Consider the following 288,358-nt stretch of genomic DNA (forward strand, 5'->3'; position numbering starts at 1 on the left):
GCAGCGGTGGCCTGGAGAGAGGTCCCCAGAGCTTGGGGAGTATAGTGGCAGTGTTTCCCCACGGTGGGAAGAGGCAGGAGCCCGGAGAGGGGTCCACAGAGCTTGGTGAAAGCAGCGGCAGGGGTGGCTGGAGTATGTGTGTACCGCTGGCCCCACTCATCTGTTGGACTCCACCCGCTGTCCTGTACCCGCCTCTCATCTGCCCGCAGCGGCTGGTGCTAAATTAAAAAAGCCGTCAGGTATCGGCCACAGGCTCCCCCCCCCCACACACACAGGCACCAGAAGTGAGTCCAGCGGATGAGTGGGGCCGCCACTGCTGCCATTCTCCCCAAGCTCTGGTACCCATCTACCTGCCACAGGGGAACATTGCTGCTTTTTCTCCCCAAGCTCTTGGACCCCTCTCCAGGTCACCGCTCCTGCCTCTCCCTGCCGCATTGGATTACCACTGCGACTGGCCCTAATTTCAAAAAGCCAGTGCTAAGGTTACAGACCACTCTTGGCTCTCTCCTCACCGCATCAGCTACATCATCAGCTAGTATGGAATACATACTAGGGTGATGTGATGCAAAACCAGTGGAAAAAAGTCCTGTGTTTACTGTGCAATAGTAATGACAGCAGTGGGGAGGAAAGAAAGCTAAGGGGGTGGGTCCGCCAAACAGACCAATCAGGGATAAGCACTGCATGATTAGAAATGTAGTTTCCTAACTAGCGCCATCTTGGATATAGATCGGCTTTTAGAAAAAACTTGTAACTCAGGAATGCCTGCAGCTAGAAAGACAAGAGACTGCTCAAAATACCCAGGGGGACTTGGTGAGTTATGGTGCATTTACACAGAGAGATTTATCTGACAGATTTTAGAAGCCAAAGCCAGGAATGGATTTGAATAGAGGAGAAATCTCAATCTTTCCTTTATGACCTGTTCCCTGTTTATAGTCTGTTCCTGGCTTTGGATTTAAAAAATCAGTTAAATCACACCATAAGACCAGCTAGGTTTGAAAGCATTTCATTTTTAAGCTCTTAGGTGGATAACCCTTTTAATGGGCCCTGGTGCATCTGCCAATGTCATACTGCTACACCACACCATAATTCTAGGAGTGGGACTGGTATGACTCTCAACTGTGAAAGCTTCTTAGGGATGTTGCCCACATGGTCTCCAGACCAATCTCTGGCTATTGCATCCAATACAAAACAGGACTCACTGAAGGTGATAGACATCATAACCTTAACATCACCCAAGGGTGCCATAACATTTTGCAAGTAAATTGAGACACATTGGCTGCCATATCAGTCATTGATACCTGTATCAAATATGATGCAAAATGGCAGGAATCTTAGGGTCCTATTACATGTAGCGATACGTGGTCGGTGGCCGATAATTTAGTTTGGGCCTAAAGAAATGATTAGCTGATGATGGTTTCATTGGCTGATTGTTCTCTCTATTACCAAATTGGGCGGATTATTGCTGCGTGTAATAGGGCCCTTAGTGTCATGTCATTACTGTCAGCTACTCTGCGCCCCTTTTAAGCTACACCTGGTAATACATTGTAGCAAATACTGTAACAAAATTGCTTAAATTAAATGTCAAGGACAGCACATTATAGCACATTAAGTACAACAATTATAGCTTACAATGCAATGACTTTATAAACCAGCATGGCAGCCTCTATATTATATGGGATAAACATTTAAGTTTCAAACATTTAAGTTTGCTTGACTTTTACCCAGATTAGCAGCCATTTACCAGCACTTTGGGGAGTCTGCATATTGTTTTAGTGGTTTGTATCTATTTTGCTTTGGATATTGAGTGATAGCGTTGTGAGACTGCAACATGTGTTTTGTATTGTGCAGATCTCTCAGATTATGTATAAATAACCAAGCTCTTTGTAGGGTTTTATTACTAATCCTCTGGCTTTCAACTTTTAACCTATATATAAATGTACTAGATTGGTTTTAAAATATATATGAATGGAGCAGAGCTGAATAGGTCTTTATGTAATCCTAACAATAATCATGGTTCACAAAAACACACAAAAAAGCTTAAAGGGGTATTCCAGCGCAGTAGGCTTGGCTTCAGCAGCAGCCTGTTTTGGTCACACTCTACATTTCCCATCTTGCATTGCTGACTCCAAACTGCCCCCCTGACAACATATTCCCTGGGCTGTTGAACAGTAAATTTCCATCCTAGACTGTACAGCAGGGGTGTTAACTCAATTACGTAGTGGGACAAAATGAACAAATTTGTGGGCCAACCTTGATATTTATTGAAGTGTGTGCGTTCATGGTGCTATGACATGACAAGTATAGAATGGGAAGGTAGAGGGCAAGGTGAAGGAAAGTTTAGGAAGGATAGCATCCAACTCACTGTTGCAAGTACCTCCATCCTATAGGGATGGCTGAGCTGTGGCCTAGTATGGCGGCTCCTTTATGGCAAGAAGTATACAGCATCATGGGTGGTATGTAGCGTGGATTCCGGTGGTGAATCAACTGTACCATGGGCCCTGGACTATTCAAAGAACTTGCCCCCATGTCATATCTATAGTACACCTTAGGTACTGCACTTTTATAACACCTCCTACCCCCCTTTATACTGTACAAGCTCCCCATCCATAGTACCCAAAATTGTAATAATGCCCCCTTGTGTAGCCTATGCGGTATTAGTTTTCTAATAGAACCCCCTAATACTGCTCTATAAAGTAGAGGCCACCACAAGGTGTAGGTAATCACATAATAATGCCCTATATAGTAGATAAATCTCCAAATAGTGCCCCTCAAATTGTTATTTCCCCCAATAGTACCACAATACTGCCCCACAAGTAGTTGTAGTAGTAGTACAGCTGAAATTTTGAAAAAACTCTGCACCTCTCGCAGTTGTCTAGTCCTGTCTGAGCACAGTCTTATATAAAACCAAAACCTCATTTCTGGAATACCAGGGTGCCCAGTAGAATGCTGGCATTTATACAAGAGAGTGATTGTTGATAAACAAAGAACGATATGAATGAACATGTTACGTTGGCGAACACAAGTCTGTAAGACCTCTTGTCATGTGTGAGTATGCAGGTCTTGAGAAAGTCCACCCATAGTGTATATATATACTACCTTTTTGCCAGTATTACATTATATACTAGTGATAAAGCCATGAAACATGATGGGGCTTTCTACTGCTAAACCGACTAGTATTTGAGGTGTGTTATAAAGAACAAAACGGTGCTCTCATAGAACAATTTTTCAAAACAATTCCACCCCAGAAGGTCATTTCTTTATATTTTCTACTTCTTTTGTATTCACTTCCAGCTTTGGTTAAAAAAAAAAAGTGCATGAAAATGTACAGTGGCATTAAAGCAAACAAAGATTCTGAAACGCTCTTCTATACAGTTAAGCAGTTTTTGTATCTCCTAGTGCAACACCATCAAAACAGAAAACATGAAGATCAGACATTTTTTTTTTAATCTGTATAAAAGGAGACTAATAATGGAAGGTCGGGTGTGGAACTTTGTGTAGGATAAGATATAGATTACCGCACCCAGTCAGTAACCGAACTTTTTATGGTATAGTATCCATAGGTACTGTAAGTATTTAAACTATGACACAGGTTAAGTTTCCAATGATAACATTCTAATCTGTAAATTAACACACATAAAATGATATATAGGTAGTTATATATCGGTGAAGGCAGTTTTCTACTCACATTTTGGTTAAGAAACATAGTTTTTACACACAAATGCACTAGAAGCAATGGCGGATTATAATGTAGGTGGTTTGGGCGGCCGCCCGGGGCCCGAGGCTCCGGGGGGGCCCATGCCTTGCCGCCCACATTATAATGCCGCCCGGGAGGCCCGGCCCGCCGCTGCACTCTTGTGACCGCAAGCATTGTTTCGCTTGCGGTCACAAGAGTCTCCGTCTGCCTCCGTCTGATGCGCGGCTGCGGGGGGTGTCCGGTCCTCTCCCCGGCAGCGCGCGCATCACAAGCTCCTAGTGCCGCCTGGGGCCCTGACTTCCGGTACTGGAGCGCACGTACCGGAAGTCAGGGCCCAGGCGGCACTAGGAGCTGTGTGATGCGCGCGCTGCCGGGGAGAGGACCGGACACCCCCGGCAGCCGCGCATCAGACGGAGAGAGGATCGACGGGGGAACGCAGGGTAGGTGAGTTGTATTTTGTTATTTTTGTGTTATTTACTCACTGGGGGGCATCTATAAGGGGGGGAAAGAGGGGGACCATCTATAAGGGAGGGGGGAGAGGGGGACCATCTATAAGGGAGGGGGGAGAGGGGGACCATCTATAAGGGAGGGGGGAGAGGGGGACCAGCTATAAGGGGGGGAAAGAGGGGGACCATCTATAAGGGGGGGGGGAGAGGGAGACCATCTATAAGGGAGGGGGGAGAGGAGGACCAGCTATAAGGGGGGGAAAGAGGGGGACCATCTATAAGGGAGGGGGGAGAGGGGGACCATCTATAAGGGAGGGGGGAGAGGGGGACCATCTATAAGGGAGGGGGGAGAGGGGGACCATCTATAAGGGAGGGGGGAGAGGGGGACCATCTATAAGGGGGGAAAGGAGGACCAGCTATAAGGGGGGGAAAGAGGGGGACCATCTATAAAGGGAGGGGGGGAGAGGGGGACCATCTATAAGGGAGGGGGGAAAGGGGGACCATCTATAAGGGAGGGGGGGAGAGGGGGACTATCTATAAGGGAGAGGGGGACCATCTATAAGGGGGGAAAGGAGGACCAGCTATAAGGGGGGAGAGGGAAGAGGGGGACGAGCTATAAGGGGGGAAGTGGGGGACCAGCTATAAGGGGGAAAGAGGGGGACCAGCTATAAGGGGGGAAAGAGGGGGACCAGCTATAAGGGGGGAAAGAGGGGGACCAGCTATAGAGGGGGAAAGAGGGGGACCAGCTAGAAAGAGGGGGACCATCTATAAAGGGGGACTATCTCCTATAGGATTAGCACCCTCCTCTCCTGACATCCTCTGTGCTGCTCGGACCTCTCCTATAAGATCAGCACCCTCTTCTCCTGACATCCTCTGTGCTGCTTGGACCTCTCCTATAAGATCAGCACCCTCCTCTCCTGACATCCTCTGTGCTGCTGCGACCTTGGGGGGGGGCAACATCAGGGGACCAGGTGAGGTGGCGATATGTTTATTGGGGGCAGTGGAGGTGGGGTGGGCAATGCTTACTGGGGTAGCAGCAAGGGACCAAACATTATGTTTATTGGGGCCAGCAGGGAGGGGAGGCAGGCAGGCAGTGTTTATTGGGGACAGTGGGGGGGGGTACGCAGTAGCAGATTATAATGTGGGCGAATTGACTGGGGGGGGGGGCCAGGTTGGGTGGACAGCCCGGGGCCCAGGGTACATTTAATCCGCCACTGACTAGAAGTCCTAAATACACACTATAATTTCACACTATAGTTTTAGTTAGTTGTTATGCACATGCTCAGGTTGCCTCCCTACCTTCCTAAGAGATGGCTTACTAGAGATAACCTATCACAGTGCTTCAAGAGAACAAAGCAGTTGTGGATTGGGTAGTATTGGCCTGGCATTTATTTTCCTCACGCTCTCTATTGTAAGGCAGAGATGTTAGCAATCACACTAGTAGCAATAGGCTAACTGCTGCTGTTATCATAGAGGCCCGGGCAACATATTGTGAGTGTCGGGTAAGCGGTGCACAGATTAGCAGCAGCGTTCATTGGAGGGAGCTGCAGCACCGGTAGCCAGCATGTTGTGGCTCTAGGGTGCGGTGCTGTCACTGTGCAGGCTGTGGACTCTCCAGGCGCTGACTTGATTATCAGTTGGGGCAGCATACCTATAAGGGAAGCCCCTGACTGCCACTGTGAACACTGGGTCCCAGACTGAGTTTCTAGCAGGGGGTGAGTGACAGAACACTCCAACACAGCTCCACATGGAGTATGTAAACAGAAGGACCATCTCTGTTACAGCCACGCTCTGTAGTCCCCCTTCCTGGCCAACTTTTAATCCTTTCCTTATACAAAGAATTCACACACAAAAAAACACTTCATAACCCAACTTTCCTCCTGCTTATTCTTCATAGTCTATAATATATATATATATATATATATATATATATATATATATATATATATATAGGGGCGGCTGTACAGAGTGGACATTATTATACTGTATGAGTGGGACTATACTATATAATTACCCTAGGGGACTTTAGAAACAATCATTCGACTGCTTTTACCATTTACTGCATTGCTATAACAATACAGTGGCTGGATTTCTCACTGATTCTCACTCACAGCACATAGCATACATCTGGGCCAAAATTATTAATACAGCTGATTTAAATGTAAAAAAAAACAACAACAACAACATGTGTCATTACCGGTCATTACCGGTGAGGTCCGGCTGCTGATTGCAGCCGGCCCCCACCTGCTGTGAAGCGCTTCATAGCCGGAGAAACACCCAGGACGTAGAGTTACGTCATGGGTCGTCTGTGACAGACTTCCATGACGTAACTCTACGTCCTGGGTCGTCTAGGGGTTAAATGTTCAAGTTACTCCTTTTCCCAAATAAAAAAAGTAAAAAATAGCTAAACATAAGTGGTATCACCGTGTGCATAACTGTCTGAGCTATTAAAACATAGTGGTGCCTTGGATTACGAGCATAATTCATTCCAGGACCGCGCTTGTAATCCATATCCACTCTTAAACCAAAGCAAATTTTACCATAAGAAATCATATAAATGCAGACAATTGGTTCCACACCCCAAAAATAAGGATTTATTATTCTGAATAACATGTAAAACAGATGAAACAAACATTCAGAGACAGCAGAATATGTGATATAATAAGTTACTGTACAGTAATGGAGAGGATGGGAAACACAAGGGCGGACAGAGACTGCAGGGAGCATGAAGGAATGAGCAGGACAGATGTGGGCACATACATGCAGCACTCTCTGTCCGGGAGAGAGGGGTTATAGCTATGGAGAGATTACCTCCACAGTCCTGTCCCCTGATGTAAGCCCCAGCCTGAAGTGGATCTGCTATGATTTGGAAGGTGAGGGACACTTCCTGGGTCAGAGTACAGGGCTGTAGACCCCGCTATGCAGACCATGTCCCTCCCCCACTCACCCTCCCACCCAGTGCAGGGAGCTCTTAAACCAAAGCAATGCTCTTAAACCAAGTCACAATTTTGAAAAACTGTTAGCTCTTAAACCAAAATGCTCTTAATCCAAGTTACCACTGTATATAATTATTGATCACATACAATGAATGGCTTAGATACTAAACCAATAAAAATAAATTTCTAAATATCGCAGCAACATGTGACTGTACACTTAACTCTTCCACTATATTTGATAAGCTATGCTACATAAGTTTTTAGACTAAGGTACCGACATTCCTGTGTTAGGGCCAGTTCACATGGAGTAAAATCGTCGGATTCCCGCTTCCGTCGCTCTCCACTCAAATAATTAAATTGTCAATTCTTTGAGCGGACAGCCATGGAGAGCGGAGGGGGGCGACCCCTCCCATAGAGAAACAGTGTCACACTGAGGCAGGCGGGATTCTGCAGTGAAGAGTTCTGCTGATCTTACTCCGTGTGAACTGGCCTTTAAGTTTATGGTTTGCCCATCTTTGCTTGAACATTGCTTGGCTCTCTCGCCATTACACTCAGCAGTGGCTGAAACTTAGAAAGAACATTTACCAAGACCCATAATAACAGCCAGTATTCCCCCAAGATCCCTAATATGTGTCCCCCTAAAGCATAGGTCTCCTCTTTGCAAAAAAAAAAAAAAAGAACTCAACTGACACCACTCCAATGCACCTCTTCTCTTGTGCTCTCTTCTTTGACCGCAGGGACGGATCTCTAGGCAGAAGTGATGGCGTCATATAATTGCGCCGGCTAATACTGGGGGGAGTTTGTTCCTGCTACTCTTAGGCTTTAGGGCAGAGGTTCCTGCAGTCTATGAGAATGTATCTGTGTCCAGGGGAGTGAGCTTTGCAAGCTGCCGCTCAGAGAAGCTAGGCTGTAGGCTGTGAGCAGGGCTTTTCTTTAAGCTGCGTGGCACCCAGTCTGAAATTCCACACACTTTCCAGATGTGCATCAGGAATATTCTATAAGGGCATCCATACCGGAATTCCGTAAGAGAATCGGACAAAATCAATAAAATTCTGACCTATTTTCCAGAACAAACACCCTTCAGAAAGGATCCTAAAGAGTGTCTTTGACTAATATAACCCTATGGCTCTGGTCATGTGAAGGGGGCCTTAGAGAGCAGTGCATAGAGAGGTAATAGCCATACTGAATGTGATGAGAAAAACCTATCAGAGTTTACAACAAACAGAAAGTAGCAATGTCCAAGTGTAATTCTCAGGAGGGAGCAGCCACATTGTCATTCTGTACACTCTTCCATCACAGGTTCGGTCTGGACAGGTTCTCACCCTCTGAATCTAAGGTTTTCCTTCATTGATAATGATTAGAGATGAGCGAACCTTGAGCATGCTCGAGTCCATCCGAACCCGAACTTTCGGAATTTGATTAGCGGTGGCTGCTGAAGTTGGATAAATCCCTAAGGCTATGTGGAAAACATGGATATAGTCATTGGCTGTATCCATGTTTTCCAGACAACCTTAGAGCTTTATTCAAGTTTAGCAGCCCCAGCTAATCAAATACCGAATGTTCGGGTTTGGATCGACTCAAACCCGGTTCGCTCATCTCTAATAATGATGAGATAATAAAACACATGGGGAGATGTAACAAGCCGTCTTATGGGAACAATGTCCTAGCAGCGAACCAGAGCTCAGCTTTCTACTATTCCTGAGCTTTGGTAAAATGCTGAACTGTGATGGTTGCTATGGTAAACAAAGAACATTCCAACTGTATAATCTGTAATCCTTCCCATAGTATTATAGTAGAGAGTCTGAGGGAAGTCACTGACTGGCCGAGTAGGCAATCACTCAGCTGGGCTGTGACGTTGCAGCTGGAAGAGCCAAAGATAACTTTTGGCGGCGGTCAGAAAGACCTGGGAGTGTTGTCCAATCAGAACTGCCATAACATTGTGATGTCATAACAAGGCTTGGAATTTTCACCAATCAGGGCACAGCACTGGGTGTATATATAGCTTTACCCAGCTGCTTTGGCTCATTCTTCACGGAGGCAGCAGCAGAGCAAGAGGTAGGAGCAGCATCCAGGTAAGATCTGAAGTAGCAGCAGAGCCCCATCCAGAAAGGGGATGAAGAAGCAGCAGAGCCTGGGGCAGGCCTGAGCTGCAAAGGGCAAGGGAAGGGCAAAGGGAGGGTCCGGTTTAGGGGACTGGAGCGGTCTAGGGCTGGGTGATGGGAGGGCCGGTTTAGGGGGCGGGCCTGGGCTGGTAGGGGCAATGGGAGGGCCTGGTTTAGGGAGCTGGTAAGGACGATGGGAGGGTACGGGCCTGGGAAGGGCAATGGGTCTGGTTTAGGGGGCTTGGGTAGGCCTGGGAAGGGTGATAGGAGGAACCGGTTTAGGGGGCCGGGGTGGGCGACTGGAGGTTTTGGTTCACAAGGCTAGGAAGGGCAACAGGAGGGTCCATTTTAGGGAACTGGGGTGGGCCTGAGCTGGTAAGGGTGACAGGAGGGTTTGTGATACGGGTGTAGGTATAAGCAAAGCATAGGTAAATTAGGGTTTGGATGGGTAGTCTGGTTAGGGTGGAGGGGCTCCCTCTTGGTGCCTTCACCTTGTCATGGTGAGTGAGCTTATGTGCCTTAGTGATCCAATGAGCTAAACTGGTGGGAGTAGTACTCCTGGTGGGGACACACGTGCCAGACAGGTCAATGGCGGCACTTCGATGACAGTAGCCACAGCCTCTGGCAGTGCTCCCTGGCCTGACTTGCCCCACATACTGCTAGACGCGTGCTCCATGTCACCTGGCACTCTTTGCTGATTGGATGTGTGCGCTGCTGCGGCGCCACGCTCCTGAGCACCTATGTAAGCAGAGAATTCCCTCCTAAAGAACGGACTGGACCAGGCTGTTCTTTAAATTGTTGAGTATGCAGGGGCAGGGGCAGAGGTTTCCAGATGAAGGGATGGGGCAGGGGGATTAGGGGTGTATACTGGTGAAAGGATGGGGACTGGGGGTATATATTTTTGTTATTTAAACTATAAATATTGTGCAGTGACACACCACCCGAGTTTTGCTTTTTTGTTTGCCGAATTTTCACAAACCAAGCTCAAAAGGTTGCCCATCACTGCTATAGGTTATACATCTACACTCACATATCAGTCAGCAGGACACACCACACACATTGCTGTTCTCACTCGCTTCTGATGAACCTTTTAATTGGTAGGCAGGAGCTGACAGGACCCCTGCACCTAAGATTCCTGTCCAACACTAAGCTTTGTCCTTCTAAGACACCCTCCCCCCTACATTAAAGTGAATGTACCATCATGTACATTCGCTTTAAGTATTACCCATTGATTTTAATGGAGCCGCGTCATAGAGAGGAGAGGGTTTCCTCCCCCGCCTCCAGTGCTTCACCCTTGGCCCGATACCGTGAATAGAACGGCACTGTACATGGGAACCGTGCCACGGTTAAAAAAAACAAAACAAACGCGCCACCGGCGCCATTCTATACATGGGTAATTCTTAAAGCAAATGTACCTAGTGGTACATTCGCTTTAAGTACCCCCAAAAGGTCATGTTTTGAGGATTTCACAGGTAATTTAATTATACTCAGTGCATCAGGTGTCACTATAGGTGCCCCTTGTATGGGATATCCTCAAACCATGACTTGTTGTACTTAAGAACTGGGGTTAAGAAACACTGCATCAGTTCATCTTTTTACATTGTCACCATTTATTAACATGTTGTCCTCTGAGAAGCTACAACTCTCAGCATACCCTGAGAGCTTTATAAGTTTATGGCATTCTGAGAGTTGGGGTTTGACTACAAGCTTGTTATTCACGAGGGAATTGTGGCCAGAGATACAGTTAAATCCAGGATGAAACAGGTCATTATGTTGCTTCTTACTGGTTCTTTATTGGTGAGCTCCTGGATCAGTTCCATTAGGTACGCCAGTCCGACACTGATAAAAGGTGATTCAAAGTTTTCAGCAACTCTTAAAGGGGTATTCCCCCCAAAATTATTTTTGCATTAATACGCTGCCCACCCGTAGCTTTCCATCTTTCCAATATACAGTTATTAAGGATTCTGAACAGATGTGCTGTTGTCCAGCTGCATTCACCCCCACGGAATGCATAGAATCATCAGACCTCAGTCCACACCGACACGCTCCCTGCTCCTGGCCCCCACCCTCCGTGTCGGCATCACGTGTCCTCAGTCCCAGCACAGTGAAGTGACTGAGAACACTGATGGGGTGGCTGCTGTTAGAGACGGAGACAGTGATCAGCGCAGCTGTGACTGTCTCCCTCTCTAACAGCAGCCACCCAGTCACCACCAGCCCAGAGCTCACCCCCTGTGTCCAGAGCCTCCCGGGCGCACTCACCCGCAGCACACAGCCCCCCCACCACAGCCAACCGCCCCCTACCATCACCCGTAGCATCCCGCAGCTCAGCAACCCCCCGCGGTAATCTCCGCCCCCGCAATCGCCACCGCCAACTCAGCTCTGCTACGCTGTCATCATCTCCATTGTCTCAGCACTGCTACTTCACCATCATCAGGCAGAAGCATTGCATGATGGGAAATGTAGTTTTCTATTTTGGTTATAGATCTGCTTTTAGAAAAACTTGTAACTTGAGAACGGCAGCAGCTAGAAAGATGGGAGACAGCTCAAAATACTCAGGGGGACTTGGTGAGTAAGGCCAGCTAGGTTTGGGAGCATTTCATTTTTTTAGCTCTTGGGGGAAGTATCAACGCTACATTCCTTTCCTTAACCAACACTGGTTTTGCAGGGGTGTAAAAAGATTAAATTTTTTATCATTATTTAGCACACAGAGGCACCTAACCGATGTTACCACATTGTCCCTTCCATGTTACTCCATAGTGTAAGTATTCTGCAAACAGTCGCAGCTTCCAGGACCTCAGACTGGGGTTTCTGTTTAACATGTCTGAAATGTATACTTACATGTCCCACTCTCCTATGCTGACCAGCCATTTCCTATGGGAACGGAATGTTATCAGATGTTATGAAAACACTGACAGCGGAGCAGAGTGGGAGGCCTGGGAACCTGCAGCAGTTAGGGAGCAGGACAGGTAAGTATACATTACTGAAATGTACCCCAGAGCCCCACCAGTATGGCTAAGTATACATTTTACCTGGACAACCCCTTTAAAGAGGTTTGCAGAGGATGAAACCTACTTTGAAGTGTCTGTGGACAGTTTAATGCTTTGTTTCTGATGCAAACTGCCTGCTCTGTTGTCTTTATGTTCCCACTTCCTGTCTAGTGTACCTCTTGTAAACTATAGAAACGCAGTCAACTCTTCACCAACTACACCTTCTTGACTATATGCCCACCCACTACAGCTACTGGAGCTGCTCAAATAGTGTTAGAAAAATAGAAATCCTAATGGAAACACATCGTAAACGTGTCAATGAAGAAAACAGTTTGTATCAGTAAAATGAAAGACCAAACATATGTGCATTTATTAGACAGCTGAAAATAGGTTTTACTATAGGAAAAAAACGTTTTACTCAAACTGAAAAGGTCAGGTTTTCAGTGGCTTTAGGCCTTAATATTTTGCTGGAGTACCCCTTTAATACATATTATATAAGAGATATACATGTTCCATATTTAGGTCTCAACTTCCATACCATTAAATTCATGAAACTTCAGTCTTTTATAGTTCTCACTTTATTTAAAAAAGTAAATGCTTAAATTTGAATGTAGCGATAAGAGTGTAAGTGAACTAGACCTAAAACGATATATCAGTCAAAGGCACAAATTCAGTTCAACATACTGGTTTTAGGGGTAAATTCTCAACATTTTGTGACCATTTATTAAGTTAATGAACAGCCAAAGATGCCACAACAGAGCAGGATAGTGTTCGTCATCTGACGCCCAGTCATAGCCCTTAATCATGAAGTGTACAACCAATGATCAAAGAATTAGAAAATAAAACATAGAAAAATAAAACCCCATGTCCCTAAGAATCTAAGCATTTGGATAAGGTATTTGGCAGTGAGTATTTAAAGTGTAACCAACCTCTTAAAGATGATGCAGCTCTTGCATTTGAGTGGAAACAAATGATGTCACCAATATTCATGGGTGTGTCATGAGGTTTAAATGACATCATAGTCTAAATACTGAAACAGCCCACAAAGCTGAAGCCTCCTATGACTGTTAGGTAATGGCTACTCTTAAAAGGTTATGATTTGTGGTGCTAGCAGAGAACATCCCATGGACTGCCCATGCAGTCGTCTAGCTGTATTACTTCTGTTATATAAAAAGTCAAGTATAATTGAGGCTGCCAAATGAGACACTTTAAAAACATATGGTACAATAGCACTTCATGTTTTGTCTGATGCTTGATATGCTTTAGGTTACAATGATTTTCATAGAAGCACACTTAGGCAATGGTGGAGATGAATGTATTGTAGCACAACATTATAACGGGCAGCTGCTAAACAATATTTAAACACTGCTTAACATATAGCACAAGAAAACGTGCTTAAAATGCACTCTAACATAGAGCACAGAATCTCGACAAATTGTGCGACTAGACGCATTTCCTCCAGAAAGGAAAAGTGCAATAGTTTAAAATGACGTGGCTTTATATCAATGTCTCTGAAAGTCCTAAAAATGCTCAGTCTCCCATCGTACACTGATGGAATGAATCGGTTTGTAGTGTTGTTCCACAAGTGTCATGCGCCGTGCCACAAGAGTTAATGGTAAGATGATATAGTTGATTGCTTCCCATAGGGACAGCTGTAGTAAGTCACTTTCATGTGTCCAGTACGTCAGGCATAATGATTCAGTGTGTTAAACACAACAAAGTTCATATATATATATATATATATATATATATATAAAAAAAAAGTAAGAAAATTGGCACGTTTGTTTTTGACACAGTGAGAGAATGTCTGACACTATTCATAAATGCAGTTTTCCTCGCTTTATGATGGATGCCAGCTCTGAAGGCGAGAGATGTGAAAGTCCACTTGTGGATCCAAAGCAAAAAAAAAAGGACTGTTCTGAGGAGAGGAATGGTTTCCATATTTCAGTCTGTCGTCCACGTTAAGTCTCCTCCTAACAGCTATTTGGAATAGTGTCTTTGTAAGAAAGCAATACCAGAGTTGCACCAATTAAACCATTGGTATTAAAAGTGCATTCATCGCCTACACACAATGAATGCAGCCATTCTGTAGGTTGGTTCCCTTTATTGTTCTCAGCGATGTACATAATTGTCGCTCAGCTACTGTGAGTCTTCTTGGCAAAATGGCTGTCTAGACTGTGTGTAGACGACAAGGGCACCTGAGTATTTTTGCATGTCCAGTAGCAGCTGTGTTTCTGTGAGTTCGTTCAATGTCCCAGAGGAAGACATTATTGAAGTTTATCCTATGCTAGGAACTTTGGACCAAGCGTCTATAATGGGGCATAACTTCATGCTCTGGAAGGTGAAGCGCAAATTCCAAGGCAACCAGGACAGGGAACTCAAATGCCATTAACTCCCGTCTGTTTAGACGAAACTTTTCTTCCAGTTTCTACAGAGAAGATGGCAAAAAAAATGACCATTAACAGCTCCACATTTCATAAATTGCAAATATTGTGTGAACTAAATATATAAATATATGACCGCTTTCTTGCAGAAACAGCAACACTCTTGTCCTCAGCTGGGATGTGGTTTTGCAGCGCAGTTTCAATGAAGTAGTGGAGCTGTATTGTAATACCACACACAACCTGGAGATAGGGGTGATGCTGTTTTTGCAAGAAAGTAGCTGTTCTTTTCCCAATCTTGGATAACTCTTTTAAACTCAATGATCTGAGTTGCAGGTCCTTACACAGGGGCAGATGCTTAATCTATAAACTCACAACTAGGGATAGTCAGAATCTTCCGAGGTTCGGGTTCGTATGAACCCGAACGCTCGGCATCAGATTCCCGCTGTCTGCTCGCTCCGTTCAGTGGGTGGATACAGCGGGAAGACCGCCTGGAAAACTGAGATACAGCCTATGGCTATGGCTGTATCCCAATCCCAGTTTTCCAGGCGGTCCTCCCACTATATCCACCCTCTCCACGGAGCCGCCAGGCAGCGGGAATCATTGCAGAGAGTTCGGCTTCATACGAACCTGAACAGAAACAGGTTTGGACCATCCCTACTCACAACATAAAGACTCAGGGGGACATTTATGAAGACTGCCCCCCTGGCGTACGCCACAGAGAAGATAGCAGGCATAAATCATGGCATAATTCTACACTTGCAGGTGTAGATTTCTGCACCTGCCGCGCGTCTAAGGCCCTGCCGGATTTAACTAAGAGGCGTGCAGGGGTGGGGCCTAATTTAATACCGGTATTTGTAGCCGGACCAGCTTACCCTTTTCATGATTAAATGAATGTTTAGTTTTGTTAAAGGACAACTCCCATAAAAAACTTTTTTCCCAGTAATTGAAGCACATTACAAAGTTATATAACACTGTAATATACTTCAATCCCCTGTCTGTCCTCCTTCCCTGTCTTTTCCCCCCTCCACCCCCCAGCAGGAAGTGTAAGAAACTCCTTCATACCTAATTACTGTCGTCACCAGGCTGCTCTCTCCGCTCCTTCTAGTGACGATGAGTCATCAGCAGGAGGGCGGGGCTAGGTCCTGTTACACCAGCCTCCCCCTCCCCTGCCTGGTCAGGTGACTAGGCTTGCTCAGCTCCCATTGGCTGAGCAACTGTAAGCCATCTGACATTCTGCAACTCAATAATGACTGGTGACTGACTCCCGGCACATAACCAGCTACAGGACCCCCTCCCCCATACTCCCTCCTGCTGCTGAGTGGACTCAGTGAGTGAGTGATGTCACTTGCTTATCTTTCTCCTCACTCCCGGCATGTCAGCTACACAGACGTCTTATCTCTCCCCTGCTGCCCTGACCTTATCCTGCAGAATGTACACTACAGTGAGGTGACAGTATGTGTGTGTGTATATAGCATCCTGACTGAAGAGAGCCAGAGAGGGGGTCATGTTTAGTGTATGATGGGAGTTGTAGTGAATGGAGGGGCAGGCACTTGCAGTGTCACAGCAGCCAAAGTGCATCATGGGAAGCTGAAACCAGGAAGCAAGGAAGAAATGAAGAACAAGACTAGAAATCAGAAGGTACACAGACGGTGGGAAATTCAAACAGTGACAGCTCAGGAGGAATGATAAGTATAAAAGCTAGGTTTCTGATTGGTTTTTGTTTTTTTTCCTTAGCGCGGGAGTTGTCCTTTAATACACATAACATAGAAACATAGAAGATTGTCTGCAGAAAAAGACCACTGGGTCTATCTAGTCTGCCCTTTTAGTATTTTCTTTCTTATTATCTTATATATTATTAAAGATATATGTCTATCCCAGGCGTGTTTAAATTCTGTTATTGTAGATTTAACAACCACCTCTGCTGAAAGTTTGTTCCAGGTATCTACTACTCTTTCAGTAAAATAATATTTTCTCACATTGCTTCTGATCTTTCCCCCAACTAACCTCTCACTGTGTCCTCTTGTTCTTGAGCTCAGTTTTTTACTAAAAACACTTCCCTCCTGAACCTTATTTAGTCCTTTAACATACTTAAAGTTTTAATCATGTCCCCCCTTTCCCTTCTTTCCTCTAGACTATACAGATTCAAATCCTTAAGTCTTTCCTGATATGGTTTATGCAGTGGTGGTCTTTGGCACCAAGCACCCCAAGCGATCGCTTGGGGCCCCCAACGTCCAAGGGGTCCCCCACGCCCTGCTCTTGTGCTCAAGACGGCTGGACAGGGCTGCTGCCCCGCTCGCTGCTGCCATATGAACTGTAACTATGAGCACTCGTAATGAGCGCTCATAGTTACATGCAGCAGCACTGACAGGGCGGGAGACATTGGCCCCCTTCCTGTCAGTCACTCTTGTGGCCGCAGGAAGGGTTTTCCCTGCGATCACAAGTGGCAGCTTTGTCCTTGTGGTGCCGGCACTCCAGTGACATCACTGGAGCATCGGCGCCAGGACAAGGGGAGTGCGGCCTCTTGTGATCGCAGGGAAAACCCTTCCTGCGGCCACAAGAGTGAAGAGAAGAGGAGACGCCCGGACCCAGGTGAGTATAAGTGTTTGTTTTATTGTGTTATATACTATATGGGAGGGGGAGCACACAGGGGTCTGTTTAAGTGGGGGAGTGCACATCGGGGGTCTATATAAATGGGGGGAGCACACAGGGGGGCTATATAACAGGGGGAGCACACAGGGGGGCTATAGACTACTGGGGCTTCACAAAGGGGTCTATAGACTACTGGGGGCAGCACACAGGGGGTCTATATACTACTTGGGGCAGCAGAATGGGGTCTATATACAACTTGGAGAGCACACAGGAGGTCTATATCCAAGTGGGGGAGCAAACGGGGGCTATATACTACTGGGGGAGCACACAGAGGTCTATATACTACTGGTGGGGCACACAGGGGGTCTATATACTACTTGTGAGGCACACAGGTGGTCTATATATAACTGGGGGAGCACACAGGGGTCTGTATACTACTGGGGCAGCACACAAGGGGTCTATATAATACTGGTGGGGCACACAGGGGGTCTATATACTACTGGGGGAACCACACAGGGGGTTTATATACTACTGGAGGAGCACACAGGGGTCTATATCCAAGTGGGGGGAGCACACAGGAGGTCTATATCCAAGTGGGTGAGCACACAGGGGGCCTATATACTAGTGGGGGAGCACACAGGGGGTATATACAACTGGGGGCAGCACACAGGAGGTCTATATACTTCTGGGGGAGCACACGGGGGGGCTATATATAACTGGGGGAACACACAGGGGTCTATATACTACTGGGGGAAGCAAACAAGGGGTATATACTACTGGGGGCAACACACAGCGGTCTATTGTTTTGGAACGCGTGTCGAGGGGGGGGGGGGGCCCAGACATAACTTCGCTTAGGGCCCCAGAAATGCCAAGACTGCCCCTGGGTTTATGTCTGACACCCTCCACCATTTTTGTAGCCCGTCTTTGGACCCGTTCTATTTTATCAATGTCCTTTTTTAGGTGAGGTCTCCAGAACTGGACACAGTATTCCAGATGTGGCCTCACCAGAGCTCTATACAGCACTAACTTTGAAAGCTATAAAGTTTTTACTTGTTTGGATATTCAAGACTATGCACATCATTTTTCTGTGCTACATAGGTTATCATCTTTTTGTAATTTTTTTTTTAATTTGTAAATTTTTGTCTTTTTGATGTATTGGGCAAAAATGATAAATAAAAAAAAACAAACAAACACACCACAGCACGAAAAGTACAGCTAAAATACTTTAAAAAATTTGTACTCTCTCCTTACAGTTGTATCTGTGTAGATTGGTTAAAAATATTCTCCCCGACAAAATGTATATAAGTGTTATGCCAATTGGAAAATGCAAGGGGGCATCACAGGATACAAATAGCGAACAGACAAGCCCTATATAGTGCACCACTCCCTCAGGCCCTGTGCTATGGAACCTGTATCAGTTATGCTGAGAGTGCTCCTTTAAACACAATTGGGGAGATTTATCAAACATGGTGTAAAGTGAAACTGGCTCAGTTGCCCCTAGCAACCAATCAGATTCCACTTTTCATTCCTCACAGACTCTTTAGAAAATGAAAGGTGGAATCTGATTGGTTGCTAGGGGCAACTGAGCCAGCTTCACTTTACACCATGTTTGATAAATCTCCCCCACTGGCTCAGATTTATCATGAGTTAGGCCCCGTTCCCACTGAGGAAAGGTAGCGGAATTCCGCGACGGAATTGTCCGCCGTGGAATGCCGTTAGCCTCCCGCTCATAATGGGAGTCTATGGGAGGCGCGCGCTCCTGCCCTGTCCGCGCTGAAGAATGAACATCATTCTTCAGCGCGTACAGAGCAGGAGCGCGCGCCTCCCATAGACTCCCATTATGAGCGGGAGGCTAACGGCATTCCGCGGCGGACAATTCCGTCGCGGAATTCCGCTACCTTTCCTCAGTGGGAACGGGGCCTTAAGGAATAGCTGTTGCCAACAATAATCATTCACAGCCTGGCTTTAATATCTTAAGTATCTCTGGTACAATGAAAGCTGAGCTGTGATTGGTTGCTATAGTCAACAAAGAATCATATTAAAACAGCTTGATAACTCTGCCCCTAAATTCCTATTGGTAGGTATATTTAGACTGACCATTCTTGTAGCTACTCACATCAATGAGGTGTTTAACTTCATGTTTTCGGAGGTCACTCCCAATTTTAGCGGCCAACAGGATACAGGCTCCAGCACAAAGTTTTCTGTTCTGTTTGTTCAGCTTCCCCTTCAATGCAAGTTTCTCAAAGTACACAAATGCCATGGCCACTGTGGGTTCTTCATAGCCACAGTCATCCTGGGCTAACTTCCGAATATCTCGCTTAAGGCTACGGAGACAATGTTAGGAAGAAAAATCATCACTGTAATAAAGTGTTGGGGTTTATGGAGCCTTTTAAATACTGAAAAACAATAGCTGAAGGTGACTATTAAGGGACCTGTATGGAATGGAAAGGGAAGGAGATACAGCAGGACAGGGTTCCGTACAGAAGTCATACAAGAGAATGGTAGTCATACAAGAGAATGTCAGATAAGAGGTCAGATGCTCATCTAATTACTATTGGCATTGAAGGCCATCATTAATATGGCAATGAATGATGCATAATTCATCAAGAGAATTTATTGGACTGCCATGCTTGGTCAGAAAGGACTACTCCCAGCAAGTCAGTATTGGCTACAGCCGGCAAGGGGTGTACTTGTTTTCCCATGGATTAGTCATAAAGGTCTCAATATATATAGATTCGGAATCCAAGTCTAGTCCAAACTTCCCTTTATGGGTAAATGGAACCAGAATATCAGTGCCAGATACCCAGATGTCACCACTGCTGCTTCGCATCTACATTGTCAAAGCATGCTGGGAGTTGTAGTATTGCAACAGCTGGAAGGCTACAGGTTAGAGATCACTGCTTCAAAGGCTCTCAATGCATTAGCACACATACATATATATGGTGGTCTTACCCTATTAGTCACAGACTTTAGGAGAGAGGTAATAAGCATGATTTCTATGTGCAAGATGTAAAAATCAGGCTCAATTGGTAAAACGTATGGCAGCAAGCATCAATGTAAATGCCAAGTGGAAAATTTCCATTCACTCTGTGTTAATACCTAGAATCAGGCTATATGAGAAGTTTTGTGCTGTTAGAATAGATACACCAGAATCGTAATGTCTCGTCCCCTACTCTGCCTGGAGGCATCCATTATACGGAAAGTGTGGAAAAAGGGGGGACGGGACACCTAGGCTGCTTTGTCTCTGGCTGGAAAGGTAGTAGCTGCAGGCACAGCAGATGGGCAGGTTTCTAACACTAAGAAAAACGTTCACATAAGCCACGTCACCCTTCCCAAATGTCAGATGAAATATGTCGAAAATGAAGGTGTGAAGGCTGCCTGCTTCAGGAGTTGCATACGCTTAACATTTTTTCTCATCACCTCTAGGTTAGTCTAGATTTTCTGATTATAACCTCTACTTATACCAAACAGATGAACTGTATTACATATCGTCATATACCGGGGGAAACAGTGATACAGAGGCTTACATCTATCTAAATCATTCATACACACCTTCTTATTTTACTGAGAGTCAGCTTAATATGAGGAAACTTCTCCTTGAAAGTTTCATTCATATCTTTCTTGAGGTCAGATGGTTTCACGTATTCTATAACAGTGGTCTGAACAGGAAAACAGGCATTAGGATATACAGGGTAGACACAGCTAAAGCGCTTCTAGGTTACAAAGATTCTCCTCAAAACGGAGAAAAATGGGGTTATTTATTCACACATATAATATACATGTGCATCTACAGATGGGATAAGTGAATCATTTGACATCTATATTTGCTTGTATGGACATGCTTAAAGGGAACGTGTAATTGGAAAATGTCTTATTATTTGATAAAGGCTGAGATACAATGCCAAAACAGCGCACTTGGGATGTACAATAAACAGCCTGAAAATGTGGTGATGTCACCAACTTCTAATATACACTATTTGTACAGAATAATATGTATGTCCGAAATGCAGGATGTGAATGGGGCTAATCTGCATCCATAAAGGAAGAAATATAAGGGCAGACTGGATAGACCAGGTGGAAACAATCTTCTATATTTCTATAATCTGATATTTCTACCTAAAATATTACATTTGAAGTCACCCCCAGTTGCACCATGCAGTTACGGAAAGCTGGTATAACATGGTACATAATGCAGCAAGACTCACCATATAGGAAGGGAATATTAAGACCCGTTTGTGCTTGCCACATGGCCACTGAGGATCATCCAACAGATTTGGATCGTACTCTGTAAAGTCTCCTATGTCACTACCTGTATAAAAATGGGGAAGAAATAATAAAAAGGTAAGCCATACAAAAAAAAAACCTATATACATTATTTCTTGATGTATAGATTATCTAGGTTACACAAGTGCAACACAATATCAATATTTATTGTACTTAGTTCTAGTAATCATCACCATTTCAGCCAGTTATTAAATGTTAGTAAATGTATCCAAAATAAAAAAGCATTACTATTATCCTGTGTTTACGGCTCCTGAGCATATCGGCTCAGGTTTACAGGTTACATACTTACTGAATGTGTGTTAGCATGAAACAGAAGGGAAAAAAATATACTATAACAGCAGCATCAGACTACAGAGGGTTTGTTTGTAGTCTGTTACCATGTGGACACATAGAAGCTGTAGATGCTAAAAAATAGAAATTTTTTCATCAAGACTATTAGAAAAAACTGCCTCACTGAAAAAAATGCCTCCAATGCTAAAGTCATCTGTCTAAAACCTGCAAAGCAGAGGAGCTGCCAGCAGGTAACAATGCAAAAATGCACAGATCCATAATGCATGGGATTTGGTCTGGTTAGTTCATGCAACGGTTTTGGACCCAATTGGTGGTGCATTCAAAATGGCAAATTCAACTTCCACAGACCCCACAAATAAAGTAAAATGTATAAAATTACTTACTGCCCAAAAAACTGGTTAATAAACACATACCAAGTCAATGTATTATATACACAGAAAATACTGAAATCAATACCACAAGTGTAATTCTATTTGCAAACACATGAGAGTAAGGTATGCCATTAATGTGATCGGATCACCTGTATCAATGCTCCCCTGGATACTGTTGGCTCTTCCCAGGGTCAAATTGCGATGACTTGCATTCCGAAACTGAGAAAAGGAGCAGGTGGAGTCTATTGTGTTTCTGCGGGCTCCCAAGGCATTGGTTGGATACAAAAACTGTGTATATGATACAGTCTGGAGAGAGAAGAAACAAATGTCAGCTGCTGACATTAAACATTTAAAGACACTGTAGTTGTCTCCCATTCTTGGCATTGCTATACACATAGAAAATTAAATCCTGGTCTAGTTGACAATTTCTCTTAGTGAAAAAAAAAAAAGCTTTTTTTTTTTTTTTTAAATAGATATTCTTAAACAAGTCCCCCATATGTGTTGGGACAACAAGGTTACATATAAGGAAGAATTAAGCTCTTCTGATATAAATTTCAAAAATTTTGGACTATTTTTTGTTATGTTGCCACATTAGTGACGTCATGGACTTGGCAGGAGAAAAATGGAAAAAATATGGAAAATTATCCCATAGTTGCACTTTTGTGTGCTAGGTTATGTGGGCTTCTTGTGTCCAGTGGAAATATAGACATATGTACTTTGGAAGCCAAAATGGAGCTAGAAGATCAGCTCCGGAGAAGAATTTGCAGACGTAATTGCTCTGTGAATATTCACAATGACCTTGTACACGGTGTTAGAACATCCCATGATTTTGGTTAAGCATTAGGAATTTAGTGTTTCATAACAAAAAAAAATTCAGTGTTTTGTCTTTCTAGACACAGAACGAATTTAACACATTGCTGGGATTAGAAGATTATAAAACGTAAATAGGATTCTGAAAGCTTAGAACCACAAACTATTGAAAAGGGAACAATAAAGTGGAATTTTCCATCATTTCAGCACCAACTGCAAAACTTAGAAGGAGCAAAGAATCTATAATAAAATGGTAATAATGTCGGAGAGATTAACAATATCTAAAACCTTCTCTCGGAATTTATGTTAACAATGCATTTGCATAATGGATATCTGCAGAGACAGTGTGACAGCACATATGAGAGACAACAGTCTGTTACCTCACTCATTTACTTGTATGCCTCTCTATATAGAATATTTATTATTAAACAGCCACATACCAATGTAACTATTCACTGGTATCATGATGCTTATTATATTAAAGGGGTTATCCAGCAAAAATATTTTTCTGTCAAATCAACTGGTTTCAGAAAGTTTTACAGATTTCTAATTTACTTCTATTTAAAAATCTCAAGTCTTTCCATATTTATCAGCTGCTGTATGTCCTGCAGGAAGTGGTGTTTTCCTTCCAGTCTGACACTGTGCTCTCTGCTGACATCTGTGTCTATGGGGATTTGCTCCTGCTTTGGACAGTTCCTGTCTCGGACAGAGATGTCAGCAGAGAGCACTGTTTCAGGTTATGTTTACACAACGTAGGTTCCGTAGTAATCACGGCCGTTGTTGCAACGGCCGTGATTAGTACGGAACTTACGTTGTGCTGAAGGCTGAGTGAAATTTGGCCGGAGTGTATACACATAGTATACACTCCGGCCAGGATCCCTAGCGGTGCTGCAAGAAAATTAAATGTCAGTTTTCTCCGGCCGCTTTTCATTGAATAGCGGTCGCAGAGAACCCTGTCAGTTCACACAATGGAGCATGCGGCTACGGCCACACGCTCCATTGTGTGCAGTGGGGAATGCTGATGCGGGCGCGCACAGATGCGCCTGCATCCATATTTAAAGGCAGTAAAGATCATCCGGCCGGTACTGCAGTACAGGTCACGGAACTGCCGGTCTCTTGCAACGTGTAAACATGGCCTCAGACTAAAAAGAAAACAAAATTTACTGCAGGACATACAGCAGCTGATAAGTATGGGAAGACTTAAGATTTTTAAATAAAAGTAAATTACAAATCTATTTAACTTTCTGAAACCAGTTGATTTAAAAGAAAAAGATTTTTGCTGAATAACCCCTTTAATACAATTTTTACTCAAAAGTCAGGTTTTCCCCTCAAAATTAGAAATCTTAATGCATATTATAGGGAACAGAGAATTATTACTGTAAGGGAGTGATGGAAAAAAATATGTACACAGCAAGCACCACAAACCACTATAATCCTACCTGGGAGCGGAGTGCAAATGGTGCATTTTGGCAGTACAAGCAATGCTTACTTTCTCACCTTCCCATCTGCTCCAAGCTCAACTCCTTCAAGGCCAAGAATCATTTCTCTTGTATTCATTCCACCAGAAGAATGTCGCTGCCTCGTACCTTCCAGTTTTAAGTCCCTGTGCACAATTTAGACATTGTAAGGACAGGTATCTTGCCTTTAACTATGAACACAATGAATCTAACGACAGATAATCAACAACAAAAACTTTCTTTGTACATTTTATAGAACACCAAGTGAATATTTAAAAAGTAAACAAATAAACAGAACAACATTTCCACTGGAGTCAATTTCTTAAGTAGTTTTGTAGAAAAGCAAAACATACCTAAACCTGACAGTTGTCTAAATATACGCCAAACTACAAGAAATATAAGACAACACTTAAAGGGAATCTGTCAGCACCTCTGCAAGTGTCAAAGAGGAGTAGTAGTGATGTGTTTGTGCCGCACTTCGGCACGCCTCACCACTACTTCTACCTCCCAGCTTTCCCTGAATATTCACTGTACCTGTCCTCCGGCCTCCTGGCGACGTCATCTTTAGCTGCGCATGCGCCATCGATGGCAAGGGCCACGTGTGCCCTTGCCAGTTCGTGCACGTGCCCTGGATCTGTGCGGTGTGCATGCTCCTGCAGACGGATTTGTGCATGTGCCGTAGTGCGTCAGAGCGATGCAGGCACGCTAAGGGATGAAGCCTATGCCCTTAGTTTTGCTCTGACGCACTACGGTGCATGTGCGAATCTGTCTGCAGGAGTGCGCGCAACGCACAGATCCAGGGCACGTGCGCAAACTGGCAAGGGCCATGCAACCACGCACGCGCAGCTAAAGATGATGTCGCCAGGAGGCCGGAGGACAGCCGCAATGAATATTCAAGGAAATCTGGGAGGGAGAAGTAGTGGTGAGGCGTGCCGAAGTGCGGCACAAACGCATCATCACTCCCCCTCTTTGACACTTGCAGAGAAAGTTACAGCACAGATTGGGGACAAAGTACAGCACCGATCGCAAAAAGAAAGGTAAGAGACACACACCTTCATTACACTCTCAGCACCTCAGAACCAGAACAGGTGCTGACACATTCCCTATAAAATAGGTATCTGAGCGTTAAAAAAATATAGCAGCAGAAAATGTTATAAAATAAAGCATTGCTCATATAATCCCCTGGCTTTCTAGCACCGATGCTCCAGTGGTCCTCTGCCAGTCCTGGTTGAATTTCCATGAGCAATCAACCTCAGTGGTTGCATGCTGTACTTACTGGCATCACTAAGGCCAATGATTAGCTCCAGCACTCATGTGCTATTACAGGATGTCATTGCCTCTAGACCCCAGGAGCACCACTGGACCATCGCTATAACAGCTGCCAGAGATTTAACAGATGAGTAATCTTTTTAATCTTGTATTTCCAGTAGCTAGTTTTAACTCATTTAAATGGACACTGTCAATTAAAAAAAAAACAAAAAAACGTTTTGACGTCCTAGACATGTCAAAAGTATTTAACGGTCGGGATTTTGGTGTTCAATTTCCCATCTATTGTTAGATAGAGCCGAGAGAAGTTCCTACCTCCCCAACTCCCTGTGTTTTCCATCTTCCACTGTAAGTCTATGGCGCCCACCCCCTACAAGCCAAAAATCATGGCAAAACAGGGAGTGAAGCACTCAGATTAGAATTTCTCTCTGCCTTATAAAATAAGTGGGGGACTAAGCATTCAGACCCTGACTGATCAAAACTCGTTATGCCTCTTTAACATGTCAAAAGTTAGTTTTTAAAGTGACGGAAATTAAATAATTAAATTTTTTTATTGCAAAATTAAATCATAATAACATTCAGTGCCATACACTACGCAGAGTAGATGGACTATGCAATCATTTTCTACTGTTGCCTTTTTTTTTTTCTTCCAATGGAGTAAGGACACTAAACTGCTGCTAGCCACTTGGCGGTGGCTTATCTCCTGCCAGAACAAAGGATCATTCTTTGCCCCTTGACATTTGTTGTAACAAAACCCCCATTGAAATTAAAGGGTTCGTCAGTTCTACTGAAAAGATGGTGTTTAGCAGGCTTTTATCAAATATACTGTAAATGACTGACTTTGGATATTCTCAATCAGTTTATAAAACAGTCTTCTACCTAATTCAATTCATAAAATTAAAGGGTAAATTCATAAATATTCATGGAGAGGGAAGGGCCAGAAAAAACGCTGCTGAGGATGAAGGTGAGAAAATGACCTTCATTCTAAGTGTCCCAGGCTCTATAGGAACATAGCAGGCTAGGAATTTAGGAACAAACAAATGGTTGTCCCCAGCTCCAATAAAATTCTTGTAGTTTTATTAAAGATGCCTCTTAAAATCCAAACAGGTACATTAGGAAACACGCTGATGCGTTTCGGGATGCAGTCCCTTAATCATGGGGAATTCAGGAACTTTGATGATTTTTTTGGGGGGTAGTTTTCCTTTATATTGCAGTTTTCATTCTGACCACTTAGCCTAAAACCGGTTTGAACCCACCGATTTCTGCAGGAATGGCCGATGTGTTTAGAAGCCTCATTACATGGATTGAGCAGATTTGGTTCCCGGATAGAAAATCTGCCACCACAGTTGTCTGGCAGCAGCTAACCCCCTATCTCCCCATTCAGAACACATTAACAACTCGGCTGAGCTGATCGTTCATGTATAGTGGGAACTGAAGAGATAAACTCTCGGCAGAATAAAGGTTTATGTTTAAAGTGAATGTACCAGCAGTACATTTACTTTAAGTTTTGCACATGGATACAGCGGCGTTGGCGCGGGGAAGCCGGTGCCACGGTCCTTTCTTTAAATAACGGCCCGGTTCCCGTGTGCTGCGCCGTTCTATTCCCGGGAACCGGCCAAGACTGAAGCATTGGAGGCGGACTGGCCCACCCCCAGTGGGGGGAAAACCCCGGCCCCTCTGTGATGCGGCTCCATTGATTCTAATGCGGGAACCGGGCCGCGGTTCAAATAAATGGCTGCAGCACCGCTATATCCATGTGAAAAACTTAAAGTGAATATACTGCTGGTACATTCGCTTTAAAGTATATGGTCACCATGTTTAGGAATGTAAAGAGGTGCTTTTAGCTGGATTCTTCCTATATGATTAAAACTACCATTATTATGTTAAACATGACAGGTCCATGGAATTCACTTATTAAGAAAATCATTACAGATTAGGGCTATGTTCCCACTACAGGATTTTAGCACAAAATAACAGCATCATCATGATCATTATTTGCAGAAGTCACTTTTTGCCGTCAAATGATGGCCCATTCCCATAGTAAGAATATAGCCTAGATGTTTAATTCAGAACAAAATCGGCAACACAGGAGCCTGCAGAAATCCCAATAGAAAAACTTCCCCTTTAAAAGGTACAACTAAAGATATGCAATGAAAAAAGAAAAGCAAATAATGGAAACGATTGCACAACTGGCCACCTGCTGAGAAGCAATGCAAATGACTGTGTGAACACTGACATGCTCAATTAGTTACAGCAATAAAGAACATTCTGGGCATATGGAGATATATTGATTCACGGACTCTTAAAATAGTTCAGTTTCAACACACATAATCTCAATAAAAAAGCAATGGATATTTAATTAGGCACCTGACCAGGGATGAAGGACAGCTATTAAACTGGCAGATGCATCCAGTTATGGCCGTCATCACCAGAAGAATCCTTTACAAAGACAGTACAGGGGGGCAAGGCTAGGCTCAGAAGTGGTAGATATTTTCTGCCATGGAGGTTGCTGTAAATCCACTGCAATTCTGCAGCTAATACGCACAAAAGAAACCTAAAATATGGAAGCGTTTGCTTTATGTGAATGAGATTATGAAAAAGACTCTGCACCAAATTCACAATTCTGCCACGTCTGAACCCACAGTAGTTTTACATATCTTAATGTTAAAACTTGTATCTACGACTACATAATGTACTCAGAAGGAACACGGAGCATGGTCCAATTATCAGAGGAACTGCGCAGGATAGTCACCAAGTACAGAACAGGTGCATCATTTATTTATAAAGGTGCAGATTTTAAGGATTCATGGCCTCTCCTGATATCCCTGTTTAAAGGGGTAGTGTGGCGCTAAGAAATTATTCACAAAATAACACACATTACAAAGTTATACTACTTTGTAATGTATGTTATGTATGTGAATCACCCCCTTCCCCGTGTTCCCCCACCCCCGCACCTGGATCCGGAAGTGTAGTGTACCATACATACTTGACGCGCGTCGTCCCCGATCTTCTGTCAACGACGTAATCTTCGGGAGGCCGTCCGTCCTCCCTCTGCCGCGTCATAACTATGCTCAGCCGCGATTGGCTGAGCACAGTTATGCAGGTCTGCAATAGGCAAACTGGTTACACCTTTTTTTTTAACATGAACAACTTTTTTTAAACTAGTACTGTAAAGATTTAACAGAGCCACAAAAAAAAAAAAATACTTATTGCGGATGCACTATGGATGCGCTACTGATGAGCAAAAAAAATATATAAGGGCCAGAAAAACAACAATTCTGGAACATGTTTTATTTTTTTTGTGCAATTCTTCACTTATTTCTTCTGAAACATGCATAAACTGGCAACTTTGATTCTCTCTGTCAAAGAGGTATGCCCCTACATCTTATGACACTGACCCATCAGGGTAGGTACACAACCTGTTGCCGTCCCATCATGGCATTTCCTTCTACTGATTACAACAAGAGTCGTCTAACTGTAGTTCACTTAAGGTGCCTATACGCCTTTAATAGCTGTAGGGACAAAGGGCTTTTCCCATCTTAATCTCGTAGGGCTTGTCAAGTTACATATTTTTGCAATACATCCACTTAGCATAGTTACCTCCTTCTCCCGATATGCTTCTCTTTCCCACCCATTGTTGACAGGATAAAATCTGCCCCTTTTCAATGGCGTATGCCAAAGCGCAGACTGATCAATCTGCTCTATTACACATTAGAGATTGTATTGTCTTGTGTGTGTATTGTGCAGCACAGTTATTTTACAAGAAATAAAAATCTGTATTGCACTGAGCTTATGAATAAGAATCTGGTGTTTTTTAGGCAAGCCACTATGTGTCAGTGAAGTATGAATGAGACAGATCATGTGATGATAACTGCGTTCCGGGCACATGAATGTATGTTGATTCACAAGAATTAATCTTGCTGCGAGGGAGTCGCTGTGTTACCAGCACTGCCTTTGAAGGAAGAAAGTAATGTTTGAATAATTGTGACCTTGGATAAATTGCATTAGATCCCATTACTTTCCTGTTCAGGAATGTGCGTCTGCTGAATTCTATATGATTGAATTGTCAGTAATACACAAGAAAAATATTATTTTTCACATTTTCAGCCAGCCAAGTAAAAGCGTAAAACACTCAGCAGGGTGGCCAGGCACTCACTGGTAAAGTTACAACATCAGGCAAATCTTTATGAATTATTTAGGTAGTAGATTAAATATTTAGCAAACTGAACAAAACAGATGATTTAACCATTGCTTGCTAAACGATTGCATCTGAGACCTAGCAGTCATAGGAGGAGCTGTAAGGTAAAAACTCCCCAACAAATTTTTGGGGTGTTTAAATCAGAGACTTATGTACGATAACTTTGTCATCAAATGTTGCATTTGATGACCAGTCAGAGTAGCCGTGCTGGATTCAATGAGCGTACAGCCCATGGTCCAGTGTAGGTGGAACTGGTCTGGGGAACAGTCAGAAATGTAGCCTAATGTAGAACTACAAAAGCCTTACATTATGAGATACTGGAATAAATCCTTTCATAGTTCTACATCAGGCTACATGTCTGAATGCTCCATGGGTAAGTTCCACCTTAACAGGGACCACGAGCCATACGCTTATCGGATCCAACACCGCTACTATCCAACTCCGCTCTCTGCTATACTCGGGAACGGCTGGTTTCACATCTCAAAGAATTGAGACTACCTGGCTTGCAGTGTGCTACTTGGTGTTGTGCTCATAGCGAAACATCTGTAGGTGAGTCTCACCATTGCTTTTCTACAATATTTTTCATACATCCATGCAGTATCCATGGTTTTCCTGGACCCGTAGGGTTGCATTTAACTTCTTCAGCCACCAATATTCAGAATAATCAGACTCAAGCATGCTCGAGTTGCGCTCATCTCTACTTATCACCCTATGGTATGGCTGAAGTTTCTTCTCCAGCTTGCATTGCTCAATATTTTGTAGAAAGACTATCATCTGAATAGGCCAATTATAGCCTCATGTAAAAGCCCAATGATCTGTCAGCAAACAAGTGAACACTCATTTGTCAGCTGGACTATAAAACATTGTCTGGCGGCAGCAAACTACCCATGTACATAGGTAATGCACTGCCGACAATAATGAAAGTAAATCCAGTGATCACTCATGTGGCCACTCATTCCCAAGAACTGGCCTGTCAATAGCGTTGCACACAGCTGACCCAAACTAGTAACTGGCCGTCTGTCTGACTTGGTTTGATGCACCTATGAAAAGATTTGTTGCCATAAACTCAGCCGCATAGTTGGATGGGATAAGGAGCTTTTCAGCCAAGAATTTCCATGCACTAACAGCAAAGAAATACTGAATATAAAATGAGAGATGCAGGCCCTTGGGCAACAAAGCCTTAGTGGGTCCATTTGCAGTGCAACGCACTCAGCAGTATTTGCACAGCAAAAACTACTGACAATGAATGTATTTGCTTGTCATCTGCTCTAATCACTATTACCACCATAGCAGTATTAAGACCAGGATCGCCTCTATCCAGGGGTCATATATTGGTAGATACTAGCTTTACACAGGATCTGTAGACAGCACAATTGAGGACAGTGCTCCAGCACATATAGTATTAAGCACCCTCTTTGCCCCATATAGTAGTGAGGCACCATCTGTGCCCCCGTATAGTATTAGGTACCTCTGTGCCCCCATATAGTGATAAGGCCCTTTCTGTGCATGTAAGCCCCCCAGAAAGCATGTCTCTGAAGGCAGTCCACCTGGTAGTTAGCCCCCTGCCAGAAAGCACAACAGGATCACTTACTCTTGAGGGAGCCCTGTCTGACCATATAGGGGTTACAACCAGACCCTTTATAGGTATTTTACCATCTAACCCCTGTTGGGGGTCAGCCCTCTGGCTTTTTATTGTTGTTCCCTGCACAGGTGACCTGGATGAAGACATACAGGAAACAAAGGTGAAAGTGGTGCAGGGTTAGGGTGCTATTACAGGGGTGCTCGTTTACTGGGCCAATTACACGGCTCAATAATCGTTTAACAAGGGCTCCAAGGACATATTTACTGTTGCTTAAACTGTATACATTACCTGTCCAGGTTACAGGGCTCCTCTTGCACTCTGCTTCTCCCAGGGTCACATGCGCTCCAGCTTCAGAGCGGCCTGTCTCAGCTGACAGGCTGCTCAGCCAATCACAGGCCACGGCGGTCCCGGCCGGTAATTGGCTGAGCGGCCTGTCAGCCGCTCTAAAGCTGGAGCGCATGGGACCCGGTGAGAAGCAGAGTGCAAGAGGAGCCCTGCAGCATGGATAGGTAATGTATTCTGTTTGCATATTGTCAGCCGCCGGCCGCGCACCGCTAATGCACGTAGCGATGCGGGGTCGGTGCCCGACAATTATAGGACCCAACCTATATTAACAATCAGGCGATGATCGTTGTCTCTATTCCACAGAGCGATAATCGGCTGAATCGGGCCAAATCGGGTAAATATTGCTCTGTGGAATAGGCCCCTTACACCAGTGCTAATAGCCCTCCATTCTCAGGATTGATACAGTTCTAGAGGTGTGGCCCACATTGATCACTTATCATATATCCATCAGTGATGGGTATAGCCCCGTTATATGGTCACCAGTAAAGTCTAGTTTGATGGTGGATCTCCTTACACCCATCACTGTGCAGACATCCACTCCGCATTCTGAAAAACAGTGATATTTTCCTGCAGAAAACCTGATCATCTCGTTGTCGTGGTAACCTTACATTGTAAATGTTTTGCCGCACTGACAACCTGTGAGTCACAGCCAGTGTGTTGATGAAGAAAACTTTGCAGGCTATGGAGTATAGAGCTGGATTTTTTTTGCTGGCAATAAAGATCCTAACAAATTAAACATTAAAAGTAAATGACAACAGGTAAAATCTTCCCACACGGGAGACTGTCTTAAAGAACGATATATTCTCCACATACACCATGTACAGAAACATTGAAAAACAGCAGAAACTTACATAGTGTAGTACTAATGTTCATGTAAATAATTAACAACGTAAACCACAAGGATGTAATGAATGGATCAGCAGTTCTCCTGGCTATTCTCTGCCACCTCCGCTGTTCAGGACTTTCTAAATTACCCAATTTTATGAGCCATTTGCACAATGTCTGGTAACACACAGAACTATGCAAATGCTCAAAAAATTCTCCTAGACCTGTAAAATGAAGGCCGCTACCAAGCAGATGCTGGCTCGTCATACTGTGATGAATTGATGCTAAATGAGTCCCTGGCTCCCAAAGAGAACGTTTCCTCTTCACAAGTAGCTAATGCTTTCCTATGATGCATTGCTAAATAAAGTGTACACAGTGAGAATCACAACCAAGGATTGTATAAATAGCAAACTTGGTACAACTAAGCTTTTTGTCTTCTGCCTAATGACAAAAGGGCCTTCTACACGGGCCGATTTAAGCGATAATCTTCTGGTGTAAACGCAGGAACGATCAAACGGTAAATTAAAATTCATTCATATGTCGTCAATCGCATCTTTTGAGCTGACAGCAAAGCCATCATTCACAAGTCTTTCAGCGTGTAATCACTCCTCATTCGGTCATTCGCAGTGTTCAGTATATATTACCATCATAATTACAATTGTATTAATGGCTAAATGCTTTTCGTTTAAAAGAAAAAAAAAAAAAATCATTGTTCACTAAACTTAGCGATTTATCTATACATGTAAAAGGACCCTTAGATACTGCCATTTTATATAATAAAAAGGTCAGACTTTACTGAAATCTATATAAAAACACTAAATAATTATACTATGATGAGCGTACACAAAGAATTTTAACTTTATGTGGTATAAATCACATCACAATGCAAGAAACAGAAAATTCTTAAAACTTTGGTGAAAATAATTTTACGGTAATTAAAAACATTACAAAGTTATATAACTGTAAATGTGCTTCAATCACTGTTTTGGCCCCCTTCCCTAACCCCCCCCCCCCTCGACTCGCAATGAATTAGGACCTAGAGGCTTATTGTCATCTTAGACACACATCATACAATGTCAAGGGAGATTTTAACATGCAAAAAAAAAAATAAAAATATTACATATACATTATATATATATATATATATATATATATATATATATATATATATATATATATATATATGTGTATTTTGCTTATATTCAAGTATTCATGCCATTATTGCTGAAGGAGAAATAGTCCATTATAAGTATACCTACCCGACATGTGAACAGTCTCGATATGGCAGCACAGAAAATATGCTACAAAATGATCTTCTCCCACTTATCAGAACAATTCTATAAAATCAAGGGAGAAAATACAACTGTAACTTCACAAGTTGAAAGGTTCAATAGCAGCAGTAGTGCCAAACTACTATGCTTCACTGTGTGCTCAAACAATAGCAGGTTACGCTAGACAGGGACTAGGGCTAGGTTTGTGGTTCACGGTGCTGACCATATAACAATAACAACGAGAAATTACTGGAATCCCATTGTCAGCAACATGTGACCTTGGACATGTTTATTCCTCTGTGTCCCACACATCAAAATGACACTGTGGACTTTGTAAGAAATTAAAACTACTGCATGGATCTAAAACTGTGAAAATTCTATGCACTATAAAATGAAAATAATGTAAACCTATATGCAATGTCATGGTAGTATGCTTTATGTCTACAACTGGGCTGGACCATAAGAGTATAGAAGCATACAGCAAATAAAAGCATATATAGCATAGAAGTTAGATCACCCCAGGAGTCAGGTTAAGCTTTTTTATGGCCAAAAAAGTGAGCATGTTATTAGAAAGCAAACAAACAAGTTATGTGTCAGCAGCAAATTTCTAGTCACATTGGCTACCTGGCTCGAGGAAGTCGTCCATTACTGGTAAAGTCCTTAAAACATCTTTTCCATGACAATCAACATCAATGTAGCTTTCATTTTACAAAGCAGTTGTAGCATACCTACAGTGTCCCACTTAAAGGGCATGCTTAATAGCATAAAAATTAGGTTTTTAAAATTAGTGCTCCACCCTGTTTCATACACCATTTACTTCAAGAAGTAGCAGAGTAAGAGAAATCTAGTATTACTGCAGCACTGAAGAAAAAAACAAACAGTCTTGATACATATTGTTAGTAGAGTCCTGTGATCACAGCAGAATCAGCACTGACTCAAGCATGTTGTATATATGAGCTAACAGCAGTAGTGGATTATAATAGGGGCATTTTGGGCGGCAGCCCGGGGCCCTGAGCTCCTGGGGGGCCCATGACCACCCAAAAAGACTTATACTTTCAATGGTGTACTGTCTCCTGGCTGCACTTCTGCCATGATTTGCAAAAAATCACTGTTTTTTTATGGCAATTTTGCACAAATCAGGACATCATGACATTATCTATCCTGTACTATGAACGCCAGGCTAGTGCTTCCATAGTTACAGTGGGGTAGGGGGGGCCCAGGCTTGGTGAACAGCCCGGGGCCTATGGTAAAGTTAATCCACCCCTGGCTAACAGGGTGGGAATTTGGGAGCTAACAGAGTAGTAATATGTGAACTAAGAGTGATCAGGCTGCAGTTCTGCTATACTGCTAAGGCTAGGTTCACACTGCGCTTTTGCCATCTGTTTTTTTTTTTTTTCAAAAAGCTGCATTTGTGTGCATCAGTTTTCATTTGTTTTTCCATTGACTTCAATTGTTAAAAAATGGATCAAAACTGATCAGTTTTTTTTTTACGAACACAAAAACGTAGCGGACGCTACTTTTGTGTCAGTTAAAAAAAAAAAACTGATCCGTTTTGAACCGTTTTTTTTTTTTTTTTACAATAGAAGTCAATAGAAGAACGGATGCACACAAATGCATCCGTTTTTTCTTTGCAAAAAACGGATTGCAAAAACACAGTGTGAACCTAGCCTAACTTGGCAGACAGTACAACTTCTTGGTAGTGTATAGAAAAGAGGAGGAGGTTCCACCTGGTTGCAAGACTTTATGTTTTTTTTTCAGAGCAAGCTAAAGCATTTTCCAAAGCGGGTAGCACTGGAGTGATCTGACTGGTTGCAATAACTACCTATTGTCTACACTGGCTTTTACCCTTAAAAATCCTCTGTCTCTTGGCCTCTACTAAAGGAACAGGTGTCTGTGTCAGCAGAAAACTAATCATCTATTCCAAATGAAGGAAATCACAACCATAAACAGCAGGTAGTAATCTTACATCATAATATGACTGTATCTGGACATTAGTAGTACTGAATGGGTATTATGTGCAACAGAGTTTAGTTACAGGAAACACACAGGTTTTATTCTCAGGCTGCATCCATAGGTTTGTATGGACTGGGATACGGAGCTCATAAGCCCATGTCTTATGTATTCCTGCACAAATCAAATTTCTGTCTAAAATACTTTGATTAAATCTCCATATAGAACATATAACCGCTGGGAACCTTGGCCTGTGTGTTCCATGAATTCTCTATGAAAAGGCTAGAAAACAATGAGGCACAATAAGGAAAAACAACACACAAGCTACCTTGCTTCTTGAGATTACAAACAGAGGAAGTGTGTGTTTGCGGTGTTACCTGCCACTCCTTGTGTCGTGCTGTCTCATGCTCTTAATAAAATGAACCTTCTTAAAGTTCTTTGGTCTGGGTGAACCGGACAGAGTCCGACATCTGAAAAATAAGTCAATTAAAGCCTGAAGTGAGACCTTTCATGGCATCTCCACACAAAGACAGGAAGGAAAAAATTAGACAAATGGCTGCAGTCTGGTCATAATTCACAGACAGTACAAGTGGCCCGCACACAGTCACAGCGGCCAGGAGAGAACAATTAGGATTCTGTAACATTATATTATCTTCCCCAACAGCCAAGGAATTTCCTTTTATTCAATGTAATGGCTACACAATGGACAGAAGACACATTTGGTAACACATAAAAGTAAAAGTTATTCTTTATTGTTTAAAATAAAAAAAGCAATGACCCTCATGTCACAGTCATATATCTTCCTTCTATCTAACTCTCCTTTGCTTCTCTGCCTGGGCATTGTAAGTATACACTAAGGGTGACATGTATCATCACCAAAATGCATATGTTTCTGCGGAAATGGGCGATTTGCGAATATTTTATTCGCAAAACGGCCATTTGCGAATAAAATATTCGCAAATCGCCCCTTTCCACCGGGTACGCCGGGGAGGGGGTGTGAAGGGGGCGGAACTGGGGGCACGGACTCAGAGTCCGCAGGGTTTATCATTTTTTACACCAAAAGATACGCCGAAAACCTACTCCACCTTTCAGGTGGCGTAGGTTTTCGGCTGTGCGCACCGACGCGCACGGGATTTATGTAGAGGCAGTCCGCCGCTACATAAATCTCCGTAGCGCCGGAGATGCAGGGACATTTATAAGTCCTGCGTAAAAAACGCCGGACTTAATAAATGTCCCCCTAAGCATTCACAACATTTCTAGAAAAAAAAAATATCTGAAAATGAACAATCTTGTTGGACATGCCCAGGTATTAGAGTGAATTTTTGCCGACTGTAGAATGGTAAGAAGCAAATAAAACTGAATCTGATTGGAAAGATGACTACATGATATATAATATAACGCAAATATTTACATACTACCATATGCCAGAATGTGGAAACCTCAATATAAAAGTGTATTTATACCAGTCAACTGGTGTATGGTAATGGATAATGCCCTTTATTATGCCTAGGTTGCCATGTGACATACCATGGCTGATACTACTAGGGACAGATAAATCTACATACATACTAAATTGAAAACTAACATAAATGTGAAAGTTGCATTGCTGCTTCTGTTCTGTACGTACCAATCGCCATGGTCATGGCCTTCTGTGTGATCTATGAACACAGTAACTGGTGTATAGAGCACAAAGGATATAGTCTTTCTATTGGCTGATAGGAAGGAGAATCTTTTCTTCCAGCCAACAAGCACATTTCAGTATCAGGGGATAATATGGATGAGGTATTGTGGTACAGTAACAGAAGTTGCATATGTTACAAAGACCACAAGACCCCCTGAAGTGTTGAGAACTAAACGGTTACTCAAAAGAACACTGAAAACATCAACAGGAACCCAAAGCCTACTGGTAAAGAAGGTTCATGTTCATCTCCACCATAAATCCTGATATTTGACAATTTTTGAGTTCAACAATGTTAAGGGATGCCGCAAATACAAACTAGAAATTGTAGGAAATATACCTCCGCAAAGGAGCATTTTCTTCAATGTCTTCAAGCGTTTCCAGTGAAGACCGCTGAGATATCAGACGTCGCCTACAGAAGAAACAATGGACAGTATTGTTAAAGGATAATAAAAATAAAAGGTATTGCATCATATGTTGGTTATGAAAACTACATGTAGTAACAATTTTAATAGTACCAATAATTCTAACATAATAATACTAATGACAACAGAGACAATGTAATGTAACATGCAGTGATTTAGTATGACATAATTTAACTTATTTAATATGACTCTCAGCTTATTCTGTCTGTGTGCGCTCATACAGAGATAGCTGACAATCACTGAGTAGGACTGCCCACTAGACTTAAGCCCAGAAGGAGCAGGGATTTCAATCACTAGGCTGTATCCATGTTTTCCAGGACTCCCTAGGGCTGCATCCAACTTCTGAAGCCATCGGTAATCAAATGCCATACTCTTAGGTTCCGACAGACTTAAGCACACTTGAGATTCGCTCATCTCTAGTACTAACCCTCTTAACCATATAACCTTCTATTGGTCGGCCCTTAAAGCTGACACATGTTACAATCACTATGGGGGAGATTTACCATCATTGCGCGCCTAGCGTACGCCAGTCGTTCCTCCCACTCGTCCAATGGGTGGGTGCGGCAAGGCAGGGAGGAGGCTTGGCCTCCTCACATGCTAAATTTATTAACATTTATGCCTGGAAAAAGGTGTAAACCAGGCAAAAATCTACACCTGCTTCGGAAAAGGTGTAGATTTGTGCCACAACGCCTAGTCCGACCGGCTGTAATAAGAAGGGTACGGCTCTTAGTAAATATGGCCTGGGAAAAGCGGGTGGGGCTTTATTTAAGACTGGCATACAAGTATGCCAGTCTTGATAACTGTCCCCCTATGTGTTCTTAAATATGGTGTTCAAAATGCGTCGGTCTCCAGGGCCAACTGGTAGGTTTTTGACCTTGTACTGACATAATTTATCTAAAGCACAGGTGTCAAACTCAGGCCCACCAGCTGTTACAAAACTACAATTCCCATCATGACACCCCTGATCTAAAGACTGATTTTTAATCTCATTTTGGGAGCTGGATTATGCCAGAGACACGGACATACCACTACATCATTGAATGCTGTGTCATTCTTCCCACAAACATCCCACTTACTATATATCACTATAAAACCCAACTTGAATGCAGTAGCTTATCATATATGCCTGGGCCCCATACTTATACAGCCAGCTCTTCCACATAACGCAATGTGATGTTTGACTCTAAACAGTCGCCTACTTTCTTTCAGCAGCATAGTGATGAATATGTAGACCTTTCCTATGCTGGCATATCACACTTATTACATTTGCCTCTGTTTAATAAGAAGGTGAAGACAAATTTGTTTGCATGGCACTTGTGAAGTGGAACAAGAGACAGATCTGATCCAGGAAAAAACTTGACAAACGGCCAGTTCTACCAATACAAGTCTTTATTTTGCTCTCACTCGTACTGTCCTGTCAACACATGCTTTCAGATGGACAATGTACACCAGCAACAATTAACTGACTGACAATGACTGGCTTTAACACTAAGGCTGGGAGTATTTGTTCTTATTCAAGCGATGCCTGCAACCTATTCACGATAAAGCTTATCTTAACTAAAACAAAATAGGAGGGACGAGTGCTGGAAAACGGCACAAAAGACTGATGTAATATCAACAATAGATGAGGAAACACTGTTACACAAGGTGGCATCCATTTAAAGGGACACTAAATCTAAAGCCTCTTTTACTACGATTCCTTTTGTAGTCAAATACAGTCTATTGTCCTCAGTAATCAGCCATTTCAGGATGAGCAAAAACAGGCTGTAATGGATTTCAATGGGATTTCTAACAGGAAGTCACCATCCGCCAGTCAACACTTTAAAAGTTGTCTGATTAGCATCACAAAAAACAAACTTGACACAACACATTTGCTATTTGCTTTTAAGACAGAAGCCATAGGCTTACAATGAAACCCATCTCCTGCAACAAGCATGATCCACTGGCGAGCCGGGTAGTGAAGCGCTCAGTGTTGTGTGTTTCTCCCGGTTCTACCTGATTGGAAAGGATCTCAGCACCAAAACCCTGACCAATCAAAACGGTGACGGTAATGCTTAAAAAAAATATATTTATTTTTGGTTTTATATTCTTTTGAAGTTAGATTTTGGTCACCACTTGAAGAGGACCCGTGGCCTCTTCTAAGCTGCCTGTTTTGGTAACTATTTGCTCTGCCATTCCTCAGTTATTCCTATTAAATGCATGTAACGCTATGGGAATGTGCTGTAGCAGCACCCAGCACACCTCCCCAAAACATGCTTTTATACCCCCCGTTCCTGCAATGTGCAAGCCGAAAACTTACTTTATAAGCTTGGCGCCCTGCATGTAAATTACCCCCAAGTAGTCCTCTGGGCGGGGAGCTGCGGGCAAGTAGTCACGGTCCCCTGGGCGTTCTGCAGCGCTAATTACGCCCCTCTGGGCGTGATTGGCCTGCATTATTGTGGCGCCGTCACCGGAGGCGCGCTGTCCCTAACCTCAGCACGCCTACGTTCTTGCTGTGCCGCACTTGCGCAGTACAGCAGGTCCACTCTGCACCGTACTGAGCAGGTGCAGAAAGCCTCAAACTCATTGCTGAAGATCCGGCAATGAGTTAGAGGCTATTTTGCACCTGTGCAGTACGGCGCAGACCAGGGTATAAAAGCATGTTTGGGAAGTGTGCTGGGTGCTGCTACAGCACATTCCCATAGCGTTACATGCGTCTTTTTTTTTTTTTTTATAAATGTAATTTTTATTAGTGGTTTTTCAATATAAACATATAAAAGACAACAGGAAAATTCCAAAAAATAAAGTTATCAGTTACATACAGTAAAGACCAAGTGGCCCGGGACGGGTCACCATCCATATATCAAATCTGGAATACAGGCTGTATGTAGCATTGCAGTAACCCATAGTAACTTCGAATCCACAGACAAACACTCACTCACCATCAGACAAACTGGACTTCCAAAAGTAGACCAGCCATAACAAGCACAATAGACAAGGGGGGGGGACAAGGGAAAAGACAGAAAGGAAGGCAAGGTTGGGAGGCAGAATTCTGTCAGTTACAATCGGACGGGGGGGTAGTGTTCATCCCAGGGAGCCCATACCTGATCAAATAACTCCATTTTGTTGTTTAAAGAGGCCGTGAGACGCTCAAGAGATCGTAGTTCTTTCATTCTATCAACTAGGCATGAGAGGGAGGGAGGGGAGGTCTGCTTCCAGGACCTAGCAATTAAGGACTTAGCTGCAGTCAGTATCACTAAAAGTAGTTTAGAGGCTTTTTTCCTCAATTGTTTAGGGGACAGATTTAACAAGCAGACTACCGGGTCTATACTAATGGGATAATCGAGAATTCTAGTAGCAAGGGAGCAGACCTCCCCCCAGAAACCAGTAATCAATGAACACTCCCAGAATATATGGAACAATGTCCCCGTCGCTCTGTTACAACGCCAACACAGGGAAGAGATGGAGCTATTGAGTCTATTGAGGAGCTCGGGGGTATGGTACCAATGCATCATGACCTTATAGTGTGTCTCCTTGTATGTAGTACATATGGAAGAAGTAGCCGCCCTATCCCAGATAATGCTCCAGCACTCGGGAGAGATCACTCTGCCCACAGCAGCTTCCCATCTGTCCATATATTTATGTCGCACGGGAGCATCAGAAGCAGGGGAGTTAAGAATGCTATAAATAGTTGAGATCAGTCCAGCAGTCGAAGTACCCATGCGCGCCAGTTGTTCGAACGCCGTCGGTTTAGCAACCGTAAGCGTTCCCAAGCGGCAAAGCATGAAGTGACGAACGTCTGAGTAGAAGGATCTATGCTCTACCATAAGTTCCTTCCTATCAACCAGTTTTTCAAAGGGGAGTAAAGTACGACTCACTGGGTCTACTACGTCTGCGAACTGGAACAGCTGCCTCGTGCCCCAGGCCCGAACAGTGTCTGAGTCAAGACTCGGAGAAAAGTCTGGAAAGAGTAGGAAGGAATTGAGGGGGGAAGCAGAAGAGGAAAGGCCGAATTTCACAGCACAGGAGGCCCAGACCGATAAGGTGAACCGCATAGGACCCAGGAGAGACAAGTGGGAGTGAGAGGGAGGAGAGACATGCCATAGAAATGAGTTGGGATGATATGGTGCAAACCAGATTTTTTCTATTTCCACCCATTTTTTATAGGCGTGATATTTTGACCATGCCATTATTTGCCTCAAGTGGGCAGCCCAGTAGTAGTGGAGAATGTTTGGTACTGCCAGACCCCCTTGTGCCTTACTACTGGTCATTACAGATTTAGGGATACGATGTCTCCCCGAGTGCCAGATGAACTTAAACATAGCACTCTGCATCGCTTTCAGTTCATACTGAGGGACTCTAACTGGGAGGGTCTCAAAGAAGTAAAGGAGCTTGGGCAAAATAGACATTTTGACCGCCGCTATACGTCCTAAGAAGGAGATATAGTGGCCTGACCATTTGGTCAAGAGGGATTTTAATTCTCGAAATAGAGGGGGGTAATTCACTCCATATAGGGCCGAATATTTGGGAGTCAAACGAACCCCCAGGTATTTAATAGAGGATGAAGACCAGCGGAACTGGAAGGTGGACTTTAAGTGGGTCACCACATCATCAGGCATGTTAAGGGCCATTGCTTCAGACTTAGACGTATTGACCTTGTAGCCGGAGAGAGTCCCAAAAGTTGTCAATAATTCGTGCAGGACAGGCAAAGTAGTGAGTGGTTCCGACAGGGTGAGGAGAACATCATCAGCGAACAACATGATTTTATATTCCTTGCCTCTGACCAAGACTCCCTTAATATCAGGGCAATTCCGGATGGCAGCCGCCAGGGGCTCGATGCATAAGACAAACAGTAGGGGTGATAGTGGACAACCCTGGCGAGTGCCATTCGAAAGAGCAAAGGTTTCAGAGAGCATATGTGGGAATTTAAGTGTTGCCAAGGGGGAGGTATAGAGGGACCTAACCGCAGTCAGAAAAGGCCCCGAAAGCCCAAAATGGGCTAAGGTGTTAAACAGGAATGGCCATCCAAGGCGGTCAAAAGCCTTTTCAGCATCTAGACTCAGGACCAAGGCCCTATCTGACTGCAAATTAACCGCATCCACTAGATCAATTGCACGCCTGGTGTTGTCTCCACCCTGCCTGTTTGTTACAAAACCCACCTGATCCTTGTCCACTAAGGACGGAAGCCAAAAGCTCAGGCGGTTGGCAAGGATTTTCGTAAATAGCTTTAGGTCTGAGTTCAGTAGAGCTATAGGTCTGTAGTTACCACACTCCTGGGGATCTCTATCCGGCTTAGGAATCAAGGTAATGTATGAATGAAGCATTGGAGGGGGGATAGGAGACCCCTGAAGGAAGGAGTTGAAGAGCGATAGCAAACGTGGGGAAAGTTCAGAGGAAAAGGTCTTGTAATATAAATATGTGAAGCCGTCAGGACCCGGTGAGCGACCGGAGGGCAGCTCTTTGAGGACTTCAGAAAGCTCCTCAGTGGTAATTGGGGAATTTAGGTCTTCAACCGCCTGAGGGGTAAGAGACGGAAGGCGACAGTCATCTAAAAAGGCATTTATACGCGCATTCCGTGCCACCGGGTCTGAGGGGAGAGTAGAGGATAGGGAATAGAGATTAGAGTAGAACCTATGGAACGTAGAGGCTATGTCTTTGGGATGGAATTTCAGGGCACCAGTGTGGTCTCGCACAACCTGGGGAGACTGGGCAGCCGATCGGTCATTGAGCATCCGTGCCAAAAGCGTATGGGCCTTGTTGCCCTTTTCATAGAAACGCTGTCTAGAATAAAGAAGCAGACGTTCCACATTGTCGAGAGCCAGATCCTTCAAACGAGCTCTAGCAGCGACCAGCTTACCCAGAGTCGCCAGAGAAGGGCGCACACCCATAGACCGCTCCAAGGTCCTAACCGCCCGCTTAAGAGACAACAATTCCGCCTGCCTATCCCTCTTCCGGCGTGAGCTCAACGCTATGCAATGTCCCCGAACCACAGCCTTATGGGCCTCCCATAGGATTGATTCAGAGGAGACCGAACCCTCATTCTCAAGGAAATATGTGGAAATACAAGTCTGGATGGAGTCTCGCGAGATCTGATTCTTAAGAAGGCACTCGTTCAGCCTCCAGTGGCATACTCTCGTGGGCGTATCAAGATCAGCCAGCTCAATCCAGACAGGTCCATGATCCGACCAAGAGATGGGTTCGATTTGAGCTCCCCTGAGGAGGCGAACTGTAGGAACATTACCAAAAAAATAGTCGATACGAGAATGGGTTCTGTGGGGGTGGGAATAAAAAGTAAAAGTTTTCTCCGTGGGGTGGTCCAGCCTCCAAAGATCATACAGTTTATGGAAACGGATTAACTTGCGGAATTCAACCGATAGTCTAGCCTGAGCGGCCGACAGCGGTTTACCCGATACTGACTGCCTATCATTCACGTCTGAGAAGGGCAAATTAAAATCCCCTCCCAAGACCCTAGCAGCCTGAGGATATTTTGCAAGCCTGGCCAACACCCCTCGGAGGAACGGAATTTGGGCCTTATTGGGAGCATACAAGTTGCAAAAAACAATAGGTTTCCCCCGCAATTTTCCCTCCACAATTATAAACCGCCCCCCAGGGTCCGTGTAAGAGGAGGTAATTTGGATAGGGCAGTGGCAGGAGAACAGTACAGCTACCCCAGCCGTCTTGTTGTCCCTAGTGGCAGAGAAGGAGATTGGGAATGCATGACGGGCAAAGCGGAAAGAGGCCGCAGAGTCAAGGTGAGTCTCCTGTAGGAAGACAACATCAGCCCTCAGTGCTCGCATTTCCCTGAGGAGAAGGCGGCGTTTGGAGTTAGTATTCAGGCCTTTAACATTAAGAGAGACACAATTAACCATTGGAGTAAATAGAAGGAGAGGACACTCTAATGCCATTACTCACCATACCACTAGTAGGAGGGCACCAAGGATGAACAATCGGTATCTGGAATAACAGGATCTGCAGGGAGGAACAAAAGGGAAAGGAAGACAAGGGGACACAAGCATACAACAACATAGAGATGCAACATAGAGCACTGGTACACGACCAAAAACCTAGACAATCAATGTCACGGTAGGGGCAAAAATATTGTTGGGGATCAGAGTCTGTCCCCTGGTAAACAATTAACATCATGGTAACAGAGAGAAAACAGCCCCAGAGGGTTAGGAGGAAAGACCAATATGGCTTCAACACTATCAACAAACCAAACATGCAGAACGCATCCACACAGCTTCATAGGTGAATAGAACAAAATGTAGGCCCAGAATGGGTATCAAAGACCCCATATAACTTGTTCCCTTGGTCAGACATAAAAAACAATGAGACCAAAAGGCAAGAGGGTAGTTAGCAAAAAATGACTGGAGAGAGGTCCACCCCAGCATCAGACAGGAGGGCGTCCAGGAGAACCCGTTTGGGGTGAGGTGGGAGTAGACCGCTCACGCCTACGCTTGTGACGGACCGACTCCCAAACAGGTGGCAGCGGGGGAGGAGGTGGGTCAAGGGTCCAATCAGTAATCTTCGGGACTGGGATATCCAGGACCTCACAAAACTTGGGGAGATCAATGAGGGTTCGTAATACAGCAGAGCGTCCATCTTTCCTGGCAGAGAGGGCAAATGGAAAGTTCCACCTGTAGGGGATGTCGTAGTCCCGCAGAGCAACAAGGAGGGGGCGTAATAGGCGTCTCTTTTGCAGGGTAATCCATGAGAGGTCTGGAAATAACTGAATAGCCGCCCCATCAAAGTCAAGATCCTTCAATGCCCGGGATTTGGCCATGATCGCCTCCTTTATGGTGTAGTCCTGCAAGCAACAAATGACATCCCTTGGGGGGCCCGAGGTAGGGCGGGGTCTGAGAGCTCTATGAGCCCTATCGAATTTTATCTTATGTGAGGAGGGTTCGCCCAGGATGGTGTTAAACAGTCCCTCCAAGGTGTCCACTAAGTCCTCATCATGGGTAGCCTCTGGGAGACCCCTGACCCTGATGTTATTTCGCCGTCCCCTATTATCAAGATCCTCCAGGTGGCGCTGCATTCCTTCTAGAGTGGCCGACTGGGAGCCAATGGTAGACTGTAAGGCCCCTATATATGCTCTTGTATCATCATGTTCTCCCTCAAGGGACTCAACTCTAGAGGAAATATGCTTGATGTCTTTCCTGACTGCAGCGATTTCAGTTTTAAGTGTGTCCTTAATATCTGTGAGAAGAGAGTGGAACTCATTCTTAGTAGGTAGTTGAGAAAGCATATAGTGAATATTGTGTGAGTTCCCCCCAGCACAGGAAACGTCTGAGTCAGATTCAGTGTGATATGCGCCACATAGCTCAGGGTCTACAGGATCCCTAGCGGAGTTGGGCTGGTGTTTAGAGGTTGAGGCCCGGGTCCCATCTTTGCCCTTTTTGTCCCCCCTCTGTGGCTTGGGTACTGCGGCCATATTGCCCACAACCGGAGCAGAAGTCCCCCTATCTGCAGTCTCTGGCAGGGTAGAGGAGGTTGGTGGGGTACAGTCTGGAGACAGGGGGGAGGCGTAGGATGTCTCACCAGCCACCGGGGCGGGAGGGGTTAAAGCACGAGGCTGCAGCTCCGTCTCTCCCTCACCTCCGATCCAAGATGGCGCCGGCACTTCCGGGCACAAGGCCTCACGCGCCTCACGTCCGTCCACCGGGCCGCCGGGGGGACACCGCTCTGTATCTGGGATCCGGGAGCCCCAAGGAGGTAGGCTGCCGGCTCTAGCCGCCGCACGGGTCGGCCGCGTGACCGGATGAGGAGAGGCCGCAGGCGGATGGTGGCGCCGGGCCGCGTCTTCACCCTCACCTCTGGTCAGGTACCGGTCTAGCGTGTGGGGGCGCCGCCGGCGGGCCGTCGGTCAGCACGGGGGGTCTCGGGGTCCTCTTGGCAGTCTTGCCCATCAGCAGGGGTGAGTAGAGCAGTGTGGGGCCGCCAATATAGCTGTGTGGAGCGGGAGCTCTGCAGGCGTGCGACCGCTCACATCGGTGGTTCGCTCCGCCCCCCTACATGCGTCTTTTAAGTGATTTGTTCCCTTTAAGAAGTGTATGACTAAATATCCATCTGGGTGTTTCTAGTTGGGGGCGTGTCTCTAGCAGTCTGACAAGTGTAGGGATACGCCCCCTAACTAGCAACACCTAGGTGGATCATACATTTCTAATAGGAACAGCACCGCACAGAGCTATAAGAAACGTTATTACTAATCAGACAGGTCAGGAGGGGCCTCAGGTCCTCTTTAAAATACATCTTACTTACTATCACATATCTTTGTATCTGGGGACCAAGAGTGCTCTTCTACGACAATCCCCTGAACCAAAGTACATAAAGTACACCCTTTAAAGAGGGTATCCCTGTCTATATTATCATCACTATCTTTGAACCAGAGCACACACCACAAAACGTTGAAATTCTTTGCACAAACTGGATGGCTTGTGCAAATATTTGTGACTTGCCGTTGTGCAAACAAAACACCAGATTGACGGTGCAGCAAGGCACTAAGTGGGCGTGGACCCCTCCTGTGCACAATTTACCATGGTTTATGCCCCCCACGCACTTATTCACCATGGTTTACACCCCCCATAGACTTATTTTTCAAATGCACCTGATTTTTCACAGTAGCTCAGGCTTTTTAATAAATCTGTAGACTGTCCAGTCTACGTTCTTACCAACTAAGTTTCATGGCAGAATCATATGGCAATTAGAAAAATATGGCATTTAGGCAAACTTTGGGCATGCCCCTTTCCTCTGATGTTACATCCTTTCCCAATAAGCCATGCACCTGTACCCAGATGAGGTGCAGATGTAGATCCGCCATGTCCCGACCTGGCCTTACAGTGGTCTCCCCATTAGACTAACTCTACTACAATGCTGAAATGTAGTTTGATACATACCAGACTGACACACAATAATGTGATGAGTATATGATGCAGCTCTACAATACTGACACATTTTCTCAGACAAATTGAAAACACGGGCCTTTAAGTGGGAAGCGCTGATGAGATTGGATGAAGATGTAAAAAAAAAGCAGAAACACGTTTGTTTTCAAACCCAGAAACACCTTCTCAGCCCAGCCATAACAGCGGTGTTCTCCTTATCACGGGTGACTTATTCTTTACATTTTCCTGGGGATAACACACAGGAAAACAAGGCACAAATGGCTTATTTCCTACATAGAACCAAACTCTGCATATTTGTGTGTGCATGCTATATTTAGCTCTTGTCCTGATAAAGGGTCCATGACTTGGAACGACCGAGTTCAACAACTTCACAAAGCTTGTAACATCTCTGTTTTGTGTCAACAGAGGAGAAAAAACAAACAGATTTTGGCTTACTGCCTCGGTTATTTGGGTAACATGCGGAAAGACAAGGTCAAATGGAAAAAAACAAAGTTAAAGAGCCTTAGCTGAACAATCCTGAACCCTTCGCAGCCTTGGCTACAATCAGGGTCACCATCCTAAAAACTGGGCTGCATACAGTACAAGAATAGGGACTCTCACTCTAAAAGTGGGATGAATAAAATGGCTTTATGCACCATATAGTAAAGTGAAGTTGCTCATGGCATTGGCCCTTATATTGCACAGCATTGACATGCCCTACTGTAATGTAACCGATGCAGTCAATCACTGGCTTCAGCAATCACATGCAGGAATACATGGCATCACCGTTGCCGCTGGTACATCATGTCGCTGCTGCTAAATGCAGATTGGAAACAAACCACTGGAGCAGTGAAGGGCTTTAATGAACAGAAAATTAGTATTATTATTTTATTGCATCAAATTAATCGAAGTCCTTAAGTGTTGGGTATGGCATTGTATAATTTGGACTGAAATAGCAGCAGCAGGTCCTCTTTGGGTAATTTATGAGCTCAGAAGATTAATTGATTAGTGTGTGGGCAGCATTGTGTAAGAATGAGATCCATAACTGGCTCGCCAACACACAGGCAGAGAGAAACTGGGAGGAAGGGCACGTGGGCATTTTACCGTTGTATCAATTGTCGCTGCCTCTGTATATGCCTCCTGGATTTGCCAGGAAATATGAGAGAGGAAACATCCTATTTACACCCCAATCAAAAAAAAAAGAAAAAGAAGAAGAAAAACAAACATGTTCTATAAAAACGACACAACAAAAACATTTCCCTGGTAACCCTAAAGTAATACAGGCGAAACACATTGTGTTAAGTGGATACTTAGAACTCTCTTCTGTCACTTAGCAACTGTCTAATCATAGGAAGTCTGCTGCAATCCTGAACATATCAATGTGAGCTGGAACTGCTTTTATCTGAGCTCAACACCTGCCAAGAGGTGGGGCTGCCTCGGAGCGAAGAGGAGGACTGTGCTCGGCACTGCATGGGAATTAAACGCCTGCATGGACAATATGCTGGACAGATAAGTGTAGGCTAAGCCCAACCACAACAACCTGTTTTCCTGCACCATGATATAAACTGTCAGCACTGTGCCGCTCTTATGTAATCAAGCCCTGAACATCCAGGAGCATCTGACAGATTAAGTGTTGGCTATTAACACATCAACGGCTTCTTATAACTACACATGCCCTATTGCGCTTCTGGGTGGTATTATATAACTGACCTGTAATAATGTGGATTTTGCAAATGTTGGCCATACATAATACACTGCTCAAAAATAAAGGGAACACTAAAAGACCACATCCTAGATCTCAATGAAAATGGAAATTAATATCCCATGGAGATCTGGATTTGCAATGATACTCAAAATCAAAGTAGAAAATTAAATTACAGGCTGATCCAACTTCAGTAGAAATGCCTCAAGACAAGGAAGTGAGGCTCAGTAGTGTGCGTGGCCTCCACATGCCTGTATGACCTCCCTACAATGCCTGTGCATTCTCCTGATGAGGCGGTGGATGTTCTCCTGAGGGATTCTCCTCCCAGACTTGGATTAAATCATCAGTCAACTGTAGTACAGTGTGTCGTGGATCCACGTACTAGTAGCAGTGGTGCCGGAGAAGGGTCAAGCCCAAAGAAGCATGGAAATAGGTACTTTGCACTGAGTTGCAATTAAAGTAGTTTTTATTTGCATAGGTGGTAAAGCAGGTATAAAATAACGTTTCGGTCTATACAACCTTCATCAGACTCATCATGAATTGGATATAAACGGTGAGGAGTCCTGGTAGAACAGCTTGTGGAACAGCTTAAGTGCTGGGAGTGGAAGTCTTGGTATAGGCACAGACTGATAGGTCTTGGTATCAGTAGGAGAGGGGTGCCGTCTGTCAGCGTGATGGCGGCAGGAGCCATGCCTGGACTGGGAGACAGAGTCTCCAAGACTATACCCAGACTTCCACTCTTAATTGCAACTCAGTGCGGAGTACCTATTTCAATTCAACTGTAGTACAATGTGGTGTTGGTGGATGGAACAAGACATGATGTCCCAGATGTGTTCGATAAGATTTAGGTCTGGGTGAAACGGATGGGCCAGTCCATAGCTTCAATGCTTTCCTCATGCAGGGACTCCTGACACAATTCAGCAACTTGATGCCTGGAATTTTCATGCATCAAAAGGAACCCAGGGCCAACCGCACCTGTATATGGTCTCACAATGGGTCTGAGGAGCTCATCCCGGTACCTAATGGCAGTCAGGGTACCTCTGGCAAGCACATGGGGGGTTGTGCGACCTTCCAGAGAAATGCCAGCCCACACCATTACTGACCACTGCCAAACCGGTCATGCTGGAGGATGTTGCAGGCAGCAGATTATCATGCCCGCAACGGGAAAACTCTTTGAATCGTCACAGCACTGTAGTGACAGAGCCACGCAACAACTTCTGTGGGTTGTAGACAACGCCTCATGCTACCTCTATGGGTGAGAGCAATAACAAAATGCAAAAGTGACCAAAACAACAGCCAGAAAGGATGAGAACAGAGAAATGGTCTGTGGTCACCACCTGCAGAATCACTCCTTTATAGGGGGTGTCTTGCTTATTGCCCATCATTTTTACCTGTTTTCTGTTCTATTTGCACAACAGCAGGAGAAATTGATTCACAGACAGGTTGACAGAAGTGTGACGGACTTGGAGTTACATTAAGTTGTGTATACAACCCGTATGTCTGCAACAACAAACAGGCACTACAAATAAAATTCAACTTTTGTAAAATATTTTCATGACTTAAATCTAAACTTGGACAGTTCATGATCTCCTCCCGTGCACGTGTGTGTGTGTGTGTGTGTGGCACATTCACATGTCACTTTTCAAGAATGAAATTGGTGATTTGCAAATTTTTATCTGTAATGCACCTATAGTGTGCACCTTATTGTGCTCTGTATTTTGCAGGTCCGCAAAAAATAAAAAGGGGGGGGGGGGGGTAGATGGCATAAAATGATGTCCCAAGTAGCCAGGAGGAGCTTAAATGGTGATGTCACAGAAATGCATAGCACAATGTTTTGGGGATGTGTGAGCTACATAAGTCAAAGGAAACATGGTCGAAGATGAATGAAAGCTGTTATTAGCAAATACTGGAGGTAAATTTGCACTTATCAACTCAGAAGTTGCACATTGGATGTACTTGGACGTTTCAACATGACAACTATCCAAAACACAAGGCCAAGTCGACCTGTCATTGGCTACAGCAGAACAAAGTGAAGGTTCAGGAGTGGCCATCTGCGTCTTCTGAGCTCAAAATCATTCAGCCACTCTGGGGAGATCTCAAGCACGCAGTTCATGCAAGACAGCCCAGGAAAAAAAAAAAGAGCCTCATCCACAACTACCACAAAAGACATCAAGCTGTCGTTGATGTTAGAAGGGGCAATACATGGTATTAATAACTGGGGTGTGTAAACCTTTGATCAGGGTTATTTGGATGTTTTTGGTTGTCATTATGATTTAAAAATAGAAAACACGCTAGTCTGACAATAAATGGCTTTACCCAACCACTAACCATGAGTGGGAAAAAGTTTTTGTTATCAATCATATTCTCAGAAAAAAGGACAAGAACAAAAAAATTTGCCAGGATATGTAAACTTTTGAGTATAACTGTATATTATAAAGATATCTGCCATAAAATAGATACCTGATGAGTACTTTTACTGGTGTATGAATAGCTCATTCCACTGCATTGGGAATAACCATACATTAAAGGAGAAGTCCGGCCAAAATTAATTTTTGATATGTTGTTACTTATGAAAAGTTATACAAATTTCTAATGTACATTAATTATGGGAAATGCACATATAGGGCTATTTCCCTTAATTTAGTAGATCAGGAAGTGTTAGAATTCTCTCAGATACAGTGACGTCACGACAAAAGGTGTAATTCCTATGGAGTGTCCAGCAAGGGGCGCTCTATATGTAGAAGTCCATAGACCTTATTGTTTCTATAGATGTCTATGTAAAGTAATGTAATGTAGTGTAGTGTACAGTATGCTTTATTGAATGAATACATCTAGTTTCCTTGCTCCCCAAAGTATTGCATAAATGTATTAATTCAGTACATTAGGATATCACAGTAAGCCCGCTGCATTCCCGCCGCCCGCCGATCCGGACTATATACACTGAACTACAGCTCCCATCATCTGCTCATAGTATGAGCAGGTGATGGGAGCTGTAGCTGGGTTATTGATATGACTTGCCTGCCCCCGCTGATGCCACTGCTTATGCTGCCGGGCGCAGGGGGGAGCCGCTCAGTACACAGGAGTGCTCCCCCCTCCTCCTCCTTCCGGGATCCTGGAAACCTCCCCCCTATCCCAAGGCTGACTCCCCGCCTGGCCGCCGCTCTCCCCCCACACATACCGGCTCCCGATGCATCCTGATGTCCGCACTGATGCATCGGGAGCTGGTATGTGTGGAGGGAGAGCGGCGGCCAGGCGGGGAGTCAGCCTTGGGATAGGGGGAGGTTCCCAGGATCCCAGAAGGAGGAGGAGGGGGGAGCGCTCCTGTGTACTGAGTGGCTCCCCCTGCGCCCGGCGGCATAAGCAGTGGCATCAGCGGCGGCAGGCAAGTCATATCCATAACCCAGCTACAGCTCCCATCACCTGCTCATACTATGAGCAGATGATGGGAGCTATAGTTCAGTGTATATAGTCCGGATCGGCGGGCGGCGGGAATGCGGTGGATCGGCGGGCTTACTGTGATATCCTAATGTACTGAATGAATACATTTATGCAATACTTTGGGGAGCAAGGACACTTCCATAGATGTATTCATTCAATAAAGCATACTGTACACTACACTACATTACATTACTTTACATAGACCCCTGCTGGACACTCCATAGGAATTACACTTTTCGTTGTGACGTCACTGTATCTGAGAGAATTCTAACACTTCCTGATCTACTAAATTAAGGGAAATATCCCTATATGTGCATTTCCCATAAATAATGTACATTAGAAATTTGCATAACTTTTCATCAGTAACAACATATCAAAAATTAATTTTGGCGGGACTTCTCCTTTAACAGTGGAACTTTTATACAGTGGAACTAAAACTGTGGAAGCGGGTTCCAAACAATTTAAAGGGTACTTTGTCATGATGTTTTCTGCCCATATCGGTGTGCAGTCACTCCTGCAGATGGAAGTTCGGGTAACTATGGATACGACAATGCCAGGTCAGATCTGTGCACAAACCCTTTTGGAACAGAATAAGGCCTACGGATCCGAATTTCCGTACTCAAGTCACTGCACATTAATGTCTATTGGGCTATTCACACGATTAGTAGATCACAAAGACGCAAACCAATCCTGAAAAAAGAAAAGTACATGTCCTAGTGCGGACCCGGAATTTTTTTGGCGAATTCTCTCAAAGGAAATCAATGGGATCAGCTATTTTTTACAGATTGAAAGCTTTTGGCATCCAAATTTCCATAAAAAAATAAGGATAAGGAGTCATTAGTCACGTTTTTCAAAACAACGGATTTATGGAAAAAAGATGCACTACAGATGCCTAATCTGTAATTTTTAGCGGATTGTATGGGTGTATAGTGGTAGGAATCTACGGGCATCAACAAAAATACTGAACATGTGCATAAGACCTAAGGCTTGTGCACAAAACAAATTCAGTATGGTCATATTTATAGTTACCTGAACTTCTGGCGGCAGGGCAAACTGCATGCCAATTGGGACATAAAACGTCATGACAGGTACCCTTTAAATAGGTTGTCCAGGGAGAAGAAAAGGCCTTACCTATTCTGCTCCCCAGTGCTCATTTCTGGCCTCTGCAAGTCTCAGTTGGTAAGACAAGAGGTGACTGTAAGTTGCCATTGAGTTCTTAAGATGCTGTTCTGGTTTCAATCATTTATGTAGAAACCTACAGATTGTATATTGGGACTCTCCTGAAATGATAGCCCAGAGCTGCATTCACAATTCTGCAGGCCTCAGGGCTGATATGCATATTGACTGCCTGCCAGCTTAATATCTGTACAGTCATTGGTCATTTACATTTTGGGTAAGAATGATGCATAAATACCTTTTTCTTTCTTAAAGTGGATAGGCATGAGCGCATGCTGTCTACTGGGAATCTGACTAAAATGAGCTGCCAAGCTTGACTGCTAGCTGTTCCTCACAAAGAATCCAGCTGACTAGATGACATTTTCTTGGGAGGCTATGACCTTTACGAAATTACTAATATGTTTTAAATGAGTATTAAATATTAAAGAAACCCAGTAAGGAACTCACACAGCACAAGGGGAACCACAATCGGTATGACAAGATGGCAATGCAGCATGGACCCTTCAAGAGCCGAAGAAAAGTACATTGACTAACATTCTAACATTGTGGTTAGATCCTAGATTTACACTGCATGCATTCACACCTAATAATATTAAGATGAAAATATTAAATATGCAAGTTGGTAGTTTTTCTTTTTCACTGTCAAAATACTCCCACTAAGAGCTTTCATAAGAAGCATGTGCAGGCGGGTGTGCAGACAAGAGATGCAAGGTCACACCGGCATCCATGTCTCCTATACTAGCACAAAGAGCTATTATTTTTCACAACTAATGCTCAGACTGCCAAAGGCTTTTCTCTCCTTACAAAGACATAAATCAGAGAAAAGAAAAACACATTTATGCCCAAAAATAGACCATTACATAAAAATGAAAAAACGTCATTCAAGAAAACAAAGTGAAACGGCTCATTCAAAGAAGCTACACACAAGCATTCATTATGTGTATCTAATACTTACATAAGAAAGATAGAATTTATTCACACAACTCATTGCGGACGGTTTTAGTAAATAAAACAACTTTTTGAACTTTTTTTTTTATTCTAAATTTTATTCATTTACCATATAAAGAAGGTTCAAACAGCACATGGAGAGGTGCAAGTAATAATATAGAAATACAATCGAGCAGAGTATTCCAACTAGGATACACAAACACAAAAGGTGGACAGATATAACAGTGAAGGGCCTGAGGCCCAACTCAGCAGCTCCAACTGAGAAAAGAGCCGCAGTAGAGAGGAAAAAACAAAGAAAAAGAAAGGGGGGGAAGGCTGGGGTAGATCCAGCTCACTGAGCCAACAACAGTCTTGTATTCATCGGTTTCTATAAATTGGTCCGAAGAGGAAGAAGCGAGGGGAGCGGTCGTGCAATTGTGCTGTAAGGTCCTCCATGTGCCTGATATTCTCAACCTTCTGCAGCCACAGGGAGATCTGCAGATGGTCCGGTTTGGGCCACAAGGCAGGAATGCAAGTTCTGGCAGCGTTGACCAGGTGTCGAAGAACCAAGTGGTGGTAAGTCTTAGCAGGAATTTTAGAAGTGTGGAAAAAAGCCAGAGTGAATGGCAACCGAAAGCCTGTGAAGGAAGAGGCTAAGCGCCATACTTCCTTCCAGAATGAGGTTAGTTTAGGACAGCTCCAGATAGTATGCAGCAAGGAGCCTTCATTATTACAATTCCTCCAGCACATCAGCAAAACCACCGGAAAGATCCTGTGGAGACGAGTAGGAACCAGATACCATCTATAGAGTATCTTGTATCCTTCCTCCTGGAAACGAGAAGAGATTGAAGAGGAGTGTGTAAAGGTAAGCACTTGCGAGACCTGTGCTGCGGAGAGGGAGAGCCCTAGGTCAGACTTTCATATAGACAAGAATGGAGGGTTCAGTTGCTCCGGTGGGGAGATCAACATGACTCAAATAAGAGAGAGGGAGTGTCTGAGAGGGCCAGAGCCTAGAAAGAGGGATTCAAACCCTGTAAGAGAATGTGCAAAGGAGGAGGAGAGAGGAAGAAATGGTGTAGATGCAGGCCTCTCCAGAATCTCAAGGGGTCTTGTAGAACTTTTTAGACTCCATTCACATTATGGTTTTGGAGTATGCTGCCAGATAAAAGTACACATTCAGGAAATAAGTTGAATTTACTTGGTAGAAAATTAAATTCAAAGTCAATTAAAAGCATCATGGGTACATTGCAGTCGACTCTAGAATGTCAAAATACAATGGTGACATACAGTACCTCAAAAACATGTGAAAGAGGCCTTTTTTTTTTTAGATTCTTTATATCAAGGGTGTCAAACTAACGTCCCTCCAACTATAATTCCCATCCTGCTTTGACAGCCAAAGCTGGAGGGAGGGCCACAAGTCTGAAACCTGTGCTTTATATGCTCAATGATTAAAAAGCATCAAAAATGGGTGTTGTTAAGAAAAGTCATAAAATTAAAGACATGCCCCATTTTCACACTTGTGTGGTCTCTGTGATATGTCAAAAAGTGTTTTGTTTTTAAAATTAAAGTATCACTTTAAGGTTGCAAAACGGATAGGTAAAAGTTGCTTGTTAAACAAGTCTTGAGGGGGAAAAAGTGCTCCTCTGGGCTTTCTAGTGACCAGTGGGGGTCTCAATACTCAGACCTCGACTGAGCAAAAGCTTTCAGAAAGGAAAAAGAGCAGATGACAAATCCCTAGAAATCCTGTACAAAACAGATGGAGTTGTGTTTTTCAATGTGCCAAATCATTTCCTTCCTTTGTCATAATAGCCACAACACAAATACAAAACCTAAATTCCCACTTCTAGATGGATTCTGTTAAAGGCTGAAAATTAAGGATTGGACAAACGTTCTATTCCTTGGCCAAAATTCTGATCTTCTCCCTTCCATTCCTCTCTCTAAACACTCTCTACACAAAGCCATTTATTTATCCAATAGCCAGTGCTTCTCCATGTTTCATAAAGTACAGCCAAGTCGAAATGGCACAAAATATTAGAGAACAAAGCATGTCAGTGACTTTATAAGATCTCCAGTGACAATGTTGCTGTAGAAAGATGGAACTGGTGCAGAAGCCATCACGCATCAAAGGGGTCACTGAGTATTCTCAATCCCTCTGGAGGTAAAATGCTTGACGTTAATTTGAGCCACAAATTCTAAAGAGACATTAGTCACAAAAGACTGGATACTGGGAACTTTGGAAACCAGTGAAACAGGGTCATTATGAAAAAATAATATAGCAAAACATACGGGACATTTAGGGGGCATTCACATGTTCTGTGCAGGGTCTGTAAATACTGACGAGGTGCTACAGGACAGAGTTTGGAGCTCCTGGCATCATCATTTGTTATGATGCTGCGAAATTCCAAACTGTTTAAATCTTTACGCTACTGTACTGTCATTCTGTCTTGTCTATTGTCATCTATGTTCACAAGGCCTGCTGTAAAGCATGTTACTAAATGATGTTAAAAATAGTAACAGATTAGAAAAATAAAACATATTGTACAGGTTATAAGTATGCATACACTACAAATATTTAAAAGTGTCACTAATAAGATCATTGCGCTCCAGTTACATTATAGATGCTCTCAATTTCAGTGTGTTGCCTAAGGTATGTGCTGTAATGACTACGCCTCCCTGTCCATCGTTCATATACTGTGTGTCCTGCCCATTGGGTTGCTCAGATTATGTAATATGAATGCAAAGAACTGAATGTACCAACACGGTTACAGGAGTGTCCCGTACAGGATTATGGGATGTGTAACTTTTAAAATCAACATCTACGACTTTGAGGAGTAGAATATAAAAAAAATGGAAGAAAAGATGGCAACCTAAATAATGCGTTAATAAGTAATGCAATCCTGCTGGAGACATAAGGGCAGAGATGGGGAACCTTCGGCCCTCCAGCTGTTGCAAAACTACAATTCCCATCATGCCTGGACTGCCAAAGCTAAAGCTAATTGTAATTTTGCAACAGCTGGAGGGCCGAAAGGTTTGCCATCCCTGCACTAGGGGTTAAGCTGAATGAGACTGTACTGTCTGGATTTGCTCATTGATTGGCTTCACATATAAGTATGGGTGCAGTTAACAACCATGCCGAATTCTCTATAAAAAACAAAACAAAACAGAAAAAAACTGAAAAAAAAAGTGGATTCACTAACACGAGGCATGACTCCTAATCTGTGGCAGCCTCAGTGAGTTCTGTTATATTACTTCCAAAGGCATTAACAATGGGATCATCCTACAAGATTATAAGGTGTGTTCCTTCTGCTAAACTACAATGAAGAGAATCCAAAGAAAAAAAATGGAGCCTAATGTCTCTCTCTTTCTCTCTCTTAGCCATCTTGAACACCCCTGTGTGAACAATGATCTTAACTACCTCTTTAAATATATGGTGAACAACCTCTTATTCCCCTCTCAGGAGCCCCACTGACGTTCCTACATATGGACAAGATAAAATAGGAGCAGTAGAAAGTCAATGATAAAAAAAGATTCTAAGAAATCATCCCAACCAAGCAAACTGGTTTTACTGCTCTGCACAGGTAGGTTAGAAAGGTGTCATAAAAACAGGAGTGTCGGCAAAGTACACCTGAAATCACCTGATGTTTGTCTACATGGCTAATCTGATGTAATGTTGACATGTCAGCATTATTAATAGCAGCAGCATGTCATACGCTTCATGTACGGAAGCTGAGCCTCTGCTCACTACATAGGTTTTAGATTTTACTTTGAAGCAAGGTTGGCCTACAAATTCTGCAGATCTCAAGCCGATCAATTATGTGTGGGATATGCTAGAAAAACAAGTCAGGTCTATGGAGGACCCTTGATCCAAAGGCCTAAAAGCAATGAAAAGTTTGGGGCCAGATACCACAGGACATCATGAGCTGATGTTTCTCTATGCGGCAGAGCTGTGTTGGTGGTAAAAGGGGGCCTACGCAATATAAGGCAGGGTGCTTTAATATTATGGCTGACTGGTGTTTAAACTAAGCCATAACATTAAAGCGACTATGTACCCACATTCTGAACCCCACAAACCCCTTGTGCCGACAGATACCTGCCTTAAATCCAAGATCTGTCCTGGGGTCCGTTCGGCAGGTAATGCAATTATTGTCCTAAAAAACAACTTTTAAACCTACAGCACGGTGTCAAATTGTCGTGGTTTAGAGTGTGTGTGCCCTAGGCCCTTTTCTTATAGCTCTATGTTGTATTTATTATTCTATACTTTATTGAAATGTAGGAGTAAATAGCCAACTGGGTGTTCCCAGTGAAGGGCGCGTCCTAACAGTGTCCACTCTAATTGGATAGTCTCTGGCATACTGGCATACATAACTGAATGTGTGTGCAGTACCTCTTAACTAATACAACTGCTATTAAAATTTACAAGGACAAGTATATTAAGCTATTCACCAACACTAGCGGCAGTGCTTTGGGGGCAGCAAGGAAGTTAAGAGCTAGTAACAGAATTTCTTAGGGAATATAAGGTTTGTTGTTTTTTTTTAAACTAGAGCAAAGAGAAACCCTTCAAATATCACTACATTCCAGGAGTGGTTACCGCTCCAGACAATTGTGCTCATTCACTCCCTTCAATTGGCGCATTGTTTAAGATGTGATGCAACACTGTAGGAACAATAAAGTCGTGTTCTATCTCCACTTTCACAGTTTATTTTTACAAAGGATAAAAGAAAACATTAATTGATGTTAAACTGCACCACAATTTTACTTCCATGTGCCACTTAAGGCGCTTCATGAGTTTATTTACACATTATACTTGCGCAAAATGGTCCCACTCCGAGAAAGGTGTTATCAACCCAAAAAGCAATCTGCCGTAGTTGTAATGAGAAATGCCGGACATAGTCCATAGATCACTGCATTTCACCAATGAAAACCTTCTGCAGGTGAGCAGTGAACCCTCAAAGGATCCCCCCCACCTAAAAAAATGTAAATGACTGACCACCCAACGTGGACAACTGCAATTGATCACTGAACAGGAAGATACGTTTATCAGAAAGTCTTCAGAATAGCTGGCCCGATTTGTGCTGCTCTGATGGAAAAATAAGAAAAATGCCTCAATACTCACTGTCAAACGGTTCCTAGTACACAGAGGCTGGAGAAACTGTGCTGGAAAGAATATTGCTTAGGCCTATCAATAAAGAAAAGCTATTGCCGACTAGTAATCACAGGAGTTACTGGTCAGTGACTGTAGATTGGAAAGAATACACCATTTCCAGTAGGACATACAGCAGCTGATAAGTACTGGAGAATTTTTAATAGAAGTAAATTACAAATCTCCAGCACCAGTTGATTTAAAAGATTTTTTTTTTTTTTTTGCTGAACTACCCCTTTAAAAGGGGAACTAAAGGTAGCTGAACTACCCCTTTAAAGGGGAACTACAGGTAGAGGTAAAAAAAAAATGAAACTTCTGCAGAAGCATATAGCATTACTTACCTATCTATCCAGTTTTGAAACTACCAAAAATCCATTTTTTGGTTTTTTTTTGTTCTGTATTGTGTTTCTGTCCTTCCTGGTTGAGCAGTTCCCAGAATGCAATGCTTTCCCTCAGCTGATCATCACAGTCCCCCAACCATCACAATCAGCAAAATTAGTGCAGCCGCTGCTTCTGGCCGGTCAGAGATGGTGGACCACTCAGGGGATTGGGGGATCCAGCCCCGCCTCCTGTGAGATCATGCCCTGCCCCCTGTCTGCATCATCAGCCTGTGCTCAGCAAGCACACCCACAGAGGCCAGTTTTCTTCACTTCCTGAATGTCTATCAGCTACCAGTGTGGCAGAACTGTACAGATACGGTAATACATTGTATAGACACATCTATATAACTTTTAATAAAAAACAATTTTTTTTATATACGAACTTTCCCTTTAAGGGCATAGTCAAGTATGGAGGAGGTCCGCACAAATTGGGGTGTTTCAGAGGTAGTGCAATTGTTGACTTACTAAATACTAAAATTACTTACTAAATACTTACTTACTAAATTGGGTACAAAACAGGTTTATGTACCTAAATATAGTAAATCCATAGTTTCATTAATAATCATAATACAACATGGTATACAGAAGTGAATGAGCAATGGTGTATGAATAAATTGGCAACTGGGTGTAACAATATAGGGGTGTGTCCCTACCCAGTCTGACACTGGCAGAATCAGAGTGTAGAGGATAGAGAGATACACCCCTTCATGTGGGGAAAGGAAACAGCACAAGATAGAGTTTTAAGTAAAGATGCTCCACAATGGACCAGGTCAGAACGATGACTTTTCCTATATAACAGTTACTTGAAGAAACAAGAGAATTATCACACACGCAGAAGGTGAATAGGATTAAACCTTTTTTGTTTCCTTTTTGTCACTATAACTGTCCATTCAGGTGATAGAACTTGTACTTGGCATTTTTTTTAATCACATTTCTGGTTTTCCTGAACGCTCACTGTACCTCTTCCTTCTCACCTCCCTTCCTTACAGACTTCTATGGGCACCTTGCACTATGATCTTTCAGTCCCTCAGGGTAGATTTCTGCATTCATGTATTCAAATTCACAAAGATTTCAATACTAATTCCCCAACAAAATCTACACCAAATGTGACTTCTGCCAGTGGCATCTGTACAAGTACTGTGCAATGTGGAATCAGTTATTTCATCATTACTTGGGTTTAGAGAGAATGGGGCAGATTTATCAATCTGCACCCCTTAGCTCAGCTGATGTGCGGGCAGGGGGTGGCGCAACAAGAAAGCATGGCCTCCTCCTGCACCTAATTTATCATGATTCACACCTGGAAGAACTCAGGACATAAATTTACCCCTTCTCCAGAGCAGATGTAGATCTGTGCGCCTCTTAGGGAATATGTTTACTTTTATTTTCTTTGAATACTAAACATCATACATCATGACGTCATCACAACTGGGGGGAGAAGGACTTCCAGTGGGGGTCCCGCGGCCGCTCCGTTCACTTACCGCAGGTACGGGGAGTGGTAAATTGTTATTTAAAATCAATTTCCCCCATGCCAGCTTTTAGAAAACGTCGGACTTCTCCTTTAAGAGGCCAATTATTGCCCCATGCAAAAGACTAGACATTCGGCCGATGAATATGAAAGGGCTCATTTGTCAGCTGATTGCTGGGATTGTGCCACCCCAAAAATTGTGACAGGGCCCACAGATTGAAGAAGGGGAAGGGGAGGGAAGAAGAAGTAGGAGCGGCTACTGTGTGACCTGAATGTCTACAAAATGCATCTAACAATGCTTGAGTAGATATGAATATTGCATGAAGTCACTATATTGCATAGTAGCTTTATGTATGTATGAAGGCCTTTATGTATTAGAGCTGCCTAGTCAGAATTAGAGCTGCCTAGTCAGAAATGGCCATGGTTGGCATGCATATCACATTGGCCCTAAACAGATACACCTTCCAGCATTGGCTTACAGGGTAGCATCTGCAGATGGGCATATGAAGTGCACAACCATTCCTATAAACTACACAGGATCATCTGCATTGCTGGCCTGGTGATAATCCACCCATTATATTATATCTCAGAAACATGTCCTCTGTTAGGAAGCAGAAGTTAGCATATCATGTACCGACCTGTGCCTTGCTGACTATCTCCAGTGTATTCTAGGAGGCAATGGCGGAAAAGTGTAGATGCATACTTATGGCCCCTCTCTATATGTCTGTGGCTGTCCTTCAGCACCATCACGCTCTGATTTGTATTCTCTGCTGGCCTTCACTCTCTTGGTTTGTAGAATACATCATGGATATATGTGACTTCATTATAAAGACTACACTACACGTTTAAGGATGCAATACAGCCAGCCATCCCAATCCCAGCTTCCAGAATGGATTTTCGAAGCATTGGTGTGACCGACATACAAAATTATAAGTTATGACTCTGGGGAAGCTGGAAGACGGATCACCTTAACAACTGGATGTGTCTTTTTTTTTTTTTAACAGTGTTTAATATATTAGAAAAAAAAAAACACGCAACTATATTCAATAATTCTTCCAAAAACCATTCCTTACCGTGACCTCTGGATGTCGAAGGCACTGCTGTTTCCACATTGTGTTTGGTCACTGCAGCTGAAAACTGGAGCAGCAGAAGTCCTGCAAAAAGCAGCTGGTAGAATAGCAGAGGTGAGAGAGTTGAGGCGGCCTCTGCTACCTGCACAGGGCGGTGGGACAGGGATCCCTGTAGATGCTGGTATTGGAGCACTGCTGGTGAAGGCATCCTCCTCCTCTTCCTCATCATACTCACTTAAGTGGTGCTTTTTTCCACGGATCTCATTCTCCATTATCTCCTGCCTCCCACCCAGTGAACAAAGTAATGGTCCTGGTGGTGAGGTCAATCCTGTCCTGCTGTGTTGTGTTAAGAGTTGATGATATTGATGAGTATTAAGAGATGTATTATGCATTGCTTCCTTTTCTGCAAGCTGGGAAGTTTGCCGAGCCTTGCTTACTGCACATGGCGTGCCCTCCCTTGCCGCCCCATTAGCCTGCAGGGGTCGCCCATCCAGTGAGATGTTGGTGAGGAAGGAGAGGGCAGCCTGTCTCCTGCGAGGATCCATGCGCTGCTGTCTCCTAATGTGATCCAGACTATACGAGCCTGGAGACTGCATGGATCCCACTATCATCCCATTGATACTGCTTTTAGTGCTGGTGGCAGTGGCCATGGTAGTTTTTTGTTTTTTTTTAGAGAGAGCGGCAAAGGCTGCAGGATTGCTTCATAGCAGCAGACCACAAGAATACACAGCAGAGAACAGGGCAGCACACAGCAGCAGTAGCAGCAAGGCACTGCTTGTTATTGCTGGGTGTGGGGCGGGATCATAGATGACATGCTTCCTCTCTTCCCCTCCCCTGTTTATGTCTACTGCACGTGTGCAATAATGGGATGGATCTCCCCACTTTGCTGCCAAATGTGGCCTGTTTACAGAACAGCAGCTCCCCCTAGTGGATACATACTTCACTGCATAACACGTATGAACCTGATGAACCTACCTTTTTTTTAATAACACAAACTCTCTCTAAAACCCTGGGGAGATGGGGCCACTGTATATCTCTACTCGGAATTATATATAATATATATATATATATATATATATATATATATATATATATATATATATATATATATATATATACACACACACACACACACACACAAAAAGAAAAACACTGCTGTTGGGCCCAAAAGGCTAGAATAATATTTTATGACTTAAATCCTGATACCTTTATCGGTTCTCAGGTCGTTATTCTCTCTGTTGCCCGAGGTACTAACAGATTATATAATGCTGTATAATTGTTCATGTATCTGCATCCAGTAGTGCTAATAATACAATGTATCTGTCTCAGACATAAAGACAATTGGAGGAATTTATCAAAATTAAGCCAGAAAAAAAGGCACAGATTTCTGTGTCCCTTTTCCTGGCATTCGCTTTGCACGCATGATGGGCGGGTGCATCAGGTGGCACTTAATTTATCACGATTTACGCTTTATCATGGCAGAAACCTGTAACTGCAGTGCTGTCTCCCCCAGATTTACTTAAAGACATGCACTTCTTAGTAAATCCAGCATGGGGATTTATAATAATATTTTTTCTTGCTGAAGTAAAGTCTTTACAGCGAAAGTGGTATACATGTATAGGAAATGGAAGGGTATTAACCCTTAATTTGTTAACATTGGTATCTGTCTGGACTTGACTCATCATTTTATAAGTACCTTTTAACAATAAAGCTTAGTTTTGTTAATTGAGATGGTATAGTCTATATGTGTTTATAGGATGCATGGGGATTTATGCAAGACTGGCATACAGGTACGGTAGTCTTGATAAATTATCCCCCAATATCCATTATTACAAATACTTATACCCAGACTTATCAAACTGTGCAAACCTAAAATTGGTGTAAACTGCCCCCAGCAACCAACTCAGGTTTCATTTAGCACATCTATGACTCTGTTCATACAGAAAAACAAAAGTTGCAACAGCAACCCACAGGTGCAAGGGCTTTTATTTTACTAGGCCTAAAAACCGAGCTGTGATTGGTTGTTATGGGCAGTTAACACCAGCAACACTTTTACACAGTTTGATAAATCTGAGCCTTAAGGCCCTATTCCACGGGCCGACTCACAGCAGCAAACGAGCGCTGGGGGGGGTCGCGGGGAGGCTGCCCGGGGGATCGCTGATCGTCCGGGCAGCCCATAGGATACAGCAGCATCTGCTGCCGACGCTCCTATTACACGGAGCGAAAGTAGCAGATCGTCGCTGTATCAGTCGTTTTTCTTTCAACATGAAAGACAAACGATGCAGCGATCAGCCGACATGAACAATGTCGGCTGATCGTTGCTGTCAATTCCACGGGACGATTATCGGCTGTAACGGCCGATAATGGTTCAGTGGAATAGGGCCTTTAGTGTCTGTAACCCCACCAGCTGGTCACAAGATATCAGAACTGAACATCACCCATAGCATTTGCCTCTCCTGATCCTAACAATGGCTCCCAGTACTCAGGCACACCCAGGCTTTACAGATGGGCTAAAGTACTGTGACTGACTAACAGCAGCATGCAAAATAAACTAGGATAATCAACAATTAACCAGGAATCAGGAGACCAGGTAACTGCACAAGGTTGGGTTGTGCCACTTCAGCCCGGCATAGCTATATGTACCCTCTCCTTACAGACAAATTACGGTATCTCTTACTGTAACATTATAGAGACGCAGTAGCCAAATACAGGATATTGTGCATTAAGTGATCATGTGGGAGATTTATTGAGATGGCTGTATGATATGCCAGTAGTAAACAGGAGAAGGGTGCAATATGGTAAGGTGAGTGGCGGTACCTCAAACCCAATCTTCCTGATAGCCACCTTTTAGTACTGATGTGATAGAAGTGATGGTGGGTAAATGCTACGGTCGGCGGCTGCCAGGTGAGCGGTAGGGGGGGCAGCCGGCATTGAAGTACCAGCGTCGACGGCCTGCAAAGGAGTCCCTGCAGCTGCATGCACCCGTTGCCACCACTGCTTTTCCCAGTTGCGGGAAACACCTATTTAGAGCGAAGATCAATATCATTATGACAGGAATCCCTGCTCCTGTAACTTTGGTGTCCGAACACCTCAATAACAATAGTTCAGCTGACAGTAATCTCTCCTGGTTTTGTTTAGATACCAAAAAATGTTCGAATACTGTTCGGGAACCAAAGTATTACTATATTATTGTATTAGTCTTTGTTTTTTGTTTTTTTTTCCAGTCATATGCATTGCCAGTTGAATGGTTGTGGAAAAAAAAAATAAGAAAACACATTGAGAAGGACCTTCCATATTTTTGTTTACAGTACAGTGCAAATGTAAGATATCTGGTAATCCCAATCTGGTAAAATCTTCTATACTACACAACAAGGTAGTGAGCGATGTGGATGAATTCAGTATTTGTGGGTATAAAGCTCCGTGTCCTCAGCTGCTCAAGGATTTCCTTAGCTCTTCCCATTACATAACACTGCGGATCCACAATAACTCCATTAGTTGCTCAGAGTACACAGGAACACACCTGACCTCTACATGAGCCAATACTGGGGACACTTGTATAACTGGAGCCATGTGAGCCATGTGATTCACAATGTTACACTTAGGTTGTTTTATTGGCAGACAGTTCATTACTTTCGTTATTTCTTTTGTTAGATTTTGCACTTTTAGTGGAAGAGTCATATAACCATGGCTTCACTACAAAATGTGTATAAAAGAGATATGTTGTGAAGTCAATATCCAACTTTAAACACTGTTTTAATTATTTTAATTTGAAGTAGACTCAAATTTCAGTGCTAATTCATTTCTTCAGATTTCCTCATAGTGCACCAGATCCCCTGCATGAACATGAAGTGTACCTCCAGTGTTTTATGATTATTGTGCAGCTTTAATTTCTCTGATGTAGTTCTATTTTGAATTTGGCGCTGGAGTAGACCTCCAATAGCCCGTTCTCCTCAGCATATATAACTATACCTTATGAGACATACTTCTGTCTGCGTCCACATAGCTCCAAGCCTAATATAAGTGTATGGAGCTGGGGCTCATGCTGCCCAAATTACAAATGCATCTTACTTTTGAGTATAGACCTAAAGCTGTTCAATCATCCCATATCACCCCTCACCTTTAATATACTGTACATTGAGATCAGACCTGATTTATTTCCACCACAGAAGCCAAAGAAAACCCTTGTAGGGCCATTGATATTACATCTCCATATCCTCCATCCTGGTCCTCCTCCTATCCACTAATATGAAACGAACATTTGACCGGCTGGGCTGAGGATTCCTATGCTATACTCTGCATTAGGGTGGACTCCAATTTGCTGCCTATAAAGACGGACTTAAGACCATTATACATGGCCCACAACAGGCCGATCATAGGCAGTGAGCGTCCCTGCCTACGGATAATCCACCAATATAAAATGGTTCTTCATTTCTCACTTTAATGTCCTTCCCGAGTTATCACAATATACAACCCTATGTAATGGTTAGAATAAACTCCAGAAATCGGAGGATCTTATCACTGCTCTACCGGCCCAATGCTCTTCTCCCTGTTCTCCACCTTCTACTCTTGTTAGTCCTCTGAGACATTAAAGTATATATGTCAGTTTCTTGCTGCCAAACCATGAAGAAAGGGAGATGGATCACAACACACTATCATTTAATCGTAGCTTCAAAATCTGTCAGGAATGGTGATAAGTAGTCAGGGAGACGGACCTCGGATCTTTCAGGTGGCTCCATAGGAATGAATAGAGTGGCGGGTCATGTGCCGTACCCATGGCTGTATTCATAACAAAGAAGCCCGGGGTCTGATATGGAGATCACTGGGGGGTAAGAAGGTTGGACCCCATGCGATCTCTTACTAGTCCCCTCTCCTGTGGATAAGGGACAAGTTCAATTTGACAGGACAACCTCTTGAAGTCCATCATTTCTGCCAATAGGGTAGTAGCCATAGTGACTGAACGTGCTGAATAGGAATCCCATATTCACCCCATACTGTACTAGACTGCAGGATGGCAGGTTTTCTGGATCATTAGGTATCACTACTGTTTGTCATGATAACAATTACATAGACAGAACAGCGATGAATACAAATGATGACTGAATATTACAAATCGCTGGGATTACTGTCACTTTTGGCTTTGCACAATGAAGCATATTTGCTGAAATCGACCTTTTTCAATATAGCTGAAGCAACAAAACCAGGTAGGTTAAAGGAAGCAAATGATTTATGGCCTGCGTGGTATGTAAAGTAGCAAATGAAGACGACGGCACTGCGGCTCCTTGTAATGAGCGGCGTACATGTCAATGAACGGCTCCCCTCATATTCTACAGTGAAAACTTTGGATGCTTTCCCACTGAAGCCGAAAGCGAGAAGTATTTTATGTACAGTAATAAAAAACCCATACAAGTAATAACACTAAAAGGAACATCAGCAAAGTATAAAACGTCAACTTCAACACTATTGTATCTATTAGAGTAACATTACAGCAACATAATGGAGGGTTATTGTAGTGGCATACACACTGGGTAAGTCATATAAGTCTGAACAGTCACTCAGTGGTTAATCTCACAGATTTACCTGGCACAATAGGGCTTAGATGCTATTCAGTGGACTAGTACTATCCAACTACTATAGGGTCCAAATAACCACAATATGCTGCATCATGGTCAAGGATGCCAAACCCAAGCTTAAACCTGGCAGCCCCCTTTATCAGATTAACTGGATAGATGTAATATTAAACTAAATGGAAGCCATGATGCTAGCGTGAAAAGACCACAAAGACCCATCAATATCCAAAATATATGTAGGCCGCAAAACAAGCACAGGTGGCAGTGCATGAGTCAGGGAGGGTAACTATATGTTAGGGGTCCCCCCCAACACTCCCCCCCCACCCCAGACATAGAGCGTAAACGAGTCTTGGTTAGACAACCCCTTTTAATTTTAGGCAAAAAAAAATGACCTGCTCTAAGGGTAACTATCAATGTGTCAGGCTAGGATCACACTATGTAAAAACAAAGGCAGTCTTTCATATTAATGGCCATGATTGCGCAAATAACATATTTTCTAAATAACAGGTGATATTTGCACAATGATGGCCATTAATATGAAAGACGGCCATCATTTTTACATAGTGTGAACCTAGCCTCGTAGTGACACATCAGTGGGCACCAGGACCCCAGCAAACATGTCAGAAATTATCCAAATTTACCTGTTAAACCCGCAGCGTCCATTTACTATGGCTCATGGTCATAAATCATGGTCATTATATACTTGACAATGGTTTTCTAGAAGTCACCTTCGGGGTAGTGTGGTTGGGACTAGGTTCACAACTGATTACGTGTTACTTATAATAGATGAGTTCTGCATTCCCAGTACATCATCATCTCACTAGGTCACACGATCTTCCTCAGCACAATATTACTACCTTGGAACTCAAAGTACAAACTACGGTAGATTGTATGGCGTTTTATAGCCTTGTAAGTCTACAGTGACTATCTTTCTTACGTCTTAACCCCTTGAGGACACAGCATCTTTAGACCCTTAGCACACAGTTATTCCCATCTTGACTTGTTTGTGTGGGTCAGTATATTACATCAATACCAAATTTATCTAGAATGACTTATTCTCATCACTTTCACATTTGCACATAACAGTGTGGCAGCTCGTTTTTTGCAGGGTGTGCTGTAGTTAGCATAGGTACCATTATGGGGTACATATGACTCTTTAGTTACCTTCTGTTTTTTGGGGGAGCCAGAATGAACAAAAACCTATTTAGCTTGCTGCAGTTGTGGTGATGCCGATTATTTATACTTTTTTTTTGCCTTCTTTCTTTTAACAATATAATGCATTGTGCATTTGGTCCATTTGATTGCTGATAAAATACAGTGAAATGCTTGTGTACTGCAGTGTATTCTGCTTCTCAGAGTAAAACTGGCAGGCGTCCTATTACGCCCTCCCCCTAGGTGTTTCACATAAAAATAATATGGGCACCTGCCCCGATGTGACCGTAGCATCAAAGGGGTTATACAGCCAGGATTGCAGCTCATGCCCGCTGCAGCAGTGCCAGCTGTAATATACAAGAGCTGCTCTAAAACTGTGGCTTTACTGCAAGAAAGCCTCAGGGTTCAGGGGACACAAGACTGTAATAAATGGATATGATAAGGTTACTAGTGTATCGCCTTGCTCTGGGTCACATATGGGTCCTGGCCATATGGACATATATTTATAACATATAAGAATAATTTGGGGATCTGTGGGTGTTCAGCAATAAGTGGTAATAAACTACAGTAGTGATGTCATACATATGCATAGAGGGAACATGACATCACTATACATCCTGGCCTGCCTAGTGACATCATAAAGGGTACAGACCTACCATGCCTTATGTATAGTGATCCAGCAATAAGATGTAGAAGCAATGCCATAGACAGACATAGTGGAAACATGCCATTACTGATCTTACTATCCTGTTTGGTTACATCATTGTGGAGACTAGAAATAGTAAAGGTATCTGAGGATATGGTTCAGCAATGCTTGGTGTATAGTGAACCAGCAATAAGCTGTAGTAGTGACATCATACACATGCCCGCTGGAACCATTACATCACTGCTCATACTGTCCTGCCTAGTGACATCATAACAGAGATAGGATATAATAAAGGCATCTGAGGGTAGTGTTCTGCAATGGCTGGTGTAGAATGATCCAGTAATAAGCTGTAGTAGTGACGTCATAGACAAGCACAGTGCAAACATTACATCACTGTTCATACTGTCCTGTTTAATGACATCATACCAGAGATAGGGAATAATACAGGGACAGGTTGTGCAATGACTGATGTACAGTGATCCAGTAATAAGCTGTAGTGATGATGTCATACACTTGCACAGTGGAAACATGACATCACTGCACATTGTACTCCGCCTAGTGACATCATAGCTGAGAGTAAAGCTGCTCACCTGGCCCTGGGGATATCCATGGCGCCGGAGAGCAGCAGCCCCTGCAGAGGGTCGGGGCAGGACGTCCTGGTGAAGGCAGTGGGCAGGATGCCATAGGTGAAGGAGTTGAGGCGCCCCCTGCTGACAGATGTGATGGGCACCGTAGTAGTGAAGGCGTCCCCAGCCTCGGCCAGCTCCAGCCCCGAGCCCTGCACGTCCTCCTCGTCCTCCCGCAGCACTCCCGATGAACACCCCGGCACTAGTTGCGGGGAGGCCCAGCTGGCTCTGGTGTGCGGGACGTGCCTGGGGGTGACAGGTAGCGGGCCGCCCGGCTCCCTCCACTGCGGATGCTGCGCTCCGTCCTCTGCACCTGCCTGAGTCTGCGCCTGCAGGGGGCGCCCGTCCAGAGAGATGTTGGTGAGAAACGAGAGGGCAGCCTGTCTCCTGCGGGGGTCTATGAGCTGCTGCTGCCTCCTGACGTGCTCCAGGCTGTGGGCACCTGGGGACGGCATGGCACCTCCTATCATCAGCCCGTTACCGCAGTTGGCAGCCGCCATGTGTGCTCGGCGCTGAGTACACCATGCGGGCAGCGCTGCGGGACGGACGGACAGCCCCGGTTATCGCTGGAGCGGGGCGGGATCAGTGTCACAGGCTCCTTCCTCCCGTGCAGTGTGAGGAGCTGCTGCTGCTGCTGCTGCTGCTGCAAGGGGCTGCCACTTCCTTCAAGTGCTGCTCCTCTCCTTACTCAGCGCCTTCCACTCCGGGGCTGAGCCTGGGGACAGCAGCTGCCTGATGGATGGCAGCAATGTCGTCACCTGAACTTTGCTGGTCTGTGACGTCACACCACACATTAGGGGAGATATCCAGACTAGTGAATTTTGTAGTGATGTCCTCTAAGGAGGGTTTTTTCCCCCTTATCTGTATCTTAAAAAAGGTCTCTGCAAAAATGTTACCATCTACCTGCAGTGATATCCAAACCTTCCCCCCATCTAAGCAGAAAAACATCACTGGTCCTAATGGTGTGTGGAATACAACTGCTGAAAAGCAGAAGAAGAAAAATTGGCCGGGGCATCATAAAGTTACCAAAAGTCACGATTTTTAGACACACAAAAAAAAATCTTTTTCTTTTTCACTTTTACACTCTGAGGCCCCCATTAGAAAATGGCCTCAGCTATGCATAACATTAGAGATGAGCAAATCGCCTGTGTAAACAAAGCAAGCACTTTGATCGGCAAGCGGCTTATTAGCCTACAGCCATTGAAAGCTAGATCCAGTCCTGGGAAAATTCTTCCAGGACTGGATCCAGCTTTTCCCGACACCTGGGGTGGAGCAGCAGGGAGCGGAACAGAGTTGAAAGGCAACAGGCTGATAAGCCGCTTGCCGATCAAACGAATCGCTTTTTTTCGCTCAGACAGGCAATTCGCTCTTCTCTATATAACATAAATGCGGCATGGCAATGTTGTCCTGGCATATTTTTAATGGTGTACACCTATAAAAATGCGAAATTCCTCAAGGATCAGCTATCTAGTGTCTGCACTATACAGTAAAGCTATATTTTTACGGTCCGTGCAGAGTCCATAACTACTACTTGATATTATGCAGCATGAAAGGTTGGTCTATATGAGGATGCTGGGACTAGGAGAAAACATATGCAAATGGGGAAGTAACTGGTTGAGTGACAGAAAACAGAGGGTGGTCATTGATGGAACATATTCAGATTGGGTCACAGTTATTAGTGGGGTACCACAGAGGTCAGTGTTGGGTCCACTTCTTTTTAACATGTATATAAATGACCTTGTAGAGGGGCTACAGAGAATCTCCATATTTGCAGATTATACTAAACTGGGTAAAGTAATCAGTACAGAGGAGGATAATATCATATTACAGAGGGATTTGGAGAAGCTGGAGGCTTGGGCAGTGAAATGGCAAATGAAGTTTAATGTGGATAAATGTAAGGTTATGCACTTGGGCCGTAGAAATAATAAGTACAGTTATGTGCTAAATAATAAAACACTGGGTAAAACTGCTTCTGAAAAGTACCTGGAGGTATTGGTGGACAGTAAACTCAACTTTAGTCATCAGTGCCAGGCAGCAGCTGCCAAGGCTAATAAAATAATGGGATGCATCAAAAGAGGTATAGATGATAAAGATGAGAACATAGTTTTGCCTCTATAAATCACTAGTCAGACCACATATGGAATACTGTGTACAGTTTTGGGCATCGGTATATAAGAAAAACACAGCTGAACTGGAGCGGGTGCAGAGGAGGGCCACAAAGGTCATTAAACCCTTAGCGACCCATGACGTATATGATACGTCATGGTGCCGCGCGGGGTGTTCAGAGAGGGGTCCCGCCGGGACCCCGCTCTGAACGGAGCTGATCCCGGCTGACATGTGCAGCCGGGCAGTGCCTCTATTAGCCGGCGCGGGTCCCGTTGCCGCGCCGGCTAATTAAGCCTCTAAGTGCAGCTGTCAAACCTGACAGCTGCACTTAGAGGCTTTCCTCCGTGCATCCCTAGTGTCTAGTGGGTCGGATTCCCCCCCCCCCCCGCGATGCGATCGCGCGGGGGGGGGAGATCCGTTCTTCTGCCCGTGCCGGGCCTCAGCGCCGGAATGACGCTGATCCCGGCTCGGCAATAGATTGCTATGGCCTGCAGCAGGCCATAGCAATCTATCACCGATCTAATCGTTCTTTGCTGTGTATATACACAGCATTGATCTCTATGAGTGATCTTTTTACTCCTAGGTCTGTAACCATGACTAGGGGGCATCCTCTACGTCTAGAGGAAAGAAGATTTCACCACCATCACAGACGTGAATTCTTTACTGTAAGAGCAGCGAGACTGTGGAACTCTCTGCCACATGATCATGGCCAATTTATTAAATAGGTTCAAGGGAGGCCTGGATGCTTTTCTTGAACAATATAATATTACAAGTTATGGGCATTAGATTTCCGGTGATACGTTGATCCAGGGATTATTCTGGTTGCCATTGGAGTCGGGAAGGAATTTTCTCCCTGTGATGGGGCAATTGTCATCTGCCTCATAGGGGTTTTTACCTTCCTGGGAATGAACACAGTAGGGTTTCTCTAGGTTGAAACTGATGGACTCTTGCCTTCTATCAACCTTACTAACTATGTTACTGTGATGTGCTAAAGAATGGACTTCAGAGTTCCTGGCATCATCATTTATTATGATGACAGGAGCTCTGAATCAGTATAAATCTTTGCGGTACTGTACTGACACAGCTGTATGACAGTACCACAAAGATTTAAAGTGTCACTGTAATTTTTTTTTTTGCAGAAATCAATAGTCCAGGCGATTTTAAGAAACTTTGTAATTGTGTTTATTAGGCAAATATGCCATTTTCTGCATTCAAAAAGACTTTCCCCAGGTCCCCCCATCTCTCCTTTCTCATTCACTGCTCATTATCAGGAAATCTCGAGCCCTGTGTAATCTATGCAGAGGGGAGAGGGAGGAGGGAGATTAGTCGCCAGCAGAGAGCAGAGAACAAAGGATTACACAGTGGGAGCTGTGTGAAAGCTGGTACTCAGAGGTCAGAGAGATCATGCTGACATCAGAGGTGATGTAGCTGTAAATTAACTATTGTCCTGTTTTAGCGCCTCATCTCCCTCCACCCCTCCCCTCTCTATAGAAATCCATGAAGGCAAGGGGGAGAGCTTCAAACTGCTTTTTCATGAAAAAAACGCATTTTTCGGCTAATAAACCCGATTACAAAGTTTCTTAAAATCGTATGTACTACATTTAAACCAGGGCTGTGGATTTGGAATCGGAGCTAAGTTTGGCTGGAGTCAGAAAGACTGTGTGCTATGGCTGCAGCAGGCTATGTGTGTGTGTGTGTGTGCATACCATGGCTGCAGCAGGCTGTGTGTGTGTGTGTGCGCTATGGCTGCAGCAGGCTGTGTGTGTGTGCAGGGCTGTATTAACAGCTGCTGCCCTAGGCACTAAACCTGAAGACGCCCCATCTACACGCACCTATTGGCGATACCAGACCTGAGCAATACCACCATACCCCCCACCCCCCTGGAAAAGACACCAGATTTACTGGCAAGTCTGAATGGGAGGAGGGAAACTAAAAAAATAAAAACAAAAAAATTAGTTTTTTTTTGTCCCCATGCTCCCTGGTGCTGCCCCCCTGCAAGGCGCTGCCCTAGGCACCGGACCACGGGTGCCTAGTGGTAAATACGGCCCTGTGTGTGTGTGTGTTCGTGCTATGGCTGCAGCAGGCTGTGTGTGTGTGCTTCAAATCAACTGGTGTCAGAAAGTTTAATAGATTTTATATAGCTTCTTGTTTATGCCTGTTTTATATATTAAACATATCTAAAAAGTATTAGTGATTAGTTGCATATATACAGCTCCATGAATTGGTCCTTGAAGAATTTCACCAAATATTTGCATTTGTGTTTCCTGAGTACATTGGGCATCTGCTGGAATCCAAGGCCTATGCTGACTGTGGGAGTGCAGCTATTAGAAGTTACATAACTACTTCAACTGTTTAGAAATGTAGTAATACAGAAGAGACTAAACACATTACATAATTGTGAATATTTCACTTCTTTGTAGGCAAACATCATTCATCTGCACCGGAACGCCACATGTCATCACTGTTCTACATGATATATTATAAAGTAAAAATCACCAACTATAAAATAAAAGCACACACACAATATACATGTATTTTCTTTCAACTTAATGGTGCATCCTTCTGTAAATACAGTTTATGGAAGATGCTTTTTGTTCTGCATCCTCTGCTATGTCCGGTTATTATTGTCGTCTGTCAGGGAAGCTTTTCTCTGAGCCTACTTCAAGTCTGATTTATGATCACATCAAAGTTCAACCAGCTCAGAGGTTCCTTCAGGAGAGGAAAGAAAGGCTGAAACCTATAGGAGAACGGCTCCCCTATAAGACTTCAATGATACCAGGACATTGCAGAGGCTGTAGAACAGAAACTAAGCAAAATGTTTAATACAGACTGATAAATTACATAGGGTCCTACTGTTCAATTTCTCACAGAAAGTATAATGATGTCTCTCATCTATCTTTTCTATTTAGTGATGACTTCCTAAACTTCTAAATGATCTGCTCTTTGTCATGGGCTGGAGTATATATTGGGGATAAAGTGAACAATCAGTCCTTGAAGTTTATGGGGGAGATTTATCAAACATGGTGTAAAGTGAAACTGGCTCAGTTGCCCCTAGCAACCAGATTCCACTTTTCATTTTCCAAAGAGTCTATGAGGAATGAACGGTGGAATCTGATTGGTTGCTAGGGGCAACTGAGCCAGTTTCACTTCACACCATGTTTGATAAAACTCCTCCATGTGTTGAAAAAAAAAAATTAAAGTGTAAAGATCTGAGCAACTTGTGTCAAGTGCCAAGTTATGATGGCTAACCAACTGGGTCAGAGCCTCTTCACAATGGCAGATCTTGTGGGATATTTCCAGGATGTAGTTGTTAGTAGCTACAAAAGTGGTCCAAGAAAGAATAACCAGTGAACTCCCAACAGGGTCATGAACATCCAAAGAACACTGATGCGGTTTATGCAGCTGGGACTAGGATGACACCAGTCCACTAGTTGTATGCCACTTATTTAATGCAGTAGCGTGTCTGAGTTGTATTCTGATACCAGTGTTACTAGCAGGCAGAATGGGTTACAAAGCAGTAGGTGGGTGGGGCTATGCAAATAGACTCTAGATCAGACATGTCAAAATCTGGCCCACGAAGTCATTTTTTTGGGCCCACCGAGGTAGACAGGGAATATAACAAAGCTGGCCCACCATTGTTTTCTGTTGGTCCGTTCTTGATGTAAAACAAAAATCTATTGGCCTAAACTGTTGCCCACCTCCTGCTATGATTGAATATGTCCTGAACCTGCTTGTTCCACTGATTAGTCGTGTAAGTGTACTGCGCCACAACAGCTTTATGCCTGTCTGTGTGCCGGCAGAGGCTGTATGGCAGGGGTGTCTATATGTGGTGCTGCGGACGGTAGCTACGGGGCTGCAGCCCTTAGCCCACATAGGGCTGATGCTCGCAGCATATAAAGTGTATATACGTGCTGCAGATGGTAGGCCTGAAAGTGCCCTGTATGTGCTTTGTTGCCTGTCATTGGTGGTTCGGGGAGCCCGTACTTCCTCCGGTGCCCCCCACTGCAGCCCCCCCACAGTAATGACCACCACTGCTCGATAATCCCCGATACTTCTTCCGGTACCCCCCCCCCACCTCCTGCTCCTATGTAATCCAGCTGCCTGTAATACTCCAGCCCCACCTCTGGTGCAAGCAGTGCTGTGGCGCTGTTGGGTGTTCTATGTAGGGCAGGAAAGGAATCTTCTCTCCTGTCTTACACGCAGAGCGCCTGGAGCAGCTGGAACAGAAGAGATTCTAAGCTGACAGGCGCTCCACATGTGAGGAGAGAAGATTCCTTTCCTGCCGTACATAGAATGCCCAGAAGCACTGCAGCAACACTTACACCGAAGGATTACAGGCTGGATAGGCAACAAGAGTTGCCGATTACACAGGAGAAGAGCGGAGGAGGGATTATTATGGTGGGGGGCGGGAGGCTGCAGCGGAGGGCATTGGAGGAGGTATGGGCTCACCAAACCACTGGACCACCAATGACGGGCAACAGTGCACATACAAGCCTACGACCCACAGCACATACATACATTTTATCCAATGAGACACTGGGGTGGGGTAGCTACTGTGTGGGACACTACTGTATTATAGGGACTGGCTACTCTATGGGACACTGCTGTAGGGGTGCTGGCTACTGTATGGGAGACTATTATGGGGTCTGGCTACTGTATGGAACACTATTGTGGGGGGCTGGCTACTGTATGGGACACTGCTATGGGGGGCTGGCTACTGTATGGCACACTAGCGTGGGGGTTTGGCTACAGTATGGGGCACCATTACCATGTGAGGCACTATTGTGGGAATTTATCATATCATTTTGTAGTGCAAAGCGCTGGGTTATGCACACCGCTCTGACAGTGTCAGGAAAGCCGCTATGAAAGGGCCAGAAATGCTGCTTGCACGCTTTAATAGATATTAAGGTTGGCCCGCGACTTTTTTAATTTTGGCCCACTGTGTATTTGAGTGTGACACCCCTGCTCTAGATAAAACCCAGCTGTGACAGAAAGTTGGGGGTTAGTTCAGTCAGTCAGTTGCTATTGAGAGGAGAGAGTCTGGAAAGGAGGAGGACAGCTGGTTGTGAAGAGTAGGAGTTGAGCTTCAGAGGGAAACACAGCTGGAAGTGAGCTACTGGACAGAATTCAGCAGCTGCCTTTCCACATATAGGAAAGAGTCAGTGCTGCTACTGTTAGTGGGAATTCTCAGTCCATGTCCATGAGTAAACAGGCTCAAGTATGTTTAGTGCAAGAGCAGTTAACTTGTACCTCTGTACTGTGTTTTCTTGAGTTTGAGGGGTAGGTTATACAAGGACCCTTGGAACCTTCTAGGAACCTTTTTAGTTGGCTTCTGGCCTAGATACCTTTAAGAACGCTCCGCAACAAAGGGGATTAAAAGACTCAGCCCAAACTAGAAAAATAACAGGATTACAGGATCATAGAGCCCCTAGTTCTGCACCTCTCCATACATGCACAGTAACCGATAAGCTGCCACCCTCAACATCTTAGGTGATAGGATTGTGCAAGTGCAAAAAAAAAGTGTGTTTAAGGATTTTACTTAAGAGTTATTGTAGCACCATCTCCCTGCTATCTGCATTGCACTCACAACATCGATGGCATCCCCCACCAACCTTCTTGACAGCAACCAGACTGACAAGTGCTCTGGGGGAAAGTCCACTCCATTGACCTCTATCATCTATAACTGAACAGCTCCCCTAAAACCTCTACAGTGCCCACCATCCCCAGAGAGAGAGAGAGAAAATGGAAAGCTCTGGAGAGACATCTTCCCTTTGAAGCTCTTCTTCAAACCAATGATAAAACTAGTGATAATATTTAATCACTATATGGTGGTAAAATGTGGTCATTGTGTGGACATATTATGGTACTTGACCTTTATGTAATGTTGGTCTTAGTACAGTGAGTTTTCTTCAGTAACAGTTCAAGGGTAATATGTATGGTGGTATTATTTGGTAACTGTATAATTATTAAGGCATACAGTCAGCTTTGCTGATACTGTAATATACTTTATGCAAAAATTTCTTACTTATAATTTTAAGTGTGGACCGGGGGGGAGTGATATCAGGTTGGATGCCATTTTAGTTTTCATCTCGGCTCTGGGTACAGAAACCCGAGGACACCTTCAGAGGGCGTGTAGAGTACATGCTGCAATGGGTCACAGCTCTAAACAATACAGTAGTAGGTAGGTGGTTTTAAGGTTACAAATAGTGTATTTTTAATCTCATACTGATTTACGCCATGTTCACATGGCATAAGAGACCGGCCGTTCCGTGACCCGGCCAGGTCATGGAGCGACCGGTCTCTGAAAAGATCATTCTGGCCGATACTGCAGTACTGGCTGGATGATCTTTCACGCTGCAGAGTCCTGATGTGGCACACCCGTGTGCGCCCGTATCAGAACTCCCCACAGCACACTATGGAGCGAGCGGCCAGAGACGCACGCTCTAGTGTGCAATGACAGGGTTTTCTACGGCCGCTATTCACTGAATATGACATGTCAGTTGTTTGCGGTGCTGCGAGGTATCCCATAGAAGGCTGGGCAACGTATCTACAAAAAGATACGTTGTGTGAACATTGCCTTATTATCGTCCAGAATTCTATTAAGCTTTTGGGACAATTATCTAACTAAAAAACACAAGGAGCCAAGGTGTAATACCAGACACAATCTATGGACACTGTGGCGATGTTTCTTGAAATAAAGCGGATCTCTTTTTTTGCTAGACTTGTGAGGTTCCGCGGAATCTGTTGGCGCTATATAAATAAAAATTATTATTATTATTAATCCCACCACCCCTTTAAGTCATGTTGGAATTTTAAGGCCAAATAGGCATGCTGGGACCTGGACAGTTGTAATGATGACACATTTTCATGTCTTTCTCACACTGCTCAGGCAAATACTTTTTTTAATGCAAGTGTTTATACAGAGGACAGTCCTGCCAAGTGTAGAAGACTTATCAGAAACCAAATGATGCTTGGTTAACACTTCTGTCGGGGGGGGGTCTACTGCAGAGTGCCTTGTGTCAAATTGGCGCGGCCTAGAGTACCCATGCCTTAGGATTGAGACACCCCCCCCCCCCCCGGCCCTCCTCCCCACCCTCCACATCATTATGAACACCCCTGGGTAGGATTTTTCCTATTCCTCACTTGTCTAAACACTGCACAGGTGCCTTAACAATCCAGCACCTGTGCAGTGTTCACACAGGTGATGAATAGCAGAAATTGTTCTAGGGGCATTCCTAATAATGAGGAAGGTGGGGAGGAGGGACGGAGGGGTGTTGCAATCCTATGAGATGCTGTAGCCCACGCCAATTTGACACAGGGCTGCAAGTTTAAGTTTTTTAGGACAATAACTGCATCTCCTGCCCTACGGACCCCAGGATAGATCTTAGATTAAAAGCAGCTATCTAAAGGTACAAGCGGTTTGGGGGGAGTCAGATTGTTTGTAGAGTCGCTTAAAATGAACAAATTACTGCCGGCAGGATTTTTTTTTTGCCCGCTCAGACCCTGCAAAATTAATGGAACTTGCAACAGAAACCCAACTTAGCCGTACTTCTGTTTAATTCACCATTTATTCGCTGGTACACTGCACAAAATGAGCACTCAAAGTAGGTTTCTAGTTTAAAATTAAATTATATATATATATATATATATATATATATACTAAAATTCTATAATTCTTACCTGGATTTTTCCTGGTACCTGCCTTGACAATTGATATCTAACCAAGAATACTGTGTTCATATGAACGCAGTGTATACTCCATGACCTTGCATGCAAAGAACTGTAGAGAAAAAGATTTGTTTTAAAGAGGTTTGTCTCCATCTGCTGAACAGATTGATTATTGCAATTATGTTGTGTTTTATGTTTTTAGGGTACGTTCACACTTACCGCATCCGCAGCTGATTTTCTGCTGCGGATCCGCAGCAGATATCATTTCATCTGCTGCGGATCCTGTAGGTGTGAACGCACCCTTAATAAATAAACATGTAAAGCAGAGGTGAACAATCCACAGCCCATGGTGCCATTCTACACGGGGTACATCTGGTACAGAAAGACATGTCTGCTAAAAGATGATTACATCCTTCCGTCTTCCTTGCACTGAGCGTAGGTGTCTGCATGGAAGACATATATAAGCGCCCTCTAGTGTGTCAGTCCACCAAGAATTCTAATTGGACACAGACTTTATAGAACTATTATGGGGACATTGTAAACATATCTTCTATTCAAATGGGTATTCTGAGTAAGAACTTTTACCACCCTATCCGCAGAATAGGGAGTGCCCAATTGCAGAGTCCAACTGCTATGACCCCCTGCAATTTGAAAAACAAGGCCCAGAGTCTTTGTCTCTGGCAGCTCCATAAACAAAGAATGGAAGAGCAGCAATCTATTCAAAACAACAATTTGGGGTACTGTTCTCAAGCTCACAGGTGGTCCCAGTGGTTAGAGCCCTGTAAGCTGTCACTTTTATCCAATATCTTGTGGAATACTTGGAAAATCCCTATAAGCAACCTATAATTGGGATTCTCAATATGAATCACCTCCTCATGGAATGCATGTCAGGAGAATGGGGGGCCTCAAAGAAAAAAAACATGCTGGGTAAGTGCCCCTGTATGGCACAGTAAGCTACAAAATGCTCATCTTTTCCCCTAAGCTCTACTTACGGACAAAAGAAATAATGTTTCAAGAGGGAGTTGTTGAAATAGAATTAAACTTTATGTGTCAATGTAATAGTATATGTAAGTGATCACAATATTAGGCTATGTTCCCACAGTTTAATAACGTGGGCAAATAACAGGATTTCTGTGTCCATTATGGTCTATGGAGGGGGATATGTGAGCATGGAGAGAAAAAAATCCAGCATTTTATGTGCCCAGGCGGTTTCCAAACTGCATGTCTCCTCTTCACACTCATTACCCCCCCCCCCCCCCCCCCCCCGCATTATAAAGGGCACAGCAGAACCAGTCTCCACTTTGCTTCTCTGTAACAGACAAAAATAAAAAATTGCTGCAGCAAACAGGAAGTGTGAGGACTCACCGTACACACTCCCCCCAGAATACACACAATAAAAATCTGTTCTACAATGTTTTTTTTTTTTGTTTTTTTTTTTAAAAAGGTTCTTAACCAACCAAGTTATTAGAGAATGTACCAACTCACCATGTTAGGGTGACCCCACAAAGAGTTGGACCCTATACTTAGCTACTAGCCTCTCTCAGACTAGAAGCATACAAATCTGGGCATATAGGATCAACAAATTTGTGTAAATCAGTGTTTGGGGGCTGGGATGGGCCTGGGCAGGGTGCCAGGATGGTCTACGTTAGGGGGCTAGGTACAGCGTTGGGAGGGTCTGTGCTAGGGGTCTGGAGTGGGCCTGGGCTGGAAAGGGTGACAAGAAAGAGGGTCCATGTTACCGAAGGGTGCCGGGTATATATTTAAAAAAGGGTTCTCGTAATATGTAATGTATTCACCTTCTCAGCACCTTTTCTAAAGCTAAAACAGGAGGATTTTTTTACTCACTGTAAAATCTCTTTCTCATAGTCTTCATTGGGGGACACAGATACCATGGGTATAGGCTGCTGCCACTAGGAGGCACTGACACTAAGAAAGAAACAAAGGAAGTGACTCCTCCTGAGCAGGATATACCCGCCTACAGGCACTGAGCTAAACCAGTTTGTACAATAGCAGTAGGAGAAGTCAAGAACAGGTAAAGTAGGAATAACACCAAAACGGAGAAAACTACCATACCGAGGAAAAACCCGAAAGAAAATGGGTGGGTGCTGTGTCCCCCATTGAAGACTACGAGAAAGATTTTACGGTGAGTAAAAAATCCTCCTTTCTCGTGCGTCTTATTGGGGGACACAGATACCATGGGCCGTCCAAAAGCAGTCCATTGGGTGGGAAAGATAACCGCTAGACAAGAGCGTTCGGTGACAAGGCACAGAATAGCACCAACACAACCATCAACTAGGAAGAGAGCAAGGGATGATGCTGAATGCATCCTAAAAAAAAACTACGGATCCACCGCAAAGGAAAGAGGGTCAAGTCCCTGGAGCAATGTGCCACACTGCAGACAGAGTGGGTTGTGGCCTTCCTGTAAGCCAGCAACATGATGTAACATTGAGTCGAACAGAACTAGTAGGCTAGATGTGCAGAAAAAAAGCAGACGCCCAGCCAAGTAGGCGACCACAGGCGGCAGGGACTTACCCAGAGGTAGAACAGAAAAAAGGCATATACAACCAAGACTGGAAAGACTGGAAAGTGTGTCATGGCGCATAGAGGCCTAAGGCGTCAAATAAAGGAGAGAGGACTGAGCGTCGTCTCATAGAAGGTACTACATGAGATGCAGGAGAAGCTGCGTCCCTGACAATGGAGCAGGGAAGGATGGCCAGGCTGGAAGCTCCATAGGCCTAGGAGAACAGTCTTCACTGAGAAGACAAAGATCGAGCACAAGAGAAGTATGGCAATCTAGGAGAAGCCATGGCCTATGACATGAGTAACCCCATCCGAGAAACACAGATGGTAATATGAAGAATAAAGCTTTCCAAGCGTAATGCAGTCCAGAGAAAGGAAGGAGCAGGAAAAAGGAAAACCGCAAGCAGAATTTGTGTAAGTTGTCCTGAAAGAAGTACAGAAGTACCTGGTACCCAGCAGTGCCCAAAAGAAAAGAGGAGCAGAGGAAAGTCGGTAGGCCGAGAAAAATCATCTCCATGGGCTGTTAATGCCTTAGAAAGGAGGTCGGTCATATAAAACACTCTGCTCCCAGGAGACTAGAGGAGCTCAAGAGCCTGGAGTCCCAGAAGAAAACTGTAGAGGGAGGTCGAGGTAAGGCTGATGGGCACGGGAGTTGTCACATGGCAATGGGCACAGCAGTTAATAGATAGAGTAGAGCCCATATGTAGAGTAGATCTAGAAATCAACGCCTCAAAATGTGAGCAGAGACGTTGCTTGGTAAGAGCAGAACAGTAAGAAAAAACATTGTGCGGAGACTAATGGCCACATGGAAGAGATCAAAGGATCAACCAGCTCAATCGGAGCCTCAGGCAATGGGAAGGCGAGAGCCAGATGCATTCTGGTGGGCAGAGCCACAGAGAAACAAGGGGGCGTTAACAGTGAATGAGACAAGATGATAGAGAATTGGTAACTTGCCGAATAGATGTAAGCCTGGCCAGAATGTGATAAGTGTGGAGACGATAGAGCCTTAGGTAGGGCCAGACATGGGCCCCTGAACACCCCTGTTTGCAAGGAGAGGACACCTTTAAGGGATTAAGTTCTCGAGGACTCCCCATTGGAGACAAGATAAGAGAAGGGGACCGTGAGCCCCGACTGGAGAGCATGGCAGGTCAACAAGAAGACCAAGGACAAGGAAGGCCAGCAGGAGTGCTCATAGAGGCCAGTGAGGGCCAGAAACCCACACCCACCTGTTGTAGGAAGCTATATCGGATAACAGTCCTCAGAAAAAGTATCTGGAGGATACTTACACTAAATACTTTGTGGAGGAGGGAAGGGCTGCTTGAAGATTTCCTTGCTGAGTAGTAAAAAACCAACCCTAGGATAGGGGGGTCTTGAACAACAGTGCATTACTCCAGAGAGGAGTAATGGTGTATGTGGGAGAACTGCGAAACACCGAAATGAGAACAATGCCCCATAGTCCATATGGCCAAGCAAGGACACCTGGAGGAGCTAGACCACGAAGAGACCATACACCTGTGCTGAGGGCATTAGAGAAAACAGTACAGGCAGTAGACAGGAATGTTCACCCTGTGAGACTGCAGCTGCCTAAGAGAGAGAGAAGACTAAATACTTGCTATGTTGGCCATAGGCAGATGCAGAAGAGGAAGTCCTACAGTAGTACTGTGATGGTCATGTAGGCAGTTGATGTCCTACCTACACCAGGGGTAGAGAAAACCCTTTACTGTTTTACCTGAGGAACCGAGAGGCCTCACTATACACAGACCAATGAGAAGAGGCAAAGTGGCTGGTGCTGACCAAAGCCAGCTACCGGAAGTAGAGCACCATGAGAAACTAAGACCAAACGATGCTGAGGACCATCTGCAATATAGCAGAAGGGGCGGTTTAAGCAATACAAGCCATACTACTCGGGAACAGCCAGCGAGACAAATGCAAGTACGTGGCCATTATGCCCAGATGAAGGACAGAAGAACCGCCCTGACAGTACCAGGAGAAATAGTGACCGGATCTGTATGCTGCCGGCCACCTAGAGGACCAGAGTATGACAGTACAACAGTCAGGGGCAGATAAAGCGGGGGGGTTCTGTACCTTGTGTAGTGGGACACGTAGCAGGATGCTTGGGCTTTAGAAAGGATACAGCCCAACAGGAAGACACCAAGGTTACGCTGCCTGAGAGCAGGTAATGAGACTTGTCAAGGGAAACATATAGAAGACAACATGGTGTAGTAACAAGTTACCCTATGATGATCCCCTGAAGTGACAGGCACAGATCATGGAAGTCCTACGAGGAGGAAAAGTTAATATACAGTGTAACACGAGCGTACTAGCTGCAGTAAGTAACAGAGGACCAGCATTCAAGAGACACAAATACCTGGACTGGAAGCAGGTAATGTGCCTGGTCAGACATGTAAGCTAGACATGTAACATAGGTCTACAGTGTGTGCTCTGGGAGCAGGGAAGAGATCAGGGCTGTGTCCCAACGTAAATGCGAACTGGACACGAGAAATGCCCTGTATCACCAGTATAGTGAGTGGACCTGAGGAAGGTGTTATATCGTATAACCGAATACCCCAATCTGTGCACACTGAACTACAGGTAATGTAGTTGTATCCATATAATGCAGCAGAGGGCAAAGCTCTGAATAACCTTTTACCACCATCTGGGAGGGGGTAGCGTGTCCGGTTCTATGTAAAGGAATCTATTTCATGAAGATGAGAGGCAGGTCTGAAGCACCGCCCGCTAATGGGTGATGTGAATGACCGGATATGTGTTTTACCTATGATGTCCTGTAGCAGAGGGGGAAGCTCTGAGTAACACAGGAACAACGACTGACAATGGGTGATGTGTCTGGTCCCATAACCTGCATGACAAACCATGTAGCAGAGGGTTCTGTAGTGAAAGCACAGGAACACCGCATAGTAAGAGGTAATGTGTCTGGTTCCATATCCTGTTTGCGACACCAATTAGCAAAGGATTCTGCCCCGAGAACACAGTAGGAACGGTAATGTGTCTGGTTTCGTGTCCTGCTTGTGACACCATGTAGCAGAGGATTCTGGTCAGAGCATAGATACGCCACCTGATAGCGGGTAATGTGTCTGGTTCCGTCCTACTTGTGACACCATGTAGCAGAGGGTTTTGCTCAGAGCACAGATACGCCGCCTAATAGCGGGTAATGTGTCTGGTTGTTTCCTGCGTGACACCATGTAGCAGAGGGTTCTGCTCAGAGCACAGATATGCCGTCTGATAGCGGGTAATGTGTCTGTTTCCGTCCTACTTGTGACACCATGTAGCAGAAGGATCTCTCTGAGGGCACAGAAACACTATCTGATGGCGAATGTGTCTCTGTGCATGTGGTTGTATATATGTATTATTGTAATAGTATATATATAAAATCTGACACAGAGGGGTCAACCAGAACCAAAAATTCTGGATCTGCTGCCTAAGGGTTGCTGGAACAGTGCAAGGAACCTAGGACATAATAAAACCTGATGCAAGCCATTTTCCTATATGTAATGGTGTAATTATCACTTCCACCAGTAGGTGGCAGGAGAGATGCATCAATTGTCCCAAGCTGCTGGGAATAGAGAGCAGTGTGTGTGGTAGCTCCATCAGGAGACCACACACATACACACATGTGGCAAGGGGAGGGGGGGAAGCAGCATCCCTCAGTGCAGGCTCCAGAGAGAGCCATAAGGGGGGATGCCGCGGTCCGCGGCACCCGAAAAGGGGCGGGGCATCCTACAGTGAAGGCTCCACAGAGAGACACAAGTAAGACTAAGGTGGGATGCTTCGGGCCGCCTGGTTCCCGAAAGGGGGCGGGGCATTTCAGTGCAGGCTTTACAGCTTGTAAAAAGGGTTCAATTCTCCGTCTTGCGCGGCACCCAGAAGAGGCGGGGCCTACTGGAGAAGGCGGGGCCTCCCCAGCACAGGCTCCAGTGGGAGCCAAACAAAATAAAAAGGAATGAAGCGGGCCGCGCAGCGCCCGAAAGGGGGCGGGGCATACCGGGAGTGTGTACTCTGGAGAGCTACAATAGAGGAAAAAAGGGGGCAGAATGCCGCGGCACCCGGTAAGGGGCGGGGCTTAGGGAAAAGGGGCAGAGCATCCTTTAGTATGGTCTCTAGAACCACATGAAGGGAAAAGTGCAGGAAGCTGCGGCCTGCGCAGCACCCAGTCAGGGAAGGAACATCCCTCACAGTGCAACCCATGGCACCCAGGGAGAGACACAAATAAAAATAAAATGGTGGAGGGGCTGGGCTGCTACTGACTGAGGAGAGACCCCGAATATGGCGGTAGAGGAGCATCTGCCTGAGGAAGTGGAGGGAGAGTTGCCTATGGGAATAAAATGGCGGCCTGGAAGGCCAGGGGGAATATACTCCCCAAGTGGGAGCCCATACTTACCATTGCCGTCTTCAGCCGGTGGGTGCCTCACCTTAACACGCCAAGCTTTGGGGGGCGAGGCGGGAAGGGGCTGTGCGGATACAGAGTCCGCAGAAAGGCGACCAGATAGTCAGACTGATCTGGGGTCATGGTGTCGGTGGCGACTGAGGGGTCACAGCACATTTACATTTATGGTCTGTTCCCTGGTCGCATAGTGGGGGGCTCAGGGTGAGTTTTAGATTACCCACCGTGCCCAAGAATCCATAGGACCTAGAAGTGAAAAGAAAATCTAACTAACTAAACATAAAAAGGAAGAAACTGGTCTGGAGAACTCAGACCTGTGTCTGCCTCCTACTGACACTAAGCCAAACTGGTTTACCTCAGTGCCTGTGGGCGGGTATATCCTGCTCAGGAGGAGTCACTTCCTTTGTTTCTTTCTTAGTGTCAGCAGCCTATACCTATGGTATCTGTGTCCCCCAATAAGACACACGAGAAAAGTCATGTGCAAGCTAGAACCTACAGACACCTTTTCTTTGCCTATTTTTACCATGTGTCTGCTGTCACTTGAACATGACAGGATTTAATACTTGTGTCCTATGTATTACAATGTTTGAGAAAGAAAATGTATTATTCTAATGGGTGAATAAAATGCTGCCTGGAGAAAGCAGGATACAGGACCTGAAGATCCTGTAACAGGCACTTCAGGGAGGCTACCTGAGGACAGACTAATACAGCATGAGTGACAAAAGGGCAAAGTGGTGTCATTGCAGGGCAGTGCAAATAAAAAGTTCTATGTAATGTAAAGTGCTTGAGTTACATAAGAATGCAGCATGGTCCGTAAACATACTGTGGGAATAATTGTGTAATGGATATGTTGACTAAAGCCTCTATTACATGGGGGCGACAGAGGAGCAAACTAGCGCTGTCAACTCACTGTTGGCGCTATTACACGTGTCGACAGCAAGTGAGTAAGTGCAGGGGGGCCATAGGCAGCTGCGGAAGGGCTGCCCGGGTGATTACTAGATCGTCCGGGCAGCCCATAGAAGATAGCGGTGGTCTGCTGCTCCTATTACACAGAGTGACAGCAGCAGATCAATGCTATCTAAGTCGTTAACATGTTAAAAGACAATGACAGACCACAATCAGCCGACATGGTTGTCTTCTATTATACGAAATGATTATTGGCCATAATGGCTGATAATCATTTTGTGTAATAGGGCCTTAAGTCACAATTGCTTATACTGCCTACCAGAGAAAAACTAAAATGGTACTACTGGCAGAAGAAGTTACACTGATTTATTGGGCATATCTTTGTTTCGTTAATATGTATTCAGAAAGTACTCAATCACTTCACTATTTCTACATGTTACAGATTCTAAGTAAAGCTCACATTGTGAAATTTGTTTCTTTATATTTATAAGTAATACAAATATCTCCCAAGGTATTCACATACAACACATCCATCATCCTCAAGATGTTTCTACAACTGGACCAGAGACCAGCTAAGGTAAAACTGATTGACCATGACCTGGAATGGCTCGTGTCTGTAAAGATTCCACCGTGCATGTTACAGCAAAACTAACGCTGGTAAACTGTAGGAGTCTTTCTGGAACTGTTTGCTGGGCAATTGGGAGAAAGCGCAGCATGAAATCCTCTGTGGATCTGATACGTGTGAAGGCGCCCTTAGAATCATTGGTTCCAGGACAAATAAAAAAAATAAATAAAAAAAATAGAGATGTGCCAAATTTATATCATACTACAGATGATATGCTGCTATAAACTTTGTTAAAAGTCCCAAATAAATGGTGGATTTGAACTGTAAATGGATAAAATATGGACTAAGCACCTAATTTTTTTTCTTCCATAAAATTTTACTGAATGGGAATGATCAACTGTCCATTAAGTTCAATCAAATATACACGTTTTCTGCCATGTTTTGATGTATAAAATTGCAGTTTTACAGCTCAAAAACATTTCAAAATACTGTGAACATAGATTTAGTGTTTTAGAGTGACAACTTTTTGGGTGGGCCAACCTGTAACTGTGCTCACACACTGCTGTTGGTTTACATCATTGTATAGGAGACACCAAACTTTTCCTGAGGAGTTGGTTTGTGCACTGCCAGAGACTCTTGCCCTTTGCCACCCGGATATGTGTGACTTTTTCATTATGCAATGTCTTACCCTTTTTGTATGTTGTTTGAACAATTTTGCCTGTTGTACTCTGTGTTTTACATTTAAACATCTAATAAAAACAGAGATAAAAAAAATATATATATAACACACCAAACTAGCTAGGTATTCAGCTTTGAGATGCCAAACCATGTCAATAAATAAAAAAAGGAAAACAATATAAAAGCACATTTTATTCATTACAGATCATTTGTAGTAAAGCTCTATGCATTAATTTTTTCAGTGCAAACATCGCACCCTACTAGGTGCTAATATACAAAGAACTTTCATATTTATAAAAGTAAAAATATACATATTAAATATTTTTGCAGCTTTTTTTTAAACAGAACTAAGCATTATTAAACCGTATACCATTCTTACCATCACACTGTCTGCTTTGCAGAAAATTGGATGTCATAACAGCAGTAATGAAGTTTTCTATATGAATCCCATGTAGCCCACTGAGTGCAACATGTACAGTCTTCAGGCTTTAATAGGTTTGTAGCTACATAGACATATAGGACTAAACATAATTTAAATATATACAGCCTTAATTTGTCTATCACTAGTAAACTCTAAAAAGCATGTGTAAAAATGTTTGTACACATTCAATAGAAAATCCTCTTTAGTAAGTGACTAAACACAAGGAGGACCAATGTGCTTTAAGTCTTCTGTTCCTTGCTTTTCGTTGAAAATATTGCATTGTATGGTTGTCTTCTCCGTGGTCTCTGACAGGGGGACATCTGCTCTTTAATGTAACCTTTAAAAAGGAAAGCAAAGAATAGGTATTCATTAGAGATGTCGATCCGAACCCAAACGTTCGGCATTTGATTAGCGGTGGCTGCTGAAGTTGGATAAAGCCCTAAGGCTATGTGGAAAACATGGATATAGTCATTGTCTGTATCCATGTTTTCCAGACAACCTTAGAGCTTTATCCAAGTTCAGCAGCCACCGCTAATCAAATGCTGAACGTTGGGGTGGACTCAAACCCGAACCCGGTTCGCTCATCTCTAGTAATCATTTACTGCTTAACCCTTGGCAAAAGCTTCCTTTGATCTGGCCTAGACACAGTAGTTTTTAGTGACAAAATTACAAACTATCATTCTTATGCCTATTTTCAGCTTAAGGCTATGTTCCCACAGCGTATCTTTTCGTAAATGTACGGCCGTTGTTGCACATTGGCAACAATGGCCGTACTTTGTACAAAAAGACGCTGCCTTATCTTTTATGGGATCCCGGCAAGAGCATATACACATAGTATACGCTCCAGCCGGGAACCCTAGTGGCGCTGCAAAGGACTGACTGAATAGCGGCCGCAGAAAACAGTGTCAGTGCACACTATTGAGCGAGCGGCTGTGGCCACACGCTCAATAGTGTGCAGTGGGGAGTTCTGATGCAGGCGCGCACGGATGCGCCCGCATCAGAACTCTGCGGCAGGAAAGATCATCCGGACGGTACTGCAGTACCAGCCGGGGTGATCTTTTCAGAGACGGAATGGGTCACAGAACGTCCGGTCTCTCACGCTGTGGGAACATAGCCTAAGAATGCATTAAGCGGAGTTTCAACTGAATACTAAAAGGCTGTTTCTACTAGTAAATCTCCATCCCAGTTAAACGGGTGCAAATAAGCCCATGGCTAGTCATTATGATTCTGAGCATATTTTCTTTTTTTTATCTCCATAATACTATCCAGTGCTGAGGCATAAGCCTTTTTGTTTCCATAATATGTAAAAAGGGATCAAAAGCCAAGTGGGTGTTCCCCATTACAGAAGCCCAGTGTCTTTTATCCATCTCTGTGCCTCCTTCCGTATGGCTACTCCTTTTTCATCTACAGCAGGCACAGAGGTGAAGAACAGTTGATGGGCTGGCTTTTGGGGCAACTATATATCAATCTAGGCAATCCTTTGTGCCTAAAACAGCAGCAATCTTCCTCTTGCCATGGACCTTAGATCAACAGTGCCTATCAGAAAAAAACTTTATTTTATGTTTTCCCCATTTCGGAGTAGAACATGAATTTAGTATCAGTTATGGCGGCACTGCGAACATTTCATTAACAAAGTAAAATCTCTTGCCTCTTTCTTTGCAGGTCTGCGTAGAAGGAAAGCCCACTTCCCAGAAGTTCTCTGGAGTACTAGGCGGGATGTAGCGGAATCGATGCCTGGAGCAGGCTGACAATTTCTTGGCTCTTTCTTCTTCTGGAAGGTCTGCATAATACTAGTAAAATGTACAGGTTAGATTTGCTAACAAAAATCTTGGAAAAGACAGCTGAATATTTAATTTCCACTCAATATTGTGTGTCTATAAGAACATGAAAGAGGTTGTCCCATCAAAGACAAACCCTACACACATTGCAGCTGCCAAGGCAATGTAACCACAATCTAACCTCCTCTCCCCACCCCCTGGCAAATATACAATTTTACTGGCGGAAGTCAGTGTCAGCCAGGCTGCTGCAGGAGATATGTAGTGCCACAGGGCAGCCATTTAAATAACTTGACCATCCAAGCAATAACAGGACTACACAAGTTTAGTGGAATCAGAGCAGGTCCTCATAAAGCTCATAGCAGGAGACGCACCTTTAGGCCATGTTCACACTGCGTATTGGACCGGCTGTTCCGTGACCCGGCCGGGTCACAGAGCGGCCAGTCTCTGCAAAGATCCTCCCAGCTGGTACTGCAGTACAGGCCGGATGATCTTTCCTGCCACAGAGTTCTCATCCGGGCGCATCAGCGCGCGCCTGCATCAGAACTCCCCATAGCACACTATTGGTCGGAGCCGCTCACTTCATAGTGTGCACTGACAGGGTTTCCTACGGAAAACTTACATGTCAGTTGTTTGCGGCGCTGCGAGAGATCCCGGCCGGAGCGTATGCTATGTGTATATGCTCCGGCCGGGATCCCATACAAAACTACGCAACATAGCTTTCCATAAAAAGTACGTCCGTTGTTGCGGATTGCCTACTTTTACGTTGTGTGAACGTAGCCTTATGATTTTTAAACACCTTACTAGGCAACTCCAATGAACAATTAAGTGGTCCAGTTGGAATGTTTGTATACAGTTTTTACATATACGAATACATATTTAGGCTGACAGCAAACTTTATTAGTTTTAAAAAATATATACTTTTGTGTTATCCATTATTACAGAAGAGCACAGTGATTGGATTCTAGGGTTATGTAATATATCACAATGGACCTCACATAACTACTTTCTCACATAAGTAGTGGCACAAGACAAGTATATTAGCAAGACCTTTTTTTTATATTGCCCACAAAACGTTGGTGCTGAATGTTGGAAAGCTGGCTTTAAAGATTTATTTCTGTAACGAATATTAACACCACTGCGAAAGGGATTACTTGTTTTTTGGTCACAGAACTCACAATGTACGTGTCACACAAGGCAATTATTCTACCTCCTTTTGTAAGCCTGGCCCAGCACCGGCAATATCTATGACTTCTGTAGTGTTGCTTCCATTCTGACATAAAAATGTATCTGGCATATATACACCCATATTGTAATATTTATAATATACAGTCAAACTGCTATGAAATACTCTTTCATCAAACAGTCTCAGAATACTGGGAGGAAATACAACTGAGCATTAGACAGTAGCAGTCTATGAACTTACCAATTCACATTCTTTACAAGTGTGCCCCAACAACTTCTTCCTGTCTTCCTTGTTTCGCACAACCTCAATATGAGGATAATCTACTACGGAATTTTTCCTATTTAGAAATAAAAACAAAAAACATTTCTTAAATTTGGATAAAATTCTTATATAGCTTAAAAGTCTTCCCGACACACCTGCAATCACCCATTTTTCTTAGTCATGTAGCTTACATCACTGTTAATAAAATTTCTTATTTGGCCTGTTTTAGGAGTGTGATATGGCAGGACCTGATATCCAAAGGAAAATGCCTGACTGTGCATGCCTAGTAGGAACGTCTGTGACCTGAGCTGCCGGCTATGTTATTCCTTTCTCTCCTATATAAATGAGCCATTAGAGGGGTTTACGCAAAAGCAGAAAAAAAAAAAAAAAAGAAGGGGGAAAAAAATTTTAAGCTAAAATTGTAAAAAAAACAAAAACAAAAAAAAAAACTTGCACCTAATGCTGGGAGGGTTAATCTGTGGTCAAGTTGCTGATGAACTCTGTGATCCTCCCAGCATTACAGAGTTGCTACAAAGTTGCAGATAGTGACTTGTTTAAAATCAGCCGTCTCGGAAGGGAGGGGGAGACAAAAGCTCACACACAGTTTTTTGTATCTTCAGCAGAAACCAGTAATTTAGAACTGGGGAAGGAAACTGAACAGATAATAGCAAGTATAGAATGAATGGTTAGTCTCACAAGGGGCAGCAACATATTTTTTGATATGTTTGAGGGAAATACCCCTTTAAGGGATTTTTTTCCCTACATTATTCAATTTGCAATAAAACTGATGGGTATCCCAATTCTTTAGGTCAGTATAATTAGTGTTTTTCTACTAATCTTAAAAATTTTCAAATTTAAGGGGGGGGGGGACGAACATGGTTTGGAATCGCTATATTCTGACTTCTGTAACCGTGTAATTTTTTTCGTCTACGGAGCTTATTTTTTGTGCAGTGATCTGTAGTTTGGACATTTTAACTGATAGATGTTATGACCAAAAAAAATCATCAATTCTGGCACTTGGAATCACTTTACATTTACGCCGATCACCATGCGGGATCAATATTTTTTTTTTTTCTTTTACATGCGGTGGTATCAAACATTGTTTACACTGATCAATGCTATACCATGCTATACCAATGCATAGCATTAATCAATTAGGTCGGTGTACTGCTACTTACGCCTGCCTGAGGCAGACTCAATCAACAGAGACACCATGACACCATTCTGAACAACATGTAAAACAAATGAAACAAACATTCAGAAACAGCAGAATATGTGATATATAAGTTACTGTACAGTAATGGGCTGACAGAGACTGCAGGGAGAATGAAGGAATGAGCAGGGCAGATGTGGGCACAGCCACATACATGCAGCACTCTCTGTCCGGGGAGAGAGAGAGAGGTTACAGCTATGGAGAGATTACCTCCTTAGTCCTGTCCTCGGATGTGAGCCCCAGCCCAAGGTTGATCTGCTATGATTTGGAGGGTGAGGGAGACTTCCATGGTCGGAGTACAGGGCTGTAGACTCGCTATGCTGACCATGCCCCTCCTCCACTCACGCCACCCAGCACAGAAGCTCTTACACCAAAGCAATGCTCTTAAACAAAGTCACAATTTTGAAAAACTGTGAGCTCTTAAACCAAGTTACCACTGTATAGCCCTCCAGTAACCATAACAACCTATTTTTTTTGCTGCAGGGGTGTCGATTAAACCTCTGACAGGTCCAGCACCTGTCAGATCAATCTCTGTATTCTGCAATTGATATTGATCATAGAATGCAGAGGGTTGAACTACTGGTATCGGACTGAAGACTGTACCCAGTAGTAGCAGGCAAGTAGGCGTTAGCTGTAACATACAGCTGACACCCACCCCATATAGTGTGGGCTTAGCTTATGAGCATGCTCTATATGCTACAACTATATGCTCAATTAAGAGGTTAAGGTCTACTATTTGTTTGTCCACATTTCAGTATGTAAAGTCCAGCAAAACATCTGGAGGCAAAAGTAGCCCTTTAAGGACAGAGTCAATTTTTGTTTTTGCACTTGTTTTTCCTCCTCGAGTTAAAAGGCCATAGCGCTTGCATTTTCTCACCTACAGACTCATATGAGCTCTTAATTTTTGAGACAATTCTAGTTTGCAATGACAGACTGACCTTTTTTTCATAAAACATAATAGAAAAAAAATTATTTGCACTGTGAAATTGGAAAAAAAAGGTATGTTTTTAATCTAGGGGTGAATAGGGGGGTTCAGTCTCTATGTCATTCGTCATGTGGTAAAGCTGACATGTTATCTAAGCGAGTACGATTAAAACGATAGCCACTTTAAGGTGTCATTTTTTGCACCATGATGTGTGCATTCTACCAGCATCTTTCTTGTGTACATGCAACTTTTTGATCACTTTTTATTCAAAATTTTCTGGATGTGATGTGACCAAAAATCTACAATTTTGCACTTTGGCAGTTTAATATGAATGTGGTAATTTAATTATTGAACACGGTGATTCCGTATGTGACAGTCGCAAATATGTATTTTTTTTAGTAAGTCCATAGTAAATGATTGCTGCTGGGAGCAAGTACAATTGATCAGCTTGATCACCACACTGGACCATCAATGATGGCTTTTTACAGCATTAAAATGCCACAGTTTTAAAAGAGGCAAATAAATGGCAATTAAACAGCAATAAATGGTTAAATGCTGATAGCTGGGATCGGCTCAGTACAGAGAGGACACACATAGTGAGCCCTCTCTGTACCCTCCTAACAGTGAGAAGACAGGTATACTTGCCATGCATCGTTAAGGGGTTAATTAACCAAACAACCAGACCCCTAACAGAGGTTGAGATGGTGCAAATGTTCTATGAAATAAAGGACACTATATTTGTGAAGATTTTTGGGTGCTACAGTCTGTTTCTATTCCAGGTGCATCCCATACTGACACATGCTGCAGCTTGCTAGCCTCCTCGACATCTGAGCCGACAGCTTCGCTTTATATCTGCACATATACACATGATATTTATAAATTCCTGAATCGCTGAATAATCTGGGTTACAGGCGACCTGTGACCATGTTTGCCAATTGTTAGAGAAATGTTATCTATCAAGTCTTGCATCGGTACACTGCCTTCACTTACAAGAGAACTGGCTTACTAGTGGGGGTCATAAATAATTTGGAAGTCTTCATTTATAAATTAAAGAACATGTGCTGTTCCAAGAAACCATGAAGGGAAAGTGCTGGTAACAGCCTGCAAGACCCAAAATAGCAGAAGAGTAAGGGAAGTCACAAGGAGAAGGACACAGAAGAGACTAGTAAAACCTGAGACAAGTCCTGCTGATAGTGAACAGTGTCTAATGTCTGATTCCCTGTTTAATAAGAATTTACCATTGTAACCATGTTTATTTTATTTTTTCTGCAATTTTTGTATAACCTATATAGGGATTTAGGGAAAACATTTATATACTTGCCTTTCCGCATCCTGGATGTAGGGCTCTACATATGCCTTCTGCTTCTGGTAAGCTTCTCCTTTGCCTTGGTTCCCTAAACAAAACAGCATAGTAAACAGGCTAAAAGTGCATTTACAGTTCTGTATGCATGGCAGGTAGGCTCCCATTCATGCAGTGGATACCACGAGCGTCCCTTTGACCTCAATTGAGCAACTATATGTTTGTTTACCAACATATTCGCTGTATACAGAATTGCATCATATCCCATACACCACTATCTATGTACGGAAGAAGGAAAAGGGGGGGACACCCATTGACCCTACACTAAATTTGCATTAAAGTGACTCTGTACCCACAATCTCACCCCCCCCCCCCAACCACTTGTACCTTCAGATAGCTGCTTTTAATCCAAGATCTGTCCTGAGGTTCGTTTGGCAGGTGATGCAGTTATCGTCCTAAAAAACTACTTTTAAACTGGCAGCCCCGTGCCCAACAGTCATTGCGCATGCATTAGGCTGGCACAGCCTTTCTGTCCCTCCTCCCCACCCTCCACATCATTAGGAATGCTCCAGGCAGATTGTCTCCTATTCATCAGCTATGTCAGCCCAGCACATGGGCTGGATTATTAAGCACCTGTGCAATGTTCAGCATGGAGAAAATGTTCCAGTGGCATTGCTAATAATGTAGAGGGTGGGGAGGAGGGACAGAGGGGTGGTGCAAAGTTAGGGCACCGATACGCCCGTTTAACACGGGCTGCAAGTTTAAAAGTATTTTTTTAGGACAATAACTGCATTACCTGCCAAAAGGATCCCAGGACAGATCTTGAATTAAAAGCAGCTATCCGAAGGTACAAGTGATTTGAGGGCTCAGATTGTGGATACAGAGTCGCTTTAATAAAACGCTCACATGTTTATACCAGATAACCAAGCAGCTGTCTAAAGAATCACTTACCTCTCCCATTTAGGGATACTTTCTTGTGCTGCCCAGCTCCATCAGGTCCTTCCTCAAAGTCCAACCTCTGTGAAAGGTTTTTCTCTTGGGCATATGACACATACTCGTCACATTCTGTCTTGTCAAACATTTCTGCAAAACTGTCATGTGCTTTATCTTCCTCATCTGCATGATAAGACGTTACACCAAACTTATCATCGTGTGACACGTATCAGCACAGTATAAAAGGGTCTCCATCAACTTAATGGTGTTTTCCAGGACAAACGAATTGATGGCCCATCAGCTGGTTGATATGCACAATGTAAACACTGGACTAGAAGCCGGTGAAGAGGCTATGCTAGGTTATTCCCATTCATTTAATGTTGAGCTGGAGTAACCAGCATGGCACTAGACAGTAAATGAAGCCAACTGTTTTCTGCTCAATTTACTGTGTTTATGCTGGCACTCATCGAAACAGCTGATCTTGGGGGTGGACTGGCCATCAATCAGTTTTCCCTAGTAAATGCCTTGAGGGTAGATTCACACATTCCAAGTTTGCAGCGGATTTCACAATGCGCGCTTTCCAGTGGAATCCACTGCGATACTCGGTACTGTTATGGCCTATAGCTCTGCTTTCTCTCAGCAAATCTTAATTCCGCTGCGAGAATGTATACAAATAACGATAATAAGTGTTGGAACCAACATAAAAGATGCCCCATATGAGGATATTAAACTTTATTTAATATCATGGACTGAGATTGATGGGAGCAGCTGAGATTGTGTGGAAAAGCTAGCATTCTCCAGGGGGGCTCCTGTCAAACCTGGAATAGCACCTGAGTGTGTATGGAGCTGTTTGTGGTTAAACAGATGCTATCAAGAAGCTATTGAATGGACTGTTATAAACATCACACCCTGGTGATAACATGCAAGTCATCCTGGAGCTCTGTTGTTACTGGGATCATGTACAGCCCCTGCGTAAGGCAGATGTACAGCCCCTGCGTAAGGCAGATGAACAGCCCCTGCGGAGCCGCTCACAATGGATCAAAGGCAGCTGTTATCACCCTTGAGGAACAAATGCAGCTCAGTCACAGAGGGTCAACAGAAGGACAAGGACTGATTTAAAGAGCGAGAGCGCCACCTGCAGGAAGGTGACAAGCAGCCCACTGGAATGTGGGAGATCACAGAAATCGCATTACTACCCATTGATTGGAGGATCTGTCAAAGAAGGACGGATGTTACCGGAGTCAGGGGTGGAACTGCAGGTGTGTGTTGGTGTGGTTGTAGGTTCTTTTCATATAAATATAGGACCTTTTTTATGGTGGATATAGCTCCTAGGGATATAGCTTTTAGGTATATAGATATTTTATGTCTTTATATTAATGCATGTATTTTCTTAGGACACTGGAGGAAGGTTTTACTATTGGCTATTTGCACTGTTTGTTATTTTGTATTTTACCCTTATTGTATTAAACCATTATTCCTTTTAAAGCCTTGATGCCTTACTGCCCAGAGTGTAGGCCAGGAGAGGTAGCAGAACAGGATTCTTCAATAAGCAATAACCAAATAGGTCACATAATAGTGCAATCATCAATGAGAGATTCTCACTTAGATTAGGATCATAACCATAGAAAGAAACATTGGTCAAGGAGAGCAAATAGACCATTGACTAGTAGAAAAGAAACATGAAAGGGAGAAAAAAAAAAAAAAGTGGGTGAACTTGTCATTATGATTGGTATCCTCCGCCACCATCTCTTCCATGTATTTAACCTCAGATACCCATTCTGCAAGAGATGGGGAGGTGGAAGACTATGGCGTGGTAGTACCACTCTAGCAGCAGTCAAAAAGTGGCGAAGAAGTCCCCTCTTGACTGAAGAGACTGAGTCTGGGATCATGGAGAGGAGACCAATCTTAGCTGTGACAAGAACGGAGCTAGCTGTTAGAGAATTGTATAATTCAATTATTTGAACCAGTATAAGACGTGGACAACTCCACCGCATATGCAGCATACTCCCAGATGCAGGTGAGCATCTCTAGCACAGGTACAACACAGAGGGGAAGAACGAGCGTAACCAAGCAGGGTAACGGTACCACCACGTTAGGATCTTATTTTTTCTCCTATGCATGAAACACCATGGGCTTTTGAGTGAAACATTTGTCCTAATCTGCAGAACTAAATTGCATGCCAAGTTCTTGTTCAGCTGAGGGACCTTCAACAGATCATGCTTACCTGCCCGTGCTCCCACCTGCTTCTCTGACTCCCTGCTCAGCCAAACAGTATGCTGGTCCGCCACAACCACTGATCTGGCTGAACGGGCCATTAGTGAGCCGGGAGCCTGAAAAGCAGAAGGATGCACCGGCAGGTAAGCATTAACTGTTTAAATTCTGGCAGCTAATTACAGTAGTTATCTAGGCAGTGACTACATTTTTGCAGTGGAATGAAAATCCGGAATGCAGAGCCATAGACCATTACAGTGCTGAGATCCACAGCGGATTTAAATGCAAAGTGCGCAGCGTGAGATCCGCTGTGGACTCCGTATGTGTTAATTTACCCTTAAAGTGTAGCTGTCATTGCAAACAACCTTGCAGAAATCAATAGTACAAATGAATATAAGAAACCCTAATAGATCTAAACGGGCACTAGTTACATACTATTCTGGAAACTTTTAAATGTTTGCTACAGTGAGGAAAAGTCCAGTTTTAAGTGTTGATATCATGTATAGGAGCCAGAACAGGGACTAGTCTTCATCCACACTGTAGCTGAGCATAAGGAAAGCAGACTAGGCATGGTTCCGCTCCCTTGCAAACACCATCTGAAGTTCGGGTTCGTACGAACGTGAACTAACAACATTTGAATCCTGCTGTCTTCCCGTTCCGTGGGGAAGGTGGAGACAGCCTAAGTTCCTCCTGGAAAACAGGAATACAGCCTAGATCATAGGCTGTATCCTTGTTTTTCAGGCGGAACTCTGTCTGTCCCTCCCTTCCCCATGGAAAAAGGAAGACGGCAGGATTCAAATGCCAATGGTTTAGGTTCGTATGAACCTGACCTCGGCATGGTTCACTCATCTCTAGGGATAACAATGGGGTAAAATGCCATCTACTAGTGATAGAATGTTCGGAAGTAGTGCTGCTCCTCATGTACACACACCGGAAAGAGCATCCCAAAGAGTCACCTGACATGCGAGTTACATTAACATGTGAAGGTAGGTATGACTTACGAGGGCTATCGTCAATGTCCTGATTTTTCATCTTTAACAGCATACTTTCACTGACATAAGTGTAATCGATATCTTCAAACTCTGGATTGACGTGGCAGCCATCCTTAAAAGACATGACATTATGCCTACTATTATTACTTGAATAATATTTTTTTCCTTCATTTATTTATTTTTCGCTCTTACCTTTCCATCTATAATAGTGTTGTCCATTTTATACTGAGAAAGCTCTGCTCCTGGGTCTATGCTCCACTGCACATTCTCTACAGAAGCAATATCTAAAAAAGAAAACAATACTGCATTTAAGGTTTCATCTTTAACAATGACCATTATAGAGTTTGTGTGGCCAAGTCAAAATTAGACATGCAAAATAAGACTAGCTACTGTAACTGTATAACTGCACTGGGAAAACCAATGGATTTCGGTAGCATGCAGAGTTAGAGTGCCTGTCTCTCTGTAACAGCGGGTCCTGCACATGCACTTTTGCAAGTGGGGGAAAATAAAATATTATAAATAATAATTATATAAAAATAAAATAATAATAATAAAATAATAATAATAATAATAAATATCCAGATATGATCAGCGGTTACATGTGTATCTCTGGTTGCAATATATATATCTGCAACAGAGAAACACATGCTTTACTTTAGACTAAAAGGTAGAGTAGCTGGGGTGCCTTATTTTAGGAGGGAATCTTATTTTCAGGAAAACACGCTATGTATAAACGGCTGTGATTTGGCAACCAAATCACCAGCCATTGTATTATGTATCAAACAACAGCTATTGTTTTAAATGAAAAATTTATTTTGTGTTTAATAGAAAAGTGATTCACCTGGTGCGGTTTATAAATCTGATGACATGGAGCAACTATATGCCCCCTTCTGTCAATATGGTGCCCATATGGTGGGCCATGTGCCATAAAACAGCCACGAACAAGCCAAACGTGTAGGGCAGACATCTAGGCTAATGTTCTAATACTCCAAAGCACAGGACACAGAGAAACCTTTGTTTAAGACTTTCACAGACATCATGAAAAGTAGTGCATATGATCAGTGCCTCTCAACTTAGAGACTGAACAGTGGCTGCTGCATTATTAGATTTCATGCAATGTTTTATGGAACTAATAGGACTTATTTTATGTTCACTGTAAATACTTAAACACAGTCTTGTGAGTGTATTATATCTGAAGATAGGCATTATCAGAGGAGAAGCGTGGAGATAGGAATTAGCCTTTATTTCAACCATATCAAATACAGACTCAGCATTACACGATACTCCTCAGACGCGGATCCGTCATGGAACATTAGCAAAGCTGTATTTTTCCCATACACCACTTTCCAGATTTTGTAACAGTGATCACTATTTATTTGCTTTAAAAACTTTTTTTTACAAGTAATAAATCAAAACGTAGCTATATTACAGATTTACAAGGGTGGGTATACTGACTATATATCTTTCACATCAAAACAACCAGTGGTATACTACTGCTGTAAGTAATAGGCTTAAAACTAGTCTCTCTCACTAGAAGTACATTTAAACACTTAAAATACTCAAAGAATCAATAAGCATAAACAGGCGGATAGAGTTTACTTATTCTGATACCCTACCCATCAAATAGGTAGATATCTGGTGCTGTATTTGGGTCACAGGCCATACAATTGTAGTTAACTCTCAGTATCAGTACTTTGTATAGGTTTTTCATCCACAACATATACCCTTGCCAAATATGAAACTGCTGAAATGATGGATATTTCTATTCTACTATTAATTTTGGTCTGAAGCCATAAGCTAAATGATCATTTAGATGACAGCTATTACCACTGGCCTCCCTACTAACATGCGTATCATATGTCTGACATAACAGAATGTAAGCATGCTATATACCTTTCTCCAGGTCTCTGGATTGTAGAAGATGAGGATTTGGCTGTAGTACGGATGCTTGCTTGCAACCTCTATGCACTGATCTGCTAGGCCTTTTTGGCACAAGGACTCCAGTTTCCTGGAAAAAATGGTAAACATTGCAGGATACTAAATAAGATTTATAGAAGTTATACAATCAGAACGTAACATCAATAAACAGAACCATTACATGTGAAGAAATATTTAACAAACATCCTCTTCTGGTTCTGGGGATGTTAATTAGGGCTTATTCCCACATTCTGTGAAACCTGGAAGCCATGGATGGGTAAGCCCTGTAGTGGACTCTTTCCCCGCCCAGCATCATGTATAAGTATGATGTGGCGAGCAGTGAAAGTGTTTAAATCTTCCCAGCACTGTAATGACACAGCCGCAAAGATTCGAACACTTTCCTGGCTCCCAACATCATATTGCTACATGATGCTGTGCGGGAATCACAATGAAAGGCAGATGGCAACAAATAGCAAAAGCCCCCCAAATTATTCAAATATATTAATGCAAACCCCTCCCAAAAACAACAAGGTCAGAGCATGTAGGACCCCTAAACAATGGTGACGGGGAGTTAATTACTGGGGATCATAAGGAAACTGAGTTATTGAATGGGTTCTTCAGTTCTGTATATACAAAAGAGGATGGAGGCAATGTAGGTGGGGCCAGTGCTGAGGTGGGCGGGGCCAGTGCTGCTAACAAGTATAATGTATTGAACTGGCTTACTATAGATATGGTCCAAGATAAATTAAATAAACTGAATGTAAAAGAAAGCTCCAGGGCCTGATGAATTACACCCCAGAGTTCTTAGGGAACTCAGTTCTGTAATTTCTCTACCCTTGTATGAAATATTCAGTGATTCTTTGCTGACAGGTATTGTGCCGAGGGACTGGCGTAAGGAAAATGTAGTGCTGATCTTTAAAAAGGGCTGAAGGACTTCTCCAGGTAACTATAGACCCGTAAGCTTAGCGTCCATTGTGGGGAAACTATTCAAGGGGCTTATAAGGGACTACATCCAGGAATATGTGGGAGGTAATAGTATTATAAGTGATAACCAGCATAGTTAGAAGCAAGGAAAGAAGTTGTCAAACAAACCTAATATGTTTTTATGAAGCGGTGAGTAGAAGCCTGGATAGGGGGCAGCTGTGGATATAGTGTACCTGGATTTTGCAAAAGCATTTAACACTGTCCCTCATATCATAACAATGATAGGAGCAGTATGCTGGCCTTCGCTCCGTGTAATAGGAGAAGCAGCAGACCGCCACTATCTTCTATGGGCCACGTGGATGATCTAAGAATTGTCCAGACAGCTTCTCCCCCTCCATTTAGAAAATGAGATTTAATGTAGAGAAATGTAAAGTTCTGCACCTGGGTACCAATAACCCGCATGCATCATATGTCCTAGGGGGAGTTACACTGGGAGAGTCGTTGGTATAGAACAGGGGTGGGGAACCTTTTTCATGTCGAGGGCCGGTTGGGCATTAATAAAATCATTCGAGGGCCGCATACCATGTGCGGCAGTTAGTAGCCTGGGTTTGCAGCACCCAGGGCAAGGCAAAGTATTGTTCCCCTAGTTCCCCTGCTATTGTAGTTAACCCCCAGTGATGCCCTGCTATTGTAGTTAACCCCCAAGTCATGTCCCTGGTAGCCTAGTTAACCCCCCCAGTGATGCCTCTGGTAGGCCTAGTTAACCCCCATCAGTCATGTCCCTGGTAGCCTAGTTAACCCCCATCAGTCATGTCCCAGGTGGCCTAGTTAACCCCCATCAGTCATGTCCCAGGTGGCCTAGTTAACCCCCATCAGTCATGTCCCAGGTGGCCTAGTTAACCCCCATCAGTCATGTCCCAGGTGGCCTAGTTAACCCCCATCAGTCATGTCCCAGGTGGCCTAGTTAACCTCCATCAGTCATGTCCCAGGTGGCCTAGTTAACCTCCATCAGGCATGTCCCTGGTGGCCTAGTTAACCCCCATCAGGCATGTCCCTGGTGGCCTAGTTAACCCCCATCAGGCATGTCCCTGGTGGCCTAGTTAACCCCCATCAGGCATGTCCCTGGTGGCCTAGTTAACCCCATCAGTCATGTCCCTGGTAGCCTAGTTAACCCCCATCAGTCATGTCCCAGGTGGCCTAGTTAACCCCCATCAGGCATGTCCCTGGTGGCCTAGTTAACCCCCATCAGGCATGTCCCTGGTGGCCTAGTTAACCCCCATCAGGCATATCCCTGGTGGCCTAGTTAACCCCCATCAGGCATGTCCCTGGTGGCCTAGTTAACCCCCATCAGGCATGTCCCTGGTGGCCTAGTTAACCCCCAAATAAAAAAAATAAACATCCCACTCACCTTACCTCCGCTCCCACGCTGCCCATGTCCTCTTCTGTCCCAGGTCCTCTGTGCCGGTCTTTCTCCTGCAGGCGGCGCGCGATGAAATGACGTCATCGCGCGCGGCCTGCAGGAGACTGAAGACACGCGCCGCTCTGCTGGGGAAGAAGCCGGCATAGACAGCATCCTCCTGTGTCCGGCAGCTGTCACAGGATGCTGTGTATGCCGGCTCCTTCCTCCTCCAGAGCGGCGCGCATCACAGGGGAGCTGCGGGCCGCATCGGGAGGTCTCAGGGGCCGGATGCGGCCCGCGGGCCGGAGGTTCCCCTCCCCTGGTATAGAAGGATCTGGGTGTACTCATAGATAATAGACTACAGAACAGCACACAATGTCAGCAGAATATTGTCATGCATTATGAAAAAAAAAAAAAAAAAAAAAAAAAAAAAAAGCATATTTATAGAATCTACCCATCATTCATCCCCTCCTTGGTTGAACTTGATGGACACGTGTCTTTTTTCAACCATACTAACTATCTGACTGGGACTGAAAGAAAAATGAGTATCCTATGAAAGTGGATGCCTGAAGGGCCATTACCAAGGGCAACAGGTAATGAAATCAAGCCGCACATGGGGGGGATTAGTGAGTCTATATAAGTCAATTGTTTCATTTAAAGGAGAAGTCTGGCAAGTTTTTTTTATTAAAGTAAGGTATTACCCCCAAAAATTTATACAAATTACCAATTTACACTTATTACGGGAAATGCTTATAAAGTACTTTTTCCCTGCACTTACTACTGCATCAAGGCTTTACTTCCTGGATAACATGGTGATGTCACGACCTGACTCCCAGACCTGTGCGGGCTGTGGCTGCTGGAGAGGATGATGGCAGGGGGACACAGGGTACTGGAGGGACACTGAGGGCCCTATTACATCAACAGATTACCTGACATTTTTTTTAAGGCAAAGCCAGGAATGGACTAAACACAGGGAACAGGTCATGAAGGAAAGACTGAGATTCCTCGTCTTTTCAAATCCATTCTGGCTTTGGCTTACAAAAATCTGTCAGATAATCTGTTGGTGTAATAGGGCCCTTAGCATCCCTCTGCCATCATCCTCTCCAGCAGCCACAGCCCGCACAGCTCTGGGAGTCGGATCGTGACATCACCATTTTATCCAGGAAGTGAAGCCTTGATGCTGTAGTAAGTGCAGGGAAAAAAAGCACTTTATGTACATTTCCCGTAATAAGTTTATATTGGTAATTTGTATAACTTTTCGGGGACAGTACAATACTTTAATAAAACATATTGCCGGACTTCTCCTTTAACATAATACATCACTATAGAACTAGCTTTCTTCATAACACCACCCCTTTAAGTGCTAGGTTTGCAGTAAAGACTTGACCAACAGGATTTAACAATATATCAGCCTTTTTTTTTTTTAGCATAAGTGAAAAAAATACCTCCATTTCCTCAAACAGCTGGCTACCATCCTCTTTGCCTTCGTCATCATCTTGTGCCCAGTTCTCAGAGCTGTCCCCCTTCCTTGCCTTTTTATGATCTGCTGTTTGATGTGATGATTCCTCCCTGGATTGAAAATAACTCCCCTGGAAATTTAGTCCTATAGAGGAATTACTTCTGGGACCTGACCTTAAGGTTTCCTGTATGGTGGGTTGCTTCATTTTGCTTCTAGGATTTTCCTGTCCTTTCTCCTGAGGGCACAATCCTGAGAACCTATCGGAGAGATCCAGGGGCTTGTCAAGGGAAAGATCCCTGCTGCCATTGGCATTCTTTAAGGGGAAATCATTCTCTTTATTAACAGATGCAGTTTCACAGTGTGCTTCCCCTTCACTTTCTACCTTTTTCCGCTTGCCACATCTGCTTGCAGTTTGCTTATAGATCTCATGGCCCATATGGTCTTTGCTCATAAAAGCATCAGTAGTGTTCATCCCGCTGATCACAGAGTCATTTGGGCTCCTGTTCATGGACTGACGCTTGTTACCAGAGCATTGGCTAATGACAGAATTTGTAGAGGGAAGTTTGTGGACAGAAGTGCTAGTGTCTGTTTTGGCAGTGGTCTCAGCTTTAGAAGTGGCCATCCCAAACACTGGAGAAACCTGCTGTGAATCCCATTCCAATTCATGTGAATTACTTTGTATATTCTCAGTGAACCTGTGCCAAAGAAATACATAAGTGAGTTCGCACTGTATTGTACCATGAAGCATTCATGTCTACATATAGTACATGCAGAAACTCACACAGAACTACAATGTAAATCCTTACAATAGAAAATGCCCTGTGAGGGGTTATACAGCTAAGTATTTACAATTTTACTGGGGGGGGGGGGGGATTAAAAAATAGAATCATGTCAGATATAATTTAACATGCAATTACTCTTCATAAACATTAAAATATTTCCATATAATAATGTTATATAAATAACTACAATACAATTCACTATGCATAACATCTAATAAGTACAGAATGACTTTACACATATGCCATTGCCCTGGCATTTTAGCAAACATTGCCCACTGTATAAGTAGTAATCAAACATTAAAGTGACTCTGTACCCACAATCTGACCCTCCCCCCAAACAGCTTGTACCTTCAGATAGCTGCTTTTAATCCAAGATCTGTCCAGGGGTCCGTTCAGCAGGTGATGCAGTTATTGTCCTAAAACTTTTAAACTTGCAGCCCCGTGCCCAATGGGCATGGCTTAGAATATCTGTGCCCTAACTTTGCACCACCCCTCCGTCCCTCTTCATAATTAGGAATGCCACTGGAACATTTTCTCCTGTCTGAACATTGCACAGGTGCCTCAACGATCCAGCCCATGTACCCCCCACACAGGTGGGGAATAGGAGACAATCTGCCTGGAGCATTCCTAATGAGGAGGAGGGTGGGGAGGAGGGACAGAGAGGTTGTGCCAGCCTAATGCATACACAATCTAGGCTACGCCCGTTGGGCATGCGGCTGCAAGTTTAAAAGCTGTTTAGGACAATAACTGCATCACCTGCCAAACTGACCCCAGGACAGATCTTGGATTAAAAGCAGCTATCCGAATGTACAAGTGGTTTGGGGGGGGGGGGGGGTGTCAGATTGTGGGTACAGAGTCACTAACTGTTGTGAAAGGGGCCTCTAAATGTACACTGTGCCATCCATGTGTGTATCCTTTCATTGGGGGGGATTGTCTTTTAAGTTGAATGTACAATCTACCCTACTAGCATTATATTATATAGCAAATTGCAATATGAGATGAGCAAAGTCCAGTGGGTGGTGCTGCCCAAGTTTTTTTGTAAGCGCATTGATACAGTAAGTGCCATCAATCACTGTTTAGGACTGCCCACTGGTCTCTTACACTCAGGAGGAAAAGGGATTTAAATAGTGAATCATATTGAAACTTTTCCAACCAAACTATATATTAATCTGCTAATAAATCCTGCCCTGTGAAACGCTGCTTGCAGCCCGATAGCATGTTAAATGTGAGTCTCCCTTTATGCATTTGTATCAATTGTGTAAGTGTAACCTTTGTCCAGCTTGCTCAATTCAAGTGCAACATGCACAAGAGCTCAATAACATCCTCATTTGGGAATATTTTATTATTCATGAATAAAGGAAAAACATGATATTTTAAATGAAGTCACGGCAAACAAACAGTATCACTATTTGTCTGTAGAAAACGGAAGTGTAACTATTGTTTAGATGGTGTTTTCTTAAAGTAACTAAAATGCTCAAAATTTCTGTGCAGACTAAAGGGGTCTTAATGTACAAGGCCTGTCCATATGCTTAGGTAAGCCATATCAGAAGGGGGTTCCAAACCCGAACCCTTCCAGTCCTTTAATTAACCAAGGTGGCAGCTCATGGCTAGCTGTTGTAAACAAGTATTACATAGGTGCTTTTCATCTGAATGAGTAGACATGCAATTGAGCCACCAGTGTGCTGACTTTAGCTTTATACATAAAGAAAGAAGAAGAAAAAAAAAAAAAAAAAGTGTTCCGGAAAAGCGTCAAATGGTAAGTATAGGGGCATTTTTTTTTATGTCGCTTTAGGAAATCACCACAAGATAGTAAAGAGAACAAAAAAGCATGCCCTTAAAAATTGTGCTGCACTTTGTGAACAAGCTTGTTCTGTAAATTCAGTTCAGTGGAAAGATACATCTGGCTGTTGCTAAAGAACAGAAGCAAGGCTTTAACACCTCCACACTCCCTACATCAAATTCAAGCAAAGCAGTTCTTAGTCACACACAGAACACGTGTTGTACGCATCAAAACTATCATAGCCACTTATCAATTTTCCAAGCACAGCAGAAGACACTGTGCACCAAGTCAACTTCATAAAGCATAGACGTGGAAGTAAGGAGAGGGGACAACAAAGAGAGAGCTGGATTATTGGGTTAGTAAATCGTACCCGCACACAGGACTTACTCTAACTCACTGTGTCTTGGAGAGTGCTCCTCATGCTTACTAAGCACCTGCACAGCGCCTGCATTTGTCCTTAGATTGTTTAGTACACTCTGGGATTGCTAAAAGCACAAGCAAAAACAGTGTTAGTGGATTGCAAAACACTATGTACAAAAGTAAAAAAGTCTAGGGGATGTTCTTTGGTGATGTCAATATTAAAATATTCATGTAAATGGACCCAAGCTATTTAAAGTATCTTATAGCAACTGGCATATAACATGTTACCACAGTTATATTCCCCATTCACATTATGTACATGATACCTTTACTTTAATCTCATGTAATATAACAGACATAGCAGCCAGGGTATTTTGATAAAGTCTACAGATATCATAAAAAAAAAAAAAAAATAAAGGCACAGCAGAAAGTCAGCAGTCCAAGTTCACACTTGTATCTGGGCTCCGTTCAGGACCATTGTTGCAGACTCTGTTCAGTGTCACAAAACAGAGCGGGAAGGTCCATTGAGCAACAGATTCCAAGAGATCCTACTGACTTCAGTGAGGTCCGGTTTCAGTCTATGCTCCACTTATTTATCAGAATGTGATCAGACAAAAAGTTACTGCTTATAGTATCTTTTTATCTGCTCAGATACAGCAAAATAAAATAGAACCTTTGCCTGAGTTCCCCAAAAAGTACTCCGACGTAACAAAGCTGGAGAAACAAAGGACTTACAGATTCTTCTATATGAGCTTCAAGGCCAAGTGTCTCAGCTACTACAGCAGCTAAATTAAAGACTGGTTTCTCAGGAGTAAAATTATTATCCTGCTTTGCTGCTGAAAAACAAAATTTTTTATAAAAAATTATTTCTAAAGTGAACATAAAGTTGTTTTTATACATAAAAGTACAAGTACAACATATTTACACGGAAATCAGAGTAACATAAAATACATAAGCATTATATATCATGTGAAACTTCACAACCACGATTACACCTGGAAAGAAGCCCTATGTGTAGCAAACAAAGGATGTAGTGCAAGTGTAATTGTGTATGATTGTAGTGTCAGAGGAACACTAAGGCTGCATTCACACGTTCAGTGTTTTTCCCGGTCCGTGATTGTGGTCCGACAGCAACCTCCGTGATCCGTGCAAAACAGTCCGTTTTTCATCCGTTTTGTATCCGTGTCTGTTTTTTTTCATGGATCTGTGTTAAAGCATTTTAAATTACATGGATTACATCACATCTGTGTTTTTCATGGATGAACACGGATGTCACATCCGTGAAAAACACGGATCTCATTGATTTCTATGGGGAATCCTTTCCGTGCATCCGTTCCGAGTAATGACATGTCCTATTTTTTAACGGAACGGATCACGGATCCGTGAAATCACGGAACATCTGAATAGCCCAATAGAAAGCAATGGGCTGTAAAATTGTCCGTGCGCACGGATCCGTGAGCACGGACAACTTCCCGGAACGTGTGAATGCAGCCTAAAAAGTTTCAGGAATGAGAATCTTATTTTTGCTTAGAACATGGAATGTAATTTAAAAAAAAAAAAGTTACAAACTTGTGTTACTAAAAAGGAATAAGGCAACTGGATACACAGGGAACCGCTTGAAGGCACATTTAGGTTTAGGAGACAATAATATGTATTACATCATCAACATTCTGTATTTTGAATATAGTGCTATGTTCCCAGATAGTGAAACAAGCCAAGCAAGGGGTGTATTACTGAGCCAGTGAATATTCCAATTTCAGTATAAAATGGCAGAATGTATCCGTCTACAGCCACACTGGTATACGACCTATTGTTATGTTCTAGAAATGAATTTTGCTGTTAAATACTTACTTGGAAGAGGTGATAACTCTAATGCACAAGTATCAGCAACTAAGATGGCCTCTTCTTTTCCAGTATTTACCTGAGTGGATGTAAATATTCTTGCTCCAGTGCCTGCAATACATGTTAATTGCATTAGTTTATAATATCTGTTAGAATATCCTGTCTTTTCATTGGTGCTTCCTCCTGTATGTATACCACCTGTATAGCCATAATGGATACCACTTATGGTGCATTTACACAGATTTATCTGACAGATTATTAAAGCCAAAGCCAGGAATGGATTTAAAAAGAGGAGAGATCTCAGTCTTTTCTTTATGACCTGTTCTCTGTTTATAGTCTGTTCCTGGCTTTGGCTTCAAAGATCTGTCATATAAATCTCTCTGTGTAAACGCACCATTAGCCTATCACTCACTGACACCCACTATTAACTGGATCCTGCTGTATGGCATTGCACAAAGATATAAACTAATAAGCTCAATGGAAACCATAATGGAAAACACCCAAAATGATAGGGGTCTATGGATAAATTTGCTTAAGGCATTGGGAGATTTCCTGTATAATAAAGTTATGAGGTGCTGACATTAAGTGGCAGCTCACTAGTTAGGAGGTTACCTTTGCCTTAGGTGTTAGTAGAGGGGATACTGCACAATTACATTTCTACTACTGTAACCAAGAGTCAAAAAGGAGTCGTGGTGAAGTGCTTTTGCTGCACTTCGGCACACTTCACCACTTCACCACGTTCTTCTCCTTGACTCTTCAGTGGTGGCCATGCCCCGCTTGGGCCATCTTCCATGTTCACATGTGCGTTGGTGATTTTACAAGCGCGTGCTTCCTTTCTTCTCGTGTAGAGCGCCTGCATGAACGGCGGAGTGGTGCAAGTGCGCTGAGGGACCGAAGCCAATGCCCTAAGTTGGACACGGTGCGTTTCTGTGCACTCCTCCAGTGTACAACATCTGCGCAAGCAGCGAAGACAGGAAGCATGTGGCCCTGGTCTTACTGATGCATGCGTGAACATAGAAGATGGTGTGAAAGCAAATGGGGGCCGGCCACTGAATATTGAGAAAAGGGAACTGACACCTAAGGCAAAGAAAACCTGCTAACTAAGTAGCTGCCACCTAATACACACTGTCAGCACCTTTGTTAGGGTCCAGTTGCTGACAGATTGCTTTTAATGGAGTTACAAATATGTTAGGAATCACATATGTTGCCAAATGGAGGGAATGTGTTATACATCACAGTGCGAATTTAAGGACTTTGTGCTTAACTAGCACAGAATAAGGCCAATTCAGAGTAAGAAAACTAGGGTCCCCTTGACTTTAATGGGATGTTTACTTGCACATGTCAACTTATCCAGCATAATTCAGATAGGTATAAAATTTACATGCTGAAACTTCTCTGTGCACACACAGTGATTGTAGAAATACTCTTGAAATTTATTGGGAAGTCAAAAGGATTTCAGACAGAATTCATGCTGAATTAGAGGTAAAATACACATCACAATCAGTGTGAATTTTACCTGAAATGACTTACTGTGAACAAACCCTAATGGGGTTGTGCCACAAGCAATACCCCTGCCCGTACATCACAAAAGAGGGTTAAGTGTTGCTGAGAGGAACTTTATAGCCAGATTCCAGGACTAGGGAAGCTGGACCTGCCGGTGGCTTAGTTGCTTTTGTGTGATGATATAATCCACATGATACTTTCTATTTTGCATGGTTTTGTTCATGTATTCAACTTGTTTTACATCAATCACTGTAGTGATCTCCTGTATCTTTTACCATTTAGATTTTGGTGTGTTTACTTTTAACTTGTCTTCTAAAATTCCACTTCGTTTTATTACAGGCAAATACTTAAGTATTTTTAGATTTTATTTGCATTGGGCAAAGCGATCATATTTACACTCATCTAAATCTTTCCACTTGACAATTTGCATTGCGTGTTAAAGCTATTCTTCTACACTTAACGCTTAAACCAGTCTAGAAATCTGGTTACGTGAGCTTAGCCCGAATCAGGTTTCTCCAGTACTGTAAAAATACATCTTAAGCAAATGCCTTGCATGCAGCGTCACTGCCATGTGGATCCTATTCTGTAAGAGAGTTATGGCCCTATTACATGTAGCAATTATCGTGTAAAGATTCGCTATAACAATCGCTAGTGAATACTAGGGATTTAATAATGATTCTGAGGTTATTACACTCACAGATTGCTGTTATGAATAAATTTTTTTGCCTTGTTATATGGTCGCTAATCGTTCCTCAGGACAACCCACACAGCAGGTTTTATCTGTGAAAGACTTATTAGAAGAACATATATGCAAACTACCAACAATAGTTTTTCAACATGTTAAAAGACAACGATTGATGACTTTTCTCTTGTTGTTTCATTGTTGGGTATTATTACATGGGCAGATAATCGCTCATTTTTTGTTGTTACAGCAAATTTTTATTATCACGCTGTGTAATAGGGCCTTATTGTTTAAAAATTCCCTATAACAACTGAAAATGAGCGACTATCTGCCCATGTAATACCCAACAATCAAACATTAAAAGAAAAGTCATTAATCGTTGTCTTTCAACATGTCGAAAAACTGTTTTTGGTAGTTCGCATATCTGTTCTTCTAATAAGTCTGTGCAGATAAAACATGCTGTCCTGAGAAACTATTAGCGACCAAAAAAAAAAATGCAAAAATGATCGTTCATAACAGCAAACTGTGAATGTAATAACCTCAGTCATTACTAAATCAATCACTAGAGGTTGATAGTTATAGCAAACCTTTACACAATAATCGCTACATGTAATAGGGCCTTGCTCTCAAAACTAAGGATGCGAGGAAAAAAATAATAATTTATAACAAACACCACTTTTAAAATCTTAATCCAGGATTAGAGAAGTATGTCTGCCTTCTTCCAAAAACTGCATTACACCTGTCCTTAGTCTCGGTTCCAGTTGTGTGCAGTGATACAGCTTGGTGCCATTCACTTGAATGGAACAATACGAGGACACTATAGTGACTATTTAGAAAACAAACGATCGGCTAGCTGGTCAGACACTATCATTCATTTGTGACTTTTTGGGCCCTTTTAAGTAAACTTTCAAGTTAGCCCATGTTCTGATCTTGTGCTTCCAATGTAAAGGCCAAACATATCCATAGACTTATTAATCGAAACCCAAGTAAAAAAATTCTCTTTTTTCTATACATTCAGCTGAGAATCAATAGGAACTATATATGTTCAACATATACATTGATAGATGCCGCACAGTGCATACACAAGACATATGCTATAACAAATCCTCCTTGGCCTCTATATGCGAGACCTTATATTACTTACCATTTGCACAGTCAGTTGCACTGGATTCATCCTGTGTATGTTCTGTATACCGCACATGTTTGTTTGCTTTTCTTCTACGCATCCTGCTGACGACACTTGGGGGAAAAGAACCGACTGGTGAATCGGGGATAATGCCTTCATCAACATCTGCAACCTCTTCATGTATTTTTTTCATTGATCTAAATATTAAAGTATACATTTTTAAACTTAAATGCCAAATAATATGTTATATTCTAGTGGCAGAAATAGCATAGTCACTATGAATATAAATGTAGACTTCTTAGCTTTCAAATGAAACCAGAATGAATATGTGGGGCACGATGCTTGTATTATGTCAGAAAGCAGCATAAAAAGTGTGTGAAATGAAGGTGCCAGCAATAAGACAGATTATATATGTTGTGGTCACCATACATCTTAGGTGTTCCGCCCACGCCCTCCCTCCACCTGCCAACCTCCACACAACTGCATGCTTAGTGGAAAGTGCATGCATTCTCAATAGGGATAAGGGAATAAGCTGCTGCTAGACACCTTTGGTGGCATCTTATCTACCTTAAGCATAAAGGATCAGTCATGTTGCAATCAGATATCCCCAATCCTTCTATCCCCCAGTTGGGAAATCAATACACATTTATTAGCCAGGCAATAGTTGGCAATAGTCAGGCAACTGCGTTTACATTACAGCTCTTTCCCTGTACTGTCTTCAAGTAAAACCCAGGGAGATACTGTATGTTACCACTATACTTACTGAGCAGAGAAGTCAGCATATGAACTTTGTAAACCAGGTAAAAAGCTATACCTGCTTCAGAGCTTCCCCTGCTTTGGTAATCCCAACCAGCTGTACTAAATCTGGCCCGTGAAAGGGGTGCGGGACATACGTTTTTTTCCCTAAAGATTTTCTGGTGCAAAACTGCATACAATGTGCTTATGAGAATAAAGTACTGGGTGGCATTTTAACAAAATAACAAGTGTATACATTCTGAAAGTACTGGGTGGTAGTAGGAGATTTGCATGATTTGCAATTATTTTGATGGTGTAGCTTAGATTACTATCTGGTACAATCACAAGAATGAAGTGTCCTATGTGTATCACTGGAATTAAATACTCACTCGGCTGCCTTCTGCATGTGCTCAAGATGTTTTGAAAGCCTTTTGTTTTCATCCTGTAATGTGTTCTTCTCATCCACTGTAGTAAGAGATAACAGACAAGGAGAACTTAACTATGGCTTTTAAAGTCATTGCATACACACCATTCTCTACTGACACAACAGAACACAAACTTATATTAGAAGGGTTGGCACTTCAAGTACTAAAAACAAATAAAATGGAAAACACATATAGAGGGTCTGTTTTAATCAATACTTAAATTGGTATTACATTCACAGCTAATAGTAAAACTTTTAGGGCTTAGCAAGTTAAATATTTTTGCAAATTTGCCCACTAGCCTCCTCCCAATCTTTCCTGCTCATAGTTGGCAGCTTGTTGTCTAGGCTACAGAGCACCACTCTGCTCTAAAAGCAGTAGTTGCAATATACAGTATACCAGTCGGACCACTGCTGGTAAAGCAGGGCGGTGGTTGCTAACCTAGACAAACTCTTAACAATGGGAGGAAAAGTGCAGTATATCAGAAGGAGGCAAGTTTGCTTAATGAATGTATGTGCGAAAATATTTAACTTGAGGAGTCCTACAAGATTAAAGGAGTACTCCGGTGGAGCGACTAAAAAGTCCTAGTATATGTAGGGTCAAGACCCAGTTGAAAAGATGAAGGGTACTGTCCAGTTGTGACAATTACAGGCCTGCACTAATCATTATTCTCCATAAATTTTTTGGCTCCACGTTGTATGAAAAGGAGGACACTGTCTACACCAGAAAAGTGGTATGAAAAAAAAGCAAGAAAAAAAATTGAGCAAATTGAGTACTACAAAAATTTTTTACCCCCAAAAAACTGGCATATAAGCCTTGACATCCAGTCTTTATCGCTTAAACGGGCAGCAGTACAGCCTGATTTTCAAAACTGTCTTTAGATGAAGATTTAAGTTGCATTAATTCATAATTATGTGGTTTAGCACTTTATGTAATGTAAACCTTTTAAGAGTGCAGTGTGCATATTACACTACATGAGGAAGTCTACTAAAAGGGAAGAGGATTCTCACTAAGTTCTGTGATTAGTTTCAGGTTCTGTTGTCTGATATTCTCAAATTCCTGCTGCTTCTTCCTCATGTGCTCCTCTGTTACTGCACACCGGTCACAAAGCCCAGCCCGTAACCTGGTGGAAAGAGAAGAAAGAAACGTATCTGGTACTTGAACACCACCAAAACCGCCATTTGTTTTTATACACATTTATGATATATTAAACTGGTAGCCACAAACATAACTGGCACAGCACAAAGCAGGACCTGATTTGAGAAACAGAAAAAAAGGAGGGCTATGGGCTTCATACTGCAGCACCTTTACAACACTGTTACACAATTTATGCAAATGTGATGCCCGTAGTGCCTTACGCAATTAACCACTGAGCTAACCTGCCTGACGGGTTTCTAAGAGACGTATTAAACGGCCCAATCACTTAAGTAAACGCTTGCCGATCTGCTATATCAGAGCTCGTTTACCAGGCCTATTACGCGGCTCGAATATCGTGCAGCAAGGGCTGTATTGTATAGCAACCTTGCTGTAAATATTAAATAAACTTTATACATTACCGCTTCATGCTCCCCGGAGTCTTTTTGGCTTTTCCACGCTCCCCGCAGCCGCCGGTTCAACTTCAGACAGTCTCTGAAGTGACAAGCTGCTCAGCCAATCACTGGCCGCAGAGATCCAGTCTCACCTACTGATTGACTGAGCAGCCTGTCACTGCAGAGACTAGCAAAGAGAACATCGGGGAGTAATGTATACAGTTTATTATTTTCTTTGTAGATACTGCGGGCCCGGTGGTCGATGATTTTAGGTCAGGACCTAAAGACACAATCAGCCGAAGATCGTTGTCTTCAACTGACCATTGTCTTTATTACACAGAGGGATTCACAGCCTCTTACCCAAAACATCTCAGACAATCAGGCTAACAAACGTATCTCCTGTGACCAAATGCCAAAAAGACGTCATGACTTGTCATTAACTAAAAAAAAAAACAAAACAACAACAACAAAAAAAAACTAACATGTTGATCAGTTGTGGTCCGAGTACCAAGACCCCCACCAATTGTTAGAACAGGCAGGGAAAAGCGCTCAGCTAAGCAAATTTTCTCCCCGCTGCACAAGACAGATGCTACTAGAAGCCTATAGGGGCTTGTCTTATGCAGTGACGGGAGAAATTGGTACAGAAGCACTTACCTTAGTGCTTCTCCCTGCTTTTTCTAGCTTTCTTCAGTGGAGGTCTCAGCACCCAAACCTTGACCAATAGAATGTTTTTTGTTCAGAGTGCAGAAGACCTCTCCCATTGGAAATACAGGAAGTTTGCAGCAGGGAGCAGAAGGCTTGAGCAGTCTTCAACTCCCGTACAACCCTCTTAAAGTATTGTGCCCCCCCTAGACTCTTTCTAGTAAACTAAATTTGTGAAAGTATTAATACTTCTTACCGGTCTTCAAGGACTTTGATAGTGTCATGAAGCACCTTCTGCTGCTCCCTTAGCTGTTGGTTTTTAGTGTAAAATTCTTCAAGTCTCTGGGCATCCCTGTGGAGACAAAGATGACTTTCTAGTAGGGCTGGGCGATATGGACTAAAATTTATATCACGATATAATTTGATGCATGCACGATATAACGATATATCACGATATATAAATTTTTTTGTATGTATACAAATTACAACACATTAAGAATTTTTTAAGATGAGTATTGTATAACAGATCTTTTTCCAAACAATGTAAAGATTAAGTGTTAGTAAAACACAAAATTGTTTAAAATAAAGTGCCAGTCATCAGCCCCTCCTTGTGCCAGTTATCAGCCCCTCCTTGTGCCAGTTATCAGCCCCTCCTTGTGCCAGTTATCAGCCCCTCCTTGTGCCAGTTATCAGCCCCTCCTTGTGCCAGTCATCAGTCCTCCCCTGTGCCAGTCATCAGTCCTCCCCTGTGCCAGTCATCAGTCCTCCCCTGTGCCAGTCATCAGTCCTCCCCTGTGCCAGTCATCAGTCCTCCCCTGTGCCAGTCATCAGTCCTCCCCTGTGCCAGTCATCAGTCCTCCCCTGTGCCAGTCATCAGTCCTCCCCTGTGCCAGTCATCAGTCCTCCCCTGTGCCAGTCATCAGTCCTCCCCTGTGCCAGTCATCAGTCCTCCCCTGTGCCAGTCATCAGTCCTCCCCTGTGCCAGTCATCAGTCCTCCCCTGTGCCAGTCATCAGTCCTCCCCTGTGCCAGTCATCAGTCCTCCCCTGTGCCAGTTATCAGTCCCCCCCCAGTGCCAGTCATCTCCCCCTCCCCTATGCCATCATCAGCTTTCTCTATGTGCCAGCCAAGCCCCATGCCATTGCCACATCATGTCCCCCCAGCCAGGGCCATTATCAGCCCCATGCCATAGCCATCTGCACCCCCCGACCCCTCTGCTACTTACCTTTCCTGCAGGGCTGGCTGATTGAGTCCGCGAGGCGAGACAGGCCGCGTCTTCTTCCCAGCATGCACTGGGAGAGACCTGACGTCACACACATCGTCAGCTAGCGAGCTGACGATGCGTGGACGGAAGGCCCTGCAGCACGGTACCACGGAGCGGTAAGTGAGAAGCTTATTCACTACCACTCCGTGGACATGTATCGCGATATGACGATATGTCGTCATCTATATCGTCATCCGAATTGATGACGATATTTTTGCATATCGTTCATATCGCCCAGCCCTACTTTCTAGATATACAAATATATTTTTTTATAAATTATACTACAAGTAGAATTAACTAAAGAGTCTTGGGAATGGGTGCAAATGATAGAATACCCTGCTTACTGTGAGACACTCCATGCAAATCAACTCACAAAAGATCATTCAACGCTAATGATAAAACTGTATATGCTGCAGTGTTATATATGTTTTTTTACTAACATTATGTGACGATGTAAGATCTATTCTAGGGACAGTTTTACACAGGCAAAATACAGCCATGTGTTTGCATCTGTACTAACGCCTCTAGTCTACATTAATCTATAGTTTATGATGACCTGATCTGACAGTTCAATTCAGGTTATCAGACCCGCGGTCAGGCCGGGACTTTCAGCCATAAAATGGATGCAGATAATGTGGCCATTTTAAAAGTGTAAGAAACAGGCCTACTGGAGCAGCTATACTATAGAATTTTTTTTTTTTTTTCTAAATTAAAAGTAAACTGCTAATGAGGAAGGTGGGGTTGTCCGGCCTGCCATCAGCTGTGGAGGGTCACAAATGCCTGATGGGTAACTGGATTGCCAAAGCAACAATCCGACAGCCAGCAGGTATGATTCAAGTGGATCGCATGAATCATCATATAACCTATGCACAATACTAGCAAGGCATCAGAGGGCTGCCTTACCAACCCAATATCAGATTGGAGGCATAGACAACCGTTTTAAAGTACACTGTAGTGGGAAAATCGTATACTAGCAATTTGCTAATATAATTCAGTAACTCACGCTCAAGATAGAGGTTTATGGTGCGTTTACACACAGATTTATCTGACAGATATTTAAAGCAAAAGCCAGGAATGGCTTTGAAAAGAGGAGAAATCTCAGTCTTTCCTTTATGACCTTTTCCCTCTTTAAAGACCATTCCTGGCTTTGGTTTCCAAGATCTGTCAGATAAATCTCTGTGTAAACGCACCATACATAAGTGGTTAGAATAGGATTTTTTTTTTTTTTTTATGTCTCCTACTGCTGCCATTCTAAAGCTCCACAGGTCACCACAGATAACAACCTTAATGCCCCTTCTTGATACTGGTGGAAAGGGGTCACCACTACAGACAGTGACTAGCTGAGTACTGCTTTGTGACAAGACCAAGATGTCATGATCAGCAAGGAACTACTGAGTAAAGGAACAGCAACGTTGGGGTATTAGGCAGGTAAGTAATGCTTTTTTTTTTCCTTCTTTTTACACCCAGCCTCTTTCAAAATAAAAACAAAATGAGGACAAAACCTTTAAGTAATACCTTTAAGTAATTACAACACCTTTTTAATGTTAGGATAACCTATATTTATTTCTGAATAATGTTACAGCTTATAATTTACAGTGGAGCGCTGACTCTAGATGTTAAAATAAGTTTTGCAGATTGCTTCATGTAAAGTGAGTGACAATTTGGCAAAGAACTGCATTGGCAATCGTGGTTTGTGACCCAGTCTCAGAGATCATTAGATTCAATGGGAAAGCTTGGAAAAACATAAGGCATTCATTGTCACACTGGTTATCAGCTCTGAAATATTAAACCTCAGGTATTCAGCGAGGGTCAGTGAGAACAAGAATGCCTATATACAGCTATTGTATCTACAATGGGGCGCTTGTCAGGAGGCTCCAGCAAACAATAATTAAGGCATTTGGTGTGGTATGCATTAAGTCACAAATGAAGAGCTCCCTTAATATTCATCATCCGCAGACAGGATGACCACCTTCACCGTGTGAAATGGTAACATTTATAATCACTAGATTTATATAAATACAGCTTATAGCTACTAAACAATTATTCATTATTTTTTACCCTTTTTGCCAGTTTACTTAATTTTCATTCTAACCACAGCATAATAGGTATATGTCTATGGGCACACTACTAGGAAGTTTGTGAACACCAATGGGCTCATCTGAAGTAAGTAAATGGCTACACATGTACTTGACGGCAGATTGCTGGGAGCTGTAGTACAGCAGGAGGTCATGTGATCTGCTGAGACTGCCAAACTTTAAGATGGACCTAGAGCTGTAAATTGTATATAATTAAAAGAAACACATACATATTACAAGCTCTAGACATGTATAAGGGATTCCACTCTGTTAGAACTTACAAACATCTCTGCGTCTTCAACTTGTTAATTTTCATTAAAAGCTCTAAAGAAAAAGGAAAATTCTGTTTACTGTCAGAGGCAAAAAAAAAACCCACAGGTAACTAAGGGTGCATCACAATTACCAGTATGTCTGTATATGCATAAGTACAGAGAGACATAAATCATGTACTGGACTACAAGATTCTAAGGCTTTGCTCACATCATGCACCACTGTATACTACAGTGACATATCCATAAAGAATGTCAACAACCAGCTGCACAGTCAAGCCGACAGAACCCCTTATCTGGCTTCTGTCAGGTATACAGAGGCATTCAGTGCATGCCAGGTGTGAACAGGGCTTATAAGTAAAGGCCGTTGGTTTACATGGTGTTAGACTTTTAATTAAACAACTGCATGGATTAGTTTATTTTCAATAAAAAACTAAAAGACTTCCGATGTTGGAAGATCTTTACATTAGCTGCATGATGAATATTTTTCAATGCCTTTTTATTGCGTGGTTTGTACGCCTCTTAACGCACAACACAAACCACACCTTTTTAATACTGAAGCCACACCCTTTTGCCAGACAAGGTGAACAGAAATCTTTAACACAGAAAAGGTGCAATTATTTTTAGCAAAATAAGGCTTGCGCCAAAATGTGATTATGCCAAAAACAAGCATGCAAACGTTGATAAATAGGTGTCACCCTTCAATGTAAGCCTGTCTGTGACGATAAAGGAAATTGCTGTTAAAAGTTCCCTTTACAGAACAGGAAGTGTCGGCTTATTGTTAGGCTTAGCAGTCAGTGATACCTGGATTACTTACCCTTAGGCTATGTGCACACTGCGAAATTTGCACGGAAATTTCAAGCGGGGTCCACGCAGCAGACTCCGCTTGAAGTTCGACCTGTCCGATCGACTCAATGATATTTTGAAGGTCAATCCACCGTCTGACATGTCAAAATTTCTGTGCAAATTCCATAGTGTGCAAATACCCTTAGAGTGCCTTTTCACAAAGATTTATCTGACAGATTTTTGAAGCCAAAGACAGAAAAGGCTGTGCAGATCACCCTACCGTCTATGTCTATTAAAGAACAAGCATTGTTTTCACTGATTTTATAATATAAGCTTTTTTTTTTTTTTTTTTTTATAATGCATTGGGGGGGGGGGGGGGGGGGTGACTGGACAGGTTGGATCAGTTCAGCAAGGGTGATAGTCCTGCCCCCAGTGCACCAAACCACCTAATTTACATATAAAACAACAGATCTCCCAAAACCGGCACTGAGGATCAAGGAAGGAAAGCTACCTTCACGCTCAGCACTCTGTGCGCTATAGGGACATATCAGCAGCTTTGATTACTCTGATAGGTGTTACCTTGCAGCTCCTTGTCATGACATTCCTTCAGCTTTGTCCACAGTTCCTTAAATAAGTCCCCAGGAGCAAGACTCTCTGTAGAGCTCGGACTTCCACAGCTGCTCCCAGAAATATTCATCTTGAATGTGACAGTGCTGATTGCTTGTTCCTATACGATTCCAATCACATAGCTCTGATCTCCGCGGCACACAATACAGGACACCTGGCAGTGGACATTTATGTACAAAATTAAACAGAATAAACATACAAAATAGTTTTTGCCGTTACAGCGAGAATCTGTTAGCTGTAATTTCCAAACTGCTGACACTGTTGGATAGCTATTGAGACAAGGCGACACATGGTACCTTTCATATATCCAGCTGTGCTTCAAGAGTGTAGAAATATGCTCTTAGGGTCCATTTACACAGAAAGATTATCTGACAGATAATCTGCCAAAGATTTGAAGCCAAAGCCCGGAATGGATTTTAAAAGCGGAGAAATCTCCAGCTTTCCTTATGACTTGATCTCTATTCATAGTCTGCTTCTGGCTTTGCCTTCAAATCTTTAGTAGATAATCTGTTAGATAATCTTCCTGTGTAAATGGACCCTTACTCTCTGATACAAAGACTTTTTTAATGCTCCTGAAATGCAGCAAGCTAGAACACCTCCCTAGGGTCTGTTCACACTGAGGAAAAGGTGAATAATTTCAAGCAGAATCCGCATTTAATTTTACGCTTATTCTGCTAAAAATTCCGCCATACAATACGAACAGTCCAACGTCTCATTGTGTTCAATTGGATTTCTACTCTGTTTGCACACGGAATATTCCGCCACATGTCCATTTTTATACATGTCAATTCTTTGGGCAGATTCCACTAAAGAAATCCCATTAAAGTCATCGGGGCTTTGAATTTCCGCTTACATTCTGTGCCTATTCCGTCAGAGCTGAAAAAGGGAATTTCAAGCAGAAACTTTTCCTCTTCAATTCCTCAGCGTGAACATATCCTTAAGCCCCTATTACAGTGGCAATTCAGAGGAGCAAACAAGTGCCAACCAGTCAGGTCAGCGCTCGCTTGCTCCCTGCTTACTGCCATCACTATTACACACGTCAACAGCAAGCAGATAAGAGCGTGGGGGGGGGGGGGGGGGGAGATGGAGGGCTCGAGCAGCACATAAAAGATAGTGGCGGCCGATAATTGCCTTGTGTAATAGGGCCTTTACTCCTTGACCTTAGCACTGTGTAACAGTGTCAGCAGTTTGGAACCTCAATCACTGCAGGTACTGATGATCTATATGCTGTGTATAGGCCATCAATGGGGTTTCACTGGGTGGTTCCTATAAAAGGCTTGTCTGGTCACTCACAACTACTGCTCCACTAATGCCAATAGTCACCATCTTGATACCCTGGAAATGCCCACACAGACAATCACTGGCCACAATGGTGAGCCATCTCTGCCAGTGATTGGCTGAATGCACATTTCCTTATTTTCAGTAGATGTGTGCTCTACTGGTGGGATTCCCATTTATTATTATGCCTTGGTAAGTCTCCTGATGCGGAGCAGAGACACTGCCATCTGTGTTCAGTAATGTTTATGAAAAGTAGTAGTATAAAACATGGCATCAGCCATGCTATAGGACACAGCACGTTATCCTCATTACCTTCAGCCCCTGCGTTTGCCAGGTCCTCGCTCACCCCTCTAACCCTTCATGTGTCTATTGGACATAGTAAAGCTGTCATGTGACTAGTGTGACGCCAGCAGGCACTCTCCCGGCTAGGTCGCTAGCGCTACCCGCTCTCCCGGCTAGGTGGCTACCGCTACCCGCTCTCAAGGCTAGGTGGCTAGCGTTACCCGCTCTCCCGGCTAGGTGGCTAGCGTTACCCGCTCTCCCGGCTAGCGTTACCCGCTCTCCCGGCTAGCGTTACCCGCTCTCCCGGCTAGCGTTACCCGCTCTCCCGGCTAGCGTTACCCGCTCTCCCGGCTAGCGTTACCCGCTCTCCCGGCTAGGTGGCTAGCGTTACCCGCCCTCCCGGCTAGGTGGCTAGCGTTACCCGCCCTCCCGGCTAGGTGGCTAGCGTTACCCGCCCTCCCGGCTAGCGTTACCCGCTCTCCCGGCTAGCGTTACCCGCTCTCCCGGCTAGGTGGCTAGCGTTGCCCGCTCTCCCGGCTAGGTGGCTAGCGTTGCCCGCTCTCCCGGCTAGGTGGCTAGCGCTGCCCGCTCTCCCGGCTAGGTGGCTAGCGCTGCCCGCTCTCCCGGCTAGGTGGCTAGCGCTGCCCGCTCTCCCGGCTAGGTGGCTAGCGCTGCCCGCTCTCCCGGCTAGGTGGCTAGCGCTGCCCGCTCTCCCGGCTAGGTGGCTAGCGCTGCCCGCTCTCCCGGCTAGGTGGCTAGCGCTGCCCGCTCTCCCGGCTAGGTGGCTAGCGCTGCCCGCTCTCCCGGCTAGGTGGCTAGCGCTGCCCGCTCTCCCGGCTAGGTGGCTAGCGCTGCCCGCTCTCCCGGCTAGGTGGCTAGCGCTGCCCGCTCTCCCGGCTAGGTGGCTAGCGCTGCCCGCTCTCCCGGCTAGGTGGCTAGCGCTGCCCGCTCTCCCGGCTAGGTGGCTAGCGCTGCCCGCTCTCCCGGCTAGGTGGCTAGCGCTGCCCGCTCTCCCGGCTAGGTGGCTAGCGCTGCCCGCTCTCCCGGCTAGGTGGCTAGCGCTGCCCGCTCTCCCGGCTAGGTGGCTAGCGCTGCCCGCTCTCCCGGCTAGGTGGCTAGCGCTGCCCGCTCTCCCGGCTAGGTGGCTAGCGCTGCCCGCTCTCCCGGCTAGGTGGCTAGCGCTGCCCGCTCTCCCGGCTAGGTGGCTAGCGCTGCCCGCTCTCCCGGCTAGGTGGCTAGCGCTGCCCGCTCTCCCGGCTAGGTGGCTAGCGCTGCCCGCTCTCCCGGCTAGGTGGCTAGCGCTGCCCGCTCTCCCGGCTAGGTGGCTAGCGCTGCCCGCTCTCCCGGCTAGGTGGCTAGCGCTGCCCGCTCTCCCGGCTAGGTGGCTAGCGTTGCCCGCTCTCCCGGCTGCACTAGGCGCTGCTCCCAGGGTACTGGCCTCAGCCTCTGGCTGTTGATACTTTCCATGTACTTTGTATATCCAGAGCACAGTGCATAGAGTGATACTACTGCGGTTTGCCTGGAACACACAGATACCTCTCATGTCATTTTACGGCAATGCTGTCAGGACATGCTGTGAGTTGTATTTTACAACAGCTGAGGAGACACAGGCTGCAGAATATGTCTCTAAAGCAATTGCAGTCTTGGACACGGCTTTCACAATGACTCTTGGCGCAATAAGAGCAGCCCCCACCCGACTCCACACGCTCCCCAGCCCGTACCTCCTGCACACAGTGCGGCTCATCCTCTCCAGCTGACTGCGCCGGGCGGGAAATACAAACCGCAGGAGACGCGCAGCCGCCGCCGCCGCTCACAGCTGCCCGCATTGCGTGACGTGCGCGCCCCCGCCTCCCCGCCGCGCATGCGCGAGGTGTTGTTACAAAGTGCTGTATCCTGGCGCACTGTTGTGTCACTAGTGAAACTATGTTTCCCTGGAGTCGCTGAACACGTGGTAATGCTTATACGGAGAGAAAGCGCAGCATCAGCAGTTATAGGGCGATGTACAGCCGCCGCTGGGGGATGGGAGACACAGGGCAGGCTGCAGCTTGGGCTGTAAACGTAATGGAAACTTCCTTTGGGGATATTAGAGTACACTGTCACCCCTAAATGTGAGAGGATGCATGGTAGAGCTCCCCTCTAACACATCACTGGTCTTACTTTATGGACAATCTCATTTTTTTTACGCATGCTACTGTGGTGCTGGTAGTGCTATCCTAATCAGCATTACTATGTATGTTTCATCATTTACTATGGCACTATTTGAGCTATACCTCCCAAATGTCCCCCTTTTGGAGGGACAGTCCCTACTTTTGACCCCTATTCCTCTTTGACTCTTATATGTCCCTCTTTTTGACCTAGGAACTAGATCTGAATTAATATTCTTTCTCGAAAATCTGGTTTCTTACCAGATTTTCAGACCCACATTTGTATATGGGTGCAAGTTGGATCCTAAAAACTGTTATATTCAGATGAATCAAGAAACTAATGCTGTGTTTACACGGAAGGATTATCTTGCGAATTCGCTCGATAACGGTCGAATTCGAACGATAATCGTACGTGTAAACGCAGCGAACGATCAAACGACCAACAAGAAATCGTTCATTTTGATCTTTCAAAATGTTCTCAAATCGTCATTGATCGTTCGCAGACCGTTCCATGTAAATGGTCGTCGCAAAAGTCCGTCCGCCCGCAGCCCGGCCCCCCGCTCATCCACAGCCCGGCCACGCATCCTACAGCCCCCTGCGCCGGCTCGAACGCCACCCCTGCCGGCTGATCAGCTCCTCGCCGCCCCGATCGCCACCCCCGCCGCTCCGATAGCCCCCGCCGCCCTGGCCACGAGCATACTTTACCTGCTCGGCGTAGCGGGTGTTCGAAATTCCCGGCTCCGCTCTTCAGTGCATTGATTGGCTGAAGAGGGGAGTCGGGAATTTCAAACAGTTCCTCTTCAGCCAATCAGTGCTGAAGAGGAGCACTGATTGGCTGAAAAGGATCCGTTTGAAATTCCCGGATGCAGGTAAGGTATGCTAGTGGTCAGGGCCGCGGAGGCTATCGGAGTGGCGGGGTGGCGATCGGAGCGGCGATCAGGGCAGCGGGGTGGCAATCGGGCCGGCGGGGGTGGCGATCAGGCCGGCAGGGGTGGCGATCGAGCCGGCGGGGGGGGGGGCTGTAGGATGCGCAGGGGCCAGGCTGCAGGCGGGGGGCCAGGCTGCGGGCGGGGGGCCGGGCTGCGGGTGGGGGGCCGGGCTGCGGGTGGGGGGCCGGGCTGCGGGCAGGAGGCCGGGCTGCGGGCGGGCAATCTTAGAACGATCGCAAAACGATTTTTCTGTACGATATATCGTACCGCCTAAACGCTGATCGTTATATAAAAAGAAACGTTACTCCGACATCATTAATCGTACGATCGGGCAAATTATTGTTTCGTGTAAACGTAGCATTAATGGCATCTTTTAGGGCAGCTTCACACGTAGCAAATCACAACGGATTTCACCCTGCAAGTTCCGAAGCGAAATCTGCTGTGATTCCCGCTACTGTGTGTTTGGGGTTATATACTTCATTCCTCTGCGAGCATGTAAATGCCGGTCCCCTTAAAGGGGTAGTGCGGCGTTTAACATTTATTTACCAAATCACACACATTACAAAGTTATACAACTTTGTAATGTGTGTTATTTAAGTGAATGGCCCCCTTCCCCGTGTTCCCCCCCACCCCGGAAGTGTGATGCAGTATACTTAATCGCTGTCGGAGCGTTCCAGCCGTCTCCCTCATTACGCCCCCCCCCCCTGCCGCGACATCAGCTGCTCAGCCATGATTGGCCGAGCTCTGTTATGCTCAGCCTCCCGAAGATGACGCCGTCGACCCAAGATGTCGGCCTGGGTTGACAGCAATTGAGTAAGTATACTACACCACACTTCCAGGGTGGGGGGAAAACGGGGAAGGGGGCCATTCACTTAAATAACACACATTACAAAGTTTTATTACTTTGTAATGTATGTTATTTAGTGAAAAAACGCTGCACTACCCCTTGAACCCGCCCCCTTAACCTTATCTGGTCCGCGCTCCGGCTGCATCTGAGGCCCCTGGCGAGTTGGCGGGACCTACAGGAGCTAGGAGTCTCAGCTGGAGCGCGGACCAGGTAAAGTATGCTCCTGGCCGTTGCTGGTTGTCACGGCTGCGGCGGCGTCCCGTACTCCGGGCCGCCGCCGCAACTTTCCCCTGCCTCATGCAGCCGCCGGGGTCCATGTGCAGGGACCCGGCGCTGCCACTAGTTCGGCCCCAGGGGGCGCCTTACCTCGCCCCGCTCCTGTCTCTGTCTGTCCCGGCCGGCGCGTGCGTCCCCGTCTCCTAGGGCGCGTGCGCGCCGGCAGCCTCAGATTTAAAGGGCCAGTCCGCCCTTAATTGGTAGTTGCACTGGTCACTCCCTATATAATCCCAGCATGCCCTACCACAGGTGTTGGAGCCTCTACATGCTTCCCAAAGCATTTGGCCCAGCTCCCTGTTGTTCCTGACCTCAGTCCTTGTTCCTAGTCCCTGTCCTCTGTCCCGGTCCCTGGTCCCTGTCCGCTGCTTAACCATTGTTCCTGAGCTCTGCCTGCCACCTGCGGTCACGCCTACAGACCTCTGCCTACTGCTCCTGCCACGCCTCGCCTGCCGTCACTAGCAACCAAGCCAGGGGTAGCGACCTGGGGGTTGCCTGCCGCAGCAGGTCCATCCCGCCTTGCGGCGGGCTCTGGTGAAAACCAGCGGCCCCTTAGACTCCGCTCCCTGGTGCGGTTACCACCATCGCTAGTGACAGTTCAGTGGATCCACGACTCCAGGCGTTACACTGGTTAAAGGGGCCAGCATTTACATACAAGTAGCAGAATGAAAATTCCACTGTAAGTATGTAACCCCATTCACACTCACAGTAGTGGATTTTGCAGCGTGAAATCTGCTGCGATTTGATGCGTGTGAGCCATGTGTCCCTCTTTGGCCACCCAAAAAGTTGGGAGGTATGTTTGAGCTACTGTACTTTATACTTATCTTTGTCAAAATGCCAAAAATTTCAATAAAAAATGTTTGGAAAAAGAATCATAATCTAATGTAAGGCAGGACCCTGTTTATACTACCGCAGCCACAGATCCTCCCATAGCAGATATGCCCCCATACACTGCCCTTCTCCAGGCCCCCCAAAAACACCTGAAAACCTGCCATGGATGACGCATGGATTTCTTTTCTAAGGAAAAAAAAGCTCTAGAGTCAATAGAGAAATAAGAAAACACAATACATTGCTTTTTTCTTTAAAGGGAACTAATCAGCATAATTGTGCTGATATGGCTCCCCGCTGCTTCCTACAGATCCAGGATGCAGCATCGGCCAGGGTGTCTTTATATGGAGGAGAAAAGTGTTTTACTGTGGGACGCAAGGCTGGAAGAAGTGTGGCAACTAGTCATCTGGGCGGGGAGCTGCCTGTGATTAGTCACAGCTCTCTGCGGGGATGATTGACAGGCAGAGAGACCAATACCAATACAAATTTTTGACACGTTGTTATGACATGTCAAAAGTCTATTTAAATGATAGCTACTCTTTAAGCCATGGGTCTCCAAACTGCAGCCCTCCAGCTGTTGCAAAACTACATTTCCCATCATGCCTGGACAGCCAAATCCAAAGCTTTAGCTGTCCAGGCATGATGGGAGTTGTGGTTTGGAGACCTGTGCTTTAAGCACTTTCTTTCTTAAAGGGGAAATTTCAGCAGGTTAGTACAAGCGAACAGGGTAAATTAGGCGGAATTCCGCCTGTCTCATGCCATAGCCCATCTATGGGAGAGCGCACTCTCTCCCATAGAAAAGCAGTGTCGCACTGAGGCAGGCAGGATTCTCCACCGTGGAATTCTGCCTGATTTACTCAGTGTGAACATACCCTTACTACTCAAAAATGGCGCCATACAGGGAACTAAGAAGACCAGTTAGCTCTACTGCTAAAGGTACATACTATGGTTTCCCTTTAAGTGGTGCTTTTAGGTCAGTGGTAGCTTTTCTAAAAATGCATTTTTCACCTAGTTTGTATATTAATGCTTCCTTAGACCTCCATAGGTTTACAATATTAAAAAAATAAATAAATATATATATATATATATATATATATATTTTGTTTTCAAACATTACATATATGGATATGTGTAATGTATAAAGATTATTGGGGGGGGGGGGGGGGGTACCACAAAAACTGCAGCATGGGGGAAAATAAATGCAGTGTTTTTGGTGGCTTTTTATTCACTCAATAGATTTGGAGTGGATGCTTGTAGGCTGATGACTTTGGGCAAGAATACGCAAACAGTAGTGCCACTATCGCCCTTATTAGGCCTCTGGGAAATGGGCTCATAGCCGACGTAAAATATTAATGTTAATATATAAGATAGCTCAAGGTGCCCTGATTACACAGCTCTTTATAGCTTCTTGATACGTCCTCCCGTTCCTGTGATATGTGGGTTTATAGTCTGTCAGACAATTCAGTTAATAGATAGGTGTATAATGGGACTGAGTATCAGATGATAGGTGTGATTATACAGTCAGGGGGTGTGATGTTTTACGCTGAGGGGCGAGTATCCCTATTATACACCCCCTGACTGTATAACCATGCCCAATGTCTGATATTCACTCCCATTACTAAAATTAAAGGGGTTGTTCACCAATTTTTTTTTTCTTTCATATCAACTGGTGCCATAAAGTGCCAGAGATTTGTAATTCACTTCTATTAAAAAATCTTAAGTCTTCCAGTACTTATCAGCTACTGTGTGTCCTGCAGGAAGTGGTGTTTTCTTTCCAGTCTGACACAGTGCTCTCTGTTGCCTTCTCTGTCCATGTCAGGAACTGTCCAGAGCAGCAGCAAATCCCCATAGAAAACCTCTTCTGCTCTCCAGACTGGAAATAATACAACTTCTTGCTGGGCATACAGCAGCTGATAAGTACTGGAAGGCTTGAGATTTTTTTAATAGAAGTAAATTACAAATCTCTGGCACTTTATGGCAGCAGTTGATTTGAAAGAAATTTTTTTTTGGTGTACAACCCCTTTAAGTCACACCCATGTGACTATTCACTGAACTGTCAGACAAACTATAAACCCACATATTTATTGGATTGGCCCCAGTTTCTCTTTAACGTGGTATTTCTAGGCCAGCAATGTTTCCTTTTTGCTAATCTTCATAATTTTCAACTGGATCCACATCCTGATGCAGTTGAAAGTGGTTCTTGCTTGGGGGCCCAGAACATGAGGTCAAACATCTAGGGCATAAGCCCATGATGCCCAGTGCTATTGGCATCAATGGTGGATGTAGGGATATCTGGCATTTTCCTAAACTGTTATATGAGCGGACTGGCTCTAGGAACAATGAACAAGGCAAAGTTCACATCGCTGTCATAGGCTCAGGACCAACCTCCGTTGCAGATTCTGTTTGACACCTCAACCGCAGCGGGGCTAGCCTACTGTATACTGGAGACCAATGGCTCCTACAGACTTTAATGGGGTCTGTTAAGTTTCTGTCTGTTCTTTTATAGGATTTTAACCAGGGAATAGTGTTTTTATGTCCGTTTTTTTGTCTGGGAAATAAATGGATTTTTACAAAGGGAGCCTTCAACGCAGATGTGAACAAAGCCTAAAGTTGCTGGAGCTTCTATTGTGACTAGAGCACTATCTCCTGTAAGTAAAGATAGGCAGATAGAATTACATGATTGCTCTCATTTGTGAAAACATACATTTTTGGAATATTTAAACCTTTTCAAATTGAAAATATTAAGTTACAACTTTTGAGTAAAGAAATGTAAACAGGATTTACCAAAAGGCATTGTTAAAAGTGACATTCAGGACAAACAAACTCTTATAAAGCCATTGAACTCTCCCAAACCCACACATACTTCTTCATTCTTGTCTATACAAAGGCTTAGATAAATATCTGAATGTATATATAGATCTAAGTGTCATATGTCAGCTGTAAAAAAGCAGCAGTCATTCAGGTCTCCGATACTGCATTTTGCCTATGAATATTACTGGATAAACTGGAACAACATCTTGAGTACAGATAGAATACAGAACACACCTAGATAGTAAAAGTGTGTGAAAAAATTACTATACTCTAAAAAACAGTATCAACAGGAATGATGCTGTGCAAAGAGAAGCAGAATCTGTCAAAACAGATAGTGGAGTAAGGGGGGAGGGGGGGGCCGCAGAAAGATGAAAGGGGGGGGGGGGTGCCTTGGCGATCGTCCGGGCAGCCCATGGGAGATAGCGGCGGTCTGCTCCTATTGCGCGGAGTGACGGCAGCAGATCGTTGCTATCGTTGTGCATGTCGGCTGATCTTTGCCCTTTATTACACAAAGCGATTATCAGCGGTAATGAGAGATAATCGGCCGAATATGGACGATAATCGTTTTGTGTAATAGGGCCTCAAACCAGGTGGCATACATGAGGCCGCACAAAGCAGCGCAGCCACAGAGAAAGTCACCTGCATGGTGTCCGTGTCACTGTGTGTGATCTGTGGTGTGTAGCAGCATTTTTAGGCAAAACTGAAAAGCTGTGTGACAAAAAAAGTAGATGAGTACCGAGCAAGTGGTTAAACCACACCTAAACTGAGGAGTTGCTGTTTCTGGAAGAAATTGGCCATGTTTTCCCAACCATGGATAACCCCTTTAAGTACCAAAGCAGTTTTTTTTTTTTTTTAAATATTGGCTGAGAAGCTCATTGTTTGGGGTTGGAGCAGTTTGAGTACTGAAGTACTACTGTACCTTTTCATGACATTATGAAGGGAGTCCCCTTCACAAACCCCCTCTATTGGACAGATTGGAGAGATGATAACAAAATAACAGAAAGGTGTTTTTTATTAATTAGTTTGGCCTGCATGTAAAACTACAGTGGCAACCCATAATAATGATATGATTTGGGCAATTGTTCTCATACCCCCCTTCTCAACACTACTGTTAAGCAGTTATTGATGCCATTTGTTTTGGTGCCCATACTGTAATCAACATATAGGGGGAGATTTATCAAAGGGTTTAAAATTTAGACTGGTGCAAACTGCCCACAGCAACCATTACAGCTCAGCTTTAGGAAGTGCTGAAAGGAAAGCAGAGCTGTGATTGGTTGCTGTGGGCAGTTTGCACCAGTCTAAATTTTACACCCTTTGATAAATCCCCCCATAGAGTCTAACCTGCCTGACTTGCTTTTCGTATTTGAGGTTCTGGTTTTGCTCCTTTGATGTTTTTCTGGTCTGGTCCAGTTGTGGCCCAGTTAGGTAAGGATAGTGGATTGGGTTAGAAAAGGGCTGCACTGATTCCTATCTAACACAACTGCTCTCAAGGTATAGGGCTCACAGCAAATAAAGGGTTATGCTAAGGATTGAGCTGCGGCTGTTCATCCTGCTGACAAGCTCAAGGGAGAGAGGAGGGGGGAGATTACACTACAGAATGGTGGACACACAACAGTACATATAGTGCTATTCACACAAGGACAGCTGCCCGAAGCTTTTTGGGTGGTGAGAAATTAGATAGAATCCTTGATTTACCTTTGAGGAAGAGTGTGAATTATCCTCAGCAGGCAGACTGGCCAAGCTTGCAGGTACACAGCCGAAGCTTTTTCTGGCTGCTTCAAAAAAAATCATTATGGACAGGGGGTGGAGGGAAATTAAAAAAGACAATAAACTCACCTGTCCCTGTGCCTGCGCTGTGCCGCATCACCGGGCTTCCGTACTCCCCCCCCCCTCTCAGGTTGTCCCCTTCTTCCAATTTCCAGGTACGCCACGTCCCGGGATGAACGTAACATGCGGGTGGGATTTAGTCCCCTCAGTCTATCGGTGACTGCAGCAGTGTCCCATCCCAGGCTGAGCGGGGCATCCCTCAACTGTGTCGTAACATAGCCGGAGGGGAGCTAAGAAGACAGTGGCATGGGGTCCAGGAGTGGGATGCAGTGCTGCATGGGCAACAGGACAGGTCAAAATAACTTCTTTTTTTATGTTTCCTAGGCCTGGAATAATTTTTTGGCCTGGTGCCGGACTTCCCCTTTAATGGTCTATAATTTGTCCTGATCTAGCTCTTACTGGAGACAAATTTTTCCTTACAACACGCAGTAGACAGCAGATTGCAGAGAAGAGAGATAGCTTGTGGCCAAAATTTTAGAACTGTTCTTCTGGGATAAGGAATCATTTTTAATGATTGAAGTAATTTACAAATATTACATATCACCTAGGCTATCATGTACAAATGAAATTACATTGCCCATTTAAATGTACATATTGAATTTATGTATCAGTACATAAGTTTAGATGCTTTATAAATCTCTTGAAGATCCTGAGCTGCATGTGTATGACATGTGTTCAGGTAATATAAGTTAATATTTAACCTATGCAATTTGCACCTCTCCTATATATGGTCACAGCTGGTCAAAAGAAATTATGCAGTTACTAGAACAGACATTGTAAATGGCTGTAAATGCATTATACATTGGACCCTTTAGCTGCGGAGAGTTAATGCAACTGACATTAACAAAAATCTTCTAAAAAAGTCAAATACAAAAGCATTATTTCTCATAGTCTGACATGGGCCAAGAATAAAGAATGATACAAACCTTTAATAAGCAATTAAAGTTTTTGACAAGTTTTACAGAATCACGATGAAAAAACTGTTGTTGAATTTCCACCCGTGTCATAGACTCCATACTATGCACAAGCGGATTCTGCCGTCCGTCCAAAGAATGAACCTGTTCATTCTTCGGACGGACAGCAGAATTCGCCTGTGCATAGAATGGAATCTATGACACGGGCGGAAATGCGTGCAGCCGCCAGAGTCTGCGAGCAGGTGCGAGCTGTGGAATCCGCATATGTGCATATACACTACCGTTCAAAAGTTTGTGGTCACCCAAACAATTTTGTGTTTTCCATGAAAAGTCACACTTATTCACCATCATACGTTGTGAAATGAATAGAAAATAGAGTCAAGACATTGACAAGGTTAGAAATAATGATTTGTATTTGAAATAACATTGTTTTTACATCAAACTTTGCTTTGTCAAAGAATCCACCTTTTGCAGCAATAACAGCATTGCACACCATTGGCATTCTAGCTATTAACCCCTTAAAGACAGAGCCAATTTCGCTTTTTGCGTTTTCATTTTTTCCTCCTTGTGCTTAAAAGGCCATAGCACTTGCATTTTTCCACCTAGAAACCCACATGAGCCCTTATTTTTTGCGTCACTAATTGTACTTTGCAATGACAGGCTAAATTTTTGCATAAAGTACACTGTGAAACCAGAAAAAAATAAATGTGTGGTGAAATTGAAAAAAAAAAAAGCATTTTGTTTATTTGGGGGAAATGTGTTTTTACGCCATTCGCCCTGGGGTAAAACTGACATGTTATATATGTCCCTCAAGTCGTTAAAATTACAACGATATGTAACATGTATAACTTATATTGTATCTGATGGCCTGTAAAAAATTCAAACCATTGTCAACAAATATATGTCACTTAAAACCGCTCCATTCCCAGGCTTATAGCGCTTTTATCCTTTGGTCTATGGGGCTGTGTGAGGTGTCATTTTTTGCGCCATGATGTTTACTTTCTATCGATACCTTGATTGCGCATATACGACTTTTTGATCACTTTTTATTACAATTTTTCTGGATTTGATGCGACCAAAAATGCGCAATTTTGCACTTTGGGATTTTTTTGCGCTGACGCCGTTTACCGTGCGAGATCAGGAATGTGATTAATTAATAGTTCGGGCGCACACGGCGATAGCAAACATGTTTGTTTATTTATTTATTTACTTTTATTTATAACCTGGGAAAAGGGGGGTGATTCAGACTTTTATTAGGGGAGGGGGCTTTTTATTGACAACAACACTTTTTTTTAAAAACTTTTACACTTATACTAGAAGCCCCCCCTGCGGCCCCGCTCTGAACGCCCTTACCGGCAATAGGGCTTAAATATACGCCCTTTGTCGTTAAGGGGTTAATCTGTTGAGGTAAGCTGGAGAAATTGCACCCCACGCTTCTAGAAGCAGCTCCCACAAGTTGGATTGGTTGGATGGGCACTTCTGGCGTACCATACGGTCAAGCTGCTCCCACAACAGCTCAATGGGGTTCAGATCTGCTGACTGCGCTGGCCACTCCATTACCGATAGAATACCAGCTGCCTGCTTCTGCTGTAAATAGTTCTTGCACAATTTGGAGGTGTGTTTAGGGTCATTGTCCTGTTGTAGGATGAAATTGGCTCCAATCAAGCGCTGTCCACTGGGTATGGCATGGCGGTGCAAAATTGAGTGATAGCCTTCCTTATTCAGAATCCCTTTTACCCTGTACAAATCTCCCACCTTACCAGCACCAAAGCAACCCCAGACCATCACATTACCTCCACCATGCTTAACAGATGGCGTCAGGCATTCTTCCAGCATCTTTTCTTTGTTCTGCATCTTACAAACGTTCTTCTTTGTGATCCAAACACCTCAAACTTGGATTCATCCGTCCACAACACTTTTTTCCAGTCTTCCTCTGTCCAATGTCTGTGTTCTTTTGCCCATCTTAATCTTTTTCTTTTATTGGCCAGTCTCAGATATGGCTTTTTCTTTGCCACTCTGCCCTGAAGCCCAAAATCCCGCAGCCGCCTCTTCACTGTAGATGTTGACACTGGTGTTTTGCGGGTACTATTTAATGAAGATGCCAGTTGGGGACCTGTGAGGCGTCTGTTTCTCAAAGTAGAGACTCTAATGTGCTTATCTTCTTGCTTAGTTGTGCAACGCAGCCTCCTACTTCTTTTTCTACTCTGGTTAGAACCTGTTTGTGCTGTCCTCTGAAGGGAGTAGTACACACAGTTGTAGGAAATCTTCAATTTCTTTGCAATTTCTCAAATAGAATAGCCTTAATTTCTAAGAACAAGAATAGACTGTTGAGTTTCAGATGAAAGTTCTCTTTTTCTGGCCATTTTGAGCGTTTAATTGACCCCACAAACATGATGCTCCAGAAACTCAATCTGCTCAAAGGAAGGTCAGTTTTGTAGCTTCTGTAACAAGCTAGACTGTTTTCAGATGTGTAAACATGATTGCACGAGGGTTTTCTAATCATCAATTAGCCTTCTGAGCCAATGAGCAAACACATTGTACCATTAGAACACTGGAGTGATAGTTGCTGGAAATGGGCCTCTATACACCTATGTAGATATTGCACCAAAAACCAGACATTTGCAGCTAGAATAGTCATTTACCACATTAGCAATGTATAGAGTGTATTTGTTTAAAGTTAGGACTAGTTTAAAGTTATCTTCATTGAAAAGTACAGTGCTTTTCCTTCGAAAATAGGAACATTTCAATGTGACCTCAAACTTTTGAACGGTAGTGTACCCTAAAGCAGCAATTTATGTAAGGTCTATGTAAGGGGGATAAATAACCTATATTTGAAATTCTAATACTTAAAAATTAATAAATAAATAAAAACCATATGAATTATAAAGATACATACATGTATATGGCTTAGAATACTGATATAGTCATATAGGGAACACCTATTATGACCTGTAAAATGATAAGTTCCCTAAGCTTCAAAAGAATTCCTGGACACAGCATTTTCTTCTTACGGACCTCTATTAAAGTCCTCTATTTTTATGGTCCATTTTTATGGTCAATTTTACGGAGAGTTGGCAACCTCGGTTGTGATTGTATGAGTAGATACTATATTCTGTGAACCAGAACTGTGTGAATGTTTCCGACAAACACAGTATTTACAGGGCTTTGAGGGTTCAGAAGTGGCAAACTTTTGTGTTACATGTCAATTTAATGTGTTGTCACAAAGCTCAATAACTTTATATCATAATGAGCCTGGTGGAGAATATTCCAAATGGATTCAGGTTAATTTATCATGAATTTATAATTTTGTACAAATATAAAACTTTTAATCCCTTCCCCATTCTCAAATTTTTATTATTGGCTTACGTTTTGGTCCTCATTGTTTATTTGTTCCCCATATGGTAAAAACTGACATGCTTTTATTTATTTATTATTATTTTTCACATTTATTATGTGGGTCAGTGTCATTCTAACACTACCAAATTTGGTTATTTATTTATTTATTTTTTCTGAAATCTATGGAGCGTAGACTCATTTTTTGTGTTGTGAACTATAGTTTTTATGGGTACTAAATTTTCATAGATAGGGCTTTGTAATCACGTTTTATTGTGATGTAACAAAAATACGGCAATCTTGAATTTTTTTGCATTTACAAAGTTGGTGTATAGGGGAGAGATTTTAAAAAATTGTATACATTTTATTTTGAGTCTTTTTTGCCCTCTCCCCGTTATCCAGGGGTCTATTATAAACAATCACTGGATTCCCTACATATGCATTGCACTGATTTATATTGCCACTCTGCTGGTGACCACTGATTGGCACCCCACAATTACATCTCGGGGTGCTGATCCGGCCACTGTGCCACCCATGACAGCTGTTACAACTGTTTAGATGCCCTGATCACTGTTTAATTTACATAATAAGAGCAGTAAATAAAGTAAGCATGTGTTGTAGTGAATGGTATACTTCTAAATGTTACAAAGTCTTTGCCTCCTTGTTCCTGCTGGATATAGGAATGATGCCAGAAAAATGGTTTTGCCATGCATTAAACGTCAATCATTTAGCATATGATATATTACTTGTTTTAACCATTTACCGACAGCTGATACTTTCCTTTGTCCTGAGGGGATGTAAAGGAAAGTTGCACCATTGCTAATTTTATTAGCTCTTTTTGTCAGTTATGTAACTATTTTACCTTAGATGTCAATCTAATGATGCAACGTGTATATGTTCAGCTATTTCTGACAGTGTCACATCACTTTACAAGTTACCTATGGCCTCTTTACTCTCAGGACTATATACACACTATAGCTGTTGCAAAGGCATGAGTAAAATGGATTCACTTTCCAACCATTTCTGTAATTCTTCTTTGTAAAGGGCTCAAGAATGGATACGTTTACCTGGGTGGGTGAGAATAGTTTGGTCAGTCCAATAAACCTGCAGTAGAAAGCATTTCTGTTGTATATCTGTGTGTCGGATGCATTCTCTTCCCTGTTCTGCACATATAAAAATGTTACCATAAGAAATTTGGTGTGATAGCATCATAACATCCTGTACTATTACAAGTCCTGCTATTTCTTACGTTAATATACATGCATTACTTGTATGTCAATAATTGACCATTATGATTCCATTGTGTTCACAATGGTAAGATTGTAAAGCAACATTAAGATCACATGTATCAGGCAGACTCATAAAAACATAAAGCTAAGGCTAATATATATATATATATATATATATATATATATATATATATATAATGTTTTACTTTGTATTATAATAAAAAATCATTGCAATGTTTACAAGCTTTCTCTTAGCAATATTGCTCACTATCTATATATAGATGTTGATTATGTCATTATGTAGATATATATATAATAAATGCTTCTTCAAATATGTATATATGTAGGTTATGTCACTATGTATACTGTATACTACATGCTTCCTTCAATATTGCTCACTAGGTGTATATGTATTCTACATGATTCTTCCATAAGAGATCTAGGTTTTCCTGATTTTACTGCTGCATTGGAAGTTTATGAAAATCCGATATTTTAAAAATCTATGTATTTATACACAGAAAATATGATGTCTAAATTCCATTTTTCTTGCACTAAAGAATGTTCCAGGACACCCCAGCATGATAAAACCTGCCTTCATTCCTTTCTATGGAGTTCATCTCAGGCATAGTACAGAAGTTCTGGGGTTAATAAGTTACCCAGCTGTGGACCTCTCTTACTGTGCTTGCTATAGCTGGTTGCACTGTTCTTCAGGTCTCTATAGCAAGTTTAAAGTGTGATCTATAATTAGTAGAATTGACATTTTGTTCTGACACTCCATATAAATGTTACTAAGCATATATATGGCCTTAATAGCATAAAGCTTCAGTACCTATCAGTGGACAGGATGACATATAAGTCTACATCAGTAAGTTTACATTCACCCAATAGTACAAAAAAAATTAAAGACGAAACATAAAACCATAATTATTACACATACCTGTTTCTATTAGTATTTCCAATGAATGATCAGCATCAGTGGTCTATGTGGGATGGAGCCTGGACCATCCTGGGGCAACTGCTGCTGGTGCGAATGTGTGCAGAGATATACCTCGGATATATACAATGTGCAAAGGATATCCTAATATGCTTTTCATTCAACTCGCTGGGTTGGTTTTTACATTCTGTGTAACATGGAATGATACCAGAATTTGCTGGCAGGAGAAGCTAGTCAAACCGGTTCTTCAGTCATCCAGAAACAGGTCCAACCAGTCTGCATCAAAGGCTAGGGCAACATGCTGTGGCTCAGCACCACTAAGCTCCATCCACCTCTGTGAATGATTCATTCCCTCGTCGACTCCCAACAAATGGAGAGAGAATGTTTAGCCTCCAGCTAAATAATTTAGCAGACTACTGTGGGAGTGGCAAGCATCCGCGTCAAGTCCAGAAACATCCTGCAGATTCACTTAAAGTCCAATCTCTTGTATATATGGTGGGACAAGGTTTAAATAGGACTAACATTAGGAAAAAAAAAAAAATCTTATAAAATAGCTCTCACATCACCAAGTCAGTGTTTCACACCATCTTGGAGTGTTAGCACATTGACTAGGGATATATTCCAAGCCACAAATCTCTTCAAAAGCAAAGATAACAATTTTTTCTTTTGGAGAGATTTTCTGCTTGGCATATATCCCTAGCCTTGCATATCCTTTCTTCAAAGAATTCTCAGTGGAACAGGAATAGCATTTCAGTCTCTACACATTATTTTGGTGGTCTCCTTAAAGGGGTACACCAATGCCTGGAAAGCTGGTGGGTGAAAACAATAACATCCACCTGGCTCCCTGGCTGCAGCGTTGCTGCACCTACATTCCACCGGTCTCCAGTCGCTTCCTGGTCTGAGATATGATGTGGCATACCCACTTAGCCACTCAGTGGCAGAGGCGGTGGGGGGAATTCATCAACAATGTGCCAGTTGTAATTTGTGAAAAGGGGGCAGATATTTGCACAAACTAAGCGCAGGTGTAAATCATGGCAAAAATCTATACCTGATTCTGAGCAGCCACAGAGCTATCAGATTTTGTAATAGCCTCTTAGAAATGGGGAATGGCTTGATAAATTCCCCTCTATATGTATACCCCCCACCCATACACACACTATGGCAAATAGGATACCTGTCAGTGACAGTCTTCATGACCACCTGGTCCATGTTATGCATGGACAACACCCCCCAGTTCATATGCTCTATTAGGACTTACAGACATCAAAGTAGGAATCCATTACTTGGGGCCTCCTTCTATGAACCAAAACAGAGGGTCATTCGAATAGCCACATTCAATACACTATTTCTGCAGCCACTGCAAGGGAACTGTATATCAAGACGCTGTTTCCCCTGGTGATAACAGCTTGTCACTAGAGGTTGTCACTACAGGCAGGGGCGGATTAACTTTACCATAGGCCCCAGGGTGTTCACCAAGCCTGGGCCCCCCCACCCCATTGTAACTATGGAAGCACTAGCCTGGCGTTCATAGTACAGGATAGAGAATGTCATGATGTCCTGATTTGTGCAAAATTGCCATTAAAAAAACCAGTGATTTTTTGCAAATCATGGCAGAATTGTAGCCAGGAGACAGTACACCATTGAAAGTATAAGTCTTTTTGGGTGGTCATGGGCCCCCCAGGAGCTAAGGGCCCCGGGCTGCCGCCCAAAACGCCCCTATTATAATCCACTACTGACTACAGGTGATGTATTAGTAATAAACTTTTGCCACTAGATGATGCTATTATAGTTATGTATACTCAGTTGTTGCACGGCTGAAGTATGGAAAGGGTTATTGTTTGTTTATGTGTCACATGGATCTGTAAACCTATGGGCATACCTTCTTCTTCTGTCCTATCATCTCTTACTTTACTTCTTCTTATGAACTCTTCACCCACTCACAGAACATTTTAGATATGCTGGAGATAGGAAGTCAGATGGGTAGAGGAAGTGTAGAGTTTTTTTTGTCTTAGACGTTGTAGGGGAAGAATGCAAGCTAGAACGCTCCCTACTGTGGTCCCTTTGGGCCCTGGCCCAGGTCCCCCAGCCTTCGTATGAGGTCTTTGGTCACTAGACTCTGTAGAGCTAGGACACACCTACCAGTTTCTCTTCAGCAACCTTACTAAGCACTATGCAGTGTTAAACCCCTCACAGGAGAGGACACGTAAGAGATTATCTCAACCCTTGCCGTGGACTAGGAGAGTGACAGTGATTCTTCTGTATACCGCTCAACACGCAACCCAATCAGCATGACTGTACTCCTCACTATAGTCCTATCACAGATCTGGATCCTGTATTATCAAGCGTATTGTCAAGTGTATTATCAAGTGTATCGTATACTGTCAATGCACAGCTGTATACAAGGTCTTTCAGAGTAAACAAGAGATTATTTATGGTAAAGAGACTCTGATTCTTCGCCCTGCACCAACACAGTATACACACACTCCTTGGGACATTTCCCCTTTCTGTGGGTGGCAGTACCAATAGTCTGGGAATGTCACTACACCACTCTGACCCACCATGATAACATCCCAAGGGACCCTGTAGCAACCCAGCAGGACACTGTCCACAGGGGAACAAGGTACAATCGGCCCCTCTAAACTAAAAGCAGGTGTGCCACCATACCTGTGTGCCCAACCGTCACTGGCGTCACAACATAACAACACTGGGCCCGGCTGTATCTCAGCCAGCCACCACTGGAGTGGCGTCACTGCGGGGGCTCACCACACAGGTTGCCATCCCTGTTATGACTTATATGTGAAGGTGGCTCAGGTGTAGAGCAGTACAGGAGGATGAGGCAGGCACAGAGTCGGGGACAGACAAGAAGGTCAGGGCTGGCAGGCAGGGGCGGATTAACTTTACCATGGGCCACGGGCTGTTCACCAAGCTTGGGCCCCCCAAACCACTGTAACTATGGCGGCACTAGCTTTAGTCTTTTTCTTCCATAATGCAGCCTGTAAAGGACCTGTGGTGACATCATTGTCACATGAATAAGGGCCTTCAGTATGTTCTCTAATGTTACTGCATTGTCTTCTGGCTGCAGTTTTGCCCTGATTTGTGCAGAATTGCGGTAAAAAGCATCAACTTTTATTCAAATCATGGCAAAACTGTAGCCTAGAGATAATACACCACTGAAAGTATAAGTCTGTTTGGGGGGCCGTGGGCCCCCCAGGAGCTCGGGGCCCTGTGCTACCGCCCAAAACGGACCTATTATAATCCACTACTGGGCAGGCATACAGATTCCAAGAACGTGAGCAAGGGATCTGGTACACCTAAACGGACAGTCAGCAAGGGAATGCTTTCTCTATAGCAGCCAAGGTTTGCAGAAAGGGGCTGGAATTTATTAGGGAGGCGACAGGTATAATTTTACTAAACCGGCTCACGCCAGCGGAGAGAGCAGGTGACAGAAGTGGGGCAGGTAAGATGGGACACTGGGGGCCAGGACCATGAGCAGAGGTGTGCTCTGACTTCCCGGAATGCTGTGTCAGCCACAGCGGTAGCTAGGGGAGCGTCGGCTTAGGCTTCTAGTTGTATCTGTGGGATAACCCTATTTTTATACTGCATCCATGGTGCTTTTTACTAGAAAATCTTTAGAAAAGGTTCTGAATGTTTTCTGATTTTGCTGCGCAATACTTTACAGGTTGCAGCATAATTGTCTAATTTGGTAATGAATGAGTAAGCTGTTAAGCAAACACACCCTGTCTGTTTCAGCTTGGGTAAAATACTACAGATTCATACATGATTTTATTATTGTTGTTTCAGCAGTTCTCTTCCTGCTTAAAGAGCTCAATGATGAAAGAAAAAAATGGATTTGTAGATTTTTTTTCAAGCAATTTTTCAAGTCAAGATAATTAGCATTGTGCCACAGGGCGCAGTATCTGAAGTAGCACAGTCATCCAAAGTAAATCCCATTCTCTTTATACAAAGAGGCTTCTTAAACCATATCTTGGGCGTAAATATTGTGGGAAAATAATTCTGTCAAAAGCAGAAAAAAAGGCATTGGCGGGAGAGAATGTATTTTTTAAGCATTTTATTTTTAATAATAGGTATTAAAGAACAGCATGACAGGAGACATGATAGATTTCATATTATACGTTTGAATAAATAGTGCTACAAATCTACACCCACTACTATACACATTTTAGAGTTAAACGCTATGTTCAGGCACCGTTAAATAATGGTAAAATACAGCCATAATTTTAATATAATAATGTGCTCTATTGAAGTTAATAGGTAATTGTCTGGCAGTGCACACAGCGTATAGAAAAACGTCTGTAATTGATTATATCTGTGCAAATAATGAACATGCTCAGTATTTTCTACTTGCTTTTGTAAAATCCGGCCCTTTTTTTTAATCTGTTCACACACTGTTTGATTTTTACTTAATATTATAGTCGGAATTAGAGTTTATTTTACTGTGTGTTAACTTAACATAACAGTCTTATCCAGCCTTATGTAAGTGATGGCTTTTCTAAAAGCCGTATTCTGCTAGATCGATGCTTGCTTGCAGCACCTATTGCATGAGTCCATAATTGTGCGGCCAGGGCTGCACAAACATTGCTAGTGATGTCCTTACAGCCATTTTCTTTTCAGCCATCAGTCACACCACATTTACTATGAGGGTATGTCCACAGTACGGAACCCTGGCGGATCACCTGCCGTGGATTCCACAGCTCGCCCCCACTCACAGTCGTGCGCATTTCTGCCTGTGCCATAGACTCCATTCTTCAGTCGGGCGGATTCCGCCATCTGTCCAAAAAATGAGCGGGTTCATTCTTCAGGCAGATGGCGGAATCTGCCAAACCATAAAATAAAGCCTATGAGACCAATGGAGATGCCAACAGGGACGAACTGTGGAGCCCTTAGTCCGTAGTGTGGACCATAGTTAAATTCAGCTATTTAGAGAAGTTCTAGAAAGTAGAATTGACTGTCTTCCTTACCTGTGGCAGGGAAACCACTATAAATAATGGCAGCAACCACAAGTCTTGTTCACCCACTGGTTTACCACCATGCACCTCAGATCTTGGCTGGCTGGCATTGACTCTGGATACTTTGTCTCATTATCAAGGCTTCACAAAACATACATTTCAATTGTGAATTGTAACATAAAAACAGAAAACACAAGATATAATGTAACTATGAAGTCTATGAGGGAGATTTATCAAGCAGTCTTAAGGTCCTATTACACGAAATGATTACGACGATAATCGTCTCATGTAATAGAAGACAACAATCAGCCGACATGAACGATATGGGCTGATCGTTGCTGTCGTTTCAACATGTTGAAAGACAAATGACCAAGATAGTAACGATCTGCTGCCGTTGCTCTGTGGACCTGCTGCCGCCGCCATCTTCTATGGGCTGCCTGGATCATCTGGCGATCACCCGGGGAGCCCCCCACACCTCTCCACAGCAGGGAACGAGGAGCAAACAAGCACTGACAGCGCTCGTTTGCTATTCAACATCGCCCCGTGTAATAGGCGCTATACGGTAGCTATGCTCTTTTTTGCCCCCAGAAACCAATCACAGCTCGGCTTTTAAATATTCATAAGTTCTGGTAAAATAAAACTGAGTTGTGAACATTCCTACTGTAAGGGCCCTATTACACCAACAGATTATTTGACAGATTTTTTGGAGCCAAAGCCAGAAATGGACTATAAGCAGAGAACAGGTAATAAAGGAAAGACTGAGATTTCTCTTCTTTTCAAATTCATTCCTGGCTTTGGCTTAAAAGATCTGTCAGATGATCTGTTGGTGTAATAGGGCCCTAAGACTGCTTGATAAATCACCCCTATGTTCCTTGATCTCTTGTCAGACCAGCTACTGGATGCTGAGTCCAGAGCTGTCTTTAAGGTTCCTATACACCAATGACATCAGCCATCAGTATAAGGTGTATGGGTCTCTCCCAAGATTCCATTATCTGTCGGTGGAGATAAGGGTCTGGCGTAATGTAAAATCGCTGTCCAACTCTTTTGTTCTCATAAAGATAAGTTACTGTCTGCAGTCTGGCTGCAGCTTACCTCTTCCTGTAGAGAACACAAGAATGTCTGGCTGTGCCGAACGTTTATGTGCATGGGGAGGACAGGAGAGATAATTTTATTCTTATAGTTACAGTTATTGAAGGTATACACCCACCTTTAGGGCTTTACATCCTGTACAACTGCACAATGTGTACCACCCGCCAACTCTAAAGGGGGCGCTTCACAACTGATCAGCACTCAATAAGCTGCAGAGGGCTGTCAGGGAGAACGATGAGCAAATCCTGGTATATAACTTTGACAATCTGGTCCTATGCTGCTGCTCTCTGCATACACTAATGTAGCACCCCACCGGGTCCAGCCCCAGTACCCAAGAAGAAAAAAAGAGTCCTCTCTTTTTTTCCTACATTATGATTTTGCTACAGTTTGTTTAAAGTTTTATCCAGAACTGAAGTGGGTCTACATTAATAACAAAATTTTGTGTTTTTTGTCTCGTTTGACTGTGAACTAATTCTGAGGTCTGGATTATTTTTGGCCTGGTTAGGAGTGTAAATTCATTTTGTGGTCTGGTCCAGAGGATGAGGAAGGAAGACATGGCTGAGGAAAGAAGTGAGTGCAGCTGTGACAGCAATGGTTGTGAAAGTACCCATTAATAAATCTACCCTTTAAATAGCTCCCTAACCTTCACCCTCAGGGCCATTTCTGTGCAGTTTGTAGTTTAATACTGCATCTAGTAAGGCCGTTAGGAGCACTGGGGAGTGCCAATCTGTCCGCCACCACTGGCCCGCTACACTGATATAATCATTAGAAGGGGTATGCAGGCCGGGGATAGATCGATGCTCTGGGGGTCGTAGCCCTGCCCCCAGTGCTCCAAACAGCCTTATTAGACACAGTATTAAAAGATATTTACCTTCATCCTCAGCACACTGTACGCAATAGGGACATATCAGCAGGTTAAATTTGTTGTTTCCCTTTAAGAAGTACTGGGTCTTCTCTTCAAATTATCCTCAAACGAATCATATTTTCTAGGAACAGACAGGACGATGCATGGTTGTGGGGAAACAGAAGAAACTTGACATGGACTTAACCAGAAGCAGGATTTTCCAGACAGGAGTCATACCCCTCAGAGAAGTAGGACAAGCCCACCTGAAAACGAAATCAGGAACAAGTCTCATCATTGAATAAAAAGGCAGGACAAGAAATGGCTGAAAGTAAGCAGATAAAACTTGACAAAGAGATTTAATATAGGCAGGATCTTCAACGTATTAGATCCATTAGTGGAGCAGGACACAAGACACTTGTTGTTAGCGACTAATGTTGTTCTTGTTGGCAAGAGCTTGTATGCCTGTCTCAGACCAGATAGATCCCTGGTGAGAAAGGCAATCAGTGGATCAATCAACCTTTAGAATGGGCAGACCGAATATGACTGGATGGGAGGCTGATGGCTGGACCAGGAAGACATGATGAAGATGCCTCAGGAACTGGTGGCATGGTGGATGCAGTAGACGTTTATGGAACACCAAAGACAACGGCCAGACATTGAAAACGACAAGAAGAAACCAGGAGTTTGGACATCAGAGGAGCTGGAAGCAGAAGCTTAGGCCAGAGAAATGCCGCCAAGAGCTTGCATTGTCTTTGCAGCAAAATAATATGGCTCCAGCACACAAGAATTGTTCTCCACACAGTATTGTGTTTGGGATATAGGAAAGTGCTCACAACATAAGAATGTAGTCACAACACAATAATGTGGACCCAGGAAATGTGGTCTGTAATAGAGCCAAAGGTCATCACTAGGAGAGCAATTCAGGAACTAGATGTAGGATCCAAAGGTCAAGGCACATTCAGGAGTCAGGACCTGGAGTAATGCTACAAGTTTGAGCGTTGTATATGAAAGACATGGAAGCAGCATAGTCAAGAGAATTAAACATAAACTGGAGGCTGTAAATATAGTCCCTACATTACTCTTCATGACAGTTCCATTTCTCATGTTAAATGTTGTATGAAACTTTTCTACATAATTGTGATTGCATTCCAACTACATTCCTCTTTAAAGGCCCACAGATGACCAGATCCCGCATGCTTAACAGTACACCAATTTGTTGAAACCTGCCTGTCACTAGAGAAATGTGTATACTCCTGTATGCTAATATTGACACATTTTATACACATGGTTATACAGTTCCTGACTTGGACTATGGTAGGCTTCAAAATTCCATCAAAAAGACACAAGGTACAAACCTAAAACCTACAGGAAAGCTAGAAATGCTAGATACTAGCTTATCCCTAGATACAAGCTTTAGTCCCTTTGACACATTTGTATACAACCCAGCACCTATCAATGCTGCCTCCCTTTTCAAATATGTGTAAAAGAATTTGTGGTTCTATAGAGCTTGCAGACTCCCATGTTCAATTACAGAGCAGTGTCACTGAGTGCTGAGATACATAGTGAATAAAAGTTGTCAAATTTTCTGCTGACTCAATACAAGTAAAGTTGTAAACCTCATTCAGCATTAAAATCAGTACAAAAAAATTGCTCCATAGGGAGCTTAAAGAGGTGCCACCACCGTCCTGCTACTCCTGCTATTTTGCCACTTTGGGGTTCTGAGGCCGTGATGAGGCACGACTACTACTTAAAAAAAAATATATACTTTTCAAATCTTCTATAACTGTTTATTACATCTATGGTTCTGCATAAGGGCTTATTTCTTTTGCACCGTGATCTGTAGTTTTCATTGCTATCACTTTGCTGTAAATGGGACCTTTTGATCACTTATTATTACTTCTTTCTAAAAAATGATGTGTGTGATCAAAATTCCAAATTTTATCTTTGGCATGTTTTCAGCTTATATAATTTACAGTGAAGGATTAATAACATTATATTTTAATAGTTCAATTAATTCAGCATTTTGCTAGAATATCCCTTTAATATACCCAACACAGAAGGATGCACAGTATATTATAAACTATTTGTATTGTACCTTCATATAGGGAGAATAGAGCTTCCAAATTGTGTATAACAACTGGGAACTAAAGCGAACAACCTTTCAACTAGAATATATAATTTGGCTTCCTTGTTTGTACAGGATAAACCATGATTAGTTTGACAATAAATCAAGTTTAGCAATGATGGTTGTGAAGCAACACATCCCCTGACCGTGCATTGCCTCATCCTTTACACATGAGAAATGGAAATAAATGAACCCACTTTAGTATATTGCATGGAAAGCATGACATAAAATACAATAAGGTATCTTCACTTGCCTCACCCTATGCTTCTCTGCTCCAAAACGGAAGTTTCCAGGATAGTAACCCACACACACTCTTTCTCCAATGGTATTTCCACAGGATTGAAAAAAATTGATGCATTTTACATAGTCTGGAAATTCAGAAATTATTACACCTAGTTCAGCTGTCAGTAAGTGAAAGGAGTACACTTACACTGCACAGTATTACTATAAAGTGGCCAACTTCTTTAATCAAGCAGTTTCGTGCACTGGCGGCAGTACTACAACCCTTGGTGCACAAATCCACCTGCCAAAGTTGATGAATATTCAGGTGGTCCTCAACAGTGACGTCACTCTGACTGCTCACCACTGCAGAGCGATGGATGAAGAGACACGGACAAGAAGGTGGATCGGTGCAACAAGGGCTATAGTAACGCTTCCAGTGCACCTAATGGGGAACCCTTTTTCAGAAATGCCAAGGGAGGAGGTGGATGAAAACAATTACCTCCATTTACCCTCCTGGCTCCAGTGCTGACATCTGTATTCCGCTTTCTGAATCTACCCATTGACTGGAGCTAATCTTTGATATTTGACTGGGTCCATTATGGAAGTACTGAAATAAAACATTCCCATGTTACAGTAAAGGGTTGTCTTAGTCTTTCTCGTTCATTCATTAATTTTTAGAAAGAAAGATTTATCACAGGTGTCCTTTGTACGTGATATCCCCATAACATGACCTGTTTGTGGGCCATGAGGACTGGAGTTGAGAAACACTGACCTAGGGGCTGCAACAAACATTTTATTTAAGTGTTTAAATTGTTTCTAAAAAAACTATCTTTCTTTCTAAAAACGGATCAAATGAATGAATGAATGAACGAACGAGAAAGCCTAACACAACCCTTCACTGAAGCATGGGAATGTTTCAATACTTCCAAAATGGACCCAGTCAGATATCAAAGATTAGCTCCAGTTAATGGGTAGATTCAGAAAGCGGAATACAGATGTCAGCACTGGAGCCAGGGGGGAAAGTGATGTAATTGTTTTCATCTACCTCCTTCCTTGGCATTTCTGAAAAAGGGGTCCCCCATTAGGTGCATTGGGAGTGTAACTATAGCCCTTGTTGCACCGAGCCACCTATTTGCCCCTGTCTCTTCATCCAGAGTGACGTCACTATAGAGCAGTGCTTCTCAAACTGTGAGGTGGGCCTCACCAGTAAGGCACCCCCTAGTTGTTGGTGAGGCCCAGCTGGGGAGCCAGTTTTCACAAAGCAAAGATGATCTGCACAGTCCTTTTGCTGTTTGCAAATATCTCCATTTAACAACATTATTAATTTACTTTGTACTTGCTTTATTAGTGTATAGAGCTTGGGAGACTGGTGTAAGATAGCCCTAGCATTATTTCAGCTTTTAAATGGACTTTCACCACAGATGGTGAGGCCCAGACACCCTCTTGGTAAGTCTGGTGAGGCCCAGGCATTGCCTTGGTTTGTTGGGTGAGGCTCCAGTTGAAAAAGTTTGAGAAGCGCTGGTATAGAGGACCACCTGAATATTCATAAACTGTGACAGGTGGATTTGTGCACCAAGCGCTGTAGTACTGCCGCCAGTGCACCAAACTGCTTAATTAAAGAGGTTGGCCACTTTATAATAATACTGTTCAGTGTAGCTGTACTCCTTGCGCTTACTGATGGCAGCTCCCTGTGTACCCCGTAGAACTAAATCAGTCTCCCCTCTTCCAGGCTGTGCTGTCCTGCTCTGTGCTGCTTCTGTCCATAAGCTGGCCAAGCATATGAACATGCCCCTAACCTATGCGTCCATATAAAGGCTCAGTGGTGGAAACTGGGGGCAGACATAGGTCACATGCTCCTCCATGCTCAGCCATCTTATAGACAGAATCGCCACAAAGCAGGACAGTGGATTTCAGGAAAACAGTGCTGAGGATGAAGGAAAGAAAACTACCTTCTTTCTAAGTGTCTCCTGCCCTATTGGAACATAACAGCAGGTTAGATTCTTCTATCCTGTTGTTAGTTTCCCTTAAACATTTTCACTGGGGGGGGGGGGGGGGGGTGCACAGGGGGGTATATATAACTGGGACAGCGCACAGGGGGGTATATATATACTACTGGGGTCAGCAAACAGGGGGTCTATACTACTGGAGGGAAGCACACAGGTCTATACTAACATTGGGGCCGCACAGAGGTGCTTATATTATATAGGGACCTTACTACTATATTGGGGCAAAGAGCATACCTAATTATTAAGTGGGAGCACAGAGGGGTGTAACTACTATACAGGAGTACAGGGAACCTAACTACTGTATGTGTTGGAGCCTAAAATGTTTCTCTGGCAGATTCCGGAGAAAGGATTCACAGCCGGGGGAAGACTTCAAGATAGCCCAAGCTGGATGGAGTGAAAGAAAAGGTGGAAGCCTCTGATCAGAGAAGACGCTGCCTGTGAGTAAATGGATGTAAGTGCACTCTGCTCTAGGGTTGTAGTGATAGTGGTCATGGTGTGGCGGTATCATTGGTCATATCTTTATGAAGTTATAAGGTAACTACTGTATGTATTGGGGCTCTTAATACAGTGTGGGGGCACTTTCACTGCATTATACTGTGTGTGGAGCTCAGATTCTGATAATGCTGGGTTGGAGGGGGGGGGGGGGGGGACGAAGGGGCCCACTCTTGAGGACTGTGCACCGGGCCCACCAATGTATTCAAACTGCCCTGCTTGTAGCTATTCAGGAGCTTGGAGAAGCCTTCTTTGGCTCTTTGTACCACAGAATAAAAACATTTTCTATGCTATAGAAGCACAGCCGAATATACTTAAGGTACCATGTGTCTTCTTGACCTAACAGCATCTAACAATGTCAGCAGTTGTTAACACGCATTACAGCTGACAGATTCCCTTTAAAGGAAAGTCTTGTGAAACTAAAACATGATGGGCAGGCAGGGGGTGCGGAAAAATAATAAAGAAATGCTTGCTCAGCCAGTCAATAACTGCACTGATGTCCATCCCTAGTCAGTGAATGGCTGAGCGGGCGATCCAGCAGCCGAGTATGTGACATTGCAACTAAAGAAGCTGCAGGAGGCCGATGGCTATTGGATATCCTTAAAGGGGAACTCCGGATATGAAAAACTTGTTTTCTATTAAAAGTACATTAAAAGTTAAAAATATGTGTCTATACAATGTATTACCATACCTGTATGGTTCTGCCTTACTGGTAGCTAATAGAAATCCAGGAAGTGAAAAAAATGGCCCCTGTGCAAATCCACATTGTCTCCTGCTCCTTCTGCTCTCCCCCCTTAGGAGACAAATCTTCCATGCCTCTGTCTCACATTGTGTGTTTCCTGAGATCAGGCTGATGATGCAGACAGGGGGCAGGGCGTGATGTCCCAGGAGGCTTGGCTGGATCTCCCAATCCCCTGAGTGATCCTCCATCTCTGAATGGCCAGAAGCAGGTGTTGAGAGATTTCTCTAATTGTGCAGAAGTGTGCAGTGAAATTAGGGCTGTGTTCACACATGTTGGAGTGTCATTGCAGTACTGCAGCATATTCATAAAAATTATGCAGTAACACAAGTAAATGATACTAAACGGCAGAGAGAATCAGAGCCTTATTGTGGGGCTCATCAAAAGATAACAGATGCTTGATAATAATATGTGCGTGGAAATGAAAAGAAAAATTCAAAAAGTTATTTACTTTATTCCAATATCAGCGGTACAGGTAGAGAATACAGCGTGCTGTGTGGTGTTACAGGTAGAGAATACAGCATGCTGTGTGGTGTTACAGGTAGAGAATACAGTGTGCTGTGTGGTGTTACAGGTAGAGAATACAGTGTGCTGTGTGGTGTTACAGGTAGAGAATTGTAACGACTGGAGTCGTGGATCCACTGGACCATCACTTGCGATGGCGTAAGCCGCACCAGGGAGCGGAGTCTAAGGGGCAGCTGGTTTTCACCAGAGCCCGCCGCAAGGCGGGATGGACTTGCTGCAGCAGGCGACCCCCAGGTCGCCACCTCTGGCTTGGCTTGCTAGTGACGGCGGACGCGGTGTAGCTGGAACAGTAAGCAAGCAGGCAGACAGGCAGGTAGGCAGCTGGATACAGGGAACCGCAGGTAGCAGAAACAATGTGCAGGAACAAAGGATAGGCACAAACAGGTAGCTGGGACTAAACACACTAGGAAGCATGCAGAGGCTCCAACACCTGTGGTGGGGCAGTGCTGCAATTTATAGGAGAATCTCAGAGCAGAGCAGCAGTCAATTAAAGGCACAGTGACCCTTTAAGTTATAGCAGAGCTGGCGCGCGCGCGCCCTAGGAGACAGGGACGCGCCCTTCGGGCTGACAGGGAGCTGAAGGAGGAGCCCCGGCACAGAGCAGGAGATGGGGCAGCAGCGGCGCGGCGAGAGGTATGTGCCACGGCTGCGGATGTGACAGTACCCCCCCCCCCCCTTGGCCTCCCCCGCTTTCTTGCCTGCAGGAAGTTCTTAATGAGATCCCGATCTAAGATGTTGGCTTTAGGTTCCCAGGATCTCTCCTCTGGGCCAAAACCTCTCCAGTCAACCAAAAAAAAGCGTCTTCCTCTAACAGTCTTCATTGCCAGGATGTCCTTAACAGTGTAGATGTCAGAAGATGCTGTTTGCGGAGGAATAGAGATGGTCTTCTGGGAGAACCGGTTAAGGACCACCGGCTTCAGGAGAGAGACGTGGAAAGAGTTGGGAATCCGCATGGTGGGAGGCAGGCGAAGCTTGTAGGTGACCAGGTTAACGCGCCTCAACACTACGAATGGTCCTAATAAGCGTGGGCCCAACTTGTAACTGGGGATCTTGAGGCGTATATATCTGGCGGAAAGCCAAACCTTGTCACCAGGAGCGAAAGTTACTGCTGGTCTCCTTCTCTTGTCTGCCTGAGCCTTCATCTGACCTGTAGCATGTACGAGGGACTGCTGTGTCTGCTCCCAGATGGATTTAAACTCAGTCACCAGTTCGTCCACAGTTGGTACCTTGGAAGAAGAGGACAGAGGCAATGGGGGACAATGGTGTTGTCCATAGACAATGAAAAACGGTGACTTGCCCGTGTAAGTAGAGTCCAGGTAATTGTATGAGAACTCAGCCCAGGGAAGTAGACTGGACCAATTATCTTGGCGGGCAGACACAAAATGCCTTAGATAATTTCCCAGGACCTGATTGACCCTCTCAACTTGCCCGTTGGTCTGGGGATGGTAAGCCGAGGAAAAGTCTAACTTCACCTGGAGCTGGGAGCAGAGAGCTCGCCAAAATTTGGAGATAAATTGTGACCCTCTATCAGAGACGATATGCTGAGGTAGTCCATGCAAATGGAAGATATGCTGGAAAAACAAATTGGCCAGACGAGGAGCGGACGGCAGACCAGGAAGAGCCACAAAGTGAGACATTTTAGAAAAGCGATCTTTCCAGATGGCTGTGTTCCCTGCAGAAGGAGGCAGATCGGTGATGAAGTCCATGCCAATGTGCGTCCAGGGGCGATCTGGTACTGGCAAGGGGAGCAGCAAACCGGCTGGTCTTAAACGGGAGGACTTATTTTGGGCACAAGTGGTGCAGGAAGCCACAAAATCTCTGACATCTTTAGATAAATTTGGCCACCAGTAGAGACGAGAGATCAATAGCTTAGTCTTGTGGACCCCTGGATGCCCGGCAAACAAGGAAGAATGTCCACATTTCAGGATTCTCTTACGGAGTGCGGCAGGCACGAAGGTCTTTCCGGGAGGAACATTCCGAAGGGCTGAGGTGGCGACCGGCATTAGGCGGTCAGGGGGTATGATGTGGCGAGGAGTCTCCGCTTGTCCCAGGACGTCGAGAGAGGGCGTCGGCCTTCACGTTTTTCTCTGCAGGATGGAAGTGGATGACAGAATTGAACCGGGAGAAGAAGAGCGTCCATCGAGCCTGCCTGGGATTAAGTCGCTGGGCCGACTGGAGGTAGAGAAGATTTTTGTGATCCGTGAAGATGTTGACTGGATGTCTTGCCCCCTCTAGAAGATGGCGCCACTCTTCTAGGGCCAACTTAATCACCAATAGCTCACGGTCCCCTATGGTGTAGTGTCGCTCAGCCAGGGAAAAAGTCTTAGAGAAAAATCCACAGGTCCTGGCCCTGCCCGAAGAGTCCCTCTGTGTGAGAACAGCTCCAGCACCTACAAAAGAAGCATCGACTTCCAATGAAAAAGGCCTGGTGGGATCCGGACGGGACAGAACCGGAGCAGAAGCAAAGGCTGGCTTCAGAGTGGTGAAGGCTTGTTCAGCCTCAGTAGGCCATTGATTAGGGTCCGCTCCTTTCTTTGTAAGAGCCACAATGGGCGCTACCAGGGTGGAAAAATGCGGAATAAACTGCCGATAATAATTGGCAAAGTCCAACGGGACGTGGCCACTGAAGCACTGATGAGAGCTTCGCAGGGTCCATCTGCAGTCCACAATCGGAGACTATGTATCCAAGAAAGGGAAGGCTGGGCTGGTGGAACACGCACTTCTCCAATTTGGCATACAGGCGGTTAGCCCTAAGTCGACGTAGCACTTGGCGTACTTGAGCCACATGAGTCTGCAGATCAGGGGAATAGATGAGAATATCATCCAAGTACACGATGACACAGACGTAGAGAAGGTCACGGAAGATATCGTTGACAAACTCCTGGAAGACCGCGGGGGCATTACAAAGGCCAAAGGGCATGACCAGATACTCGTAGTGCTCGTCCCTGTTGTTGAAAGCGGTCTTCCACTCATCCCCTTCACGGATTCTGATCAAGTTGTAGGCTCCTCTCAGATCCAATTTAGTAAAGACCCGAGCTCCACGGAGACGGTCAAATAACTCAGAGATGAGCGGAAGGGGTTCTTCACCGTCACCTTATTAAGGCCCCGGTAATCGATACATGGACGGAGAGAACCGTCCTTCTTCTGGAGGAAGAAGAATCCTGCACCGGCAGGAGACGTGGACTTGCGGATAAAGCCCTTTTGTAAATTCTCCTTAATGTAATGGAACGGAGAGAGGATACACTCTACCACGAGGGGAAGAGGTCCCGGGAAGGAGGTCAATGGGACAATCATATGGTCGGTGAGGAGGTAGAGTGTCAGCCTCTTTGGCAGAAAACACGTCTGTCAGGTCTTGATATTCTGCTGGGAGACCAGATAGTGGCTTGACAGAGTCAGGTGAAGACATAGAACACCTGAGCTGAGGAGTCTTCAGACACCGATTTAAGCAGTCCGGACCCCAACGTAGAATCTCCCCGGTCCTCCAGTCTAAATTGGGAGAGTGCAATTGCAGCCAAGGGAGACCCAGCAGGATGGCTGAAGAGGAAGGGGGCAAGACATAGAGAGTGATCTTCTCCAGATGCAGAGCGCCCACCTGGAGGATTAGTGGAGCAGTCTGGAAGCGAACAACGTCAGTAAGAGTCTCACCGGTGACAGAAGAGATGGTCAGAGATCTTGCAAGCTGGACCACAGGTAGCTGCCATTTCTGGACCAACGTTGCCGCTATGAAACTGCCAGCAGACCCCGAGTCAAGGAAAGCAGTGGACTGATATCTCTCCCCAGAAGGAGCAAAAATGGAAACTGGCATGGACAATTTTGGAGAAGAAGCATTCACACCTAGGGAGGCCTCTCCTACCGGACATAGGTGCGGGCACAGACGCTGTGGACGCTGAGGACAGTTCAGACGGAAATGGTCAGAGGCACCGCAGTAAAGGCAGAGGTTCAGCTGCCGACGGCGAGTTCTTTCCTCAGGGGTCAGGCGAGCTCGTTCCACCTGCATGGGCTCCTCAGAAGTAGGCTGGGGTGCAGTGGTAACTGGGTTCTGGAAGGCCGGTGCCAGCCGGAAGGTGCGACGAGGGAGGCTTTGTCGTCGCTCTTGCCGGACCTCCTCCTCTCTCTCGGAGAAACGGACATCAATCCGGGTAGCCAGAAGGATGAGGTCGTTCAGAGAGGTCGGAAGATCTGGGGCGGAGAGCACATCCTTCACCCGACTGGACAGACCCTTCTTGAAGGTGGCAACCAGGGCAGCCTCATTCCAGTCAAGTTCTGTCGCCAACGTGCGGAACTGAATAGCGTACTCGCCAACGGAGGAGTTCCCCTGTCGCAGGTTAGGGAGAGCGGTCTCTGCTGACGAAGCTCGGGCTGGCTCCTCAAAAACACAGCGAAACTCCGCCAGAAAGAGGTTGGCAGTAGCCGGGTCGTCTCGGTCCCACAGCGGTGTAGCCCAGGCCAGGGCCTTCCCCTCCAAGAGGCTGATGACAAACGCCACTTTGAAGCGCTCAGTGGTGAACTGGTTGGAGAGAAGCTCAATATGCATAGCGCACTGGGTGATGAATCCTCTGCACATCTTGGGATCTCCACCATATTTGGATAGAAGTGCAAGCCGTAGATTCGGACCAAGAGGAGACGGCACAGGCGCAGAAGGCGGTGATGCTGGAGGCGACCGTTGAGCTGCGGTGCGCTGCTGTAAGGCAGCAGTCAGCTGATAGATCTGCTGGGACTGCTGCTGAATCTGCTGAGCCTGCTGAGCGACCACTCTGGCAATGTCACGGATGTCAGGCACCTCGCCGGGATCCATGGTTGGAGCCTACTGTAACAACTGGAGTCGTGGATCCACTGGACCGTCACTAGCGATGGCGTAAGCCGCACCAGGGAGCGGAGTCTAGGGGGCCGCTGGTTTTCACCAGAGCCCGCCGCAAGGCGGGATAGACTTGCTGCGGCAGGCGACCCCCGAGTCGCTACCCCTGGCTTGGCTTGCTAGTGACGGCGGACGAGGTGTAGCTGGAACAGTAGGCAAGCAGGCAGACAGGCAGGTAGGCAGCTGGATACAGGGAACCGCAGGTATGTGACAAGAATACAGCGCTGTGTGGTGTTACAGGTAGAGAATACAGCGTGCTGTGTGTGGTGTTACAGGTAGAGAATACAGTGTGCTGTGTGGTGTTACAGGTAGAGAATACAGGGTGCTGTGTGGTGTTACAGGTAGAGAATACAGTGTGCTGTGTGGTGTTACAGGTAGAGAATACAGCATGCTGTGTGGTGTTACATGTAGAGAATACAGCGTGCTGTGTGGTGTTACAGGTAGAGAATACAGCGTGCTGTGTGGTGTTACAGGTAGAGAATACAGCGTGCTGTGTGGTGTTACAGGTAGAGAATACAGCGTGCTGTGTGGTGTTACAGGTAGAGAATACAGTGTGCTGTGTGGTGTTACAGGTAGAGAATACAGTGCGCTGTGTGGTGTTACAGGTAGAGAATACAGCGCTGTGTGGTGTTACAGGTAGAGAATACAGTGTGCTGTGTGAAGTTACAGGTAGAGAATACAGCGTGCTGTGTGGTGTTACAGGTAAAGAATACAGCATGCTGTGTGGTGTTACAGGTAGAGAATACAGTGTGCTGTTACAGCTAGAGAATACAGCATGCTGTGTGGTGTTACAGGTAGAGAATACAGTGTGCTGTGTGGTGTTACAGGTAGAGAATACAGCATGCTGTGTGGTGTTACAGGTAGAGAATACAGTGTGCTGTGTGGTGTTACAGGTAGAGAATACAGCATGCTGTGTGGTGTTACAGGTAGAGAATACAGTGTGCTGTGTGGTGTTACAGGTAGAGAATACAGCATGCTGTGTGGTGTTACAGGTAGAGAATACAGTGTGCTGTGTGGTGTTACAGGTAGAGAATACAGCGTGCTGTGTGGTGTTACAGGTAGAGAATACAGCGTGCTGTGTGGTGTTACAGGTAGAGAATACAGCATGCTGTGTTGTGTTACAGGTAGAGAATACAGTGCGCTGTGTGGTGTTACAGGTAGAGAATACAGCATGCTGTGTAATGTTACAGGTAGAGAATACAGTGTGCTGTGTGCTGTTACAGGTAGAGAATACAGCATGCTGTGTGGTGTTACAGGTAGAGAATACAGTGTGCTGTGTGGTGTTACAGGTAGAGAATACAGCATGCTGTGTGGTGTTACAGGTAGAGAATACAGCATGCTGTGTGGTGTTACAGGTAGAGAATACAGCATGCTGTGTGGTGTTACAGGTAGAGAATACAGAGTGCTGTGTGGTGTTACAGGTAGAGAATACAGTGTGCTGTGTGGTGTTACAGGTAGAGGATACAGCGTGCTGTGTGGTGTTACAGGTAGAGAATACAGTGCGCTGTGTGGTGTTACAGGTAGAGAATACAGTGTGCTGTGTGGTGTTACAGGTAGAGAATACAGCGTGCTGTGTGGTGTTACAAGTAGAGAATACAGCGTGCTGTGTGGTGTTACAGGTAGAGAATACAGCATGCTGTGTGGTGTTACAGGTAGAGAATACAGCGTGCTGTGTGGTGTTACAGGTAGAGAATACAGTGTGCTGTGTGGTGTTACAGGTAGAGAATACAGCGTGCTGTGTGGTGTTACTGTTAAGGAATACGGCGTGCTGTGTCGGTGAGACCACAATGAAATCATAAATTAATGCAAACAATTCAGTAACAAGATGAAACTGCAATGTGTGAACATAGCCTAGATGTTCTGCAACAGCTTTGAGCGGGGAATGGGCAGGGTGGAGGACTGTGATGAACAGCTGAGGGAAAGCAATGCATTCTGGAACCCGTAGTACTATGTCCAACTGATAAACCAGGAAGTGCAGAAACACAAAACAGAACAACCCCCCCCCCCCCCCCCCCCCAAAAAAAAAAAAAGGTAGTTCCAAAACTGGGATAGATAGGTAAGTAATGCTTTATGCTTCTGCAGAAGTTTAATTTTTTTTAACCTCTACCAGGTGTTCCCCTTTAAGGAAGAGCTACGCTATGGACAGGAGCGGAGCTGTTTCTGGGATAGGGCTGTGTTCACACAATGCGTATATCTGTTGTGTTTGTAACATGCATTTTGATTGGTGAACTTATTGAGAGACTTGGGAATTCAGCAACCAAATGGCATCATAAATATCCAGAAAGGGATACCCTCCTTGTCTATTCATTTCAACAGCTTTATTAATAATACTCTCTGGCAGCCCTTTCAATATACTGTACAATTACATTAGATTGTCAGCAGTCTCCTACATTTGAACAAATCCGCCATATATATCCGTATACCTGAGTCCCTCCAAAAAGTTGGGAGGTATGGAGGATGGGTGACTGCAAAGCATTATGGGGAAGCTTGATGTAATGTGTTTTCAGTCATCATCATCATAAGCTTTACAGCAATGGAGCAGCTTTACCAACCTGCCAGAGACAAAACACAGTCTGATTTGCCCATAGTAACCAATGACAGATCACCTTTCATATATTAACAAGATGTTATAAAATTAAAGCTGAGCTCTGATTGGTTGCTATGGGTGCGATGCCCTGGCCCCTGGGGGCCACTTCCGCAGTGCTGGTGTTATGAGCGGGCAATGACCGGGGCAGCTGCAGGGGTTATACTTGTCACGGTATAGGCCTGAGGGCGGCACAGCTGCAGGGCCGGTCTGTGGAATCTGCGGGTGATGATGGGCATGCGATTCTTCGCTGCACTTAGTCAGGGCACCAGTTAGTGGACACCAATGCCAGGGTTCAGTAACAGCGGTTTTATTATAGATGAGGTAACTAGTAGCAACAGTTCTGTCCGGATGCAACCGGGTATATAGCAGGCTTTGACAAATAAGGCAGGAGTGGTGCTGCATAGGCTGTGAGAATACGTGCCGGATGATGGGAGTAGGAGTATGAGAGAAATAGCGTTGCTGGGTGGATTAGCTTGAGAATAATACTTGCTGTGAATCCTTGCAGCGATGAGGAGAAATAACGGAATGACGCCCAGATGAGAGAGAAGAATCCGGTCACTTGAGCAGGCAGATACAGCCGAAGACTGGTATATAGCAGCAGACTTAGTCACTCTTCTGTGGGAGAGGATAGAACCACACAACCTCCTTGCTTGGAAGCAGGGGCTGAACTGACTTGTCAGCAGGAAGTGGGAGGTCACATGGTTGCTCCTGGCCAGAGCTAGTCAGCCATTGGAGGAACCATGGTTACAGGTCACGTGATCAACAGCCTTGCATACCACTGTACACTGTAATAATACACAGGAATACATGAGAATACACATGAGAATGCACCATACCAGAGAATACTAGGGGAAAACCAGCAGCAGTTGCAGTGCAAACACTTACCAGAACAGGCATTGACACAGAAATAGAAATGGCCATAATAGGAGTAGTAGTCTGCATGTTCTGGGACACTGCATACCTCCCTAGCAAATTTGAGCCGACCTCGGCGAATCTAGAAGGCAGCAAACATGAATAGACTGGACAATCAAACAACAGGAATGAATGATGAGAGTGAGTGTGATGAGGTGTGTGTTTCCCACGCCCAAGGCACAGGTGAGAAGAGAGAGAGGATGAGAAACCCTAGTGGCAGGACTTCACCTAGGGGTGCCTAACGTACTCTGGCGACCAGGTAGCTAGTGCGTGAACCATCTGACGTGTAAGCCAGGACAACTTAACTGCTGGCGGGTGACCCTCAATATTCCAGCCAGTTAGACAGTAGGTTTTCTGTTAAATGTGTTACCCTACTGGAAGAGAACGTGAAGACCTGTGTACTACCTTGGCGTGTCTGAGTAGTGTCTTGGATACCTGGAAGAGAAAAGAACAAAATAATAAAAGCAAACATACATGGGGAGCTCCCTTTCATACCACTCAATCACACACACAAGCACTCCACAGGCCAAACACACGAAAAGGTATCCAAGGTGCGATATGTATGGACAAGTGTGAAGGTTAGGTATGACTATGTGTGATAACTACTGTGTTGGGACAAGACAGAGGCGAACAAATACTGGAAACAAAAGGAAGGAAACACAACAGACAACAAATACTGCGAGGTCTTGAGGAGAACTGGCTCACATGAATCTGAATGAAAATCTGAGAAAAATCTGAATGAAAATCTGAGAAAAATCTGCATGAAAACCTGAGAAAAATCTGCATACGAACTGGCTCAACTAAATCTTTCCAGCTATAGATATGATAATAATACACAATACTGAGACTGGAGGAGAAAATACACTCCTACATAAACTGGACTTTCTCTGAGGTATATATATATACTGACTTCTCTTACTCAGAGGAGGAGCTATCTGACTCAGACACTGGAAAATATACTGTTTTACAAAAGAGGCACTCTACTCTGAGGCAATCTATGTAACCTTGTGCTTACTCAGAGGAGGAAATACAAAGACTTCGATAACACTGGAATGCAATAGTAGAAAAAAAAATGCAATAATGAAATGAGTGCAATAATACCCTGTGTGGAACACACAATCACAGGAAAGTGCATTAGGAAGGAATGGGTTAAGTGTCTCTGTTAGGTAGAGTCTCTTTTAGGCAATTAGACATCGTCCATGTAAAAGGCTCTGGGACAGGCACTAGAGAACCTTTTGTTACTGTAAGTGTCCATCAGCTCATGGCTGGTTAGTACAGGGAACTTGGTCAGGAGAACCAGGCACGAACCTTGAACGTTGCAGGAACTGGAACAAAACAGTTAGACAACAAAACAGTTTAAGGGCTCTGGTCTCTGTAGCGAAGTGGAGGAATTCCTCTGGTAGAGCGCTCAGACCGTCTCAGCGGAGGATCCTCTTCAACAGTGATTGGTGCAGGTACCGGTGGAAGATCACCCCCAGTGTCTGGTTGTAGAGATGGAGTCGTTGGAGGCACAATTGGAAGTGGAGAAACCGCTGGAACGGGTACAGGGAATGCTGGATAGCCTACGGCCATGAGGAACGGTTCAACTTGGAACATTTCTTCCAGAGAGAGAGGTTTAGCTGTAGCTGCTGGGGGAGCCGGAGGCGTGGATGCAGGTACCGGACACGGTGCTGTAAGGCCCTGTAGGTCCTCCTTAGTGCAACGTTTTATCCTATTCCGATGCACCGTCTGTGGGGCTAGCCCAGGCTTTTTGACTTCATACACATCAGTCTCTGGGTAAGGGATAGAGGAGATGACATAGGGCTCAGGCTCCCAAAGGCTTTCAAGTTTGTGAGAGCGATGATATTTCTTTAGCCAAACTTTATCCCCCACTTGTAGTGGTGTGGCATTCGCCCTTAGGTTGTAGGCATCCTCTTGGCGCTGCTGAGCCTCCCCCATCCTCCGGTCAACAATTTCCCGGGCATCCTGGATTCTCCTCTGATGTTCCCGAACCCAGTCAGTTTCAGGTAGGGGGTTGAAGGTGTCAGGAGCTTGGACTCCAAGAGCACGGTCCTGAGGAAGTTGGCCTTGGCGGCCGAACATCAGGTAGAACGGGGAGTAGCCAGTGGAACAATGAGTGGTATTGTTATAGATCTCCACTAGTTCATCCAACAAGTGGGGCCACTCTACTCTCTTGGTCACTGAAGCCGTTCGGAGCATGTTGATAAAGACCTGGTTAACTTTTTCACACAGACCATTCCCTTGAGGGTGATAGGCCGTGGTGCGGAGCTTCTTACATTCATGGTAGGCACACAGCTCCTGGAAAAGTTGCGACTCGAAGGCCGGACCCCGGTCCGTCAGCAGAGACTCTGGGCACCCATAGTGCTTTACGTACTCCTTGTAAAAAGTAAGAGCAGTGGTCTTGGCGGTCAAGTCCCTGACAGGTACCACGACTACCCACTTGGAGTAGTGGTCAACCATGGTGAGGGCGTAGGTATACCCGCATCTTGTAGGGGCTAGCTTCACATGGTCCAGGGCGACTAGCTGATTCGGCCGGTGGGAGGTGATTGGATGCAAAGGGGCCCTGACTTCTCTTCCCCCAGCTTTGGAGATATTACAGGCAGGGCACTCGGCACACCAGTTCTCGATGTCAGCCCTCATCCCGATCCAGTAGAACCGCTGTCGGATAGTGGCCTCCGTCTTGTGTACCCCGAAATGACCGGACCGGTCATGGTAGGCATCTAGCACCATCTTAGCGTCTCGTCGGGGAATGAGGATCTGGTGACACCTCTCCCCGGAGACCGGGTCAAGAGAGTTCCGCAGGATCAGTCCCTTCTGTAGGAAGAGCCTCTTTCTTTGCCTCCAGAGTCGCCTTAGCTCGACATCAGGATAGGGCCTCTTTATCCGCATGGGGACCCGACCAGTAGAGAGGTAGTCATAGATCTCCCCCAGGACGCGGGACTCTTCCTGGATGGTCTGCCACCTGGCCAAGTCTTGCGGGGCCCTAGGTGGAGGCGAAGGCGTTTCAGGCCTAGCTGCATCAATAGCACTCTGGGTAGCGAACCTTTGGTAGAAGGGAGGCATTTCTACATCTTCCCAATCGCTGTCCTCTGGGGCCTCTTCGCCCTTGGGTAGTCGGGACAGGAGGTCTGCATTGACGTTAGCCTTGCCACTGCGGTACTTAATTTCAAACTGGAAATTGGCCAGTCGAGAAGCCCACCGCTGTTCCAGGGCGCCCAGCCGAGCAGTGTTGAGATGCGCCAACGGGTTGTTATCCGTATAGATGGTAACAGGGGTGGCAGCCAGGTAGTCCTTGAACTTTTCGGTGACGGCCCACACTAGGGCTAGTAACTCCAACTTGAAGGAGCTATAATTGTTGTCGTTCTTTTCAGCGCCCCGAAGACTCCGGCTGGCATAAGCTACAACTCTCTCTTGGCCATCTTGAACCTGGGACAGCACAGCTCCCAGGCCTTGGAAGCTGGCGTCCGTGTAGAGCCGGAAAGGAAGGTTATAGTCTGGGTAGGCCAGGATAGGAGGCGTAGTCAACAGGCGTTTCAGGGTTTGAAAGGCAACCTCCTGCCGTTCGGACCACTCGACGGGGAGCCGTCGGTTGTAGCTTTCTCGAGGGCAACCCCGGAGTAACTCATTGAGGGGCTCGGCCACTTGGGCAAAGTGGGGAATGAAGCGGCGGTAATAGCCGGCAAATCCCAGAAAACTTCTCACCTCCTTGACGGTCTTAGGGGTATCCCAGTGTTCCACAGCCGAGATCTTCTCTGGATCGGGTTGTATCCCCTCAGCACTCACAACATGCCCCAGATAGTTCACTTGGGGTTTGAGAAGGTGGCACTTGGAAGGCTTGATTTTCAGGCCGTGATCGATTAGGACCTGGAACACTTCAGCCAGATGATGGACGTGATCTTCGTAGGTACGTGAATAGACAATCACATCATCTAGGTAGAGCAGGACACTCTGAAAGTTGAGATGGCCGAGACACCTTTCCATCAACCGCTGGAAGGTAGCGGGGGCGTTGCACAGACCGAAGGGCATGCTGGTGAATTCGAATAGTCCCATGGGGGTGGTGAAGGCCGTCTTCTCACGGTCTTCGGGTGCCATGGGCACCTGCCAGTACCCACTGGTGAGGTCCAAGGTGGAGAAGTAGGCGGCTGACCCCAAAGCAGCAATAGACTCTTCGATCCGGGGCAAAGGATAGGCATCCTTGTGGGTGATTGTGTTTATCTTCCTATAATCCACGCAGAACCGGATGTTACCGTCTTTCTTCCTCACGAGGACAATAGGGGCAGCCCACGGACTCTGACTTTCTTGGATAACGTTAGAGTCTTTCATCTCCTTGAGCAGTTTCTTGACCTGCTGATAGCTGGCAGGAGGGATTGGCCGATGTTTCTCTTTGATAGGCAAATGGTCCCCAGTGTTGATCCGATGCTGGACCAGGTTGGTCTTCCCGAAATCGAGGGAGTGTTTGCTGAAGGCCTCGTGATACCTTTTGGCCACCTTGAGGATGCCGTGGAGGTATTCAAGTGGGGTATTGGCATCGCCAATATGGAGTTCATCCCACCAAGGGGCGAGAGCCCTGTTTGAGTCCCTTTGAGTGCCACAGATGGAACTCTGATAGGCGATGGTCTCCTCACAGATGATGTCCTCAGGATCGAGTTGGTATAACATGGCCACGGTGGTGAACTTGGGCAGGTCAGCTGAGGAGTCTCCAAGGTTCACCAGACGGACAGGGACCTGACCATTGGAGACGGTCACCAGGCTTCTAGCGGCCCTGACAAGAGGTTGCCCCTCAATTTCAATAGCATCCAGAAGGGCCACATAATCAGCATTGTTGAGGCCTGGACGGACCCTGCACCAGATGAGGAACTCACTGTTAGCTGGGATGGTGATCGGACGAGCATCTCTAGTGCGGACACGGCAGAGCGGCGAGCACCTTTATGGTCTTCTGAACGGCTTGCCTGTACTGAGGAGACATAGCACAAGACATAGAGGCATTCAAGGCATCCAACACTTCAGTGAATACATGACGGATAATATTCATGCCTAATACCACGGTCCCACTATCTCCCTGAGCCTCAGTAACAATGATACCCTGACGCGCTAGCTCCCGCTTCCCTATGCAGACAGTGGGTTCCCAGTAACCTAGTTGCACAATAGGACGACCATTACTAGCAATAAGTTTCAGACGGTATTTCTCAACTGGACCTAGGGTTCTCAGATCCCAATGTTCTTCAAACACATGCCTCGGGATAGTGGTAACCTGGGAACCTGTATCTACCAGAGCCTCCAGGGGGACTCCGTCCACCCAGAGAGTCACATGCGGGCATTGTGAGAGGAACCTTGAGAACCACTGTGCTTCCTGCGGGCCTGGATCTCGACCTCCTGGGTGTTGGCCCTCGGACCCAGGGGTAGCCCGTTTAACTGATAGCACTGAGAGCGGTAGTGTCCATGTCGCCTACAGTGGCGGCAATAGGGGCGCTCAGGGGATCTAAGTCTCGGTGGAGGAGGCCGATCAGGAACTGAATACTCAGGGCAGGGGTCCTGTGGTGGTGGAGGTGTTGGATAGGCCCCTTGTAGCCCCCTTAGGGCTTGGCAGAGAGAGTCAACCACTTGCGTAAGGAGAGCAGGGATCGCTGGTGAATTAGCCGGGATAGACTGTTGGGCAGCTTGTATAGCGGAAACTGGTGGAACCATAGTGGGCACTGGAGGTGGGGGTATAGGTCCCACCGGATCCGGGCAATCCGAACCTGGAGTACAGCCGGCACAGGGATTGTCAATGCCAACCACCCTCAGAGCCAGAGTCTTGAAGTCCAGGAAAGGCATTGTAGGGTTTTGGGCAGCTAGCATACGCAGTTGGCTCTGGATGAGTCTAGAGTCCACCCCCTCTATGAAGCGGTCAGTGATCATACTCTCCACAGCCGAGGGGTCTATGGTATCAACCTGTCTCAGGGCCCGGTAGGCAGATTGGAGTGCTAGTGCATAGTCTCTGAGGGTCTCACCTGGCCTTTGTCGTCGGTCATAAAACTTAAGGCGGACCTCCGTGGGTGACTGTACCTCAAATTCTTTACTCAGCCGGGTCAGGATCTGTTGTACATTAGCTTTCTCCGTAGCTGGCCATGACCGCACCTCCTCGGCAGCGGGACCCTCAAGTTGTCCTAGCAGCAACTGCACCTGCTGAGTGGGAGAGAGTGAGACAAGTTCAAGGGTGCGGGAAATTTTTTCCTTGAAATCAGCCAACGTGTGGGGTTCTCCTTTATAACTGGGAAGATTGTTGGGCCCAATGAAGAATGGGACCGCTGCGGTAGCCATAGCAACGGGAGCCGCGGGAAGCCTTCTTCGGGCCGTCGGCGAACTGCCGGACCCGTCAGAGTCACTGTGATGGCCGGTGGACATGACGAGGGGTTCTGGTGTAAGGCGCCTGGAAGAAAGTAGGGGCGAGGAGAGCTTGCGGGAACAGCAGGCACCGATAGGCAGGGTGTCCGGGACCGGAGAGGAATAGGGCGGAAGTCAGCATCAACACTTCCGGCGGTCCGGGCACAATCTCCTTCCCTCCTGCAACAGAGGCTTGGATACTGCAGGGCCGGGGCGGAGCGCGCGCGCGCGCGAAGACAGTGCGTCACCGGCTGACTTGACCCCTTAGCAGGCCGCAGCGCGGCAATAGCAAAGCCTCTGGGGGGATTAGCAGTACAGTTCTGGGGACACTGACAGTTGGCACAACACAGTCTGCATCCTGTTCGTGACGCCAAAATTGCGATGCCCTGGCCCCTGGGGGCCACTTCCGCAGTGCTGGTGTTATGAGCGGGCAATGACCGGGGCAGCTGCAGGGGTTATACTTGTCACGGTATAGGCCTGAGGGCGGCACAGCTGCAGGGCCGGTCTGTGGAATCTGCGGGTGATGATGGGCATGCGATTCTTCGCTGCACTTAGTCAGGGCACCAGTTAGTGGACACCAATGCCAGGGTTCAGTAACAGCGGTTTTATTATAGATGAGGTAACTAGTAGCAACAGTTCTGTCCGGATGCAACCGGGTATATAGCAGGCTTTGACAAATAAGGCAGGAGTGGTGCTGCATAGGCTGTGAGAATACGTGCCGGATGATGGGAGTAGGAGTATGAGAGAAATAGCGTTGCTGGGTGGATTAGCTTGAGAATAATACTTGCTGTGAATCCTTGCAGCGATGAGGAGAAATAACGGAATGACGCCCAGATGAGAGAGAAGAATCCGGTCACTTGAGCAGGCAGATACAGCCGAAGACTGGTATATAGCAGCAGACTTAGTCACTCTTCTGTGGGAGAGGATAGAACCACACAACCTCCTTGCTTGGAAGCAGGGGCTGAACTGACTTGTCAGCAGGAAGTGGGAGGTCACATGGTTGCTCCTGGCCAGAGCTAGTCAGCCATTGGAGGAACCATGGTTACAGGTCACGTGATCAACAGCCTTGCATACCACTGTACACTGTAATAATACACAGGAATACATGAGAATACACATGAGAATGCACCATACCAGAGAATACTAGGGGAAAACCAGCAGCAGTTGCAGTGCAAACACTTACCAGAACAGGCATTGACACAGAAATAGAAATGGCCATAATAGGAGTAGTAGTCTGCATGTTCTGGGACACTGCATGGGCAAGTCAGATTTGTCTAATTTGCGCATGGCAACCAATCACAGTTCAGCTTTTATTTTACCAGAGTAATTTGAGAAACAAAAGCTGAGCTGTGATTGGTTGCTATGGGCCACATCAAACCATATTATTTAGTGTTCTTAGTGCGGCCTAACCATAAGCTGTTTGCTTGGTCACAAGTGTGTTTAGTGACCTCTGCAGTAAAGCGTATTGCCAGTCATTAATAGGTTAATGCTTCAGATGTTTTCCATGCAGTAACCATGGCAACCATTCACTGTGATGACAAGCGCTTATGTCATAATGAAGGTTCCATAAAGCAATGCACCGCACCCTGATCAGTGCCATCTTGGATGCGCCAGAGGACCTTGAACTTGACTACTTTACTGCCCCCTACCCTTGATGTAATTTGGAGGTTCTAGCAGGGGTAAAGGGGTGGTCTGCTTTAGACTACCAATTCATCATGTCTCCACCTTCTTGAGAAGTGGACCTGGATCTGTGAGGGAGAAGAGATACATCCACCTGCCTAGCCATCAATAAGGTGACAGATATTGCAGCCAGATTTCTCTGACACACAGTTTATTATATTTATAGTATGGTATTACCCTCTAAGCCCGGGGGAGGGGCAACTCTCCAACCATGGCTCCCTCGAGGTTTCCCCCACAGGAGGTTTTTCCTCGCCTGAGTGCTGGAGGGTGACTCTTTGTGAGTCTGGGGTCTGCCATTTTCAGTGTCATGTAATTTTAAATAAAATTGGGCCTCTTTGACACCTAATTACATTGTGTTGTGTCTTTATTTTGCGTTCTTTGGCTTAACGTATTAAGCTTGGGAGTTGGGGATCCATCGCATATTGCAGAGTCATAAAGCTGGATATCTGCCTGCTACACAGATCTATCACCTGCACAATGTAAGTAATGCAAGTAGGATGGAGCAGTGGGTAGTACAACTCCTGCATGTATGTGTGTATCCCTGGATTAAAGGGACACTCAAATCTTGAAGAAAAAACAACGCAAGGTTTATACCTACATCTGGAAGGATTGTCAAAGGGTTTTTTCAAGTGACAGGATCACACCAATCATAGCATATCATAGTAACATGGACACCACCATAAATACTCATCAAATATATGTTGCAGGGAAATTATAAAATCAGAAATTTCATCAAATACCTAAGGATTTGATGTATGTATTGTGGCTGCTTGTGTGTGCTATGTATGCATATAGGTAATGTGCATTTCTTTATATCTGTGTATGATGTGTGCATATATTGTGCATATTTGTATGTAATATGTATGTACATGCTATGTTCACTAATTTGTAACTCCCCCTCCCATACCTAAACCCCACAAATGTCATTTCACCAGGAAGAAGGCTGTATAGCTATACAGCATAGATCAATGAGATAGGCACTGGATTGCTGCCGTCTGCTGCAGCCGGAAGCAATCGAGTGCCGAGCCAGGATCAGCGCCATTACGGCGCAGAACCCGGCCTGAGTCGGACGTGTGGATCACTCCTCTGGGACAACCCAGAATTATGCTCAGCCAATCGCGGCTGAGCAGCTGATGATGCGGCCGCGTCATCAGACGCTCAGCCGCGATTGGCTGAGCATAACTGTGCCCAGCCAATCGCGGCTGAGCACAGTTGTGACGCGGCGGAGGGGGACAGCGGCAGCGATTCGTCCGAAGATGACGTTTGGCACAAGATAGCGGATGGCCTCGACACGGATCAGGTAATGTATAATGCACCACACACTTCCGGGTACACGGGCGGGGGTGGTGGGACACAGGGAAGGGGGGGATTCACAGACATAACATACATTACAAAGTTGTATAACTTTGTAATGTGTGTTATTCTGTGAATAATTTTTTTGCGCCGCACTACCCCTTTAAACTTGCAGCCCTGTGCCCAATGGCCGTGGCCTTGGTCAGTCATGTCAAACTCTGGCCCACGGGCCAAATCTGGCCCGTTGTGCCATTACTCTTGGCCCGCCAGGCAATCCAGAATTTGGATTACATCTGGCCCTCCATGGCTACTATATAAAAGACTATGGGGGAAGGCTGGCTACTATATAAGAGACTATGGGGGAGGGCTGGATACTATATAAGAGACTATGGGGGAGGGCTTTATTCATATCATAGCAATTTATCATGTCATTTATCATAGTACACATCGCAGGGAGACGCACACCACTGACAGTGACAGGAACACTGCATGCTGCTCTGACAGTGCCAGGACCGCTGCATTCAATAATTATCAAGGTTGGCCCGCGACTTTGTCCAATTTTTTAATTTTAGCCCACTGTGTATTTGAGTTTGACACCCCTGGCCTAGATTGTGTATGCATTAGGCTGGAACACCCTCTCCGTCCCTCCTCCCCACCCTCTTCATAATTAGGAATGCTCCAGGCAGATTGTCTCCTATTCCTCACATGTGTCAGCCCGGCACATGGGCTGGATCGTTAAGGCACCTGTGCAATGTTCAGACAGGAGAAAATGTTCTAGGAGCATTCCTAATGATGAGGAGGGTGGGGAGAAGGGACAGAGAGGGTGTGTCAGCCTAATGCATACACAATCTAGGCCACGATCGTTGGGCACAGGGCTGCGAGTTTAAAAGTTTTTTAGCCCAATAACTGCATCACCTGCCGAAAGGACCCCAGGACAGATCTTGGAATAAAAGCAGCTATCCGAAGGTACAAGTGGTTTGGGGGGGTTAGATTGTGGGTACAGAGTCGCTTTGAGCGCTTCAAGGGCATAGGAGCAGGTAAGTATACTTTTGTTATTATGTTCCCGCTGCCTCCCTGAGATTTGTTAGTTTCATGACACTTCTACTTCCAAGAAAATTAAGTGGCACACTATGCTGTTTGCATAGAGTGCTGACAAGTTACTAGCAGTGAGCTAGCATCGCTGGTCACATACACAGCTCTGTGCGCTATAGTAATGTAAACGGTTTGGCGCTGGTTATATCTAGTATATGTATGGCGGGCCCCAAGTATTACATTCCCTGGTGGTCTCAAGGTACCCTAGTCCGACACTACTCTTATGCAATTCTACACTCTTGGATGTAATAATGTAATGGTATGTGGACCGTGTGTCTTGTTTTTGTATTTTATGTCACAATCTGCTTTTGTTTTTCCATCATTAATTCTGATGGGAAATCCCTTAACTGTGTAACAAGCAGGAACATGTATCCTCAGGTGTAATGCCAGCTGCAGCTCATCACCAAGACATGTATTGTTTATGTGTATAGGTTATACAGGATGTTCCTTCTACCTTCATTTGACTAGTTTTGCAGTGGATTCTTAAAGCGTTACTATTATTTAAGAAAAACGTTGGGCTGGCAAACTGATTAGGATGCTAAGGTCATTCTTCTGTCATCCTGAAGACCATGGTGGTACAAAACTCTGCAACTTGAAAATTAAATTTTTGTTTTGTTTCTCCTGCCCTCTATGAAGTCCCAAATTACCATTGGCTCCATGATCACCTTTTGCTCTACTAACCGGTTTGACTCATTTTCACCCATCTAATTCTCTGGCCTCCCAGGTTTTGTGCCATTCTAGTTTACCTTTGGGTCTAAATGACCTGACCTTTACTTCTTGGATCCCTGTGAACCGCTTATGGTGGTCAAACTTTATCTTCAAGAATACCTGTCTCTCTGTTAACACCTCTAAGCACCCCCATTAGGTCCCTGGAAACTGTTGTCGTTGATCCTGAGACCCCCACTAATTGCTAGAATGAGGGGGGAGAAGAGCTCCCCCGAGCTTATCTCTCTCCTTGCTGCAGGATATGCAAGAGAATCGAAAGGCAATGGAACTCACACCTGCAGTGAGGAGATAAAGGATAGAAACACTTAGGTCCCAACTTAAAACTTTTGACATATTTTTAAATGGCAGAAACATTTTAATTAAATTAAAGCCGTGATGGTGTTTGAGACTGGGGCATTTATACATACTGTATTCAGAATGGCATTAATTTTAAAAAAAATCTTTAAAAAATTTAGAATTGGGTTTTGATATGAATTTTATAAATTTTGCTCAATATATTTTATGAGCATCATTCTAATAGGACACTGGCCCTATTAGATAAGGGTGGTCGGGGAAAGGTTGGAGATCCCTATTTGGCTGTTTGTTTCTGAGCTGGAAAAGTCCATTGTATGGGGGGAGATCTGTGCTGTTCTCTTCCTGGATGCTGGATGACTGTATATGAGAAACAGTGTAATATGAAGATATCCTGTGTAATATAGAGGAGGAGGAGAAGACATAAGTAGTATAGCAGTAACCTTTGTCCTCAGTGTGGTGTTTTCTCTCTGGGAGAAGATTGTGTGTTTTTCTTCAGTGTTCTATGGCTGCAGCAGGCTGTGTGTATGAGTGTGTGCGCTATGGCTGCAGCAGGCTGTGTGTATGAGTCTGTGCGCTATGGCTGCAGCAGGCTGTGTGTATGAGCGTGTGCGCTATGGCTGCAGCAGGCTGTGTGTATGAGCATGCGCGCTATAGCTGCAGCAGGCTGTGTGTATGAGTGTGTGTGTGCGCGCTATGGCTGCAGCAGGCTGTGTGTATGAGTGTGTGCGCTATGGCTGCAGCAGGCTGTGTGTGTATGTTATTGCTGCAGAAGGCTGTATGTGTGAGAGGCAGAAATTAAAGGGTTAATCTGGGCAACAGTGTGGGACAGGGGTGGTTGGTTCATAATAAAGAAGTCCTGTTTACCCCTCCCCGTACCCCCATAGTGCAATGTCCAATGCGCTCCCAATCATGTGATGTCACGGCCCCACTCAGAAATGTCCGCTCAGCCAATCAGTGATTGAAGGCGAGGCACAGCGGATGTCACTGGATGGCTGAGCAGGTAGTTCCTGTGGGGCTGCAATCTTTCAGGAGCGCAGACACTGACAGAGAACTAATACATCTGGGCCTATGTGTGACCCCTCTATATCACAGGAATCTGGCATTGTTAGCAGTGTATCTTTGTGTATAGGGAATAGTTAGTTGGAAACATAGACGATTGTTAGCAGGAAAAGACCACCTGCTCCATCTAGTCTTGATGTGAGTAGTTCAGGACATGGAGGCTGGAGACTGGCTTTATCCACTGCACACACAGGAGAAGCTGCTTTATATCTTTCCTTATTCCCTCAGAAGTCGCCCCAGGATCATGTAGGACATTAGGGAGAAGCTGCTGAGCCAGTGTGATAAATAACTCCTTTGGTATCTGAGTCGGTCCTGATAAAATTCAGGAGTCGGAGTCTGAGCTGCGGCTTACCGACTCCACAGCCCTGGCTTAAGCGAATGTACCATCAGACCTATGTTATAAAAAAAAAAAAAAAAAAAAAAAAAAAATCAGTACCTTATCGGCACTGGCACAGTGATCCTGGTGGTGCAGTCTTTTTATCAAAACACGCCTGGTGTCAGCGCTCTGTGTCATTCTCTTTTTGTGCACCGGCTCCCACGCCCCCAGTGTGACAATATCCCCTCCCCTCGGAGGAGGGGCCTGCCTCCAGAGCATAGGCCTTAGCATGTGAAGAGAGCGTCACTGAGCACTGGAATCGGGCAGTGTTTTGAATAAGGTGCTGAAAAAGAAAATAATGACATAGGTTTGATAGTACATTTACTTTAATCATGGTATGTTACTGCCAGCTTCATAAAAGAACATTATGCATAGAGGCGAGATGAAATTTAAGCATATTGTGCTTGTCTGCCATCTTGAAAATGCGCCAGCTAGATTTCGTGAAGGGTATGGTTTCTCATGAGGTTTTATAGAAACATAAAAGGTTGTCGTAAAAAAAAAAGACTACTGGGTCTTCCTAGTCTGCCCTTTTAGCATTTCCCTTCTTATTATCTTAGGATAGATATATGGTTTATCCCAGGCATGTTCAAATTCTGTTATCATAGATTTACCAACCACATCTGCTGGAAGTTTGTTCCAGCATCTACTACTCTTTCAGTAAAGTAATATTTTTTCACGTTGCTTCTGATCTTTCCCCTAATTAACCTCTCACTGTGTCCTCTTGTTCTTGAGTTCAGTTTTTCACTAAAAACACTTCCCTCCTGAACCTTATTTAGTCATTTAAAGGGAATGTGTCGCAAAAAAAAAAAAAAAAAAATTGAAAGTGTTAAAACTGAATTTGTTAATTTTTTTTGTTAATTTATATGTGTTTTTCATGTAAAGAAATATGAAAAATTAACAATCTAATTTTCCATATTTCCCAGTGATGGCCACCAGGGGTAGCTCCAGCAGAAAACTGCTGGTAAAAGCAGCCTGAAAGACGGCTGCTGAAAAAAAAGAGGCAGTCCCTGCTCAACTGCTGTGACATCATTACCTCCCTCCTCTTTTCACAGGGAAACAAAGAGGGAAAAGGTGCTATTATGTGTACTACTGGGCAGCGCCATTTTGTTGTTGTCTGCACAGCAGTACAGATACAAGCGTGTCTCTAGCCTTTCTAAATAAACCTCAGCTGCTGCAGAACCTCCTAATACACCTCAACCTGCTGCAGAACCACATACAGCTCGCCTGCCCACACTCACCTCCCGCACTTCTCATCGCCCATCCCCCGAATGCACATAGGGCCACATGTATCATCCTGTGAACGGATGATTTTCGGCGGAAAGTGCCGATTTGCGTATTTTTTTTATACGCAAATGGCCGATCTGCAAATAAAATATTTGCAAATCGGCACTTTCCGACGAGTACGCCAGGGGGGCGGAAAGGGGGCGTGTAGTGGGACACAGAGTCCGCGCGATTAACCTCCGTTCCGCCCAAATGTACGCAGAAAACCTACTCCAGTCCTCAGCTGGCGTAGGTTTTCGGCGGTGCGCACCGGATTTATGTAGAGGCATTCCGCCTCTACATAAATCCCCGTAGCGCCGGAGCTGCGGGGGCATTTATAAGTCCGGCGTAAATAACGCCGGACTCAATAGATGCCCCCCATAGTATTGTTGTTACACTGACAGCTCATGCCTGTACACTTGGGATCAGCAAATGTGCAGCAATAGCGAAACCCTTCACTCTGTTCGGCCATCAGCCGGCTGCATTTGAGCTCCGCTCCACGTGTCTAGAAAATCTGGGTACAGCTCTGGGGAGCTTCTCCCAGGACTGTATCCAGCTTTTCCAAACACCTGGAGCAGAGCTCAAATGCAGCCGGCTGACGGCCGAGCAGAGTGAAGGGTTTCGCTATTGCTGCACATTTGCTGATCCTTAATGTACACTCATACAGGCGCTCGCGCTCTCATACAGGCAGCACGCGCAGGAGGGAAGAGGCTGGGGTGACAGGAGGGAAGAGGCTGGGGTGACAGGAGGGAAGAGGCTAGGGTGACAGGAGGGAAGAGGCTAGGGTGACAGGAGGGAAGAGGCTAGGGTGACAGGAGGGAAGAGGCTAGGGTGACAGGAGGGAAGAGGCTGGGGTGACTGGGGGGAGAGGCTGGAGTGACAGGAGGAAGAGGCTGGGGTGACAGGGGGGAGAGGCTGGAGGAGGCTGGGGTGACAGTGGGGAGAGGCTGATGTGACAGGGAGGAGGGAGGGAGAGGCTGGGTTGACAGGGGGTGAGAGAGAGGCTGGGGTGACGGGGGGAGAGGCTGGGGTGACAGGAGGAAGCTGATGTGGAGGGAGGCTGGGGGTGACAGGGGAGAAGCTTACGTGGGGCACAGGGAGGAGGCGCAGTAGAGGCAGGCTGGTTCCCCGCAGTACAGTTACGGGGATGCGGTGAGCTTTCGGCACGGACAGGCTGTAATACACCGGCCCGGAAGCTCACAGCTGCAGCCTCTCAGTGCCCGGGCTTCTCTCCTGCTCGGCGACCACGTGACATCGCGACGCTGCAGAGCAGGAGAGCCCGGGCACTGAGAGGCTACAGCTGTGAGCTTCCGGGCCGATGTATTACAGCCTGTCTGTGCCGAAAGCTCACCGCATCCCCGTAACTGTACTGGGGGGGGACCGTCCTATCCAGCCCACCCCTGGCTGGTCTGCTGGAAGGTTAGTGGGAGCGGTCCGCAGGCCAGTCTGACACTGTTGGTGGGTGGGTGGGGGAGGGGACAGAGCTGCACAAAGCTCTCCTGTCCACTCTCTGTGCGGTCTCTCTCCTCCCCTGTTCTCGTTCCTCTTGCTGGGCAGGGACTTAAAAAAAAATGGCGCCGCCACCCCGCCCTAGGTAATTCAGCTGTGTACTGCACATGTCTATGCACATGCGCAGTACACAGTGACAGAGCCTCCAGTTAGAGTGAACCAGACGGACTCCGTCGGTTCACTCCAATGTTATGGAAGTGCCGTATAGTGTCTGTATGTGTGTTGTGAAATGACATCACACACAGACACTATTAAAGGGGTAGTTCACCCAAAAAAAAAATTCTTTCAAATCAACTGCTGCCATGAAGTGCCAGAGATTTGTAATTTACTTCTATTAAAAAATCTCAAGCCTTCCAGTATTTATCAGCTGCTGTATGCCCAACAGGAAGTTGTATTATTTCCAGTCTGGACAGCAGGAGAGGTTTTCTATGGGGACTTGCTCCTTTTTTGGACAGTTCCTAACATGGACAGAGGAGGAAACAGAGAGCACTGTGTCAGACAGGAAAGAAAACACCACTTCCTGCTGGACACACAGCAGCTGATAAAGTACTGGAAGACTTGAGATTTTTTAATAGAAGTGAATTACAAATCTCTGGCACTTTATGGCACCAGTTGATTTGAAAGAAATTTTTTTTGGTGGACTACCCCTTTAAAATGTCAGCCCCCTGTTCATGCATTAATTTGATTAAGACACTCAAGCCCTATGCAAAAAAAAAAAAAAAAAAAAGCAACACAGGTTTTAATCAGTTCCCTCCTTTCCTTCAGACTATACAGATTCAAATCCTTAAATCTTTCCTGATATGTTTTATACATATGAGGACATATTTATACACTTTTGTGGTACGTGACTTCAGGCATAGACCCAGCACATAAATGACCAACAGTCCCTTTGATTGCTCTGCTGAATTGTTTAATCTGCACATGGCAGGTTAATGAGAAGTTATACTAATATGGGAAAGAGCCATAAATGATAGAAGGTGCGCCATAAAGACTGTAGTAATAGCTGTTAGCATAGAGATAATGAGAACACATCTTATACCAATCTCATTTCATGATATGTAAATTGTTCCACAAATACTGACATAAAGGAATTTAGACATATAGGCTTATGTAATTTAATGTGTGACTTTTTGCGCAGATTTATCACACTGCGTGCAACTTTTTATAAATTAAATGCATGTTATAAGCCTGGTGTTACATATATCGCAAATAATAACCCCCCCCCCCCATAGTCCTTACCTGAATTAATCATTAAATTTCTCTCGTTAGCATTACGTTTTAGTCACGTCTGTTGCTTGTACAGTGATGTGCCTTTACATTTTACGTTACGTCTACAGAGTCTTATACTAGATAAATTCTTCTTTTTTTAGGTTGGTATACATTATTCTGTACCTTGTTAACTCCTGAACCAGGACATATTACTAGCTATGCACAGAGACCACATGACAATTTTACTTGTTTTATTAAAAAGTGTATATAAAAGTACATACATTAAATGTAGCCATATCCTCTGCAGTTAGAGAATGGATACTACATATGGTACAGTATATGTTAACATAGGCAAGAGTCACAGTAGATATCTCCAGGTACTTCTCATAGCTACACAACAAGAAAACATAATATACTGTATTTTTTTCGGACTATAAGACACTTTTTTTTAGCAAGAAAATATTTTGCTGAAAGGTGCCTGCATCCTACAGTCCACAGACTTTAAGGCACAGTAATCAAAAGGGAACCTGTCATTGGTTTTATACTGCCTGGACGGTAAAAAAAAAAAACAAAAAACAGGGACAAGCTTTATTGGTCTGTAATTCACTCTAAGACAAAGAGTGATAGTTTTGGTGGCAATGGGGCTTCAAGTCTAAAGAGTCCTCCCCAGTGGCTACTTTAAAGCATAACAGGGTGAGCAGGCTACGTAGGAGGGTGAAGGGTTCCCAGTGGGGCTGGGCGATTAATCGAATTAATTCGCCCAGAGTTTTAGAATTGTTTTGATTTTTTTGTGAAAATCGGCAATTCGATTTTCACAAAAAATCATTGGGGGTGGGGCGGTTCAGTCCGTCCAGAGAGGGGCAGTGTGGACAGGTGGCATGGTGCAGTGTCTAGAGATGCGGCGTGGGCGGCCTTCAGGAGCTGCTGACCTGCCCCCGCCCCTTACACACAGCGTCCCGCTGTACCCTATCCTGCAGTCCCTGCTGCCTCCTCCAGAGACCAGGGACCAGCATGTGTGGCCAGGTGGGAGGGGAACCTGTGTGCTGGGGTAAGAGGAGTAGAAGGGCTATGAGCACTCCTGCCCCAGTCCCCCTGTCCACCTCAGTCCCCCCCAGTCTGCCCTAGTCACTGAGGGAGCACTGTTACACTGGGAAGCAATACAGTTGTGGTCTCAAACATCATTAAAATAGTAACTGAGGCGGTGAGAAAAATGTTGTTTATTTATCCCAAAAAATTTTTTAATTGAGAATTGTCTAAAAATTTTTTAAAATAGAGATTTTTTTTTGCCATATTGCCCAGACCTAGTGGCCAGTATGAGATGAGGGACGCAGAAGAGCAATCAGTGTGTGGGAGTGTAACTTTACAGGTACATTTTAAGTATACTGCCATAGTTACAGATTGGGGGGCCCATATTTTGTGACCAGTCCCAGGTCTATGGTTCACTGATCACCCCTCCAGCTTTCAGCAACTTGCTGCGGAACTCCGTGGTAGGATTATTGAACTTCAATTTCTCACAGCGTAAATTATCTACTTGTGGATTTCCCTCAATACTCAAAAACAAGTTATATGTAAAACAGGCTTTCTTGGGTTCTTCCTGTAAATTAAGTACAAGAAAATTTTAGTAACAGGTACCCAAGACAAACATATACTGATATCCGAATAAGAACGAAAACCTAAAGATACATATACACTTACCTTGTTTCTGAAATACACTTCAATAGGTAAAATGAAGTCATCACAGGCACATTCTTCAACTTTGTATGGTGGTTCTCTGCATACTGACAAAGGAAGCACAGGCAATGGCATTCTACTATTGAAATAACACTACTACAAGTGGCCAAAAAAAAAAAAAAAAGCAACCAAAAAGCAGCACAACCATGTGGCTTGGGCAGGTGTAGTAGATGAAAAAGTGATACTTACTTTCCTAGGTCCCCCACAGCTCTTGTTCCAGCAGCCTCTGCCATACCCCCCCCCCCCCCACTGCTTGTTGCTGATAGGATGTTTGAGTAGGACTTTCCCACGCAGCCACTTACAGGATGTGAGTGGCAGGTCCTGCCCAGACATCTCATCTTGGAAGCAAGAAGAAGCAATGAGCAGCAGGGGAGGGAGACACATCTTTGAACCGATCCCATTCATTTGAATGGGACAGTTTAAAGCATCCGGCATGGTAATAGTGCTGCTGGATAGACCGTATCCCTAGAGCGTATCTTGCAGCGTTCTTTGGTATAGTCTGCCCAATGATCTGGCACTGCAATCATAAGAGACAATGGAGAGCCGGAGGTATGCCGTGTACAAACGCATGCATTATGCGTCATTGTTTTTGCCTCCGGTGCTCCAAGGAGTAAAGATGTCCCCAACAATGTCCCCCCCCCCCCCCATTAACCCTTGTGACCAGGGCTGTGGAGTCTGTAAGCTGCAGCTCCGACTCCTGCGCCTTCATAAATGGCCGGTCATATACCAGGGGAGTTATTTATCACACTGGCTCAGCAGCTTCTCCCTAATGTCCTACATGATCCTGGGGAGACTTCTGAGGGAATAAGGAAACATATAAAGCAGCTCCTCCTGTGTGTGCAGTGGATGCAGCTAGTCTCCAGCCTCCATGTCCTGAACTACTAACAACTAGACTAGTTGGAGCAGGTGGTCTTTTCCTGCTGACAGTCTTCTATGTTTCTAACTAAATAATCACCATACTAACAATGCCAGATACCTGCAATAGAGAGGTCAGCCATAGTGATATACAGGGGGTCACACATAGTGATATAAAGAGGGGTCACACAGTGATATAGAAGGTCACTGTGGGGGCACGCAACAGCACACACAGCCTGCTGCAGCCATAGCGCGCGCACACACACACACAGCCTGCTGCAGCCATAGCGCGGGCGCACACACACAGCCTGCTGCAGCCATAGCACTCGCGCACACACACAGCCTGCTGCAGCCATAGCGCTGAGGCGCACACACACACACACAGCCTGCTGCAGCCATAGCGCTCACACACACAGCCTGCTGCAGCCATAGCGATGAGGCGCACACACACACACAGCCTGCTGCAGCCATAGCGCGCGCGCACACACACACAGCCTACTGCAGCCATGAACACTGAAGAGAAAACCCCACACTGAGGACAGAGGTTACTGCTACACTACTTATGTTTTCTCCTCCTCCTCTATATTACACAGGATATCTTCATATTAATTTCCGACTCAAACCAAAACTAGCTCCCACTCCGACTCCACAGCCCTGCTTGTGACCCCAGCCCTGCTTGTGACCCCAGCTCCACCCCATTTAACACAGATGCATTTGTGTGCATCTGTGTCAATCCGTTTTCCATTGACTGCCATTATTAAAAAAAAAAAGAAAAAAAAAAAGAAAAAATTAAAATTGCGCCGGAGGGAAACGGATCTTTGGACTAATCCCGTTCATTTAAATGGCCCAGTTTAAAGCATGTGGCGTTAATAATGCCTCCGAACATGCTGTACATCAGAACGCTGCTTGTAGCGTTCTGCCATACGGCTTTGATGTTTAATGTGAAAAAAGGGTAGGACAGCTGATGACAACTGATGCATTTCTGCCATCAGTTGTCACAAGAGGTGGCTGCCGCACCCCCGGAAATATGTAAATCCAGCCTAATTGAGTTGATCAGGTCAAAAGTTACAGTACAGAACATTGCTACTTTCAAAGAAACTAAGGGTACTATTACACAAAGCGATTTTTCTTTACAAAAAGCTATTTATGATCATTCTTGCGGTTGTCTTGTCGTCGCTATTGCGTTAGCCACTACTGCGAACGACGTCTTATTTAATGTGAACGATCAACGATAAAAATAGGTCCAAACTCTAATAAACGACTAACGATTTCTTTTTGGTCTTTTAATCGTTGTCTTCTATTCAACTAAACGATTATTCATTTAAATCCGAACGACCCAACAATTTTTTGAATGATAATCGTTCCGTGTAATAAGGCCCTAAGGGCCCTACTACACCAAGAGATGTCTAACAGATTATCAAAAAGACTATAAACCGAGAACAGGTCGTAAAGAGAAGACTGAGATTTCTCCTCTTTTCAAATCCATTCTTGGCTTTGGCTAAAAAAAATCTGTCAGATATCTGTTGGTGTAATAGGGCCTTTAGACACCTTCAAGATAAAAATGGCCACTTACCCCGCTTAGGCTTAGGGTAGCCGTCGGGCAGTTTGAACACAACCTTTTCTACGAAATGTTCTATGTCACACTGCTCAGGACCACGAACAAACACTGTAAAGTTATGTGTGTCTCCATCAGACGTCGGCTTCTTTCTTAGCTGAGCTTGGTGTCCCACCTCCAGGGTGATCTCGACAGTGGTCTGCGGAATGATTAGGATCAGACAGGATCAATAAAGTTGTATCATATCAAACTATAGTAGTATTACATATATCACTTGTGACAATCTGGGGGTTACTCACTTGCTGGGATCGCCATCTCCTGGGCCTGAGACGGTTGGCACATCACAAATTGCAGTCCAGTCAGTGCTGTAGGCTTTATACTGACCTCAGTCAGCTTTATTTATCCGTTCAAATAACACAAGACATAGGCAACACTGCCAATAAAATAAAACCTAGGCCGTCTAGCCACTGACTAACACCACAGCTTCCCTAGCTGTCACTTATGAGCCTAATGCTCAATATCCCCAGCTCCACTGGTCTTACCCAGACTTCTTGTCTGCAGCTCCCACAGGCCTAGTGCTGCCTGTTCTCCCACACTGGGAGTCTTCACCTGGGAGCCCTCACCTGGAAAGCTCTGGAGTCTCTAATAGAGCTCCACCAGGTGGTTTCAGAGCCTCATTAACTCTTGGACTGGAGTGGAGTACCTGGAGCAGGAGCTCCACCTGAACTCCAATTCCCACTCCAGAGGCATAGAACTGCCTCTTACAGCCCCACCATGCCACATATCCTCCCCCCCTGACAAAGGCCATAGGACTTGTCACTTTATTAACACCCCCTCCTGGGTCAAAGGTCCTACATTGGGGTAAGATGTGACACCATTCATGCCTCATTTTCTTTTTCTGGGGACACACATCACACTTTTCATGAGGTTTTTGTTTTCCCCGCATTTTCCATAACACAGAACCACCGTACCCCACTTTCTCACTTTGCCGTTCATTTCTTTCATGACCACGTCCATAAGTGGAGACATGCATCGGACGGCTGTACTGAGAACCACTCTCAGCGTGCACACAGTCCTTGTTCTCATATGTAATTTGGGTTCCCTTATTGGTAACATCCAGGCTGTTACCCTTGGCAACATGAAACCTCTCACTTCCAGCTACATTGGATGGGACTGTATGAGTGACACTCGGCTCAGACATTGACTGACAGTTCTCACTACCTCTCACTTCAGACAGGGCAACATACAGACTGCATTCACTTTCAGTCTCCAAAGTGAAAGTCTTCATACCAGCTCCTTCATGCACATCTGTGTACTGAGGACATGATTCCTCCAAAGTTACCTCTTCATTATTCACATCAGCCTCAGTAACTTAAAGACTCCCTGTAAGAGGTAATGTGTGAGCCAACCCAAGCTCTTCATCCGGACCTTCTCTGGCCACCATCTCATCACCTGCTACTTGAGGCATGTTCACATTAGTCACAGGAACAGCTTCTGGGACCTGACAAAGAAGAGATTCTATAACAATAAGCGGTGGCTGTTCTTCTACTGTGTGACCACCACTAACATCACTGGATGCTGCTACTGTGTGACCCTCACTAACATCACTGGATGCTACTACTGTGTGACCCTCACTAACATCACTGGATGCTACTGTGTGACCACCACTCAGGTCTATCTGGCTCTGCATTGTAACACGGTCACCCACACCAGGCTTACTGTCATAGACACAGGGGGCGCTCTCAGACAAACCACGTGCATACGGCTTCCTACCAGGCCAAGCACATCTGGCTATCTCCATGCAACATTTCAGTCTACAACCATATTCACACTGGTCACTTTTTCCCCTTCTTTTATTTCGGAGATACCTATTGGGCACAGCACAGCTGTTGTAGGAACATAGTTTAGGTGTGAGAATACACAACACATTTTCACTATGTTTCCTCACCCCATGCATTCTCACTGCATCACTTTGGGAAAAACGCGCCCCACAAACCCAGCATACATACCGCTTACTGCCACAGTCACTTCTCACATGCTGTTTGACTTTGTAGGTCACTCTCTTGGCATAATATGAACCCATGGGCTTGTGAGTCTGCTTACCCTCCTTGTTATCTTCAGCAGATATTTGGTTGCCACTAGCAACCACATTGGCCTCACTTGACTCAGTAAAGGCCACCAAACTCTCTGTATTGCTTTCAACCACAGCACATGCATCCCATGCAATACTCTGGTCCTTACACACCATGACCTCTAGGGGCAGCACAGCACATTCATCACATGCAATCTTCTCGTCATTACACATCATGACCTTTAGGGGCACACTAGAGCGAATCCCCTCTGCTGCTTTTTCTGCTTTAGAGGTTAGTTCACACTCTGCATTCATTGGAACTAACGCTGTAGTACACCCATCATTTACCTGCTTAGGTTGTGGGACATAGTTATGGGTTAAATGCATGTTAGGCAGCAAATCTGACATCACATTACTGCTATCACATAACTGCGGGGTGACCTTACTGCTATCACATAACTGCTGGGTGACATTTTCAATACACATTGCATGCAATACATTATCATTAATTTCATCTGACTTTTCAAGTCCATGTTCAGACTGTGCAATAATCTCATCAGACATCAGGATGGTCTTGTCAGCCACAGGATTCTTCTCCTCACTTGGTAGCATTGCTGAACATTTGGACTTATTTTGGTCACAGTTCACACAGTAAGACAGTGAGGCTCCACCCACTGGTAACTCTGGGACTTTTGTATATGGTTCTCCTGGCTCCTCCCCCTTAGGCAGTGGTACAGCACACTTTACAGGGGACTCTCCCTCCCACAACTGCCAGAAATAAGGAAAGTCTCTGCCAAGTATGAACTCCACCTGAAGCTCCGCACAGACCTCAAGCACATGATTTACTGTCCCATAACAAGTTTTAAAGTCAATTAGAATAGTCTTACCATACGGCTCTGGTCGACTCTTCACAAACAGTATAATATCGGGGTGGACCCTGGACACCTCCTGGCGACAGTCCAGGTCAACCAGCAGTGGGATGCCACCCACCAGCAATTCACAGGTTTTTGGTTTAAATTTCTCTGATCTCCTGACCAGAGGACAATAAGATGCACAGACCCCCGCTCCCATGCACCTCCAACATGGCTCCCTTTGCTCAGTGACGGCCACTTGCTGGTGTGGTTGGTTGTTCCTAGCAACAACATCATGGCGCCTCTGCAAAAGTGACTTTTTAACACTTGGGCACTGGGCAAAAGCACATCCAATTACACAACAGTCCATTCTCATACATCTCAAGCCTGGCTCTGGCTGGTTGGCTTTAGGGACGGCCCCCTCACGCTTTTTATCTGGGGAATCAGACCAGGATGCACCTGGGACCTTGGTACAGCAACCACTTGGCTTGGACCCCTGTGCTTTCTGGTTAGCAGCCCCCTGCAGTGCAGTGCGGGGTGTAGCAGTACATGCACTTTGTACAGACGCTCGCTTATCCAATGTCCTTTGCAGTTGGGCCTCAACAGCCTCCCGCTCTGCTTCAAACTGCTCAAGGTTATGACCCATCTGTTTGGCCATGTCTTCACGGTGCTGTATGTCCCATATGCGTCTGACATAGTCCTCTGCTAGACCCATGGCAACTATATTCTTTATGCAGCAGAAACACCAGCTTCAAACATAAGCAATACTGGCCTAATCCAGACAACACAGTCTCTGTATGTCTCTCTCCACAGCAACACAGTCTCTGTATGTCTCTCTCCACAGAGACTCAATCTCTCAAAGCTTCTGGCCCTTTAAATCCAGCTGAAACACAGTCTCTGTATATCTCTTGCTCCACAGAGACACAACCTCTTATAAGGCTTCAGGCTCTTTAAATTCAGCCACAAACTTCATGTGCCATTTTTCTGCCCACAGCAATCTTCCACCATATGTGACAATCTGGGGGTTACTCACTTGCTGGGATCGCCATCTCCTGGGCCTGAGACGGTTGGCACATCACAAATTGCAGTCCAGTCAGTGCTGTATGCTTTATACTGACCTCAGTCAGCTTTATTTATCCGTTCAAATAACACAAGACATAGGCAACACTGCCAATAAAATAAAACCTAGGCCGTCTAGCCACTGACTAACACCACAGCTTCCCTAGCTGTCACTTATGAGCCTAATGCTCAATATCCCCAGCTCCACTGGTCTTACCCAGACTTCTTGTCTGCAGCTCCCACAGGCCTAGTGCTGCCTGTTCTCCCACACTGGGAGTCTTCACCTGGGAGCCCTCACCTGGAAAGCTCTGGAGTCTCTAATAGAGCTCCACCAGGTGGTTTCAGAGCCTCATTAGCTCTTGGACTGGAGTGGAGTACCTGGAGCAGGAGCTCCACCTGAACTCCAATTCCCACTCCAGAGGCATAGAACTGCCTCTTACAGCCCCACCATGCCACACACTATAAAGGTATTACATATATCCCTATAAATACAAAAGGGGCCATCTGTAGCTGTGGACCGCTAGCTGTGCACTGACCCATTCACTATTTTGCAATTGCAGTTTGTACTAGGATCTGTCAGTTTTTAAACAGTCCTGTAACACATACAAGCGTGTGAACAGGGCCAATCAAATGTGTGGTGTTACAGGTAGAGAATACAGCGTGCTGTGTGGTGTTACAGGTAGAGAATACAGTGTGCTGTGTGGTGTTACAGGTAGAGAATACAGTGTGCTGTGTGGTGTTACAGGTAGAGAATACAGTGTGCTGTTACAGGTAGAGAATACAGTGTGCTGTTACAGGTAGAGAATACAGCGTGCTGTGTGGTGTTACAGGTAGAGAATACAGCGTGCTGTGTGGTGTTACAGGTAGAGAATACAGCGCTGTGTGGGTGGGAACACAATGAAGTGATAAAGTACTGCAAATAATTCAGTAACACAATGAAACTGCAATGTGTGAACACAGCCTAGATGTTCTGCAATAGATTTGGGTGGGGAATGGGCAGGGTGGAGGACTGTGATGAACAGCTGAGGGAAAGCATTGCATTCTGGAACCTGTAGTACTGTGTACAACTGCTCAACCAGGAGGTGCAGCCACACAATAGTTTCAGAACTGGGTCACATGTGAGCGATGCCACTTCCTTCTGCAGCAGGTTTATTTCTTTAGCTGGAGTACTGTGCACAGTTTAAAGGGAACCCTTATAGCATCCACTCCAGAATTCCAGCACTCCCATAGATTTCTCAGGGGGCGTTTGTGCCGGAGTTCCAGACACCAGTAGGGCAGGATCGATACAATCCTAACCTATTTTCTGGAATGGACCTGGAAAACCAGAAACATCCTGAATGGTGTCCCAGACGAATGTCCGGCATGGGTCCAGAAATCCGCCGGTGGTCTGCAGGGAGCCCAGTGTTCTGTCTACAGTATTATCCTTTAGTGAAATGCTGCCATCCCCCCATCTGTCAGCTGTTCATCCCATGTGTGTATCACCCGCATACATGGTAACGACCTCCGCCCTCCGCACATACCTCACCGGCCATGGCTTCAGGTTCGGACTCCTTTCTTGCTCCAGGGAGGCTCCACGGGACACGTGTTCTCCGGCCTCCCCTTCTCTCGCTCTGATGGAACACTCCGCCTGTAGGTTCTGCCGGCAGGACACCGGAACATGCCACCCGCAACCTGAGCCTCAATAACGGTTCCTGCGGGGAAATAAGGAAGGATGGACAGGACGCCGTCCTATAGGCTGGGACGCTGTGATTGACATCGGCTCGTACTAATCATTAGCTGCTGTGCCGTTTCTATAGTGACTGCAGGCTTCCGCCCACAGTAAGTGAGTCGTTGCCCGGCAGAGCAGGGTAGTGTGAGGTGATAGGTAGTGTGATGGTTCTGGGCTGCCGGCAGCTGCACTGAGGGGACGACACATGGGGGAGATCAGTCAGCGGTATACAGTCTGTGGGCAACGTATCCTGGTTGCTTGAGGCAAGTGCCAGTGAGACAGCCGGGTACCTGGCACTGCCCGTAGTCACATATCAGCTCCTGTCCGCGCAGGGACATAGGAGAGACACACAATGCTGCCATTTCTGACTATCGGAATCTTCTAGGACGTACACCGCTTCCTTACACCCTAGTCCAGTGTTATCCAGCCTGTGGCTCCAGCTGGGGCAGAACTACAGCTCCCAGTATGCCTTATGGTGGAAATTGTAGTTTATTCACAGCTGTAGAGCTCCAGTGTTTGGTGTTGGCACTGCTGTAGTACCAGTCACTATTATATGGGCACTGCTGTAGTACCAGTCACTGTTATATGGGCACTGCTGTAGTACCAGTCACTGTTATATGGGCACTGCTGTAGTACCAGTCACTGTTATATGGGCACTGCCGTAGTACTAGTCACTGTTATATGGGCACTGCTGTAGTACCAGTCACTGTTATATGGGCACTGCTGTAGTACCAGTCACTGTTATATGGGCACTGCTGTAGTACCAGTCACTGTTATATGGGCACTGCCGTAGTACTAGTCACTGTTATATGGGCACTGCTGTAGTACCAGTCACTGTTATATGGGCACTGCTGTAGTACCAGTCACTGTTATATGGGCACTGCTGTAGTACCAGTCACTGTTATATGGGCACTGCTGTAGTACCAGTCACTGTTATATGGGCACTGCTGTAGTACCAGTCACTGTTATATGGGCACTGCTGTAATACCAGTCACTGTTATATGGGCACTGCTGTAATACCAGTCACTGTTATATGGGCACTGCTGTAGTACCAGTCACTGTTATATGGGCACTGCTGTAGTACCAGTCACTGTTATATGGGCACTGCCGTAGTACTAGTCACTGTTATATGGGCACTGCTGTAGTACCAGTCACTGTTATATGGGCACTGCTGTAGTACCAGTCACTGTTATATGGGCACTGCTGTAGTACCAGTCACTGTTATATGGGCACTGCTGTAATACCAGTCACTGTTATATGGGCACTGCCGTAGTACTAGTCACTGTTATATGGGCACTGCACAGTACTAGTCACTGTTATATGGGCACTGCTGTAGTACCAGTCACTGTTATATGGGCACTGCTGTAGTACCAGTCACTGTTATATGGGCACTGCTGTAGTACCAATCACTGTTATATGGGCACTGCCGTAGTACTAGTCACTGTTATATGGGCACTGCTGTAGTACCAGTCACTGTTATATGGGCACTGCTGTAGTACCAGTCACTGTTATATGGGCACTGCTGTAATACCAGTCACTGTTATATGGGCACTGCTGTAGTACCAGTCACTGTTATATGGGCACTGCTGTAATACCAGTCACTGTTATATGGGCACTGCCGTAGTACTAGTCACTGTTATATGGGCACTGCTGTAGTACCAGTCACTGTTATATGGGCACTGCTGTAGTACCAGTCACTGTTATATGGGCACTGCCGTAGTACTAGTCACTGTTATATGGGCACTGCTGTAGTACCAGTCACTGTTATATGGGCACTGCTGTAGTACCAGTCACTGTTATATGGGCACTGCTGTAATACCAGTCACTGTTATATGGGCACTGCTGTAGTACCAGTCACTGTTATATGGGCACTGCTGTAGTACCAGTCACTGTTATATGGGCACTGTTGTAGTACCAGTCACTGTTATATGGGCACTGCCGTAGTACTAGTCACTGTTATATGGGCACTGCTGTAGTACCAGTCACTGTTATATGGGCACTGCTGTAGTACCAGTCACTGTTATATGGGCACTGCCGTAGTCAGTAGCGGTCTTTGGCACCAAGCACCCCAAGCAATCGCTTGGGGCCCTCAACATCCAGGGGGCCCCCACGCCCCGCTCTTGTGCTCAAGACTGCTGGACAGGGCCGCTGCCCCGCTCGCTGCTGCAATCTGAACTGTAACTATGAGCACTCGTAATGAGCGCTCATAGTCACATGCAGCAGCAGCAGCAGCACTGACAGGGCGGAAGCCATTGTCTCCCTTCCTGTCAGTCACTCTTGTGGCTGCAGAAAGTGTTTTCCCTGCGGTCACAAGTGGCCGCTTTGTCCTTGTGGGGGTCTATATAAATGGGGGAGCACACAGGGGGGTAATATCACAGGGGGAGCACACAGGGGGGCTATATATAATTGGAGCACACAGGGGGGCTATAGACTACTGGGGGCAGCACACAGGGGGTCTATATACTTCTTGAGGCAGCAGAATGGGGTCTATATACAACTGGGGGAGCACACAGGAGGTCTATATCCAAGTGGGGGAGCACAAAGGGGTGCTATATACTATTGGGGGAGCACACAGGGGGGTCTATATACTGCTGGTGAGGCACACAGGGGGTCTATATATTGCTGGGGGCAGCACACAGGGCGTCTATATATAACTGAGGGAGCACACAGGGGTCTGTATACTATTGGAGGAAGCACAAAAGGGGTCTATATACTGCTGGAGGAGCACACAGGGGTCTATATACTACTGGGAGAGCACACAGGGGTCTATATAATACTGGTGGGGCACACAGGGGGTCTATATACTACTGGGGGAACCACACAGGGGGTTTATACTGGAGGAGCACACAGGGGTATATATCCAAGTGGGGGAGCACACAGGAGGTCTATATCCAAGTGAAGGAGCACACAGGGGGGGCTAAACACCACTGAGGGAGCACACAGGGGGGCTATATACAAGTGGGGATCACACAGGGGATCCATATACTAGTGGGGGAGTACACAGGGGGTATATACAACGGGGGGCAGCATACAGGGGGTATATACGACTGGGGGCAGCACACTGGGTCTATACGACTGGGGGCAGCACACAGGGGTCTATATACAACTGGGGCAGCACACAGGGGGTCTATATACAACTGGGGCAGCACAAAGGGGGTCCATATACAACAGGGGCAGCACACAGGGGGTCCATATATATAACTGGAGGAACACACAGGGGTCTATAAACTACTGGGGAAGGCACACAAGGGGTATATACTACTGGCGGCAGCGCACAAGGGGTATATACTACTGGCGGCAGCGCACACGGGGTATATACTACTGGGGGCAGCACACAACAGTCTATTGTTGTTAAGCGCATGTCGAGGGGGGGGGACCCAGTCATAACTTCGCTTGGGGCCCCAGAAATGCCAAGACCGCCCCTGGCCGTAGTACCAGTCACTGTTATATGGGCACTGCCGTAATACCAGTCACTGTTATATGGGCACTGCCGTAGTACTAGTCACTGTTATATGGGCACTGCTGTAATACCAGTCACTGTTATATGGGCACTGCTTTAGTACCAGTCACTGTTATATGGGCACTGCTGTAATACCAGTCACTGTTATATGGGCACTGCTGTAATACCAGTCACCAGGCCCGGACTGGTAATCTGGCCAGTCGGGCAAATGCCCGCTGGGCTGGCCGGATTACCAGTCTGTGGGCCGGCCGGACTACAAAAAAAAACATTATTTTAAAAAATCGCCGCTGTGGCCCGCTCCCCTCTGCCCACTCCTGCCACAGCAGCCCGCCTGCACCACACCAACGTGCACCACAGCCGGCCGCAGCGGCTCCACGCTCCTCCTCCACGTTGATTGCATTGGAGGATTGCATTGCACGTCAGGAGCGGGCCTAGCAAGACAGGTGGGCTGCTGTGGCAGGAGCGTGCTGAGCGCGCAGAGGGCCACAGCTGCAGGAGCTCTACTACGGCCAGGCAGCGGGAGCGGTCTGCGTCAGGTCAGGTGTGTGTGTGTGTCTGTGTGTGTGAGTGTGTGTGTGTTTGTGTGTGTGTCTGTCGGTCGGTCGGTCGTGGGGGTAGTGTCACCCTCACCGCCTTGCAGCTCTGCCATCCTCCGCACTCTTCTCCTTTCATGTACCGTCACAGGCAGCAGTGACAGAGACGCTGCCTGCGCCCAATGCGTCCCGCAGGGGCATCTGTAAGGGGGGGAGGGAGAGAGAGGGGGCCATCTATATGTGGGGGAGAGAGAGGGGGGCCTTCCATAAGGGGGGGCATCTATGAAGGGGGACATCTATATGTGGGGGAGAGAGGCGGGGCATATATAAGGGGGGGAGAGAGAGGGGGCATCTATATGTGGGGGAGAGAGAAGGGGCCCTTCCATAAGGGGGGGGGCATCGATGAAGGGGGACATCTATGAGGGGGGAGAGAGGGGGGGCATATATAAGGGGGGGAGAGAGAGGGGGCATCTATATGTGGGGGAGAGCGAGGGGGCCCATCTATAAGGGGGGAGAGAGAGGGGGCATCTATAAGGGGGGGAGTAAGGGGGGAGAGTGGGGCATCTATAAGGGGGGGAGAGAGAGGGGGGGCATCTATAAGGGGGGATGAGAGAGGGGGGCATCTATAAGGGGGGATGAGAGAGGGGGCATCTATAAAGGGGGAGAGAGAGTGGGGCATCTATAAGGGGGGAGAGAGAGTGGGGCATCTATAAGGGGGGGAGGAGAGAGAGGGGGGCATCTATATGTGGGGGAGAGAGAGGGGGGCATCTATAAGGGGGGGGGAGAGGGGGCATCTATAAGGGGGGGGAGAGAGGGGGCATCTATAAGGGGGGGGAGAGAGGGGGCATCTATAAGGGGGGGAGAGAGGGGGCATCTATAAGGGGGGAGAGAGAGTGGGGCATCTATAAGGGGGAGAGAGAGGGGGGCATCTATGAGGGGGGGAGAGAGGTGGGGCATCTATGAGGGGGGGGAGGAGAGAGGGGGGCATCTATATGTGGGCGAGAGAGAGTGGGCCCTTCTATAAGGGGGGGCTGGTGATGTTAGTATATGGTGGTATTAGTGTGTGGTGGTATTAGTCAGTGGCAGTGGTATTATTAGTCAGTGGTATTAATCAGTATGTGCCGCTATTATTATTATAGTGTGTGTGTATAAATATATATATATATATATACACCAGTAGCATCACTTGGCCGTGAAAGGGGGGAACAAGTTGACGTCTCACACCAGGGCCCAGAAGGCATTAGCTACTTTTCTATAGTCTGCAGGGTGTAATACTCTGCAGCATTTGTATCTGGTGGCTATATGGTCAGTGTATGGCGGTATTAGTGAGTATATTGGTCGTGTACACTTACTTTTCTTCTGTGATAATTTTGGGCGTTATATATGTAAGAAAATAGTGTGACATAGTAGAACTTTGCAGTGGGGGGGTATTTATATGTGGGCTGGTGGGGTTTGTGTGCCAGGGCTGCTTTTCTTCCCCAGTCCGGCCCTGCCAGTCACTGTTATATGGGCACTGCTGTAGTACTAGTCACTGTTATATGGGCACTGCGGTAATACCAGTCACTGTTATATGGGCACTGCTGTAATACCAGTCACTGTTATATGGGCACTGCTGTAATACCAGTCACTGTTATATGGGCACTGCTGTAGTACCAGTCACTGTTATATGGGCACTGCTGTAATACCAGTCACTGTTATATGGGCACTGCTGTAGTACCAATCACTGTTATATGGGCACTGCTGTAGTACCAATCACTGTTATATGGGCACTGCTGTAGTACCAGTCACTGTTATATGGGCACTGCTATAATACCAGTCACTGTTATATGGGCACTGCTGTATTACTAGTCACTGTTATATGGGCACTGCTGTAATACCAGTCACTGTTATATGGGCACTGCGGTAATACCAGTCACTGTTATATGGGCACTGCTGTAATACCAGTCACTGTTATATGGGCACTGCTGTAGTACCAGTCACTGTTATATGGGCACTGCTGTAGTACCAGTCACTGTTATATGGGCACTGCTGTAGTACCAGTCACTGTTATATGGGCACTGCTGTAGTACCAGTCACTGTTATATGGGCACTGCTGTAATACCAGTCACTGTTATATGGGCACTGCCGCAGTTCCAGTCACTGTTATATGGGCACTGCTGTAGTACCAGTCACTGTTATATGGGCACTGCTGAATTACCAGTCACTGTTATATGGGCACTGACGTAGTACCAGTCACTGTTATATGGGCACTGTTGGAGTACCAGTCACTGTTATATGGGCACTGCCGCAGTACCAGTCACTGTTATATGGGCACTGCTGTAATACCAGTCACTGTTATATGGGCACTGCCGTAGTACCAGTCACTGTTATATGGGCACTGCTGTAATACCAGTCACTGTTATATGGGCACTGCCGTAGTACCAGTCACTGTTATATGGGCACTGTTGGAGTACCAGTCACTGTTATATGGGCACTGCTGTAGTACCAGTCACTGTTATATGGGCACTGCTGTAGTACCAGTCACTGTTATATGGGCACTGCCGTAGTACCAGTCACTGTTATATGGGCACTGCACAGTACCAGTCACTGTTATATGGGCACTGCCGCAGTACCAGTCACTGTTATATGGGCACTACTATAGTACCAGTCACTGTTATATGGGCACTGCACAGTACCAGTCACTGTTATATGGGCACTGCTGTTGTACCAGTCACTGTTATATGGGCACTGCCAGCCGTGACATGCTATGGGAAATATAATAGGAAATAATATGACTATGTTTGGGGGTAGCTGGCAGTCATGAACTATGTGTTAGGACAGACTGAAGTGTAGTAGTAGGTGACCACTCAAAAACGTGGTGATTTGTTCCCTATAGTGGGTCATATGTGGAGACCTTATGGTTACAAACCCACTTGCCGGATCTGCAGCGAGTCTCCTTGCTGCGTTTTTGCAGGGAGACTCGCTGCAGATCCCGGCCCTATACTTTCAATAGCAGAGAAACTCGCAGCAGGGATGTACATCCCTGCTGTGATTTTGTCTGCAGCCCGCCCCATTAACCCCCCCCGGCCGCCGGACATTATACATTACCCGGTCCCCGTTCCTGCTTGCTTCGGGGCTCCCGGTGTCTTCACGGCCCGCCCGGCCAATCAGTGCGCTGCGGCGGGGCAGCGCACTGATTGGCCGGGCGGAACGTGTCGGGAGCCGCTGAAGCAAGCAGGAGCCGGGATCAGGTAATGTATATCCTGCCCGCCCCCCTGCAGCCCCGATCGCCCCCAGCCCCCGGTCGCACGAACGCCCCCAGCCCCCTGCAGCCCCGATCGCCCCCAGCCCCCGGCCGCACGATCACCCCCAGCCCCGCAGCCCCCGGCTGCACGATCGCCCCCAGCCCCGCAGCCCCCGGCCGCACGATCGCCCGCAGCCCCCGGCCGCACGATCGCCCGCAGCCCCCGGCCGCACGATCGCCCGCAGCCCCCGGCCGCACGATCGCCCGCAGCCCCCGGCCGCACGATCGCCTGCAGCTCCCGGCCGCACGATCGCCTGCAGCCCTGCAGCCCCCGACCGCATGATCGCCGGCAGCCCTGCAGCCCCCGACCGCATGATCGCCGCCAGCGGGCGATCGTGCAGCCGGGGGCTGCGGGGCTGGGGGCTGCGGGCGATCATGCGGCCAGGGGCTGCGGGGCTGCAGGCGATCGTGCGGCCGGGGGCTGCAGGGCTGGGGGCGATCGTGCGGCCGGGGGCTGCGGGGCTGGGGGCGATCGTGCGGCCGGGGGCTGCGGGGCTGGGGGAGATCGTGCGGCCGGGGGCTGCGGGGCTGGGGGCGATCGTGCGGCCGGGGGCTGGGGGCGACCGTGCGGCCGGGGGCTGCGGGGCTGGGGGCGATCGTGCGACCGGGGGCTGGGGGCGATCGTGCGGCTACGGGGCTGGGGGCGATCGTGCGGCCGGGGGCTGCGGGGCTGGGGGCGATCGTGCGGCCGGGGGCTGGGGGCGATCGTGCGGCCGGGGGCTGCGGGGCTGGGGGCGATCCGGGGGCTGGGGGCGATCGTGCGGCCGGGGGCTGGGGGCGATCGTGCGGCCGGGGGCTGCGGGGCTGGGGGCAATCGTGCGACCGGGGGCTGGGGGCGATCGTGCGGCTGGGGGCTGCGGGGCTGGGGGCGATCGTGCGGCCGGGGGCTGCGGGGCTGGGGGCGATCGTGCGGCTGGGGGCGATCGGGGGTGCAGGGGGGCGGGCAGGATATACATTACCTGATCCCGGCTCCTGCTTGCTTCAGCGGCTCCCGACACGTTCCGCCCGACCAATCAGTGCGCTGCCCCGCCGCAGTGTACTGATTGGCCGGGCGGGCCGTGAAGACACCGGGAGCCCCGAAGCAAGCAGGAACGGGGACCGGGTAATGTAATGGCCGGGGGGTTAATGGGGCGGGCTGCAGACAAAATCGCAGCAGGGATGTACATCCCTGCTGCGAGTTTCTCTGCTATTGAAAGTATAGGGCCGGGATCTGCAGCGAGTCTCCCTGCAAAAACGCAGCAAAGAGACTCGCTGCAGATCCGGCAAGTGGGTTTGTAACCTATAGCAGACATTATTCCAGAGTAAACTGTACGGTTTTTATCTCCCTAGGACTCTCTCAGATCACTCACCCTTGAGACTTCAATTAACACATCCTGGTTCCGGGGTGGTCGGGAGAGGCCTGTGTAGACTGAACCCACATTGGTTGACCGTTTTGGACCCGGCCACAGTGATACCGGTGGTAGATGAGTATTTTGTGTTAAATGGGGGTTCTGTGTCTCTCCAGATGGAATGGGATGCTATGAAGGCACACTTACGGGGTCACTTTATTCAGCGTGTCTCGGGGGTGAAAAGAAGAAGGGGACAATTGCGAAGGGATCTACTGAAGGGCTTAAAAGAGAGGGAAGAGCAGCATATCTTGCAACCGACGGGGGCTACTGCCCGGAGGCTTCAAGCGGCCCATAAGGCTGTCAATATATTTGATATGGAGTCCGCAGCACAAAAGCGTACATTTGCTAAACATTCCTTTTTTGTGGAGGGGGAGAAGGCGGGACACATCCTGGCAGTAGTCACCAACGCCCAAAGGGACCCATCGTACATCACGAGTATTCAAAATCAGGAAGGGGATGTAGTGACAGCATTGACGGACATACTAGAGGTGTTTAGAAGCTATTATTTAACGTTATACTCCTCCCATACTACGGTGACTCCGACTCACGTGACGCAGTTTTTGAGAGGTATATCACTACCAACTCTCACATCGGAACAGCAGGCCTTTTTAGACACGCCATTAACATTAGAAAAGTTAGAGGCGGCGGTAACCTCGCTACATAACTACAAAGCACCAGGATCAGACGGGCTCCCAGCCGAGTTGTATAAATCAGTTGGGAAACCCCTGCTCCCCAAATTGCTGGAGCTATGGAAAGCCTCATTGGAATCAGGCACCCTGCCAGCGTCTATGCAGGAGGCGATAATAGTGGTCTTACCGAAACCTGGGAGAGATCCTCTGACTCCTGATTCCTATAGGCCTTCCAGTTGATATTAAGGTATATCGCACACCACAATTCCTTTTCCGCATAAAGGTCCGAGACACACCCATGTGCCAGCGTTGTCATATACATGAAGGGGGGATATTGCACATGTTCTGGCGATGTCCCAAACTGTTCCGCTATTGGAGAGGGGTGGCGTCGGCCATACAAAAAGCATACTCAGTGGAATTGCAACAGTCTCCACTGGTTTATGTGTTAGGATATGTGGAAGACTTAGCACTACCTGTTATAGAACAAACTGCAGTAGCCCGTATTCTATTCATGGCGCGTAAGCTCATTGCACAGCATTGGCTAGACGAGACCCCGCCTTCGGTATCGGAATTTGTGGGAAAGGTTAATTGGCTGATTGGCATGGAAAGATATGCATATGAACAACGAAAAGCATCCAAGAAATTCGAGAAACTCTGGGTAAAATGGCCGGCTATTCCTGAACTAGGGTCTCCAGGCTCTCGCACATAGGCTGGGAGGTGGGGTGTGCGGGGAGGAAGGAAGATCTATCTTATCATTGCCTGTATCTTGTCTCCGCTGGTTGGCGGGAGATGTGCAGGGCTTAGCTTAGTCAGGCTACTCAGTTGAACTTCACATTTAATTGCTCTTTGTGTACATTCTTCATTTCCGGAAACATTCATGCGGTGGAATGAGGTCAAGATTCGTGGACTGCAGAATTTTACATATGCTCACGAGGACTATGGAACTGACAGGACTGAGGAGTGGGGGGAGGGTTAGGGAGGGTAGGGGTCGGAGGGTATGCCCTCTGGGGAGTTTTTGTTTGTTAATTTAAAAAAAATGCATATCTTTTAATAAAAATTATTTGGATAAAAAAAAAACTGTACGGTTTTATCACATTAAATGATGTGGTACAGGTCCCAGTATATGGAAGGGTTGGGGGTTTTTGCACATCCTTCATGGGTCATTGTTGTCTCCTCCTTATCTTGGTCTCATGTTTATCTTGTCTGTTGGATAGTTTATTACTTTGTTTAGTCATATACATATGGGGAGCCAAGGTTCAGGGCTGAGAGTCTCCACATGCAGTATATATGACCACATTATGCTGGTCTGTGCCTGCTCAAATCTAAAACTGCATTCACACGTCCTGTAAAATATTAGGTACCATTAACCCTTTGAGGACCAGGCCCAAAATGACCCAGTGGACCGCGCAAATTTTGATCTTTGCTCTTTTGTTTTTCCCTCCTCCCCTTCTAAGAGCTCTAGCACTCTCAGTTTTCTATCTACAGGCCATGTAAGTGCTTGTTTGTTACAGGAATAGTTGTACTGTGTAATGGCGTCTTTCATTTTACCATAACATGTATGATGGAATCCCAAATATATTATTTATGAAGATATAAATAGGTGAAATCGCAAAAAAGAATGCAATATGGTAACGTTTGGTCGGTTCCTGTGTCTACGTAATGCATTATATGGTAAAAGCGACATGATACTATTATTCTATAGGTCAGTCCGAACACAACCATATGCAGGTTACACAGATTCTCTAATGTTATATATGTATTTTTTTTATGAAATCCTTTTTTTTGGGCAATTAAATATTAATAAAATGGGCCTATTGTGACGCTTATAACAGTTTTAGTTTTTTACCTACGGGGCTGTATGGGGTGTCATTTTTTCTGCCATGATCTCTAGTTTTTAATAATACCATATTTGTGAAGATCGGACGTTTTGATCACTTTTTATTATTTTTTTTTTATATATATAATGTAACATAAAATCGGTAATCCGTGCACTTTTTTCCCTCTTTTCGTGTACGCCGTTCACCGTTCGCAATGACACTTGTTATATTTTAATAGATCGGACAATTACGCACGCTACGGTATATTATATGTTTATTTATTTATTTTTATATGTTTTATTTATATAATGGGAAATGGGGGGTGATTTAAACTTTTATTGGGGGATGGGTTTTGGGGTTGTGTGTTGGTGTTTTTAACTTTTTTTTTTTTTATACATTTTAAGTCCCTTTGGGGGACTTGTACATACAGTACTTTTATTTTAGACACTGATGATTGCTATGCCATAGGCCTAGGCATTGATCAGTGTTATCGGCGATCTGCTCATTGAGCCTGCCTGTGCAGGCTCAGTGTAGCAGATCGCCGATCGGACCGCACGGAGGAAGGTAAGAGACCTCCGGCGGTCCGTTTTACCGATCGGGACCCCTGCAGTCACACTGCGGGGGTCCCAATCGGTAAGTGACAGGGGACTCCCCCTGTCACTTACACTTAAACGCCGCGGTCGCGTTTAAGGGGTCAATCACACGCGGCAGCGCGATCGCTGCAGCGTGTCATTACCGGTGAGGTCCCGGCTGCTGATTGCAGGCGGCCCCCACCTGCTATGAAGCGCGCTCCGCTCCGGAGCGCACTTCATAGCTCAGGACGTACCGGTACGTCCAGGGTCGTCTGGGGACAGACTTCCAGGACGTACTGGTACGTCCTAGGTCGCCTAGGGGTTAAAGTGTCACTGTCAATAAAAAATTTTTTGCAGAAATCAATAGTCCAGGCAATTTTAAGAAACTTTGTAATTAGCTGAAAAATGATTTTTTATCATGAAAAAGCAGTTTGAAGCTCTCCCCCTGTCTTTATTGTCCTCCTATGGAGAGAGGGAGATGAGGCACCAAAACAGGACAGCAAAGAGTTGTTAAGAGTTAGGTACATGACCCGGCTTTCTCCTCTGACAGTCAGCACTGACCTCTCTGACCTCTGAATACAGCTGTCACCATGCTCAGTGTTTGTGTAATCCTTTGTTCTCCGCTCTTGCTGCCAACTCATGTCCCTCCTCCCCTCTCTATAGAACAGACAGAGTTGCGTCTGATGAAAACACCTATATCATAGGATCAACCAAACTATTCAATATATTCCATAAAAATGTCCCCTAATCTACTATAAATCATGCCACACCAAAAAAAAGATAAGGGAAACCCCAAAAGAGACTCGATCAGGACTAAATGATATCAATACCATAATTCACTTTATTAAATAGTATACAGAGAAAAACACACATGCAACATTAAAAACAAGACCTGGGGATTCGGGGGACCAGATTGCTGGGACAAGTTATAAAAGAGACAATGCATCCACATAGATACTAATATAAGGCATATGTAAATATTCCTACAGCATAAGGTGCACAAAGTAAAGTGCCAGTGCTTGCTGCTACAGTACGCTGCTCAGAATAATGCACATGTGCAAAAACATATCAGGATGCAAGTTACCAATACCAATGGGTACTACAGGTCCCAGTCCACTGGTCACCCACCTCACACTCCAACGCCGTTTCGTACCGCTTCATCAGGGAGTCCCTGACGAAGCGGTGCGAAACGGCGTTGGAGTGTGAGGTGGGTGACCAGTGGACTGGGACCTGTAGTACCCATTGGTATTGGTAACTTGCACCCTGATATGTTTTTGCACATGTGCATTATTCTGAGCAGCGTACTGTAGCAGCAAGCACTGGCACTTTACTTTGTGCACCTTATGCTGTAGGAATGTTTACATATGCCTTATATTAGTATCTATGTGGATGCATTGTCACTTTTATAACTTGTCCCAGCAATCTGGTCCCCCGCCTCCCCAGGTCTTGTTTTTAATGTTGCATGTGTGTTTTTCTCTGTATACTATTTAATAAAGTGAATTATGGTATTGATATCATTTAGTCCTGATCGAGTCTCTTTTAGAGTTGCGTCTGATGCAACAAGTCACAATTTCCTGATATTTTGCAGTGAATGGAAAAGAGGAAGGAGGGGAGACCTGGGAAAAGTATTTTTAAATGCAGATAGGGGCATATTTGCCTAATAAACCCAATTACAAAGTTTCTTAAAATCGCCTGGACTATTGATTTCTGAAAAAAAAATTTAAAAATACGACAGTGACTGCACCCGCACCGCAATCCGCACTGGAGTGCGATCACGGCACAGATCACCCCCTCGCCCTGGACTACGCTGCCTCTTCTCCCGGCAGCAAAGTCCAGGCCACTTCGAGTGATTGTGTGTAGCCGGCCTGCACAGGGGAATAGGTGTCTGGCGGCTGACACATTCAGTGTTACATTGTTTGTAGCGCCCACTGGAGCTCATAAACATTGCATGCTTTAAAGCGTTACTGTAATTTCCTGTAACTTTTGACGTGTCCTCAGACATTGGGCTACATTCATGTGTTCAGTAATTTTCCTGAATTGTATATGATGTCTGCAATCATCCGCAGTCTGCGTTTGTGATCTGTAAAGAAATTGTCCATTATGAATCTGTATTGTATCTGTAATTCACATTTTGGCTGGGTTCACACACAGTATTTTTGCTCAGTATTGTGGTCCTCATATTGCAACCTCAACCAGGAGTGGATTGAGAACACAGAAAGGATCTGTTCACATAATGTTGTAGTTGAGTGGATGGCCGCCATTTAATGGCAAATATTTGCTGTTATTTTAAAACAACGGCTGTTATATTGAAATAATGGCCGTTATTTACTGTTATATGGCGGCCATCCACTCAATTTCACCATTGTGTGAACAGAGCCTTTCTGTGTTCTCAATCCACTCCTGGTTGAGGTTGCAATATGAGGACCACAATACTGAGCAAAAATACTGTGTGTGAACATAGCCTTTTTGTGTATTGACAAGGTCAAATAAGTGGGTATGGTTTAATGATTACTCATATTTTTTTAAAGATTTGCAGACATTACAGACATTTCTTCTATACAAATTACAGATCTGCAAAAATAATGAACTATCCCATAGACTATTTGAGAATCTAAGCATCTGCAAAAATTATGAACTATCCCATAGACTATTTGAGAATCTGAGCTTTTCAGTACTGCGGCAGCAATTTACGCATCTATAAAACTACAGAGAGTGTGAAGAGCCCAATTGAAATCAGTGGACCCAAAATTACAGAATGTGTGAAAGTAACCCTTACTTCTGAAATCCGCTGTGATCATGAGATAGTGTTGCAGTGTACTGCACTCATTGGTCAGCAGAGACAAATCACTTACTCTGTCCATAGACTCTAAGGCTATGTTCACACAACGTAAGTTCCATGGGAATCACAGCCGTTGTTACAACGGCCGTGATTCCCACGGAACTTACGTAGTGCTGCCGTCTGAGGGAATCCCGGCTGGAGTGTATACACATGGTATACACTCTGGCCAGGATTCCTAGCGGTGCCATAGAAAACTGACATGTCAGTTTTCTGTGGTCGCTATTCATTGAATAGCAGCTGCAGATAACCCTGTCTGTGCTCACAATGGAACGAGCGGCTCTGGCCACACGCTCCATAGTGTGCTGTGGGGAGTTCTGATGCAGCGTTAAAGATCATCCGGCCGGTACTGCAGTCCCGGAACAGCCAGTCTCTTATGTAGTGTGAACATAGCCTAAGGCTGTATGCACACATTCCGTGAATCTGAGGCCACATTCTCATACTGTAAGACAGCCGCAGTTCTGTGACACGTCCTTTTGTGCATATATAAAAGTAGCCATCTCCATAGCAGTTAGATTTGGAGAGTTTTTGATGCTCTTTGTGAGACAAAGCCTTTCCCTATCTGTCAGCAACCTGTGTTTCTAGCCTTCTCTTTTTTATTCTGATTTAATGGTTCTCTAAGGTCAAACAGCAAACAGGCCAAGCACAGTAGATTGGGGAAAAAGCTAATAAGATTGTGCAGCTTGTGTCTCCTCCCTATTTAAAGATTTTAATGTAATACACTAAACACATCAGGAAAAAAAGCATTGCCACAAGGCTGATGACAGCAGATGCCAGTGCACCCTGTACTGAATGCATGTGGAGACTTGATAATCGTTTCTGCCTGGTTTGTTTTAGTAGCATCAGTGACATGCCTCTACGAGCTGAAGCTAAGAATGCATTCCTCAGAGCTGCGCTCCTGCTGGATTAAAGTGGAAGTCAGGGCAATCGCTGACACTTATTTTGCCCACTTTTCAGGATACCCCTCTGACGCCCCTCTGCTATATGTATGTATTCCCCCGATAGGAGGAACTAGCATTTAGGGCTGTACACAGAAATCAGTAGGCCCCATAATAATGTAACCTCCACTGTAATTTCAGAACAGGACTTTAAGACACTGAGCTGCTGTCTGTGGCGTGGATTCCTGCTGTCTGTGGCCACCACTAGGGAGAGCTCAGTGCATATGGTTTTACACAGCTGCTGTTAAACTCAATGGAAACGCAACATTTCTGTGTACAAAGCTCCCAGTAGTGGTGGTAGTTAGCAAACGCTGCGGATGTAGGTCTGCAGCAGTGCGCCCCCCCCCCCCCCCCCCCCCCCCACACACACGCAAAGGCATCAACAGAGACTCCACAGCCAAGACTCTATTAGCCACTTGCCCATCTAAAGCAGATGGGTAAGGGGTACTCAGGTGTAGGACAACTTTTTTATATATTGCTGCAGTTATAAGGAAAATAATAAAGAGCCTATGCTTACCTCTCCACGCTCCCCCGGTGTCCTCCTGTAGTGTCTCCGGGTTCCCTGCTGACTGCTGTTGCTGCCACTTTCAACTTAGACTTGCCTCAGCAATGACAGACTGCTCAGCCAATCACTGACCTAGACAGGACAGTGCCTTGGCCAGTGATTGGCTGAGTGAGCTGTCACTGCCAAGACGAGTCCGACTCGTCTTGGCAGTGACAGCTCGTCAGCAGGGGACCCATTTATACCGCAGGAGGACACCATGGGGGGGGGGGGGGGGGGGGTAAGAATAGGCTCTTTATTAATTTCTCTTCTATTATTACAGCGGCAGTATATAAAAAGTTGTCCCATGCCGGATAACCCCTTCCGTGATTTCATTATAATCCTTTGCTCCTGCCCTCATCCATCCTCGGCCTCTCATGAATCTCATGCATTTTAGTGGATTTATCAAAGATTTTTCCTATTGACTTCAAGAGGGATATCAAAATTCTACAAAAAGAATCTTGGTTAAAAATGTCTATGGACTATTTTTTTTGATCTGCTATTAGCTCTGCCCCCCTTAAAGTAACAGGCATATTGAGAGGATGGACCATTCCCTAGAACAATTCTCCATATTCATGTCAAAGCCCATCTGAGTAATTGACCTGAACTATTACTGTACATTGGGCTGAAATCAGCCACAACAATCACATCTGAGTTTATTGGCGAATCTTCATGGTTGTGTTTGGTCATCAAGCTAATCTTCCTGTACCAGTCTCTGTACAGTCTGCTGTGCTCACTGTCAATTAGATTTGTGCTGACATCCAAGGAGTCTGGTCCGGAGTTCACAACAATTTAAGGGCAATTTTCAAGAACTTACGCTAGACTTTTGGTGTAAACAAGTCACAAATTTTGCAGGGTCCTAATAGATTCCAAATGTTTTTTTTCTTCTACTATTACTATTTTTGTAACTATTTTTGTACCATGCTTTTAACATGGACAAACGAAGTTTGGAGTTTTATTACAAGCTAGAAGCTGGAGATTTAATTTTTTGTATTCAGGCAACCAATATCCTCTGTCAGCTGTCTGTTCAAATCGTGCACCAATAATCATTACAGCCAGCACAGGACACATGTTAGGACACTTTATTAGTATTATATAATATGGGGGGTGTCAACTGCTCTTCTTTCAGGGGCAACAATATGTGTGATGCTTTATCCTATAGAGCAGTATATATGGCTATCAAGGTGTTACACTAACTATTCAAGTGGACTTATAACTAGCATTAATATTTCCAGGGACACAATGGATGACATGAAGATGTTCCGGTGGAAATACTGTATGTGTGCAGCATTATGTAGGGGCATTATGTACCATATATGTGGCACTAATACACACACGGGCAGCATGTGTGATGCTAAGTTGTTTTGTACCTTTTTCTCCATTGTAACTTGTTCTAAGCTGCAGATAACAACTAGTAATCTTCTGAAGTAAAAAAAATGATTATTGCTCCACCTAGTGGATTATTTGTATCAAGATGATGACAATACATGCATTAAAATGATTTGTTTTGTTTTGTATATGTTCATGTGTGGTTATAGATGACTGACAGTATGTGTGCAGGAGTTTTAACTTTTCTGGAGCTCCTCTCAGAATGTTTTTAATGGAAATTAAGGGTGCCTTTACAAATTCTCCGCAAACTGTCCATAGTACGGACAGTGTCCTGTGGAGTGGATCTCGGAGATCCGTGCATCATGATTGATTATGATGTTGGGAGCACCTATATTATTTGCAAGTTTGTGCTGGTGTACTGTCACAGCCGCGCAAAGAACAAACCTATTCATTAAAGAATAGTGATCCATGCTGCAATAACGGGTCTGCATAAGGACCTGCCCATTTTTTGCAGGATGGATCACGGCCACATAACACGTATAAACATGTGAACGGGGCCATTCAAACTAACAGGTCTGTAGTACTGAATGGTAAATAAAAATAATAACTCCACAGCTTATTTTAGCACCACACAGTGTGATACACCCCCATACTGTTACTAAATGAAACACATGATGCACAGCCCAATATTGTTCTATACAATAACCATATGGTGGTTATTGTTCTTACACACCATGTAGCTGACAGTGCTATACGCAGGGGCGCCTCCTCTAAATGGATTCACCACTGATGGTGCAGGCATGGTGATGGAACTACATCATCTTCACTGTGTGAGAAAGGGTTAAACTCAATACTTTCTCCAATGAAAAACAAAAATATTGGCAGGATTCATTGTTTTCTGGTTGTCTATGTCTAGAACGAAAGAACGTGACAGGAACATTTTACTCTTTTATCATGAAACAATCACAGCTTGGCTCAATAACTTGCACCTAACCTGCAACAAAAACACGACCCAAACAAAATGGACAGTGGGCGTTGTATTGAAAACTATTGATATATGCACAGCAGTTCAAATGTCCAGGCAACAGCGGCTCAGGAGCAACAATATAAAATGCTACTTTCCCAGGTTTTATCGTAAATAACCATCAAAGCTCAGCTCCAAAGTTTCCCTCAGAAAGGTCTCTCTGCTTCCTGTATTTGTATGAAACTTCCTACACATGTTCTTTATGAGGCTATACCTCACTAGTTACAACACGCAGACTGCAAGCGGTCACCTGTCAGGGGCAGTACTGTACATTCATCTTCACAATAGTACCCCACTACCTTACAAACGTCTGGCCTTTAGTTGTGAATGTGATGAAATAACCTCATTGTTGCTGTTACAGCTCTAACTTCACTGATAAGAAAGAAACCAAAAAACATTGAGGTCACATTTTTTTGGGATTTGCTATACAAAAAAAGTATATAATGAGCGTCTACAATTTGTGGACTAATATTAAATTCTCCTATTTTTACAACAACCTTTTGTTAGAAGGTTTTACTGGAGGAGTAAACTGTTCCCGCGTAAACCAATGGGTTGCCTGAGGAAGGGCTCTTTTACACGGGTCAGTTTGCAGGATACAGGTGTTCATCTAGTTCATTGGGGCTCTTCTGCAGCTTTCCCAAGGCTAGATGAATGCAATCCGTGTCCGCGCATCCAATAAAATTGTACTATATAAAACAGTTAACATCACATCGCTGACATCACATTTGTGTTTTTGACGGATTTACAGATGCTACATCCGTGGAATCCGTTAAAAACATTCCAATGATTTCAATGGATCCGTGCCATAATCACGGTCTTTATTATGACATGTCCAATTTTTTTTCACAGAACAGATTGCGGATCCATGAAAAAAACGGAACATGTGAATAGCAGAATAGAAAGCATTGAGCTTTAAAATTGTCCGTGATCAGAGACAACTTCACGGAACATGGGTGAGTGTGCCGGTGTTGAATAGCACAGACAGACAGGCACAAGTTGTAAAAACTGCAGCAGCTGAAAACTTTACTTGTTAGGCTATGTTCACACACTTGTTTTGCAGCTGTCTTTTTGGACAGCTGTCTTTCGGTGTTAAAAAGATGGCCACAAAAAAACTACAGTGTGTGAACATAGCCTTATACTGTAACATATATATATATATATATATATATATATATATATGTCACTCCATGATGGGGCACTATAGCTTGAATGTTACTAAACAGTTGTTAAGGATGTCATATTTTGTATACTTAATTATACTTAATGAAGCCATTACAATATGGCGCTGACCTTCTAAACAGGTAGAGATGACACATTCCTGAAAGCTTATGTAACTCTTATACCTCAGCTAATGAAGTAATGACATAATGCCTTAGTAGAAGAACACACGCCCCCAGGACATATACTGGCTGCTATCGTTGAATAAAGGGGACCCATCTTGACCATCAGTGTGTGTAACTTGTAATTTGGGGCACACAGTCAATACAAAAGCACTTTTGGGGTGCATCCATATTACAGTCAGCCACTAAACAGTCAGCCAATTACAGCAAAAATGGATTTTTGCTAAATTTCCTTTAGGATCTTTACCTGCACCATGTACAGCACAGGAGTGTTACTAATGTCAGACAAAAACAGAGGACTACTATGCAAAAAGTAACAGCACCAGCAATGATATCACAAATTAGAATAGTGCACGTCTCACTAGACTGGGCTCAATAGTGCACGACTCACTAGACTGGGCTCAATGGGCGGACAATCAAAAAAGTAATACAAGGAGACAAAACTTGAAAGTGAAAAAAATATGTGGCTTTATTCACACCCGTGCAGGGGTGTGAATAAAGCCGAGGATTTTTTCACTTTAAAGTGCTATCATTCATGTGCATAGCGATTGACAGTGCTATACTACCGTATGGCATTGGGCAGGTTCCTGCAGCCGATACTGCTATATTGTTCGCAGGAACATTATTTTTTTACAATTGAATTGTGGGCACCGTTGGGTGTGTTCTCAAATCAATTCACCATTGACTACAAAATTGTGTGAACAGCTATTGTTTCTGGACGCTGCCGGTGTCCGGTGAACAGCATCTGGAAATAACAGGCATGTCCATTATTTTAATTATAATTTTAAAATAACGATGTTATTGAATTCAATGCAATACTGCCCCTACAGAAAAGAACGGCCACTGATTTCATTGCAAGGTATCATAGAAGAGAGTACATCTAAAATATAGGTTTTAATAAATGCATTAAAAACATACAATCTCCCCAAAAAACATACAGTGATGGTCAAACTGAACCTTAAAACGGAGTATAACTCCAGCAATAGGGAAACCACTCAAACAACCATGCACATGGCAGTGCAGCCTTGCAATAGATATAGAACCGTTATGCTCACCTGCTCATGATGTCTGCTGCATGGTGTTCTTATTTCAATTCAGCGATGCAGGACAAACGCCTGAACTCCACTTACTTCTGTAAACAGGAGGGAGATGATAACCCTATTATGCCCTGTGGTGACAGTAGGCCAGCTCTCCCTGACCGCACCGGGTGTTCATGGAGTACCCATCCTAACAAGAACTACCCCTTTGAGTTTACCCTATTATAAAACAAATTTCATAAGACCCCTACAAATAGTCCCACTCCAACGTACATTTCCACCAAATTGTTGGTATCATAAGGGAGGGAGACTCAGCAAGACAAGTATCTGATTCTAAATATAACAATATCTGATTCTAAATATATCATATGGTGATAGGGTCAAAAAAGTTGTACCTCCGCAGTGGTGGGGGTTAACGATCGCTCACAGACAGCTCACAGACGGAGGTTAAAAGATTAAAAACCTCTAGGTGAATGGTAGGTGCCTGCAGTGGCAGTGGGGCCTCACATATATCCTACAGCTGTTTGGGGCAAATGTGAGGGTCAGTGGCTCCTTCAATTTTTGTCCCCAAATCAGTCTCCCTCCCTGATTATACCAACGATTTGGTGGAAATTTACGGTGGAGTGGGACTATTTGTAAGGTTCTTATGTAATTGGTTTTATAATAGGGTACCCCATTCTGTAATACTATGAATATTGGAGGTACTGATGTGGATCGTAACCCCTTTGTTCTCTTTCAGGCTACTGTGATCGGGATTTCATTGCAATTAGTGTCCGCTCTTTTCTAAAAAAAAAAAAAAACAATGTGTGAACATAGCCCAACACATAACAAAAATTTGTAGTATGTTTATCAGAATTATGAATCTCATATAATAGAAAATAGAATCAAAATTTCATCTTGTTTTAGTGTATTCATTTTGTGTGTGTGTGTATATTTATTTTAAATGTATGACAGCACAAAACAATTCTGAATTTCCTTGTATTGTTGATATAGCCTGCTAAAATAGCTAAAAGGAGTCTATAAGTCATAAATCCATTTACTGTATGTGTATTGTGGATCATGTCTCATAAATCTTTTATACTATACAATACAATACCCATTACTGAAATAGCATGGCTTACTAACCAAACATACTGCCCTCTATATATAAGCTTAAACAGTTTATTCTGCCATGGTTTCTTTTTTTATGTCCTTGGACCAATAAGTTCAGAATGATGGAATATACAATACTTAATAATTCCCCCCCCCCACACACACACACACTTTTTTACATACATACCTAATGATCCTCAAGAATTTTGCAGTGTCCCAGAGCTGGTGTCCACTGCTATTGTAGCAGCATGCATAGGTCGGTACTATGTGTTATAGGCTCTTGAGCTGAAGCCTGTAGAATGCTGCTCCCGCCTCCAGGTGTCACTGTGATTTGCACCTTATGTTTGCATGTCTGAAAGTAAACTACAAAAGGGTTAACTGATGTCTCTTTGATTGTGTGACTCATGCCACTGTCTTATGGTTCTTTGCCTTGCTAGCTACCTCGGAGGTTATTGCCCAATTACTAACGGTTATCCTGTCCCATTTTTTAATTAAGTCCCCCCCCCTCCCCAACCAAAGAGCCTTATATATAGTGTTGGCAGGGCTTGTTGGGTGCAGTTTAGTATTGATTATTAATTGTTAGACCCTTATTCCTAATATTTAAAGATTCTATAATGACAGGGATTGTTCCACAGGACTGGCGCATAGCTAATGTGGTACCAATATTAAAGAAGGGGTCAAAGAGTGATCCTGGAAACTATAGGCCTGTAAGTCTAACATCTATAGTGAGTAAAGTATTTGAAGGATTTGTAAGAGACGCTATACTGGAGTATCTTAATGAAAATAATCTTATAACACAGCACCAGCATGGGTTTATGAGGGATCGGTCCTGTATAGACTGGATCTGGGGGAGGCTGTGGATGTTGTGTATCTGGACTTTTCAAAGGCATTTGATACTGTGCCACATGAAAGGTTGGTCTATAAAATGAGGATACTGGGACAAGGGGAAAATATATGCAAATGGGTAAGTAACTGGTTGTGTAATAGAAAACAGAGGGTGGTCATTGATGGAACATATTCAGATTGGGTTTTAGTTACTAGTGGGGTACCACATGGGTCAGTGTTGGGTCCACTTCTTTTTAATATTTTTATTAATGACCTTGTAGAGGGACTACAGAGTAGAATCTCCAGTTTTGCAGATTATACTAAACTGGGTAAAGTAATCAGCACAGAGGATGATAATATAATATTACAGAGGGATGTGGAGAAGCTGAAAGCTTGGGCAGTGAAATGGCAAATTATGTTTAATGTGGATAAATGTAAGGTTATACATTTGGGCCATAGAAATAATAAGTACAGTTATGCGCTAAATAAAAAAAACACTGGGTAAAACTGCTTCCGAAAAGGACCTGGGGGTATTGGTGGACAGTAAACTGAACTTTATTGATCACTGCCAGGCAGCAGCTGCCAAAGCTAATAAAATAATGGGATGCATCAAAAGAGGTATAGATGCTAAAGATGAGAACATAGTTTTGCCTCTTTATAAATCACTGGTCAGACCACATATGGAATACTGTGTACAGTTTTGGGCACCGGTATATAAGAAGGACACAGCTAAACTGGAGTGGGTGCAGAAGAGTTCAACAAAAGTCATTAAGGGAATGCGTGGGTTACAGTACCATGACAAGTTATTAAGCTTGGGGTTATTAACGCTAGAAAAAAGACGTCTTAGGGGCGATCTGTTTACAATGTACAAATATATGAATGGACAGTACAGAGGTCTTTGTAGTGGTCTTTTTACTCCTAGGTCTGTAACCATGACAAGGGGGCATCCTCTACATCTAGAGGAAAGAAGATTTCACCATCAGCATCGATGCGGGTTCTTTACTGTATGAGCGGTAAGATTTAGAACTCTCTGCCACATGATGTTGTCATGGCCAATTTATTAAATAGGTTCAAGGGAGGACTGGATGCTTTTCTTGAACAATATAATATTACAAGTTATGGGTATTAGATTTCTGGTGGTACGTTGATCCAGGGATTATTCTGATTGCCATTAGAGTCGGGAAAGAATTTTCTCCCTGTGATGGAGCAATTGTCATCTGCCTCATACAGGTTTTTGCCTTCCCCCTGGATTAACACAGTAGGGTTGAACCTGATGGACTCTTGTCTTCTTTCAGCCTTAATAACTATGTTACTATGTTACATAGCTAGTTAGTGTATGCTGAGAGATTCTTCTAGGGCCTGGCCTAAGGCCAGGACCCTGCTGCAGGACTGTTCCCTATTCTTTATGTCTGGTTATACCCTAGCCATGTCCAGTTAGGGCACCTCAAGGAGGGACAGCGGTGAAAACTGGAACTTAAACCTATTTACCCTGGGATGCTGAAGGCTATACAAGTGTATTGAGGTATCGTACAAGCCAGTAGTTAAAGGGGAACTCCACATAAGCAAAACTTGTTTTCTATTAAAATACATTAAAAGTTATAGTGATGTGTCTATATAATGTATTACCATATCTGTACGGTTCTGACACACTAGTAGCTGATAGAAATCCAGGAAGAGAAGAAAAATGGCCTCTGTGCCAATTCACATTGTCTCCTGCTCCCACTGCTCTCCCCCCTTGGGAGACAAATCTTCCATGCCTCTGTCTCACATTGTGTGTGTTTGCTAGGCACAGACTGATGATGCTGGCAGGTGGCAGAGCGTGATGTCACAGGAGGCTTGGCTGGATCCCCCAATCCCCTGAGTAATTCACCATCTCTGACAGTCCAGAAGCAGCTGCTGCACTGATTTCACTGATTGTGCAAAACTCTGCAGTTAAATTAAGGCTGTGTTCACACATGTTGGGAGTTTCATTGCAGTACTGCAGCGTATTCACAAAAATGATGCAGTAACACAAGCAAATGATGCTAAACGGCAGAGAGGCACTGCCAATCCCACCTGGACAAAAAACAAGGCATAAACAGTATATCACATATAAGATAATATGGGGTAAACTCCTTATTGTGGGGCTCAAATTCAAAGATAAAAGATGCTTGATCATAATATGTGCGTGGAAATTAAAAAGAAAAAAAAAAAAAAGAAAATTCAAAAAGGTTCTTACTTTATTCCAATATCAGTGTTACAGGTAGAGAATACAGCGTGCTGTGTGGGTGGGACTACAATGAAATGATAAAGTACTGCAAATAATTCAGTAACACAATGAAACTGCAATGTATGAACACAGCCTAAATGTTCTGCCACAGATTTGGGTGGGGAATAGGCAGGGTGGAGGACTGTGATGAACAGCTGAGGGAAAGCATTGCATTCTGGAACCAGTACTGCATTCTGGAAACTGCTCAACCAGGAAGTACAGAAACACAATACAGAACAACAAATGGATTTTTGGTAGTTTTAAAACTGGGATAGATAGGTAAGCAATGCTATATGCTTCTGCAGAAGTTTCATTTTTTTTAACCTCTACCTGCAGTTCCCCTTTAAGCTAAGTGCAAAGGGCGAGTCTCTTCTGCCAACAAGCTAGGTTCTTAAGCGGTACAACCCAACGGCTATCTCTTCCAATATATATATACCTGTACTGCACTACAAATATTTTGTCACTAGCACGGTCCGATCGCCGTGCCCGCTAATTAGCTTTTTAAATGCAGCTGTGAAACTTGACAGCTGCATTTAAAAGGCAGCTTTTCCACTTCCCTGGTGTCCCCCCGCGACATGGTCCCCGCATCTATTACCGGACGGCATTTTATTGTTTTCGGATTACTATACTGCATGTTTATTAGGGATCAGTGTGGCTATACTAGAAGTCCCCCAGGGGGACTTCTAGTATATGTGTAAAAAAACAAAAGAATGTTTTATTATTAGTTAAAAAAAAAAAAAACTAATAAAAGTTTGAATCACCCCCCTTTTCCCATTTTATAAATATAAATAAATAAACATATTTGGTATCGCCATGTGCGTAGTCGCCCAAACTATTAATTTATTTTATTCCTCATCTCGCACGGTAAATGGCATCAGCGCAAGACAATTCCAAAGTGCAAAATTTTTGGTTGCATCGAATCTAGAAAAATTGTAATAAAAAGCTAACAAAAAAATCGCATATGCGCAATCAAGGTACCGATAGAAAGTACACATCATGGCGCAAAAAATTACACCTGAGAGCCCCATAGACCAAAGGATAAAAGTGCTATAAGCCTGGGAATAGAGCAATTTTAAGGCACATATATTTTTTAAGAATGGTTTGAATTTTTTAAAAGCCATCAAATAAAATAAAAGTTATACAAGTTGAGGAATATATATAACAAGACAGTTTTACCCCAGAATGAATGGCGTAAAAAAAAATAAAAATAAAATAAAAACTATATAAACGAAAACAAATAAAAAAAATGTTTTTTTTATTTCACCACACATTTAATTTTTTTCTGGTTTTGCAGTTTAATTTATGGAAAAATTCATCCTGTCATTGCAAAGTACATTTAGTGGCGCAAAAAATAAGGGCTCATGTGGGTTTCTAGGTGAAAAAATGCAAGTGCTATGGCCTTTTAGGCACAAGGAGGAAAAAGCAAAAACGTAAAAAAATTGAAATTGGCTCCGTCCTCTAACTGTTTAAGTGCCTGAGACTCAGTGTTACTGCTACACCTGCACTACGCCATTTCTATTACAAAAAGCTGTGTGTCCATGGGTGGCCAAACATACCACTACTGGCCACCATGACAAGTGCCTCATTTGATACTACAGCAACCAACCCAGCCACATAACACCTGGCCCTCTGAGTCACTGCAATTTTTGTTTTATATTTAAAGGGGTACTCCAGGCGGAGGACTTTATCCGCTATGACTACATAGGGGGTTAATGAAGGCAACAATGTCCACTTACCTCCCCGATTCCAGCACTGGGTCCCGCTGCTTCCTGGTCTGTGACACGGCTTGAGACATGACATTTCCAGCCCGCTCAGCCATTCAGTGGGAGAGACGGGATCTTACTATAGCCGCTAAATGGCTGAGCGGGCTGGAAATGTCATGTCTCAAGCCGCGTCACAGACCAGTAAGCGGCAGGGCAGCACAGACCAAAACATGCAAGACCCAGCGCTGGGAGCAGATGTTGTTGCCTTCTTCCACCCCCTCCCTGGCCATAGTGAAAAAATCCCTTGCGCCTGGAGTACCCCTTTAAGAAGCAAAGCTACACATATATGGGATAATGAGATAGCCCTCCCCCTGTCACATTAAGAGACAGTATTTAAATATGGTGGGTAGTGACCATTTTACAGTCCTTGCGTTGGGTCTCGGAACATTTGTGGGAACAGGAGAGAAAGCCACCGTGAGACACCTATGGCTGCTTTTCTCAAGGCATAAAAGGATCAGACACTGAACATGCATTCAACATACCTTAACCTATCATCTGTAACAGGATGACCTCATACACGTTAGACAGTTGGTTGGTCGCCCCAGCCATTATTGGGTTTAGCTAGCTTTTCTATGTTTATAGACACAGATAAAGTTCAATATTCTAGCAGTGCAACAGAGAGCTCTCTTTCATAATGGTTTGAGGTCTAGTCTTGGGGTCAGGGGAACATGAGTCAGGGTTATTTATAAGAAACTACTGTTATATACAAAGTTTATTAACATTCCACATTTTTTTCCAGTTATTAAAATGTAGAAAATACATTTTCCATTGAATTCCACAGTGAAGGCACCCTGAAGGTAGGGAAACTGTTCAAAATTAGAATTCCACTCATGTCTTTGTGGAGATGATTCCAGGTAATACACATGGATTTTGCGGACGATTTACTGTGGATTTTACCTCAATGCACTAATGCAGATTCTAAAATCTGTACCATGCACAGAAAAGTCTGTAATGTATTGAGGATATGTGGAAAACTCAGCATCCACCTTTGTTGTATTATGTATTGCAGCAAACCATAGGTGGTGCTATTGTACAGCGTATTTTTTTTTTTTAATTTTATTATTTCCTGCACCCAGGAACTATTATGACTGACACTGTTCACCCCTTTAAAGCAGAATTAAGAATAAAATGTTAAAATAAACTAGTGACTATGTCACTCAATCGGTAGTATTGAAAGTACTGTGCTATCTGGGTAGTGATTGTGTTCTGTGTTTATGCCCTCTAAGTCTTTGGAATGAGCCAAAGAAAATGTATTTTGGCAAATTTGGACCTGTTACTAGATCCTGAGTATGGACTAAAAAATTTTTTAATGAGATTAGGTTTTTGTGCACAATGCAATTCACGCATTGAGGCTATGTTCACACACCGGAAGAGACCGGCCGTTCCATGACCTGGCCGTGTCACGGAACGGCCGGTCTCTGCCCAGATCATACCGGCCGCCACTTAAGTACCGGCCAGATGATCTTTCCGGCCGCAGTGTTCTGATGCGGGCGCATCAGCATGCACCCGCATCAGAACCTCCCACAGCTTACAATGAAGCAAGCGGCCGGATTTATATTCTCTGCTCTGTGTTAAAGGGGTATTCTAAGTATTATTATTATTACGTTTTTTTTACAACTATGTCCTTGCAGGTGCTAAATAGAAAAATAACATTTACATTCCTTGCTAGAAATGTCATGTCTCAAGCCGTGTCACAAACCAGGAAGCGGCAGGGCATATAAATAACATATACTTTTCTTGCTCCCCTGCTGCCTCCAGTCTCACTGAGCTCCCAGTTCTTCTGCACAGCACTTCTGTGATCAGAAAAGGCATGTGCACTTGCCCACTAAGTCTACTGTGGCTACTGATTTGCTACATGATCACCTTAACACAGTGATCCCCATCCTAGAAATACTGTGCAGCAGTATTGAGAACTCTGTGAGGACAGCCTCAAGACACAATTCCTAAACTCTCTTTAGAATACCCTGTAAGGTTATTTTTCCACAATGTCTTTTTAAGGCGAAAAATGGCCATGTTTTGTTAATGATGGCAATTATTAAAGACCATGATGATTAAGAACGGCCGTCATTATTGAAAAACTGCAGTTTTTTCGTGTAAAAAGGACGTTGTGGGAACGTAACGTAAAGAGAGCTCAGTGTATATTAAAAATATATATAATGTGATTAAAGATACAGCGCTAACTGTTTGGCGGGCTGTAGCTCGCTGCTAAAGGATGTTATACGGAGGCTGACCCGTTTTCTCCAAGTGATTGTGGTTTCAGAAACAAGTACTATGCATACATCCAGCGCCGCTACTCTAACTCTGGTGATCGTGTAATACTGTGGTATGATAACACTTACTTAGTCCAGATGTATACGGGTAGAGGATATCCTCTTGTTTGGTGTTTCTCCGTTCCGTTTAGGTACTGATAGCAGATCTGGCAGTTGATAGATCCAACGAGTCAGTCTGTTGGTTGTATGCCGGGAGTGCGCTCCGGCCGGCAGCGCGACCTCAACTGGCTTCAGCGTTCCTTGTATGTGAAGTGTGACGTCACAGTAATTCACTATGGAGTCTCAAAGGGACCATTCAACGTTTCAGCGTGACTTACGCCTTTATCAGGGACAGGTATCCCATCTACTTTAGGGGTACACCTCACAGGGGGGCATCTACTCCTGTACTGCTGCCCTCTAAAATAGATGACCCCTGTATGTAGAGGAAAAAACTGATCACAACTGATGTAATAAGCTTATGGCAGCTGATTGTAACTGATGCCAACTGATGGTTTTTATAAAAAAAAGAAAATGATAGAAAACTTTATGCCTTTTTGGCATCAGTTGTTACATCCATTGTGGTCAGTTTCTTCCAAAAAAACAGAAACAGATGCTACCTATATCTAAACCTAGCGCTGCTTGCCGAGTGGCATCAAGGATACCTGATGGCGTCCCAGATGTAGAAAAAGCAGTGATGTACGTTGGCTTTAAGTGATAGTAATAGTACGTTGGCTTTAAGTGATATGCTAGATGGCTACAGATGATTTTTTGACATGTTGATAGACAACATGTTTGTTGGCTCGTCGGCTTATCATTGTCTCTGTTACATGGGGAAATATTTGCCTGATTAAGCAGATAGACGTTCCATGTAATAGGACCTTTACTTATTTTAGTCCTTGATTAAAAACTAAAAATTGCTTGGTCAATGTTGCATTCTAAGACCTGTCACTTTTTTCAAATTTTCTGTCAACCTTACTGTATGAAAACTGAGTTTTCTTTGTGAACCAAATTTAATATTTAATAGCTGAATTTTGAGGTACAGTGCGCTGTATAACTTTGATTAATTTTGTGGGGAGGAAGATGGGAAAATAGCAGTTTAGCCATTATTTTGGGGGATTTGTTTTAACATCATCCGCCTTGGAAGATGAATAACGTGAACAATGAGCCCTGTTTTTTAGGGTACAAGTTATTCATCCATCAATACATTTCCACTAGTATGATGTTGGCATGCATATGACTTTTTTAAAATTACTTTTTACCCAGCTTCTTTGTTATGAACAGAAACTTAGAATTCTGTCATTGCTTCTTTTTTATATATTACATTCAAAAGAACTAAAGTCACAGTTTTATAGATATGGTGGTTATGGATGCAGCGATACCAGTTATATGTACTTTTTTTGCTCCCAAAATAAACATTTCTGTGTTTGCAAAAACAATTTTTGAATCTTATCTTTAGTCCAAGTAGGGGATTTGTACAGGTCATTCTCTTCATAGAACTTTAGTAGTGTAATTTATTTCTTTTTACTTTATATTTTTTTCTTGTTTTTTTTTTCTTGTATTTTTGTGAATATTCTGGTTGAATTATGTACTGTACATACACAATAGCTGCTTCTTTTCATTTTCACTTGGCACACTTGTGTGCTGTGAAATGTCCTTGTCTTTTGATCTGCCTGAGTTATATCTCAGAGGTGTCAAATATAGATAACCTCCTTAGCTGACATGACATGTGCAATAACTGAAGCCGTTTAATGAAGAATATCTAGAGTGAATGAAACGAGAGGCACATTGAAGACAGGTGCTGCTTATCAGACTCTAAAGGAAATATCTTTTCCTGAAGATCACAGGTCAATCTATGTAAAAATCATTGTGTAGGTCAGAGGTGGAGAACCTTCTGCCCTCCAGCTGTTGCAAAACTACAATTCCTATCATATTTGGACAGCCAAAGATGGAAGGCTGGAGGTTCCCTATCCCTGGCTAAGCACATTACTGCATCATGTGTTATTATTACACTTTATGTATGCAGTATTCTTAGCTCCCCCTAAAGGTGAACGCAGCCAGCCTGAATTTTACTATTTAGCACAATATCTTTGCTGTTGATTTAAAGCAATATTAACATTAGTGCATAGAGCCCAATCATGAGGGCCTGTGACCCACAGACACCCTGATTAAATACATAGAACTAAGGAGACATGGTCAGCGGGTGCAGGAGCTGATTGACCCAGTACTTCTGCCTTCTGACTGGCCACAAGCTATGTCTGTTCTAACAACTTAAGAAGCAGCCCAAGGCTCAGTGAAATGATCAGAAGCAGTGCTGCGACAGAGAGAGGATGGCGCAGGAACAGGGGTCTGGTTAGTTTCTGACAGTTACTACCCCCCCACCATCACAATACCTCTATGAGGGGTCTCGGGACTCTCAATACAAAGACACAGTTTATGTTCCATTAGTCATCTATCTAAAGAGTTTGATGAGAAATAGCAGTGAACAGAGTATAGCTCAGGAGCAGTAAACTGGAGAGAGAAGGACAATCTTCGGGATATCCCTCTAGAAGTGAAATAAAAATCCCCTCTCTAAATTTATGGTATAATTTATTATATAATTAATCTATTGGCAGCTTGGCAGGAGAAGTACCAAGAATTAAGAATGGACATTCTCCAAGTGGTGTGCCTCTTAGCTAATTCTTAGACCATGTGCCCGTGATTCTGCTACGATAGGTAGGGATCGGTGCAGTCCAGCTCTCACTGAAGCTATTGCCCTTACCTATTTGGACACTGCCCCCTTAAAGGCAGTCCCCAAGTTAGTGGTCCATACTTTTGGAAGGGGAAGAGAGGCCAGACAGACCAGGTGAGCACCAAACAGCATATATAAGCCCAATCACAATACTGGAGAATGCCGACAAAACAAGCCAAAGGGTCAAAATGTGAAAGAGTATATTAGGTTAGGCAAGGTGGGTTACAACCTGGAGGTATTTATCAGGTCCAGATTGTCAGGAAAAGGCTAGGTCAGAATACAGGCAGAAAATAAAGTTACTGGAAAAGTTGAATGCAAAACTCCAGTAAAGCTCAGAGAGACCAGTTACGGGCACCTGTCTCCAACAGACAGCATGATTAAATACACATTGCTAAGGAGCCATGGAACGCCAATGCTGAAGCCGAATGGCTTGGTCCTCCTGCCTCCTAATTGGCCGCTGGTTCTGCACAGAGTAAGAACACGCAGCCTAATGTTACCGCATACCCAATCCCCTGACAACCAGGGGACACATCCCCAGCATTAACAAAATGGCCTGGAGCAGTTGTTACTCTGCAATGTCTACATTTTATTTGATCATGCATCCTCTGAAATGGAATGCTATGAAACATGTTGGGGCATATGAATAAAGAATTTTTTTCATCCAATCAAATCAGGTATCTGATTGTTTGTTATGGACTAGTGGGATTTCCGCACGTAAACATGTTAGTCACTCCTTTATGTTTTACTTATTATTCCTTTTAAAATAAGATCTTGTTTTATCTAGTTTTCAGCTATTAAATAATGTGCGCTACAGATTCTGTATATACAGAAACCATCTTCAGTAATGTTCATATTGTCTCAAAGGAATAAAAAGGTATAAACTATGTATGAAGTTCTTAAGGGCCCTTTTACACAGAAAGATTATCTGACAGATTATCTGCCAAAGATTTGAAGCCAAAACCAGGAACAGACTATAAACAGAGATCAGGTGATACATGAAAGCCTGAGATTTCTCCTCTTTTCAAATCCATTTCTGGCTTTGGCTTCAAATCTTTGGCTGTAATCTGTTAGATAATCTTTCTGTGTAAAAGGGCCCTAAGAAAGGTGATACAAAAGGCCAGGACTTCTGCAAATAGTCAATATTAAGGTTAATGCTAGGTATTTACAGAAATCACAACTAAAATACACTTTAGGGTGAGGTCACATGTACCGCATTCACAGTGGATTTCCGCTGTGATACTCGGTGCATTTATAGTCTATGGCCCTGCAGTCTCGCAGTGGATTCTCATTCTGCTTTAAGAATGTAGTGACAGCCATATTTAACTAATTAGCTGTTGGGCTAGTAAAAATAATAAATGGCAAATGCTTAACTGCTGACGCTCCCTTGGCGCACTCCTGCTTCAATCTCCTGGTCACGGCTCACGGGTCATCGGCCTGCTCAGCCAATCACTGGCTGCAGCGGGACAGAACAATGATTGGCTAAGCAGTGCTGCAACTTCACTAATCTGCACTAAAAACCACTGTACATATCTAAAAATGCAATTTTATTGGTTGAATACCATAATATACAAGTATTTACATATAAATTGTGGGCCTCACTGAGCCAAGAGGAGGTCCAGGCAGCATGCAGTCTTCTATTGCGCCCTACCTAACCACTAGTCGGAGCCCCCCTGTTATGGGCATCCCCCAGTCAAGGATAGGGGGCCTATCTCTGTCCTAAAATACAGAATTATATCTGATCATCAATATGAGCATAAATACACCTGATAAAGTACAATTATGGCAAAGATGTGCCCTGCATGTGGTCAGTGTAGGACCCTGTTTTTATAGGACGAGAAATTAAAAGTCTTCAGTTGAGTAGAGATGAGATACATAGGTTGATTTCACCCTTTTTGTACTTTAGACCATGTCGTCTGAATGAGAAGATACGTCATAAGTCATGTCAAGCAGTCATGTCACCCTTGTTTTCTGCTGTATTCACCCTCCCCAAGATGCCAACGGGGTGGGTTCCTATTTGGGGGTGTACCCCATATTGGGTCGGCTGCAGGTGGGATTGTTGTCCCATGATAAAGTGAGAGCACCCTCAGGATAGCACATCAGGGTAGCATGTTTCCATTTCCTTATTGGAAACATCTGTCCTTGCCGATATGCCTATGCAGCCGATATCATGTTACAGGCGGAACCAGTATTCTTTTTTTTTTTGTATATAGATGATACTAATCTTTCTCCTGTGTATCTAGCCAACAACATTGTCTCCTATTAATCAAACGCTGAATAGCCATATTTGTTCCATATGAACTTTTTCTATATATATATATATAGGTGGCACTAATCCTGCTACCTATCCTCCTTTTCATTTGCCACTCAGCGTACCCTCCAAGGGAGATGGACCCCTTGTCAAGGCCCCACCTACTTGGACTATAAGGAATCATCTACTGTATAAGCATTTTTATACTCCACCACACCAATGATGAATTCCAAATTCCAAAGAAGGATGACAGCATAAGTCCGTTAAAAAATTATTTATTCTTCCATAAGAGTAAAAATACAGCTGCAACGTTTCGACACAGGATGTCTTTGTCGAGTGGTCATCCTCCTTTGGAATTTTGAATTTGTTGGTCGTGTGGAGTCCACGACTTGGATGAACTATGCACGTATGGGAGAACCTTAGTTTGGTCCACAGAGAGTATGGCTGCTGCTTACTGTCTTTTGTATACCACACCAGTGATGGTCACCTATAAACTAATTGTAATCTTCTGGCACACGAAATTTCCCTGAGGAACCCATCCCGTTGGCATCTTAACGGGGGGGAGAAATGCGTCGGAAAACAAGATTGACACCCGGTTGACATGCCTTATGACGCATTTTCTCATTCAGATGACATGGTCTAAAGTACAAGAAGGGTACATCAGCCTATGTATCTCATCTGTACTCAACTAAAAACTTTTAATTTCTCGCCCTAAAAAAACAGGGCCCTACAGTGAACATACAGGGCATATCTTTGCCATAATTGTATTGTATCATGTACTGCCTGTCAATGTGAAAAAAAAAAATTCTTAATTAAATTTACATTATTAGGCCATGTTCACACGCCGGAACAGACCGGCCTTTCCGTGACCCGGAGCGGCCGGTCCCTGCAAAGATCATCATGGATTATCTTTCACGCCACAGAGTTCTGATGCGGACACATCAGCGCGTGCCCGCATCAGAACTTCCCATAGCACACTATGAAGCAAGCGTCCGGAGCCGCTCGCTCCATGGTGTGCACTGACAGGTTTTCTATGGCCGCTATTCAATAAATTGCTGCCGCAGAAAACTGACATGTCAGTTCATTGTGGCGCCGCAATGGATCCCGGCCGGAACATATACTATGTGTATACGCTCTGGCCGGGATCCCATAGAAGATGTAGCTATGCAGTGTAGCTATGAGTACAAAGTACGGCTGTTGTTGCCGATTGCAACAACGGCTGTACTTTTATGCTGAATGAACATAGCCTTCAGCTATTTTACTTCATTTAAGAAATAAAATAATAATAATAATAATAATAATAATAATAATAATAATAATAATAATAATAATATTAAAAACACTGGAATACCCCTTTAACAGAACAAGACAAAAAAATACAGTTGCAAACACCCCAACATTAGGGTTGAGTTCACACATTGAACAGGAGTGAATCAGCAGTCTTGTAATTCAAAGTCCACCTGACCATGTCATCAGTTTTCTTAGTAATTGTTATTTCAATGCTCGGTTATTGCCTTTCCCCATTACTTTCATCAAGTATTCATGCTGATTTATACAAGGCTCTGTATACTTGTGTTTTTTTTCTCTTTTCTATTTTTATGAATATTGTCAGATTACTGTAATATCCAGAGGCCCATAAAAAAGCAGTGGGCAATAATATATGCAGGTTTTAGGGTATGTTCACACAATGTTTTTAAGGTGAAAATACAGCTGTATGTTCATAATTTAATCTGTAAATAATGATAATTATTTACAGACGTAATTGTTAAAATACGTCCGTATCTTCGCCTCAAAAAACATTTTGTGAACATACCCTAAAGATTAAGAAAATAGCATACAACTACCTTATGTACAGAGATACTTTGCTAAATTGATGTAAGTCAAATGATCAACAGAGAAAGGTTTCAAAAATATTACCCAGTTTAACTGGTTCAACTGTAGAACCTTTGTCCCTTGTCAGTTTTTTGCTGACCCTAGAACCTCCTAGTGTGAAGTGGTGCTTTGGTGAATTACTTATTTAACGTTTTTTTGGTTAGGCAAAGTAACAAAGTACTTGTTGGTGATGATGAGACAATGGTGGTGGTAATAGTCAGGGCCGGATTAAAGGGAGGGCACCCGGGGCACGTGCCCCCACCAGCCCAAACCCGGAAGCAGTGTTCTGGGTTCAGGCTGGTAGATCTATGGCAGCGGTGGGGAGCTGCATCAGGCCCCCGACATCTCCTGATGGGCCCCGTGTGCACAGCGCTCTCCTGTGTCCAGCGGGCACTAGACACAGGAGAGGGCTGTGCCTCTCAGCTCCTCTCCGGCGGGCCGCGCGCAATGACATTTCATCGCGCGCCGCCTGCCGGAGAAGACTTGCGCTGCAGGATATTACAGAACCCGGCCAGCTCTGGAGCGAGGAAAGGTGAGTGAGGAAGGGGGAGGGGGGGAGTGAACTAGAGCTACCAGGACACCACTGGGGGGCGAAGGGAGAACTACAGGTACCAGGACACCACGGGGGGGGGGGGGGAGAACTACAGGTACAAGGACACCACGGGGGGAGAACTACAGCTACTAGGACACCACTGGGGAGGTGGGGGGAGAACTACAGGTACCAGTACACCACTAGGGGGGGAGAACTACAGGTACCAGGACACCACTGGGGGAGGAGAACTACAGATACCAGGACACCACTGGGGGGAGAACTACAGGTACCAGGACACCACTGGGGGGAGAACTACAGGTACCAGGACACCACTGGGGTGGGGGGTGGGGGAGAACTACAGGTACCAGGACACCACTGGGGGAGGAGAACTACAGATACCAGGACACCACTGGGGGGAGAACTACAGGTACCAGGACACCACTGGGGGGGAGAACTAGAGCTACCAAGACACCACTGGGGGGAGAACTAGAGCTACCAAGACACCATTGGGGGGAGAACTACAGGTACCAGGACACCACTGGAGGGGAGAACTAGAGCTACCAAGACACCACTGGGGGGAGAACTACAGGTACCAGGACACCACTGGAGGGGAGAACTACAGGTACCAGGACATCACTGGGGGGGGAGCTACAGGTACCAGGACACCACTGGGGGAGAGAACTAGAGCTACCAAGACACCACTGGGGGGAGAACTACAGGTACCAGGATACCACTGGAGGGGAGAACTACAGGTACCAGGACATCACTGGGGGGGGGGAGAACTACAGGTACCAGGACACCACTGGGGGGGAGAACTACAGGTACCAGGACACCACTGGGGGGGAGGAGAGCTACAGGTACCAGGACACCACTGGGGATGGGGGGAGACTACAGCTACCAGGACACCACTGGGGATGGGGGGGACTTCTCTATCAGGACACCACTGGGGATAGCGGGGGGACTACAGCTACCAGAATACCACTGGGAATGGGTGGGGACTACAGGACTACAGCTACCAGGACACCACTGGGGATGGGGGGGACTACAGCTACCAGGACACCACTGGGGATGGGGGCGGCTACAGCCACCAGGACACCACTGGGGATTTGGGGGAGGGGGTTTAACTACAGCTACCAGGACACCACTGGGGGTTGACTACAATGCTAGGGGCATTGGGGGCGCAGTACTTTTCCTTGCCCCAGGTGCTGCTAAACCACACACAGCACTTCTGTGCGCAGTATAACATTACATGTGGGCACAGCAGGAGACATTATTACTATATGGGGGCACAGCAGGAGACATTATTACTATATGGGGGCACAGCAGGAGACATTATTACTATGTGGGGGCACAGCAGGGGGCATTATAACTACAAAGGGCACACAGCAGGAGACATTATTACTATATAGGGACACAGCAGAAGACATTATTACTATATAGCGACACAGCAGGAGACATTATTACTATATAGAGGGCACAGCAGGAGACATTATTACAATATGGAGGCACAGCAGGAGACATTACTACTATGTGGAGGGCACAGCAGGGGGCATTATTACTATATGGAGGCACAGCAGGGGACATTATTTCTATATGGGGGCACAGTAGGGGACATTATTACTATATAGAAGACACAGCAGGGGTATTATTACTATATGGAGGCACAGCAGGAGGTAGTATCACTATATGGAGGGCACACCAGCAGGGGGCATTATTACTATATGGGGGCACAGCAGGGGGCATTATTACTATATAGGGACAAAGAGACTTTATAACTATTTGGGGAAACAGCAGGGGATCCTACATACAGGGGGCAACCCACATTCCTACTTTCTTTACTGGAAATCACACCAAAAAGTGGAATTACTACTGTTTGGGACCTTATGGGTTGGAGTAAGGTAAGGAAGTTGCTGGAAAAGTGCGGAGTCTAAGATGTTTGGCAGGTTCTGAAGAGATTAATTGTAGCTGAATGAAATCATCAGGGTGGTCCAGGCCGGATGGAGAGGAAAAGGGAAAGTGACGCCTCAGATTAAAGAAGACGTCACCTGTGAGTCACTGAATGACGTTTCTTTTGTATTTTTTAGAATATTATTCAGTAGGGGTGCCCTGGGGTAAAATAAAAGGTTAGCCATAATACACTGCTTCTTCCTAGCAAAATCCCCCCCCCCCCATTAACTGATTGATGTCTTTCTACATGTTCAAAAATCATTGGCCACCGTTCCGTGCATCGCTGCATTTAATAGTGATGTGTGACTGATGGCTGATCCAGCCTTATAATATGCTCTGTAAGCGGGCACCAGTCTAGCAGAACGGCACTGCTTACCCAGGATATAAGACTATGTAATATGGGCCTAACACAGTAGGTAAGAACGCAGAGAAAGTGCTGGGTTCTCACATTGCGTTATTAACACAAACACAACGTGAGAACACTGAGCCCTCCCCTCTCCTTTTTCTAGAGCCTGGCATCTTCCTCTGCACTGCAGCCTCTTTTGACCATCACGTGCACAACAGAGGAGGATGCTGAGCCACACAACCAGGAGCGAGGAGGGGTCTGTGCTAAGTCACCTACTCGCCTACAGTAAGCAGGCATCTGTATAGATCACAGTATAGTGTTTTTTTTCCGGGGGGGGGGGGGATGGGGGCCCCCAACAAGATAGTCGCCCAGGGCCTCCACCAACCTTAATCCGACAAATTCTGAAAGTAACAGGAAAGCTAGATATAGAGAACATTCAGGAAGTATTGTCTAGGTTTAGAAAAACATGGCTGTTTACTTCTATAAACAGCATGACTCTTGTCTCCAATTTGAGTGTAGTTTTGCAACTTGGTTCCATTTGAGTGAATGGGGCTTAACCGCAAAACTATACCCAAATTGGAGCTAAGAGTTATGCAGTTTACGTTGTTTTTTGACATGTTTTTCTAAGCCATGATAACCCCTTTAACTATTATTACCACTCCAAACACATCACAAGAAGTGAATCAAATAACAGGCAGACTTTACTTCATATACATAGACTGGAGTTCTATTATCCAAAAGATAGAATTTTGTAGAAAAATGCTTCCTTCACTTGAACCCCAAAATATATGACATTAGGCACAATCCTAAAATATATTTAGTCTTGTTTATGAAATAACACAATAAATATAAAAATTAAATAAATAAAATAAAACAACCTTTCAAAACCCAATCAGCTGTCATGTTACCCGCCCACCCCCACCCCCATCCATTTCAAAATGGACTTTTATTCCATTTAGGCTGGAATCACACATGGCAATTTTTTGTGCCACTGCGGTTTTTGTGCCAAAGCCAGAGGTGGATACAAATTGGATGGGATATATGGAAAAGTGAGGACTTCCCTTTTGTTGGATCCACTTCTGGTTTTGGCACAAAAACTGCCAGCCTCAGAACATTGGTCAGCCTCTGACCCCAAATTACCAAAATCTCTGTATTTTCTGTTTTTATTGGCTATTCCATATTCCATATTTATTCTTGTCATGATGCTAAATTTCCTTTCTGATAGTACTGAACCTCATGAGCTACAAAAGATATTGCTGGCACTTAATGAAGGGGGTGTCTATGTCTCATTCATCTCCCCTTATAACCAGACCATTGAGAACGTAAGGGCAGCTCCAGTTGTCTTGTCCCTCCCAAGATGCTTCAACCCTATTACACAAACATTACAAATGAATGAACCCTGTTGGGGATTGTCTACATATTTTAATGGTTCCAGATGTAGAAATTACTTGTGTAGTATCAATAAATAATATGGAACCTCATGGGACCTATTACTGAATATCACCCAAGAGCATTTCCCTATCCACCTTTTCATCTCCTTTGTGCCCTAAATCTTTTTTTCCATATCTCTTCCCACCTCTTCTTGAAAATTTTCCAAGCAACTTATCCTCACAACGTTTGTTGGCAGACAATTGAGTACGGTGGCACCTAGAAGTGAAGAGCAGTGCACAGCACAGGCCTTGGGTCTGATGAAGTGTAAGGGCCGTATTACACAGCATGATTAAGAGAAGGAAGCACAGACAGCCATCAGGAGGATCCGATATTTAGACAGTGGGTGAAGGCTCTGTCCACTGGATATTGGGATTGCTTTGGTACACATTGGGGAGATTTATCAAACATGATGTAAAGTAAAACTGGCTCAGTTGCCCCTAGCAACCAATCAGATTCCACTTTTCATTCCTCACAGAATCTTTAGAAAATAAAAGGTGGAATCTGATTGGTTGCTAGGGGCAACTGAGCCAGTTTCACATTACACCATGTTTGATTTTATCTCATTGAGTCAAGTTTTTTCTTTCTTTTTTTTTTTTTATCAAACTGAATTTTAATGTGATGTGCATAATGTATATAAAAGTGTATAATTTTGTATGCAAGAATCATATGTAAATCAGTTATTTTTGTCATATATGAATTACATTACCTCTACTGTAGGTGTTCCTTACTGTTAAACCACACCCCCATCATTTTACTCATAGTTTATATGGAAATGTCACAACACAATACTACGCATATATATTGCAATCCAGTATTTCAGAAAGAAGAAAGAAAACCCATGTCATGTGATGAGTGTTCTTCTGTAAAATCCACCCATGTTATATTTTATTGCCCAGTAAAGTAATACATGAATCATCCCCCTCCTGGAGACTAACCATTCATTCCACACATGTCATTACCTTATCTGTCTCCTTCCCCCAGTTTTGAGCTGCTGTTTTCTGCAGGACATGTGAGAGCTGCTGAGTCCATCTCTGATTTCAACCCCCTCCTCCCCCCTCCCTTTCAGATGGCTAATATAAACAACTTCTTATCTGCAACTTTGTAATGAAGGGAGAGATAATCACAGTGAGTTCATCAGCAACTTGACCTCAGATTAGCCCTCCCAGTATTACAAAGAAGCTACAATGTTGCAGAAAAAGACTGACAGTGACTTGCTTACATTCACCGTCTGGAAAGGCGGGGGAGAAGGGTGTTGAGAGCGGAGATAGACTGAACAGCTTTCACAGATTTTTTTTGTGTCTTTAGCAGAAAGCAGCAGCTCAGAACTGGGGGAAGAAGAAAGAGCTAATGTCATGTTTGTAATTAATTTTTAGTTTCCAGGAGGGGGGATGATTCATAATTTATTTTACCCAACTGAATAACCCCTTTAAGATAGTACAGTTACATTACAGGAATACATTTCAAATAAACCTGTTAATCTATAAAATCTTGGCATGGTCTTCCTATAAATGATGCTTATTGATTTGATAAAATAAATATTGAATTAGATAAAATGAATAGTTTGTGAATGGTATGTATATCCTGTCAATCCTCCAGGCATGTAAAGTAACGATAACAGCTTTATGTTGTCAACCTCTTAGGTTCTTTGCTTAATCCCCCAACTAAAGGTCCTTTTACACTAAAAGATCTCCAGCCGTCTCACTGGCACACATTTGCAGTGCCTTTAGAATGATGAATTGAGCACCTGGGCCGTGGAAACTAACAGCATAGAGATGCATATATTTGTGCTGTCAGTTTCCAGATCCACAAGCAGTGCATACTTACCACAATTAGCACTGCAGGGTGATCTGGCACTGTCAGCTCCTGTCCTGGCGCTATAACTAGGCGGTGATCTAAGCACACAGCAAGGCCGGAGAGCAGGAGGGTGCATCCGCAGCACGGATGGTAAGTTTGCACTGCCTGTGTGATCTGGAAACTAACCGCATGACTATATACATATTCCATGCTGTCAGTTTACACAGGAAGATGTGCAGCTGATAATGATAGATTTTGAAGCATTACAAAAGATGTAATTGCCAGGATCGGCAATGCACCTGGCCGATAATCAGCCCATGTAAAAGGCCCCTACCATATTGTGCAGCACTGTACATAAATTTCAGCCTTGTTCCATTCAATTGAAATTAGGCCTTTTTTTTAAACAGCAGATCAGCAGGGGTGCCAAGAGTCTGTGCCTACAAGATCCATGGCCTAATCTGAGGATAGTCCATCCATATTCTTATCCAGAAAAACCTGTCATTATTACAAAAAAATCTTTAATATTTTGCTGAGACAAGTTTTGTTCAGTCTGTTTTTTTAACGTACACAAAAACGTACTTAACGTTGTTTTTGTGTACGTTAAAAAAAGCTGATGCGTTTTGATCCGTTTTTTTTTTGTAATGAAAGTCAATGGAAAAACAAATGCACACAAATGCATCCATTTTTCATCTGTTTTTTGCAAGAACAGATGAAAAAATACAGATTGAAAAATGTAGTATGATCCAGCCTAAGACATACTGGGCTTTCTTATTTCTTGTACCTAGCTAGCATACATACATCACTATTCTGTGCCATAAAATCAACCTTTTCTTGACAACTTTATTTAGGTACTCAACTAAATATTCCCAATACGTGTGAAAACGTTCTATGTGTTTTACTGAAATATAGATCTGCTACCCATGTAACAAAGGAGAAAAGTCATAGTAACAGTTTACATATAATGGTCCTGGTAATCTTTTCTAATCTGGATAACATGATGTCCTTCTTGTGATCTTTTGTTGGTATAGTATCAGTATAGAATCATCATGACATTTGTCTTCCATATATCAACCTGCAATGCAGGAAGAGAAATCAATATCAGTTGCAGTTTACAGGCACAATGCACCTTGGGGTCATGGTCATTGCCTTGTATAAGTAAATACTTTCCAGTGACATCATCATTTGTGATATGTCTTTCTGCTAGAGAAAAGGTTAAAGACTTCTGTGTAAGTCATGAATGAGTCAGGAGGAGAGGAGTTTGCAGTAGAGTTCTGGCTCACCACAAACATTTTATTGTCTGTGGGATGTTTCCACAGGATGGGAGGAGCAGGCTCACAGTCGAAGTAAACAGAATCCATCACGGCTTGTTCACGTATTCCAGGGTCAATGTTCTATGGGAGTGTAGCTGAGAGTGCCTGGCACCTGCTGGTGTAAGGAGGTTGGCCAGCAACAATAAACCCACAATCAACCTTGATGACTGTGCTAAGTGCAGACTGTAAATAATAAAACCATTTTTTGTCCGACCTGGGAACGGTGTGTTAGGGTAAACAGAGTGAATTACAACACCCCTTGTACTGCAAACAGGTGGAGGCATGCACTTCTATTTCCCTCTTTCTAGCCCTTTCTTCCTCTTTGGCAGTTACAAAATGCATTCATTTTAATTGAGGTCATTTTTACTTTCAATGAAACTATTCCTGTCAGCCTCAGAAAACAGATGACGAGGTGTAGCTATGCGCTAGTACATTATCAGGGGGTTGCAATATAACATAATGCAGGGGTGGATTTAATAATATTCAGTGGAGGGGAGAATTTCTTAGTAATATGAACCATTTTCATGAGAAAGAATCCCAGACAACCAAAGATTTCATGCACTGTGGGGGCTGACATGATGAATAAGCTATTAGAGATGAACTGCTAGACCAAAACCATCAAAGTATAGAAGTGCAACTCGTAGAATTGTAAAAGTCATCATGGATATGAATACAAATGATGGAAAAATGTTGTGCTCAGTGGGATATAGGTTTACATTAGTAGGAACAGGATTTCTGAGTAGAGTAGGCCAGCAAATGGAGTCAGTGGTGAGACAGACAGTATTGGGTTTATCACAGCTTACTGTCCTTCTCAGCAGATATAGTGAGCAGTGATGCATACAGTGATGTGCTTCTCAACTTACTGTATAGCCCAGCAGATATAGTGAGAAGTGATGCATACAGTGATGTGCTTCTCCACTTACTGTATAGCCCAGCAGATATAGTGAGAAGTGATGCATACAATGATGTGCTTCTCAACTTACTGTATAGCCAAGCAGATGTAGTGAGCAGCGATGCATACAGTGATGTGCTTCTCAACTTACTGTATAGCCAAGCAGATGTAGTGAGCAGTGATGCATACAGCGATGTGCTTCTCCACTTACTGTATAGCCCAGCAGATATAGTGAGAAGTGATGCATACAGTGATGTGCTTCTCAACTTACTGTATAGCCCAGCAGATGTAGTGAGCAGTGATGCATACAGTGATGTGTTTCTCCACGTACTGTATAAGGGTATTCTTCCACGTACTGTATAAGGGTATTCTTCCGCCTGTAAATCAGGCGGAAGAATCCAGCCTGTCTCAGTGTGCCATAGCCTGTGAACATGTGTGTAAACATATTACTCAGCAAGTGTAGCGAATAGTGATGAACATAGTGATGTGCTTCTCCACTTTAGGCCCTATTACACGATTATCAGCTTTACTTTGCCGATTACCAGGATGATAATCGTTTAGTATAATAGGACATGTTAAAAGACAACGATCAGCCAACATGTCCAATGTCAGCTGATTGTGGTCTTTTAACATGACGCTCTGTGTAATTGGAACAGTGGCAGCAGACTGATGCTGACTTCAATTCATCTAAGGATCGATCAGGCAATCCCTCCTGCTGCTCTCTGCTCACTCACAGGCAGCAAGCTTGGAACGAGGGGGAAGCGAGCACTGAGCTGACAGGTTGGCTCTCGCTTCCCATCGATTATCAGGCCGTGTGACACGCCCTTCACTGTATAGCCCAGCAGATGTAGAGAGTACAAATTCAAAAGCACCAATATTATTTTCATTAATAGTGGTAGTCTGATCTGGAGACCCCTGTCCATACATTCACTAAAATAATTTTACCCCGTTCACACTACGGAATCAGTGCCAAAATTACGCTTGGAACTCCCTGGCTGCAGACTTAGCACCGAATCCCACCTGCTATCTCTTTCAATAGGATGCCTCCACCCTCCGTGCCTCACTGTACCTCTCTGCTCAAAGAATTAACAAATCCCTTAGCGCGGGGATGGGAACCTTCAGCCCTCCAGCTGTTGCAAAACTTGAATTCCCACCATGCCTGTGGCTGTTGATTCATGGTGGGAATTGTAGTTTTGCAACAGCTGGGGGGGCAAAGTCCCTATCCCTGCCTTAGAGGATCAATGACAAAAAAGCAAAAATGTAACTTTTCTTGGTCACTAAGGGGTAAACAGTTAAAAATCTTGTAAGTGCATTAAAAAAAATTGATTTTGCTAGATTTTCTAGAGTTAAAAAACAAACAAAAAACATAAACAGACGATTATGGGATTACCCACATAACTGACAACACTGATATAATGCCACAATTTATGATGCTGTTTGGCTTTTCAGCCATTTTATAAAATTGCCTATAGGGTGCAGCTTGTGATTTGGTCAGTAAAAGCTTTGATCAATAAAGTCCACGATTGCTAAGCATTATATATAAAGTTGCATGAAAAGTCAAAGAGATGTCAGGGTGTAGAGGGAGTTATTACATACTATATTTTTGCACCCATGTATATTTCATTATCAGTTACCCATTATCACAAATAGTCAGAAACATGAACAAAGTTAAGACATCATAAAACACTACGACCTAATAATAACAGTAGGTTAATATTAATACACAATATCTTTTTATGACATAACCAAAGGTGTACTACAAAAGGGTGCTGGGTGCTAACCTGTAGCCCAGAGGATTAACACAGATTGAATTTTCCATGTGTAATTGTGCTAGGACGTTTAATACATAGACATGATAACATTAAGATATAGCAAAGAACTTCATTGTGGGGAAAAACAGGGTAGTAAATTTCTACTATCTGCAGTACCATGGACATTCTTCTATATTGTCATTCTATTCAGCCCTTGATTGCTGACCCAATTAAAGCAGTTATACTGTTTTATTACTGCAGATAAGACCACCTGCCTAAGAATTATAGTTTCTAGAACCCATCAATCTTTTTTATACTGTCCCTTAAAAAAGAAACCTACCCACCTTATTCTTTAACTCCTTAACAAGCCAATTTTCATGTATGCCCCTTTGTTGTTAAAGGAAATCTGTCAGTTGTAATTCATTTTCCACACTGCTGACACTCTTACATGGATGTTCAATCAAGGAGACACATAATATCTTTAATATATATGTTTGTGCTTCCAGAATGTAGAAACATGTTTTTATTCTCTGGTACAGAGAGTCAAAGAGGCTGAATTGTAATGACTGGATGGTGCTCTTTTTGCAAGAAAATAGCTGTGCTTTTTCTAATCCTGGATAGCCCCTTTAAAGGGGTTGTCCGGCGCTAAAAAATTATTCACAGAATAAAACACATTACAAAGTTATACAACTTTGTAATGTATGTTATGTCTGTGAATGGCCCCCTTCTCCGTGTCCCACCACCCCCACCCGTGTACCCGGAAGTGTGGTGCGCTATACTCACCTGTCACGTGCCGACCACGGTCTCCGATCCTCAGCAGTGACGTCTTCTTCGGGCGGCTGGCGGATCTTCCCGAGTGCCGGCCGCCCTCTGCAGCGTCATCCGAAGCTCAGCCGCGATTGGCTGAGCATAACTGTGCTCAGCCAATCGCAGCTGAGCAGCTGATGACGTGGCCGCATCATCAGCCGCTCAGCCGCGATTGGCTGAGCACAGTTATGTTCAGCCAATCGCGGCTGAGCTTCGGATGACGCTGCAGAGGGCGGCCGGCACTCGGGAAGATCCGCCGGCCGCCCGAAGAAGACGTCACTGCTGAGGATCGGAGACCGTGGTCGGCACGTGACAGGTGAGTATAGCGCACCACACTTCCGGGTACACGGGTGGGGGTGGTGGGACACGGGGAAGGGGGCCATTCACAGATATAACATACATTACAAAGTTGTATAACTTTGTAATGTGTGTTATTCTGTGAATAATTTTTTAGCGCCGGACAACCCATTTAATGACTAACACAAGCATTGGGGAAAAGGTGTTTTATTTCAGCATGCAAGGCCAGGAGGGGGGCGCCAACTAGTTATTTGGGCAAAGAGCTGCCTGTGACTAGTCACAGCTCTTGATTGACAGGCAGAGAGGCCACTAATGGGTCTCTGCCTGTCAATTATCTCCAAAGAGCGCGCTGACAGACAAAGAGCCGTGACTAGTCACGTGCGGCTCCCTGCACAAAGGACTAAGTGCCGCCTCTCTCCCAGCCTCTCATGGCGAAATAAAACAGCGTTTTCCCCAATGTAAAGCTGCCGCTGCCCAAATGTACAGCTTCCGCGGCAGGTGTGGCTGGTAGCCTCAAAGAACTGCACAGTAGATCTATACTGGGTAGAAGGGAACCATATCAGCACAATGGAAATTAAACTTGGCTGTGTTCAAAGAGCCAAAGCCCACTGTGTCCTTAAAGGGTTAACCTATGAACAACATTTCTGGTTGTTTTTCCTGGGAAAAAATGTAAAATAACAAAGTATAATCAATAACTACAAATACTCATAGGGCTCAAATGATGATGAGATATAGAAGAATCCAAAGATGATACAAGTATATACACAAATCATCAAAGTCATCGGTTCAGAAGCAGAGGGCAGGGTACACATACATTAGAAACATTGATCTCTAATCCCTTCTGTTAGTAAACACTGATAACAAGCCAAGTATATCACAAAATCATCATGAATGTCAAGTATTCCAGTCAATCTGTTGCACTCTGGTAAGCACAGTATCAGGGCCGGTTTTAGACTAAATGTGGCCCTAGGCAAAGTTAAAGGTGGGGCCCCATATGCTGAAATATTGTAGCAACAATTTAAGGTCCCCATACATTTTACACTTTTGTTGGTGGTAACTGCTGCTCATGGTGGGTTCGGCCATCAGTGTAAGGTGTATGGGGCGCTCTGGACAGTCTGACAGATGACATCAGTGGACATAGGGGGTTGGACTTGATGGAAAATCAACACCCAACCTCTTTGTTGTCAGAGAGATAAGCCACCATCAGATCTGTCAGGCTATAGCTGATCCCTCTTATAGAGGACACAGGAACACTCATCTGTGCCGAACATTCCTGTGTATGGGGAGGACGGGGCCGGATGGGAGAGAGAATTGTCAGCTGAAGGATTGTTCAGCCAGCAGCTACTGAAAGTGTACGGACAGTATAAGGGCCGTACTACACGGCCTGATATTCCGGAGAAGTGAGCGCCAATCTAGTAGAATGGAGCTCGCTTACAAAGCCAACCACATGGCTCAATTATTGTGCAGCAAAGGCTGTATATATATAATCTATCATTAGTGATGTCTGTGCAGCCCTTGCTGTATATAGTAAATAATTAAGATATATATACTACCTGATCACGTTCCCTGGTGTCCTCAGGCCTTGTCTGTGGGATCCTCCAGTCACCGCAGCTGCAGCTCTCACTTCTAGTCCCCTCTCTGAGGTGACAGGCCGCTCAGGCAATCACTGGCCGTAACAAACAGACAAAGCCTGAGGACACCAGGAACATGATCAGGTAAGCAACAGCTTTATTATTTTATATGCACATCAGCCAATGATTTTTAAACTTGCCAAAAGAAAACGATCAGTTGATGATTGTTGTCTTTATTACACAGAGCGATATCGTCCGGATTCGAACAATTTTCGCTCCTTGTATTAGGGCCCTTATTCACATTGAGTCAGTTCAGAAGGTTACATGCCAGGACTGCCGCTACTGTACATGCCAGGACTGCCGCTAGTGTTGTAAACACAAGAACTATTTATATGAATTGTTTAAAAAAATAAATAAATAAATCACTATATCAGGACCAAATATTACCTCCAAACTGTTATTGAAGAAAACACACTATATACAGGCCAATATTACTACCATAGAGTGACCACAGCGTAATGACTCTATATACAGACCAATATTGGAACCATACCATGACGCCACATAAAGACTCTATATACAGACCAATATTACCACCATAGACTGACCACCACATAATGACTCTATATAGACTATATACAGACCAATATTACCACCATAGAGTGACCACCACATAATGACTCTATATAGACTATATACAGACCAATATTACCGCCATAGACTGACCACCACATAATGACTCTATATACACTATATACGATCCAATATTACCGCCATAGACTGACCACCACATAATGACTCTATATACAGACCAATATTACCACCATAGACTGACCACCAGATAATGACTCTATATACAGACCAATATTAGCACCACACCATAACCGCCACATAATGACACTATACATTCTATATACAGACCAATATTACTGCCATAGACTGACCACCACATAATATAGTTCTGTATATAATGCATACATAGAGTCATTATGTGGCGGTCACTCTATGGCAGTAATATTGGTCTGTATATAGAATGTATAGTGTCATTATGTGGCGGTTATGGTGTGGTGCTAATATTGGTCTGTATATACTGTAGAGTCATTATGCAGTGATCAGTCTATGGTGGTAATATTGGTCTGTATATAGAGTCATTATGTGGCAGTCACTCTATGGCAGTAATGACTGTATATAAACACTATATACAGACCAATATTACCCCCATAGACTGATCACTGCATAATGACTCTATATACACTATACAGACCAATATTACCACCATAGACTGACCACTGCATAACGACTCTATATACAGACCAATATTACCCCCATAGACTGACCACCACATAATGACACTATACATTCTATATACAGATCAATATTACTGCCATAGAGTGACCGCCACATAATGACTATGTATGCATTATATACAGAACTATATTATGTGGTGGTCAGTCTATGGCAGTAATGACTCTATATACACTATATACAGACTAATATTACCCCCATACAGTGACCACCACCAGTGACTGAATACCACCTTATTTTTTTCTCAATAAAACACACCGTATTGCCTTAGTGACATCATCATACACTATACATAGGAGCTGCAGCCAATCACCGGCCTCAGTGGTCACCGGCAGCAATTACATAGGACGGATGAGGCCGGACAATGGCTGCAGCTCCTATATACAGTCTATTCACTTCTACACCTCTGTTGGACAGTGGAGTCAGCAATGCTAATACACACACACACTATACAATATATATATATATATATATATATATATATATATATACACACACACTAACACATCCATGAAAACACATACAAATCAAAACCATACAGTCCATACAGTACACAGACATGTAACACACACTACATTCATCCCTCATACACCTACATCCATACACACTACACACTACATATACAGTATACTTACTACCACTAGCAGCATGCTGGGAGTAGTGGTGCATCCTCTAATGTCCATGCAGCAGCAGCAGGCTGGGATCCTCACACTGCAGCCTGCAGCCCTCTCCTCCATGTCCCGACTGCTGTAATATTACACCATGTGACACAGAGGAAGTCACAAGGTGCAGTGAAGCTGGAGGGAGGGGGAGGGGAGGAAGCACACTCCGGAGCAGAGCGGGTCCTGCAGCCTCTATGTGACCCCTGATAGCAGCCATCAGCTGTAGCCAGGGATCACTGCCAGAGCCTGCAGGACGCTGTCTGTGCACTCCTGCCCCTGACACATACTGTAACTGCCGTAGGGGGCCCTAGGCATTTGCCCTGTCTGCCCCCCCCTAACGCCGGCCCTGCACAGTATATACCACTTTCTATAAATATCTGTGTGTAATACCTGCGCATTATAGCTCAATAGCTTCATAAATCCTAAAAGGACTTTCCAGGATTGTATAACTCACCCACTTCGGCTGCTTTCAGCTTACTGGTCACCCCAGGGGATCACAAACAGGCCAGAGTGGGCCGGGACGTCAAAAGGTGGGGTGTCCTTGAGTAGTGAAAAGTAAAAGTAGAAAGGTAGAGCTAATCTCACATATTTGGAGCTTCACTATGTATGTTTTATTCCAGATGTTTTGAATCACATAAATGAAACATTCAGTCTTTCCATAGCACTTCTTGTTTCAGTAAGTCCATAGTACATTGTATATACATACCAGCAGAAACCAATACACATATTTTGAAGTTAGGAAATTCTCAATGAATTCCAGCAAGAATGCAATATTTCTTAGCTAACTCATATTATTAGTTAACCTGAAGTAAATCCCCATCTTCACACTACCATAAATATGGTGGATTATACGGAAGCATTAATCATATGATTTCTAACAGTTGCGTCTTACTAGAAGCACGGCCATGATTGTTCACAGTTTCTAGGAACTCTAAGGGAGTGTGATCACATGCTGCACATAAGTCACAGTTAAAGGTCAAGTACACAGAATAAAGGTGTTGTTTTACCAAGAAGTTATTTCCTATCCACAGTATAAGGAATAAGTATATGACCACTGGGGGTCCAACTTCTGGGACCCCTGCAATCTTGAAAATGGGTTCAAGAGTCTCCCATTGGAATGAAGTGCCAGACAGGAGTACAGTGTCACCTGTCCCAGACAGGAGTACAGTGACAGGTGACACCAGTCTATAAATGACACACACACACACACACACACACACACTAGCTGCTGCACACAACTCAGCCCTCCCTTCCCTGCGCAATGAGCCCATAAAGAATGCTTAGAAATGTGTCCCAAGAATAGGGTCTAGAGATTTTCATTATGTCTATGTTCATGAGGTTTGCCATAAAGCATATTACTAAATGCTGTTAAAATACAAGATGGCAGTTTTCTTGTACTACAAATAAAAATGTAAAAAATTGCTATCACAAAATAGAAACAGATTAGAAAAAAAGATAGTGTTCTAGTATCTGAATCTAATCAGTAAAAACAGATATAGCTACTACATTGCCTTTAAGCAACTCAAGAAATATTTAAAGTGTAACTGTCATTTCAATATCACTTTAAGTGTAGTACAAGCGATTTTAAAAACTCTAATAGGTTTTATTAAGCAAAACAGCCTCTTTCTGTATTTAAAAAACTGTTTTGCAGCCTCCCCCCCCTCACTTCCAAAGAAGCAGCTTTTCTGCGTCCATAATGCTCTATGGAAGGGGGAGGGGCCGAGGGGGGTGAGTGAGCACAGAGAGGAAAAAAGGCAGCCCTGCACACATCATCCTGCTTTTCACAACTTCACATCGGCCTGTCAGCGGTGGTAAGGCCGATGTAAAACTAGAGCGCACGCGGGACCCCGGGAGAAGCGGACGGCAGGAGCAGCCCTGGAACGTGGATGGGTAAAGTATGCCAGCTTAGCAAGGGCTGCAAGGACATCGGTAACGATGTCCCTGCAGCTCTTGTTAAATGATTATCGGGCTGTGTAATAGGACCAGTAAACGAGTGACGATCTAGCAGATCGGCGCTCGTTTGCAGGTATTATCGGGCCGTGCTCGGCCCGTGTAATACCACCCTTACACTTTAAAGTGGTAGATTTTTTTTACTAATATATTTATTTGATAAAGTTATATTACTTTTTACTTTGCAGGGCTGTCTAAGCACAGTGCTGTACAGAGCAGGTCCTGTTCCCCCGTGTACTCTATATTTTTATATACATGAGATATTGGGCTGTGTTTGGCAGCCTCACCACTCGCTCTGCTACTGGTTCTAGCACAGTGAGCATTGATGGCAATCGCCGCTCACTGTACAGAGGCTGTCAGACACAGCGATTGTATTGGGCAGCCTGCCCCTGGGTACTGTATTTAAGAATATAAAGTACTGAGGTATGGGTTCCAGCTTTGTATAGTGCTGTGAGACAGTGTCAGATCAGAGCAGAGCAGGGGATCGGGAACTGCAGGCCTGTCTAAGCGGTTCTGGACACAAACAATGGCAGAGGAGCTGTTTTGCCTCTTACTGCTGCCAGTCAATGGAAGTAAATAGATAAAAAAAATTATACATTTAATTTAATAAAGTTGTATTACAAAGTCGGAAGCTAAGTGCATGCTGTATGCTAATTACCAGAGATGAGTCCGATGTCCATAGAAAATGACTGGAGCCGTCACCCGTTTTCTATGGGCGTCGGACTCATCTCTGGTGAGCCGCGCACACATCTTCAGACGGCGATATTTCCGTTCCGGGGGCGGGGAAGGGGGGGGTCAGGCGGGCTCTGCTCCAGCACACTGCGTGACAGATTCCCTTTAAGATCAACATACCTATAGGCCCATCCTAACTAAAGTCCCACCCCTCTTACTAACACTGGATTTTTTGAGTAAGAACATTAATCATTACATCCGGTATACATAAGGGACAGTGAACTTCCCTAGCTCCATGCTGGTATAGATGTAAAATGTCATAATGTCCCCCTGTCTGTCCACATATTAAAGAACATTAGGGGCTCAGCAGATTGAGATATAGAGGGACATTTACTAAGGAATCTAATGTGTGCAACTATTATAATGAAGATTGGTGTGTATTTTGTTCCAATATCTTGTGACTGATTTATTAACATGTAGCACTGCCATAGTAAATGTATCTAAATAAAAAGTCACAAAAATGCAAAAATTGCACAAGCATATTCACCTGGTACTGACCAGACACAGAAAAATATTCGCCTGTCGAATACTGGTTCATAAATAGAACTTAGACCAAAACTGGGCGAAAAATCCAATTATTCATCTAAAAATAGACGCAAAGCCCTTAATAAATTTCCCCCATAGTGTGTTGGGAAAAGATTGAGTACATTTTGTATTTTAGGGTAGCTTCACACACACCGTATCGCAGCAGATTTGATCTAGATAACTGAGCACAGCCATCTACTGGATTCCTAAGCCCAGAATGAGCATTGATTTTTATCGATAAGCTCCAAGTTGTAATGAATCTTAAAAATACATATCAATCTCCTCAGCTCCTCCAGCTCTATTAGATAATATCTATGACTTGAACAACGTTTTCTTGGTGACAGGTTCCCTTTAACGGGGTACACCAGTGATTTTTTTTTTTTTACTCAGTTGGTGTCAGAATGTTATAAAGATTTGTAAATTACTTCTCTTAAAAAATCTCAAGCCTCCCATTACTTAGCTGCTGTATGTCCTGCAGTGGTGTTTTCTTTCCAGTCTGACACAGTGCTCTCCGCTGCCACCTCTGTCCATGTCAGGAACTGTCCAGGGCAATAGCAAATCCTCATAGAAATCCTCTCCTGCTCTGGACAGTTCCTGTCATGGACAGAGGTGGCAGCAGAGAGCAGTGTGTCAGACTGGAAAGAATACACCACTTCCTGCAAGACATACAACAGCCAAAAAGTACAGGAAGACTTGAGATTTTTAAATGTAAGTAATTTACAAATCTGTAAATTTTTGATAACTTTTTCTTTTTTTCATCGAAGTACCCCTCTAACTAGTTGTTTTACAGAATCATACACATGTAGCAATACACATAGTATTACCAATAGTGTAAAATATCACAGTACTGGTGAAAACAGAGCCAAACTATCACATGTATAGTCAAACTGTCTGCAGTACTGGATTGAACTAACATTGACTGAAACCATGTGGTCTAATTCTATGACAGTTCTATATGGTACACGTGTAACTGCTGCAGGCATGCTTGATCTGTAATACAATGTTGTCCTGTACTTTGTAACACAGCCCCAGTGCTCGAACACATTTGTTTTTGTTTTAGATTTTCCCATACACACAAGTGCCAAATATGGATGACTGTTCTTTGCGGCTGAGCATGGTTTATTTGGAGCGAGGGATGAGATGATGTAATAATAACGATCCTACTTAGTGATGGAGGTGAATTGTGTGTCAATAAGAGAAATGTACAACAATGCTTTGCATAGTGAAAAAACAGAGGCATGCCTATAAAATTAATTCAGTACAGTGGTGCCTTGGATTACGAGCATAATTCGTTCCAGGACTGTGCTTGTAATCCAAATCCACTCTTAAACCAAAGCAAATATTCCTATAAGAAATCACTGACATGCAGACAATTGGTTCCACACCCCAAAAATAATGATTTTACATTCTGAATGACATGTAAAACAAATGAAACAAACATTTATAACAGATGAGTATGTCATATTATAAGTTACTGTACCGTAATGGAGAGGATGAAAAACACAAGGACTGACAGAGACTGCAGGGAGCATGAAGGAATGAGCAGGGCAGATGTAGGCACAGTATAGCAGCACTCTCTGTCCAGAGAGAGAGGGGTTACAGCTATGGAGAGATTACCTTCCACAGTCCTGTCCCCTGATGCAAGCCCCAGCCTGAAGTGGATCTACTATGATTTGGAAGGTGACGGAGACTTCCTGGGTCAGAGTACAGGGCTGTAGACCACACTATGCAGACCATGCCCCTCCCCAACTCGCCCTTCCACTCAGTACAGGGAGCTCTTAAACCAAAGCAATGCTCTTAAACCAAGTCACAATTTTGAAAACTGTGAGCTCTTAAACCAAAACGCTCTTAAACCAAGTTACTCTTAAACCAAGGTACCACTGTAATATGAAGAAAAGTTCAGAGGCACTCATTGTGAGGAGTCTTAAGCAACTTTGTTTTTTTTTTAAATGTTTTTCTAATAAAGAAGACTCCTCACAGTAAGGAATTTCTTTATATTACTGAATATGTGATGGTTACTGCCTGTATATTAGGAAGAGCACCCCCTGGGTACATGACTCGCTGCCCCAGAAGCATGCTCATAATGCTTGTTAGTGCCGGTCCTCTGTTTCTTTTAGTACCCTAAAAAATGAATGCAACCCATATTGTAATATACTAAAGTTTCCCAAACTTTGGAAAGCACTGTGTGCATACAACCCGACCAGGCTGACTGCCAACAACTGCATTGACGGGTTAGCGATCTGATATCAGACAAAAATAGTCTTTTTTCCAAATTAGCAGAAAGTTGTCAGAGGGTCCCAATAAAATTACCAGATTGTGGCCTCTCAAGCTTCTCAAAGTTTGATTTCTTTCATTCTACAAGGTGATACCTGCTAAGGTTGTCCTCACTCTCCTCCTTTTGTTTGCATTGGTCATTGAACCTTTGTGAATATAGTTTGTCCTAGAGTTTTGAGGTGGGGCGGACAGAGTTTATTTTTATGCAGTTGACCTATTGTTATATTTATCTAAATTCTTTCGAGGATTTACCTTCTGTGCTATAGCTGACAAACTAGTTGGGGAAATGCTGTACTATTATCAATGGGCCTCACAGAAATAAAAGCTGATATAGGGGATAACTAATAGAACCAGGCAATTCTCTGTGGGCAGATCTTATTTATATGTACCAACTTACCACTTTGTTAGATAAAAATTTTTTAATAGTAATATATGATTAATATTACTTGATGTGATCTGATATTAAAAGGGAAAATGCCAAGGTTGAAAGTGTTAAGTTTTACATTGCTTTTAAGTCGAGGCATGTTTTCTGTTTGTAATTCTAAAGTGTCACTGTAGTTATAACTTTCACAATCTAAATCAACAGTAGATGTGAAATAAAGCAAGTTTATAATATACATCATTTTTTGGTTGTTTTTTTATGCTGTAAAACAAAGCTGAACTTACCAGAACTCCAGGTCCAGTCTCCTGGAGGCAGATTTTTAGTCTTGGCTGGTTGAAAAACACAGACTAAACACAGGAATTCCAGACAGTACAGAGAGTCACGGCGCAATGTGTCTATCAGTCACATGACTGCCTTCTCTCTGTGAGCGCTCCGATGACCTGGGATACACAGGACTTCCTGTTTTCTGACCATTTCCTGTTTTTTGAGAAAAAAAGAAAACAGGAAGTGCCGTGTGATAACTAAAAGAAAAATAATGAATGTAAATTACAAACTTGCTTTATATCACATCTACTGTTGATTTAGATTTTGAAAGTTATAACGACAGTTATAACAACACTTTAAGCAATTTTGTATTGCCACCCAACTTTAGCATTTTACTGGGCTGTCCTCCCTACTCATGGGATGTTACAAAATCTTCTTCATGTAAAAACATTTTTCTGTTTTTTGAATCAGGTAACTTAACCCCCCCCCCCCCCCAGCACTCCACTCTAAATTAACGTTGCTGCAGCCTATGCCTGATGCTGCAGCGATGTTAATTTATAATGCAGGATGACACAGGTGCAGAAGCTGTCCCTGTGTCATTCGTGGCGGGTCTAGGGCATTGAGGCATTGGTCGTAAAAGGGTTAAAGTATGCAGAATATAGGAGTTCTCCATTATTTTTCATGTTCAATAAAGTTTAGGAGGGAATGAAATGAATATATTGTTGTTTTCTCATTTCTTAAAGGTATTTATCTCCATTATAGCTCAGTCTCTGTGTTCTTCTTTTAAATGTTCTTTTGGCAGGAGATGGAATTGATTTATGTTTCCCAACATTTTACAGGATGTGTGATTCAGTCATTACAATGCATCTCAGATTTCTATTTCTAATATGCATTTTTTCAAAGATATTTACAACTGTGAAATGCTCTCTTCCTCTACAGACTTTAATCTTCACTAATTTATGCTTTTCTTATGTCTTGTGTTTCTCATACAGGGTGAAAACCAGGTGCTGTAGATTCTTGTTACTGTTCATGTTTTCTCTGAAGTTAAAGCACTGTTTAAATCATGTTTTTATGTTAAACACATTTTTAAAGAATTTTTGGTGATGTTTTTCTCATTTCCAATTTTTCTATCAACGGTATATAATATAAACAAGTTAAAATCATTCAGTTTCCATTCTAACATTTAAGCATAAAACTGAATTAAGACTTCCTGTTTGGTCTGTGATGATAAGGAGGAGACTAATGAACAGCAATCTGTACAAAATTATGGCTAAAGTTGACACCTGTCTCGGCTCTCTGTAAAATTACTTCTTCACAAGTTGCAGAGCATGCTTACAAACCTGCCCTATACAAGAATCTGGAGATGACCATTGTGCTTGTGTCCGTGAGGCTTCCTGTAAGGCAAATCACTGAATGTTGTTGCCGAATGGTTGAAATAGAGACAGATTAGAAAAAAAAAACATATTGCACAGATTATATAGTTCTCTTGAGATAAGAATTCACCAGACCTCTTGCTGCCCAAGATGTAACACCCAAGATCTTGAGTTTTTCCCCATGTAAAGGCAATGTCTTATGGTACTTTTACACGGAGCGATAATTCGCCCGATCGCACGATTAACAATTTTGAATGATGTTTTTTTTTATAACGATCAGCGTTTAGACGGAACGATACATCGTACGGAAAAATCGTTATGCGATCTTTTAGCGATCGCTTAAGGCTATCTCACACATAGGTGAAATCGTTGAAAGAATGTTTACACAGAACGATCTGCGAATTTTTTGCAAACGACTAACGATAATTTAAGAACATGTTGAAAGATCAAAATGAACGATTTCTTGCTCGTCGTCTGATCGTTCACTGCGTTTACACATACGATTATCGTTCGAATTCGATCGTTATCGTGCAAAAAGGAGGACCATTAGGAGCTAATTGATAGCAGTTCCTTATGTAATCAAGCTTAAAGCATTGTTGTTCCTCCCATTTTACAAAGCGCACATCATCCAGCCAGTTCTTTGCACAAGTACTTTTCTAATTGGAAGCACTCATGCACAAAACTTGCTGGACGTTGCATGGTTGCCTAGTCAGCCCCCCAGCGTGTGCTTTGTCTCTCTACTCCGAACTTTGCAGAATGGATAGAGGAGCAATGCTACAGTTACCTATTAAAGAGGACCTGTTGCCTCTATAATAATTAGCGCCATCATCAACCATCTGCTGTTCCATGGATTTGGATACTATTTTTCCCCCTAGACTGCCCTGTTCCCTATCCTTTACTACTTTTATCTGCCATTCCCAATATGCTAATGAGGGCTTCGCTAGCTTGACAAGTGATCACCACTGCTCTTCCTGTAGAAAACTGAACAGTAATGACCACCCTCATGGCTATCTAGGCCCTCAGTAGCATATCGGGACTGAAACTCGGCACAAATAGCTTTCCAGTCTGTGTATTGGGGAACAAAAGTTGTCATGTAGCCCTAACCTAAAGGGCAGAGGGCTATGGGATGTAACACTAGTAACGTGTTTCAGCTGTAAAAAAAAAAAAAAAATGCAGGTGGTTTTGCATATGACTTTAAACCCCCAAGCACACCACCGTATGAATGACTTCCTAGTTCAGCAGCAGTTCACATATCAGCACTGCCATAATATGGAGAACTTATATAAATTTCAGTCATTACACATGTACAGTGGTACCTCGGTTCTCGAACTTAATTGGTTCCGGAAGGCAGTTTGAGAACCAAGCAGTTTGAAAACCGAGCAGTGTCTTCCCATAGGAAATAATGTAAATGTGATTAATTGGTTCTAGCAGCCACCAATAATCACCTACAATACTCATTTATTACACTGATAAGTGCTCAGTATAATCACTACAGTACAGTACAGAACAGCACTATACTGTACAGGACATTAACCATAAGAAATGTTCATCAGAACCAGCAATTATAGTACAGTAGTCACCAACTCCTCACCCATCCTTTACTGTATAGCGTCCCCCCCATCCAAGCACTGTAATGTATGGGAGATGGTGGTGCACTGCCTGTACTACTACTGCACTGTATATGCACTCCAGCAGTCTTATACAGCACTGTACTGTATGTGAAGCCTCACCACTGCTTAAAGGACAAGTGCCATGAAAAACTTTTTCCCAGTAATTGAAGCACATTACAAAGTTATATAACTCTGTAATATGCTTCAATCACCCATCTGCCTCCCTTCCCTGTCTTTTCCCCCCTCCACACCCCACCAGGAAGTGTCCTAACTCACACAGACCTAATGACTGTCGTCACCGTCACCAGGCAGCTCCTTCTTGTGAGGATGAGTCATCAGCAGGAGGGCTGCTCTAGGTCCTGTTACACCAGCTTCCCCCTCCCCAGTCCAAGTGATGTCTTGCAGTTGTTCAGCCAATGGGAGCCGAGCAAGCTGAGTCACCTGACAAGGCAGGGGAGGGGGGGGGCTGCTGTAACAGGAGAAGGAGCTGAGAGAAGAGCTTGGTGACGGTGACGACAGTAATCAGGTCTGTGTGATTCAGGACACTTCCTGGTGGGGGGTGGAGGGGGGAAAAGACAGGGAAGGGAGGCAGATAGGTGATTGAAGCACATTACAGAGTTATATAACTTTGTAATGTGCTTCAATTACTGGGAAAAAGTTTTTCATGGCACTTGTCCTTTAACTTGCCAGGTACGACCCACCATCCGCGCTCGCAAAACCGTTCGAAAAACATTCGAAAACCGAGCAAACTTCGAATTCCAAACACTACTTCTGGGTAAATTTTCGTTCGAATACCAAGCAGTTCGAGTTCCAAAGCGTTAGAAAACCGAGGTATTACTGTATTTGGATGTGGGTGTCAGAAGGGTTCTATGATAACTTCTTTGTTCTTATTTCAACACCTGATATACTCAGAAGGTCACTGGCCTCTCTGTCTGTAGGGCTTTAACCTAGATGAGACTGGGTTTTTTCTTTTTTTTTTTTTTATAACATTGTTATATAAAGGAAGTTCAATACCACAGACAGGTTGTGTTTTATTGCTGTTCTATTATATCACATATTTAAAGTTGCCTACAGCAAACAACCCTTCGAGGGTATGCTCAGTAAAGATCTGCGACAATCAGTTTTTATACATGAGGTTGATGCTGCAGGACATGCATGGACATATGGGGCAGTTGTAAAAATTTCTACAATAAATGCACCTGGTGTGGACATACTCTAAAACCCATCTTGTATTTTTTACACTACAGAGGTGTTTGTATAGGAAGCAGCTGGCTGGGTTCACACTGTATTTTTGCAATCCATTTTTTGCTAAAGCGGATGGAAAAACGGATGCAATTGTGTGCATCCATTTTGATCCGATTTTTCCATTGACTTCCATTATAAAAGTAACGGATCGAAACACATCCATTTTTTAACGTACGCAAAAATGTACTTGACCTTATTTTTGTGTACAGTAAAAAAAACGGATGTGTTTTGATTTTTTTTTATAATGCAATTATGTGCATCCGTTTTGATCCTTTTTCCATCAGTTTTTTTTTTTTTTGCAGAAAATGATGAAAATAAAGGATTGCAAAAACGCAGTGTGAACCCATCCTTACCCTGTGCATCTGTTATACACTAGCTACTCTATAGATTGTTATTGCATGCTATAAAACTAGGAGCTACTTTTATTAACAAAATAGGTAATAAACCATTATAGTGAATTGGATTTATTTTCTGGCTAAAATGTGTCCTCCTTTCCGTCATGTGAAACAACAACAGCCACAATTAAAGGCCGCTCATTGCTCAGAATGGCTTGTGTGGCCAAGTACAACATATTAGCAGCCAGAAATTTGAATCAGATATTTAATCTTTCAAGCATGTAAGTGAGATTTCGTGTTGACAATGGCCCTGGGCCAGCTTAATCTCAGGGAAGAAAGATTGCAAGCAGTGTCCTTGAAACTCAAGCAAATCCCATGTAAGTGAGCTGGGTCCATCTGACCTAAATGGTGCCTGAAGACTGTACACTGTGTCTTGTATTCCTCAAAGTGTTTGGAAATTTGCAAACAATCATATGTTCTACTATCTTGGATATGGGTCAAAACAAAGGCTAAGAAAACATGAAAATGATATCAATTGTTTACTGGCTGTCTAAACACACAAGTGAAGGCTGTGAGGCAGGATAGGTGAAATCCTGGTATTGTAGCAGTTGCTGAATTGCATCAGCCCAGCTACTGCCTGACAATACTGATAACGCCTTCAAGATTTCAATGATGCAAAAAAACATTTATGACCACAGAAAAGTCAACAGACTGGAAGCTTGCCCAAGTGTTCATTTGCTATCTCTCTCCTGATCGTGCCCCCTCCCCCCCCCATACATGGCCCCGGCATGCATGTATCCTAAATAGGGAGAGGGGAACACATTGGTGACAAACAATACTGATGGCAGCTTATCTCTGCAAGAAGAAAAGGACAGTCTGATGTCCCACTGTTCTTGCCACCAACATCAGCTTTCGATACAGTCGGGAAGTCACCATATTTTATTATTGCTTTTATATATATAATGCCAACTTATTCCACATACTTGTCATCACGTATATTAAATCAGTGAATTCTGTAGACTTTAAAAATTAACTCTAATTTTAGCCTGTATAATCATCAGCAACATAAAATGTATGAAAATAACAAATCTCCTATCAATTTTAGATGTCTGCAGTCTGATCCATAGAAATGAAAGAGGTTGGCCACTTTATAGTAAAATTGCTCAGTGTACAGTATTAGTAAGCATACTTACTGTATATACCGACAGCAGCTCGACATGGAGGGGCATGTGACCAGTGTCCACCACTGAGCTTTTATATGCCTATGGAGTACACTGGGGGTGAAGGGGGCATGGTCACATGCTCCTCTATGTCGGCCATCTTATAGACAAGAATCCCCACGAAGCAGGGCAGAGGAGGGGAGTCTGATTTTAGCTCTATGAGGTACACAGGGAGCTGCTGTCAGTAAGTAATGTGAATACACTTATACTATACTCAAAATAATTTTACTATAAAATGGGCAAACCTTTTAACATTTATAATTGTCGTGCACAATATGTAAATGACCCAAAACTAGCAATATGGAGGATTTTGGCGATAGTTTGTGGAAACCACAGCATTCTTGCTCTGTCAGTAATGCTCCAACAGGTGGATAATAGCTCTGGATACGGTGGGGGAGAGTTATCCGCTAGCAACCAATCAGATTACAATTTTCATTCCTCACAGATTCCTTGCAAAATGAAAGGTGGAATGTGATTGGTTGCTAGGGACAACTGAGCCAGTTTCACTTTACACCAGTTTGATAAATCTCCCCCTGTGACTTCTTACCAGAGGTGAGCTGTGGATAGGCCATCACTAGTTTTTTTTTTTTTTTTTTTAAAAGGAGAAACTTAAAATAATTATAATGAGACATTAGAGAGGCTCCCAAAAAGTCAGGTAATGTGTATCAGCGGCCATGGCTTCACAGACACGTAGGTGTGGCACTCCTACAGTTTCTGTCTGATCACATCACGCTTTTTGCCCAAGTTCTATTTGCATCAGTAAGTTTCAGTTTGGAATGATTTAGTTCCAGTATTTACAAATAAGGAATACTCCGGCGATTAGTTTTTTAAGCTTAATTAACACACATTACAAAGTTGTTGTTGTTTTTTTTTTTTTTTTAAATAAGACAGGGTCTTATATTATTATTTTTTTTTATCCAAAAAGGGGCTAAGGTTTATTTTCAGGGTAGGTTTTATTTTTGGAGAAACACAGTTATGCCCCTACACTGTAGCCCCTCTCTACATGTTAGTTAGCTGCCCTACTGTATGTCCCACTGTTGTTAGGCTCCTATATGGTAAGTTCCCTTGTAGTTAGTTCTCTATACTGTATACCTCCCTCCCCCTTCTGCAGTATGGCACCCCATGCTGTATACATCCCCCCTTTTTGCAGAAACACCCCCATACTGTATACCTCTCCCACTGCCTGGAGAAGGTGTATGCTGCCTGTAAACCTGAACTGTCAGCAAGTTCGCTCATCTGTAATATTGATTGACTCCTAATGTCGTCCCTTTATTCCCATGAACTATTATTAAATGACATCAAAATGAAACTATTACTGAAAGAATATCCAATATTTGTCCTAATGTTTCCACAATTTCCCACAATTTTCACATATAAATGAGCTAAGATCGGCTGCCCACTCCCCACTCCCCACTCCAATATATCAGCTGGAAAGTGCCCATTGTATGATGCATGGTTACCAATTGTTCTGGATCTCGATGATGTGTCATAGAGATGTGTCAAAACTTTTGATCAGTTAAGTTCTGGGTACTGAGACCGCATCAACTGCACCAAAAAATGGGGGGAATTGCTCAGCTGAGTGCTTACTATTCCTGCCATGTTCTCGCTGCTTCTTGGCAATCTTCCCTGGTTGTTCCACCAAAAAGTGAAGGTCACAGTATGTCTTTGGATCATGTCAAACATATCATGTATAACATGTAAATTATTTTTACATGACAGTGAGGCCTCATTCCCATGTTCAGTAGTTTTTCAGGGCCGTATATAATGTCCGCATGTCCGTGGTCCGCATTCCACCAAAAATTAATTTGTGCATCCGTAGTGCATTTATAAGCCATATTTTTTTGCAGATCTCCATTGTTTTCCCCAGACGTTATGGACATTTATTCCATAAAAAATATGGGCTATTGGGCTATTCACACTATACATAGTTTTACAGATCAGAATTGAAGTCAATAGGAGTGTTCATTAGTTCTATGTAGATCCGTAAAACTATGGATTGGGTATATAATGCAATAGAAATCAATGGGCTCTAAATTTGGCCGTAATTGCGGATCTGCAATTATGGACAAATTTACGGAACATGTGAATAAGGCCTTACACTTAAATTTGTATTTATTATTATTATCATTAATATCATTACATTTAATGAAACTTTTGAACAATAGTCGAAGCTTCAGACTGCAGTTATCCTTAGTATCTATGATTTTGTGTCAAATACAATTTAGTAAAACAGCCACTTAATATTATTGTTTAAATGTTTAAAGCGTTGATTTACTTGGAAGCGAGTTGAAAAGAGAGTAATAAATGATGACATTAAGTGGGGAGAAAGAAAGCAGATTACAACATGTTGCAGTTATGTTGTTACACAAATCTCTGTGTACTGCGGAGTGGTGAATTAATGTTTCCCTAAGGAATTGTGGGAGAACAAGCCACAAACCAACATTTAGCCAGCACTGGCAGAACGTAGTATTATAAGTGACACTACGTGTGTACCCAAGTGACTTTATAAAATCCACCCAGAGCAATTACCAATTAGCCCTGTCCTCTGTTCAATAGAATATAAACGAAGCATGAACTCTGAGGAAAGGATGAAGTGTCCAGATGAATTCTAGTACAGTGTCTGCTGCGCCTTGGAATGGGCTCGCTAGCTGCTCACTTGTGTTTGTTGTTATTGGTGAGGCTAGGGAACTTGGCAGGAGGAAAGCAGCCAGTTCCCACTTAGTCCCTCAGTCAGGAAAGTCTCACAGCCTGCAAGGAGACAGGCTGACTGAAAGAGACCAGCCAGCTCCAGTGCAGATAAGTTAAAGTATACAGAGTGGACGTAAATTACCACGACCCTCAGCAGTGGGACATTGACCAGGTCCTGTCAAACTGAGGACATATATTGGCGGGACCATGCGTCTCACTGGCATTCTCTTGTATTTATGTAGACGGAAGGGATCCCCTGTAGACTGATATGCCTGCTCAGTTCAGTGTCAGCAAGGACACAGGCCTTTCATAAAGTATTGGAGGAAAAGAGGTTAAATAGACAAATATTAATAATACAACTCATTCTTCAATAGCAGCCCAGACCCCGCAGGATACTAATCAGATTTCCCTGGAAAAAGTTCACTGAAAAGCCAACATTTTATTCATTCAACTAAGGTGACGACCAGTAGCATAGTATGGTTGGGTTGGGTTCACACTTTATTTCTCTCATTAAGATCACTGCCTATATGTTGTATGCAATGGCTGTTTGCGGAGATAGAGGTGCAGCTATAGGGGGTGACAAGGTAGCAACTGCACCTGGCCCTTATATAGTGTAGTGGTGATTTAAATCAAGGTTAAAGGGGAACTCCGGATAAGAAAAAACATTTTTTTATATTAAAAGTACATTAAAAGTTATATAGATGTGTCTATACAATGTATTACCATATCTGTACAGTTCTGCCACACTGGTAGCTGATAGACATCCAGGAAGTGAAGAAAAATGGCCTCTGTGCCAATCCACATTGTCTCCTGCTCCTTCTGCTCTCCCACCTTAGGAGACAAAGATTCCATGCCTCTGTCTCACATTGTGTGTGTTTGCTGATGATGCAGACAGGGGGCAGGGCGTGATCTCACAGGAGGCTTGGCTGGATCCCCCAATCCCCTGAGTGATCCACCATCTCTGAATGGCCAGAAGCAGGTGCAGCATTAATTTTACTGATTGTAATGGGTGGGGGACTGTGCTGATCAGCTGAGGGAAAGCATTGCATTCTGGGAACTGCTCAACCAGGAAGGACAGAAACACAATACAGAACAAACCCCCTCCTCAAACAAATGGATTTTTGGTAGTTTCAAAACTGGGATAGACAGGTAAGTAATGCTGCATGCTTCTGCAGAAGTAAAAATTTTTTCAACCTCTACCTGGAGTTCCCCTTTAAAGGGGTTGTCTGGGCATAACTGGGCTTTAGCATATGTATATACTAACTACTATATATTACTAAATTACACACTTTACAGTTCTGGGCTGTATGCTGCAATATTGCTAGATGTTACATGACAACCCTAGAGAAGTTTCTTCATCTTCCACTGATGTCCCGTTCCCTCCTGACATCCTACCAGGAACGTGACGCGATTGTGCTGTGCATGGGCAGTGCATGAGTGGGGAGTTAGACCTTGTTTGGACTCAGTTAGGATGATCCCAGGACACTTTACTTTAATGCACATTAGTCTGTTACAGAAATTACTGGAACATGTGTGCCTTACTCTGTGAATAGGAATGTCCTTCAAAATTATTATTTGTTCATATGGTGCATCTTTGTTGCGTTTTTAACATGCACTTTTCTTTTATTGTTGAGCTCATTGAGAGACATGACAGTTCACCAACCAACAACAAAAAAAAATAAAGTGTGAACCCAACCATACTATGGATAGTACTTGTTATACTTTTTCTGAACTATCAAATTAATCATTGCCGTGTGTAAATGCTCTAACTGAAAATACCTGAAACAAAAAATTCTGCTTGTGGCAACATTTACACTTACAATACATTTTGCCGGCCTAGTTCTGTTGCGATTAAAGACAGTAATGATTCCGCCCACCTATGGATTTCCTCCTCTGTGATTGCTGTGAAAGGAAAGGTGGGAAACTTGAAACAGTATTTCAAACAATCAATCATTCTTTGATCATTCAAAACATTTTTCAATGTAAAAGCTCCTTAAAAGGGTGTTCCACTGATTTTGTTTCTGTTTCATTGCGCTTGGAGCAAAACAATTCTACCCCTTCACACCCCTGCCTCCGCGGCTGTTACCTCTGACCATTCTTGTGTCTGTGTTACCTTAGGACCTTCCGGCTCAGATAATCAGGCTGGAGGCAGGATACCGCTGTGGCCACTGTTTGGCTGAGTGGAAAGGTCATTGTGCAACACAGGGCATAGCAGGAAACCAACCAACACAGGGGTAACTGCAGGGGAGCAATAGGGTAAGTATAATTCCATTAATGTGTGAATAAAGCAACACGGCTCTGACCTTCATCCTTGCTCTACTTATATGTCTTATGAACAGTCATTGTAATATAAATATATATGCACAAAGCTTAAATTTAAAGAGTCACTGTTGTATTTTTGGTTTTTGTTTTGCAGAAATCAATAGTGCAGGCGATTTTAAGAAACTTTGTAGTTGGGTTTATTAGGCAAATATGCCATTATCTGCATTCATAAAGACTTTCCCCAGTTCCCCCCCCCCCCCTACTCTTTTCCATTCACTGCAAATTATCAGGAAATTGTGTCTTGTTGCATCAGACATGCCCCCGTCTGTTCTATGAAGGGGGGGGGAGGAGGGAGGTGGGAGATTATTCGGCAACAGAGCTCAGAGAACAAAGGATTACACAGCGGGAGCTGGGTGAAATCCTCTATTCTGAGGTCAGACAGATCAGTGCTGACCTCAGGGGAGATAGCCGGTCATGTAGCTATAAATTAACTCCTTGTTGTCCTGTTTTGGTGCCTCATCTCCCTCCACCCCTCCCCTCTCCATAGACAACCATGAAGACAGTGGGGAGAGCTTTAAACTGCTTTTTTTATGATAAAAATGCATTTTTCGGCTAATAAACCCAATTACCCAAAGTTTTTAAAATCACAGGTACTATTGATTTCGGGGAAAAAAAAGAAAAAAAAATTGAACGACTGACACTTTAAGGTAATAGAGAAGAAAACTTTAAGCACTAAGCTAAGTTATGTATGACTAAACTGTATTATAAATAAATAAATAATAATTATAATTACTGGTTACAACTCAGCATTCACAATGACACTATTGCTGGCTTAGCCTAACCACTGAACAATAGCAATTTGGATAGTATAGTTTAGATTATTATATTCCAAAATACCTATAGATGTTCATATCTGCAATTTCTTGATATCTTTTTTTTCTCCATATTAACTAGGGATGAGCGAACTTTTCAAAAGTTCGGTTCGGTTCGATCCGGCGAACTTTTTTGAAGTTCGGTTTGGGCCGAACCGAACCGAAAACGAACCTTGCTCTAACGGCTGAATAATTGCAGCTACAATAGTTGGAGTGTGATAGGGTATAGTTTCGTTTAGTTTTAGTTGATATTACAATGAAAAAGCTGGGGGAAAAAAGTGCAAAAATAATGAGAAAAAAAAAAAATAAATAATAATACTAATAGGAATAATTTTAATAAAATATAGTGAATAAAAGTGCCAAAATAGTGACAAAAAATATTGAAAAAAAAAGTTTACAAGGAGGATGCGGCAGCACTTGATTGCACCCAGGCCAGTATTGTTGAGAAGAGGCAAGTTGAGCAGCAGGAGGAGGCAGCAGTTGATTGCTCGCCTCTCAGGCCAGTATTGTTGAGAAGAGACAAGTCAAGGAACAGGAGGAGGCAGCAGTAGATTGCTCGCCTCTCAGGCCAGTATTGTTGAGAACAGACAAGTTGAGCAGCAGGAGGAGGCAGCAGTTGATTGCTCGCCTCTCAGGCCAGTATTGTTGAGAAGAGACAAGTTGAGCAGCAGGAGGAGGCAGCAGTTGATTGCTCACCTCTCAGGCCAGTATTGTTGAGAAGAGACAAGTCGAGGAACAGGAGGAGGCAGCAGTAGATTGCTCGCCTCTCAGCCAGTATTATTGAGGAGAGGCTACTTGAGGAGGAGGCAGCAGTTGATCGATTTAAGGCCAGTATTATCGAGGAGAGGCTACTTGAGGAGGAGGCAGCAGTTGATTGATTCAAGGCCAGTATTATCGAGGAGAGGGTACTTGAGGAGGATGAGGCAGCAGTTGGTTGATTCAAGGCCAGTATTATCGAGGAGAGGCTATTTGAGGAGGAGGCAGCAGTTGATTGATTCCAGGCCAGTATTATCGAGGAGAGGCTGATTGAGGAGGAGGCAGCAGTTGATTAATTCAAGGCCAGTATTATCGAGGAGAGGCTACTTGAGGAGGATGAGGCAGCAGTTGATTGATTCAAGGCCAGTATTATCGAGGAGAGGCTACTTGAGGAGGAGGCAGCAGTTGATTGATTCAAGGCCAGTATTATCGAGGAGAGGCTAATTGAGGATGACTCACTGACCAAAAGGAAAATTTTAAAATATAACCTTTATTCACTTTTTTAAAAAGATTTATGATAATGCAAAAAAAATTTCAAAAGAATTTTTTCAAAAATTATATATACCCAAAAGAAAGAAAAAACTCTATAACGCAGCCATCACCATCCTCTTATGCACATGCAGAGGTTTTTCCGTCCATCAATAGCAAAGTTCATAAATCAGTTCTATTTTGTAATACAATGTGCATGTTTCCTTATTTGTATTGCACTTTAGTGTATTTTCACTTATTTTGTATTGTGCTGTATCACACTGACTTTTGTCCCTTTCAGCTTAATGTAAACAGTCTTTTTTTTCGTGAGCAATTAATTTGTACACTCTAATTGAGTAGTTTATAAAATATGAAGAGTTTATTTTACTTCCCTATTTTATTTCCACCGTAGTAGGTATCAGAAGTCCTTCACTTTGTATTGCACTGGCCCGACGCGTTTCCTGAACCATTATCCTCCAGGGCCGTAGGGTAAGCTCACATTTTTTTCTGGGACCTTTGTTTGGAGTCCTTCTGCACGGCTCTGATGATGGCCGCACATTGATCGGTGCATCTTGGCTTCTATTTATATAACACATGAGCCCGCCTCTCGTTTGACAGACTGATCTCCTGACTAATTAGAGTAGGTTTTACTCGTAGTTCCTGTTTAGAGATATCTCAGTCCGGAGCGGTCCTCACGTGACGTAGTTGGTTTATATCTGTTACCTGGATTCTATGTCTAAATGGTAAGAATACTTGAGTTGGAGACATTACGATTTATTTTTATTTTTTAATTTTTAAATATAGGTCTGTATTATTTTATTTTCTATGCTTGTTCTGACTCATCGAAAGCACATATATGATACATAGTCATTAAGGCCATACGGCCGTGCTGAATTCATTCTAAAGATCCAGCTCGCTTCACATTGTAGTAGGCGCTTGTCATAATCTCCCTTCAGTACATGTCTTTTCACCACTTCCAGTACTTGACATTTTAGAGTTTCCCAGTTCCCTCCATGTTTCTCCATAAAGTGAAATGCTACAGGAGTTGTACGTTTATTTTTTATATCCCCTATATGCTCACTTAGCCGCTTTTTTAGGGGTCTAAAAGTTTTTCCCACATAGTTTTGTGGGCAGGGGCATGTCAGCATTGGCCGGTTCTCAAGTTGGATCAAACTATCACGCGGTTTTTACCTGATAGACCACAAATCACATATCGGAGGGGCCGCAACTTGAAGGACCGACTGGTGCACAGTTACCTTCCTACAAATATGAATAAACAGCGCAGGGGGGTGTCAGGAACATATCCATGCAGTAAATGCACAATGTGCAAATACATCACCCCTGGAAAATCCTTTAAGAGCAGCAGCACGGGAGAAAACTATGTGATGCGGGATTTTGCAAATTGTGAGACATCAGGAGTGGTGTACATGCTGACATGCCCCTGCCCACAAAACTATGTGGGAAAAACTTTTAGACCCCTAAAAAAGCAGCTAAGTGAGCATATAGGGGATATAAAAAATAAACGTACAACTCCTGTAGCATTTCACTTTATGGAGAAACATGGAGGGAACTGGGAAACTCTAAAATGTCAGGTACTGGAAGTGGTGAAAAGACATGTACTGAAGGGAGATTATGACAAGCGCCTACTACAATGTGAAGCGTGCTGGATCTTCAGAATGAATTCAGCACGGCCGTATGGCCTTAATGACTATGTATCATATATGTGCTTTCGATGAGTCAGAACAAGCATAGAAAATAAAATAATACAGACCTATATTTAAAAATTAAAAAATAAAAATAAATCGTAATGTCTCCAACTCAAGTATTCTTACCATTTAGACATAGAATCCACAGCGAGGCTTGGGGCGCGTGTGCGTCTCAGGTATCCAGGTATCAGATATAAACCAACTACGTCACGTGAGGACCACTCCGGACTGAGATATCTCTGAACAGGAACTACAAGTAAAACCTACTCTAATTAGTCAGGAAATCAGTCTGTCAAACGAGAGGCGGGCTCATGTGTTATATAAATAGAAGCCAAGATGCACCGATCAATGTGCGGCCATCATCAGAGCCGTGCAGAAGGACTCCAAACAAAGGTCCCAGAAAAAAATGTGAGCTTACCCTACGGCCCTGGAGGATAATGGTTCAGGAAACGTGTCGGGCCAGTGCAATACAAAGTGAAGGACTTCTGATACCTACTACGGTGGAAATAAAATAGGGAAGTAAAATAAACTCTTCATATTTTATAAACGACTCAATTAGAGTGTACAAATTAATTGCTCACGAAAAAAAAGACTGTTTACATTAAGCTGAAAGGGACAAAAGTCAGTGTGATACAGCACAATACAAAATAAGTGAAAATACACTAAAGTGCAATACAAATAAGGAAACATGCACATTGTATTACAAAATAGAACTGATTTATGAACTTTGCTATTGATGGACGGAAAAACCTCTGCATGTGCATAAGAGGATGGTGATGGCTGCGTTATAGAGTTTTTTCTTACTTTTGGGTATATATAATTTTTGAAAAAATTCTTTTGAAAATTTTTTTGCATTATCATAAATCTTTTTAAAAAAGTGAATAAAGGTTATCTTTTAAAACTTTTCCTTTTGGTCAGTGAGTTGTGAAATTGGAGGAAAATAAATTATTCTCATCACTGTAAGTACACTAATTGAGGAGGATGAGGCAGCAGTTGATTGATTCAAGGCTAGTATTATCGAGGAGAGGCTAATTGAGGAGGATGAGGCAGCAGTTGATTGATTCAAGGCCAGTATTATCGAGGAGAGGCTAATTGAGGAGGATGAGGCAGCAGTTGATTGATTCCAGGCCAGTATTATCGAGGAGAGGCTACTTGAGGAGGAGGCAGCAGTTGATTGATTGAAGGCCAGTATTATCGAGGAGAGGCTACTTGAGGAGGAGGCAGCAGTTGATTGATTCCAGGACAGTATTATCGAGGAGAGGCTACTTGAGGAGGAGGCAGCAGCTGATTGATTCCAGGCCAGTATCATCGAGGAGAAGCTACTTGAGTAGGAGGAGGAAGCAGCAGTTGATTGATTCCAGGCCAGTATTATCGAGGAGAGGCTAATTGAGGAGGATGAGGCAGCAGTTGATTGATTCAAGGCCAGTATTATCGAGGAGAGGCTAATTGAGGAGGATGAGGCAGCAGCTGATTGATTCAAGGCCAGTATTATCGAGGAGAAGCTACTTGAGGAGGAGGAGGAAGCAGCAGTTGATTGATACCAGGCCAGTATTATCGAGGAGAGGCTAATTGAAGTTGGACTGCAGTGGTGGTGGAGGCAGAACTTGTGCTACCTGCTGCTGGCCCCCTAAAGCACAGTGGAAGTGACAGTGGCAAGAGTGGGCCAACTTCCTGATGGTCTCCTGGGAAGATGTTGACCCAATGGGCAGTAACGGACATGTACTGCCCTTGCCCATAATTAGAGGACCAGACATCAGCACTCAGGTGCACTGTCTTGAACACCGAGAGTCCCAATGAGTCGCCAACCTTTCTCTTCACATAATTGTGCAGTGATGGGACAGCTTTGCTAGAGAAGTAGTGGCGGCTGGGGACTCGCCATCTGGGGTGCGCACACGCCACAAAATCCCTGAAAGGCTGAGAGTCCACAAGATTAAATGGCAGTTTCTGTGCCATGGGATGGCTGCTGCAGTACACCTGACGTTTGGCCATGGACTCGGTCAGGGATTGCTGCCTCATTAGGGGTGTACATGGCAGTGAGACTGTGCTGCTGCTGGCAACTGAGGCTGACGAGGCCTGAGTTCCAGTGAGAGGATGCTGCATGATGGGATCTGCAGTGTATGGTGCATCCTGACAGGAGGTGGTATTTGGGTCACAGTTTTTCCAGGCCTGTTGGTGTTGCCTTTCCATGTGCTTCCTCATGGATGTTGTCCCAAGATTATCACCCATGCCACGACTGACCCTCTCATTGCACAGCAGGCATAGAGCGATGTGCTTATCTGTCCCCAGGCGAAAGAACTTCCAGACGACAGAGGACCGTGGTTTGCTGCCAGCCACAGGGGGTCTTGCTGGTTGTTCACTGCCACCGCTGCCTGGGGGTCCCCTCTCAGGACCAAGGCTTAAAGGTATTGATGAAGTCTGCCTGGTAGGTTGTCTTCTACCCCTCCCTCTTGTGCCTCGCTTCCTTGCACCAGTGGGATGTTGCTGCTTCGGTAGCACCTCATTTTCCTCCCCTGATGATGCCGAAGATAATGCTGCTTGAGGGCGCCACGTCCGATCAGCGACATCATCATCACCATCACTGCTACTTACCTCCAGGGGCTGGGACAGGATCTCAGGTGTGGCACTGGATGCCCCTTCCTGACTCTGTTGACTGCTTACAGCCAACACCTCCTCTGCAGCCTCTGCACGTTCCACCTGCTGCCTTTGGGGGACTACTACCTCCTCATCATCATCACTAAAAAGTGGTAGAGACTCCAAGGGCAAATCAAGGTTTGCCAAGAGTTCCCTGGCAGAAGTTGCCCCAAAGGTGAGTGGCATATTAATAACAGGGGACGGGGCAGAGGACTGTCGCCGACCGTCCCATGTAAGGGTGGTGTCGGATGATCCAGCCGACCTCGTTTGGGAGCTTTGGGTAGTGGAACTGGAGGATTGGGTAAGCCAATCTAGAACCGCTGGCTGTGTGGTTCTTACATGACCCGTGGGCGTCTGGGGTAGCTGCACCCTGCTGCCACGCCTGTTGCCCCGGCTGCCACCAGGTCTGGTGCTGCCACTTCTCCTACCCTCACCGCCTGCTGTTGCAGTCCTTGCCTGGGAAGTGCTGGAAGTAGGACGCTTGGACATAGTTTGGTTGGTGTAAATTTTGAAAAAGAAATAATCTATTTGCAAGAAGGCACAAAGTTTCAATGACTATTGTTTTGTGGGTTGGAGGCACACAGCAAAGCTGAAATGTACAGGTTATCACAAAAAAACAATAATTTTTTATTTTTCAACTTTTTGGTTGCGGGTGGCTAAACGGGTTTGACGGCAACCAGCAGAGCAAAAACGGACAGCTTTTGTGGGGAGCTGGCTTAGCGTCACCTAGAACAGCTGATCACAAACAAACAAACAAACTTTTTTTTTTTTTTTTTAAGTTTTTTAAAACTTTTTTGGTTGCGGGCAGCTAGACGGGGTTGACGGCAACCAGCAGAGCACAAACGGACAGCTTTTGTGGGGCGCTGACTTAGCGTCACCTAGAACAGCTGATCACAAACAAACAAACTTTTTAAATTTTTTTTTAAGTTTTTTTAAACTTTTTTGGTTGCGGGTGGCTAAACGGGTGTGACGGCAACCAGCAGAGCACAAACAGACAGCTTTTGTGGGGCGCTGACTTAGCGTCACCTAGAACAGCTTATCACAAACAAACAAACAAACTTTTTTTTTTAAGTTTTTTTTTAACTTTTTTGCTTGCGTCTATACGCGGTTAACGGCACCCAGCAGAGCAGCAACGTCTAGCGTCTCCTCTCTGTCACGGAACAGTAGCTGGTTCAATGCTACGTGTCCTGAGTGACTCTTCTCACTTTTCTCTCCCTATTTCTTTTTTTTTATCTCCCTATCTCTCCCTAGATATCACAATTTTTGAGTTAGATGCCTATCTATCCCCCTCTCTATCTAACTCTTGATTTCTCAGCCTCTTTCACTATGTATGGGCTCATTTTTTTTTTTTATCTTCCTCTCTCCTGCTTCTCTCACAAACAATATATACCCCTTCTCTATCACCCCCTGTACTTATCCAGTTGTTTGGATATGTAATCTGTGTTTTCCCTCTCTGCCTAACGTACACCTCCTCTCTCTCTGCAGTCTAGACACACAATGAGAAAGAGCATGGACGCTCAGGCACTTCCTGTTCCTGTAGTGATGTCACACACCTTGATATTCACATAATAACAGGATAAAAGGGATTATAGGAGTAATAATTCCTTATATCCTTTTCCATTCTGTGAAAACAATACAGTTTTGCGACGCCGTTGCGATTTTAACAAACTTTGTAACAAACCTTTTGAAAGTTCGTAACGAATCTGGTTCGTAACGGTTCGGTTCGCTCATCCCTAATATTAAATAGGTCTCACCCTTTTTTTTATTTGAATGTGGGTCCTTATTACTAGAATAGAAAATTTCTCATAAGGTACAATGGTACCTAAAACAATATTTTAAAACACTGAGGGAAAAGTATCACGTAAAATAAAGTTGTTTCCCAAATCTGAAAGAAAATTGATTTTTTTTGTTCTTGGGACCCCTGTTAGGAAAGAAACATATAAAAGCATATTAACCATGGTGCAAGTGATTTAACCTAATACAATGAGATATAATTACTAACTTTAATCATTTACATTACCAATAATCTTTACATCTACGGTTCTGATAAAACAAGATCTACTGAAAGTAGATGACCCATTTGACTCCACATAAAACACTACACAGTAGTAAAGCCCCTGTAGGTCATAGAAATAAATATAGTAGTTCTGTACGTGGAGCTTTTGTTAACATAGTGTCTGTTTTGAAATGTTCTACACTCTTATAGCTAGCTTTTACAGATAAGAGCCCTCATTTGAATGCATAGTCTACAGCGGCTAAAGTGTTGACTATTTCAAGGTCGTGTACAATATAAAATGAGATAATACAATTTCTAAAGTTTTCTTTCCCATTGTCTTGCTTTGATACAATTCAGGTATTTGTTCTGCTAATAGAGGTATATTAGTATATTGGCTAATGGTTAACTATTTTGTAAGGAACAGCAGCCCATTTACTTTATCAGTTTCCTGAAGGTCACACATACAGTACAATGTGGCAGCTAGTATTTTAAGGTGATAGCCGTCTAGTATGGAAATCTACTGAAAGAGGGTGATCACATGGATTTCATGATTTATTTTCTTTGCAATGCAAATGTCAGCAAGTCCTGTACCTTGTCCCTGTTTTGTTTCTTCTATAAAGAAGCTAAAATAGGACATCTGGACTTTTAAATATGGTGTCTTCTAATTAAGGGCCAAGTTATCATTAAGTAGAAGAATAGTTCTGAGGCTATGTTCACACAATGTTTTTTCAGCTCTGTTTTGAGTCTAAAATAACAGACGTCATTTAGCAGCCTGGCCTCCCCTTAGTGCAATGACTGGTGTTTGCACATTAATTTAGTTTCAGGTGACTAATTGTCCTTTGGATGCGGCTTAATTGAAAAGTCCATTGAATTTAATAGTAAAAAGGGAGAAAGAACTGTGACAAAAAGAAAACTGTGTGTTAACGACTAATAAAAAAACGTAAAGAGACATTCCGCCAACAGGCTATCTATGCATATAGCCAGGTTCTTAGAAGCATGGTATGATGTATCACTGTCTACCATCACCAAATTACAATAAGCATATATAAACACAACAACACACTTTGGACTCTTTCTGGGTCATGTATCTGGCATGATTGCAAGGAAAATAATGTTAGACTTTCCCTCACCAGTTACTCTAGGAAACTGTTCTTACTTGTATAGTGATGAGCCTCACTGTTGGGGGTTTCTGAACAGTTGTCATACTTTAAACCTTTGTCAAAAATAACTGTATAGTAGAATATGAAAAAACAGATGTTTTGCTCTTGAAACATATTGTTAACTGTTTTCTTAAGGAGATATCAAGATAGCTCAGTGAGAACTTCTTTGATAAAGTGAGGAACAGGAAATGTAACATTATGGATGACCTCACTATTTTGCAACAGAAAGATTGAATTTATCAAATCCCCCTATATGTAATCATCATGTTCCTTTGGGATACATCAATAAGAAACCTAAGCATTCTTCTCCAAACAAATCTTATGTTTAGCTAACAGTAACTGTCCTTTTAAAGATATATTTCTTAGAAAAATCCTAGTTTTCACAACTTACACTGCCTAACATCTGTGTAAATCAGTGCAAATCTTTCTGCTAAGCAAATGAGGGAAAATCATTGATTGTACGGGAAATCTTGCAAAACAACCACTATGGCTAAACTTTTTTTTTTCCAAGGGGGGGGGGGGTTCCTGAAGTGTACATTGACGGCTTATCCATAGGATAGGCCATCAATGAGTGATTGCGTGTGATTCAACTTCCAGCTTCCTCCCTCGTAGACACTGATCTGCAGAATGATGGTTGTAATACTGCCAGATGAGACTCACCGGTGGCAGTGACATCCTGGTTGTTCCCCTGCTGTACTGCATGCTTGTCTTGGGCCTGCTTGTGTCTTCCGATGTTTTCTTCTTCTTCCTCCTTCCTCTCACTAGAGTCCACAGGCGGCTAATAGTGATGAGCGAGTACTAAAATGCTCGAGTGCTCGTTACTCGAGACAAATATCTCCCGATACTCGAGTGCTCGTTTCAAGTAACCAACCCCATTGAAGTCAATGGGAGACTCGAGCATTTTTACAGGGCACCCAAGTTTGGTAGGGGGAAGGTCGTGTGAAAACCTCAGAAAATGATGGAAACACCACGGAAATGGACAGGAAACGGCAGGGGCAGCATGTATGCATGCCTAATGGCACCATTATGCCTAATTCTGTGTAACAGCCTGGTTAAAACAGAGGTAGGCATATGGACCACCCAAAAACTCAGCCTGACACAGCATGACAGTGAGAACACAGGGAACCATTACAACAGAGCTAGCATATCATGAACCAGCCACAAATTTTAGCCTGACACAGCATGGCGGTGAGGACAGAGTGAACAAGGTAGAAGCGGTAGCCAGTCAGCCTTCCAAAAATTATACCAGACCTAGCATGGCAGTGAGCACACAGAGAACCATTAAAAGTGAGTTAGGAAGCAAGTGAGCCTCCCAAAAATTAGGCCAGACACAGCATGGCATTAAGCACACAGAGAACCATTAAAAGTGAGTGAGGAAGCAAAAAAGCCTCCCCAAAATTAGGCCAGACACTGCATGGCATTGAGCACACAGAGAACTCCCGGGAGCAGCAGTAGCCAACATGGATGCCAGTGAAGGCCCAGCAGTAGTCAACATGGATGCCAGTTAAGGCCCAGCAGTAGCCAACATGGAGGCAAGGGCAGGCACAGCAGTAGTCAGCAGTAGTCAACATGGATGCCAGTTAAGGCCCAGCAGTAGCCAACATGGAGGCAAGGGCAGGCACAGCAGTAGTCAACATGGATGCCAGTAAAGGCCCAGCAGTAGTCAACATGGATGCCAGTTAAGGCCCAGCAGTAGTCAACATGGAGGCAAGGGCAGGCACAGCAGTAGTCAGCAGTAGTCAACATGGATGCCAGTTAAGGCCCAGCAGTAGCCAACATGGAGGCAAGGGCAGACACAGCAGTAGTCAACATGGATGCCAGTAAAGGCCCAGCAGTAGTCAACATGGATGCCAGTTAAGGCCCAGCAGTAGCCAACATGGAGGCAAGGGCAGGCACAGCAGTAGTCAACATGGAGGCCAGTAAAGGCCCAGCAGTAGTCAACATGGATGCCAGTCAAGGCCCAGCAGTAGCCAACATGGATGCCAGTTAAGGCCCAGCAGTAGCCAACATGGAGGCAAGGGCAGGCACAGCAGTAGTCAACATGGGTGCCAGTAAAGGCCCAGCAGTAGTCAACATGGATGCCAGTCAAGGCCCAGCAGAAGTCAACATGGATGCCAGTTAAGGCCCAGCAGTAGCCAACATGGAGGCAAGGGCAGGCACAGCAGTAGTCAACATGGATGCCAGTAAAGGCCCAGCAGTAGTCAACATGGATGCCAGTTAAGGCCCAGCAGTAGCCAACATGGAGTCAAGGGCAGGCACAGCAGTAGTCAACATGGATGCCAGTAAAGGTCCAGCAGTAGTCAACATGGATTCCAGTCAAGGCACAGCAGTAGTCAACATGGATGCCAGTTAAGGCCCAGCAGTAGCCAACATGGAGGCAAGGGCAGGCACAGCAGTAGTCAACATGGGTGCCAGTAAAGGCCCAGTAGTAGTCAACATGGATGCCAGTTAAGGCGCAGCAGTAGCCAACATGGAAACAAGGGCAGGCACAGCAGTAGTCAACATGGATGCCAGTAAAGGCCCAGCAGTAGTCAACATGGATGCCAGTTAAGGCCCAGCAGTAGCCAACATGGAGGCAAGGGCAGGCACAGCAGTAGTCAACATGGGTGCCAGTAAAGGCCCAGCAGTAGTCAACATGGATGCCAGTTAAGGCCCAGCAGTAGCCAACATGGAAGCAAGGGCAGGCACAGCAGTAGTCAACATGGATTCCAGTTAAGGCCCAGCAGTAGCCAACATGGAGGCAAGGGCAGGCACAGCAGTAGTCAACATGGGTGCCAGTAAAGGCCCAGCAGTAGCCAACATGGATGGCAGTTAAGGCCCAGCAGTAGCCAACATGGAGGCAAGGGCAGGCAAAGCAGTAGTCAACATGGATGTCTATTACTGCTCTGGTCAATCCTGCCTTAAAAACGGCTACAACATCGAAAAAAGGTAGAAGGTACTGGTGAAAGAATGGCAGAGGACACCCGTAAGATAAAATGACATCCACAGATAATATGGTTCAAAATGGAGAAGACAAGGAAGTTAAATTGAATTTGACTATGAATTTGTAGCAGTTGGGGTAACATTCCCTACATCATGTGACTCCCCACTTCTCCCCCCCCATCGTTGTTTTAAGTTTGATTTTGACTTTGAATGTGACTGTAGCAGTTGTGGTTAGTTTAACTGGTTGACTTGTGGAAATGCGCACAGATGCAGTGAACCTTGGGGTAAGTTTTAAGGAAGCGCAGCAACACTAGGTTGAAGATGTGGGCCAGGCATGGTACATGTGTGAGGCTGCCGAGTTGCAAAGCCGCCACCAGGTTCCGCCCCTTGTCACACGCAACCAAGCTCACTGCTAATTATACACGAACCGGGGTGCTTACAGCACACCAAAAAAAATAATAAAATAAAACAGCTGGCTGGTTGGCCGGGGCGTGATCGGCGGGCCCCCGGCAACCGGTCCCGCTCCTCCGCAGACGAAGTGTGATGTCAGAGCATGGCAGTGAGAACACAGAGAACCATTAAAAGTGAGTGAGGAAGCAAGTGAGCCTCCCAAAAATTAGGCAAGACACAGCATGGCATTGAGTACACAGAGAACCATTAAAAGTGAGTGAAGAAGCAAGTGAGCCTCCCAAAAATTAGGCCAGACACAGCATGGCAGTGAGCACACAGAGAACCATTAAAAGTGAGGGAGGAAGCTAGTGAGCCTCCCAAAAATTAGAGTGAGTCCAGGGCCTGGGATATTTAGCGGACATGAACCCGGATGCTGACAGCTAACTGGCTAGGCCAGCTGTCAGTCACCATCAAGGGTACACCTGATGCCTCTTGACCGGGGGTGGTGAGGCCCTGGCCACGGCTAGACCAAAAAAAAACCAAAAAACAGCTGGCTGGTTGGCGGGGGCGCGATCGGCGGGCCCCCGGCAACCAGTCCCGCTCCTCCGCAGATGTAGTGTGACATCAGAGCATGGCAGTGAGGACACAGAGAACCATTGGAAGTGAGTGAGGAAGCAATTGAGCCTCCCAATAATTAAGCCAGACCCTGCATGGCGGAAGAAGACTTGGCAGTTGGCTGAGAATTGAAGAAGGAGGAGGAGGAGAGGAGATACCAAGAATCTTCATGTTGAGATGCTTTCCCCAGGTGGACAGTTGAATTCAGGTGAAATCCAGGCTTCGTTCATTTTTATAAACGTCAGCCTGTCAGCGCTGTCAGTTGACAGGCGGGTGCGCTTATCAGTGATGATGGCACCAGCTGCACTGAAGACCCGCTCTGACAACACGCTAGCGGCAGGGCAAGCCAGCACCTCCAAGGCGTAAAGTGCCAGTTTGGGCCACGTATCCAGCTTTGAAACCCAGTAGTTGTAGGAAGCAGAGTGATCGGTAAGGACGTTGGTATGGTCAGCAAGGTACTCCCTCACCATCTTTCTGAAGGCTTTCCCCCAACTCTGTCTAGACTGGGGACGGTTGACATAGTCTTGCTGGGGTGCCATGAAACTGTCAAAGGCCTTGGAGAGTGTTCCCCTGCCCCTTGACAAGCTGCCTGCTCCACCGCTCCTCTCCCCCACTCTTTGGCTCACAGAACTTAGATAGGCCTTGCGTATGAAGTACAGAAATCAGGAAAAATAGTTGTGCTCCCACAAGTTTTGGGGGGGCTGTACGGTACAATCTGGTAGTGGCTGGACCTAGACACACGCTGGGATACCCCCTTACAATGAGCAGTGAAGTTTTATGCAGGTGTACTAAAAATCCCAGCAATACAGTGTAGTACCCACTAGTTTAGGGGGGGCTGTACGGTACTATCTGGTAGTGGCTGGACCTAGACACACTCTCTGACACCCTCGTCCAATGAGCAGTGAAGTTCTATGCAGGTGTACTACAAATCCCAGCAATCCAATGTAGTACAGCAGGACCAGCAGCCCCAAAATCAAAAAAGAGTACACTGAGCACTTCTTAGGGGTGTGTATGCAACACCTAATGTCCCCTTTCTACCAGCAGCCGATCACCACAGTGTGCTGGTTAAATCGTGGTAGCAGCACTGCAACTCCCAGCTAGCAGTCTGTAGTAATACTATTAAAAAACGCTTGTAAGCCCTGAAAAAGGCTGTTTGTTTGTATTGCTAGTATTCCCTGCCTACCTGAATGCTAAATCCTACACTGACGCTCTCCCTGACCAGCAGCAGCTCTGTCGCTAATCTATCACAGCATGCGTCTGAAGCGAGTACTGCCGGCTGCACGTTTTATATAGCAGGGTCATCTGATCTGGCCAACCAATCACTGCTATTGACATGTATGGGTCCCATGTGATCGCAGGATGTACAGGAAATGGATGATGAGATTTTCTCGAGTATCGCGAGATGCTCGTCCGAGTAATGAGTACCATCGAGTACCAAGCTCGGACGAGCATGCTCGCTCATCACTAGCGGCTAACTGTTCTGCATTTAGAGAGACAGCTTGTCTCCACCTGCTACTGCTGTCTGCCAATCGAAAGCCACCTGCACCTATTTAAACTGACTCCCCCTGCCCCTTCCTGCCTGAGCATTGTTGAATTCTAACATTGCAAGGGTAAAATCTATGCTGACAGTACCACACCCCCCATTGACAAGGAAAATGGTAGGACCTATCTTAATATAGTTATAATTGACTTAATACAGAATTGTGTTACAAAGAGATGGTACAGAATTGTTATTTTTTGGGAAATAAAGGTACAAATCAAATCAGGAAAGGTTCTGTTTAATCACATACTAGAAAATAACCAGGACTTTTTACAAACATTATAACAGAATTGTGGGAAAGCCCCATTACTGTTTACATTTATCTGTTTAACATGGTTGATATCAATTGATCTGTTGAAAGCTTTGGTGTGGGAATCTTTTCCCGATAGATCAGTTTAGCTTTCTTGTATCCCACATTCATTTTCACATGGAAAGTGCTTTGATGATCAGCCTGGTGGTTGTTTCCTTAAGATTTGATATAACGGTTTTCCTTCACAATGATCTCAGCTGGACAGATCCCAAAACTGACAGGAAAAACTTGATACACATCTAGTTTATTTCAGCTCAAAACTGGACATAAGTGCAGGGTGCATGAATGCAATCCATGACTGTTTTTGGTAATATTCATTATTTAAAAAAATAACTATTGTCCTGGTTTTGCCAACACAGAAAATAATGTCATATTATCAGGATATGCCACTGATTCCTTATTGATGGAAGGTCAGCAGTTGACACCTCCAAGATCCTCAGAATGGTCGGGGAGCAGTATTAAAGAGGTTATCCAAACTTTTTATATGTTGTTGCCCTTTTATAAAACATAACAAACATCAGATGTGTACCTCTCCATGCTTTCCGGTGTCCCCCGCTGACCGCAGCTGCCGCCACTTTCGCCGATGAACTCATCTCTGCTGTAACAGCCTGCTCACCCAATCACTAACTGAGACAGGACAGCACTGCAGCTAATGATTGACTGAGCAAGCTGTCACTGTTGAGATATGTTTGTCTGTCGAAGTGGTGGTGGCTGCAGTCAACGGGGGACTCATAGACACCCCAGGGGATCTCTGGGGGAGTGTGGAGGGGTAAGCACAAAATGTTTGTTAGCCTGGTTCACAATACGTTTTTTTTCCATCTGTTTATTTTTTTCCATTCATTTAAAAAAGAAAACTGGTGAAAAAATGTATTGAAAACAGATGCATTTGTGTGCATCCATTTTAACACATTTTTCCATTGTCTTCCATTATAATAAAAAAAGCATCCTTCTTTTTTTTACTACGTTGACCACATTTTTGTGTACGTTAAAAAGAAAAAAAAAGGATGCATTGAATGTTTTTTCATCATTTTTTTGTAAAAATGGATGAAAAAAACCTAAGGTGAACTCAGCAAACTAGTGCCAGATAACTAGTTTAAATACTGTTGCACCTTGAGGTTTTCCCTGCAATGCTCTTGCCCATTCCCTGTCTAGTGCCCCATTCACATAATTAGAGCTGTGTTGGATCTTGACCCCTTTGTTTTGGGATTGGCAGAGGTCCTGTAGTTTGGACCTTTACTAATTATAATACACTGCTAAAAAAAAACAAAAAAACACTTAAACAACACAATGTAACTCCAAGTCAGTTACACTTCTGCAAAATCAACCTGCCCAGTTATGAAGCAATACTAATTGTGAATAATTTTTCCTATTGTGCAAATGGAACAGAAAACAGGTAGAAATATTGGGCAAATAAGCAAGAGATTGGGCAAAGGAGAGATTCTGCAGGTGGTGACTACAGAGCATTTCTCTGTTCTCATACTTTCTGGCTGATGTTTTGGTCACTTTTGCATTTTGTCATTGCTCTCACCCCTAGAGGTAGCATGAGGCGGTGTCTACAACCCACACAAGTGGTTCAGGTAGTGCAGCTCATCCAGGATAGCACATCAATGCGAATTGTGGCAAGAAGGTTAACTGTGTGTGTCAGCGTAGTGTCCAGAGCATGGAGCAGATACCAGTAGACAGGCCAGTACACCAGGAGACGTGGAGGAGGCTGTACCTTGTGTAAGAAGGAACAGGAGAAACACTGCCAGAGCCCTGCAAAATGACCTCCAGCAGGCCACTAATATTGATGTATCTGCTCAAATTATTAGAAACCAACTTCATGTGGATGGTATGAGGGACTGACGTCCACAGATGGGGGTTGTGCTCACAGCCCAACACTGTACAACACCAGGATTGATAAATTTGCTACTGACGCCCTGTGCTCTTCACAGATGAAAGCAGGTTCACACTGAGCACATGTGACAAATGTGACAGAGTCTGGAGACGCAATGGAGAGCGATCTGCTGCCTGCAACATCCTTCATCATTGGAATTGGCAGTGGGTCAGTAATTGTGTGGGGTGGCATTACTTTGGAGGGCTGCACAGCCCTCCCTGTTCCAGCTAGGGGTACCCTGACCGCCATTAGGTGCCAACATGAGATCCTCTGACCCCTTGTGAGACCATATGCTGGTGCATGTGGCCCTGGGTTCCTCTTAATGCAGGACAATGCTAGGCCTCATGTGGCTGGAGTGTGTCAGCAGTTCCTGCAAGATGAAAGCATTGAAGTTATGGACTGGCTCGTTCCCCAAACCTGAATCTGATTGAGCAAATCTGGGACATCATGTCCCGCTTCATCCAAAAACGTTACGTTGCACCACAAACTGCCCAGGAGTTTGCGGATGCTTTAGTCCAGATCTGGGAGGAGATTCCTCAGGAGACCGTCCGCCACCTCATCAGGAGCATGCCCAGGTCATACCGGCACATGAAGGCCACACACAATACCGAGCCTCATTTTGACTTGTGTTAAAGGGGTTATCCAGCGCTACAAAAACATGGCCACTTTCTTCCAGAGACAGCCCCGCTCTTGTCTCCAGCTTGGGCGGGGTTTTTCTGCTCATTTCTATTGAAGTGAATGGAGCTTAATTGCAAACTGCACCTGAACTGGAGACAAGAGTCGTGTTGTCTCTGAAAGAAAGTGGCCATGTTTTTGTAGCGCTGGATAACCCCTTTAGGGTATATTCACACGAACGGGCTCGCAGCGAGATTCTCGCTGCAAGCCCGGCAGGTCCTGGCAGTTCCCATACACTACATACTTGCTGCGGTCTAAACGACCGCAGCGAGTATGTAATTGTACCGCCCTTAACCCCTTCTGCTCCCGCCCGGCTCCCCCGCTGTAAGCATACTTTACCTGTCCTTGCTGCACGGGTCCGGCGTCCTGCTCTCCTGTCCGGCCAATTAGTGTGTTGCCCAGCCGCAGCCACTGATTGGCCGGGCGGGAGAGCAGGACGCCGGACCCGTGCAGCAAGGACAGGTAAAGTATGCTTACAGCGGGGGAGCCGGGCGGGAGCAGAAGGGGTTAAGGGCGGTATAATTACATACTCGCTGCGGTCGTTTAGACCGCAGCAAGTATGTAGTGCATGGGAACTGCCAGGACCTGCCGGGCTCGCAGCGAGAATCTCGCTGTGAGCCCATTCGTGTGAATATACCCTTAAGGACATTACATCAAAGTTGGATCAGCCTGGAGTGTGTTTTTCCACTTTAAGGCTATGTTCACACAACGTATTGAGACCGGCCGTTCCGTGACCCAGCCGGGTCACGGAACGGCCGGTCTCTGCCCAGATCATACCTAATTACTGGCAGGACAAATCATCAGCGCGCGCCCGCATTAGAGCTTCCCCCTGCACACAGTGAAGAAAGTGGCCAGAGCCGCTCGCTTCACTGTGTGAACTGACAGGGTTTCCTACGGCCGCAATTCATTGAATTGCGGCCGCAGAAAGCTGACATGTCAGTTATTTGCGGGGCCGCGCGGGATCCCATTGAAACTAAGGCATTGTTCCACCCCGCAAAACCTACGGCCGTTGTTGCCATCCTAGTAGTGTGAACATAGCCTAATTTTGTGTGTGTGACTCCATTGGTTAATGTGTGACTTAGTGTGTGACACCTTTGTGAGTCCATTGGTTAATAAATTTAATTTCCATTGGTTCTTGTGTGATTTTGTTGTCAGCACATTCAACTTTGTACAGAACAAAGTATTCAATGAGAATATTTCATTCATTCAGATCTAGGATGTGTTAATTGAGTGTCCCCTTAATTTTTTTGAGCAGTGTAATATGGCATATGTTCTAGTCATTTAGGAAGAGAACATTCCTTAATTCCCTTATAAATTCTTAAGGTATTTCTAAACTGCAGCTATAAACTGCTGAGTGTCTCTGGGTATGGACTTTTATACTGCAGTATGTTGTATGTTACTGTTGTTAGCATTCCGCTCTAATTTCTGCATGACAGCGTCGTAATAATCTCAGCTCTTCCTTGTAGCAATCGATATTATTTTCCATTCATTGTCTACAGAGGACGAGCGTATCATTTTACAGCTATCACTTATTAGTTTTATTTATGCTACCATACATTTTATTAGCCCTTTCTCATGTTACATATCGTGAGTATAAAGCATGTAATAGGATTTAGAGATTTGGTGCTGTTTGTATTTTCTCTGGTTGTGTCCTAAATGATGCCAGACACTGTTTGTTACCATGGTTAGTGAGCTGTTTACGGCATGCACTAGGGTGGGAACTACCTTGTGCCAGTTTAGTGTCAATGTTATCGAATGTGTAAATGAAGCAAAGTTGTGAAGAGAAAAGTATGTGTTGTTGACGCCTCCATTTTATGATATGTATTAGAGGATTAAAGAGACGAAGCAGCTTCAATATGGCAACAGGTGCAGTCGGTCAGGTGAATTTTTTGTGGATCGTAGCCAAGACGAAGGCCATTTAACCCCTTAACGACATCGGGCATACGTATACGCCCCCGCAGGGTGGGCTTTAACGCAAACGGGCGTATACATACGCCCGATGTTTCCACACACAGCGATCGGGGAAGATGGCCTGCTATAATGTATAGCAGGCCATCTCTGCTCGTCGGCACGGGGGGTGATTAACCCCTCCCATGCCGACGATCGCTGCTATATGCTGATCTATACAGATCAGCATATAGCAGCTAAATTCAGCTTTCCGGGTCATCGGTGACCCGGTGACCCGGAAAGTAATGGCGATTGGTGCTGTCCGAGATAGCACCAATCGCCATTAGTGTCCCCACAAAAGATGGCCACGGTGCCACCCCCACGAGGTGCAGAACAGGTGTGTGTGGTGCAGGTGTACCATACTCACCTGATCTAGCCGTCCGGAGCGAAGATCTTGGATCCGCGCCGTCCTCGCGTCTTCTTCGCGTCGCTTCCGGGTTCGTTCGTCCAGCGTCGGAAATCTTCGGAAACACTCGGGTCCTCGTGTTCGGCGGGCCTCGGTGATCTCCGGCAATCTTCTCTCTACTGCCCCCTAGCGGCTGATCAGTGAATATCATTCACTGATCAGTTGCTTTGGGTTAAAAAGATTTTTTTTTTTTCCCCAATTTTTTTTTATTTACTTTTTTTGCGCCCTAACGCCGCTGAGTACTGATCAGCATCGCACGTAAGTGCGCCACTGATCAGCAACTCCTCCTTTTTGGCGTAGGAGCATTTTTTCCCCCTATATCCTACCGCCACTGTCTGCTGATAAGTGCCGCACATAAGTGCGGCATTTATCAGCAGCTCCTTTCTTGGCGTAGGGATATTATTTTCTTACTGTCAAAAAAACACTACATTACACTACACTACATGAAATAAAGTTTTATTGTGCGTTCACACCTACAGATTTGATGCTGTGTTCAGTTATTTAACTGAAATCTGCTGCAGAAAATCAGCTGCAGATCCTGTAGGTGTGAACGCACCCTTACAATAAACATTTACATACCCCATATACTAGTCCCTGTATAAAGATGGCCCCCAGGGTGTTTTCGGCGTCTGACGCATATGCTATTATTGCCTCCAACACCGAAACAGCCAGTGAGAATGAATGGGGGGATCCTTCTTTCCTCCATTCATCCTCATCATCATCATCATCCAGTGACGTGTCTGGGGGTAGCGTAGCGTACGCTGCCCCCCAGACACGTCTTTTCCGCCAGTACCGTCCCAATAAGAGATCACGGTATGGCGTGAAATTCTACAAACTCTGTGAGAGTACCTCAGGGTACACTTACAGATTTAGGGTATGTGCACACTGCGGAATGGCGAAGGATAACCCTTTGTGCATTCCGCAGCTCGCACCCACCGGCGGACTGATGCAGGCGCGCGTCTCCACCCGTGTCATAGACTCCATCCTATGCCCGTGCATAGAATGGAGTGTGACACGAGCGGAGACGCACGCCTGCATCAGTCCGCCGGCGGGTGCCAGCTGCGAAATGCACAAAGGGTTATCCTTAGCCATTCCGCAGTGTGCACGTACCATTACAGTGTATGAAGGAAGGGACACCCGAATCCAGCCCCAGATGCCCCCCCCCTCCTCGGAGTTAGTGGGGAGATCGTCCGGGAACTGATCTTCCCACTGCTGGATAAAGGTCACCACCACCTGTACGGGGATAACTTTTATACCAGCACCCCCTCCTCTGGTCTCTCGCTGCCCGAGCTACTGTAGCTTGCGACACAATACGAAAATATCAGAAGTAGTAATAAAGCCCTAATATTTAGCAGCCATTGAGCGGACCCAGCGCTTCTGGATATGAAGGACCCCGTATCGCACCAGGGCAACATTTTCCAGGTGACGTCCCCCACACTGGAGAACAGGAGACCCCAGAAGAAGTGCAGAGTGTGGCGTAACAGGGGGATCAGGAAGGACACCATTTTCCAGTGTGACGCCTGTCCTGATTCCCCCGGCCTCTGCATACTGGATCGCTCCAAGGCGCACCACACGTCATTGGAGTTCTACATTATCTAAATTCTGTCCCTTTTTCCTATTTCAGGGGTCACGTTGATCCAGGGATTATTCTGATCGCCATTATGGAGTCGGGAAGGAATTTTTCCCCTGTGATGAGGCTACTGTCGTCTGCCTCACGAGGGTTTTTTGCCTTCCTCTGGATCAACACAGGTTGAATTTGATGGACACCTGTCATTTCCAACCTTATAAACTAATAATTGGCCCAATACCCCCAAATAAATTAGAATTGTCCCTTTTCCCCAGCTAAGTAGGTATGGCCGCCATTCCCATTAGAGGATGCCATGATGCAATTACAAAGCTTCTGTGCGGCCAGGACAGTAGAAACCCCCCACAAGTGACCCCATTCTGGAAACTACACCCCATAAGGAATCTAACAAGGGGGGCAGCAGGGATATGGCCCCCTGGTGACGGCCACATTTGTGGCGTGAAAATAAAAAAAAATTATTTTTTATTTTCACGGCACATGTTCCACATATGTGCCCATCACCAGTGGGGTCCATATCCTCACTGCACCCCTTGTTGGATTCCTTATGGGGTGTAGTTTCCATAATAGGGTCACTTGTGGGGGGTTTCTACTGTCCTGGCAGCACAGGAGCTTTGTAAATGCGACATGGCCTCCACCCTCCATTCCAGCCTCTAAATGGCGCTCTGTCCCTTTGGTGGCTTGCCCTGTGCCAATATGGCACATTATGTCCACATGTGGGGTATTTTCGTACTCAGGAGAAATTATCCTACACGTTTTGTGTTCACTTTCTTTTTTAACCCCTTGTGGAAAAGGAAAAAATCAAGGCTAGACCAACATTTAGTGTAAAAAATCATTAATCTTAATTAAATCATTGATCTTGCCTTGATTTTTTCATTTTCACAAGGGGTTAAAAGATAAAAAAAAACACAAAATGTGTAGAGCAATTTCCCCTGATTATGGAAATACCCCACATGTGGACATAAAGCACCATGGGGGTGCAGGGTAAGCCTCCAAAGGGAAGGAGCGCCATTTGGTTTTTGGAGGCTGGATTTGGCTGGAATGGATTTTGAGGGGCCATGTTGCATTTAAAAGGCCCCTGTGTTGCCAAGACAGTTGAACCCCCCCACAATTGACCCCATTATGGAAACTACACCCCTCAGGGAATGTAACAAGGGGTGTAGTGAGCATATGGACCCCACTGGTGACGGACACAAATGTGGAACAATATGGCGTGAAAATTAAATATTACATTTTTTACACTATAATGTTGGTTTAGCCTTAAATTTTTCATTTTCACAAGGGGTTAAAAGAGAAAAAAACACACAAAATGTGTAGAGCAATTCCCCCTGAGTCCGTAAATACCCCACATGTGGACATAAAGCGCCGTGTGGGTGCAGGGCAAGCCTCCAAAGGGAAGGAGCGCCATTTGAATTTTGGAGGCTGGATTTGGCCAGAATGGATGATGAACGCCATGTCGCATTTACAGAGCCCTCGTGCTGCCAAAACACTGGAAACCCCCCACAAGTGACCCCATTCTGGAAACTACACCCCTCAGGAATCTATCAAGGGGGCAGCGGGGATATGGACCCCTTGATGACGGGCACATTTGTGCCATGAAAGTGAAAAAATGAAAATTTTCCCTTTCACGTCACATTGTTCCACATTTGTGCCAGTGGGGTCCATGTGCTCAATGATTCCTTAAGGGGTGTAGTTGTCAAAATGGGGTCACTTGTGGGGGGGGTTCCAGTGTCTTGGCAGCACGAGGGGTCTGTAAATGCGACATGACCCTTGAAATCCATTCCAGTAAAATCCAGCTTGCAAAGGCCAATTGGCGCTCCTTCCCTTTGGAGGCTCATCCTGCGCCCGCTTGGCACTTTATGTCCACATGTGGGGTATTTCCTTACTCGGGAGAAACTGCGCTACACGTTTGGTGTTTGTTTTTTTTCTTTTATCCCCTTGTAAAAATGAAAAATGAAGGCTAGAACAACATTTTAGTGTAAAAAATAGAATTTTTCCTTTTTTACACCACATTGTTCTGAAAATCTGTGAAGCACCTGTGGGGTCCAAATGTTCACCGCACCCCTTGTTAAATTCCTTGAGGGGTGTAGTTTTCTAAATGGTGTCCCTTTAGGGGTGTTTTTTAGGTTTTGGCACCCCAGAGCCTCTGCCAACCTGAAGTGGTACGGTCAAAAATAACCAAATATAACGGAGGCGTTGAAATTCACTGGGCGCTCCTTTATATCTGAGGCTTGTGGTTGCGTCAAATAGCGCAATAGGGCCACATATGGGGTATTTCTATAAACTGCAGAAATGGGGCAATCAATATTGGGGTGCATTTCTCTGCTAATAGGTTTATCATTATGAAAGATATTGGATTACAATAAAATCTCTGCACAGAAAATAAAAATTTTCAAATTTCTTACACACTAAGGGAGGCATTTATTAAGTCCGGCGTTTTTTTACGCCGGACGTAAAAATGCCCCCGCAGCTCCGGCGCTACGGAGATTTATGTAGAGGCGGACTGCCTCTACATAAATCCCGTGCGCGCCGTTGCGCACCGCCGAAAACCTACGCCAGCTGAGGACTGGAGTAGGTTTTCGGCGTACATTTTGGCGGAACGGATGATAAATCGCGCGGACTCTGAGTCCGCGCCCTCCGTTCCGCCCACTCTCCGCCCCCTTTCCGCCCCCTGGCGTACTCGGCGGAAAGTGCCGATTTGCGAATATTTTATTCGCAAATCCGCCATTTTTGCTTAAAAAAAGACGCAAATCGGCACTTTCCGCCGAAAATCAGCCATTCGCCGGATGATACATGTGGCCCTTAGCTTTTATTTCTGTGACTTCCCTAAAGGGTTAAAACACTTTCTGGATGTGCTTTTGCAGAGTGTGGGGGGTGCAGTTTCTGAAATGGGGTGCTTTGTGGGGCTTTCTAACACACAGGCCCCTCAAATACACTTTCAACCTGAACAAGTCCCTAAAAATATCTGATTTTGAAATTTTACAGAAAATTTGGAAAATTGCTGCTAATGTTTTAAGCTTTCTATTGTCTAAAAAAAATGAAATATAGTTTAATAAATGCCGCCAACATAAAGTAGACATGTTGCTAATGCTATTTAATGTATAATTTATGTGGCATAACCATTTTCTGTATAAGCAGAAAGGTTTCAAAGTTTGAAAAATGCATTTTTTCACAATTTTTCACGTTATTTTGGTGTTTTTCATAAAGATTTGTTATGAGTATCGACTCCATTTTACCAGAAATGTAAAGTACCATATGTCACGAGAAAACAATCTCAGAATCAGCCAGATAGGTAAAAGCATCCCAAAGTTATTAATGAATAAAGTGACACAGGTCATATTCATAAAATTTGTCTCTGTCCTTAAGGCCATTTCAGGCTCTGTCCTTAAGGGGTTAAGGTCATATCTCATATGTAGATAAGGGAACTTCCACCTCCATCCAAGTTTGTCATTGGTCATAGGTGTCTATTTACTTTTGAGGCTTGGTTCACACACAGTATATTTCAGGCAGTATTTGGTCCTCATAGCAACCAAAACCAGGAGTGGATTGAAAACACAGAAAGGCTCTCTTCACATCGTTAATCTAATTTAACGATAATCTGAACGATAATCGTCCGGTGGAATAGGGCCCTTAGTTCTTTGAGTAACTGATTTTACGATCATGACTATGTTGCATCGAATAATATTATTGACTTTCCCTAGTTGGAATAGCCAGTTAGTTTTCTCCAACGATATAAAAATCACAACACAGGGCCGCAGAGTCTGTAAGTGAGTGCTATTCATCTTATCATTAGTTTCTGGTCTAATATCGGATCAGAATGTAATATCTAATGGATCTTCACATTTAGAAGAGTGCAGTCTTGATAAGGCTACTATAGTCCTTAAAATAAATGGATTGTAGAAGTCAGTCTCTGGTCTTATGAGGTGATTTGGCATCATAACATCTCTTCAGCCTGCCAGTCTTTCTTATCTGCAATATGTTGGAGCAAGTCTCCAGCTTGGCCAACCAGCAAAGTGACTGTTTCTTTTGGGATGTCAGGGGGCATTGAGAAGTGTAAGTGACAAGGGCTTATAATGCAGGCACCGGAGCCTGCTGTCATTACCCGTCAGTCAGCTCCCAGTCAGGGCATGGCTTGCCTCAGACTGTCACTCCTAATAAATTGTTCCCAAGTGACAGGGCCAATTGAGGGGACTGCACTGAAACAGAAACCGCAATAAGTAATAGTACTGCATGATATATAATGTGCTTTTCTCAATCTTTTTAGATAAACCAACCAATATATTAAAGGGGCTGGCCACTTTATAGTAAAATAGGTCAGTACAAAGTATTAGTAAGTGTACTCAATGTATATACTGACAGCAGCTCCCTGTGTACCTCATAGAGCTAATATCAGACTCCCCTCCTCCAGGCTGTGCTGCCCTGCTCTGTGGTGTTTTGGTCCATAAAATGGCCGACATGGAGGAGCATGTGACCATGCCCTGTCCACTGTGTTCTCCATAGACATATACAGGCTCAGTGGTGGACACTGGGGGGCGGGGCCTGGTCACATGCTCCTGCATGTCAGCCATCTTATGGACCAAAACACCACAGAGCAGGGCAGCCCAGCCTGGTGAAGGGGAGTCTGATATTAGCTCTATGAGGTACACAGGAAGCTGCTGTCAGTATTTACAGTGAGTACACTTACTAATACTGGACACTGAGCAATTTTACTATAAAGTGGCCAACCCCTTTAAAGGCTTTAAAGGGGTTGTCCACCAAAAAATCTTTTCTTTCAAATCAACCAGTTATATAGATTTGTAATTTACTTCTATTTAAATATCTCAAGTTTTCCCATACTTATCAGCTGCTGTATGTCATGCATGAAATGTTTTATTTTTAATTAGAGATGAGCGAACCGGGTTCGGGTTCGAGTCGATCCAAACCCGAACTTTCGGCATTTGATTAGCGGGGGCTGCTGAACTTGGATAAAGCTCTAAGGTTGTCTGGAAAACATGTATACAGCCAATGACTATAGCCATGATTTCCACATAGCCTTAAGGCTTTATCCAAGTTCAGCAGCCACCGCTAATCAAATGCCGAAAGTTCGGGTTCGGATCGACTCGAGCATGCTCCAGGTTCACTCATCTCTATTTTTAATCTTACACAGTGCACTCTGCTGACATCTCTGGCCAAGACAGGAACTGTCCAGAGCAGGAGAGGCTTTCTATGGGGATTCCCCCATAGAAAGCCTCACCTGCTGTGGACAGTTCCTGGGAAGTATGGGAAGACTTGAGATTTTTTATTAGGAGATTATAAATATATATAACATAAATAATAATAATAATAATAATAATAATTATATATATATATATATATATATATTTATATATATAGAGATATATATTACCGTCCTCCTTTCATTGTGTGTATGGAGGTACAAACTTCCATTGTACAGAAGCTACATAACTTTGGCAAGAAATCTGCCATTATTTTGAACCTCCTTTGTAGAGGAGGTTGGTACTGGTACTGGTGTCACTGAGTGGCATAAACTTGACTCATGTTTGATTGGACTTTTTATCTTCTTCTGAGGCTGATGCTATTTGTTTTTATGAATAAGAACAGTGCAACTGTAGCAGTGTCGGACTGGGCCACCGGGGGACCGGGGATTTCCCCGGTGGGCCCCGAGCAGGAGTAGGCCCCGCCCCCCAGTCAAAGGACTCAGGGCTGGAGACCACATCAATGTGGTCTCCACCCAGTAAGCCCAGCGGGGCCCCCCGTGCTCCTGGGGGGCCCACTCAGCCGCCGACTGCCGCCCCTCACCCTTTTAACTGGAAGCGATCGCTTCCAGTTAAATGTGGCGGTCTTCCGTTTGACAGCGCAAGAAGCCATAGGCTTCCCGCGCTGTCAATCACTCTTGGGACCGCAAGCAAGAAGCTGCTTGCGGTCCCAAGAATGATTGACAGCGCGGGAAGCCTAAGGCTTCTTGCGCTGTCAATCGGAAGCGTACCTCCGCAACCCCTGACAGACGAGAAGCTCCTGGTCCCGGGCAGCTCCGTCACCACTGAGCTCTGTGTGCGATGCGGCAGCTGGGACTTCCGGTACACGCAGCGCATACCGGAAGTCCCAGCCACTGCGGCGCGCACAGAGCTCAGTGGTGACGGAGCTGCCCGGGACCAGGAGCTTCTCGTCTGTCGGGGAAGAGAGAAGAAGAGGCCCGCGACCGACGTCGGAGCGTGGTGACAGGTGAGTTGGGTTTTGTTTTGTTTTTTTTTTATCATAGGGGGACATCACTGTGGGCTATAGGGGGGGGGGATGGACATCACTGGGGGCTATAGGGGGGGGGGGATGGACATCACTGGGGGCTATAGGGGGGGGGGGGGGATGGACATCACTGGGGGCTATAGGGGGGGGGGGATGGACATCACTGGGGGCTATAGGGGGGGGGATGGACATCACTGGGGGCTATAGGGGGGGGGATGGACATCACTGGGGGCTATAGGGGGGGGATGGACATCACTGGGGGCTATAGGGGGGGGGGATGGACATCACTGGGGGCTATAGGGGGGGGGGATGGACATCACTGGGGGCTATAGGGGGGGGGGATGGACATCACTGGGGGCTATAGGGGGGGGGATGGACATCACTGGGGGCTATAGGGGGGGGGATGGACATCACTGGGGGCTATAGGGGGGGGGGATGGACATCACTGGGGGCTATAGGGGGGGGGGATGGACATCACTGGGGGCTATAGGGGGGGATGGACATCACTGGGGGCTATAGGGGGGGGATGGACATCACTGGGGGCTATAGGGGGGGGATGGACATCACTGGGGGCTATAGGGGGGGGGATGGACATCACTGGGGGCTATAGGGGGGGGGATGGACATCACTGGGGGCTATAGGGGGGGATGGACATCACTGGGGGCTATAGGGGGGGATGGACATCACTGGGGGCTATAGGGGGGGGAATGGACATCACTGGGGGCTATAGGGGGGGGGGGATGGATATCACTGGGGGCTATAGGGGGGGGGGATGGACATCACTGGGGGCTATAGGGGGGGGGGAATGGACATCACTGGGGGCTATAGGGGGGGGGATGGACATCACTGGGGGCTATAGGGGGGGGGATGGACATCACTGGGGGCTATAGGGGGGGATGGACATCACTGGGGGCTATAGGGGGGGATGGACATCACTGGGGGCTATAGGGGGATGGACAATATAAGGGGGGCTATAGGGGGAATGGCCAGCATGAGGGGGCTATAGGGGGGATGGACAATATAAGGGGGGCTATAGGGGGGAATGGCCAGCATGAGGGGGGCTATAGGGGGGATGGCCAGCATAAGGGGCACTACAGGGTTATGGACAGCATGAGCGGGGCTACGGGGTTATGGACAGCATGAGGGGGGCTACGGGGGGATGGACAGCATGAGGGGGGCTACGGGGTTATGGACAGCATGAGGGGGCTACAGGGGTTATGGACAGCATGAGGGGGGGCTACGGGGTTATGGACAGCATGAGGGGGCTACAGGGGTTATGGACAGCATGAGGGGGGGCTACGGGGGGATGGACAGCATGAGGGGTGCTACAGGGGTTATGGACAGCATGAGGGGGGGCTACGGGGGGATGGACAGCATGAGGGGGGCTACGGGGGGATGGACAGCATGAGGGGGACTACGGGGGGGTGGACAGCATGAGGGGGGCTACGGGGGGATGGACAGCATGAGGGGGGCTATGGGGGGATGGACAGCATGAGGGGGGCTATAGGGGGGTGGACAGCATGAGGGGGGCTACGGGGGGATGGACAGCATGGGGGGCTATAGGGGGGTGGACAGCATGAGGGGGGCTACGGGGGGATGGACAGCATGAGGGAGGCTACAGGGGGGATGGACAGCATGAGGGGGGCTAGGGGGTTATGGACAGCATGAGGGGGGCTACATGGGGGATGGACAGCATGAGGGGGGCTACATGGGGGATGGACAGCACTGGGGGCTATAGGGGGGTGGACAACTTAAGGGGGGCTATAGGGGGTGGAAAACATAAGAGGGCTATATGGGGGGGGAATGGACAAGATAAGGGGGCTATAGGGGGATGGACAAGATAAGGGGGCTATAGGGGTATGGACAACATGAGGGGGCTATAGGAGGGAATGGACAACATAAGGGGGCTATAGGGGGGGAATAGACAACTTGAGGGGGCTATAGGGGGGGAATAGACAACTTGAGGGGGCTATAGGGGGGGAATAGACAACTTGAGGGGGCTATCTATATTGAAGAAGGACAACATGGAGGGGCTATATATATGGGGATGGACAACATAAGGGGGTCTACCTATATGGGACATGGACAACACTGGGGGCCATCTATATGGAGGACTGAACAAAGGACCATCTATAAAGTGTCTACACAGAGGGGACCATATACTATAAGGGATATATATTTTATATATATATATATATATATATATATATATATATATATATATAAAAATATATATTTATACATATATATTTATACATACACACACATACATAGAGTCAGGGCTACCCACCAAATGAGGGTGTAAAGGGGCCAATTCAGATGTGCAGTTAGTATAGAGATGAGGATGGTGACAGAGTGAGGAGCCTAATATTGTTTGTCTGGCAGATTCTGTGGATTCGTGGCTCGGAGAAGTTCTCATAACGGCCCAGGACAGATGGAGAAGAACAAGAAGAAGAGGGAAGAACTCTGATTAGAGAAGACGTCCCCTGTGAGTCACCTGATATAACTGCACTGTAATGTATATGGTGTATAGAGCCTGTGTAGAGCTGCGTCCACCTCTATATGACTGCATGAGGTGATAGTGATCTATGTACGGAGGATTATTCAGTAGCAGCGATGGTATTAGTCAGTATGTGGTGGTGTTAGTCAGTATGTGGCGTTGTTAGTCAGTATATGGTGGTATTAGTCAGTAGATGGTGGTATTAGTCAGTATGTGGTGGTATTTGTCACTTGTAATCCGGTACTGTGTTTTATTGGTCTCAGTATACTGGATTTGGTCAGTAACAATATGGTAGTGATGGTTGTGGTTGTGGTGTAATATTTCCCCCTTGTATTCTGGTATTATTGGTATACAGGATTTGGTCAGTAACAGTATGGCGGTAATATGTATGATGATAATAATTCCCCCTTGTATACTGGTATTATTGGTAATATCACTCTCAGTATACAGGATTTGGTCAGTAACAGTATGGCGGTAATATGTATGATGATAATAATTCCCCCTTGTATACTGGTATTATTGGTAATATCACTCTCAGTATACAGGATTTGGTCAGTAACAGTATGGCAGTAATATGTGTGGGGATATTTGCTCCTTATATACTGGTGCTATTGGTAGCATACAGTAGTATACAGCGTTATCATGCAAAGAAAATTGTCTTATAGCCCAATTACACCGGCCAATTATCGGTAACAAGCGCTCCTAGGAAGCCCCATGTAAAAGTGCCAGAGATCAGCTGACAAGCGAGCAAATGGCCGATAGTCGGCTGATTTGATCTTTTGTGCGGCTGTAAAAATCGTTGTTGGCCGCACATCTCTATATAATCCTGCCCTGCTGATTAGCAATCGTTTGCAGCCCTACACTGCCCTATATCACGCCGTGTTACTGGACCCTTATTAATGTTACCATAGATAAGTATGGTGGCAGAAGGGTGGGCCCCAAGAATGATTTCCCCTGGTGGGCCCAAGGACTCCAGTCCGACACTGAACTGTAGCGTCTCTGAGTGTATTCACAAAAAACTGGGTGTAATGGCAACCGCTGCTACAGATTGCTTTTTAGAACAATTAAACAAATGTGTTATAAGTGCTTCTATGTTTATGATAAATAGTGAACAAAAAAGATGAATGGAAGGGCACTCACCAGAAAACGTGACTTTTTTTTCAATTATTAAAATCATTCCAGTGAATTCAGGCTGCTAGGACGCCAGCACCATGCAGTAAACGTACATACGTTTACCACATGGTGCTGGTGTCCTAGCAGCCTGAATTCACTGGAATTCTACAGGGGGAGAGCGCACAGGGGGGCTATATACTACTGGGGGAGAGCACACATGGGGGCTATATACTACTGGGGGAGAGCGCACAGGGGGGCTGTATACTACTGGGGGAGAGCGCACAGGGGGGCTATATAGGGGAGAGCGGCCTCTTGTGACCGCTGCAGTGTGGGCACAAGAAGGAGAGAAGAGGAAACGCCTGACCCAGGTGAGTATAAGTGTTTTTTTTATGTTATATGTGAGGGGGAGAGCGCACAGGGGCCTATATACTACAGGGGGAGAGCGCACAGGGGGGCTATATACTACAGGGGGAGAGCACACAGGAGGGCTAT

The 288,358-nt window shown here is 44.5% G+C and overlaps 3 protein-coding genes across 10 annotated transcripts; all 3 read right to left on the reverse strand.

Moving 5' to 3' along the window:
* Nucleotides 1-12,725: 12,725 nt before the first annotated feature.
* Nucleotides 12,726-71,762, reverse strand: CABLES1 (Cdk5 and Abl enzyme substrate 1). Of its 3 annotated transcripts, none has more exons than XM_069957699.1 (10): nt 71,005-71,762; nt 37,807-37,878; nt 36,166-36,258; nt 33,827-33,904; nt 24,392-24,497; nt 22,234-22,390; nt 21,344-21,447; nt 20,691-20,797; nt 19,255-19,462; nt 12,726-14,593 (listed from the first exon to the last, which is right to left on the reverse strand). In XM_069957699.1, exons 1-10 carry the CDS (start codon nt 71,538-71,540, stop codon nt 14,453-14,455), a joined length of 1,602 nt encoding a protein of 533 aa, XP_069813800.1. In that variant the 5' UTR covers nt 71,541-71,762; the 3' UTR covers nt 12,726-14,452. The 3 variants fall into 3 exon arrangements, with proteins under 3 accessions (XP_069813800.1, XP_069813799.1, XP_069813801.1); XM_069957698.1 differs by lacking the exon at nt 71,005-71,762 and adding an exon at nt 63,053-63,823; XM_069957700.1 differs by lacking the exon at nt 71,005-71,762 and adding an exon at nt 44,783-44,803.
* An 18,310-nt stretch (nt 71,763-90,072) lies between these two features.
* On the reverse strand, nt 90,073-140,996 carry RBBP8 (RB binding protein 8, endonuclease). 5 transcript variants are annotated; one of them, XM_069957705.1, is made up of 20 exons: nt 140,854-140,996; nt 139,755-139,850; nt 123,174-123,375; nt 121,821-121,863; nt 118,458-118,553; nt 117,041-117,153; nt 115,998-116,073; nt 114,892-114,986; nt 111,572-111,673; nt 110,456-110,556; nt 109,748-109,845; nt 106,785-107,493; nt 102,993-103,107; nt 101,292-101,383; nt 101,109-101,211; nt 97,915-98,079; nt 96,985-97,057; nt 93,505-93,601; nt 91,952-92,093; nt 90,073-90,640 (listed from the first exon to the last, which is right to left on the reverse strand). In XM_069957705.1, exons 3-20 carry the CDS (start codon nt 123,289-123,291, stop codon nt 90,543-90,545), a joined length of 2,436 nt encoding a protein of 811 aa, XP_069813806.1. In that variant the 5' UTR covers nt 123,292-123,375; nt 139,755-139,850; nt 140,854-140,996; the 3' UTR covers nt 90,073-90,542. The 5 variants fall into 5 exon arrangements, with proteins under 5 accessions (XP_069813806.1, XP_069813805.1, XP_069813802.1 ...); XM_069957704.1 differs by having other exon boundaries at nt 110,456-110,553; nt 114,892-115,070; XM_069957701.1 differs by having other exon boundaries at nt 114,892-115,070.
* A 38,910-nt stretch (nt 140,997-179,906) lies between these two features.
* On the reverse strand, nt 179,907-188,945 carry LOC138784494 (protein ENL-like). Of its 2 annotated transcripts, none has more exons than XM_069960076.1 (4): nt 188,717-188,945; nt 183,234-183,414; nt 180,770-180,852; nt 179,907-180,668 (listed from the first exon to the last, which is right to left on the reverse strand). In XM_069960076.1, the coding sequence occupies exons 1-4, from the start codon at nt 188,726-188,728 to the stop codon at nt 180,507-180,509; spliced, it is 438 nt and encodes a 145-aa protein (XP_069816177.1). In that variant the 5' UTR covers nt 188,729-188,945; the 3' UTR covers nt 179,907-180,506. The 2 variants fall into 2 exon arrangements, with proteins under 2 accessions (XP_069816177.1, XP_069816176.1); XM_069960075.1 differs by lacking the exon at nt 188,717-188,945 and adding an exon at nt 185,319-185,451.
* Nucleotides 188,946-288,358: the final 99,413 nt, after the last annotated feature.

The sequence above is a fragment of the Dendropsophus ebraccatus genome, chromosome 2 (assembly GCF_027789765.1).
Source record: "Dendropsophus ebraccatus isolate aDenEbr1 chromosome 2, aDenEbr1.pat, whole genome shotgun sequence".
NCBI lineage: Eukaryota > Metazoa > Chordata > Amphibia > Anura > Hylidae > Dendropsophus > Dendropsophus ebraccatus.

Excerpts from the sequence above, each read along its gene's own strand:
- CABLES1 (XM_069957698.1), bottom strand. The coding sequence starts at position 63,699 with ATGGCCACTGCCACCAGCACTAAAAGCAGTATCAATGGGATGATAGTG. Across the intron at positions 20,798-21,343 it reads TAATATTCCCTTCCTATATG|ACCACTGTTATAGAATACGT; the intron begins GTGAGTCTTGCT and ends TTTCCTGTTCAG. Across the intron at positions 19,463-20,690 it reads ACTCTCAGTAAAATAAGAAG|CCTTAAGCGAGATATTCGGA; the intron begins GTGTGTATGAAT and ends TTGTCTCCGTAG.
- RBBP8 (XM_069957703.1), bottom strand. The coding sequence starts at position 123,291 with ATGAATATTTCTGGGAGCAGCTGTGGAAGTCCGAGCTCTACAGAGAGT. Across the intron at positions 107,494-109,747 it reads CCAAGACACAGTGAGTTAGA|GTTCACTGAGAATATACAAA; the intron begins GTAAGTCCTGTG and ends TCTTTGGCACAG. Across the intron at positions 101,384-102,992 it reads ATCCAGAGACCTGGAGAAAG|ATATTGCTTCTGTAGAGAAT; the intron begins GTATATAGCATG and ends TTTCTTTTTTAG.
- LOC138784494 (XM_069960075.1), bottom strand. The coding sequence starts at position 185,432 with ATGCATGTGCTGTGGTTGAAAGCAATACAGAGAGTTTGGTGGCCTTTA. Across the intron at positions 180,853-183,233 it reads CTACCCTAAGCCTAAGCGGG|TATGCAGAGAACCACCATAC; the intron begins GTAAGTGGCCAT and ends TTCCTTTGTCAG. Across the intron at positions 180,669-180,769 it reads AAGTGTATTTCAGAAACAAG|GAAGAACCCAAGAAAGCCTG; the intron begins GTAAGTGTATAT and ends CTTAATTTACAG.